At 37.8% G+C, this 288,358-nt stretch overlaps 1 protein-coding gene and 2 long non-coding RNA genes across 6 annotated transcripts; all 3 read right to left on the reverse strand.

Annotated features, from left to right (window-relative positions):
- Positions 1-3,268: 3,268 nt before the first annotated feature.
- Positions 3,269-4,901, reverse strand: LOC139073630 (uncharacterized). The gene is made up of 3 exons (XR_011522570.1): positions 4,682-4,901; positions 3,717-3,787; positions 3,269-3,478 (listed from the first exon to the last, which is right to left on the reverse strand). It is a non-coding gene; the product is annotated as an uncharacterized lncRNA (long non-coding RNA).
- Positions 4,902-8,815: 3,914 nt separating this feature from the next.
- On the reverse strand, positions 8,816-19,695 carry LOC139073631 (uncharacterized). Its single transcript, XR_011522573.1, has 3 exons — positions 19,500-19,695; positions 10,628-10,753; positions 8,816-9,901 (listed from the first exon to the last, which is right to left on the reverse strand). It is a non-coding gene; the product is annotated as an uncharacterized lncRNA (long non-coding RNA).
- Positions 19,696-37,364: 17,669 nt separating this feature from the next.
- MAP3K7 (mitogen-activated protein kinase kinase kinase 7) lies at positions 37,365-106,348 on the reverse strand. 4 transcript variants are annotated; one of them, XR_011522571.1, is made up of 18 exons: positions 105,825-106,336; positions 92,766-92,876; positions 91,624-91,689; positions 91,075-91,120; positions 89,833-89,971; positions 82,024-82,148; positions 79,328-79,456; positions 77,413-77,543; positions 75,739-75,820; positions 73,061-73,191; positions 72,286-72,415; positions 69,489-69,581; positions 59,757-59,821; positions 47,691-47,796; positions 43,115-43,176; positions 42,316-42,431; positions 39,733-40,495; positions 37,365-38,933 (listed from the first exon to the last, which is right to left on the reverse strand). XR_011522571.1 is itself a non-coding variant. In XM_070559170.1 (17 exons), the coding sequence occupies exons 1-17, from the start codon at positions 105,942-105,944 to the stop codon at positions 40,315-40,317; spliced, it is 1,833 nt and encodes a 610-aa protein (XP_070415271.1). In that variant the 5' UTR covers positions 105,945-106,336; the 3' UTR covers positions 37,365-40,314. The 4 variants fall into 4 exon arrangements, 2 of the variants coding, with proteins under 2 accessions (XP_070415271.1, XP_070415272.1); XR_011522572.1 differs by lacking the exon at positions 69,489-69,581; XM_070559170.1 differs by having other exon boundaries at positions 37,365-40,495.
- Positions 106,349-288,358: the final 182,010 nt, after the last annotated feature.

Genomic DNA, 288,358 nt, shown 5'->3' on the forward strand with positions numbered 1-288,358 from the left:
CTCAGAGGGATGGCAATTACTTGGTATTCAAAGGGTGGGGAGTTCCAGTTTAGCTTTTCCCTCCTTCACTATACCTAATTCAGTAGAAGGTCCCATAGTAGGTATCTCCCCAGCAAATCTACGCAGTTTCTGGTGAGGCTGGAGAGCACAGAGAAAACTCCAGATAGCTAAACACACCGAAACTGATACCACGACACTGGATGTGTGGGATGACTAACCCTAGCCTGGTTAGGAAACCCCTGGCTTGTCACGGACACGGACAGTCCCTGAAAGGCTGTGCTTGCACTGCCACCTAGTGGTTACAAAAAGCAAGACTCGGTCTGGGAAGGATTCTGGACCCCGCCAGCCAGACCCAGCTGTGCAGCTATCATCAAGAGCCAACATCTTCCTCACAGACATTTTATAAGAAAAATGTTTTATTCACAGCTTTTCAAGCTAATTCCCTAACTTAATTTAATTTCATCATCCCCCAAAAGCATTGAACGCCTGTGAGAGTCAAGGGAAGGCCCAGAGCACCAGCCTTGGTGCCCAAAGGCTCATCTGAGTCACTGGCTCATGTGCAACTTTGGGGAAGTGGCTGAAACCTTCCATTGTCTCTCAGAAAAATGGAAGTTAACAGTACCAGAGTTTAGGTGGCTGTGAGGTTTGAATGTGAAGCCCCTTGTAAACTCTAGGGTGTTCTCCCTGCTGACCTCCTCACCTGGATTCTGCCTCTCCAGCCCCATGCCCACACCCTCGCTGCAGTAAAACCAACCAGCCAACCTCCTCCTCTTCCCCAGGAAGGGGAAGACCCCCTCCCTTGGTAGTGCTGAAAATAGAAAACAAACAAAATCCCAGAGTGGGAAAGACCCGGTCCAGGATGTGCTCATGGGGAGAGTTAACAACAACAAAAAAGGCAAGGGAGACCCCTGCCGTTCACAGCCCCCCATTTACCAGGATAAAACTTCATTCAGAGGACAACACACACCCTGAGGTGGGTGGACAACAGACAGGACATACTGGAGTTTACACAGAGTGATGGCCCCCCAAGTGGAGACCAAGGGCTCTGCATGTCTTCCCTGGGCTCAGCCCTGGCCCTGGGAGTTCCCATGTGACCTGTGTGGAGGCCTCTTCAGAACAACTTCCCGCTCCGCTCAGCCCCTCTCTGATCTCTGAAATTCTCCCAGGACCCAGGATTCTACAAACCTGTCCAGGCTCCCCTAAGCTCAGTCCCCGGCCCCTCGTTCCCGTGGGGCTAGCTGTGGCTCACTGTGTGTCCTGTGTGCCCAGCTGACCTCTGGGGAAGAGGTCTCCAAACTCGTTTGATTGTGCACACCTATCTGTAAAATAATTTTAAGCACACACGTCATTGTGAACATTTATTTAAATATATGTATATATACACTACTAATCTATCATGTATATTATAGAACATTCACAAAAACAGATATCCTAGAAAGATGAGAAATTAATATATAATGTGTCACTGCGCCTGTGCCCTAGAGTGGGTGCAGCCCCTTTTGGGGACGAGAGGTCTAGGGTGGGCCTGGCCCCTTTCTCTGACTGTAAGAGCTGTAGTTTGGGCAGAGGGAGGTAATTGTATCTTGTGAGCTGGCATTAGATAAGAGAAGTTGGACATACAAGGCAGACCCTCTCCTGAAGTCCCCACATAAACAGAGACGAAGGGGACATCTGCTGGGAAAGGAGTCAAGCGCGAGGAGGACCCGCGATTCTCTTCACATGTGACACCTTCCTCAAGGCTGCATGTTGCTGGGATGTGGAAAGCTCTGCCACCCATATTTCAAACACCAGCAGGGCCACCCATGGTGGACAGGTTTCAGCAGAGCTTCCAGATTAAGACAGACTAGGAATAAGGACCTGGCCATCCACTTCTGAAGAAATGGACCATGAAAATCCCACAAAAAGCAGTGGAGCATGTCTGATAGAGCACCGGGAGGTGAGAGGATGGCGCAAAAAGACTGCGCAGGGATCTGCTCTGCTGTACACAGGGTCGCTGGGACTCGGAATCGACTCAACAGCACTAACAACAGCAAGGGTATCTCAGAAGGGGCGGCCACGCACGATGGAGAAGCCCTGACACAAAGGTCACTAACTTTCTGGCCCTGCGTGACAGGATCTTCTGATTGCCCTCAGAGGACTTGTCATAATTCGCTGAAGTAGAGATAAACAGCTCTCCAGCATCTGCTGGATGCATCTGCTGGTGAGAGCTGCACCAGCCAGGCCCTTGGTCTTGGCATCTTGCTCTGCCTTTCCAAAGAATTCTGCAACAGAATACGGGGGCCCATCTCTGTGTCCCCCTTCTGTGGCAGAGGCAGAGTGAGACGCTCTGCACTGTTATGAATGTGTTAAATGCTAATATAGCTAAACACCTGGATGCAAGCATTACTGGTTCACTTATATGCACTGTATCGTTTAGTCCCTAAAGCAGTCCTGAGAGACAGGTGAGCGCCCCAGTGCAGGAGGAAGCTGAGGCTAGGAGAGGTTAAGCAATGCCCTCAAAGCCGCATGTCTCATCAGGAATAGAGTCTGCCTAAGTCTAAGGTCCCAGACTAATCATACAAGTTCAAGTTCAGAATAGTCAGCTTTTGGTAGTCATATTTATATAAAATCAGTTAATGTTTATGGAGTGCTTAATCTTTATAAAAGCTTCACTGTTGCATTTGTTCCTCACAAAAGCACTATGAGTGGATTCTATTATTTAAAAAGGAAACTAAAGATTAGCGAGGTTAAGTAATTTGTCCAGAGTTGCCAGTTCTAGAAAGTTGTGAAATGTGATGTCTGACCTCAAAGCCAGAAACCGTAACCTTTACCTCCTTCTCCAGGTCGGTCCAGCTCTGCTCACTGGGACATGGGAAAGCAGGACTCAAACAGCAACATTCAGAGCCCGCTGAAAGTTTTCTCCCATACCTGAATATGGGCTGTGCGGGAGGGGTTTACACTCAGCAGAATTTGTTTGTCAGATTAGCAGCAGGCAGGGCAGAGCTGTGACTCGCCGCTCGGAGAGTACGTGAATCTCGGAACCTGTGTTTTCTTGCTGTGACATGGAAGGGCTGGACAAAATACACTCCAAGATCCCCCTTACCTCTAACTTCTATGGTTCTGTAAGATGGGAATTGGGGAAGGGAAAGGTCTGAGAACAAAGATATTCCCACCCTTTAACGCGGAGTCAACTCTGCCCCTTGCCTGGAGGACAGCCCCTCCCCACAGACTGTGTTCTCCAACTTTGAAGCACATGCTGTTAGTTCTTCTTTTTAATTTAACTAACACGTAAAAGGTCAATCCTTCATTTAATGGCCGAATTTCAGGGAAATACTCTTTATTTCTGGAGACTCCTTGGTTTCAGAGTGTGGAATGTTCCCTTGAATCAGTTGCCTTAAGAATATCCAGCGATGGTCTGCTGGCCTCGTCCTCTGTGGCTGGTGTTCTCCTCGTTCAGCAACAGTTAAACCAGAGTTTTATCCTACAGTGTGCCGAGTCCCTGAGACACAAAATTTCGTAGATGTATTGAAGGGACAGGTTCAAAATTCTTCCTGAGAGTTAATAATCTGTAAACATACTTCTAGCTATTTTTAAAAACTTACCAGGTGTTGTATATGCTCACAAGGGAATACTTCTAATACAAAAATCTAAGGCTGTTTATAAACTTCCCATGATAGTTTGCTTTCCCTAATCTATAGCACAGGGCAGTGAATTCTCACTCACCCCCTAGACCGTACCTGCCTGAAGGTCAGGGGCCACGTCTCATCCATCTTGTTTTTCTACAGCTTTGGTTCAGTGTTGTCCTTGTCTGTTGAATTGAAAGGATTTTTAGTAAGGAGGAGTTCAGAAGTTTGTTTAGTCTATCCATTGCTGGACAGCTGTAGTGGAACTTTATTCCCTAGCAGAGTGAAGACATATTTCCGTGTAACGTGTTCCTCATAGATGGGCAGAAGTTAGAGAAGCTCACTAAACCCCCGCTGATAGGCAGCAGGAGGAAAGAGCAAGAATACTGGGAGCCTCTGCAGGCAAAAAGTTTTGGAGATGAGTCTCTGCTCACTTTTTGGTATCTCAGCGGATGCCCACACCACACCAGCAACATGTGGTAGGAACTGGCCACGCGTGAACATGTAACTGGGCTTCCTTAGCCCAACCTCCTCTGGCAGTAGAGAAGGACTCTTCTTGCACTAACCTCCACCTTAAAAGTAAGGATTTGTCCTGTATTAGTCTTCAGGAGTTTGTGGATTTCCACGTGGCTGGATATAAGGGTCATCATTAGGTCCCATCTACACCCCCGTCTTCCCCACTAACCTACCATCACATGAGCTAGAGGTTCCCACATTTAGATTTTACTTTATACAGAGCGCTAGGGATGAAAGAGGCCTAAGAGCTCATTTGCCTGCTTTGTTCGAGACAGCAACCACTGGACACACGCAGCTATCTAAATTTAAACTAATTAAAATCAAATAAGAAATTTAAAAATTTGGTTCCTCAGTTGCTCTAGCCATATTTTAAGGGCTTAATGGCTGCACGTAGCTAGTGGCTACCATGTTTAAAGTGCAGAAGTAGAGCGTTTCCATCATCACAGAAATTTCTATCAGACAGTGCTGGTAGACAAAAGGACTGATTTTAAAAACAAAGAAGAGATTAAACGCTTCACCCAAGGTCCATGGTAGAACTATGAATGAAACCCAGTTTTGCATACTTGAAAGCGACTCCTCTCTTCACTACACTGGAGGTGCCATTTAAAAGCCCGGGGAGAGGTTTCTCAATAGCATGTTAATTCACAGCATCACAAGTAAAGATAGCACCGTCTAGTCCTCCCTGGAAGAAGCCAGGTTAGGCAGTGTGGACAGCCAGGTAGGATGCGTCATGGAGGTGAGATGAGGCTCCATCATGACTCAGGGTGAGGGTCAGACAAACCCAGAGGCAAGGCATATCATCCATGTCTGTATTCCCAGGGCCTGGACCACAGCTGGGACTCCATTGTGACAGAAGAAACGAGAGGAGCCAGGCATAGCACAAGTTGCTGGGTATCAAGCAAAAGGACAGTTAGGGAAGGCTGGAGAACTCTAACTAGGATCTGCAGTAAGAAGTAGGGTGTCCCTGTGCCAGCTTTTCACCCTGCCCTCTCTTGGCCCTCCAAATTTATGCTCTGCTTACTGGGATACATGACACCACTCTGGAGCTGTTAACCTTTGCCTTGGTTCATATCATGTGTGACTTGGTAATGAATTTCAACCCACTGTGAACACATAGACCAGGCCCAGGTTAAAAGTTTTGTTTTGAGTAGCTGTAGAGCTGAGCCATAGAAGGAGTGTAGGATAGGAACTCAGAAGACCTGAGTCTACTCTCCAGCACCCTTTGATCCTGGGTACCTCACTTAACATCAGTGCCCTCATCTGTGAAATGGGACAACAGTAATGATTCCTTGTTAGGATTGCTGAGGAGATCAAATGAGGTAATATTCAAGACAATTGTATACAAAGCAGAGAGCTCTGTACAGGTGTTCATTAGTTATTATCTCCATTATTGTTTCTAGTTATTATCTTCATTATTGTTTCCTCCTTTGGCATCTCTTTCATAGCAATTACAGTACTGAATTCTGGGTGGCTACCATTACCTTAGGTTTACAGGACGTATGTGTTTCTCCTCCAAGATTTATTGTGTTCAAACAATTGATGGATCTACCTAATATCTGCATTGGAAGATGATGTAGTCACAGCCTATGTGGTTTTGTGAGCCAGCAAAGAATAGTTTAATGGTTCAATTAGCTCCTTGAGGAGACACATGGTGCTTGAGATATGCCAAATAAGCAGCATGCAACCTCTGTGGGGAGAAAAGAAGTCAGCCGCCTGCTTGTGAAGACACAGCTTCCTGCGGAGCCAGATGTAGTTCGCATTTTCCTCTTGCTTTTTCCCAATAGCAGTGCTCAGGGGGGATAAACTTTACTTAACCTAATTAATTTTAATCACAGCTTTCAAATCTCATACTGTGAAAAGAATTACAAATTGGAATACATTAATAGAAGCCATAGTTTATGCTGTAAGCTAATCATGAAATGTGCATTTACATTTTCTACATGAATTTGCAATTACCATTAAAATAAAATTCCGTTATATCCTTTTAAATTACCAAAATGTGGAGAGCAGATTGTGCCAGGCTCATTTTTGTGCTAAATTACTAGAAGAATGTCTAAACTTCCAAGAATTAGACAGCTTCCTCCATTTGCGTTGCAGCAAGGAATGATTTCCAGTCATCTGCTCCAAGCGATTTCTGTTTTTAAATAATAATCTTTTAAACTAATTGTGCAAATGTCTCAACTGCTTTAACAAGTAGCCCTTTAAGTTTAATACAGAGGAGAAATTACATATATGTATATATACAAACACACATAATATATTTACATACAGGCATATATCTATATACATATAGGTGTATTTAGATCTATACATGTCATTTTGCTTTTAGGTTCCATGAAGACTTTTATTTTATGGATGTTTGTATGTAAGTAAATGCTACCTGATTCTTCAAAGGATCTGAGGCAGTTTAGAGGAAACACAGAGGGCATAGTAATAAGATTTTAGTAAATAATTCCCAAATTAGAATAGAATGGCAAGACATCTGCATAGTTATATCATGGCTTTTATGTGTGGGGCTGGGCAGTGTTTGACCTCCCTTCACACACTTCATCTTGCTTGGTCCTGAGGCAGGCAGCACAGGTGCCATGGGCTCCATTTTATAGGTGAGGAGACCGAGAGTGTCAGTGAGAGCAGAGTGGGTCTTTCAACTCCAGTCTGAGGCTCTTTCTATAGGAAGGCTCTTGGCATCTAGAAACACAATTTTGGAACTGTGATAGCCCAATGAGGAGGCACAAGTGGACATAAGCAGTGATGACTTGCAAACAGCATCCTGATCTCTGAATGTTAGTGATACAAAATGTTGTGGGGTGAACGCTCCTCCATAACACATTGTGAAGCTTCAGCTGGTTTGTTTGGTCACTGGCTGGACTCATTTAGATTTTGGTTTCCTGGAAATATTTAAAATCTAATTATGCTGACAAATGTTGCTAGTATACTGCTGGCTGGTTCTCTGGCAATGCATAGAAACAACACACCCCAAAACAACAACAATGATAATAGTAATAGCAGCAACCAATTATTGATCACTTCCCTTGTTTAAGATACCTTGTCATGTGATAGTCCTTCTCATTTAGTGCTCTGTCTTCTATTTTCTCAGGCAAATAGTCCATTTCTGCCAAAATTTCTATCCAAGATGGCTTTAAGATGCCCACAAACCAGTTTGCCTACCTCTGCACATGACAAGACTATGAGTGTCCTGTTGGACCCCTGGCTGGCTTACATGGAGACAGATCTCCTTCAGGATCAGGAGGGCCAGGCCTGTTTGTCCAAGGGTGGTCAGGTTTCAGATACCAGGTCTCCTTCAGATACCACCTTCTCTAGCCCTGCTTCCTCCTGGCCTAGGACTTCCTTCATTCATGGCTGACATCACTTGCTTTTGAATTCAGATATCGAGAGACCCTACCCTAGGGCACCTTAGGCCCAACCCAGAGCCCAGATCTCATCCATGGTTATAAAAGGCAGCACACAGCGTGTGGACCCTGAAAGACTTGGGCTTTCAGATCATGCAGACCTGGGTGTGAACTGTGGCTCCACTGTATGCCCGCTGGGAGGTCAGGGGATTCACTGAACTGCTCTGCACTTGCAGTTGCTCATAGTTAGCAGGCGTTTACAGTCTGCTTTGCCAAGGCTTTGGGTGAAAAGGAAATGTGACATTGTGTAAAGCATGAATATGGTCTCTAGCACTTCAGTGTTCAGTACCGACTCAGAGGCTTGCCTGTGCTCCTGCTTCCTTTTCTTGAGACTTTAGCATTTTTCTTAATGCCTGTCACAAGAGATATTTGGGCCTATTTACTGAGAAAGTGCCAGCCCCAAACCACCATTTTTCTACCTCCTTTCTCCCCACTTCCACCCTTCTAGGTCCATGGAGCCAGCAGCCCTCCTAGACCAGACAGCCTGGACTCCTGCTGCATGGGGCCCCATGTCCCGGGTACAGGGAGGATCCGAACATAGTCCTCTGGGTCTCTGCACTGTTGACTACTGAGTTGAGGGCAGTGGATCCCCTATGGTCTGTCTAGTGTGGCAGGCGATCAAGACTGGGACAACAAGGGCATAAGATCTCACTACTCAAAGTGTGCTCCATGGACCAGCAGCATTGGCACCACCTGGGAGCTTGTCAGAAATCCACAATCCTGGGCCGCTGAATCAGAATCTGCATCTTAACAAGATCTCCAGTGATTCATATGGACTTCAAGGCTTGGGGAGCCCTTGATTGGCCCCCGGAGGACAAGGGACCCCAAATCACCTCTACAGGAGAACTTGGGTTCTTCCTTCAGGGGTCAGTGTTGGTATCTGCAGAGCCTCCAACAGGTATGGGTTCAAAACATGTATTAAAGTCCCATTTATCTGTGTAGGAGTCAGCTTTTACTTCTTTCTAGGTTGTATAAAACAAACCTTTGAATCTCCTTCCTCACGACCCACACACAATATAGGATGCTGCCAGCTTGCTTCAAGTTAACCTGCTTGTCCCCATACCATTCAGTAAGGTCTCCCACACACCTACTCCAGCCCTTTCCTATTGTCAAAACATGATCACACACACACGGGCATACCCACATACAGAGATGCTCATGTATACGTATACAAGGACATGCATCACTCACACACACACACACACACACACACACACCAGACGCCATGCTGATGTGGGCTTGGTGAGCTGAGGAGTTGAAAGAAAGATTTCTTGAACTCTCAAGTCTGGTAGTAGTGCTTTTTTATTCAGAGAATAGCATGGGGACAGGACCCATGGGCAGTGAAGAGCTGCAATGGGTTGAGGGTAGGGCTAAATTTATAAAGCAGAGGTATGTGAGTTACTTCTTTACAAGACAAAGGAAAGATCATGTAAAAAAGTTGTTAACATGGTATCAATGCAGGTGGGGTCTGGTTATCGAGTGGTCGTATAACTCTGGATATGAGTCAGGTTGGATCAGGTCAGGATATCCTATGTTTCCTGGAGGATGATATAAATCGGCATGTAGGCTGGGACGCCTTGGGCTTCTCTCCCTGGGGCAGCCTTGATCCACATCAATGCCATTTCCCACCCCCGGACCTGAGCTTATGTTGTCTCCTCTGACTGGCGTGTCCTTCATGCTCTCATTTGGCTAAATTGTAGTCATCCTTTAAATTTCATTTAAAGTGTCAGCTCAGCCAGGGCTGCCATTTTGCTCCCACAAAGCCCTATATAAAATGGCTGTGTGATGGTGTTTCTGTGGTCACCACATTGCATTATGATGTTCTGTTTATGGCTTGATGGTGTCCTGGAAACAGTGGACCCAGCAAGCGCAAGGACCGAGTCGTATTTATCCATCTTTGTCTCTCCAACACCCAGCACAATGTCAGGCACAGAGTAGATGTCCCGAAAATGCTTCTTGCATCAGTGAAGCAGAAAAAAGCTTAGCTTTTTCTGGTGGCTTGGCATTTTGTCCTTTGAAGTTTAATTAGAATGAAATAAAATTACTGTAGACTCAAAGTGTTTGGGGAAAATTCTTAAAACCTTGCAACCCAAGTGGAAAAAAAAAAGATCAAAGGGAAATTAGATGGCAATTTGTTTTAAAAAAGATTCTGCAGCGGCATTTTAATTAGAGAATATTCTTCTCATTGAAATTAGGAACTCCCAGGGAAATACTTGGTAAGTTGGAGCATCCCTCCTCGTGGTTTCCCACCAGCTATTGCAGGACCTGCTGAGCAGCCTTTGTGAGGGAAAGCTCCGAGGATGCAGCACGATGGGACAGGAGCACTTACACAGCACTGCAGTTCCAGCAATTAAGCCTCTCACCCTTCTCGCCCTGCGGGGGAGAAGGCCGAGGGAAGAGGCTCTGAGCATAAAGGACACGCTCGATTCCACACAACTGGACTGTCACACCGGGAATTCAGTTTTGGATCCTCCTCTCATGTCAAGCAGTGTTCTTCCCACCTCAGAATGTAATCCCTTTTGACAAACATTATACATCAAACCAAAAGGCTCTTCACGAGAAGTCAGTTTGGACTGGATCAGTGTTTCCTAGACTTTGGGAGGTCACAGATCAGTAAAATTGTTTAAGTTTAAAGAAGAATAAGTTCAGAATGGCCAGCTTTTTTTTTTGAGGACTTTAAAAAAATTTTTTTTATTTGTTTTTTTGAGGTAGATTAGCCCTGAGCTAACATCTGCTGCCAATCCTCCTCTTTTTGCTGAGGAAGACTGGCCCTGAGCTAATACCCGTGCCCATCTTCTTCTACTTTATACGTGGGATGCCTGCCACAGCATGGCCTGACAAGCAGTGTGTAGGTCCATACCCAGGATCCAAACTGGTGAACCCCGGGCCACCAAAGTGGAACATGCAAACTTAACCGCTGCACCACTTGGCAGGCCCCTAGAATGGCCAGCTTTTTATTTTGCTAATTAAGAATGCTAAGAAAATCTATGATGAGTATTATGTCATAAAAGAAAGTAAACGTTAATATTAAAATGAATGATCTGAGAATAAAGTCCAGCTTTTTAAAACTTGAATACTTTAGCTTTATGAAGAACTTACCACATTGTCATTATTTTTCTCATTTCACAGCAGGCCAGTGAAAACCAGTAATGTTCAGAGTGGCGTTTGGAAGACATAGGCTTTGCTGATCTTTAATATGCTAGATCCACGTATTTTGTTGAAACCCTAAAGCCAAGCAGAAAAGTGAATGAAAGTTCACTTGCTGGCATTCCACACCCAGGTCAGTCACCTGCCTGCTCCTTACACAACTGTGCAGTAGGCACGACTCACTGCTGACGTTACTTTTCCAGATCCAGTGTGTCCTAATTCTGCTTCCTGTTCATTAGAGAAAGAAGATGGAGGACCTGAAAGCCTTGACGTGATCTTCCCTAGTGAGTTTTAGGTAGGACAAGCTAAGCCAAAGTTTTGATCTGAGGACTTTATCCTTTGATGAACCCTACTCTTATTTTTGTTTTGTCCATACAAGAAAAATAAAGAAGATCGTGTTGAGATGTGAATTTGGGGGCTCATATGCAAAGATGAAATAAAAACAAACACAAAACTTTATATACATTATGAGGAAATTATGGAGTAAAAAGTCTAAAAAGAATTCCTGTGATTGGTTGAAGGAGGGGGATTGTGAATAGATTTTTCTTTTATGTTTTCCCAAGTTTTCTTACGGTATTTATATTACTTTGGGATTTTAAAATGATTTGTAATTATAAAGAAATGAGAAAAATTGAACTACATCTTTACCGACTTTTTAGGGATCTCAATGAAATATTGTAAAAGCAAGTCACAAACTAATGAATGTGTTGTGGCAGACTGTATTTTCCAAAGATGGCCACCAACATCGCCCCTCCCAGATGCTCCTCTTACAAAGGATCTTAACACTCCTCCCTTTGAGCTCTTCCCCTTGAACCTGGACAGATTTTTGTAACAGCCTCAACCAACTGAGCATAGCAGAAGGATGCAATGTGACTTTTGCGGCTAGATTGTAAACATGCCATATACTTCTGCTCTGCCCTCTTGGGACTCCACTCCTTGAATTCAGCTGCCATGCTGTGAGGAAGTTCAAAGGCACAGCCCAGGTGGAAAGCCCAAATGTAGATGTTCTGGTTGACAACCCAAGTGAGGACCCAAAACCAACTGCCAGATGTGTAAGTGAGGAAGCCTCCAGATGATTCCTGCTCTCAGCCGTTGAGCCATTTCCAGCCTCTGAGTCTTCCCAGGGGAGCCCAGACACCATGGAGAAGAGACAATTGTCCCTTCTGTGCCTAGGTCAAATTTCTGATCCGCAGAATCCCTAATTCTAAGCATAATTAAATGGTTGCTTTATACCATTAAGGTTTGGGGTTAGTTACATGAGGAATATGTGTGTAGTATAATTCTTTTAGTAAAAGTAAGCAATCAAGAGCAAAAACAAAATCCCGTACATCTACATATACAAAAAGACCCCTATACATCCATCTATCTTTAAAAATTTTATTGTGTTAAAATATATATAACATAAAGTTTACCATTTTAACCGTTTTTAAATGTACAGTTCTATGGCATTAACTATACTTGCAGTTGTACAATCATCACCACCATCTGCCTCCTGAAATTTTTCCATCTTCCCAAAGTGAAACTCAGTACCAATTTAACACTAACTTCCCACTCCCACCTCCCCTCAGCCGCTGGCAACCACGCTTCTCTTTCTGTCTCTATGAATATGGCTATTCTAGGTACCTCACTGTCAACACAAATAATCCATAGCCAATCTATAAATCAAAATTGGGCTGTGTTTATGATGAGTCAGATCAGAAGAATAGCCCGGGGCCTTCTTCCCCCGAGGAAGGAAGGAAGGGCCCAAAGAAGTGGGGTGTGCAGAGTGGTTATATACAGTCTTGGGACAAAGAGCATACTCACGTATGTTAGGAATGTCCCTTTTACAATAGTCACGAGACTGCCTTGTGGGCACAGCAATTGATGGACATAGAAGGTAGCAAGTCTGTTGTTGGAGATGGGTGGTCACAAGGTGAGCGCGGCAATCAATTCCTAGTCTAGGGAGAGATGCTTATCCTTAAGGAAATTCCAGCATAGGGGAATTTACATCTTTATCTTAAGGGCATTTGTCCTTGTCTTTGGGACATAGTAAATGCTTAAAGTAGATATACAATGCACACTCAATGGCCACATCGGGCCCTTTTGGAAAAACAAGGTCAGGCTGAATTTTACACCAAATGGCTTCCTCATATACTCCAATATATCCTATTGCTTGCCATTTATTTATCATCATAAATAGAATGATACAGTATTTGTCCTCACATGACAAGCTTAGATCACTTAGCATAATGTCTTATAGTAGGATTGTCAGAATTTCCTTCCTTGTTAAGGCTGAATAATATTCCATTGTATGTATAGACCACATTTTGTTTATCCATTCATCTGTCAACGCACACTTGGGTTGCTTTCACTTTTCAGCTATTGTAAATAACATTGCTATGAACATGGGTGTACAAATATCTGTTCGAGTCCCTATTTTCAATTCTTTTAGGTATTTACTCAGAAGTGGAATTGCTGGATCATATGATAATTGTTTTTAATTTTCTGAAGCAGTACCATACTGTTTTCCATAGTGGCTGCACCATTTTACATTCCCATCAGCAGTGCATAAGGGTTCCAACTTCTCCACATCTTCAACAATACTTCCTATTTTCTGGCTTTTTTTTTTTTTTTTACATAATAGCCATCCTAGTGGGTGTGAAGTGTTATCTCATTGTGTTATCACATTTTGATTTGCATTTCCCTTAATGGTTAGTGATGCCGAGCCTCTTTTTTTGTGCTTACTGGTCATTTTACATCTTCTTTGGAGAAACAGTTATTTAAGTCCTTTGTCCATTTTTTAGTTGGGTTATTTATTTTCTTTTTTGTTTGTATATATTCTTTGGAATGTATATATATATGAACAAGGCAAAGGCAGAGAAAAACAGCCAATGGAGTGTTACCTCAGAGGGTGTGTGATGGGGATAGAAGACCAGGAAAAGTGAGTCCTCTTTGCCATTTATGTTGTGTACCGGAGGGTTTCACTTGTCACCAGCATGTGTTACTAATAGAATAAAGAAAAAAAATTTAAAGGAATTATCTACAAAATGTCATTTTGCTTAAGTATCTCAAAATACTGGACTTGATACAGCCAAGAGAATAAAATAGTCTTGAGCTGACCCTCCAAGCAAATTTCACTGTTAAAATTTTACTAATGAGAAGAAAGCTTCCCTTCATTGTTCTAGTTGCAGATCCTTGGCCTGTCTTTTTCCACCTACCCCCCCTTTCCTTCTGGAAAGAGCTCAGACTAGGAGAGGAGCCTGTCTCTCTTGAAAGAGACTATTTGTTTCCATGGTAACTTGCCTTCTTCATCTTCAGAGTTGTAAACTGGGAAATTCTATTAAAGCCTTATCCAGGCAGTTGCTTTTGAAATGGTGTCTGATATTAGCTGTTTCCTTCTTTTACCTTTGCTGCCCAGTAATCTTTTGAATTTGGTGATTCTGTTTCTATCAAATGGAGGAAGTAAAATAAAACAATAAGAAGCTGATTATACTCGTTTGAACTGGCTCGCTGTGTCCTCTTGTCAGGTACTGTCAAGGGCTGTCATGGGGGAGCCCCCTGGGTGACTGTGATTTGTGTGGCCCAGGCCCACCTCTGCACTGCTCCCTGGCAGCGGAGCCCAGCACGCAAGCAGAGCTGCTTGGAGATGCCCCATGAGGTCAGCTGGAGAAGAAACAGAAACTAGCTCTGTTGTCAAAAATGACGTTGATTGTTAATGGATTTCAGGTCTTATATATGTGATTCTGATATGGGCACGTGGAGGTGACTACACCCCTGCTGTGAAAGCAACTGTAGTTCAAATAGGTGTAAATAGACCAAGTACCCAAATTATCTGAGGCTGATGATTTTAATCTTTCCAGTAGCACCTATGCTTGTAAAGCTTCATTAATCGACTTTTGTAATAGAAGGTTTTGGGATATTTTATTGACCAGTGTGATTGATATGCACAAAGTCCATATGGTTTTTAATCTCTCTGGACCTCCAAACAAATAACATTTAAATCAGTTTACAAACAGAAAATATCTCGAAAGCACTATTACTATTCAAGAAATTCAGCTACTTTATCGGTTTCAAAAGCAACTTCATCTGATTATGTTGAAAAAAATAACATTCTATTGTTTTTCCTTTTTTTTTCTTTAAAGCTAATTGCCGATCAATAGCTTACCTCCAATTTTTGAACAGATTTCTTAGGTGAAATATTAATATTTAAGAATAATATTTAGATTGGAATGATGAAAAAGTTCTGGAGATGGATGGTGGTGAGGTTGTATAACAACGAGAATGTACTTAATGCTGCTGAACTGTACACTTAAAAACAGGTAAAACAGTAAACTTTATGTTACATATATTTCACCACAATGAAAATATTTAGAATTTTCAAACTGGAAAATAACAAAGGTTTCTACAATTGCTAAAGAAAAGCACATTAAGCAAAACACAATTATACAAGTCTCAGACTCCTAACTTTTTCCCCCCTAAACCTTTTGAGGTATCATTGAAAAATAAAAATTGTATATATTTAAGGTGTTCATCTCGATGTTTTAATATTTGTATATACTGTGAAATGACCACCACATCAAGCTAATTAACCTATCCCTCACCTTACATAGTTACCATTTTCTTTCTCTCTCTCTTATTCTTCTGTGGTGAGAACGCTTAAGAATGCTTAAGATCTACCCTCTTAGCAAATTTCAAGTTCACAAAACACTATCATTAACTATAGTCACCATGCTGTACACGAGGTCCCCAGAACTTATTCATCTTAGACCTGAAAGTTTGTACCCTTTGACCACTATCTGCCCATTTCCCCTCCACCCCCCACCCCCCCAGCAAGGTCCTGGCAACCACCATCTTACTCTCTGCTTCTCTGAGTTTGACTATATTAAATTCCACTATATATATTCCATTATTGGAATATATGGAATACTATATAGAATATAAGATATTGGAATATTATATATTCCACACAATGGAATTTTATATATACACTGTTTTATATACATAATGGAATATACACACACACCACATTCCCCTATCCATTCCTCTGCTGATGGATGTTGAGCGTGTTTCCAAGTTTTGGCTACTGTAAATAAGGCTGCCATGAGCATGGGAGTGTAGCTATCTTTTTGAGATTCAGGCTCCTACCTTTCTATGAAGATTTCCTTCACTCTTAAACTTAGACTCCTGAGAAAATTCCAAATTTCACTTTCTTTCTCCATCTTCAGTTTTGAATCATTTTGAGTGCTTCCCTTTCCCCATGAGTAATGATACAAGTACTATGTTCGGTAGCCCTCATCTCTAGAGACACTTTTGTATTTCTTTGTTTCCAATTCTTGCTCTGGAGGAGTCTCCCATCTCACAAGGGTGATCAAAGAATACGAACCATCCTAGAATTGTAAGGGACCTCTGCAGCCAACTTGTCTGTTGTCCTACCAGGGCGGGTTTCCCTGTCCAGTATCTCTGACAGGTGGACACTCAGCCAATATGGATGTAGCCTTGCTCTTGTAAAGCTTACATTAGAACATTCTTCTGTGTTATAGGCTGAAATCTTGTCCCTTTACCTTGGGCCCATTTGTTCTAATTATGTTTGCAGAGTTATAAAGAGTACCTGGCACCATTAATGAGTGTCTTCCACGGGCAGCCTGGTGCCAAGAGTCCTGGTGGCTTCATTTCTTTTATCCTTTATAAGAATCCTATGAAGCAGAGAGCATCGCTGTCTCCATTTTACCACTGAAGAAACTAAGACTTCAATGTTAAGAATCTTGACCAAGATCATACAATTACTATCTGTGTCTCCATTCATATTCATTCATTCAACACTAGTTGAGAATCTACTATGCAACTGGCAATGTGCAAAAAAACTTGGTGGTTGTCCTTAAAGAACTCACAGCCAAATAGCAGAAGACGTCAAGCAAACAGGGATAATACACTGTGCTGGGCTGTGTGCTGGGACTTATGACAGCTTGGATGAAGGTCTCTCACCTGGAAAACAGGTCCAGTCAGGCTCCCGAATAACACAGCCAGCTCTTGCTGGTCTCTCACACACCTGGCCCCTCTAAGCCATCCATCACCTGCATCCAGACTCATCTGTTTAAATTGTGAACCAGTTTTGTCACACACACTCATTTCTTTGTTCAGCCAACAAATACTTGTGAGTGCCTACCTCGTTAGCCTTTGGGGACACATCAGTGAATAAATCAGACATGCTCAGGACAATTACAGAGCTTTCAAGGTGGGTAAGAAATAGAAACAGGGAGATGCATAGGATGATTAAAAAAAAAAAGCATAGAGCCACTGTGGAAACAGGCTGGTGGTTCCTCAAAAAGTTAAGCACAAAATTACCATATGACCCAGCAATTCCATCCCAAGGTATACACTCACAGGAACTGAAAACAGGTCCTCAAATACTTGTACACAAATGTTCATAGCAGCATTATGCACAATAGCCAAAAGATGGAAACAACCCAAATGTCCATCAACAGATAAACAGAGAAACAAAATATGGTATGTCTATATAATGGAATGTTAGTCATGTAAAGGAATGAAGTACTGACAAATGCTGCAACATGGATGACCCTCAAATATATTAAGCTAAGTGAGAGAAGGTAGACACAAAAGGTTACATATCGTATGATTCTTTTTATATGAAATATTCAGAATATGTAAATCCATAGAGACAGAAAACAGATTGGTGGTTGCCAGGGGCTGGGAAGAGGAAAGAATAGGGAGTGATTGCTTAATGGGTACAGGGTTTTCTTTTGGGGTGATGAAATGTCTTGGAACTAGATGGAGACAGTGGTCGCACAACATTGTCAATGTACTAAATGCCACTGAATTGTTCACTTTAACATCATTAATTTTGATTGGTAAATTTCACCTCAAAAAAAAAAAAAAACGCATAGCAAAGGAGACTATTTTAGATTGGGATCAAGGAAAGATTCTCTGAGGAAGCACCATTTAAGCTGGGACCTAGAGGCTGTGCAGGAGTTACTGGAGAGAAGGTTGTTGAGAACACGTCACTGGTAAGAAGAAGGGACCACGGATGGAGGAGAAGGGGAAGGCCACGCCCAGACAAGGTAAGGATCTGTAGGCATGTAAAGCGTCTTAGATCTTATGCCAAAAACTGTGGGAAATCTACTGAAGAGTTTTAAGCTGGGACAGTCACAGTCCAAGCTACGTGTTTTCAGGCTCACTCTTGCTTTCCTTGGAAATGGATTGCAGGAAAACAAGAGCAGAGCAGGGATGCAGGAAGGATGCAACTACCAACAGTGACTTGGACTAAGGCTCCCTGGGACTGTCAGTTTGGTCTATATCCCTCCAGGGACATAAAGATGCATCACGACCTCATCCCTTCCCTGTTCCCCTGGCTTGTCTGCCTCCCTGCCCACCCCACACCCTCTGCTCCAGCCATAAGGAAGGGCCCCTGGTACTAGTGAGTTCAAGGGGTACCACAATCTCTTTCGCTTCAGGCCTTTGAACATTCTGCTCCTACTTCTGAAATGTTTTTCCGTAATATGTGACTGGCCAACTTAAACCTTCAGCATTCAAAGGCATCACTTCTTTCCAGATGCTTGCAGGCCCCAAGTTACTATGGGGCCTCCTTTGGTGCTAACTCCAGTTCTCTGACCTAATTCTGTAATGGTGCATATCACAATGGGTGGTCATTGCCTGTTTCACCATCTTCGTTTTTCCCATTAACCTAAGGCAGAAACTCATTTGTCCTGGTGTCCCAGCGCCATGCACCAGGGTAGATGAATGACTTCTTTCATGAGAAAGGAGTCAGAATGAAGATGGCTCTCCTGGGGGTTTCCCGTGAGTTCTCAGTTAACATCATTTCTTTCTTTTCCGGAAGACGTTCACTCCAACCCTCCCAGATATTGACACTTGTCGAAATGCTTGCCTCTTCCCCCTTTTCAGAATACCTCCATCCTTATAAAATACTAATCACATTTGAGTTTTCCAGACTTCTCAATGGTGAACAAGCCCCTCATCATTGCTTTTGTTCATAAAGAGCACAAAATGTTGACATAGTTTTTAGTAGGGTATTTTTGTTCCTTTTTCATGACTTTCTAGCTCTTTAAAGACTATCAGCTCAGAAATAATCGATTTTTTTTTGAGGAGGAGGAGGATTAGCCCTGAGCTAACATCTGCCATCAATCTTCCTTTTTTTGCTGAGGAAGATTGGCCCTGAGCTAACATCCATGTCAATCTTCCTCCACTTTATATGTGGCCAGGCTGCCACAGCGTGGCTTCATAAGCAGTGCATAGGTCCACACCTGGATCCAAACCACTGAAACCCAGGCCGCCAAAGCAGAGCACATGAACTTAACCACTATGCCACCACGCTGACCCCAGAAACAACTGATGTTTAAGTAAAGACATTATAGTTCTACTGGACTCCTCAGGTTGTAAGTGCTCGTCAATATTTTACTCTTTTTAGGATATAACTTTAAAAAATATATTCACTTCAGTATTACTCAGGACCTTACGCATTTTCTCAAAACATTCACCCATTACCTCCCCAAGCAGTGTTCAGACTTCAGCATAAATGTTACAAGCCCACGCTCCTTGCACTGAATCCCACCTCTGCTGCGCACCAGCTGGGCAAACTTGAGCAAACTGTTTCACCTCCCTGGGCCTCTGTGTCCTCATTTGTAAACTGGGATAATAATGGTACCTGCCTCGGAGAGTTTTTGTGAACACTGAATACGTTAATACTTGGAATACACTCAGAACAGTGGCTCGCATTTGCAGCAGCAACAAACACCTTCTGAGGATGGGGAAACGGAACAGGAGGAGCTGTGCGGGCCACGGCAACTGGGGCCTCCTATCTGCACAACCCTACCTGCTCCTTCACGTGCAGAGCGAGGACACGCCTGCGACATCTGACTTGGGAAAACTGTGCTGCCATCTTGCGAGTGCACTCGGGCAATACACTTGACAGTAAAACACAGCTTTCTGAAGCCACAACAGCCGGAGGAGCCTTGGTCTGGTTGTCATGGTGTCTTGCCACTGATCAAACTAATAAAATGTATTCTCTTGAATTCCTAGACTGAAAAAATCATCACCTACGGAAAGAAAGAAAAAAGAACATTTGTTTCCTGACAATACAATTTAACTTAATTTTCATGTCAGTTAAAGACTTAATAGATGGGGCCAGCCCGGTGGCACGTGGTTAAGTTCACGTGCTCCACTTTGGCAGTCTGGGGTTTGCTGGTTTGCAGACCTACACACGGCTCTCAGGTCACGCTGTGGCAGTGTCCCACATAGAAGAACTGGAAGGACTTACAACTAGATACACAACAATGTACTGGGGCTTTGGGAGAAAAAAAAAGACACTTGATAAGAAAAAGCTAAAATCTAGGACAGTCTGGGACAGCATTAGGAATACTTAGAAAAGGGAAATACTCCTTTGGGGATGACTTTTTCCTTTAGCTAAGTAAAACCGACACAATTGAGCCATTGCTACTTTTTGACCCTATCAACCTTCTGATTCACTTTTAGTTTAGTGAGCATTTAGACTCTGCTTGCCTCAAAAAAGAAGTAGAAGCAGATCATAACTTCAATATAATGGGTAACAGAAGGAGGGATGAAATGCAGACTAGCAACCATGTAGAAGACACAGATGGCCTGGATGCCATCTGCTTGGCACATGTGATGTTACTCAGGGGGCAGGACATGGAGCCAGACACCTCCCTGGGGTTGGGCGAAGGTTGGGAGGGCAAAGGCCAGCAAACTCAGTTGAAGGTCAGGAAGGCAGTTCAGCCAAGCAGGTGTCCAGAGAACAAGGTGTCCAGTAGAAGGTAACTGTCTGGCCATTCAAGCAAGCAGCTGACCTTGGAAAGATCCAGCAAGTGTCATGAGCTACGGGATGGGGCATCTGGGAATAGACCATATTTGGATGTCAGACAAGCAGGAAACTGGCCAGCCCAAGCATGGGTCAGCTGGTAATAGAGTCCCTCATGGGGGCTGGTGGGATTAGGGCTTGCAATGGGCAAGATCAAGGCAGGACTCCAGCCCTGAGGGGAACCCATCACCCTATCACGGCGCATGCTCAGAGAATGGTAAGCAGGAAGGTGAACCTGACATTGAGTCCCTGAGTAGCCCACATCCCCGGTGCGTGGATACGACTGAGCCAAGTCACATGGAGGATCACAGCAGGGGTGTGGTGGTAGGGAAAAGGCTCTCCCTGACTGCTGGATCAGTTAGGCGTGCTCTCAGCTCTAAGTGGCTGCAAACATGACTTGCTGTGGCTTCTTTATAGGGACATATACTACTTCCTTAATAAGAAGTCTGGGGAGTGTGATCTCAGGGAGGGTGGAGCAGCTCACTAAGGTCATTCACATTCTCTGCTCCATCATCCTTACACAGGGGCTCTGTGTCACCACTGTCACATGATGGTTCCATGCATTAGGTCCTCATACAACGTCCTAAGCAGAAGGGACAGATGGGAGCAGAAACCTGCTTTCTTCTAAGCCTCTGTCTGTCTGGAAAGAGAGGGCTTTTTCAGAAGCCCCCCAGCAGTCTTCCCCCCCACTGCCCATTGGCCATATGTTGGTCACTCAGCCACCCCAACCATATGACAGGAACTTGAAATGCAAATCTTGTCTTTCCAGCCTCTACAAAGGGAGGCAGGCAAGGGAGAAGGGTGGTAGAGGGAGTGGTTGCTGGAAATCTTTTTTACACAAATCTATCTTTTTCTTTTTGCTGAGGAAGATTTGCTGATCTACTATCTGTTGCCAATCTTCCTCCTTTTTTTTTTTCCTATGTGAGCAGCTGCCACAGAATGGCCACCAACAGACAAGTGGTGTGGTTCTGCACCTGGGAACAGAACCTGGGCCGCTAAAGTGGAATGTGCCAAACTTTAACCACTAGGCCACTGGAGTTGGCCCTAATGTAAATCTCTTTCTTCTCCTTTTCCCCTTAATTTGAACTGTACTCTGGATGTCCCTTCCCTCTCCCTTGCCATAAGATTATGAAATTGCTTTGGCTCCTTTAGGAAAAAATGGTATTGATTTTCTCATAGATTACAGCTCATCCCTCTCCCTGAGATTGGCCAATCCTGATTCTTCAGTGTCAGGTGTTAAGAGCATGTGAGCCTTGCACACACCTTGTGGCTCACAGTGAGGTGGGGCCCCAACTGCTGGACAAATGGCAGCCTGAGAGAAGGACTACCCCACATTCCCTGTCTTTGAAAACTGCCAAGTCCTCACAGGCCAAAGAGAGTAAATTTCAGGCAGCTGAGTTCTTCATTTGTGCCTTCTCCTTCTCCTCACCCCAATCCATGTCCCTGGGCAGAAAAAGCCTAAGGATATAATAAAAAGAAAGAGAAAGTATGTAACTATGAGGCAGCAAGAATTTCCTTATATGCTAAGAGGGTGGAGCCTTGAAAACTGAAAAGATCAGTTCTCCCAGCCTAGAATGGTCCACAGAACAGGTGAGCAAGAAGGCCATTTTAGGGTTCTCTGACCTACAGGTCCCCAGTCTTCAGGGAATGCAGAGACCATAAAACTGGGTGCACCTCAGGGAGAAATATAAGGGCCATCGGGCAGCTAGTGAAGAATAAAGACATTTCCAGGCATATAATGAATCAAAAAGTTTGCCTCGCTTGTGCATTTTCTGAAGAAACTGCTGGATGATATGCTTCAGCCAAATGAGGGAGTAAACCATGAAAAAGAAAGACAAAGTCCAGGAAACAAGGATCCAGCTCAGGAAAGCAGCGGAGGGAAGTCATAGCATGACAGCTCAGGGCTGGCCTGGAGAGCACCAAGTCTGAACGGAAGCTGGAGGAACTGTACTGGGAGGCTGCTGAATGATGGCTCTGCGGGGAATGGAGCTATAACATTGTATGAGAATATGAAAAATTATTGATAGGTATGAGTGATACATCTGTTGGAACATTTATTTAAAAAGGTGATAAAACTATAGGCAAATGAAAAAAGGCACTGGGAGAAACAAAGGGTTTTAAGAGAAAGGCAGTATAATTATACATTACTTGGCTGAGCTCGGAACACTAGTTATCTAGTCATAACAATGCAATATCAACTGTGATCTAAGTATATTGGGATGAAAGGGTAGGCGAATGGGAGAGGTATGTTATTTACAAACATGGGGTAAACAGAAGAAACGGATTGAGAGCAGGGGGTGGGGAAGCGGCTGCTCATTTTGTAGAAAATAAATTTGATTTAAAAACTCTATGTATGTATTACTTTAAAAAATTAAAATTCATCTTTAAAACATTTTAGAAGTCAGGCAAATTGCTGATTTACTTGCTGAGGTGTATTCTGCTCTGAGGCACCTTGCCCTGAACTGTGGCCAGGCCACCCTGGATGTGCTATCGTCATGACCCTTAATGAGCTGACCCAGCAGGCAGAATGCAGGAGGCATCAGCATTTCAGCGCTTGTTTTGCCCTCTCGTTAAACAGAGCCAAGTTCTGAGGAGTTTTAATTAAGCTCAAATTGGGAATGGAGGGGGAGGAGCTGGGAGAAGAGATGAAAACCCTGCTCCTTGTTACAGCACGCCTTGTCATATGCTATTGCTTACATAGCAATGATCAGCCCTACTCAGCTACCACTGGGGAAATTACCATATGTAAATATGAAACTCAGGATTACAAAAGGTCCTTGAATGCTCAAAGTGATTAGTGTTCAACTTAATCTTCAGGGATTAGTATTTATGCCAAGTTAATAACTGAAAGGATATTCCGTAAATGACTCATTTAGTCATAGTGTACATTGATGGTTTTACACAAATAATCGCTACAATTTATGGTGATTAGAGCATTAAGTTCAATTTCCACTTATGTTTCGAGGCAGCTGTTTCTCTCAGAGTCCCTCAGGTTTAATACAGCAGGACTTACAATGGGTCACACGTTGTATCTGGGAACGCTACCCTGCCATTTTATCTGAGAGAGACTCTTTCCGTTATGCTGGTCTTGCAAATACATCCCTTGCTCTAGCAGCAGCAATTTGGCCCCAATCCAGGACTCTCCCTACAGTCCTAGAGATCGTCCATGAGGAGAATGACTCTAAGATTCGTTCACAGGACATTTACTGGTTGGTTCCTAAATCAAGGAGACATTTTCAAAAGGGCTGTGAAGAATTTATGTTAACATTGCTGTAAATGAAAGGACTTAGAATCCTCTGAAAGGAGGAATCAACAAATACACATTGGATTCTATTTTTCCCTCAACATTTTGATTCATTCTTCTCTTGTCTTCAACACCTGAATATATGAGACAGAAGAAATGAATGAGCCCTAGTGGAGAATGGGGACAGGTAACATTAGCAACACTGAGAGTACAGGCATTTAGAAGGGGATCTACACCATCTCCGTGTTGACTCGATGAAGAAACTGGGGTCAGGGCTCCTGACTCTCCCAGGAGTCTCCCAACAGCAAGGCACATCCAGTCAGGACAGGAAGGGGCTGGCCTCCAAGTCTTTTTCCTCCAGGGAACTGCTATTCCCTCACGGTCAGCTACAACCCTCCCGTTTTCTGGCTCCAAAGCATTTGATGACTGCAGCTCCTTCTCTGTATCCAGGAGCAATTTGATGAATGCTGATGTAAGAGAAAGCAGAAATGTACTTTTCCCATTCCATCTATAGCTGGCACGCTTACCTTGGAATTACAAATAAGAAAAACAGGAGATTGTTATGTCAGTGAATAGTCTGACCTTGTTCCCATTACTACAGTTCTTTTCTTTTTCCTCCTTTTCTTTCTAACTCTATAAATCACTGAAAAAATAGATGGTTATTCACCAAGGAAAAATTAAAGGAGCATATCCACGTGTTCTTGAAATCAGTGTGTAGAGGACAGTCCTATGAGATGAAATGTCATGTTTTAATGGATAATAAAATGCCCCATTCCTAGCAGTCAGCAGGATAAGAGAATTTGGAACAAATGTGGGAAAAAATTCTTTTAAGTAACAAACATTTAATACTTCTAAGCCCATATGACTACTTTTAAGAGTAAAATAAGACATTTCCCCCCCCCCCCAAATAAATGAAGCACTGTGTCTGAGTAGGGGCAAATTTCATTGTTTCATTTCAATGGATCTGCCTCTTACTCATCCGTGGAACAGTGTGCTGGAAACAGCCTGCTTTTGCATTGCAGACCAACCACCTCCACATCTGTCACTGTGACAGGTTGTTATTTAAGGGGAATGGCAGGTTGCTCAGATCCTAAATGAAGTTCTAAAGAACAATTATTGCAAAGTTTAAACATTTCAGGCAGCAAACCTGGTTCAGGTTCTAGCTTGTTTAGGCAAGGAAGAAAAATAAATGCAGATTTCCTGTATTTTTTGATTTATAGACCTACTCAAAGAGTACATGATTTCTGTTGATTTTAAGCTAGTCACTTAAGTTAGCAGCGTGCAGTTCTAACTGATAGGCGGGATGGCTAATATTGGACAAAGGAAACTCACTGGTTGCTCCTGAGTGTGAGAAGAAGGTAAGGAAGCTTTCAATCTAAGGTCTCTCTCTAGTATCTTCTCTTGTCTTTTGTCATGTCCTCAAGTGGCTGACAAGTGCCGTCTGTTGGCAGGGCCTGAACAGACGCACAGCAGGAAACTTCTCCTTTATCTACTTCAGGAAATGAGTAAACAAAGTTAAAGGCTTTCCATTGCTAGTAAAGGTATGTGAGCACGAGGAGGGCCCAGCTCCTCCGGTTCCTGGTTTCCGCATCTCATCACTTAGGCGCTTTGTCTACGCAAGATTTCTGTCCACGTGTATTCTGTTGAAGTCTGCTCACAAGTCTTTAAATGGAGTGTCCTAGGGGCAGGCAAAAGACTGGGATTTGCTTTTTTTTGTTTTTTTTTTAAGATTGGCACCTGAGCTAACAACTGTTGCCAATCTTTTTTTTTTTTTCTGTTTTTTCTCCCCGAATCCCCCCAGTACCTAGTTGCATATTTCTTAGTTGTAGGTCCTTCTGGTTGTGCTGTGTGGGACGCCGCCACAGCATGGCCTGATGAGTGGTGCCATGTCCATGCCCAGGATCCGAACCAGTGAAACCCTGGGCTGCCGAAGCAGAGCGCGAGAACTTAACCACTCGGCCACGGGGCTGGCCCCACTCCTTATTGATTTATGAATTTGCCTGTTTCTTTCCCTTGATGGAGACAACACAACTTCCTGAAGCTTTCCTTGTGTGCTTCAGATCAAAAACCTTATTGGGGTGCAGAGAGATTTATGATTCACATCTATGTGGCTGTAGAAATATTCTGAAAAACTGCTAGTTGGCATTTGTCCTCTTCTAGATGGTTATAGACCAATTCCTTATGCTGTGCTCCTGTGTTTTCCGTCCCTCCCTTACTTCCCTCCTCATTTATTAGAATTTTTGTCACACTATTTACAGAGTGTAGGAGATCAATTAAAAAGAAAAGAATATTCTCGATGATCTAAAAACAATTATCTTTGCAGGCCTACAGCAGGTTTGGTGACATTATATATGCTATAAATGCCTATAAATGCATTTTATGAAGCCCTATTCATCTGATACAACTACTTTTAAAAATATTTCCAAAATGGAAATCACTTTTTGTAAACCAAGAAATTCATACATTCTTGTTGCAGAATCTTTTAGAAAATACAGAAAATACAAATCACCTGTAATTCCCACCCTCCAACGGCAACTTGTACCCCTGAGGATTACTGCACCTTTTAATGCATGACGTCCCACTGTCCTGTCTCTATCTCTGCCTCCTGCTTCTTCAAACTTGCTTAAATTTTTAAATTACAAAGTTACTATTTTCATTAAACATGCCAAACAATTCAGAGATATACAAAAATTGTAATAATCTTTCCACCACCATCCATCCTTTCTGGGATAACCACTGTTAAGAGTATCCTTCCACATTGTTTTCTGTATTCATATGCATGTCATATTATATATACAGGTTTTTTGTTTTTAAACTTTTTGACCAAAACAGCATCATATGTCTGCTCTTCAACGTTCTTTTTCAAGTAACAATAGGTCACAGACATTGATCCAAATCAATATATACAGACCTAATTCATTCCTTTAAAAAACTACACAATTTACCATAATTAATTCAATCTTTTTCCTATTGATAGACATTTTGTTGTTTAGGGTAATTTTTTTAATTAAAAAATTTTTTTTGGCCATTATGCAGTCTTTCACATAACTTGTTAGTATTTATGTCCTTATATACAGGTGTTCTTTATCCTCTAGACTCCTCAAAGTCGAAATGCTCTGCCCAAGATTATGATTTTACCTTTCATAGAAGCTACCAGACTACTCTGGAATAAATATAACTAAACATGTCCAAGATCTCTACACTAAAAACTACAAAACATAGCCAAGAAAAATTAGAAAAGATCTAAACAAAGGGAGAAAATCACCGTGTTTATAAATTGGAAAATTCAATATTGTGAAGATGTTAATCCTCCCCAACTTGGTCTATAGATTCAAGGCAATTACAATCAAAATCTCAATAAGCTTTTTTAAAAAGTAGTTAACAAGTTGATACTAAAATTTATATGAAAATTAAAACAATTTTAATAAAGAACAAAGTCAGAGGACTTATATTATTGATTTCAAGACTTGCTAAGGCTTCAGTTTGATAAAGATCAATGGAAAGTAATAGTGAATCCACCTATAGACTCACATACATATGGTCAATTGATTTCAACAAAGGTGCTTAAGAGAAAGGAGGAAAAATGGAGGGAAAAATCTTTTCAAAGAATGGTGCTGAACACAAGTGGACAGCTTGTGGAAGAAAACGAACACTGGTCCTTACTTCACATCAAACACAGGAATTGCTCAAAGTGGGTCCCACATCTAAGACAAAAGTTGAAACTGGGAAACTTACAGGAAAAACATGGGGAAAAATCTTTGCAAACATTTTTTAGACAGAACACAGAGAGCATGAAACATAAAATTAAAAAATTGATAAACTGGGCTTCATTGAAATTAAAAGCTTTTTCTCTTTGACAAACATGATTAAGAAAATGAAAAAGGCAAGCCACAGACTGGGAGAAAATATTTGCAACACAGATATCAGACAAATAACTGTAACAAGAGCATACAGAAGTCTTACAACTCAGTATTAAGAGAAACAACACAACTAAAAAAATGGGCAAAGGATTTTAACAGACACTTCACAAAATAAATTATACAAAAGCTCACTAAGCAGATGACAAGATGCTCAAAATCACTCGTCATCAGGGAAACACAAATTAAAACTGCAATAGATACCACTACACACCTATAAGAATGGCTAAAATTAAAAAGACTCATCACACCAAACGTTGAGTAGGATGTGGAGCGACTGGAACTCTAACACACTGCTGGTGGGAACACAGTTGTACACCCACACTGGAGAAGTTTGGCAGTTTCTGGAAGAGTTAAACATACGCCTATCATAAAACCGCTATTCTAAGTATTTACCCCAAAGAAATGAAAACATGTCTACATGAGAACTCGAACACAGATGTTCATAGGAGCTTTGTTTGTAAGAGCCAAAAACCGGAAACAACCCAAAATATCTGTCAATAGGTGAGTGAATAAACAACTGTGTTGTATCTATACAATCAAACTCTGCTCAAAAATAAACAAATAAGGGGCCGGCCTGGTGGCGCAGTGGTTAAGTTCGCACATTCTGCTTCTCAGTGGCCTGGGGTTCACTGGTTTGGATCCCGGGTGCTGACATGGCACTGCTTGGCAAAAAGCCATGCTGTGGTAGGTGTCCCATATATAAAAAGTAGAGGAAGATGGGCATGGACGTTAGCACAGGGCCAGTCTTCCTCCGCAAAAAGAGGAGGATTGGCAGCAGTTAGCTCAGGGCTAATCTTCCTCAAAAAAAAAAAGAAAAATAAATAAATAAAGGAACAAATTCTTAGTACATCTAACAACTTGGGTGAATATCAAAATCATTATGTTGAATGAAAAGCCAGCTAAAAAGAGACTACATTCTGCAGGATTAAACACTAGAAAATGCCAAATGATTGTAGTTATGGAAAGCAGAGTAGCAGTTGCCTGAGGAAGGGGGTGGAGGAAGGGTGGATTATCAAGGGGCACAGGAGACTTGGAATTGGGGAAACTCAGTTATCTTGACTGTGGTGGTTCCACAGCTATATACATCTTGCTAAAAGTCACCAAACTGTACACCTAAATACATGCAATCTGTATGTAAAACTACACCTCAACTGTTGAGCATTTATTTCCTAAGAACTTTAAAATTATTTTGTCTGGTTCAAAACAAATCCACTCCCAACTCCATTGGACTTCTGATTGAAATGACATTAAACAAACACTCTATATGTACGTATAGCCACAGAAAAATTTTATGACATTGTTTTCTCATTTATGTTTATGAAAATGTTATGTTCACGTCTTGTTTTATACTATTCATTAAGACTCTATAGTTTTCTTCAGCCCTTCCTATTGCCTGTTAAATGTTTTCTTTGATATTTTATTTTTCTTGCCATTGTCAGTAAGATTTAAAAAAAACTCACTTCTACTTTTTTTAAGATTTTATTTTTCCTTTTTCTCCCAAAGCCCCCCGGAACACATTTGCATATTTTTAGTTGTGGGTCCTTCTAATTGTAGCATGTAGGATGCTGCCTCAGCATGGCTTGATGAATGGTGCCATGTCCGCACCCAGGATTCAAACTAGCGAAACCCTGGGCTGCTGAAGCAGAGTGCACGAACTTAACCACTTAGCCACAGGGCCGGCACCTCACTTCTACTTCTGACTATTGTTATTATAGAGAAAAACAACTGATTTTGACACATATCAGATACAGTTACTTTACCAAATTCTCTAATTTTAATAGAATTTAAGTAGAGGCTTGTGGGCTTTTTATATACGTTTATATTCTGCAAATAAAGATAATATTGTTTTCTAATTTCCAGTGTTTTTACTGGATGTTCCAGAATGATGACTAAGTACTCTATTTTAGGGGCTTTTTTCATTAGCTAAAACTTAAAAAAATGTTGAATGATGACAGCGCATCTCCGTTTTGTTTTAGATTTTAATTAAAATGTTTCAGATTTGATTAAAATGACAACTGCTGTTGGTTTAAATGAGTGGATTTATCAGTTTGGGAAATTCCATTTTAATCCTTCTATTTGTAAATATCAAATGTCCTTTAAGCATCTATGGGTATAACTGTATAGTTCCTTTAAATTATTTATATAATAAATTACACTGATAGATTTTTAAAAAATGCTGCATTCTTGTTATAAATTCTACTTCTTGGTGTGTCAATCTTTTAATATTTTGAAGCATTCAATTTGGACAGCTACATACACCAACTATAAAACATCATATTTTTTAACGGCTATATCATATTACATGGTGTAGCTCTACCATAATTTATTTAACCCTGATTAATGGTTATTTAGGTTGCCTTTTACTCAATGCTGTGATAAACGTAATTGTATAGTAGTATAGCTTTAAAACGATTTCTAGTTTCAACTTTACTTTCTATGCATCTCGCACAGAAATGGTGTAACCGCGGGCCCTCCGAGACCAGTTCAACTGACCCCATCTCCTATCAAGGGAGTGATTAAGAATTGCCTTTCAGAAAATTTGCAAAGTCACATAGTCAGAGCATGTGCAGAAGTCATCTTGACCTGAAATAACCATGGAACCAAACATTCTCCTCCCCGTGGAAGCAAAGGACCGGGACATGACTGGAACTTAGAAGTCAGACTCTTATCAGAAGCCAGCAGTCCCTCATTCAGGAAGATCTAGTGTTAAAATTCCTTCCCCACCTCATCATAAATGTTTAGAATCCTACTGCAAAAGTTTAGAACCCTGTCATAAATGTTTAGAATCTTAATAAATGCTTGAAGGCCACCAATCGAAACCTGTCCTGCCTGCATTTCCACACGCTAGCCTGTTCCCCTCAACCTCTTAAATTGCACCCCAAATCCTGAATCAGGGAGACAGATCTGAAGGCACACACCCCATCTCCCTGCAGACTGATTTCACAGAACAAAGCTGATTTCTGGGGCCAGCCCCGTGGCCGAGTGGTTGGGTTTGCACGCTCTACTTCGGCGGCCCAGGGTTTCGCCGGTTCAGATCCTGGGCGCAGACATGGCACCGCTCATCATGTCATGTTGAGGCTACGTCCCACATGCCACGACTAGAAGGACCCACAAGTAAAAATATACAACTATGTACAAGGAGGCTTTGGGAGAAAAAGGAAAAATAAAATCTTAAAAAAAAAAAAAAGCTGATTTCTTTCCCAAAGGCTGATGCTGTAATTAATTGACTTGTGTAGGGGAGGAAGACAAATCCTCTATCTGCTAGGTTCTTCTGGCTGGGCTACGAATTAAATTCATATGAGACAGAATAACAGGAGAAAATCAAACAAAGCTTTATAACATGTATACATGGGAGAAACCCAAGAAAACTGAGCAACTCGCCAAAATGGCAAAGGCTGTTACCTTAAATACTATCTTCAGCTAAAGACAAAGGGGATGTTAGGGGTGGGGGGAGTCAGTTATGGGAGACCACCAGAAAAGCACAGTAAACAAGAGTAAGGTGGGGGCCTGGCCCCATGGCTGAGTGGTTAAGTTCACACGCTCCGCTTTGGCTGCCCCGGGTTTCGCCGGTTTGGATCCTGGGTGCAGACGTGGCACCACTCATCAGGCCATGCTGAGGCGGCGTCCCACAAAGCACAACCAGAAGGACCTACAACTAGAATACACAACTATGTAATGGGGGACTTTGGTGAGATGAAGAAGAGAAGAAAAAAACAAGACTGGCAACAGATGTTAGCTCAGGTGCCAATCTTTAAAAAAAGGAGGTTATTACGCAGATTTAAGTCCTTGCCTTCTGCACTGATAAGAGTTTCTAGAGATAAAGTCATTCCCCTCTTTCTGGTACAGGGAGGGAGACCTCTTTACAAATGGAGGTTTCCCTTACAAATGTACATGTCTCTTACAAAAGATAACTTCTATTTGGTTTTCAGTTTTTCCCATATCTGCAGTTTTTAAAAAAAATAACCAGCCAAAAATAGTCCTCATGCCAAGAGACACATCATGAGGTGGTAAATTCTGATCCCCCACGCTTCTTTATGCACATTGGGCAAGAGAAGCCTGATTTGGTGCAGTAACAATGGGAGTGGTGGAAAGGACAAAGTTTGTATACTCAAAACTCTTGATTTTCTGATGTTTAGGTATCCCTCCTTACACAGAAAGGCAGTCCCCCCCTTCACTTATCCAACATCATTTTGGGTTACCTTTCTGTAGTTTTTGAAAGCTCTGCCTCTGCATCTTTTCTGATCTTATCCTTATCTCTATGCTCAGATTTTTTTGTGAATTCTAGGAATATGGCAGCTTTTATCTCTCTCTGACTCATTAATGATCCTGACTCCAATTCCTAGTGGGGATTTTTTCCTCCACATCAAGCAATTCTTGGACACTGGGTGTCCCACAACTTAACTCAATTCTGGCACTATCTACTTGGAGACAGCATCAGATGCCAAAGGTAAAGGGCTCAGTCCTACAAGACTGCTCCCCCTGCATTTCAGACACCAATCGCAAGTCCAGGTTATTACCTGTGCATCTGACCAAGTAGCTACAGATTAGAGGTTCTCACGAACCCTCCTTTGGATTCTATTAATTTGCTGCTAGAGCTGCTCACAGAACTCAGAGAAACATTTTACTTACTAGATCACCAGTTTATAAAAGGATGTAACTCAGGAACAGCCAGATGGAACAGATGCATAGGGAAAGGTATGCAGAGGGCTGAGCGCTTCCATGCTCTGAGTGCACCACTCTTCCAGCACCTCCACATGTTCAGAACCCAGAAACTCTCTGAACCCTGATCTTTTGGGTTTTTTATGGAGGTTCCATTACACAGGCATGATCGATTAAATCATCGGTCATTGGTGATTGAACTCAATCTCAGCCCCTCCCACCTCCACGAGGTCCAGGGGTGGGACTGAAAATTCCAACCTTATAACCACATGGAGCTTTCCAAAAAGTCACCTGATTACATAATAAAAGACATCATTCACTCTCACCACGTAGGAAATTCCAAGCGTCTTTTAGGAGCTGAGTGCCAGGAACAGAGGAAAAAGACTAAACACATATTTCTTATTATAAACCACAATATCACACTCATCCTCTTAGCTTTCACAGTACTAGATGGGTTAGGATCTAGAAAATTTACAGCTGCAGTACCCTTTCTATTTGCTCTATGGTGTAGGTAATTCTCAAATTTGTGCAACAGTCACTTGGGGAACTGGAAAAAAAAATATCCCTGGGTCATATCCCGTCACTGTGAAGCAGAATTTCAGAGGCTGGGGCCCCCAAATTGTGCACTCTTTAAAAAAAAAAACTTAAAGCCATTAAAGTTCTGATTCATATCTTCACTCCTCTTGTTGGGACTCTGCTTCATTTTCACCAAATCCAGAGACCCTTTGGAATCCCCTCCTCTCAGGGCCACCCCTACCTGCAGGGATCCAGGTTGGGGCCAGTGGTGGGAGGGGAAGTTCCTGTCCTTGTAGGATTCATGCCAGGGCTCCAGTTGTTGTGCCCATGGCAAAGGGCCCTGGGGTCCTGCCAGAGAAAGATGGTTAGAGTGATGTGTAAGGTGGTCTCCTGTCCTGGTTTTTATTTTCACTTCACAGAAAACAATAAAAAGGGAAGGGACTTTTAAAAGGGAAAAATCACCACAATGCCAACACTTGAAGACGTCAACCACTGCATTTTCCTCTTTTCTCTCACAGTCTTTGTTGGAATTGTTCCATTTAATGGCATTATTATTTCATTTCCATTAAAGACCAAATAGACTTTTGTGAATAGGCTTAGGAATCTAGCTCTCCTCCCCTTTATTAAGTCTGTGAGGAAAAAGCATTCCCAGTTCTACATTAGCTAAAAATGAGATTTTTTGGCAGGCCGTGAGGCTTAGAAGATCTGGGTTTGAACTGGCGTCTGTCATTTACCAGCTGGGCAAGTTTTCAAACATCTCTGGGCTTCAGTTTATCTCTAAAGCAAGCGTAATATTTAAGAAATGCCTGAAACATAGTATATACTTACAAATCTTAGCTCTTTTGTTCCTTTATAATGATATCTCTAAGTTTGTTAAACATTTTTTCCTCTTATGGCTAATTTTTGTTTTCCCATTGTAAGGGGTTGTTCTACCAAAGTTTCTATTCATTCATTCATTCAGTTGAGACATAATTGAAAGTTTCTTTTCTAACCTGGATTGTCTGTTATTGAATATCTAAATTATGTACTCCAAGTCTGGTTCCCCCCTAGTGTTCCAACTAAAGTGCTCCAACTTCACATTTGGACATTTCACTTTTCTAAGCTGCATCAATTATAAATACAGGAAAATTTTTAAGTATCGTACAGCATATTGGTCAGATTTTGACACTAATAAAAACGCAAATTACCTGTGCATTCATGTGAGAGGTCAGCTTTTCCTATAACCATTTTATTTCTGAGTGGGGACAGAGGAAGTGAAGGCAGTGGCCTCGTTTCCTTCCCAAGGGAGTGTAGTGAAGGCCACTCACTGTCCTCTAAATCTTTTTGATCCTTCACTTGTAACTCAATTCCCACCTCTTAGTTCGGCACATGGCTGCCCATTACACAGACATTTCCCAGCCTCCCTGCAGGCAGGGTGGCCATGTGACTGAGTTCTTGGAAATGGGTCTGAGTATAAGTGACTTGTACTTTCACTGCTCCTGCCTTTTCCCTCTCCTCTTTGGCTGGGATGCAGATGAGCGCAACTATCATATTACTTAAGACTTTTTCTATGAGAAAGAAAGAACTGCTATTTTGTTTAAGCCATTATTTTGGGCAGCCAGAATTATGCTCTAATGAATAACAGCAAGATAGTGTACATGGTTTGAAGCACTGAGACTAAGGGATTTTCTGATGTGGATGAAAAAAGAAAGTAAAAGGAGAAGAAATGTTCAGCTTAGGCCAAGGAAATTTGGTCAATTCCTCAAGCCTCCTGTACATAAAACATGGAATCATGAATGGGAAGACAGACTTATGTAGCCACACATGAGTTTTACTACGAATTTTTAAAGTAAGACTATTGTTCAGTAATGTACTAATAGTATAATAACCCTAATGTACTCAAATAAATCTGTTTTCTAAGATACAAATTCATCAATTTCATATGCAGCTTAGAGAATAAAGAAATGTTTCCAATCCTCAAAGAAACAATATCTGTTAAAAGATTCTCATGGTATAGGCAAAAGCGACAAGAGTGGTATCAGTTTTTCCAAGTAATATGCTCATGACATTTTAGATGGACATTTAGTTAAGTATCTTTGTACGATACTGATTAAAAGTCAGGAGAACGTGTGATGAGGGAAATCACCATTTTTTCTTCAACCATAAAAAAAGGTACACCCATTTTCCTGTTTCTTCAGTCTCTAATTTGAATTTAGTAAATGTATCAATTGATGATTAATGTAGTCACTGCTGTAATAACAAAAGAGGTATCCACAAAGAGAAACATGCAATAAGTCTGAAAGGTAACTGCATCCTGTAAATTACTTTTGCTCTTCAGTATTTGCTCAGTAACTTCTGCTGCTTTCAAAGCAATTATTCTATTGCCATATGGCATCTATAAGATATTACTGACCATTAAATTACAGGATAAAGAACACACTTCACTACTTGGACTCAGATAGTTATATAACCATTTTTCCTAAAAAAGCTTCACTGAAAAAACTGACATGAAGGGCAGTTCACATCAACAGAAGCTCAGTTTTGTTGGGACCTCATGGCAGGGGACCTGAGCAACTCTGAGAGCAGTGACTAATTCCTGAGGGAAAAGGAGCATAGGTCCTGGTGGTAAGCAGCACGATATGCCAACACAATCTTCTTTCTTTCTATGGGCACCTCTATACCAGGTAGATCCAGTGACAGCATCTGTATGAGAAACTGTGTCAAATACTTCTTAAACAAGATTGTTACTTAAAATAAATAAAAATGAAAAACAGAATTTTTTTGTTTTGAAGTTAAACTGATCAACCACCCTTGCTGAAAACTACCATGGATCTACTAATATGCTACTTGTCATGTCCATTTACATTTCAAACACCCAAAGCAATACAGACATAAACAGGCTTACTTTAACAAATAAATTCAAGGGATTTTGTGAGCAAAGTATTAAGGTTTTGTAAAACCATAAAAGTAACGGGATCTAAATGTTTCAGAAGATGGTAACACTGCACAATCAAGCAGGCCACACTGGGCACATCTACAGCCTCCTAAAACCTATGCTTTCCGTCAAAGACTGATACTGAAAGGTTTTCAAGTATCACTAAAAATGGTTTAATCAATATTTCCTCTCAAAGGAATTAAAACAACTATTCAAGAGGGGTAAAAGGGTAAAAAGTAGAGCACATATTGTATGATTTATGTAAAATTCGAGAAAATGCAAACTAATTTATATTGTTAGAAAGCAGATCAATGTGTGGGGCCTGGAGTGAAGGGAGGGGTGGACTGCAAAGGGGCATGAGAGAACTTTCGGTGGTGAGGGAAATCTATTCAGCATCTTGGTGGTTGGGTGGTTTTGTAAGTATATACATGTCAAAACTAATAAATTGCACAAATGGATGTAGTTTATGGTATAAAAACCATATCCCAATGAAAAACCAAAGAATAAGACCAAGAAAAAAAAAGGGCAAAAGCAAAAATACAAAAAACAAACCGACAATGAAAAAACCTGGGTTAAGCCTCGCTTTCCTGTAGAAGGAGAAAAAGTCTGCTTTCCAGACCAAGCCTCATATCATTATTTGTATTTCCATTTTCAGCACATCTTTCAGGTGGGGTTTGGGAGGGCAGAAGAATGAAGACACCACATCGATCAAACAGAAGAACGTGAAACTGAAGCACCTCAAAACTCAGTGAACATTTTAAATTAGAATATGGCAAAGAGGTTTAGAGCAGACGGGTTTAAAAGACACATGCCGGTCTCAGTGTTAGCTGCTACCATATAGCGCAGTCACAAAGCCCGAGCCTGCAAGCTGGAAGTCACCTCATGTTCCCCTTCCTTTCTTTGTCATTCAATTTAAAATTTTTCCTCTGCTCTTCTTCACCTCACGGGCTGATTGTGGCCAGAGTCCCCTTGCATGAGATTCTGCTTAAAACAGATGATGACAGAAAAGCAGACTCAGGCACAAGTCTTAACCTTTAGGAGCCTATTTTCCCATCTGTGAAATGGGAATACCATCTACCATGTGACTGAAACGGATATGTAATTTGGTATTAGCCACAACCGCTTGGCTTATAATAGGTGCTGAACAAATATTTGTTAAAGTAATGAGTATTCGAATGAACGGACTGATTTACTAATGAAGGTAGAGTTTATAAGAATGTGTGTGCGCGTGCGCATATACCTTGGTTGGGGAGCTAGTAGGTTGAAGTAGGAATGAAACACTTCATGTAAGTTAGATATACTACAAGAAATAAGCTTTCTAATGAGAAGAATCACTTAGCAACGTATGCCATGTTGTACTTCATAGAAATCAGCATTCACTAAAATTGTGAAAAGCACCCATTCAACCAAAAATTTGAATTGGAGGAGATGGTATATTAATGGCCAATCACTCGGCCTCTCAAAAAGCATGATTATGTGACCACAGTGTTGAGTATTAGAGAATACTGACTTTTCAGTATTCATTCGATTTTGTGTAAGGTAAACATGCTGCCGGGGCAGAACACTTCACAGCTCATTTGCTGACATAAATCAATCACCATTTTTATGAATAAGTTTAGAATAACAATCTGAATTTTATTACAAACAAAAATAAATCTAAAAAGCTTCCTTCAATTATACAGTATGCACAAGAATTTCTGCATTACATCATTTTTACATAAAATGTTCTGAATGACAGAAGTAGAAGTAGAACTTCCTAGCATTTGAAGAGAGGAGCTGACTGCTGAAAACCACACACACTTACACAGAAACAAAATTTCGCAGGCAAGGCCTGCGATCTCTGGCTACAGGGAGGAGCTGAAACTGAAACCACGAACATGAAAAAAGCTTGGAGAAAAAAAAAGACATTCAATACTCTAAAACAGTTCAGCAAAAATAGTCAAACGTTTGTAAACAACTTTTAAACACATCTCTTCAATATGCTGTGTTGCTATAAGGTAAATATTCTTAACTGATTTTTAATTGACTCAAAAAAGCTATTTTTACTGTTGAGGAGTATTTCCCTCTAGATTAGATAAAAGCTTTGTTTTCCTTCCCTGGTGGCAAGAATAACTTGCATTAGGGCCTGTTCAGGGATCGTTTGTGAATTTCTTAGACTGGGGCCCTTTAGCCACTTGCTTGTCTGTTTGCTCTTTTCACCCAAAAAAGCAGAGGGTTAGAATAAATGGTAAAACCAGAATTAATGAAAAATTTGGCTCCTTGTAAACACCTCTGTTTGAAGGTTTGATGGGTGAGGACACTGATGAAACTGGCTGTGGATTCTGATCATCCCTGCTATCCTTTCTCCCATCATCAAGGAGACTCAGGACTTAAAAAGTATGAGCTTGGCAACACAACTACTTAAAAATCAAGTAAGGCTGAACTACACTCAGCGTCCAGGACAATTATAGTACCGAGAATGCCCAGGAACTTACTGTAAACAAACAAGCAAGTGTTCAACAGCCTTTTCTGCACTGGGCACCATGACTTAAACTACTATTTTCTTCCATTTACCTATTTGGATATTTTTATGAAGTGATTGCATGTAGTAATAATAATAATAATAAAATTTCCCTTTAAGTATGTAATGTATAGCAAAAACACATTAGTGACTAGAAATAAACTCTGAAATCTATAACGCTAAATCCTAATGGAAAAGTCAAGCCTTAGCATCCACGCTTGGCTATCTCATGCTCTGAGATAATTAGAAAAGTCTCTGAACACTGACTAGGTCCCTTTTGGTGGAGTGACAGATGTATATACAAGCAGCAATGCTATGAATGAGTTCCACTTTTCCTCAGTCTACAGTTATTTTCTGTGCCAATTTTATCTTACTATTAATATGATGAGCCTAATATCACTTTCAGCTAGGTAATCAAATTATTTGGGAATGATAATCCTTCTTTTATTTAAATGAAGTGATTGTGGACATTTATTTACCAGAAACTTTCTAATTATAGATTTTGAACAAGCTAAAAATGACACAGTTAGTACAAACTGCCCTTTACCTTTATTGCTCATATACACAAGGAATACATTATAAAACTTAGCGGGAAGAGGGAAAAATAATGGAAGAAAAAGTTACCTGCTTTAGCATTTTTAAGAATAGTTTTGATAACTTCTTAGATCAACTTGCTTATCTGAAATAGAGCAAAACTACAATACAATCATGATATACTTCTAATAATCACAGCAATTACACTTTCATCTTTAATTTTCTCTTCATAAAACATTAATGCTATAAAAATGAGGTTGATGACATCCTTATTTAAAAGATACCTTGCACTGGTATCAAAATGTAATTTATTTTAATACCAACTGAAAAAATAGAGCTTATATAGTCTATTATTTCAACGAAGTTTTATTATTACTTTTATTTTCAAAGTTGGTAGCAAAGTTACTGTTAACAATATAAATTTTCTCTTTATAAGTGTTGAAATTCCCTTAAAAGTGTTGAAAGGCAGCAGACATTCTAGGATGGGCTTGTAAGGAAAATCAATTATTCCACTACTGATAAATAAGATACTTGATGAATTTATATTTACTTCTTTAACTTCCTTACTAACTTCTCCTGATCTGCCAGGTTTTTTATTTGGTATTTTAAAAGAAAACTAAGCCCAAGCCTATTAGCTGGAGCAATTATTTCCATTTTCCATTATTTCTCTTCAGTTTTTCAAATATATGGAAAACAATCCAATAATCATTGCAGGAAGGAATGATCATTTAAGCTGGATTGTGTTCATTTACCTTTTAATTTCATTTAAGAGATATTAATATTAGAATCATAAAAGTTTTACAGTTTCAACACATATACACGCAATCACAGAATTAAAAATCTTTATACCTTAAAAAAAAAAGCTTCCATTTTGTTCAATGTATCATAGTCAAATTTTAGTCTAATGAAATATGCTTTTATTAAATACAGCAGCCGCCACTTACCTTTAAATATCTTATGGATGGAACTAACTTCAGTACTGATCCAAGGATGCTGGCATTAAAGCCCTCACTTTGAACTATCCCTAAAGGTTCTGCATTTCTATAATGTACCACCAATTATTCTAGATTTATAATACCCTGTCTTTAACTTGGTATATACCATATTTTGGAAAAAAAATTGTTTTTTGAGATGAGATACAAGAACAAAATCATTCTTGAGGTTCCACCTCGAAACAAAAGACGATGTTTGCACATAGCAGCTAGTCTGATACCCCGTTTTTGTTAGGCTAGCCTTCACACAATGAGCATGCATATACAGCCGCGGTTCACTGCATCTGATCTGAAGTTGAGAACTGCTGCTTATTCAAGTCACAGGTGCCCCCATGTTATGCAAGGAGACAGGTGAATTGCATGTCCACCATGAGAAAAGGAAAATGAACGATGAAACAAATGCAGCAAATATAGGCAGTTGGCATTCAGAACACGCCAAAAAGCTAACACTCATGAATTGTCATTATAAGGGTTTTTCTTTCCTTAAAAAAAAAGTCTTTCTTTGCATATTTCAAAATGTAAGGTCCCAGAGAATCATGAAGTGCCCTGTCGTTTTTGCTGCTGACTTCTGATGACCTCTAGTTGTTTTTTGCATTGCTGGTAGTAAGTAGAAAGGCTTTTGTTTTCATCTAAAAGCTTTTTATGTTCCTGTACCAGACGAGATGTATTTTGCTGGTCCTTTTCATCCTGGTCCAGTTCTGCAACTAGTTCTTGCCTAAAAACAACCACCACATAAAAAAATATTATACATGATGGAAAAATTCATTCTTAAATAGATGATGATGAAAGCTCAATTAATTAGAACTTTTATTCTGGGTCTGTCATTATGCATCTTAGGTACACTACTCAAATATAGTCACGGGGTGAAATGGAAACTATCATCCACTCTTTCTAACGTAACCATACAAACATCATAATCCTTTTAATAAGTAACAGTACTTGGACAAAGAGTGAAAACAGATGAAATGGTATAACAAAAGTTTCAGAAAATTTTATTTGGTAACCCTTTAGTGTAGGAAGAAAAAAGGCTGAGAAGCGCTTTGACTAGAGGAAAATAACACAAGTTTTTATCATTCACATTCTACTTTTATATTCATGTACTTATATTCACAGTCTGAAGTCACAATCCTATTTAACCATAGTGCGAAGTGGTAGCTAATAGAACATCTGCAAGCTAATTAAAATAGATGCTATCAACTTAAATCTTTCTTATTTTAAAACAGTGAGAACAAGATAAAGCACTACTTTTAAGCTACCCACTTTTGCAAACATTTTCAGGAAAGATCCTCAGAGTCTTTTCTAGCCTGATGAACTTTTTTCTCTTTTATTTGGTGGATATTAAATATTAGCTTCTAAAGCAAAGCTACCGGATATAACTGAATAATTAATGAAAGGTCCTCAAAAAGATTTCCTAGTAATATTTCTCATTTAAAATATTTAAAATTGATTAAAACTGTCAAAGTTTTTATATTCCCCTCAATCCATCATTTTTTTCCCCCAGCAGAGAACTCCTCTTTCAAATGATTAAAGCATGACAAAAGTACAGGTTAAATATGTGAAATAAGAAATCCAGTTTTTTGTTAACATGAAGTACCAGCAGTTCCATAATTCGTTCTACAATTTGCAGACTCTAATATTTACTTCCTATCCAGCCTCACCTTTAAGATACTGAGTTGAATTCATTTAAATCACTGTATCAGTAAATTGCGATGAAGCTATTTTTTCTGTTTTCTTTGAAACACAAAAAGAAAACTTTCCACAAGTTACTTCAGGAAACAGGAATTTTCATTTATTTAGACTAAAATTAATAAAGGGAATTCTATTGCGATATATACATACAGTTGCCATGATTTTTTCCTACAACACTTTGTTTTAGTTACCACCACAAATCAGCTTCAGAGGTATAAAATTTCAGAAGGGGCATGCTTAAAAAAACTGAAGTATTTTATTTTAGAGACCGCAAATAAAGGAATATGGAAATTATTCTGTATTTCTTAAAAAAGAGAGGAAGGCAGTCTCTATAAGTCTCAGAAAAACACGTGTGTGTATAAAACTTCCCAGAAAACACTCACAGGTATGAAATAAGGCCCTCCAGTAAGCAATTCTACTCTCCTAAACATACACCTGGAAAGAATATAGCAACATGTTTCTAAGATAAAGTACAACTAAATATTAGTAAATCAAATTATTTTACCTATGTCCAAGGAAACAATCAAATCTTCTAACAATAAATCTAAATAGCTTTTAATATTAAAATTCTGAGAACATAAAAAACATGTTTACGTAGCACCAGTTTATTTTCTGCAGTATTAATACAATATGATACATTCACAAGGGTTGAGTTTTGCATGAGAAACAGCCAGAGAGCTTAAAACTTAAGTGTACACACATATATAAAATCTGAGTTGGAAATACGCTTAATGATTAATTCTAAAAATTATAAAGTTTTCAAGTCTTCAAACAATATTGCACCTTAACATATTTTAAACTCAAAATACTAATGTGTTTCTATTTTATTCATAAAAGATAACTTACTTTCTCTGTAATAACAATGCAATTTCTGTTTGAACTTTCATATATTCTTGTGCCATTTTACAGTGCTGTTCAAACACTGCCATAGATTCTTTGGAGTTTGGGCATGGTGCTAAAGGCTGAAAATAAATCAGGAATGTTAAGACATAATTAAATCAAATCTTAATATCTAGCTGAGAGTTAAGACAGACACTGATATATTTTTATAGCACTAAAGCAATGACCTTTTAAAAACAAGTTTAAACCATGCCCTAGAAAATCTCAGTGTCCTTCTGTTAGAGTTAGCTCAGAACTTAAATTTACACTTGCTGTTTTAACACTTTCGTTGTTACAGGGACCATGACTCTTGGCTTCAGGTTTTACATTTCAGGTTGCCAGACTGTATTATACCAAAAGACGTTTATAGCTCTCACACTCATGAGGAGACACTGAATTGTATTACTTATATTTTCAGTGAAATGACAATGTATCACAAAATCTACTAAGTAGAAATGAGCTTAAATGGGTTTTGTATTTTAATACACTAAAGCTAAAGAGCAAAAATGCTATTCTTGGCAGTCTTAAACAAAGATATGGGAGTATTTTAAGATGACTGTTAGGATAAGAACATATGATTTTGCCAATTTTAAATGTGATTAACCTAACTGAAAGAATCATTTATTTTAACAAGTTTAAGGAGGTCAACCAAAAGCATAAATAAATGAATATACAATGACAGGAACACAACTGTCAGCTTTAAAGATAAATTCTCTAAACTTTTGCTAAGGAAAAGGTAAATATTCACTGAAAAGTACTCCTTTACCTGCAGTTGGTGATCCAGTGTAAGATAGGCCATTGGGATGGAGTTATCTGATCCATTGGTATCTGGAATTCAAGTATGTATTTTATTTATTTTGTCATAAATAAGTGTAAACAAAAAGCAAGAAAGAACGCATGCAATACTGGTGTCTTTTCCTAAAGTAAAATCAAAGTTAATGCTACTGGTAATAAAAAAAAAAAAACTTCTATTTTTGAATTCTCAAGGTAAACAGGATATTGAATTGCCAGAGATAATTAGGATGCAACCATACTCTCATACTTAAACCATATAAGTTGGCTATAAATTGAGTAATATTAAAGCTTTTCGGTCCTTAATGAAAACAAAAACAGTGATATGGGACCTTCATATTTTAAATTTAGACTTCACTGAGACTACCTAAGCAAATCCCAGATCTTTCTTTCCTTGATCCTGCTAACTTTACTATAAGGTTGCTATAAGGTCAACTCTGGCAACATAAGTGTTCCTTCACAGGGAAAGAGGGAAAGCAAGAGACACATTCTCTTCCAATGAGTCACCTTCAATTTATACAGATTCTAGTGTGAGCTCCCCATTCCGCCCCTCTAAAGAGAATCACCGCAGAAAATGAGAGATGTTATTGACGGGAGTATATCACACATATGAACAGTATGGGAACTGTGGTTCAACGTCATGCCCCAAACAGTTAAACGGGTTAATTCAAATAACTAGTCAATTTTATCAAACTATAGGGATAGATAACTTTTGATTTGTATTTCAAAAGAGGTAAAACTGCTACAACAACTTGCAAAAGAAGCATGAAATGGTCTCCTCTTAACCTTAACATTTATGTACAACAGTTCCAGAAGCAGGCAGGATAACCCTGAAGTAACATGGACTTTGCTGTTTGAGAAGCAGCTGCTTTCCCACTGTTAGTAGAGAATAATTAGGCTAAACAAGTGAGTTGTTCAGCCCTTTTTCTGATAAGTAACTCCCTGAAAGAGTGGTGTGGATAAAGGCAAGGTCAGGATGACAGTAAGGCACTGCATCCCATACAATAAAAACTAAGACAGTTTGATGGTTCAGTAACCTCTTAATTTATTGTTGACTGATGTTCTACTTTTTTTTAAGCCACTGAGAATGTGCTTGCAAGTAACTCCAAAAGCTAAGCTAAATCAGACCAAATGAGATAATGCACGTAAGGAATACCAGGCAATGCTGGCATACGGTAAGCACTAAACACTTAGTGGTAACGGTTATTTTGGTATTGACATGAAATGCAGAATTAGGAAGGAAGGACAATTTTAAATAAGTTTGCATTTTAGATTGAAAAAGTAATGTCTATTAAATACTGTAGTGTGATAAAGAACAAAGAATAGCATTACTCAGTGGAGCCACTCTAAAATCATATACTGACATAAATGTTTTTCTGAAATGGTTAAACAAGAAATACACTTAATTTGTTATTTCTCTGACCAACCCTCTCCTCACCCCCAACAGTAGTTTCAAATTATGCTCCCATGGAACACTATTTTCCAAAAAATTAAAGTTGATTAAAAATGATTCCCCCCGACTTTATGAGAAAAATTAAGGTCTTAAAAGAGTTTTTCCAATTTAACATCTCCACTTCTATTCCTCTTTCTTAAATCTTTGATTTGTGATATGTCTTATTAAATCAGTATCCTCTATTCGATACGTATTCAGAATTAAGTATATCATCAATGTTTCACAGCATTCTGGGGGTGGAAAAAAAGGTCCAAGGATTGTGCTATTCAAATAACTAAAGCCCTTTGATGGTGGGGAACTTAAGGTCCTTTACTGAATTTATTTATTCTCTAAAACCACAAAGTGAGATTTCACTTTCTCAATCATTTAAACTGAAATTTACCTTTTAGTCTCTAATAGCAATATTTGATCACAAGATAGCAAGGTTATTTCATGAAATTTTTTTTAACGTTTCAATTGCTAATCAAATCTAACCTCTTTTCCTGAATGTTGAGACTCACATTTGTTTGGTTAAATTAGGCGCGATATCTTTTCTGGCCCCTCAAACATAATACTTATAACAATCTCATATTCTCTGTGTTCCCTTCATGTAGAATGTTGTCTTCTTTCCGCTTTATGACTAAAGAAAAAATTTCAGTATTTTATGAAAAAGTTGCAGACTATGACAGGTCTTAATTGAATTGACTTCTCTCTTTACTATTACAGCACTCAGCTTGTGCTGCAAATTTAGTATTTTATTACATAAGTTTATTTTTAATGTATTAGTATTAGGACTCTAATCAGATTGCAAGCAATGGGTCACGTCTTACATGTCAATCTTGGCAAAGTACTATGCGTGGAGAAACTCTTCAGTAAGGTTTTCCCTCTGCAGCACCCTCTACTGAGTCTAGGCATCTCTCTCTCTAGTTGCTCTTGCATATGGATGTCTTTTTCTTTATCCCCACACTATATTATGCATAGAAACACAAGAGCACTTACTATATGCTATGATTGTTAAATCGTTACGCTTTTTATTTTTCTCTGAAAATACACAGAAAACTCTCCCCTTTTAAATTAAAAAAATCTAATTAATTAGGTTTTTTTACTTATAATGCACTTCTGATTTTTTCCTGAGTCAGTGGCCCTTCAAAAAAGAAAAAGTCTTTACCTATCTCTTCCTGTAATTTATTCTATTAGCTTGATTATTAATACTTTCTCTAGAAATAGTGAAAGCTGAACTTCATTAATTATAAACTTAAACCAGAATATCAACTTTTCTAAAATTATATTAAAAATTATTTAAAAATCATAACAATACATTTGCAGTATGTTTCAAGGCAAAGACAAAATTCGATTGATATTGCAACCTGGACATACGTACGATTTCTAGCTATTGATATTTTGTTGTATTTTAGGTCCCAGGAAAGAAAAAAATGATGGGAGTTGGAAGGGTGGGAGAACACATAAAGTGAAAACACAGCAGTTAAGTGAGAGGGACATACGATAATTCTGATTTTACCTTCACGAATTCACAATCTGCCACATGTTGATGGCACGTCTAGATTAGTCTAGGCTGAAGTCAGGAGGCCCTGCCAAGCTGACTACCAGGTCTAGGCAAATGCTGTAATGTCAGGGTCAATGCTTCCTCACCAGAGAGTTTAGGAACCAAAAAGAGCTGATAGTATCTGAATGTTAATGATCAAACCTGTCAAGAGTACCTCTCTGCCTACCTCTGAGGAGAAGCATGTCATGATGAATTCTGCACATGTTCTGAGCAGTGGTGAATGTTCTGAACAATGCTCAGTTGGGCTGTGCTGGGGGTAAAACTCAGAGGAGTTTTTGCCACCACTAAATTTAAACTTACTAAAACTAGAGAGTACACCCCTGGCTAAACATAGTGCTATCTTACATGACACAGAGAAAAGCTACCCGATTAATTTTTAAAATTAAATTATGAACTTGACTAAATCATGCCAAATATCTATAAACACTGTAAGCAGTATTTTAGTTTGTAAAGACAGAAAGCTGACTTTTTAATTTCAACTTAATTGCCACTATTAATAACATAGTTGATCTTATATAAAATTCCGAATGGTTTAATTTTCCAAGGTCTAAGAGCTCATCTTTCCCTCTCTGACATAATAACATATAAATAATAATTTTTATAGAAGCATACAGCTGAGTACTTACCAGAGTATTCTCTGAATGCTAAGGAAAAGTTAATTCCACCAAGGCACAAAATATCCTGCTTATCCATAGTGAAACTATTCTATCACTAGATTTTAAACTAATATTTTGACCAGTTAGTTATTCATGTTAGGGAGTTTTAAGACTCTTAACAGGCTTTTTAAGGTCTATTTAATAGAATATTTATATAATTAAAATGAAGTTTCCCTATCAGTTAAAAATGATTCTAAAGGTCAATGGTTAGAAATTTTTTCCTCACTAAAATACATGACATCTTGTGTCTTTAAAAATAAAAGACTGAGAGGCCAGCCCCGTGGCTGAGTGGTTAAGTTCGCATGCCCTGCTCTGGCAGCCCAGGGTTTCGTTGGTTTGGATTCTGGGCAGACATGGCACTGCTCATCAGGCCATGCTGAGGCGGCATCCCACACGCCACAACTAGAAGGACCCACAACTAAAAATACACAACTATGTACCGGGGGCTTTGGGAAGAAAAAGGAAAAAAATAAAATCTTTAAAAAATAAATAAATAAAAGACTGAGATGAAGATAATTCTTTTTACCATTCCGCTGATTTTAGTTATTTAAAAGATAATGAATTTACTACTGTCATCCAGCAGGATGGATCATAATAGGAAAATGGCAGATTGAAGTATCAAATATACAATATCTTCCTATTTGGAAAAATCCCAAAACAAATCTTCAAAATATATGTTTCGTCTCTGGGGGAGAAAATGCAGAGGGCAAGGCAGTCTCTGTCTTGGTACTCAAAAAGACATTTAAAATTTATTGCTAAATATTTGATTTATTAATATGAACATCTAAACTACTATATAATGCCTGCCTTTGTAAAAATCAGAGTAATGACACAACTAAATGAAAGTAAATATGATGAATTCAACTTCATAATTATAGTGAGGAAATAAACTGGTCACCTGTGGAATCATCAGGGGTCCAGGGATGACTTCGAGCTGGCTTTTCTGAGGTTGGTCCTGAGGTAGTGATCATTCTGATGCTAGGACTGGAGGACCTGCTGCTCACCTGTAGGAAGAAGGGACAAACGGTGATTTTTATTAAAAAAAAAAAAAAGAGAAAATTTCCATTATAAGGCAAAGGACAGACTTCCATTTCTATCAGCAAAGGTTTCAAAACACTCTTGCAAAAACACAAATCCTCTAAGATTATCTATATACAAAATATAAATTTATATATGTGTGTGTATATGAATTCATACTCATTGCCTCCTAAAAATTGATGAGCTTGCAGGAAAGTAACAGAAATGCTCTGAGAACAGAAACAAAGCAGGATCATGAGTCTAGTAAATATTTAAGCTGCTAGCCCTGGTAATTTCATCTGAACCAATGGCCTACAGTTTCTGTGTGGACTGCCTGCTGCACTCAGAAGAACAGGTATTAACTCTTGGGGCTTTGTAGGATGGAGTAAGACTTGCTTGAAGCTAAAACCCAAGAAAGGCTTCACTTTCAGGGAAAGAGGGAACGAGGGAAAAAAAATCTACCCTACAAAAGCAGATAGCAAGTAAATTTGTCTGTCTTGGCTCTAGGTGGAGGGGAAAAAAATATATCCATGAGGATCCATAAAAAATTTCCAGAATGGATGGAAGATACAAAAAATCCCAACCACAACAAATTCCAACCAGAAAAAAATCAGAGAAAACCCACAACTTTGAGTTAAACATGGGGCATATTATTGTCAAATTCTAGAAAACAAAGACAAATAGAAGATAGTAAAAAACAGCCAGAGAGAAAAGACAGATTATCCATAAAAGAACACTAGTTAGATTCTCAATAGCAACAAGGGAAACCAGAAGAAAGAAAGAAACTAGAAAGAATATGTCCAAACTGTTAAAAGAAAATAAGTGCTAACCTAGAATTGTTCAGCCAACAAAAATGTGAAGAATGAAGTCAAAATAACATTCTCAGATGAGCAAAAACTGAATCTACCACCCATAAGACTCTTACTGTAAGAATTTCTAAAGCATGTACTTTAGGGAGAAGAAAAATTTTTCCCTGATGGAAGTGCCAAGTTGCAGTCAGGAATATTGGTAAACACAAGGACAAATCTAAATGCTGAAAATATTAAACACTGGAAACAATAACTAACTTACAGAATTACCAAACAAACAAATAAGATGGTACTAAAATCTGAAAAATAACAGCGTAAGTGAGAGGAGTATAGATTTAAAAATCCTTACATTGTTCAGGATGAAGGTAAAGATATTAACTTTAGGTTGGGCATGAGTGTTGAAATTTCACAGGTAATTACTAAAAGTAATAATATACATAACTTCAAATCAGAGAGAAAAATAATGGAATGAGAAATATATTTACTCAATTGAAAGGAAGGAAAAAGGAAAAAAGAGAAAGAAGAGAAAGTATAAAGTAAGAGGCAACAAATTTATCAGTAACCATAATACATGCAAATGGATTAAACTCTCCAGTTGAGACATTTAAAAAATGAGATTGTCAGGCTGGATTAAATGCTGTTTATAAGAGATATATCTAATTCACAGAGACAGAGAAAAGATAAAGGTAAAGGATGAAAAAAGATAAGTGGGCAAAAACTACCCCAAATAAAGTTATGTAGCTACATTAATAGCAGAGAGAATACATTTTAGAGCAAAAGAAATTACTACAGAAAGAGATATAATGATAAGTGACAATTCAGAATATAACAATGCAAAATTTATATGCTGTACCCATTAGACTATATGCTGTACCTATACGTAACTTCCAAACAGATAAAACAATAAAACTGCAAGGAGAAAGTGACACATTCACCATCGTAGTGAGATATTTTAATACTCCTCTGTAAATGACATATAAAAGCAGACAAAAAATAGAACATGCACACAGTAAAATCTGAACTCCATAAAAAGCAAGCTTGATCTAAAAATATGAACTCCATGCCTAAAAAATGGAGAATATGCATTCTTTTCAAACACTCATGGAACGTTTATGAAAAATGATCATGTACTAAGCTATAAAACAAATCTCAAAAAAGTTAAAAAAAATCTCGTATCACATAAACCATATCTTTTTGTATTGATTCAAAATTAATCTTAAAAACTCCTTATGTTTAGACATTTAAAAGCATTTCTAAATAATTCATTGGTCAAAGAAAACAAAATGGAAATTAGAAATTATTTGAACTGAATGTTAACATGAATCACGCTAAAACTTGTGAGATGCAACTAAAGAGGGACTTAGAGAAAAACATTTAATTCTAAGTATTTATATGAAAAAATCAGAAGCCGTGACAACTTACAAGCTAGGGATTTAACGTAGTTGGAAAAAGAACCAGGCTATAAGTTTCCCAAAAAGAAATAAAATGGGAGAATACTATAAAAATTTTGTTTAGTAAATTAAAACAAATTTAAAATGAAACGGACAAATTCCAAAAAACAGATAAATTACCAAAATTTCTACACATTATAGAAAATACCAAGCCCAGAGGATTTTACAGGTGAGTTCTATCAAACATTCAAAATAATGACATTTTCCATCTTACAGAAATTATTCTAGAAAAAAGAAGAAACACTTTCTGACTCATTTTGTGAAGGCAGTAAATAAAACCTGATCAATAAATTAGGACAGTATAAGAAAAACTACTAGCCAACACTTATTAAAGTAGATGCAAAAGTCCTAAAAATTATATTAGCAAATGGAATTTAGCAATGTAAAAACAATACAAATCATTTAAAAAGTTGAAGTTCTCCTAGAAATGCAAAGGTCACTTGAGATTATGAATTCTATTAACCCAATTCATCACATTAACAGATTAAAGGAGAAAAGCCTCAATAGATGCAATAAAAAGTACTTGACAAAATTTAACACCCATTTATGAAACATACATTTAATAAACAAATTCCTTTTAAGAGAATTTCTGAAACAGATACATGGTATTTAAAGAAAAGTCTAGAAACATGATATATGATAGAAAATGGCATTGTCGGCTGGTGGGAGGATAACAAGGAGGTCATAGGTGAGGAATACAGAGAGAGAGACACGAGAATTGATCATGTTCCATTTCTTAAGTTGGCTGGTAGGATCATGAACGTTCATGTTATCATCAGGTTTCAGACCTTATATATTAAATATATTATTGTCTATGTATTAATATTTCATATGTTATAACATCTCAAAGGACATATAAACTAAAATGGATTTCATAAGAATATTTTTTAAAAGCACCTTTTTTCTTGAAGTGTTACTGAATACCCAAACAGGAGACTCAAAAAAGAATACGGAATATGGAGTTATGTAAAGTAAAACATAAAAAATACATAAATTCATAAAGAATCATTATGTCCAGTTTCAATATGTAAACATAGAAACACTCAAATTAAAGACTGCATCAAGTAATATGAGAGGCAATACAGTAGTGGAACATACCCTTGTGCAGAGATTAGCAGATGAGAATTCTAATTATGGTGTAATGCCTGATTTAGTTTAGTTCAAGAAGATGTTTTTTTTGGTGAGGAAGATTGTCCCTGAATTAACATCTGTGCCAATTTTCCTCTATTTGTATGTGGGATGCCCCCACAGCATGGCTTAACAAGCTGTGTGCTAGGTCTACACCCAGGATCTGAACCTGAGAATCCCAAGCTGCTGAAGTGGAGCAAGTGAACTTGACCACTATGCCACTGGGCTGGTCCCTACTTCAAGAAGTCTTGCTTTCTTTATCTGGTGAAGGGTCGGGGCTGGGTTAAGGATGTGATAACCTGTAGTGTTCCATCCAGTGCGAAGATTCTATTATTTTAAGCCTTGGAAACTCACAATGGATTGAGGATACTAAATAGTGAAAGGCACTTTTATAACACTTTCAGAGATAAAAATCATAAAATGATTTTGAAGAAAAATTGATGGAATATTACTTTCATCTTGGGTACCTATTGAAATTGCTTCAAAAATTCCAAAAGCTTTTCTATACCATAAACAATTTTAAATCCCTTATCAGATTGGTCTTTCCAAAACCTTAGCTCATTCCCACCACACTTATAAAGGTGCCCTATATACCACACTGCTCATTCTGTTCTTCTCTCCTCCTTGTTAATTCCTCTCCAACCTGTAAGGCTCAACTCAGGTTCCCTTCAACACTATGTGGTCATTCTTGATATAGCCCTGGTTCTTGGTGCCCAAAGCCAGATCCTGTGTTTGAGGGTGAGGAGTGCTTAGCAGTGTGCAGAACACAAAACGTTCATTTACTGATTGTTATTGGATCAGGTCTGAAATTCTCACCCTGGCATTCCTCACCCTCTTATCTTACCTAGCCAGACCATCTCTTCTCTGACAATTTAAGCTCTCATTTCCCTTCCTACTTTTAATGTTGACCCCATATTCATTCAAGGATAATACGGTGTAGTGCAAAGAGAAAGTACAAAACTGAACTACATAAAGCTGCCATTTTTATAGGTCAAAAACAGTCAAATATCAGCAAATTCATGTGACTTAGTCAAAAACTTCGGAGACCTGAGTTTCAATCTCAGCTCTGCCATTTACAGCTGTGTGAACTTGAACAAGTAACTCAGCCTTTCTGAGCCTTAGGCTCCTCATTTACCAAGTATGGATGACAAGAAGTAATAGTTAAGAAGTCAGGCCCTGGAGACAACACAATCCAGAGTTTGAGTCTCTGGTTTGCCATTTATTAGCAGTGCGGCTTCAGGTAAGTTATTTAATTTCTAAAACTCAATAATAAAACAATGACATTATTACCTACCTCATCAGGTTGTAAAAAATCAAACGAAATAATGTATCTGAAGTGTCTTGACACAATAAAAATGCTCACTAAATGGTAGATAATTAGGTTGTTGTAAATATAAGAATATATGAGACTTGTAACACCTAACAATACACTTTCTAGATCAAAATCACAGTTCTTTCATAAAATATATTCAGTGACTAAACTCTATTACAAAGACATTTTCTCCTTTGAATTTTGGCTGTATTTATAGTCCATTCCTACATAAACTTCAACTTGAGCTGGAAATGCTTTATATTACCCTCAAAGTTTGTGATTCCTCAAAATCATTATAATCTCTTAAAGGCAGAGACCATGTGTACTTTTATATTATATTCCCCAGGATTTAGGAAACTGCTGAATATACAATAACCACATAATAAATACTCATTGAGTAAAATGGCAACATAAGCTGCTGGCACTCAGATGTAAGATTGGTGCTTAGGCTTATTTACCTTTTGTATATAAGAAGAACAAGAATATACACCAAAGAGAACCATGCTGAAATATATAACTCTTACTTTTAGGATGCTGCTACCCTTGGTTAACAAGTACAGATATTATGACATTATTCTCGAGTCCTTTTAACCTTCTTTGACTGAGCGCAAGTCTTGATGATTTAAGAAAAGTACAGTGAGGGGCTGGCCCTGTAGCACAGTGGTTAAAGTTCCACATGCTCTGCTTCAGCAGCCCGGGTTCATGGGTTCAGATCCCAGGTGTGGACCTACACCAGCACTCAGCCATGCTGAGGTGGTGACCCACACGGAAAACAGAGGAAGACTGGCACAGATGTTAGCTCAGGGCTAAGCTTCCTAAAGCAAAAAAAGAGGAAGATTTGCAACAGATGTTAGCTCAGGGTAAATCTTCCTTACCAAAAAACCCCACAAAAAACAAAAGAAAAGAAAAGAATAGTGATTTGACAATAGTTATAATTTCTATTTTTCTTCAAAGTGCTAGCAGGGGAGGGTTTCAGAGTCAACCTAATTTTATGCTAATATTCTTACTTTAACATTTTAAGAGAAGAAATAAATTTAAGAGATTGTGACATGAGACTCAATATAAGTTACGAGAAATTAAGATACAGTATGAGCTAAGAATTAGGTTTACATAATATAAGAATGGAATGGATTTTTGTCTATTAAAAAAAGGCCACTGAACATTTGTTACATTAAAACAAATAATCCTATTTGGACTTAATATGAATTATAGTATTCATTAAGTTTAAATATTTCTAAAAGAATTCTTTGCTACTTATTTCTTTTCACCTTCTACTTTCCAAAAAACTATTAGACAGCAGCTCATGTGCACACTACTCATTGGTTCTACTTGAGACTTCCTCTAGCTATGAAACTAAGAAATAAGGATAACATTTTTAGGTCAAGTTTCAAAACTGGTCTTTCTTTAAAGCTACAAGAAAAGTTATAATGAGTTAAATTTAAATCCATAAATTAACTAAGTCTTTATATTTCAAGGAATTGGTATTTCAATGAATAATATAATATTCTAACATGTTTGTAGGAAAAAAACTGAAGAAATATTTAAAAACAAGCCATAACTATTTTTTGAGTACTTTAAAAATACAAGACACTAATAAGAGCAACAGGTAATACCTGACAATAAAAAAAAAATCAAACTAGTTTGTGGGTTAAATTTATGTTACTGCTTACAACCCATTACAAAAAAAGTCTTTTACAGAAGCTATTAGAAAAATTCACTGTAAAATTCTGATGGCCATAAATGCTCTCAAACTATTAAAACTCATTTAGGTTGCTCCTTCCTTCAAGATATTTACAACTACTTTATTCTATTCTCATATAAAGTGCAAAGTTTAAGGATATAGAGAAACTTGACTTACCACAAGGATTGAATACGAAGGTGGTTACGAGAGTACAGAAATGCCACAGCAATTTAAGGCAGCAAAAGAATACTAAGCCAAATTTAAACCACAGGGGCAAGTTATCATGAGCAGCCATGAAGCCGAACTGGACTTTGACCAGGACTTTATCTCTATATTTGTAAAAAGGAATTGGGAGTTATTTTCAGGCAAAAATAAAGCTCTGCTTTTTATGTCTCACCTGAAAGACTGGGAAAATATTTTCATAAGTCAAGAATTCATGGCCAATGCTGCTATTTAGACTGACATTTAAAAGCTATTTAAAATCCCCAGAAATCTCCTTAGTTGCTAAAATTATACAAGCACAAAACAGAGATTAAATGTTGATTTACATGATATTCTTGCTTAAGGTAACAGCTGAATAATATAAATATTAAAAAGAAATGGGAATCAGTTGGTAATGTGGATTTATAAGGGTACTTCCTCCATTATGATAGTCACAGATAATTCCATTGACTCTATACATGACAGGGCATACTGAAAACACTGTTTCTAATCTGAAGGCATAGGCTCAACCTAATTCTAGCTTCATTATAGTTCATTACAAGAAAATTTAAGAATTTCATTATTATATGTTCTTTAAATTCTCCAACAGAAAGGTATACTATGAACCAGGAATTATTTAAAACTGATTTAGAGCTTTAACAGAAAATTATTTACACTAAAGGAGGTGCAGACTGAGGATGAACAAAAGAAGTAATATAATAAACGATATCACTTAAATAAATAATAGCAATGCAGGATAATACATCTCTTGATATGTGATAAAAGGCCTTTAAGGCAAATACTTTTCATGATCCCTGACAGAAGCTTACTTTATGACACACAAAGAACAGAATGCCAATGGATTTTACTTCCTTCCAAGTGCTACTTGGAAAGTATTTCCAGAGAGTAACACACTATAGTGAGAGCAGGAAAGTGGTAAAAGCTCTGGGAGGCACTCTATGAGGAGACAGGCACACATCATGTATTAAGCATCTACTGTGTGTCTGGTACTTTCACGTGTTATAAGAACCCCAAGGGGTGGGTGTCATGGTCCCCATTGGGAGATAAGGTTGCTGAAGCTCAGGGAAATTAAGGAACTTGCCCCAAGTAACATATCTGCCTAGTAAAAGTAGATTCTAAAGCCCATATAGAAATACAGTAGTATGTCTAATTGTCGAAATAATCATAATTGTATCATCCTGCATTTGTGACTTTCACTGACTGCAGTCCCCTCCAAGAGAAATCTTAAAAATAGATCAATATTGGATACCATTCCAGAAGGGGTATGCAGGCATATGTGAGAATGTATCATTTTAGTGAAACATAGAAAGGCTCAACCAGATGTATAAAAAATAAATTTGTACAGTCATGGGTAGAAATTTATTACCAAGATGGGTTAGCCTTGCTCAACAATATGATATAGCTAAAACTCATCATCACTGAAAACTATATTTAAATAATTAATGATGATGCAAACAGAAGGCAAAATACTTGACACTGAAGAGATCTAGGCTTACTTTAACATGCCTTACATTCAGTTTTATAGGCAAGATGGAATGATAGAATGTAGAGTCTGTGTGCTCTGGAATCAGATCCGGATTCAAAACTTGGTTGCAGCAATTACTGGCAATGTATTGGAAGTAAAAGACCTAGGTGAGTTTCTTTAACCCTTAGTTTATCCATTTGCAAAATGAGGAAAATAAAAAGTATTAAATTTATAAGGTTAAGACTTAAATAATATATATTAAAGGGCTGACTGGCACAAAGTTGGTGCACAATAAATAAATTGTAGCTGTTATTACTGTAGTTCTCTAATTGATGTGGGCATAAGTCTGATCTGCCCAAAGAAGCTCCTTGGGGACTGCGCCTTCTCGGTACTGTCAACGCCCCCCAACCAAAGAACACTAAGAACGCATCTGTAGTGGGATGAGTTGGGTTTAATATTCATTGCAGTGAAGCAGAACGAACACTCGCCATGGGGCACTTTGCGGTGTCTCAGTAAGAGGGTTTTAGAAAGAGCTTATTATAGGATTTGGGCTTTTGTTGAGTGATTTTAGAGGGGCTCCAAGAAACGATGGGTTCATTCTAGATTGGCTACTGTCACAAAGTAGGGGCAATTCTACAGGGAGGGCAGAACAGAGCAAGGATAAAGCTGCACTTGGTAAAGAAGGAGCAGTCACTCACGTCAGCTGGGAGAGGGCAATATTTGGTATCTTGTGGGTGGCACAGTGACATTTTTGTCTGTGCTTAGACAATATTATAAAATGGTCTTGTTTTGTTTCACTTTATCATGGTCTCAGCACAACCTTGTCTACTGGCATTCTGAGAAACTGCTTACGTCTTGCTTCTAACCCACTGAGGTCTCAGTGTCAGACCAGTTCCTGGACATGAGACGCTCCTTTTTTCTTTCTCAGTATCTTTTCGAAGTATCTAGGAAGCAAGATCCATTACGTGTGCTTAAGAAGCTTCCTGAATTAATAAAAACCTGAGTTAATCAATTTAAAAGTGAGTTGTATGTTGTGAGGATGCAATCTTTTACACAACTACTTTTAATTAAGAAGCTTGCTTCATTCACGATTCCTCTCAATAGAAATGGCAGTATAAAAACAAACAATTTAATTGTAGTTTACAGATGGAAAGTCTAAGTGATTTCATTAAGATCAGCCTTGAATCAAGAGGCAAAGTACAAACTCTGGTCAGTTCCCTTTCCTCTATGAGATGCAATGTTAAACTGTATTAGTAAGTTCTCTCTTTTCCTCTGATGATTGTACTGGGTGGGCAAATTCTTTTCTTCATGCTCTTTATCAATTTCTGTGGCCAAAACAAACAAACAAAAAACCTCCATGCATCTGTGTAATCATTGCTTTTGTTGTTAGCACTGTTGAGTTGATTCTGACTCCTAGTGACCCTGTGTACAGCAGAGCGGAACCCTGCCCACTCTTTTTCCACCATCCTCTCACCTTCCGGTGATGTATCAGACAATGCTCTGCTGCTATTCACAGGGTTTTCACAGCCAATTTTTCGGAAGTGGGTGGCCAGGTCCTTCTTCCTAGTCTGTCTTAGTCTGGAAGCTCCACTGAAACCTGTCCACCATGGGTGACCCTGCTGGTATTTAAAATACTGGTGGCAGAGCTTTCAGCATCATGGCAATATGCAGCCGCCACAGTATGACAATTGACAGGTGGGTAGTGAGGTCCCAGACCTGGAAATGAACCTGGGCCATGCTTGTGAGAGTGCCAGATCTTAACCACTAGACCACCAGGGCTGGCTACTTATTGCTTAGTCCAGACTTTAACAAGACCTGTACCTTCAATTTTGAAAATCCATATTGTGCACACTTTTCTCCTTAAAATAATGAATGTTATTTCAAGAGCAATTAAAAAGATTCTATCATAACATTTTCGGGGGAAAATGCTTTCATAGTACATTAGAATTACTGTTAGCCATTCTCATCCTGAACTGGATATCAGGCATTTTAAGCTTGTAATACTTAAGTAATTTTGAAAAAGTTGATCAATTTTAAGCACTGGCTATACAATGGCCATATATCATCTGTTTTAGAACAGGTGTTATTACCATATCAAACTACCCTTCACTCCAAATCTTTTGGAGCAGTCCATGACAACTCATGCAAATGACGGTCCCACAACCATAGTCTGCCTCAGTTCCAGTGTTTTACTACCTGCAGGTGTTGTAAATAAAAGGGTAACATTCATAATCTCAATACAGAACTTGTGAAGAAATAAGTAAGGCCTGGTGTGGTGAGGTCAGTCCTGAATGACAGCAATGCCTTTATTATGGAGTACAGAGAAAAGCACTCGCACTAGCGGATGCCCCTGAATTATCTTAGAGCAAGCTTCTCATTCCTAGTCAAAGGGGGAACACTTGGCTAGAGTTTCTCATAACTGGAATATCAATGGCAATAGTAAACAGGGTTAAAAAGGCTGAGCTCATCAAGCCTCTAAGGAATCAAAGCAAATACCAGATGTCAAACTGTTACTAAATGCCCTGATTAACGCTTCAAGTATTTGAAGGCGAGAAAGCAGGGAACTTCACTCAAAAGTTCTGGGGTCTCACAAAAGCAGATATACTGAAAAAGCTGTTATTAAATAAATGAAATCAAGATTTAACATCACTTAATACCATAAAACACATAATACGTTAATGTGTATATATGTATAAATATTTTATGTATGTGTTTGTATACACGTGTGTGTTTAGGCATTGTGAGAAGTAAAAATATTTCCTAATATAAACGAAGATTAAGGATATTTATCATTTAAACATCTCAAGTGGTTTTTGTTAGTTAAGCTGATGGCTATAAAGGGCTTTCAAATTTTTATTAACGACTACAAAGAATCTCTGGAATTTAAAGTATGATATAAAAATGAAATAATATTAAAACACCTATCTAGGATGAAAAGTACTAATACATTTTACCATAAATTAAATCACACTGTTTATAATACATAATCCTATAATTTTACATGAATATAGACCATAATGTGATACTTTTATTACTTCAGATGCATGCTGTGCTCATAAAATTTATTTCAGCACAACTGAAAACAAATCAATAACAAACCCCTCATAATTAGTTCTCATTTTAAGCATATGATATAAATTATATATGTCGTTTATTAACCTGAATAACAGAAAAGAAATAATGACTCAGCTGCTACTTTCATATACTTGGTTGGTTAAAGCTCTGTACTAGTCAGAAATGGCTTAAATTCTAGCACCGTCTGGATCATCTACAAAGAAGCAGTGATAGAGATCAGGGGAGTTCAGAAGAGCATCCAGAAATATAAGATGAAGAATGAAAACTTTACCAACTGGGAGAAAAGTCTTTCTAGAGTTTATCCATCTGCTTGGTAAATATTGTCTTAAGAATATTTCACAAAAATATAAATCCAGTGAAATGAAAAATTACCAGATTAGTCCTCCAGCTATGTCAGTACCTATGTGATCCCAAAGAAGTGACATCGTATTGGGGAAATATTTATTCCCCTCATTAGTTAAAAGGAGACAATACTAATGATTCACTTTAGAGACAATGATAATGACAAATTGTTAAATTACAAAACTGAATACTTCCTTATTAAAGCATATATAAAAACCAAATAACAGATAGAGAGCACTATTGAATTAATCAATCTCTCATAAATTATCCTTCAAGTTAAATTAATAATAGCATCTATAATTTTTTTTCTAAGTATTTAAGTTCAATTGGCAACGAACTCTATTACAATATTAGGTCAACTCATAAAACTAATTTTGCAGAGTATATATATATTATACTTAATTCTTGATTTCTGCCCATTATTATTCTTCAAAGACAGAGAATTGGAATGTTAAGTCTTACCTGACCAGGTTCTGTTCCAGTAACAGTCAAGTCTTGGATGGATCTACGTCTTGGCTGTCCGTTGCCTTTGAAAAAATAAAAAAAGTAAAATATTGAAATTTATTCAAGCAGACAATAAGGGTGTTAACTGCTACAGTAGGCAGTTGGAATTTGTTGCTCCTTGGATCTACAGGAAATGTTTGTAGGAAAAAGAATAAGTGACTTTATTATAAACAAAACAAAACAAAACAACCCAAGAAAACCCCCAGAAAGATAAGGAAAGGAAGAGAAACACCTGCAGTGTTTTAACTCAAAAGCTGCTGGCCTACAACAAAGTATGTCCTAACACAATAGCCACCCCTACCACACGAATAGCTGCTGGACTCTCTTCCACCATCTTCTGCCATGTATTTAAATAGATGAATGCTTGGGGGCTGGGGCTGATGACGGCATCTATTTCAAGGGCCTTACGTTACAGTTTCTACAGCAAGACAGCTAGCAGGTTGTAAGACATGACTGAGTTTAACCAACAGCAATATCTTGTTCTGTTCAAGGCCTAAAAGAATGTGTAGGCTTAAATTCATTATACCAAGTCACACTTACTTAATCCCATTAGTCTTCGTCAGAATCTAGTAATTTATTATTTGTGAACAACTTCTCTTTAATTTCCTACCAGAGATGAATGACTCTTATTCCATTCCCAAATATATAGCTTGTAGAAATGGGCTACTGTGTTAATGCTGCTTTAGGAACTTCTATGCTAATAATAATTTAAAAATCAGTTTATGAAAGAATTCTACAAATGTAAGCCTTCAGCAAAATAGAATGAATTAAGCAATAGCCTCACTCAGATTTTTATTTGGGAATATGGCTGTTTACACATTATCTTGTAAGATGAGAGATCAGCTGTCGAAAAGAAAACATCAAAATATTATGGGTAACGGCTGACACAATACTCAAAATTCTTTTGACTCTTAAAGTTATATTATGTAGTTTCTCAACTAGTGGGCAGCACTCAAAACATGCACTCTAATAGCTGTGGCCTGAGTGGCAGAAAGAATTCATTCTTAAAAGTTTATATTTCCATGATCCCTAGTAACTTATTTTAACCAGTCAGCAAAATAATTTAGCATCTTAATCCATGTGATCCCATTATTATTTGGCAAATAAACTAAAAGGACCTTACAACAGAATAATAATGTTTTACTAATACGTGTAGTGAATATAAAAACTCAAATTTACAGCCACCCTTGAAAGTGTAAGACATCATCACTCTTTTTCATTTTAAGCTATGCTTTAAAATTCTTTGCATAATCTTAACTCAAATTTACTTCAAATTTCATTCTGTTCCAAGTTCCAACTTTTGATTACAAATTAATATAACAACAAACTGCACATTTATTGAATCAGGCACACTAAGATACTTTTGTGAAAACTTTTAACCATCCCTGTTTCCCAAGGATAAAAAGGATCGCTACCACTGTGACTAATCAGCAATTTTAGGCACATTTCATTCAACACAATCATTCTAAAATTAGCTTAGATGAGACAGGCTTGTAAAAGTGTCTGGAATTCTCTTTTCAGATTAGCAACATTTGTGAATCTGGGGAACCACCCAGCACATGTGTCTAAAAATCATTACATCATCATTGCAATAACAACAAAAACAAACTCATATCTAGGTGGGGGTAGGAGGAAAGGGAAGTAAAAACTTTTAAGGAAGTAGAGTAAGGAAGAGCTGAAAGTTAATAAATGCCAAAAAATGAGAAATCTTCAAGCTACAGCATGAGTCAAAGCAAGCAATATTAGGCAATGCATTTTAATTAGCACAACCATGGCAGAAACCATCTGGCACATCGTTCACACAAAGCAAAAAAGGACTGCAATCAACAAATACTTGTTGCTCCAACATTAAGTTTTAAGTCACAATTTAGAAATATGAATGTAAAAAAATCAAACTCCTATTATTGCAAATGAAAATTATTGGATGTGTTCTCAGTAAACTTTGATTGATTCTGACTTTTTTTGCAACTAAATACTATTGAGAAACTCGCTTATTTTACATTTTTTTCATGGTTCTTTGATACGTGCACATCTATGTTACACATGGTAGTATAAATAAAAAAAAGTAGAAACAAGGTGCAATATGATGTCAACAGATGCCTAATCAAGGAATCTAAAACCTGCAAATGATGTCCTGAGTATTCTTATGCATCGAATTTTGGAACTTTTATGACTCATGATAGAGAACAAATATTTTTTAGAATAACTTTTTACTAAGTAAGATCAACAAAAGAAATACACTACGTCTCTAGCCCATCCTACCCATCACACCCCTCAAAAAAGAAAGGGTGATTAGAATAGCAGTTATAGATCAATTCAGTTACTTTTACAATAATGTCACAAAAACAAACTCTCTCTTCAAAAAGCTGGTCCTTCAAGTACAACTCATTTCCTGAGCTGGTATGTGAACACAGAGTCCCTCCAGAGACTGCTGGCTTAGGTCCCAGTCACTTCTATGGTTTTTCTTATTGGTTTAAGTAAGCTCATAGTTTTCCTTACCTTAACTACGTTTATTTTCTATTTTCCAAACTTCCTGAAGACTCTCTTCACGTAAAAATCAACACTACATTTTCCTGTAGTCATCTCTTAACCAAAATGTTGGAAATTTTGAGATTCATAAGTTTTGAATATTAAAAATTATGGGATACTGCTCTCTTATGTGTAAAATACACAAGATTTAAAAAATTTGTACAGCACTATACACTGCAGTACTATATTATTATTTCATGGTAAAGTGAATGTGTAATTTAAAAATATACATTCTTGTTTAGGCTGCCATAAATTTCATATTTCTTCACTAATTTCAACAAATTCTGCATTATTCCTCAGAAAGGCCCTTCGGGGTATTTTTTTTCTCCTCCCAAAGGAAAGTAATTACTATTGATGAGTTTTGCTTTCTAATAAACCAGCTTTATTAGGTTAGAGTTCAATTTTTTTTTTATGGATTTTTTTTTAAAGATTTTATTTTTTTCCTTTTTCTTCCCAAAGCCCCCTAGTACATAGTTGTATATTCTTCGTTGTGGGTCCTTCTAGTTGTGGCATGTGGGACGCTGCCTCAGCGTGGTTTGATGAGCAGTGCCATGTCCGCACCCAGGTTTCAAACCGACGAATCACTGGGTGGCCTGCAGCGGAGCGTGCAAACTTAACCACGGGGCCGGCCCCAATTTTTTCTTTTTTTTTAAAGATTGGCACCTGAGCTAACAACTGTTGCCAATCTTCTTTTTTTCCCCCTGCTTTTTTCTCCCCAAATCCCCCCAGTACATAGTTGCATATTCTAGTTGTGGGTCCTTCTAGTTGTGGCATGCGGGACGCCACCTCAAGATGGCCTAATGAGTGGTGACATGTCTGCGCCCAGGGTCCAAAATATTCACTGACAGGTCAGACAAACTTCCCTATTTGGCCACAATACAGATTTTATTGAAGGTGAGGTGGCTACACATGGCAGAAGCAGGTACAGTATATCTCAGTATAGTTCTCCTTGGGCCTCAGCATCCCTAATCAAAGGTTTACAATGCTAATGACCCTATCTGTGCAAGGCAGGAACTTGCCAGATCTAGCAAAGCTCAATTCTTTCTATCTCGTCTATTCCTATTGGCACTGCACTATTCAGGGAGGGAAAATTGCAGTAATAATCTACATACTTACAGTTAAAGGAATGTTTATAAACATTAGTATGTACTGGTTCCTGAACCAAATATAGTATTAGAATGGTTATATTCTTTTCCTGATAAAGCAAAATACTGCCCAGGTGTCTCTGAACAGATCTCAGCCCCAGTGTCCAGCATTCTATAAAGCCCTATAGAATGCCCCTTCCACCCCTCATCTGTTCGTCAGTTAACTAAGATATGTGAAACTTCTGAAGGAGAACAACACCACATAAGTATTAGAAACCTGCCATTTACCTTTCCGTTAAATATGTTTGGGCCTTTCTATATTCTACTTAACTACTTATATTCTTTAAACAAGCAATACACAATTAAAGCTAAATGTCCCTGACCAGAATTAAAAGTGAATATTCCTTAAATTTTTCTCAGTTAAGAGATCAAAATGCAGCTGAAATCATAAAGACACCTCAAGTTTCTTTTCAGCTTTAAGAATGATATTACAAACAATAAATATCAATTAAATTCAGGCTCTTCAGAGACCTGGGCAAAAATATTTTATATATTTCAATAAGACTGACTCAAAAATATTTGCATATTCAATCTTTTTTTATCATATCCTTAAAAACAGTTCGCAAGACAAAATTCTCTTTGATTAAAGCATTCTATCACTCTAAAATGTTATGTCATATTATTTTAGCCTTAGAAATAACAAAAGGTATACTAAAGCACCGCTGTTCGAGGTTCTCAAACAGAAGCACATGAAGGCAGTGCTTATCTATAGCACAGATGAAAGAATTTTCAAGCGCTTAAAATGAAATCAAGCCTTATAATGCAGTCTTAAATAAGGAAAAAATTCAGAACTACTGACTACACTGTTATAATATTAATAAAAACTGTTTAAATATAAATTTCTACAAAACTTGCCAATTTAGTTAATTTTTTAAAAGACATTTTAATATACTATAGTTACAACAGTCATACACTATCAGTATTTGGAAAATTTACTTTTGCAAATCACATATTGGAAATTTATTTCATTTTGTAACAGCAATCAATCTTGTATAAACTATGTACAGGAATTTTATATTAGAGAGGAAGTCCAGAAGCCTAATGTTACAATTAAATCTTTTACAGGTGGTATGCATATATGTATTTAACAGTACTTTTTTCTGGTGGATTTCAAAATGCATTATAATCACAGTTGATTTCCTTAAGTGCTATACCTATGCACACAAGGACTCCAGGGCAGGACTGCTCATCTTCCTTGATTACTGATGCTAGAGGCAAGAACAAAATCTGCTTTCTTAACTACTCGGTCTCTTACTCTATGCTTTAAACTGGAAAAAGTTGTTGCTCCTGTTTTGTAACTTTTTGACATTTTACTTGTTCATCTTTGACATCTGGATTTTTAAAAGAAACGTAGAATTTAGGTATTCTTTTAATATCCGATCAAATGCTATTATGAGAATGTGTTAATACAGTTTCACAATTCATAAGCCCTATTTCATTTGAGTACTTAAGTTGAAGAAGGGGGGAAAATAGATCCTTGGAAGCTTGGAAAGTAACAAAAACAAAATGTGGGAAAGTCAAGAAAATTCAAGTAAAATAACCAAATAAAAATCCATATTCTTGGGGCAAGTCTGGTGGCTCAGTGGTTAAGCGCCCATGTTCTGCTTTGTTGGCCCAGGGTTTTCCAGTTCGGATCCTGGGTGTAGACGTGGCACTGCTTGGCAAGCCATGCTGTGGCAGGTGTCCCACATATAAAGTAGAGGAAGATGGGCACAGATGTTAGCTCAGGGCCAGTCTTCCTCAGCAAAAAGAGGAGGATTGGCAGCACATGTTAGCTCAGGGCTAATTTTCCTCAAAATAAAAAAAACCCAAAAAACCCCTACATATTCTCATTAAAGTCTTGGAGGGGAAAAAAATTAGAAAAATTTACAGCAATCCAATAATCTGCCACCCATTTTCTTTTCTTTAAATAAAAGTAATACGAATTAAAATGTACTGGCAGAAAATAATAAAGGACTATGCTTTTAAAACTTTAACTTTTAATGGAAAACATTTAAGAAAGCCTATTTCCTTTTCTCAAAGTCCATTCCAATTTATCAGTTTATCATCTTCAATAAACAAATGGATTAGAAAACTGCAGGTCAAATGGCTTAAACCCTGGGCAAGAAACTTCTACATTTACATTTACTCTGCTTAGGTAGCACACTGTTACTTGGCAGGACCTTCTCCACAAATGAAGAGTTAGAAAAAAAATAATACCGTATTGGTAACTTACTTTTAACTATGTGTCTTGCTTGGTAATAAGAAGCCAGCCTGCTGTACAGGCACTCTTTGTGAGCGGTGGGAAGCAGAAGGGAGGGTTATCCATACTGGAGTTTGCTAATACTTCTTCAGAGCCAGGGCAATGTAAAAGAAGTATAAAAAATTATGTAGTTTGATCCATAGGAAGTCCTAAGGTATTAAAGGCCCATTTTTGTATGACCCGAGAGACTACTAAATTGATGAAGATTGTTGCTAGCCACAGTCTGCTTGCTCCTTCTCATAGGAACGATGGCATAGTATAAAACAGTGTTGAAGAGCAAGCAAAAAACAAAAATTGAATTCGTTTACCTATGACTAGGTTAGGCATTTTATTCATTATAAAGATGTATCAAAAAAATTCTCTAGAGTAATAGGGTGATTTAAAAAACTTTAAAACTTGGTTTTTAAAAAATGCAAGAAGCAAGAAAGTCCAGAAAAGATAAATTTGTACATTGCCAATAAATAAACATAAAAATTTTTGTAATGCTTAAAGGAATGCTATTAAGAGAGGCAGCTCATTCCAAGAAGTACATTAGACTCAGTATACTGCCCTTGGCCAAAGGAAAGTATTACTTAAATTACTTATCCATAAAAGACAAAAAATATAGCTATGTTTTAAAAAATGCTAACTGGGATCCAATGCCAATTAATACCAGTTTGGATACATCAAGAAGTATCTGGTAACTCCACAGAACTTGTGGGAAATCAACTTTGAGGAAAAAAATTTTAAAAAGTATTAAGAAATTTGGAGAATTAAACCTCATTCTCCTTTATAATTAAAATGGCCACGTAAGACATTTGAGATATTCCCAAAGTGTGGGTTATACTGAATTTTAAAATACAATCTAAGAACAAATTAATGTTTGGTTTTTATGTCCAATTGTCTCAAGTCTAGTGCTTGCATTCTTTTATTAAAGAAAGTAAAACTGATTAGGTTAATGTTTAAATATCTAGAAAAAACGCAATAAGAATATTTAATAAAATATATTACTGAATACTATTTCCATTTGAACAGCATTGTTGCTCTGGCAATTAAGAGCAGAATTAAGGTTTCCTGACTCCATAAGGAACCAATGTCAGAAAAGAGGGTCTCCTGGCTGAAGAGCTCTCTTTAACACAAACCGTAAGGAGGAGCAAGGCAGAATTACTCTATGTTCTCTGACTCAAACAAATGAGGAGAAAACAGATGTGATTTGCAGTCAGAAGATCCAGGTTGGATCCTGGCTTTGACTCTGGGAAAACCACTCAACATCAACAGATCTAAATTCTTTATCTGTAAAATGGCTATAATTTTATCTAATAACCTAGTTATGAGACTGTTATGAAGGTCAATTAAGATGATGAACTTTAAAGTACTTTATAAGCCACACAGAGCATCTAACCAGCGTTTCTCAGCCTCGGCATTGTTGACATTTTAGGCTGGATAATTCTTGGTTGTGGGAGGCTCTCCAGTACATTGGAGGATGCTTACCAGCATCCCTGGCTCTGCCCACTATATCCCAGTAGCACTTGCCAGTTGTGGCAAGCAAAAACATTTCCAGATGTTGCCAAATGTCCCCTGGGGGGCAAATTTACCCTGGTTGAGAACCACTGAGACTACTATTCTTTCTCCTCTGCTCTCCCCCTTATTATCTTGTATAGTATTGTCTACACTGCCCACTCTGTGTGTGTGTTTGTTCTTAATGCTTACCCGTAAGACCTGGATTAAGATTATACTATTTGCCTAAATTTTCCTGATTCCCTCAAACATGTAAGATAATCACAGCTTAGCAGTATGTATGTTTAAATGTTGCCACTTCTTTAGTCAAAATATTCCCTCAAACATAGTATCTTTCAGCGTACACGTAAAATGATCTCAAGTACTTTGTTGATTTTGGAAGCAGCCTATGACTCAATAAAATTACTAAGTGAGAAATGGATTAACTCTACTCTCTGAACAGCAATAGTGACGATGTTGTAAAATAAGCCATTTTGATAACCAGAATAAAAATTATCCTAATATAAAATGGTTTTATACAGACAAAATGGCCCTTAATTTAGAATTTGTATTTTATACATATTTATAATTTATACAGATTTTATATGTATCTTAGTTCCTAGTCACTGGAGCTCAATAATGGCTTGTTCACCTATTTAATAGGCATACATTTATTAAACACTATGTGTGAGGCATTGAGCCAGATACTGCTGATACAATCAATAATAAATAACAAAAATGGTCCCTATCCTCACAGTTTTCAGTTTACTAGAGGAGAAAAGAACCACTATTCCAGCTATTTCACTTCTGGGTATTCATCCAAAGACCATGAACACCCACTAATTTCAAAAGATCTATGCACCCCTATGTTTACTGCAGCATTATTCACAATAGTTAAGACTTGGAAACAACCAAAGTGCCCATCAAGGAAGGAATGGATAAAGACGATGTGGTATATAGATACAATGGAATACTACTCAGCCATAAAAAAAAATATGATGAAACCTTGCCATTTGCAACAACACAGACGGACCTTGAGGGCACTATGCTAAGTGAAGTAAGTCAGATGAAGAAAGACAAATACCATATGATTTCACTCATATGTAGAAGGTAAAAACAACAACAACAAACAAACATACAGACACAGAGAATAGACTGGTGATTACCAGAGGGGCAGGGGGAGCGTGAAAGAGGTAAAAGGGCACATGTGTATGGTGAAGGATGGCAGACTTTGGGTGGTGAACATGACGTGGTCTACACAGAAATTGAAATACAATGATGTACAACTGAAATTTATATAATGCTATAAAACAATGTTACCTCAAAAAAAAAAAAGAATCACTAGATACTCAACTATAACACAATATTATCCTAAAAGCACAAACACAGGCAAAGTACAGGGTGATGGAAAATTCACCCAAATCACACCCATGAATGTGTGTGGGAAAAATTATGTGTTTTCTTACCAAATTTTGGGGAAAGAGATGGAGGAAAACCTAAAGTAGAGGGATAAATAAATGATAATTTTGATAACAAATAATAACCAATACTGAAGGTTACATATGCCGTTTAAGTTTCTATCAAAAATGGTGATTTAGATTTGTCTATAAAATGATCACCATAAGAAATAAAAGCAATTTACCAATTTCAGACCCATGTGTGAGTTAAATATAAAAATATGTAACCCGCAAGAAGATTCTCCTGATAATATACAAGAATCAGAACTGATCATGATTCTTTGGCAAGATACCATGCAAAACAGCAAATTTCATTTAGTTTTACTTTATTTCTGTTTTCCAGGTTAAGGCAAAATGCTATTTAGCAACTCTTTTTCTCAACTTCATATTTCACTTGCTACCAAGGGAAAGAGGCTGGGATAGAAATCTAGAGTGAGCCTAAAAAGTAGTAATCAAGGAAGGAAAGGAGCCAACGACAACAAGTACTTTTCAATAGTTGTTTCCTCATGCTACTGGATACAAAAAAGGTCTTGGTTCAGTGCATCTGCTCACTTAAAAGATGAGAGGAAGTTGGTAGAATTCTGGGCTGGCATTCTCCCTTTTGTGAAAAGGTATACTTTGCCTTCCATTTTATTCTCACTTTTAGAGATCTGAGGTATTCTGTCAAGCTCGCTTCAATGTAGATAAAAATACACAGTTTTCAATCTATCTTCTTAATTACTGCGTGCAAGGTATCTATTTTCACATCCTATAAAAATTGGAGCAAGAAGCATTTTATAAGTACCAGGGATCATTATTCCGGTTCCACAGCTATTAGACCAACTCAGGTGGTCTAAGATACCTGATAAGATGATCTCAGGGACATATGCTGCCATCTCCAGAATGTTGCCAAATGAAGCAGTTTTACGGTGGCCCCGTTTAGGCTTGGAATAGGCTGTAAAAACACATATATACAGTATACATGCAAACAACCACAAACAGTAACACAGAAAACGATTAACTACAAAAATAATAATTTTCAAATAGTTTTGTTAATAACACTTCATGCAGAATGGCATGCAGAACTATATAACTTCATGCATGCTTAGAAAAGGCATGATTAAGGAGCAAATAACTACCAATACAAGATGTTTCACATACTGGCTTTAATTAGCAGAAAGAAAAAAAAAAATAGGACACAGACAAACAAAGCTGCAGGGTACTGAGGAAGCTAAATTTCAAACATGTTCACAGAAACAATCTACCTAACTGAAACCACTGATATGCGATGGGGGGCTGGGATGAACGTGGGAAGGAAGAGAGGAGTTAAAAAGAAAGAAGCTATCAATTTGTTTTAATGTCACAAACACAGGAGTACATGTTCAATTAGGCATTTCTTGAAGTGTGCTATAAAATAAAATTCAATGATTAAATGATAATTACTGAACCAACTATGAAAAGTGTACGTTTTTATGACTATAAATATTTACACATACTTCTAGTAAACTGAATATTTATTGTAGTTTCCAAAGTTTAGGGTACATTCTTGGTAAACACGAATAGTGTTGAAACGCTGGAGAATATGAACCTTTCAAAGTAAGACAATTCTCTTAAAAATCTGAATTGTATAAAATTCAATGGACGTTCAATAGCATCTGTTCTATAGTTAGGGTAATTTAAATGTGTGTGGTTACCTTTAACCTAGTGAAATATCACTTCTGTAAAGAATAATTATAAAGCAGTAACTGACTAGCAAAGATATGAAACTATCAAGTTTTATAATTACCAGCAAAGATATAAAATTATTATAACACTACTTCCTGTTTTAGGGTAGCAATCACTATTTGGCAGGCCTAACTTGAGTGATATTCCTCAAGTGAAGGTTCCCCAAAGTGTGAGAGTATCTCTGTGTGTGCACTGTTCATCTGACACTACACTGAGACACTCTCACTCAACAGAAACACTTGTGACTCATAGACACCAGGAGGGCTTGTGAGTGGCCGGTGACCTCCATTCAACTAGATCATTTCTGAAGCTCCATCTCTGTGGCAGAGACTGCTAGTCTCCTGCAAATCTCTATTTTTTTCTTTCTCAGCAACAGAACCCTTACTTTACTCAGGACAGCAACGTTCTCAGATAAAAGATCGTAGATCCTTCTTCCCTTTGTAGCCATCTGATCCTATTACTATGGCCAATGACTTCTATGTAGAAACTGTTAGCAGGGACTTCTGGGAAAGTTTCTTGAAGGAGCTTGGGTATGTGCCCTTTTGGCCTTGCTCTAATTCTTCCTTCTTGCTGCCTGGATTGTGGATGTGATGACTGGAGCTGTAATAGCCATTTTGCAGCACAAAGTAACCTTGAAGATGGAAGCCACACAAAAGGGATTGTGGCAAAGAGACAGAAGGAGCCCTGTTGCCTAATGATCATGGAGCCTATCTCCAGATTTGTGCACGTGTGCAAAATAAAGCTTAAGTGTTAAAGACACTGTTATTCTGGATGTTCTGTTATATCTAACCAATTCTAACGCTAACTAATAAAGTCAGTGATCAAGATTAGTTGAAAACAAGTATACTATGATGGTCCCCTGGACAACTTCTTTCTGAAAAAAGCTCCACACAAAATGAGAATATTCTATTTAGAAAAAAACTAAATGAATGTCTAAAAAGACCTAAAAAAACCCCACAACAAACCTGGTTAACTAAGTTAAAAAATATATATGCTAACACCCATGGAAATACACATGTATACACATACATAATTAAAAGACCAGAGGTAAATACACAAAAATGTTAAGTGTTTATCTGAGTGGGACAATTATGGAAGACTGGTTTTTTGTTTATCTCCGAGTGGGACAATTATGGAAGACTGGGCTTTTTTTGTTCGTTTACATTTCCACATTTCCCACAACAGAAAAGTATTTACTTTTATAATTGGCTCCCCTCCACTCCTGGGGGAATACGAAAGAAAATAAATTAAACCAGCATTACTAAAATGAAACCTGATTAGAAAAGAAGGTAAGAAGTTCATTCAGATAACAAAACATATAATTGTTTTTGTGCTGACCAGTCGTTCCATAATTAATCATTTTAAGAACTGAAAAAAATGGAATTTAAATGCTACCTTTTTCAAGATCAAATAAAATTATAATGATCTTTTATTTTACAATTAAGAGAATTGATCACAACCAACTTAGCTACTTTTTGCCACTGGAAGGAGTAGGAGCAGACAGTAAGGCCAAATCATATTTGGATCTGGAGTACATTTTTTTCGCTAAATTCAAAACAAAATACTCACTATTACTTGAGTTCAGCACAAGATTCTAGTATAAGCACTCAAAATCCTCCAAAACATTCTGGTTTTGGCAAAATTTCAACCTCTCACTTAGATTTTCAGCTCATGTTTGAGTTGAAAGAATTACATTCAATAAAATCTATAATTAGGAAGGTACATTTTATGATCCAAATAATTTTACAAGTCATACCTTCCTTATACGGAATTTGAAATAAATGTATAAATTATTGCTAGAAGCTTAGAAAGTATATTGTAAGCCTACTTTCTGCTTTAAAAAAATTTTAGACACAAAAAACCTTGACATTTCCCCTATGAAACAACTGTAACTACCATTTTCACTCCTCTTCAGACTTTTATTTCCTTTTTACCTGCGGTCGCAGCAATCCTGGCTTCTATTTCAGACATGTCAGCACTCATCCTCTTGCCCTCGGAGGTTGGGGGCAAACTCTCTACGCTGCTCCCACGGGATGCTCCCAAGCTTAAACGTCCAGATTCACTCTGTTAAAATTACAGGTCAATTTGAATTACTGAAGCTCTTTAGATTTAAAAATCCTGGGCAGTCTAGAAGGAGGAAGATATCAACTGGGATTCTTACGGATTCTGTTCCAGTCTGAAAGAAAAGGGAAGTTTTCAGGGAGAGGGAGCTACAAGGGTAAGGGAGAGCAAGCTGCAAATGCTGGCCTTTAGGAATGGTGGTCACTGGAGTTGGGAGTTAAATGCCCCAATTATTAGTTAACCTAAATGCCTCAGATGAGATGAATAAAATCACTCCTTAAAATATTTTTAAACTAACAACAGCAAAAATATAATAAATATGAACAAGATGACACGACAGATTTAGGACAACTCCTTTAACAGGGTAGTACGGCCAAGAAATACCCATTTTATATTTTTAACCATCAACCATTAAAGTTAGAGATCATCTTTTGCACAGCTGGCAAAGGCAGCAATCATCAGAAAGGAAAACAACCTGGTAATAAATGGTAAGAGAATCTCATTATATGTTTCTACTCTGAAGCTCATCTGTCTGCTTCAGGAATAAGATTCAGGATTTGTATAATGGAAGACAGCAAATAACTTCTGCTTAGTACAATGTTATAACTAAGGTTACCACATGATTTTACTTTTAATAGTAAAACAAACCTGTTGCTTTGCCTGATTTTTCAACAATTTTGATTCTAAGCGTTTAATAGTATCATTTGTGGCAGGAACTTGCTCCATATTAGTGTCACTTTTATTACTGGTATTTGTAGAAGCGATGTCCATGAATGAGCCTAGGAAAGCAGAAACAATTATGAATATAGCTGTGAATAATACAAATGCTTCATTCAATAATATGTAACTTAAATTCTTTTCCAAACTAGCAAGATATGAATAAAAATAAAATAAGACTTTACAAGCTAATGAAGATACCCAACAAATCCATTTTAAATGAAATTTAAGGATAGCACACAAAGAGAACAAAAATGCCTAAAAAGTCTTCTAACAGTCAAGGATGACTTTAAGGTTCTTAGCCTGAGCTAGTAGAATGAAGTGGCTTATATGAATCAGATGGGGAAGACCATGGGAGGAGTGAGAATGAAGGGAGTCATCAGGAGCTCAGTTTGAAAATGGTTAAGTTTGAGTTCCTACTAGGTATCAAGCAAGTACTTGGATATACGAGTATGAAATTCAGGTGTGGGATGGAGCAAAACATCAGCAAATAGACGGTATATAAAGCCATGATACTGGATGAGATTACCAGGGGAATGAGTATAGACAGATAAGTGAAGAGGCCAAATGACTGAGCCCTGGGCACTCTGACATTTATAGCTTGGGAAGATGAGGAATAACCAGAACAGGAAACCATCAGAACAAGTAGCCGGAGATGTAAGACGAAACCCAGGCTAGTATGGTATACTGGAGACCAAAGTGCTGTAAAGAAGAGAGTAATGAACTGTGTCAAATGCTACTGAGAGTCAAAATAGATGAGAACTGAAAATCATTCATTTAGCGCTAGTAATATGGACATAACCAGTGACCTCGACGAGAGCAATTCTAGAGTAGTGGTATAATAAAAGCCTCAATAAAGAGGGCACAAGAGAGAATGGGAAGAGAGAAGCTAGAAAATGCAAATACAGACTATATACGCTCTGCAAATGATCCCAGAAGAACAGGACACAGAAGGAAGAACTGATAAGAGCAGATGGGATACAATGCACAAGCAGACAGGCTTGCCTTCGGCTAGGAGCATGGAGAATTCAGTCACAGCAACAGAAGACAAGGTAGAGGAGATGGGCACAGGTACAGGCAGGCGGGTAGATGTAGTGGGGGAACTTGTAGGAGCTATCTTCTGATTACTCCAGTTTTCTCAGAAAAATAGTAAACAAGGTTAGAGGAGGTGTTTGAAGTTTGAGGAGAGAAGCTAAAGTATAAAATTAAGTCATCTAGGAGAGGGGAGACGGATTAAAATACAGTACACTTGTCCAGCAGCTCTAAAGAGGCACTGGAGGATAGTAACCATGTGTCATCTCCAGTCACATTCAGCTGCACTGGTACAGGCAAGGAGTAAGCTGAGTGTCAGATTTAATTAGGCTTACAGTTTAGCCAAACAACCCTGAGACAAGGGCTAGAAGGCTGAGGATTATTCCTAAAGGATTTATAATAGCTGCCTGGAATTAAGTGGAGTGAGGGAGGAAGGATGGATCTAAGAGGACTGAGGGTCAGTGAAAACGTGGAAGAATCAAAGGACTAAGGGTCACAGTACGGAAATGGGAGGAGGGTTTGAAGGTAGTGGTAGAAGTAAATAATGTCATTTTAGAGTAGTTCACTTTAGGATTCAGAGCCCCTCAAAAGATTTTCAGTAAAATTGGAATTTGGGAATAACTAGCGGAAGACTAAACCAGCTTAAAATAAATATAATTATTTCTGAGGTGGAGAAAATAGACCAGTCCAAATATTTGTTAGTAAAAATAAAATATTAAGGGGCTGGCCCCATGGCCGAGTGGTTAAGTTCGTGCGCTCCGCTGCAGGCGGCCCAGTTTTTCGTTGGTTCGAATCCTGGGCGCGGACATGGCACTGCTCATCAAACCACGCTGAGGCAGCGTCCCACATGCCACAACTAGGAGGACCCATAACGAAGAATATAAGACTATGTACCAGGGGGCTTTGGGGAGAAAAAGGAAAAAAATAAAATCTTTAAAAAAAAAAATATTAAGTCTGGGATAAATACATGGACAAATATATGTGAACATATACACATAAACCTTTTAGTTGTAATTAAATTAATAATGAAATGTTTAAAATGCCATATATGTTGAGAAGTACAGTTTCTCTAAGTTAGAGTATTAGACTATCTTTTTTGATGACCACAAACTAAAAATACCACTACGACTTCATATTTAGAAAACTGAACTAAAACTCAGTTTCTTAAATAAGAGTCTCTGTAGACTCTTCTACAAAGACCAAAAAGTAGGGTATTCATGATGAAGAAATTATGTTCTTATATATATTTACAATACTTTCTAATACTATTTGATCTGACAGTGTCTGTGTAAAAACTTTTTAAAATAAAGAATGATGCTCACAGCAATATAATATTCAATCTTTTTATATATAACCATGCAAGAATTCCAAGACTTGGAAGCGGGTCTTCAGTAACTCTTTAATCTGGACACCTTCATGAAGATTGATACACCTGGAAACTCAAACTGCAGTCAATCATATGTAATGAAGAAATTACAATGCAAATGGGGACATCACTCACTGGTTCTTGATTATAATTTCATGGGGAGAGAGACACAAAAAAATTAGGTTATTACTCTTCCAATCTATCCATTTACCTGTACTGGTGGCAGAGTTGCTCTGTCCTTCATCTGAATATTGACAAGGATATTGTAACGGCTCATCTGCTCCTGGAAAGTACTATATATAAAAAAGTAAATCACAATTTAAAATTTCTTTAATACAAATTAACTCCTGTAAAAATTAACTTGAAGAGTACGTCTGAATTACTTCCTTGTTGTAGGATTTCAATGTAGCAAAGATCGTGCTTTATTTTCCCTAAGGCATAGAATGAATCTGTAAATACCTAAGTTTTATATTTTACAAAGATAACAATAATGTGCTACTCTTCTGAATTTCAACCATGATCAACGCCATGTATCTACCTAAGTATCCATTTTACACAGAGCCTGGATAGTCTTGAAGAAAATAGCAAATATTTCTCTAGAGAAACACAGGAAATACAATAGTATCATTTCTCATAATTATATGAAACATATTTATGTTCTCACAGCAGCAATGTAAACTTCCAAGTTGATGAAATGATTCTTAGTCTGACAACTGAGACTGGTATGCCACAGAATAATTATTAGACTAATATTTTAAATATCAAGGATAGATTATGGATGTCCCTCTTTGAACTGAAGATGTAATACTGGAAACACGGGATAGATAAAAATTAGAATTTAGGGAAAAAAAAGAAAAGTTTTTTTCTCAAATTAGACAAAGCACATATAAGCACAATTACAATTTGAACAATTTATATATGCCAGTGTTTAAAGCTATCTGACTACAGAGACTAAGTTGCTTTCTTATGAACATATCTTTAGGGCCCAGGATTCTATATATAGCTGGTATCCGAATATGATGGTAAGAAGTTGAAGCAGGTTTGCCTAAGTTATTTTCAATAGAATGAACAAACTAAATCTTCACCCATTTAGGAAATCACTTAGTCTATATTTGAGGAGAATGAAAGATTCTTTCACTGAGCAAACTGTTCTGAAATTCAGGAACTTTCATGAACTTTTTAAAGTCAAGGTACTATTTGATAGATTTTGTTAGTGCACCAAAAACTAGAGGCCTAAAATTATTCAAATAATTCTAAAGAAGTGTTTGATTTACAGACTAGGAAATTTTGATAATCATTTAAAAGGGTTCTTCTAAATTCAAAAATTCTATAAATCCTAGAAGGAAGTTTAACTTTTTAATGGCAAATGAAAAGCTGAAAATACGTAATGAAAAACCAAAAGGTCAAAATCACTTAAATAAATGTGTCTGAGAATGCAATCTCTCTATTGCCCTGCATAAAAGACTGCTTGCCTGATGAAGATGTGTGCTAAAGAAAATTTAAAATTTACTTTAGCAAGCATTAGAGTCATAAAATACCTAAGCCCCGGAAAGGCTTTAGAGAGTATCTAACTCAGCATCTCTTTCATTACAGATGAAGCAACAGGCCCAGAAACACATTTGTCCACTAAGTTAAGCAGGAGGAAAAAGCAAGTCTGGAAACGGAGTCTAGCCATCTTTCCATTATAAAGAACTAGATATTCGTTTCTCAAAATAATGTCTCCTCATTTGATTATAGGAGCAATGAATGTTCATTCTAACTTGGAAAATACAGAATAGTATAAAGCAGAAAATAGCAATAACGTCCCTTTACTTTAAAACCCCTTTAAAACTCAGTATATATCAAATTCCCCTAAACCCAAAGCCCCTCAAAAGAAGGATTATACCCGCATCAAGTGAGTCATTATTTTCACAATTTCCTCCATTGAAGGACGCTGAGAAGGATCTTTAGACCAACAACGAGTCATCAGGCTCTCAATGGGCTTAGGTAAATTTTTGATCAGTGGCGGTCGAGTACCTACAATTGAAAATTGGGGGGGGGGGGGGAAGAATGTATTTACCCAAAGAATGGTATAAGTTTTGTATATGTATTTCCAAAGCAGTATTTATTTTATAGATCTTGTAATTTAAGATTTTTTTTTTGGAGTAATAAAAGTACTCTTTCTGTCCTTTAGGCTAATAAAGGTATAGTTACTTTTTGAAGAGTTAAATTAAAATTTCTATATGTGTTAGGGTAACAGTAAGACTGAGAATTAATATTATTTCATTCGTTATAAACAGTCTTTCAACAAATAATAATGGATTAATGTGTTTTATTAAGAAAAATAAAATCCTGGCTTGAGGTAATCTTACCTGAGATATTTATTTTTAGATTTATTGCAAAAACTTCAAATGTGTTTGAAAAATCATCTTCCACATCTAAAAGTCATCAACTCTGGTGTTATACTCACTGGCCTCCCAAGTGACTCTCTTGTGGAAGGCAAACCTTTTGGCTGCTGTGAATCAGTCATCTCATAAGCTGAAAACTGCCAACTTCTGTGCAGTAACCAAGACTGTAATATTATTACTAAGGTCTCTAATTTAAAGAAGTCCTCAAATATAATGAAATCTTTGTAATTTCATCAATTAACAAGTTAGTTCTTTTATTCCTTACTTCATTGACATTCAGCTATTTACTGACAACTGACAGAAAGAAAAAGAAAACAGACTGTCTTGGTCGATGTTCAAGCATTCTCCACAATGACATTAAAGTCACTAAAATGAAAGGTAGTACAGGAAACTGGTAAACGCGCTCACAATTACTCAGATGAAGGTACTGTTGGACAAGTCTATGAATGACTTAAATAGGCAGATATGTGTTCGTACTGCTTGTAGGATAGTAGATTAAAACGTCATTAATCAGAATGATTATACTCAAGTGACAGAAATTAAATAACAGAGGGTGATGTTAAAAGTTAAGCAATTTCCCTTCATGGAGTTTATTTTCCAAAGCAAATGGGAAGTAACTTGATTAATAAGTAAGATGTATCCTAACATCATGGGTGGTTAGAAACATCATAAATAGAGGTATAAAAGGGAACAGGTGGGATGCAAGGCCAGTGAGTCCATAAGGCAACACAACTTAAAAATAAGAGCACCGGAATACAAAGATCTGGATTTGAATCCCAGCAATACCACTTACTAATCTTGTGACCTTGGGCAAATTATTTAACCTCTCTAGGTCTCAGTTTCTGTAAAGCTGTAAAATGCGGCAATAATTGTACTCAGCTCATTAGGATGAATGAGAAGACACAAGGAAAGAGGATGTGAAGCACTTTGTGTTCTGCCTTTATGAAAAGCTTAAGAAACAACTCAACATCATTCTTTGCTTTCTCTCCTCGGTGAAACCCTTGCTTCCTTAGGAGAAAAAGGCTTCAGCTCCCAAATTATCTTAACCATGTGACACATTTTATCCATTTACTTCATTTTTAAATTTTATTTTCTCCACAGAGTCCAGTCCGATGCTTCCCTATCCCCTGGAGAGAGCCAACTTAGGTAGTGGGCTTTGGCCATCCAGGGATGGCCTTTCTCTAATTAGCACAGTGTGCAGACCTCTAGCTTTGTGCAAAGGCCAGGACCGTGCCCTGCCCTGCCCTGCCTGATTCTGGGGTTGGCGGAGGGTTGGAGACTGATGGTAGGAAAGTATTCTGGTAACAAAGAATTGTACATTTTAATATTAGGGATAAATGGTCTTCTTTGGAGGAGAAACAATTTTCTGAATAGGAAATATACAAAACATTTAAAAAATTTCTTTTCACGAACCATTATGAACAGCCCACATGATACGGAAAGCTGGGCCACCAATCTCATCAAAGGGTTTCCGACGCGTTATCACTTCCCAAAGGATAATACCCCAGCTGAAGACGTCACATTTTTCACTGTAATTGCTACCTAGAAAAAAGGGTAGGATACTTTCAAGACTTTTTTCCACATCACTTACAGAAATAACTGCTTTCGTAAATTTTAAGAATTAGCATTGTGTACAAAAACAAGAGCATGCCACATGTAGAGTTGAGAAATTACTCTGTCTGAAGTACCTTAAGTCTTTGTAACAAATACACCTTTTTCATGAATTAAGTATTAATAATGCACTAAAAAATCCACTTTAGAAAGCTGGTCACTTTCTACCTTTGCATCAACAAGCACAGGGCTTATCTTTTATTTATTTAGACTGTACTTTCTGAGGGGCAGAGTATGAAACATTTGTACATTCCTTTCTTTAATTTCTTAATTTTAAATTTTCTGCCCCCATTCTCTTAATGGATAGTATTACTCTACTATCAAAGCAGAAGAAATTTCTAATTTAGTGCTGGGATTTTCTTTTCAATGTCTGGTGAGATGAAATTCTTAATGTGAAAACTTAAAAATAAGTTGTAAGCAGTGAAAATTATGGATAACAAATTTACGGTGAGCAGATTATGTAGCAAAATTTACAGGTTTACTAAATTGGCAGGTGAATCAGCACAATAAACAGCCATAAAACAAAAAAAATTAAACAAAAAAACCCCCCAAACAACCCAATATAAGAATGAACAATTACAGCGATAGCTACATACGTATCTAGTATGTGTACTACACCTGCTCTGAGTTGAGCACTGTAAGCATTACAATGAAGTTCCAATCTTATCTGCACCACAGGCGCTGACATCTTTCAGATATAAAGAAATCTACATAGGCTAATCGTCTGAGCTGAGCTTGGTTGCTCTAAACAATTAACAGTAACTTTTATTTCTGGGTTCTTTCGTATAAACAAATCTTTTGGCTCTCCATATTGCGTTATTTTAACTCGCAGAAAGGTTTAAATAAATAATTATAAAACAATGCCAATTATATGTATTTTGTATATGAATTTGAAAACAGGAGGCATCATTAATTTTGTGTAATTGTTTTTTAAACATTGGCCCTGAGCTAACATCTATTGCCAATCTTTTTTTTTCTTCTTCTCCCCAAAGCCCCTCAGTACATAGTTGTATCGTCTAGTTGTAGGTCCTTCTAGTTCTGCTATGTGGGATGCTGCCTCAGCACGGCTTGATGAGCGATGCTAGGTCCGTGCCCAGGATCTGAAGTGGTAAAACCCTGGACTGCCAAAGCAGAGCATATGAACTTAACCACTTGTCCACGGGTTGGCCCCTAATTTTGTATGATTTAACACCTGCTTGTCTACTAACTTTTTAATAGAATTTTATGGCAAAATAGCTCCACTCAAGTGACCAGCTGCATAGCAAATTTCTCTTTTGGGTGGCTACAAAGAAACAAGAAACTTTAAATTCATCAAAATTAAAAGAAATAAGCCATAATCAGAACCTGATTACTGAATGTATCTGAATTTTATGGGTATTCACACTTCCTAACATACAAATCATACATCTTCAGTTCAACTTTTCTCATTTAAAAGACAGTTTGATATTTTTATACAGAAACCTAGCACGAAATTTATGAATCATTCTTTTAGAACTTGAGTGAGATATGGAGATATAAAAGAAAGTTAACATAAGCTTATCCTTTACTTGTTTTTAGTATCATGTAACTGTCCAATTACTTGTGTTCTTTCTAAGGCATGCTCACTTAAACTTGAGACTGTGAAGTTTTAATTGCTAGGAAACCAATACAAAAGCACAACTGACTCGTTATTCCTGGTATTTCTGCTCTATAAAGTTGCTAGTAACAGTGAATTAGTGAACACTGAGTCATCTGCTCCTAGGGAAATACAAGGTTTTTCCTGCAAGCCTCTTCACAACATTTTGTCAACTGATCAATACATAACCTTGCTTTACATGTGTTTCGGCTTCAAATACCTTATTTAATATATATTGCTGATTCACTAACATCAAACTCATGGCCAAGAGACTATAAGCCACGCTTGCATGAAAATTGGTTAGCACATATATTTTCTCTGTAAAACACATCACAGTTGACTTAGAAACACTAGAAAACACTTCAATATTACTCTTGGAGGCCATTTTAAACAGTGAAATCACCAACAAAAGGCACAAAAAAATGAAAAAATGTGGTACTAAATAGATCACAAAAACAACAGTATAAGATCTGAAACAAGAAGGCAGAGTGTTGCCTTGTTTGACCTCAGCTGGGAATGTGTGTGTTCTGTGACTCAAAATTTTTTCCTGCTCTATGCAGGCCTGAGAATAACCATGAAAGCACCGAGTACTGATCTTAGGGTTACAAACAGGAGATTTTACAATTACAGAATCTGAGAATGAGGATGAACTGTACACATGATTGAACTTGCATAGAAGGTGCTAGACAACTTAAATCTTGCTATTCGATTTAAGATCTAAGGCTACATTTATTTAATACCTCCTTAGACTTTTGTATCTAGCTTATAATTATGTACTATGCAGAAATAAAACCACGGAAACAGGGAAAAGCTATAAATACATATTGGATTTACATGAGTAATAAGGCAGATTACCAATCACATTATGCTTTTGTCATTTTACCTTCAAAAACTTCAGGTGCCATCCAAGCAGCACTCCCCTTGTTATTGGTCATGTGTGTCTGAATGTCACAGGCTGTACCAAAATCACAGATTTTTAAAACTGTCCCCCCTGCAACCAGCAGCAAGCTGTTAAAAAAAAAAAAAACCAAAACAGAAAACCTAAGGTTTTAAGACCAATATATGATTCTATAATAAAAGAAGAGCCTTTTGTGAAAATAGAAAGGGTTAAGCAAAATGTCACCATTCCACTTCCGTGAAATGTTACCTGGTCAGCATGATAGCTCAATACTTGAGAGGAGTATCAGTAAAAATTAACTGGCCATAACCCAGTTCTCTTAGAGGGACTGTTAGACCCACTTTTTGATGTCTCCATCTCCATCTCCATCTTTCCTGACTACACTTCTCTCGGGGCCAAAACAAAACATGGGGTTTAAAAAACTTCTAGTAGGTCAACAATATGGTGTCCTGAAACAGGACCGGATGGATATCTATACCTTCATAAATCACTTGCCCCTTATAGTTAATCTATCTATCCCAGTGTTTCTCAAGCTTCAGGCAGAAACCTAGTTATAAAATCTGTATTATAAAAATCTAGATCATAGAGCTGGAAACCTAAAAAATCAATCACAAAATCAATTCAGACTATGACACCATTTTAAGAAATAAAACAATAGAAAATATCAAAGTACATCACAACTAGTAAGATTAAATACTGTTTCACGAAAGTTGTTTTACTTCTATACACAGTGATGTGTATACACAGGATAGACTGTAAAGTATTTCTTACTGTGGATCCGGGTCCAAAAGTCTGCAAACCTGCTCTGTTCTTATTAAACTTATGGTAAAGAGTAATGAGAGTCTTTAGTTTAGCCTAATGCAGCAAGACTGGTTAGCTGTTCACTGATCTCATTTCCTCTCCCTCCTGGACACACAACAAGATTACATTTCCCAGTCTTCTGAGCAGTTAGATGTGGCTATATGACCATTTTAACCAATGGAATGTGGGTGAAAGCAATGTACTTCACCTCCAAACCTGGCCCATAAAAATCTCCCAAATATATACTCCTTTTCCTTTCCCCATATGCCACTGAATGCAGAGGATTATGAACTACAAGACACAAGGAGCCTGGGACTCTGAACCACTATGTGAAAAACTGCCCACTAATCAGGAACATTCATTTTGGACTTCATATGAGTGAAAAGAAAAAACCCGTACTTTGTTAAGCCATGAGATTTCAGGGCTTATCTATTACAACAGTGTCACTCTAACCAATATAAGAAAATGATATTGAAGAGGATGAAGCTATAACAAAAACCAAATATATTGGGCATTGGCTTAGTAGTAGGCAGCAAGAAAACTGCAACCGGAGGCTGGAAAGATAGAGATCTATGCAAAGATGTGGCAAGATGTGGCAAAACGTGGTAAAATTTGTCTCCTGTGATAATTTGTGGCTTTAAAAGACTGGAAAAGCTGACTGCTTCCAGACTCCAAAGAGCAGGAACTAAGAATGACAAAGGCCCATGAGGACTCAGCACTGCAGCAAAGAACAAATTAAGAGAAAATACTTCTCACCTGAACTTGATGTCCTCAAGGTGTCTCCATTCAGTTGAGAAAAGACATCGAGGCCAGGAATTAAGTAAACCAGGTTTAAGATTTTGTCTAAGAATGAATTCTGGTAGTAGTCACAGGCACATGGAACTAACTGGAACATGGGAGATCAAAAGCCTACTTTTAAGGAAATTATATTGCCAAAGAAACCACAAGTCTGGGATAAAAAAGCCTCTGACAGTTTGAGTTTTACAACAACTCTCAGGACCCCGGATCTGCATAAGCAGGGAGTAGGCCACAAAGTTGTACAGCTTCTGAAGAGAGTATAAGCCTCTGGAGATGGACAGGGCGGAGCCTACAAAAGGGTGAGGTGAGGAGTCATGAGCAATGGATAAGGGAGTAGTTCTTCAAGGGCAGAATCAGAGTCTGATCAAGAAACCTTCCCCAATTCCACAGCAGAGGGACTAGACAAAGGAGGACTTCATCCCTACAGACCAGTAACTGCTGTATGCCTCCATTCTTCCCTTTTCCCAATGGAGACTTCCACTCACTGTCCTGTCTCTCTTCGGCCATTGCGTGTGCATGTGTGTTGGAAGCGGGAGGGAGAAGACACAGATAACTTGTGTTTTTGTTTCATTTGTTTCCAGACTGTGAGGAACCACATCCAGACCAGCTGGAGAGGACTACAAATCGTCCTAAGATCCTGGACCGTGAGCTGGATGGTGAATGAAAGAGCCTTTGGGACGTTTAATGGGCAAAGGGCATGAGTGGTTCTACCTGTGCTAATAGTAAAGATCTTGGGGGACCAAAAGGCAGACAGGGCTGAGACTGGCCAACTGCTTATCAAACCCATCCCTTCTTCTTCTGGAGCATACAGGACATTTCCCAACCTCCCTTGAAGGCAGGTGTGGCTAAGATTTAGTTGTGGCTACTGGTATGTGGGTAGAAGGGACATGGGTCACTTCTAGGTCTGGCTCAAAAAACCTCTCATAGAGGATCTCCATTCTCTTTCTTTATCTGCTAGCTGAATGCAGAGGTCCCCAAAGTCCTGGAAGATGGCAGGAGTACAAGATGGAGGGCGCCTAACTAAGGTCCTTGAATGACCATATGCAAGGTCATCTGCCAAAAAGGAATATCTGTTTTGGATTTCACATGAGTGAGAAATAAATTCTATTGTGACAAGCCTCATACCGGCTACAGCAGGTAGTGTTAAAACAACTAATTTACCCAGCTATTGAGATTCCTTTAAGAAACTAATACTCATAATCTAAAGTTTTCATATCCCAATGTAACTTGTTACTCCTATAAAAACTAAATCTGTAAAGTATTTTGAAAGTGTAAAAAGAACTATGAAAGTAACTTTTTTATTATTACTATTTTTTATTAGCTTACTATTATTAAAATTTTTTATTTTTATTAGCTTACTATTATTAAAAAGAAGCTAATTATATTTAAAAATATAAATCATTCTCTATATCATGACCTAAAAGGCTGATAAGCAATATATATCTTATAGCTCACTAATTCTCATCGCCTTTTTCATATCTGCTACTTAAAAGTTTAATCATTTTTAAATGCTTTTCTTAGTTCTTTTTGGTCATTTTTGATAGTTTTCATTTTTTTTTGCACATTTTAATTCCTTCTTTTAGCTTTTTAAATAATTTAAGCATATATACTTTATACTATATCTGATAATTCCAAATATTTGGAGTCTTAATATTTGAGGGCTTATTTCTGCTTTGTTTATTTCTGCTGATTTTCGCTCATGGGAACTTGCATCTTTATAGGTGTGGTAATTTTTATTGTGGCTTCACATTTGATTGATCTTAATCTGCAACAATCTAAAGGCTTGGATTGAAAGTATATGACTTTAAAATGGAGTTTCACTCACTCTTAGATGTCCTGAGACACTATCAATCCCAAAGCACTTATAACCTGTCTTGTTGGGGTTTTCTTGATTGTGTAAGTAGGGCAAATGCAAACTCAAAGTAGCAGGGGGGGAGACTCTCAGTTAAGAGAGAGAAGTTTGCCTTGTCAGAACACTTTGTTTTCTAGCCCACTTTTCTTTAAGTTGTTCCCTCCAAGGACATTGAATTTATGCAGAGGTCTCAGTTCTGCTACCTCACCTGGTACAGAACAAAGAACCTGTCTCCAGTTACACGGGGGCCAGTAAAACCTGGCGCTCACATTTTGATACTGGCCGAGGCTCACAGTAGAGCCCTTGGCTTCCATGCTTGCTTCCCACTCAGGGAGCAGTTCTCTCCACCTTTTGCCCTGATGATTTCCCTTATTTTTTTAGTAAGATCATCCATACATGTAAAAGGATGTTTGTTGTAATATGTAGCATCTCTGGGGGTTTGCTGTAGGATGGTTTTCACTTCATCTGCTTTGCCATATTGCTGCAGTACTAAATTCTTATTATGTGAGAATAAGAATCAAAGCCATATTTCTATTCAATCCCTACAAGTACAGACAGGATGTTAGAATTTAAAAGCATACATATCACGGCTTAAACTTTATGTGCTTTTCAAAGAAGCATATGAAACCTTGCCAGTATATCAGCGTATGCTGGGATAAGTGGCAGAGAGCCTACAGAGGCCCAGGTTAAAGCTGGCATGTCTCCCTGGACCATCACTTTTACTCAGTTGTAGGTATTTTTAACATCCTAACATTAACTTTAAAACAAATAGCATGATATATGAAGTTGAATGCAAAATTCACATGCAACTTTCCTTAAGAAGGCTCTTCAGGCTCTGCCTCTACTCTCAGACCTACTGAGATTATATTATACCATAACTTAGTTCTAGGCGGGTAAGAAAGTTTGAGAAGCACCAATTTAGAGCACTGAAAACTTTACAGAATCTCAAAATGTCAAATGATTCAGTAGCATTGTATTTTCTAAAAGCAGCTCTATAAATCAAGTTTTCCAAGTCTAAGATTGCTCCTAAGGCCAAGAATAGTTTCTATTTTAAGTAGTCACCTTCCTTAACAGGCAATAAGGAATATTATTTATCCATTAAAAATAAAGAGGTAAATATCTGTGTATACTGATATGAAAAGATGTCCATGTAAGAGAAAAAAGCAAAATTGTATATAGTATAATCCAATATACACTTAAAAAATAAAACAGCGGGGGGCTGGCCTTGTGATCTAGCGGTTGGGATTGGCGCAGTCTGCTTTGGCAGCCCAGGTTTGTGGGGTTGGATGCTCGATGCAGACCTACACAACTCGTCAGCCATGCTGTGGCAGCGACCCACATATAAAATGGGGGAAGACTGGCATGGATGTTAGCTCAGGGCTAATCTTCCTGAGCAAAAAAACCCCAAAAAACTGGTTACCTTTGAGGAGTAGAAATGTGAAGCAGGAAAGACTTACGTCATATTTTTCTATAATATCTGAATTTGTTTTTAAATCATAAACGTGTATTATTTTAAAAATAACACACAATTAAAGAAAGTAAACCAAAATAATATATAAGGAAAAAAATGGTCCTCATTTTCAATGTCCTTATTTCGAAGATACTTCTAAAAATGCTCAATGCCTAAACCATTTTTACGTTTCGAGTATGTGTTAGGGGGAGGAATATAACTCTATTATGGTTAAAATGACCTAATTAAAGATTTCCAGAAAAATCTTCTGAACTTAAGATTCTGACTTTCCTAGGTGCTGTATTACCTAAGCACGATCACCAAGCAGCATATTCTTACTTAGGTTTTCCTTCTGAGAACAAAGAGAAATAAAGATGCGCAGTGTACTTTGTGTCATCATACTACACTGCAGTAGTATTCAACAGCAGTATATGGGGATTCATTCTAAGGACAAGTTTTATAAATTCCTTGTATATAGTCACCCAGTTAGCTCAGTCCGTAGAGCTTGAGACACTTAAATTCCTTGTATATAATTTTGTACTAAAATTCTAACTGGAGAGATTATTTAGAAAATTAGTTTTCTTTTAGTCAAACATAACTAAGATGAGCCAGATAAACTACTATTCTCATCTCCATAATGCCACAAATACTTCTATGATAACAGAAAGTGGAAAGAATGCTAAATGTAATTTACCTTTATATGCACTTCAACAAAAACATTTTTCCCATTTCACTGTTCTTGTTGCAGCTCTTACTACTCTTTACCAAAGATAAGAACTCTGTAACTGTTTTCCCTGTTTCATTCTGGTACAATCAAGATAACACAGTAATTTTTCTGAATGACTTATATACTATTACTATTACAATTAGCACTCTTTTACTCATAAGACTTTAATAATTCACAAGCTCTGAGCATGACATTTAAGGCTCACTGAAATATGAACTTAAATTATCTTTGTAGGCTTACTTTCACACAGTTAGGACCAAAACCATATTTTTATTATTGAAGAACACGCAATGAACTTGCAAAAGATAAACAGAAAAGGGGCAAAAGCACCAACTGATACCGAATAAAACACCCAACCAAATCAGCAGGTGTCTTCTTTATATGCCATTCTGAGGAACTCTACCTGACCACAGCATCTGTACGCTGGAATTTCCAGTGACAACAAAATATAGCATGTGTGCTTGTACTTGCAATGGTACATGAAAGCATAGCCATTCCAAAGAACTTTCTTTTCCCAAGTACATTATGAAAAATCAATTCTAATGCTAAAGCCCAAGTTGAATACTGCGTGCCTCAAAGATGATTTGCAATACTACAGGTGAGTCCAACCACAACAATGCCCAGGAGGAATGAATGACCTAGACCAGACCTCTTGTAAACATGTTAATGGTATTTATTAACAAAAAGAGAGTCCCTATCTACAATGATTTTACTAGGACATATCTGGTCTGTCTAAATAGGCTGGTTAAATAAACCTAAAATTGATGGATTTATGGGGTGCGGTTGGATGGAGAACAGAGGTAGTCATTTAAGCTGTGTAATTATAGAATAGAAAAGCTGTTAGAAAAGTTTTGTGAGATATTTTCACGTATATCGTTTAATAACTAGCCAGTTATTCCAAAGTCAAAATAGGTCCTAATGTAGAAGAAAAGGAACACTTTGGGGAGTTGCATCTGATGGTTTCTGGCTCTTGCAGGAAAAGAATGCTTTATGCCTGATGCTTGCCTGTACCCTTTGAATCATTAGGCAATTTGTTGCTGGATAAGAGTTATGATTTTCATGAGTTTGCTTTGATAATTCAGCTCTGTGTTACTATAGGGTGAATAAGGAGGACTCAATCTCCACAACCAGGAGAAAAAGCCTACGTGATTTCCTCTTTACCAGCCAGGATAGGTAGCTAAGACAACAGCCTCAGGAGTTAAAAAAAATAAAAGTGTCATGAATCTGGGGCTTAAACATTTGACCAGGGACCTGGGGAAAGAGAAATCAGTTTAAGGCTGGGAGTAGAAATAAAGTACACCAGAGAGAACAGTGATTCCAAGAAGCTGGAACCTATGTAGAGTGTATCAGATTAGACATGAGAGTGACAAGTTACATCCAGAAGGGATACTTTAATGCTTTAAACCAGTATCAAGAGAATGGAATACTTGAGACTGATTTCCTTGGGGGAACTCTTATCTGAGGACTGATATGGCAGCCATGCGTGGTGGGGAGAGGGCATGTGGGGACTTTTTTACTTTGTCACGGGTAGATACAGAAAAAAATTAGAGAAAAAAGGGGACAATAAATACCACATGTATGTTTTCTTGAATTGAGCACCTATACAAACAAAAAACCCCAAAAGTTTTAGACTTTTAAAGTGCCTACTTAGGGAATTTTGAAGATCTTTCCAAGTCCCAGGATCCTTAAGATGGAGAAATCCGGGATGCCAGACATGCCCTTTTGCCTTCATCTGAAAGGGCAAATAATAAGCACTCCATAAATTTCTTTAGAATGTCTGCTATGGGTGGACATTGTGCTAGTTGTTAGGGATCCAGCAGGGAACAAGACAGATGTGTCTGTGTTCTCATGGAACTAACTGTCTAGGGACAATAATATATACTGCAGGTGCGAAATAAGATTTATAGACTAATGATTCTAGAAGTACGCTAATCCAAAGTAGGAGTTACTAAAAATAAAAATTTGACCAAAATAAAAATCCCACTAAAGACAAGATTCTAAAATGCAAGCTTAGATAAATGACTAAATGATAAACGGGAGTTAAAAATAAACACTCTTGATGCAAGCCAAAAGGGAATAGAAAAGAGAAACTCATGTGCAACAATCAGCTTGAATTAGGGGATGGGTGAGGGGTGGCAAGAGAGCCACCACATGACTAGAACTTACTTTGGTGGTTTCAGGTCCCTGTGAATTAGAGCTTTGGGTTGCATGCTGTGAAGATAGGCCACTCCTTGGGAACACTGTAAACACCAACTCATGGCATGGGCAGCAGTGTAATACGGCAGTGGTTCAGCCCCATGCAACACTGCAAAACAAAGGCACAAACTAAAAAGAACTTTATTGCATATAACAAAAGATACAAGGTGAGCACAAGCACAATCACAATATACATGACTGGGTATTTTTCTACACATGCTCCCATCAATCGTGCTTTTAATTCTTTTCTAAATAAAGTGATGGAAATATCTAATAATTTCAAATGGATAACTACCACATAAGTACCTAACATTCAATAGTGCTTCTATTAAATGTTATACATATATTCAAGTAAAATTAATATACATTACCAACTTTTTCATATTGATAGATCAGCCTTTGAAATAATAATATAAATTATAAGCAATATGACACACTACTATAAGAGATACAGAGAAATAGTATAGAAGGAAGCAATTTAATATGTATCAAGATGTTTACAGTGATGCTTTCTATAATAGTTAAAAACTAGAAATAGTTCACCCAAATAAAACAATGGCATATTAGATACCCACTAACAACAGATGAACACATAGGCAGTAAACATAAGTAAAAACTTACATAGAATAATGTTAATTTAAAAAATAAAATGCAACAATTTATTTTATACAAGTGGTGTAACAAGAGACAATACATTTACATATATGGTTGCTATTTCTTAGAGTGAAAGAGCTCTCTTCTATAAAGGTAACCAGATGATACACAGCTTTCTTCCATTGTTATAATTAAAATGTTCTATGAAGTGAGTTTTCAATTTTATTTTTGAAAAGAAATCAAAAGAAAGCAGAATGAAATGGAAGTACGGTTAAAGAGTTTTAAAATGAGGAGGCTCAAAGCTAAGATAGAGCAAAAGGAAAAAAAGTATGAAGATATTTTAAAATCTATTTAAAAAGCAAATTTTACTTTACTTAAATGCTTTTAACATTATGAAAAGTACCATCAATTTAAAAGATTGATATACTTAGACATCTAAATTTCATATACTAATGTTGTAGCATCTTTTCATTTTTAATCTTGAGCTGATTTCTTTTTTTAATTACCTCCTTTTGGGACTCTGAGGGTAAATTGTGAAGAACATTAAGTAACTTATAGTTTATATGAAAAGCTTTTCAATTATTTTATTCTACTAAAGACAGGTCTAATGACACTCACCATTATATAAAGAGCCCCCTTCAGCATATTCCATCACCAGACACACCTAAAGGAAACACATGCCAGAATAATTAACTACAGAGCTGTAGCTTCTAGGGGACATCACAGATAACTTAGTTCAACCTTTGATTTTATAAATGCATTAAAAATCATTCTTTTGGCCCCTACCATGTGAATGTCACTAGAGGGAAAAAAAAGGTATCCATGATCTAAGATCTTCTCTTCTAGGGGCCCACTGTCTAAGAATGGAGATGTATGTAAAAATATAACCACAAGAAGTTGGGGATGTTCTCCTATGCTAATGAGTAGGTGCTGTCACAGGAGATCATAAGCCTCATAAAAAGATGAGGTTACTGGATAAGACGACCTAAGACAACTCCTCCAATATACTGTGTTACTCAAAGACTAGAAACAAATACATAAAGTACAATTTTTTTTCAGAAATAATGTAACATAACAAATCAATATAGCTTCATAAACTATACAACTGCACACACCTGCCATGTCATTTCTTATAGACAGGTGACAATGAAAAAGCGACAAACTTACTGGATTCAAGCAGGCGCCATATAGCTTTACAATATTAGGATGGTTCACACGGGATAACTGCCGAAGCTGTAACAAATTAAAGTTTCTTTTAAAAAGTGCTAATCTTTTTTTTTTCTAAGATTTTTTTTTTTTACATTTTTTTTTCCTTTCTCTCCCCAAAGCCCCCCAGTACATAGTTGTATATTCTTCGTTGTGGGTCCTTCTAGTTTTGGCATGTGGGACGCTGCCTCAGCGTGGTTTGATGAGCAGTGCCATGTCCACGCCCAGGATTCGAACCAATGAAACACTGGGCCACCTGCAGTGGAGCGCCCGAACTTAACCACTCAGCCACCGGGCTGGCCCCCAAAAAAGTGCTAATCTTTTAAGAACTGATTTCAAAGCATCTTTAAACTCTTAGGGTTGTACAAAATGTTAATCATTAATCAGCTGTGTAATCATCCAAATCACTATTTACTATGTAGCAGGCACGGTGGTCCTTAGGCCCTGCCCAGAATGGCAGAGGATCACTGCTCTAGAGCTTAGTTGGGGGACGGACATGTAAACAAATAAAGCAATGTTCAAAGTTCTATAACAGGAGTTATGAACAAGATAAGTACATGTAAGCACATATAAGAAGAAGAAATTAACTTTCCCAAGAAATGTTAGGACACCATCCAGAGATGGCATTGAGTTGACTTACGCAAAGCAGAAGAAGCCATGTCATTGTGATTATCATCATCTTCATAGCTATGGTTGAATAATCCACCTACTCTATTTTGGGCCCTGGTGGCCACTTTATAGATATTGTATAATTCTCACAACTCTGCAAGGTAGGTATTATAATTTCTATCTTAAAGATGAGGGACCTTTAAGATAAGGCTCAGAGAGGGTAGGAGAGCTGCTATACCTACAGGTAGGAAGTAGTGCAGCCAGAGTTTGAACTTTGGTCTCTCTGACCTAAAATCTGCACTCTTTCTGCCTACTTGTACACTCTTCCCTACACTCCATCTCCCAGCTCTTGAATTAATTCCCTCTTCTCCATTCCCACTACCAATGCCTTAGTAATTCCAACCTTACACTTGACAAACACGTTTTTTCATAATATTAAATTCACAATGTATCATGGGTGAAGATACGACAACAGAAATGACATCTCAACTTACCTCTACAATAAAAGCTTTCCTCTCAGATTCACTTTCTATTTGTTTAATAGCAACATCTTTTGCTCTCCACTTAGCTTTGCAAACTACTCCAAAGGCTCCTCTTCCAACAACCTGAGATAAAAAAAAACACCCTAAGAATTAGAAACAAATAGATCCAGCCTAACATATAACACTGAAGCCAATCTGAAAGACTAATTGAAGAAGACTTCAGAAACCAGTACTCTCTGGATTTGCCACTGAACAAGTATGAATTTTTATTAAAGTGAGGAGAGAATGACATGCACTTGCCTTTGTTTTTGAAAATTTATGGTCTAGACACTTCTTCATTCTCAAGTAAAACCAAAAACAACAAACAAAAAAGACTGTTGGAGACAAAATCAAACCAAAACAGGCAAGATGAATGGGAGGATAGAGAGAATATGGTTTAGAAAAAATAAAAAGCAGGAACATTTAAAAACTGTTTTGACCTATCATATTCATGAAATTAAAAATAGCTTTTGAATAATCCAATAGGGTGTAGACGGGAAAGGATGAAAATATAGATGGTAAAAGATTGGTGATTGTGAAGGATAGACAAAATGTGTTATTATCTACAGAATGAATTACTATTTGTCAAGAAAACGGAACTACTGATATATGCTACAACACGGATGAACCTTAAAAACACTATGCTAAGGTAAAGAAGTCAGACACAAGAGACCACATAATGTAGAATTTCATTTATATGCAATATCCAGAAAAGGCAAATCTACACAGATTGAAAGAAGATCAGTGGTTGCCTGGGGCTGAGAGTGGAAATTGGGATTAACTGTAAACAGGTAAGAGGAATCCTACCAAGGTGAGGAAAATGTTTGAAAACTGATTTATGGTAATGGTTGTAAAAACAAGTATATTTGTACAAATTATCGTACATTTCAAATGGGTGAATTTTATGATATGTAAAATATGGGTTATTAAACATTATTTTTAAAAAGTTATAAAATAAAGATTGGCTATGTGTTGTATTATTGTTAAAGTTAACCAATGGGTACCCTCAAGGGTTCATTGTTCTCTCATGCTATTCTCTCTACTTCTATAAACTTACTATAACATAAAAAGCACAAGAAGAAAACAAAACAAAAAAATAGCTTTTGATACTTGTTAGAACAAAATCATCAGATTTTATCATTGTAAAGTTAAGTGTCCTTTACTCCGATCTTCCAACTTTCAACGGATCTAAGTACTTCGTGTCAATGCCTTTTCCTCAAGTGAAAAATCTACCTCCCAGTACAGCTCATTTTAGCATGTACTTTCTATGTAGCAGGCAATGAGCTAAGTGCTTTACTTCCATTACCTCATTTACACAACTCTAGGAGACAGGTACTAATGCTATCCTCAATGTACAGAGGAAGCACCTGGGTTTAAAGACATAAACTAACTTGCCTAAAGCTATATGGCTAGTAAATGGCAAATGCAGTTTGAAGTCAGGCAGTCTAACAGCAGAATGTTAGAGATCCTAATTTGTACACATACATCTGTATTATATATCAGAAAGTACCAGTTTCAGCTTCCCTTGGAGGAGGAGTCTTCACTTCACACAAACCTACACAAATAAATCCTGGGCACAAAACTCTTCTATAACAAAGTCAGCTGCAGCTAGGGTGATCAAATAGTTTATCATCAACATCGGCTTCTTTGTAGAGAAAGAAGGGGGTGTTAACAGTAACAAGCAGGACAGTAGTTGTAAACTGGGATGTACGGCCACTCTAGCCATTGCTCAAATTCTACTTCATACATTACGCAAAGTGGTACGGACATTTCTCATGTTGCTTAACATATAAAAACCACACAAATGGTTAACATTTATTGAATGTTTACCATGTGCCAGGTAGCTTTTCATGTATTAACACATTTAATCCTCCTCCATTTTAAAGGTAAGTAAACTGAGTCACACAGTGCAAAGTGCCCAAGATCCCACTGGTCAGTAAGTATTCAGAAAACCCAGGATTTGAAGCCTAGGGTATATAATAACCAATTCACTCTATATTCAGCTTCTATTCATCATTGGCTTAAAGGAAACTGGGCTGCCTCTAGGCGAAAGAAGGCCAGCACCTCTGGTGGTTAGTCTTTCCTTTGGTGACTTTCCCTTTTTCCCTTTCCAACCCCCCGGTACTCAGGGTCTTCCTGCTGTTTAGGCTCTTGCTCTCCTCCACACTTCTCATAAGAGAAAGGAAGCAATTATCACTCATTTGCACTTGTCATCCAGTTACTTTAACATGAATAGGTACTGGCTAAAACTAGTAGCATTAGAATAATGGAGAGCACGCCTGGGCTCTGGAATCCACAGGCTTTAGTTCGAATCTAAGTTCCGGAACCTATTAGCAATTAATGCTGGGCAAGTTAACATCTTTCAGCTTTTGTTTTCTTGAGAGTAAAAAGGAGATGTTTACATTTTCCTCAGTGAATATCTATAAGGTTCATAAGTCAAAACCGGGCATTTCCTTAAATACTACAAAAGAACAATAAGTGCTTGGAGTTGGGTAGGAATCAGTGGAAGGAGCTGTGCTACTCATTTCTCTCACAATTAACCACGATGAATAGCAAACAGGTCCTAAAACAAATTTCAACTTTAGGGGGATATTAGGCTAATAAGCTGTGGATGGAGACCAGCCTACCTATTGATATTACTAAGAAATAATGATTATGAAGTAATTTAATTTATTCTTCAACCATGTATTTACAAATACATCAAGGAAACTAGTACTTAGTAGGTCTCTTCTTGCTTCATTTTCCTATTCTCAGGAATGCCCATGCACGGATTCCAAACATATATGTGGATCATGCACTTGTCACAAAAACTGTTAGGTGTGTATGACTGACTGTGATGCACAAGTGCCACCTAGTGCTGAGATGATGGCTGACTCTGATCTTTTGACTTAAAAGCATGGGAACAAAATGTGGGGAAACGAGGACATGATAAACTTTCTCCCTTTTGCTTAAGAAAGCAGTTTTTTGGAACACCCTGAAAGACAAAATAGGCATATTCATGTATGATGAGAACCCATGGCCTTAAGAAGCCTCCACTCACATTAGGGCCGTAAGATATTTCATATGTATGGTGAAACAAAAGATCTAAAATGATGATAAAGAAAGTCCAAGATGCCCAAGGTTGTACACATAAACTGAAATATACGACAAAAAAAAATTGCTATGAATTCAAAGGAGTGACGTTAGAAGCAGAGTCAATGCTTAAAGAATAAAATTTCTGTGTACTTAATGATTCTGATCACTAACTGCAATGTACGGAGGCGAGTTTCCCCACACTACCAAGCAATTCTCAGATACCAGTTGGGTGTCTTGCAATTCAGCTAAATTCCGACACTATCTAACTAGAGAGAGCATCAGATTCCATAGGTTAAGGGATCAGTTCTACAGGACTGCCCCCCCAATCCAGCTGAGCTTCTGACCAACTGACTACAGATTAAAGGTTCCAGTGACCCCCTCCTTGGGTTCAATTAATTTGCTAGAGCACCTCACAGAAAAACATTTTACTTACTAGATCACCAGTTTATTACAAAGGATATAACTCAGGAACAGCCAGATGGAAGAGATGCACAGGGCAAGGTATGGGGAAAGGGTGCGGAGCTTCCAAGCCCTCTCTGTGGACTGCTCTCCCCGCGTCTCTACGTGTTCAACAACCCTGAAGCTCTCCAAACCCAATCCTTTAGCGTCTTTATGGAGGCTTCATTACATAGGCAGGACTGATTAAATCACTGGCCATTGGTAACTGATTCAACCTCCAGCCCCTCTCGTCTCCCCAGAGGTGGGGTGGTGGTGGTGGGGGGGGGGTGGTGGTGTTGGGATTAAAACTTCCAACCCTCTAATCACATGATTGGTTCTCCTGGCAACCAGCCCCGATTCTAAGGTGTGCTTCAAAAGTAACTCATTGACATAAAAAAAGACATATAAGAAAAAAAGAGAGAGACATCTTTATTGCTCTCATCACTTAGGAAGGAAATTTGGAGGGCTTTGGGAGCTGTGAGCCAGGAACCACGGACAAAGATGGAATATATATGAGAAATATATTTTCGTCATCTGAATGACTAAACATATATTTCTTATAAAACACCATATCACAGTATTAAAAAATGACTTTCCATTTTTTCAAATGGCACAAATGTGGAGTTATTAGGGGTGAAAAAAAAATATATATATAAAGAATTGAGCCCTACCTTCATGGGATGCAAGTGAAGTGGAGAAGAAATTCAAGACAAAATAATAACACAATTTTTTAAACACCAGCTGAAGAGAGCCAAAGGTGAGAGGCTGTGAAGGTGGCTCAAGAATCACCTCCTCCCTTTCTGGGATACACTTATGGATGTGAGGGCAGAAAGGACTTATCCCTCACCCAGTTCTCACTGAGATGCCCAGGAGGAGGCAGCCTCATAGAATATACTTTGCCAACACGGGAAGCTACAAATGAGTAAGACTGGCAAGGGAGATAGGTAGCGGGAGGCCCTACTCATGTTATCTCAGCCCCAACAGACATGGAAATGATACAGAAAAACTCTTCCCACGAGAAAAGCATGGTAACTGAAAATTAAAGACTATTCTGACAGTAGGAAGGAGGCTTGCGTAGGGCAGAGCGTTGGCACACATATCAGAGGCTGTAGACGGCTCAAAGACAGGGAACTAAATGTAGAGCTCAGCTGAGTTTCAAGGATCAATGAACATCAAAGCGGAAGGCCTAGTCAGCGAGCAGGAAGAAATGGGCAAGGTCTCCTGCTTTCAAGGGGAAAAAGTGAGGCTTATGCCAGGACAATGATGAACTTCATTTGTTTACTCCCTAAACCAATATCTCTTCAATGTCTACTATATTCAGGTGCCATTTGGGATACCAGAGATAGAGCAGTAAATAAGACAAAGGCCCTGATCTATATGGAGTGTACTTTCAATTAAGGGGAGAAAGGACAGTCAATAGATAAAAAGATGAATAAGAAAAACATTAGACTAAAAAGATGCCATGTAGAAAACAAAAACATAAGAAGGTATGACAAAGAGACTGGTGGAAACTTCAGGCCGACGAGCAGAGGAAGGCCATCTGAGAAGGTTACTACCTCGATATTTGAATGACTCAAGGAACAACCAAAGAAGAAACAACTAATGTAAAGGGAAAAAAACCCCTCATTCCCTATTCAACAATATTTGAACCCCATCTATAGGCTAGGTACTATCCTAGGCACTCAAGACATAGAAGTGAACAAACCAAACAAAAATCCTTGCTCTTACTGCTCCTATTCTTAGGGAGGGAGGCAAATAAAGAGAAAGCAAGGCATATAAGAAAAAGATATAATATTTTAGAAAATGCTAAGTGTGCTAAGAAAAGGAGCATAATTTTGTGTGTGTGTGTATTCCTCCCCAATGCAATTTTAAACAGGGTAGTCCTGCAAGGCCTCGCTGAGAAAGGTGCCATTTTAGTGATGACCTGGAGAAATACTTGCAGTGTTTGGTGTGGGCGGTGCATAGTAGGAGAAGGGAAGAGTGATGCAAGCTGAGGCTGGAGACAGAGGCAGTCTGGATTCTGATAGGCTCTCTGCACCATGAAAAGGAGTTCTGATTTCAGTCTAAGTACAAAGGGAAGCAAGTGGAGGAATTTAAGGAGGAGACACATAATATGATTTTACATTAAAATAAAATCATTCTAACTTTCATGTGAAGAATGGATTGTAGGAAAGTTAAAGTATATAAATAAGACCAGGAAGGAGGCTATTACAGCAGCCCAAGCAAGAGAGAATAGCTCTCCTAACGAGGACAAGCTTATGGCAGTGCAGAAAAATGGGCAGATCTAGGATATGTTTTAGAGGTAGAGTCAAAAGAGCTTGCTGATGGTCTCCATGCAGCAGGAAGGGTGGAGAGGAAAAGAGAAGAATCAAGGATAACGTCTAGATTAGGCAACAGTTTAATGAAGGAGAAGAGAGAATAGAGCAAGCAGATTTTTGTTTTTTAAATAAAAGTGAGTTCTGTTTTAGCCATATAAAGTTTAAGATGCGTATTAGATACCTGAGTGGAGATACCCAGAAACAAAGCAGAAACATGAGTTGAGGAAAAGTCAGGCAGCAGATAAAAACTTGGGAGAGTCATCAGCATTTAGTTGGTATTTCTAGTCAATCAACGGGAAGAGATCACCAAAAAATAATATGTAAATACTGGGGTCCCAGAACTGAGGTCTGAAGCACTTCAACATTTAAAACACAAACAGAGGAGAAAGAACCAGAAAAACTGAGAAGGAGCAATCAATAAGGAAGCAGGCAAACCAGGAGAGTGTCACAAGAAGCCAAAAGAAGACTTTCAAGAAGAAAGCAGACAGAAAAACAGCAAAAGCATTAAGCCAATAGCTCTCAAAATGAGGTCTCTGGGGCAGAAGCACCAGCATCACCTCAAAATTTGTGAGAAATCTAATTTCTCAGATTCCAACCCAGAATTACCGAGTCTGAGAGTAGGGCCCAGAAATCTGTGTTTTAACAAGCCCTTCCGGTGATTCTGATGTTTGAGAATGACTGTATTAGGTTACATTAAACACATAATTAACAGTAAGACAAGATACTTCAGTGGAAGCCATCACAAATACCAGAGAGCCCTCCCCTGCTGTCGATATCATTTATGAAAGTTTTCCAGGGCACTGAGACAGGAAGAAAGAAAAAGGAGAATTCTCGTGAGCAATCCACTGTTTTTCTTGAAACATGGTAGATCAACAGAAAAGAAAGGCAGAGATGGCAAATTAAGACAGTGGGAACTGAGGTAAACAATGAAAAAGCTAATAATCAAACTACAAACACTGAAAGGAAGTCACTTTTTACTTACTATTAAATTTCGAATTCAAGTTCACAAATCAAATATGCTTTTTTGGATTGCATTCATATCTGAATAATATACATTTCTTCAACACATTATCATTAACAATTATTTTGAATGACAGTTTTCCCCAAAGATCAACTTTCACCAGGAGTGTAAAAAAGGGGGCTGGCCTGGTGGCGCAGTGGTTAAGTTTGTGTGCTCTGTTTTGGCGGCCCGGGGTCCCCCAGTTCGGATCGCAGGCGTGGACCTATGCACCGCTCATTAAGCCATGCTGTGGCAGGCGTCCCAATATAAGGTGGAGGAGATGGGCACAGATGTTAGCTCAGGGCCAATCTTCCTCAGCAAAAAGAGAAGGACTGGCAGTGGATGTTAGCTCAGGGCTAATCTTCCTCCAAAAAAAAAGAGTGTAAAAAGGGGCAGACATCCAAAGTATAAGTAACTCTCCCATCAAACACATCCATCCAAAATGGTGAACCTAGAAATAAATGTTTTAGATATTTTTCAAAATCCCTCATCTGTAAAAATAGAAGAACAGAGGAGTTCAAAGAGTACTTGGGTTTTAAAAGGGAAGTCAATTTAGAAATATTTCCTTCTAAATTGATGGATGTTTTCTAAATTAAAATGTTCTTAGATTAATTCTCTTATGATATGCGTCCTTCCTCCTGTGGTTCAGCCTCTTGGTTTCGGGTCCACAACTTTAGTCTCATACAGTAAAGCAGATTTAAACTTAATTTCGTTTTTTTCCCCCTCAGGGAAAGATTTGCCCTGAGCTGACATATGTTGCCAGCTTTCCCTTTTTGTTTTTTCCTCCCCAAAACTCCAGTACATGGTTGATATTCTAGTTGTAAGCCCTTCTAGTTTTTCTATGTGAGCAGCTGCCACAGTGTGGCTACTGATAGACGGGTGGTGTGGTTCCGCTTCCAGGAAGCGAACCCAGGCCGGTGAAGCACAGCACGCTGAACTTTAACCACTAGACCATCAGGGCTGGCTCTAAATTTAACTTCTTAACAAAAAATATAACAGAAGTACATGAGAGATAGTATATAGAATATTTCCGTGTGATTAGTATTAAAAGGCATAAAAATCAAAATCAGAATTTGTTGTCTGTATTTAGAGAAAGTAATTCCTTTAAAGAACTAATTTTCTTTAGGACAGAAGACTACTCCATTCCTTCATCCAAGTCAAATTATTAAAAACAAAAAAACAGCTAAACTAGACTAAATGGAACAGGACGTATGCCCTTGCGCTCTTAGTTTACTAAGAAATAATTCTTAATTGTCCCCCATTCATATTATTTTTAGTTCAGTGACTATAGCTGTCAGTTTGGTTTGGCCCTGTTCTGTGGACTATGTGAATAGACCCTGGCTATGCTGCCATTGCTCTGGCTAGAAATTTGGAACATGACAGAACAAGCATAGATCTTACATTTATTAGTTAGAACTTGGAGCCTCCAACTATTTCAGAACTTCAATATCTATTAATAAACTGTGGCAGAGTGCAATTGCCATTTGCTGACAAGACAGATTTGATAACACAAAAGTAAAGCTTTGATTATTCAAACTTTCTTTTGAATTGTTCTTGTAGTCTTTTAAAGCCTGTCATAAGACATCTGACCCATTTAATAGGCTTTTCTTTCAAATAATATGCCCTTGTCATCTTTTAAGCTACACATGCACAATATAAAAGTTATTGCTGTGTCTACCTCTTCACTGTGATAACAATTCCAGGTCTCTACTGAAACCAACGACCACTAAATTTCACATGGAAGAGTTTATTAATAATTTTGGATGTCCATAATTAAAAACTGACTAATAAATCTATGGACTCAGTTTATTCAGGCCACTATAAATTAGGTTTTTCTCTATTATCAGTTGCCCATATACCTATAACCTAAAACTACAAAATATGTATCACTGTCAAAGTTCTTTCTTCATTTCCCCTTAAAACAAAATTTTTGTGTCGCTATTATAAAGCTTAAGAGCATATAAATGCTGCAATGTTTATACACGCTTTGCTCATATGCTACACTTAGGTCAACACTGTGGGTCTCCATTTAAAAAAGCAACCATGCCAAAGAGGGTCTTTTTAGCATTTTAGTAAAGGCCCACCAATAAACGGCTTACTCATGGCATCTTATCCTTTACAGCATCTTTTGCCCCTGCTAGACAAAAGTTATTTGCTAGGTATAAAGGAATCAACATTTGGAAAGAGAATTAGATTTCATTTCTAGTGTAAATGCTGCCTTAAATCACTAAATTTATCTTAACCACTGGTTTTTATAACATGTAATTTAAGAGAACCAGATGGGAACTGAATTCTCATGATTATGCTGTGGTAACTTCATTTATTCATTCAACAAATATTTATTAAAAAACTTTCTAGGTGCTAAGCATTGGAGTTACAAGTGTGAGTAAGGCACCTTACATTTTGCTGGGGGATATACAATTCTGGGTACTGATAAGTGCCATGAAGGATAACAGAAGTGACAAAGACCTAGTGTGCTCAGGGAATGCTCCTCTACGGAAGCAACATTTGAGGTGAGACTTGAACAGTGAGAAGGAGACAGCCATGCAAAGTTCTGGGGGGAAGGGCATTCTAGCCAGAGGAACAACTGCAAAGACAATTCCTCTTAGTGCCCTTCCTAATCTATGATGCTTACTTTATTCACAATCCAGTTTCAAACTCTCTTCCACTCAATGGAGCCTTCTGTGATTAACCCTATTTTGGCTTAAGTGCTCAATTTACATTATATTCATAGTTTTAAATTTACGGTTCTGAAAATGTAATTATTTACTGTTCTGTGTTTATTCTAGTCTCACAGTAAGTCAAAAATTTTAAGGAGAGAACTCTAGGATTATTCTATTCGTCTTTCACAGTACCTTAGCAGTATTCGTGCACAGGAGGAGAGTATTCAACTAACTACTGTAAAGGAAATCAGTATTTTGTTTCCCCATCCTCAGAATAAGGTTTGGTTACAGAATATTTCAGAAAGAACTAAAACAACACTGTAAATAAATCCCACGGAAAGAGCAACTGACTCAGAAGTGAGAAACTGCAAATTCAATTGCCAGCTCTACCATTTACTTAGGCATGAGGTTTCTGGCAAATCAAACTCTGACCAATTGTCAAGATCTGCAAAATGGGGATATCACTTGCCCTGTCTAACCAGGATTACTTGGTCACCAACTACATTCCACAGAAGATGATCACTGTCAAAGTTTACCATGGAAATAGAGCATAAATACTGGAAACAACAAATGTGTTTTCATTTTAGAACCGGAAGAGACCTTAAATGATCTTGTTCAATCTCACATTTTACACGAGAAAGTAGAGACCCAGAAAAATGAAGTGCCTTGCTCAAGGTTACTGAAATACATTATGGCAGAATCAGTACAGCATCTAAATTTTCTAAATACCCAGCCCAGTTTGCTTTTCACTACTCTGCAGTGCCTTTACTGCTTCTTGCAACCTCGTCCCCAATGTACATACCTCACAATTTATTCTAACATTTATATACTCAGATCCAGAATGGTAAAAACTAAATGACTTAAAAAAAAAATACCTACATACATTTCTGAAGCTGAGACCTTACATAATTTGATATCAGAATTCAATTTAGGAAACGTCACGCTGATATTTCTGAGTCAAAATATTAGGAATGTAAGGATTAAAATCAGCTGATGCTTAAAAAATATGCACTATTAAATGACTGCAAATTTGGTCTGTGGTTGGAGTATTTTTTTTACATAGTTTCTAACTGAATTGATAGGATGCTAATTCAATTACATTGTTATCTGAAAAATATAGAATATAATTTTATTTACAGGCAATATATTTGTACCATACAAAATACTGAAAACAATGTAAAATACTTTTTGTTTCTGGTCATCTTCCTCTGTTCTCTTATTCATGATTTTGACTTAGAAGCAGATTCTAAGATGAGAAATAGTTATTGAGTGCCCATGGTGCACCCTGGATTATGTAACAGTTTTAATGTGGGCAAATGATGATGGAAATTATGTAACAGTCTCAACATTAGAAAGGTCCAAATTCAATCTTTAAAGTGAAAATAAACTGATATTAAAAAAATGTATGTGCAAGTGAAGAATATGATGGAAATTATGTAATAGTCTCAACATTAGAAAGATCCAAAGTCAATCTCTAAAGTGAAAATAAACTAGTATTAAAAAATGAAAAAAAACAAAACTAAATGACTGCCTAATATTAGAAATTCTCATCTAAAACCAAAAATCTACTCCTCAAGAATGTCCTAAATATACCAAAGAAAGGTTGAAACATTATCTAAACTGAAAGAGGGTCTTGGGAAACATAAAAATCTAATCAGAAGTTAAATGGCTTTGGTGGAAGAGCAACAAAATGATGTCTCCTTAGTAACTTTCATTCTTCCAAGAAGCAAGAATATAAGTGCTTTAGAAAGTAGTGTGTGAAAACTACGGTTGTAAGAATCAAATGATGTAAGTCTGTGAAAGCATTTGTTAGACTATGAAGTACAAGTTATTATTATATAACAATTTGTAGTCTACAAGCATAGCAGTTTGCCACAGAGTAGACGTAAATGCTTATTTAAAAACTGCAATTCTTTTATACTGACTCACTGAAGTTTTATTCTTAAAAAAGAAAGAATGTTAGCCATGAAAGCTGGATCAACTATCCACTTCTGAAAAAGGAATTTATCATAGCCTCAACAGAAAACACACATACACACACAAAAATTCCCCCCTCTTCAAAATACAGGTCCTTCTTTTAGCCATGTGACCTTAAAGCAGGTCACTGTCTCTCTCTGGAACTGTTTCCTAGTAATATGTGTCAGGCACTGTGTTGGGTGTCTTGCACATACTGCCTAACAGGATCTGTTATACAGATAAAATGAAATAGAAATTATTATCCCTATTTTACAGTTAAGTAAAGTAAAGCTCAAAGGGGTTAGTTAGGAAACTTGCTCTAAATCACACACCTAATAAGCTGCATAACTGATATTCTGAACGTTCCTCTAACTGCAAAGGCCTCCTTCTTCCCACTTACACTACCTTGTAAAATGAGGTTGTTCTCAGTGATCTCTAAGGTCACTTCATGCAATAAAAAAATATGACTGAGTAATCCATTATTCTTCCAAAACCTGCATAGAAAAAATTTTATTTGTTGAATGATAATTATCTCACTACTTTCAGCTTGCCATTCCCTAAAAATAATTTTGGATTTTTAAAGTAGAGATAACTCTTTGAGAATCTACAATAGAGAACGTACAGGTTCTTTACAGCATATTAAGCAAAGGGCTTAATAATCTTTAAAAATGATAAATAAATGGCAACTGATAAATACTATTTTCAACCAAAGTTTTAACACTTTCTGAAGTGTGTCTTTAAAATATATATACACAGTTTTTACTTTTCTAAATTTTATGGTCCTTATAACCAATTTACTCCTCTGTGAATCTGAAAAGAAGCAATGTATTAAAGGCACATTATTACTTTGCTCTAAAATAACACAAATTATTGCAGAATAAAGAATGGATTCAGGTTTTCTAACAGCGATTTGTCTGGTGGTATATTCTGGTTGTCACGGAAATCATTAGTTATCTCTTCAGAAAATGCTACTGGAAATATCTTTTCTTCTAGACCAGTCTACATTACTAATGGTGAAATTCATCTAAATTAGTGAAACTGAAGGCAGAAGATTTAATATTACGACTACTGCTCTGCGGAATCGGCGAAACTGAGAACCATTCGGTACTCGGGAAACACTTTATTAGACACGATGATGTGCTAATTTACCAAGCATTTATTGAGCATCCACTACGCCAGGCACTGCGCTAGAAGTCGAACAGAAAACAATCCTTGGCCCTTAAGAACACCACGTCTTAGTGAGTTGAAACTCCAAAGCGGCCGCGGTCTTTGATGAATTTACTACTTACAGACATAATAACTGGAGGACCACACTACCTCACCAGTCCATCCTTCTGTTTGAGATTACCCAAATCCAGGCACTAGACTATCAAATCCAAACTCAAGAGTGCCGAAGTGAGAAAAAAAGAGCGCTACCCCGGAGCAGCTGAACGCGGAGAGTCCCCTTTACACCCAGTCTCTGTGGGGACTCCGGGGTGGACCCTGCGGGGCCCGGAGGGTGAGACGGGAGGCGCCTTAAGAGCCGGGCCAAAGCAGAAGCGGCGACGGGCGGGGCCGGAGCCCCGTGCCAGGCCTCGCTCACCTCTTCCACCTCGATCTCCTTGTAGTCGATCTCTTCAAAGTTGAGGACTTGGGAGGGGGCTTCGATCATCTCACCGGCCGAAGACGAGGAGGAGGAGGAAGCGGCAGAGGCTGTAGACATGATCCCTCGCGGAGCCCGGGGGGCCAGGGAAGGCTGCCTCCCGGACACTCCGGGGAGACACGCGCCCACCCGCCTCCGGACCGACCTTCACCCTGGAGCCACGGCGATGCGTGGCGGGGACAGAAGCAGCGGCCACAGCCGAGTCCCGGCTCCGGCTCCGCTGCGTTTTCCGCCGCCGGGCCCCGCCCACTAAACTTCCGGTTCCGGCCAGAAATCGGAAACAGGAGGAAGGCCGTGAGCTCGAGGGAGGGGAGGGGAGAATTTTGTGACTGAGACGGAGAAAGGAAAGACAGGTTGGGGGGTGGAGTAGGGGAGGGTGAGAGGCTATCTTGGACTTGTAGAACAAATTTCGCCAGATCTTTGTTAAAGGGCCTCCGCAACCGGATGATACCGCGAGAGCTGACGCAGTGTCGTAATTAAAATGCGCGAACGGAAGTGGCGCGGAGGGCGCCGGAGTGTCGGTGCGGTTGGTCCTTTAGGAACCCGCGGGAAAGATAAAAAGCCAAGCTCTTAACTCTGGTTGGCGTCTTGTGTTAAGACCCCACTTCCTTTTTTCTCTGAGACCTGCAGACGGACGGGATAGTGTTGAAGTGAATTTTTGTGACGAAGCTTAGTTTTCAGCTAAGCTAAAAGTAAGCTGAGAGGAATTGTTTCTTTAAGAAGCTTTGGAAAACGTGTTTCCCCCAATGTGGTGCCTGGAAGGAAGGAGTTGCTACTGTTACTTTGAGCCACTCCCTGACGCTGTCAGAGATTCTAAAGAAAATAATACAGAGCGAGCCACTGCATGTAACCTGAGTAACACTGTCTAGGCTGAGTGCCCACAAACAGAAGTTAATATTAGGTAAGGTAGATATTTGTAATTTGGCGTAATTGGTGTTCATGTGAAGTTATGGGTTGTATTAACAGTAGGTATCAAGTGTGGAGCACTATGCTAGATGCTTTACATGTATATTTAGTTCTTAACAAAAGCCTTGCAAATTAACTGATTTTTTTTTTTTTTTTTTGCCATTTTCAGGACATGAGAAAATAGGCCCAGAGAGATTAAAACAATTATGATCCTCACAAGCTAGTAGAACCTAGGTCGGTATATCTCCAAGGTGGATAGTATTGCCTGTGTTGTGCTATCAACACAATTTTTAGTTTTGAACTAGCTGTTAAACTTTATTTAGTCAATTTGACCTGAAGACCAACTGGGAAAATTGGAGTTAGAGATGGTGGTTTAAGGACCCGAGATGAAAGCCTGCCAATGTCAAATTCTAAGTCTCAGTGAGAGACCAAAAAGGTACAGAAAGGGAGAAAGTGAGGGGAATGATGATCCTAATATCACTGGAGGAGAGCTTTCCAATTAAGGAGTAACCAAACAAATAAATGCTGTAGAGAAGTTCAACATTTTTGGGTTTGCAAATAGGTCATTTGATTTGGCAATCAAGTTAGGAACTCCTGGAAAACATTGTCTGTTTTTAATTCATAGTTCTAGTAACACTCAATGACAGTTTGGTTAGTGGATAAAAGAATGAGAGGAAAGAAGAATTTCTTCTCACTGTACACTTCTCTGCGTGATCTTACTCAGGGTCTTGACCACCTATGCCACTTTTATGATGCTAAATCCATGTATCTCCCAATGCTCGAATTTTTCCTGAATGCTAGACCTTTTGGCCATCTCTATTTAGATGTAACATAAACACCTAAACTTCAAGATTCCAAAAGCAAATTCAAGTTATCACCCACCACAAATATGTTCTTCCACGCACATTTTCTGTCTCTGTGAAGGATCCCATCATCTAGTCAGTTGTCCAAGTGAGAAATCAGGGCTTTATTTCTACATGTAAAACGATGGGTAGGGCACTAATCACCAAATGGAACCAGATTAAGCCAATGGGATAACCATTTTTATCTTGTCATTTCTCTACTCAAATTCCCAAACTGGAATGGTCACTCCTTAACCTTGTGCTATCATTCTGCAGGTTGTATCTGATTTCTCTTTAACATGTTGATCTTAATGCAGTGGATGCTACCAAATGGGAACTCAAAATATTCTTGTTACATACTCTGGATGAATGAATAGCTTTTGCCAGTCCTCCTTTTCCCTGGAGTGCAAAATTTGTTTTCTATACCTTTGGTTTGGGACTAGAATCCTGCTGATAATGGACTAATCACTACAGCTGTGCTGCTGTTCTCCTCCTTGATTTCCCCCCAACATTTTATGAAAAATATCAACATACAGGAAAGTTGAAGGAATTTTACAGTGAATACCTATATACTTAGCACCAGTATTCCACCGTTAACATTTTACTGTACTTGCTTTATCATGTATCTGTCCATCCACCCGTACAAACGTACATTTATCTTTGTTGAATGCACTTCAAAGTGAATTTCCTGGATGATTTTGAACATCATCTACCCCAATACTTCTGCTTTTGTGTTTTATCCACTGATTTGGACTTCTGATATTGATACTAGTCTAAAATCAATTGTCCTATTTGCATGCAGACCACCTTTTGGTCTGCTTGGCCCCTTTTCACTAGCTTCTGACAAGGTCCCAGGAGTGTTCATGTCTCTGCATCCAGTCATCCCCCAAATCCGGTCCACCTCTCCCATTCTGTGAGTGGTTATGTGAACTGGTAAATTCCCAGTTTTTCATTTAAGCTGATTCAAATTGTATTTTTGTCACTTGCAATCAAAGAATTCTAAGTAAGACAGTTTGAATCCAGAAAAAAGAGGGAGGGGAGCTGAACCCATCTTAGTTCACCTCAGTGTTGACTTTGCATTCCCTATAACTTCTTTAATTTTCATGAGTTAAGGATGGAATCTTGGACCTCACAATTTCATGTCAACTTCAGTCACCAGTCTATCGTGTCTCCACAAATTTCCAGAGATACATTTCAAACTATTTAAGTGGTCTTCTCGAAGTCCCTCCCAGTTTGAGCACTCTCTACCACCCACCCTCATGTCAATGTCCTAATAGCTACTCTAACCTTCAACTCTGTCTTCAATTTTAACACTTTTATACTATCCAGGGGATAAGGGCCAGGAGTTTCAAAATCCGTTTCCCACCATCTCTGCATGTTCTAATTGGGATTCTCATCTTACTTGCCTCATTTTGGATATAAGGACACCTGCCACCTATTTTCATGGAGACTTAGCAGAAACAGACTAAAATTGTTCCACTTTAAAGTTCTGTTGCCTTGGCACGTGTAGTACATTAGATAAAGAGTTTCATATTTTATCAGTTAATATCACTTTTGTTGGAAGTAACAGGAAACTCAACACAAAATAGTTTAAACATTAAAGAGGATTTATTGGCTTAGTTAAATGGAAAGTCAAGAGCCAGAAGAGGCTTCAGGTGTCATTTGATTCATAAACTTAATGATAGCATCAAAAATTGAGTTTCCGTTATTGTCTTCTGCATTTTCTGGTATTGGCCATTGCTCTAGAACAGAGTTTCTCAACTATTTTTTCATTACTGTCTCCCCCTGTGCCCACCAAGGAGCCTTTTAAGATTTTTTTAGTGGCCCTCCCAAGGTTTTAATACCACAGATATGCTGTATATCTGTTTGTGTACTGAATGCGTATTTATGCTTTATAAGTAAAACGTAAATTTCTTCTCTCCTTAATTTTCCCCCCCTTAGAGGTGATACCACCCTCATTGAGAAGGCATGCTCCAGCAGTTTCATTTTTCATATGACGTGTCACACTGTCCAGTACAATTTCAGAGAGCATCTCTTTCGGTAGCTATCTCAGAAGAGCAGGGAACTTTCTTTTTCAAAAGCCCTTGGCAATTGTACCCTTGAGTGAGGAATGGGGGAAAGGAGATTTGAGGTTGTAAACATCTTGTTTAGAAACTTAGAACCAGGACTCACAAAGCATGGGTTTTGAGAAGGAGGAGCTGCTAACCAGAAGAAAAATCTGAAGACTCAGGAGGGGCAAAGCAGGGAATGGTTGCTGGGTATGCAGCCAACAAATGTTCGTTGTTCATATGTCTATCAGGTTGACCTCTGTACCTAGGAAGTGCTATCTTTACTTCCTGTCCCTGAACCAAACTAGCCCAACTCAATCAAATATTATTCTCTCCAGGAAGTTCACAAATAGTTTTCTGCTGTACTGTATTCAAAATTGCAGGACACAGAGGATAGCCAACCCCTTAGCAATTCAGTGACACTGCTGGAGGGCAGCTCCCCAAATTCCTGCGTTTCTTTGATATTTGAGTTCATTCCCATAGTTTCTACTCCCCACATTGTCATCCTAGGTCTTTTGCAGCCTGTGTTGCTCTTGGAAGGATTTGTGTTCCAGGTGCCAACAGTGTGGCTGGTAAGAGTAGGCCTGCAAAGGCAGAATAGAGGCTTCTGGCAGGTGCAGCTTCAGGGCATTCTCTGACATTACATAAAGCTGACATATCTGTTTGTAGCTAACTGTCCGTCTCCCCCCCACCCCCACCGCCGTCAACCAAGCTAGCTGCAAGGCAGCTGCTTTGATGGTGCCATGTGTCTTGTGGATAAAATCTCTGTCATTGTTTTTGAAATACTTGATATGAAAAAGTTCAACTGGTTTCAGAATCCTTTCATATTATCACAAGAAATTTGAACATTACATTGTAAATTTTAAAATGGTTGTAAAAATATTTAAACACTTTTTTCCTTGTATGAACAAAATTTCTCTTTGAGGATGACTATAAGAATTTGAAGAGATCATCCTTAGAAAGTCTTGATCAGGAATTGATAGTAGGCATTTCAAGTATAAAAGTCTTTTTTTATTTTTAGATTTTATTTTTTTCCTTTTTCTCCCCAAAGCCCCCCAGTACATAGTTGTATATTCTTTGTTGTGGGTCCTTCTAGTTGTGGCATGTGGGATGCTGCCTCAGCGTGGTTTGATGAGCAGTGCCATGTCCACGCCCAGGATTTGAACCAACGAAACATTGGGCCGCCTGCAGTGGAGCACGTGAACTTAACCACTTGGCCACGGGGCCAGCCTCTCAAGTATAAAAGTCTTATATTAAAAAGTTATATATCATGGAGGAAAGTTTATTAAAAATTCCTATTAATATTTTGAAAACTATATTTGATATTTATACAAATTCAATATTTAACCTTGTCTCTAATACGTTGTATTTATTTTTCAAAATTACATAGTGTTAGGGGCCAGCCCAGTCGCCGAGTGGTTAAGTTTGCGCTCTCCGCTATGGCTGCCCAGAGTTTCGCTGGTTTGGATCCTGGGTGCAGACATGGCACCGCTTGTCAGACCACGTTGAGGTGGCATCCCATGTGCCACAACTAGAATGACCTGCAACTAGGATATACAACTATGTATGGGGGGGGGGATTTGGGGAGATAAAGCAGACAAAAAAAAGAAAAGAAAAGATTGGCAACAGTTGTTAGCTCAACGAATCTTTAAAAAAAAAAATTAAATGGTGTTAGAAAAGCAATGCTATTTTTTTTATTAAGTCCCAAATAGTTACCTCCAAATCCTTTCCAGTTGAACCCAGAGTATCTTACAATATCATCGTTTTCTGCCTGTGCCATGGCATGAAAACGTTTGAGAAGTACCAAGTTAGGAGGCTGTTGCAGTAGTCAAGGCAAGAAATAATAGTGATTTGACAATATGGATAGCGGCATAAGGAGTATAGATAATGGATATATTTGAGAGATACCGAGAAATGGAATTGGTGAGATTAGTGATTGACTGGATGTGGGGGAAGGAGGTAAAGGAAAGGGCAATTTTAAGGATGATTCCCAGATTTCTCACTTGTGCAACTTGGATAGGAAGAATACTGTTTACGGAAGCAGGGAAGACTGGAACAAGGTTGGGGGAGAAGAGAATAAAGAAATCAGTTTTAGACATGTTGAGGTAGAAATACCTGAGAGATTTCCAAGTACAATTATCAAGTAAGCAGTTAGTTGTAGGGAAAAAGATGGATTGGAGAAACAGATACTGGCCTGCTGACAATAATTTGAGTCATGGAAATGGATAAGATCATCTAGGGACGATGTGTAAAGTGAGAAAGAATAGACTTAAAACAGAGCCTTAAGGAATAAAATGTTTAAGGTATGGGTGGAGGTGGAGGAACTGACAAAGAAATTTGCGGACAAATAAAATTATGATGTGGAAACCAAGATAAAAGGGTGTTACAGTGTTGAATACTTCTGAGAAGTTACACAGAGAAAAACTCAACAGTATCCGTTGGATTTGGGTCTTGCCTCCTGAGGGCTAGTCAGGGGGTATCTCTTAGTAGGGAAGGGGTGTGAATGGGCTCAGATGGGTAGGTTGGAGTATCCATGTGTGGGCATGTAAGGATCCTTGCAGTGTAGAATTAAGTCCAGAATAGGAGGAGAGGGGGATAGGTCAGGAGCTGAAAGCCAGCTTTGCTTATACCACCACATTCTGGTGCAGGTAATATTGTCAAGGTAGGAGGATGGACTATATTTTCTTTATCAGTTTGTTCTCTTGAGTTAGAACTCATAAATATTTAGACATACAGTATGTGAGCCCCCATTTTTAGTCTTGCTTGAGGCCCCACAAATGTTAGGAGAAGGGCTGTTTTTATATGTGTTAGATTTCTATTCCTGTGTAATAGTGCTACAGCCAAGTTGTTCCCATCTTGGATTTGCAATTTCCCACAGATGTCTCTCTCTTATCACTTAGGTCTCAGCTCAGTTAACACCCCCGAGGTAGTTATATTAGCTGCCTACCCCACCGTCAGCTCTCTACCCCTTTCTATCCATTACTCAGTTTTATTTTATTTCTAGCCTTTTACCTATCTGACATTATCTTGTTTATTTGCTGCCTTATGTTCTGTCCTCCCACCCCCTCCCCACTCCTGCCATTGGATGTTAGTTCCACTGGGACAGGGATCATAAGCATTGTGTTCACCACTGTCTCCTCAGGATTTAGAGCAACATCTGAAAGATAGTAGACACTTAATAATTTTCTAAAACATAAATGAGTATCTACATTTCTAAGTAAATACTGTTTAATTTATTTCACATATAAGGAATGGGTTAGCCAAATATTTTCTATAATATCATTGAGGGAAGATTTAATAAATAGCTAAATTGATATACAAGTAGCATACCAATTATTTATCATGGAGATTTCTTAAGTATTTGTGAGTTTTGAAAATGCTAGGGGCCGGCGCCGTGGCCGAGTGGTTAAGTTTGTGTGCTCCGCTTTGGCAGCCCAGGGTTTTGCCGGTTCAGATCCTGGTCGCGGACATGGTACTGCTCATCAGGCCATGTTGAGGTGGTGTCCCACATGCCACAACTAGAAGGACCCACAACTAAAAAAAATGCACAACTATGTACTGGGGGGATTTGGGAAAAAAATGCAAAAAAAGAAAAAAGATTGGCAACAGTTGTTAGCTCAGGTACCAATCTTTAAAGAAAAAAGAAAATGCTTTCTTCTGGTCAATTTAAATCTCTCTCCAACTTAAAATTACTAATTTTTAGGATATCTTTCTTTCTAGATTTTGCAAGGGTAAACTTTAATTCCTCTTCTTTCCAAATACTCCTATTTAATCCACCTGAATTGTGTTTTTAATTGAAATTTAATAATAAAGTTATTGTGGGACTAGTGATTGCTTTCAGAAATAGCTGATATTTTAACCAAAATAGATGTAAAATCAGACAGAAAAGACAGATTTTTATTTTCTGAGCTTCTGAGGCAAGCTTCAACATCATGGTGTATCTCAGCCTCAGTTTTTAAAAGCAGAAACGTAATGAGACAAGAACATACTTCAGAAGTAAAAGTAACCTTCATAGAAATAGTGCTCTTCACTACAAAAGCGCATTCATTAAATGTTTTATTTCACAGACTAATATGTCACATCAGTGTTCTTAGATAGTTTTTCTCAAAAGAAATTCCAGAAGCAATTTGACTTCATTTATGGAGTAAATAAGAGTGTTTCATATCACACAGCCTCAGGGAATCACAAATTAAAACTTTCCACTAAAAGGGATGCCATCTACAATTCATTATTTCAACAAACCAACCACTCCACTCTTCTGAAGTTGTAATTAGGGTAAGGGATGTATAGTGCTTGAAACCTGCAAGGCTGAGAGGGCCTACTTTGCATTCTCATTGGTAAGCAGCCCATTTTGTGTCTTCCTCCGAGTTCCCTAGCACCCCACAGAGCTACTCTTAGTGGCGCAAAACTCCATTAAGTAAATAGAGGCTCCGTATTTAGAAGCCATCTCTGGGAATTCAAAGCGTTCTGAGAGGAAAATTGGTACTATCAAGACTAAGGTATTAATGAAAAGGTCTGTTAAATTTCTTTTGGGATGCTAATTAATCTTCTAAAAATTGTTAATCAATTCAATTATGTAACGCACTTAAACTTTAACACATGGTACTAGAAAAGTAACAGGGTCTATCAGTTATGCCCAGAGGCATTCAGAAAGTTAACAGAAATAGTCTAAATGAAAATCATCCCTGAACGGTGTTTTAGTTTGATCTTCAATGTTCACTTGTTCTATCACTTTTGATAAGTTTGAGAAATCAATATTTAGTGCTCAGATATTTGAAAAAATACTGGAAGTGTTAGAAGACATTTAGGAAGTGGAATTATGACAACTATTCCTTAATGCAATCTCCTACCTGAAGTGCAGAAGAATTTTAGCATGGATTATTAAACCCAGGCTGGTAGCTTTAGCTTGAATTGTTAAATAAAGAACTCATCTGATAAATTTTTAATATTTGAAGCCTGAGTAATCGTGCTGTCAGTATTGAGCTAAAGGAGTTATGCTATATGAGTTATGCATATTCCTATCAATATTAAAGTATTTTTTTGGTGTGGTTAATAGGGATATGAATCATATCAATGTTGTTAAATGTTAAAATGTCATTCCATCTCTAAATCTTAATGTATTTGAAATGGTATGTGAAAGTATATAGTTTAATGCCTAAAAGATATTTGGTGTTCAAAAATGTCACTATGAATTGAATACTATATAGAGGAACAGAAATAGATGACATGATGAAACAACAGAAGTTAGCCACAGCCTACAGATCAGTCAGTGATTAGTATTGCAGGAGATCCTGATCCAGTACGTCTAAGATGTGCCTGAGCCAGCCTTAGTGTCTGTTTCACAGCCTAGTCAGAGTTGAGAACTGTTAAGGGTACATATGGGCAGGAGCATGTATTTTAATAAATGATTTTAATAATTAATTTTGAAGAATTAGAAATTATTGATAATGTTTTAGTCTTGGGCCCACCCCATTTTCCTATTGTTTAAAAGAAGAAAGTTGATGTTAGTGATTCTATTCTGATTTGTAATACATTTCTTTTGACTGAAGCTGAAGACTGATTCCAGTAGGGTGCATGGGACAACTCACCTTGGTAAGGACGCCTTGATCTTGGCTGTAATCTTTGGTTTTGTAAATTCAATAACTCAGTTTTATTGGTTCACTCAGAATATGATTAGCCTTTTGACTCCTCCTTGCCGAAACCACTAGTGACCATATGAACTAAAAAGCCAATACTGTATACTAGTCCTTCTGAATGAGGGCCTGGAGAGAGGGAGCCTAGTTAAGCAGGGAACAATTAGAGTAGATTAACAAAAGGAGACTTGAAGGGGCAATGTGTTTAAAGATATTGGTACAGTTGTGATGACCTCACTAGTGTCCTATAAAATCATTTTATCAACACTGAGCACTGTTTGAAAAGACAACTAGCTTTATAACCATAGAAAGGCATCTCATTTTAATGGGCCCCAGAAGTTCCTTGTAAAATCACCAAAGCCTGTTTGCCTAAAGGCTTAGAGCTAGATTACTAGTTCTAGGCTTCTATCGAGCTATCAGATGATCAGATTGCTTTTGGGCATATTGGAGTCCCTTAAGACAAATGAGTGTTAACTTATTTCTTTGAAGAATGTTTTTTGAATATAGACCTTCCCTGGAAAAATATGGAGCTTTTTCTATTCATTTATTTGATGAGATAATTATACTTTAGGATTGCATCACTATGATTTTTTTATATAGTATTCCCTTTCTTTTCTTATCTGATCATTTACTACTGATTTAAGGCCAACTATGCTTAAAACTTGGGCTGTGGTGTGGTGAAATTCTTTGGTTTCAGAGAGAAGAAATTAAAGTTGGAATTTAAGCAGAGTAAGACATTTTAAAGAGGGTAAGGTCAATTAATCCTTAGGAATGAATCCTCAGGGGTGTTCAGGAATGTGATCATACTGTAATGAGTACATCGAGTGTAATGATGTTATACTGCATGGCATTAGGTAGAAATTGGTAATTTGGGGAGGATGGAAAATAACAAATATTATCATTCAGTTTATGTTAGGGTTTTAAATCTCTAAATTTCTTTAACTTTTCCAGTAAATACTTCTGGTTTCCTTGATAAATGACAATTACTTAAGGTTAGTATGTCATTATCCTGATCCAAACTGGATGAAATTCACAACCTAAAGGGAAATTTCCTTCTGAGATCAAATTAAACAAATCTTGATCAATCTAAATGAGAGTAAGTTTTACACCTCCTCATACATCCAGACAAATCAAAAGTTTATTAATCAATATAAGCCATCTTCATTAAAAGAAAACAATAGCATATTTGAATTGACATATGGTGTTTATTAAACTAACAAAAATGGAGTTGTCTTTGGTTTCAATTTGGTATAGTATTTCTTACCTTAACTTTCTTGCTCACAATTGATTTCTACCTTTTTCTAAATGATTCGTTATCAACTTTAATAAACCTCAGATTGATCCCCTTTGGAAAACAAAGAATACATTATTTCTTGTGTCTCTAGCTTAATTTATCAAAAAAAAAATAGATGTCATCAGAATTGATAATTCACCTCCAATTGAAATATATCAAACTAGCACACAAATGATTTCTGAAAGCAACAAAATTTAGCTGCAGGACTATAATAAGCTGTGAAATCCAGATTAAAAATTTAGCCTTGAAGTGCCATTAGATCTTGAGAAAGAATGCTGGAGACCTAGGATATGTAGAGAACAAGAAGTTAAATGACTGTATTTCTTTCAAGATACTTTTTTACTTTAGGTTTTCAATTGACTATATAAATATGATTGTGTTTATATTGGGAGAAATTGTTAGGGTTTAAAATGTTACTTTTATTCTTGATACTTTATGGCTAAACCAGAGTATAAGACTATCTCTTACAGAAGAAAAAGTCCTGCGTCAACTCTATCCCCTCTTAGCTAGGTTGTCAAAAGTTAACTTTAAAAAAAAAATTAAAATTCAGAGCTCAGTGCAAGTGGGTTGCTGTGTCTATTCCTGGATCGCTTAGTCCTAAATCATTTATTCACTCCTTTATCAAGCAACAGTGATTTACTAAATCTAGACAGTAGTAGCCACTAGACTATAGTGTCCTTAAAGGCTATTTAGCCTTTAAGGTAGAATCTTGGTTGTGGCAGTACAAGTCTACAAAATACAGACAGTGGGTAGGATTTTTGTTTCTTTTTCAGGCCTAAAAACTTACGTACCCCAACATCTGACTGGCAGAATCTTACTGGGTGTATTTGATTGTAGATTCACATTCATATAAATGCTGTATTGGATTAACTGGTTTCATTTTGAGATCACCAAGTGATCCACCAAATTGTTCACTTTAAATAATGGAAATAAATGGGTACAGTGACTATGTATGCCATTCTTTAATTGAAGAAAACTTAGTGAACATCCACTATGTGCCACTATTCTAGGCTTTAGAGATATAGCAATAAATAAGACTAACGATTACTTAGTCTTAACTCTGCCCTCATGGAAGCTTAAAGTTGAGCTTATTTTGTTGTTTCCAGCTATATTTACATGCTGTTCTTGCAAATGTATACTGTTCTTGCAAATCTTAATAGTTGTTAATAGAAAGTTATTGGTTTCACTCAATGTGTTTAGTTCCTTTTCCTAGTGCTTGCATTGCAAGACTTGCAGTTGTAATACATTTCCTCTGTTATGCTTTTCCATATTGAGTGCAGCTTGCTGATTTTGCATATCTGGTTGGTATACTTAATTAGTTTTTTTTCCTCTTCAGTCATTCTTCTTTTTCAAGAATGACTTTTCATTATTGTAGAATTTGTTTCAAGGTCTACTTTATTATTCCACTAATGTCTCATTGAGATTAGCATTTTTCAACGTTCTCATATTTGGTTCAGCCATATTTACACTGAAGATTTTTTAAGTTTTTGATTAAGTATAAAAATGCTCAAAACTGAATACATTTTGACTAGTAAATAAGTGGTCCAAAACAGAAATAATTTTTAATATTATGCAAAATAGTATATATCAGTTTGAAATAAGTACCACACTTAGCTTTCCACATTGTAGCAATTTTTAGCTCAGTTTAAAAAATATCGTTAAAACATTCTTAGAAATGCATAAAATTCCTGTAAATGGTTACTGCCTTCCTGTCACATGTCAGGGTAAACATTTATAAATTAAAAGCTATGTTTTTTTTTCATGTGCTTTTATTGATTGGAATGTTCACCTGAAATTTGCACTCAGGTGAACCTTGAGGAAACATAGCGCAAAGTTTATATACACAAAGTCTGTTATTTGAAGGTTTGTATTCGTATAATATGTGCATTCCTTTGAAAAAAACAATTGTTTATTAGTCATTCTCTGCCTTCAATATTCTTTGCACATAGAAATAATTCTTAACATTTAGTAGTTAGCTTTTTATTTGTCCACCTAACATTCACTTCCCCTTCTTCTCGTATTAGCATCTTGGTTTTCCTTTGGACAATGACCTCTCTCTGTGCTTGAGTTTCAGGTGAGGTTAACTACTGCCCCCTTCAGCGATGGGAACACCATCTAGGTGTGGCCATGAAGAATAGTACAGTCATTGGTTCAGGAGTGGATATATAAACTAAGTCAGGCCAATCAGAGCCAATAGTCTTGGGCTGGAATTACGGGAAAGAGGCATTCACTTTCTGCTAGAGATGCTAGACTGGTAGTCTGTATACCTGGAGCTGCTAGGAGCTGTCTTTGTAACCCTTTGGGAAGAGCTTGCTTGAGAACAAAGGCTGTAAAGGGAATTGAAGCATGTATGGAGAGAGACAGAATCCTAATAACAATGCCTGAGCATCTCGGTCCAGTGGTGCCTGGAGATCCACTCCTTAACTCTTACTTATATGAACCATCAAGTCCCAACTGTTCCACCAAAACTCTCCCGCAACCCCTTCACAGTTTGCTTTTTTTTTTTTTTTTGCACTTACAACTGTAGGTTTCCTAATACTTACTATATAGACTGTATGAAACCATTGTTCTCTCTCCCCCAACAAATCTTTTGTGATCAAAACACTAAGTAGACTTCTGTTTTAAAAGCCTTTCAGCTTTTGGGGTATGTGCTAGAGAGTTAGGCTTTTCTTTTCTGTGAAGCAATAAGTGTCTATGGTGTTGAAACCATAGTTAGATGCTTAAAGGAGAGCGGAGCTATTGAAACTCTTGAGTGTGCCCGAAATCTACAATCATAAAGAAGGCCTATTTGTCCTTAGAGATATACTGTTTATTCAACAAATGTTTACCAAGTTCCTGCTATTTTAGGCACGGGAATAGAGCAATACAGATAAAACATCCCTGGCATTTTGGCGCTGACATTCTTGTATTATTCCAAAGACTTGGAACCCAGAACTGGAGCCATTTCTGGGGCAGGGGGCACTCAGAAAGATTTCATCCCTCTGCTAAAACCCAATGGTGTCTCATTGTTGTAAATAAATAAAATCCAAAGGCCTTAACATGCTTACTAGGACTGCACAGATCTGGCCTATGCTCACTTGTCCGACACCTTATCCAAGAACTTATACCCCCTTACTCATGCTGCTGCAGTCAAACAAGCTTTCTTCCCTTTCCTCTAACATAAATCTGTCTCACAAACTTTCGCTTCTCCCCTCCTTCTTGTCTCTCTCTTTCCCTTAACACTTCATGTGGTCACACTTAAATGACACTTCTTCAGAGAGACATTCCCTCCCCACCCAGTCTAAAGTGGGTTTCCTTAATATTCTGTCAAAGAACTCTATTTTTTCTTAGTATTTATAATAAATTTTTAATATGTACATGTATTTGTATATATTTGGTTTTTTAAGTGTTTATTTACTACCTCTCCTACCACTGTAAGCTCTGTGAAGTCAGAGACTATATTTGCTTTGTCCACCACCAAATTACTCAGTGCCTGGCATTGTGCCTAGTACATTGTAGGAAGTTAAATATATTTGTTGCATAACTATGTGACTTAACCTCAGGCTCTGTAGATGTAGCTTCTACTGTCCCAACCCTTTTTTGAGCTTCATGCTTTTCAAGTCAAGGACCCTTTCTAGCCCTCTTCTTTAGCTGTCTATCCTAGGGGTCATTCTGGTACAGCAGTCATCATCTATTTATGTGATAGGCTGGGCCTCAGGCACCAAACTGGGAGAGTGACCAAAGAAACTTGATGAGATAACAGGAACCAAAACAGAAACTCTGCCCTTACAACTAGAGCTTCCCAGAGCTGAAATTGAAAGGGGCAGGGTAATCCCAGAAGCCCATTGGTCATCATGGGGGTACTGAATTCCAAGCCCGACTGTGAGCAGAAGGCTCAGACAGCAACATGGAAGCCAGTAATGAGACTGGGAATGTGGGCAAGTGTGTCAACCTCTAATCTTGTCTGTTTGGAGTATGATTGTGTGTGTGTGTGTGTTGGGAGTGGTTATATAGTGGACAGCTATATCTGTTTATATATTGACTGCCTAACACATGGGACGGCTGGATAACCAGGTGAAGATTGACTCTCCAGTGGGAGAATGAATATAACCTGGGTGCTGGAGGATCCTGGGGGAGGCAGAAGCAGAGGAAATGAGATGAGCTGACATACTGATCTTGCCTATTCCCATCCCATTCTGGTTCTCTGTTGGTTTTAGATGGGGTATAAACAGATCCTTTCTTAGCCTACTCTGGCCCCTTTCAGACTTCAAACCTTCTTAGACCTAAAGAATTAATTTTCCTCCCTGATAGTTTATTGTGAAAGTTTTCAAACAGACAGAAAACTTGAAATAATTTTACTGTGGACACCCAAATATTTACCACCTAGATTCTATAATTAACATTTTATTTTGTTTGTTTTATCACATCTTTGTCTACCTGTTTAGCACTTTACCCACCCATTAATACATCTTAATTTTTGATGTATTCACTGATGAAAGTAAATTGTAAACACTGGTACATTTTCCCTTAAATACTTTGTTCTTCATATTATTAACAAGAGTTCAATATTTTTTACATTTTTTTTCTTTTGAGGTAAATTTTACAAATAATAAATACACACATCTTTAGTATACATTTGCTGAGTTTCAACAATGAATATACCTGTATAATCCAAACCTGATCAAAGTATAAAACATTACGATCATCCTAGCAAATTCCCTCATGCCTTTTCCCAGTCATTTCCTGCTCCAACCTCCAGAGACGCCATCATAGTTTCAGGACATTGATCTATACCAGTTAGTGTCATTAATGAGCCCACAAATAATCTTTCTTCAGTATTTATCTTTTCTTCTCATGATTCAAACAGAAAAGAACTCTGCTTACAAAATTCAAAATCAACCAAAACCTGAAGGAAAGAACTTGGCACAGTGTCAGTTTCATAATGACTTTTCCCAGTTAAGGCCTAGTGTTATTTTGTCTAACTCATATTCCCTCAGGGTGCACTAGATACAGAATAAAAATGGAGTCAAGGGGCTGACCCAGTGGCGCAGCGGTTAAGTGTGTACCTTCCACTTTGGCGGCTGGGGTTCGCGGGTTCAGATCCCCAGTGTGGACATGGCACTACTCATCAAGCCATGCTGTGGTAGGCATCCCACATATAAAGTAGAAGAAGATGGGCACAGATGTTAGCTCAGGGCCAGTCTTCCTCAGCCAAAAGGAGGAGGATTGGCAGTGGATGTTAGCTCAGGGCTAACTGTCCTCAAACAAAAACAAAAACAAAAACAAAAAAACAAAAACATGGAGTCAAGGCTCACAGGGTCACATTAACAGAAACAAAATACTATTTCTCTGGTTATCACCTCCCCTCCATTCTCCACCCCAGCCCACTCAGAGGTCATTTTGACCTTTTAAATTCTTGCCAGTGGTTTCAAGGAGTCTCTATACATGTCTCACATAAGCTGGCTAACATGGCCAAAATCATCCTTCTTGTTGACACTAGCTTGTTGCCCTTACTTGGGTCAGACTGGTACCCCTAAGTCTCTGTTAACCTGAAGATGAGTTATTTCCTGGAGCATCCTTGGTCTCTTAGAAATAGATCTTGGTGGCCAGAGCTCACTTGTCCTCTAGATATACTCAGACATGTCTGAATTTTCTGTGGGTTCATAACTTAGCTTCATCTTGGTATCTGTTGATACTATTACAAATGACGTCCTTGAAAACTAAACCATTGATAAGGGTCACACCATTTTTCTAGCCCTTAGTCCTCCAACAGAATGGAAAACACTTTATATTTCATCGGGTTTAACTTTCACACATTCCTTTTATGTATTAAAGTACAGACTTTAATACATTAAACATTGACACACCCAAACTACTTTCTGTGCACTGAATTTGGACTCTTCTAAACCATCAGCAATGATTTTGAAATAGTGCAGGATTGGCACTGACTACCAGCCAAAAATTTAGCTTTGCCTATCTTCTTAGCTTTATCCAAGCAAGAGTATTTATTTAAGATTTGAATATCTTATTATATTTTATCCTTATTTTAAAAATGAATTCACAATAGAAAAATGAAAGGGCTGATGAGAAACAAAAGCCTAAATATCTGAATAAATTTGGGACAAAGACTAAAATTATAAAATGAGCTGAAAGCAGTAATTTGTCAATCTCAATCAAAGATTCATTAGACTTAAGCGGCTTGTCTGTATGTTGAGGTATATATATATATTTTAAAAAAGAACGTATGTGAGATGCTGTAGAAATATACCATTCAAAGATTGGGTCTAAAAGGTAAAGTACAATGAGATATTTTATAACATTTTTAGCCCTCTGAGAAGAAAACCTAATGCTAAAATAGTTTATTATAATGTATTTTTCTTATTACTATTTATCACAATTAATAGTGACAAACATACTATATGATTATTTATCTAGTGTAGATTTATTCCAGTATACTGTATTCTCCCTGAGTTTTTTTCTCTTCTTTTAACCAATCTTCCATAAGAACCTAGGAAAGTAACTAGCACTTAGATGGGTTCAATAAATGTGTTGAATGAATTAATGAATTTGTGTGACTATTCCTATAGAAAAGCTACTGTGGTGTTAGGTTGAAAAATATGCACATTTTAAATATTGACAGATGCAGTCAAATTGCTCTCCAAGAAGCATAAATCCCATTCTCGAGGTATTGGGAAAAATCTAAAAAGGAGGTAGGTTTGTTGTTTTCTTATGAAGAAATTAATATGCTAAAAAGCCCCATTTTATTGTGTTTAAAATGTTCAGGTAGAGAGTATATTGTATTGAGAAATTATGTTTTAAAATTTTGAAATTGTTGCTGCTTATAGGTTGATGGTGTGGTTACTGTGATGTAACGTAAAAAAACGAAACTTGTCTGTGTAGATGTTGGCCAGGTGGAGTGTAGAAAATGTGTTTTAGATAGAGGGAAGAGCAAATGCAAATACATGATATAAAAGTAAAAATCCAGATATTCAACAATAGAGATGAGATTAAGTAAATTACATACATCAATATGGAGTCCCTATAAGGAATAAGGTCATTCTGTATGTACTGACAGAGAAAGATATTATATTATTGAGAGAGAAAACACAGGTGATATGATCCTGTTTTCTTGAAACAAATACTCTGTGTGGGGGTGTCTGTGCCTATGGAGAAAGAGTGTCTGGGCGGGTACAAACCCTAATGTTAACTGTGTTATTCCTGGGAAGTGAGTGGGTTGGGGTTGTAATATGGAGATTTTTAATTTAATATACTTCTGTTTTAATTGTGTATTTTTTTTTTTTTTTACAGCCAACCTGTATACATTTTGTAATGCACTGTTTTTTAAAGGAAAGAATGAGGTACATGGAAGCATGGTGGGCTGCTCTTAAAGTGTATTTGTTAATGAATGCGCAAGAAGCATCAGGACATTTCTGATAGCCATTCTTTACTAGACCTAACTAACAAAATAGGTTAGGTTAGATTAGTGATTTTCTAACATTTCTAAAGCCATGGAGCCTGTTGTTTAAACTCAATCCTAGACAGACTTGCTGTATGTGAAAATGATGAAAGCAGAGTCAGTTGGTGGAAGCTGAGAGTGAGGGGCCTCTCTCAGTGTTCCCCTCCCCTTATAATCTTTTGACAGCCCCTAGGGCTCTGCTGAACACAGTTTGAAATACACTGGTCTCTTCCCGGGATGCTTTTGATTTAGTCCTTCCTGAAGGTCAGAGGGATATACCAGATCTGTGATTCAAAAGCACAGAGAATAAAGAATGCCTACAGGTAACCCCGGAATTCTCTCTTGCCTTACAGAAAACACGTTTAGAGCAGGAAACATTCGTGTCGTGTAAGATATTTCCAGATGTACAATAGAAATGAAACAGTTCTTATTTTGCATTTTTTAGTTTTAGAGTCTTATAATCTTACTCCTTAAAATCCAAGCTTTATGATCTATGCCCTTTTTATATCCTCAAAGTGACTAGAACAGTTTTGCGAAACTAACAAATATAGGTTCTATAAATGTCTGGCTGCTCTGCCAATCTTAAATGTAATGAGACAAGCGACTTTAAAAAATAAAACATTACTTTGTATTTATCTAAGAATATGCCTTTTCCAGATCCTAGCAACTGAACAAAGAAAAGTATTTTTTAAAAACCATAAATAATATTTAATAGTGAAATTTAAACCAATTTTTAAAAGAATTATTCTTCTTTTAGGATGTGCACATAATTTTATATTTACTGTTTCATGCTTAACATTTGATTTCTGGTATTAGAAGCACAATTTCTTAATACCATATATTGTTAGTGTTTAACTTAATAAAACTTAAAGGTTATTTTGATGTAGACATGTTAGTGTGTTTAAAATGATAGAGAAGGCACCTTGTCACAATTTATTCATATAGACCTAAGTTTTTGTCCTGTGCCTTAAATGGCTTTATTTAGTTTTATTTAAAATTGTGTGTGTGTGTGTGTGTGTGTGAGATATAGTACAGGGAAATAAAACAACTGTTAATAGAGAAGATGAAAAAAATCTCTCTTCCCCACAAGGTGGTACTGTGGTTCTTTTACTCTTTCAAAAATCTAAGCATAGAATTGATATTTCTCCACTGTCTTCCTTCCCCCAACATTTTACAGGTGATCTTCAATTAGATTCTAATAAAAATGAGAAATAATTTCAAAGGAAACTTGATACTTTTAGGTTTGAGGTAACTGGCAAGCAACTAAAACTTTTCTATTTAGGCTTCTTTAAAAGAGTTTTTTTCCCCTTAGCCTTTTGCTTCTTAAAAAAAAGTTCTTTTACACACTTTGGTTATTGTTATGGTATGGCATATATATATACATACACACACCCCAACATACATATATACCAATATATATATGGTATTTTATTTGTACTCTTTATAATATATATACTATGATAGTGTGTATTGTAGTAGTTTTTTGTTGTTCTTTTAAAGAACATTATCAGGATCTTTAAAATGTTTCATTAAATGAGCATAAATGCAGCTCATCATTTTTAGGCAATTCAAGCTTTAGACAATTCAATCTTCTCTCTCTTCCAACCAATCTCAATAATTAATAACTTGATCTAAGCCTCTGTTCTATAGGTAGAAATTACGGAACATGGTTTAAAAACAAACCACCTGAGTAGATCTTGTGCTATTTCTTTTTTACATTGTATCTTTTGGCTTATTTGAAGATTTAAAAAGATATATTCATATATGAGTATGGAACATCATACGTAAGTTTGTTTTTCTCTGTAGTAAGAAATCAAGCTCAGTAACTGCAAGGCTGGTTTCCGGTTGCAGCTTCTTGGTTCCTCCCGCTGGTCACTTGCGCACGTTTTCTGAATCCTTGCATAGATGTCTGGGCCTGGCGTCTGAGACACAGTGACAAAGAAGCCACGGCGGCCCCTGCCCTCAGGGCTGCGGTGGTCTCAGGGGCCCCGCGTAGCAGAAATTTAGTGGTTGGAAGTGGGGCGAGGGGATGTGTGGGGCGTGAGACTGCGTTTACCTAGTAAGCAGGGTTCTTTCTTGACTGCCCGATTATTTTGGGGTCGCCCGGGGAGGGGGCGGATGGAGATTATGGGGATTTGCCTTGGGGAGCCCAGGGTCTAGGAAGCGGAAACAAATCTTTGATGAATTTGTGGCTACAATAATGAACAGGGGAGGAAAAGGAGAAATGAAAGAAGAGAAGAAAAAGGATTCTGCGAGAGATTGGGGGACAAAACCAAGGTAAAACACAGGATCAAAAATGACTGCAAAAGCCAGAGAAGAGAGAAGGCAGAATATGGAAAAAAGAGGAAGAAGCAGAATCGAACGAAGACAGGGCAGGGCACTGAGCTCGAGGCTGGGTGTTCGTCCTCTCATTTCATCCTACTGGGAGCCCACGGAGACAGCATATTCGGTCCCGCTTAACGGGTGGGAAAACATCAACCTTAAGAGGTTAGGTAACTGCTCAAGGTCGCCGAGCTAAGTGCCAGAGCCAGGATTCTCACCGCTTCTGGACTCTGATCCGAGCTTTGACGGGATAGCGCCGACCACCCAGGGAAAAGATGCGCAGGGCCAGAGGAGCCCGAGCCGGGCTGGAGCCGCCGCTCCAGGAGCTCGCAGCAGAGGCGACCAGGCAAGGAGCGGTCATTACCTCTGCAAACAAGAGCACTTTACAGGGGCGCGGCCTCTCCAGACGTCTCCTCCCCAGGCCGAGTCTGGGCCAAGGAGCCAGGGACAAGCGGCACTGGGCTCCGGCGACGGAGAGGCGCCCCATCCCTCCGCTCCGGGTCGCGCCCAGGCTCTTCCCGCACCGCACTCGAATCCCCCAGCCACGCCATCCCGAGGTCCGCACCTCCAGCCTCCCTCCCCGGCCCCCGGACCCACCAACGCGCCCAGAGGGTTGCAGGCGGGGGCTACACCGGGTGGGTACCGAGTTGACCGCACGTCCGAGGGCTCAGGCGCCAGGCGGGGACAGCGTTTCCCAGCGCCTGGGCTCAAGCTCTGCGGAGGAGCGTCCCTGTCAACGAGACCAGATCCAGACATCAGGAGGCCGGGGCTGTTTACTAACCTGCCGGTAACTTACACGAATATGCACAAATTCCTAAGACTGGGGGCATGTGCATCTCCTAGGAAGTAAAAACAAAACAATCACAAGAAAGAATAATGCCCAAACAGTCTACACTGTAAATCGATGCAGTTTCATGTTATGAGCACCCTATTCGATGAATAGCTCCTGCCAATCCTTGGTGATTATTCAATAATTATTAATTGACGAGACACCTTTCACCTGAAAATGGCTTGTCTGCATTGTCTTTCTTCGCAGAGAACTGCGAATTAAAGTTTCTTTGTTAGGGAGAACAAAGAAGAATCCAAATTATTTTAAGGAGGCTTTAGCATTTGACTTGGCAAACCGTTTTGCTAAAGATCAACCTTCGCTCTTTGACTCGCCCCCTCTCTGTCACACCCTCACTGCAGAGTTGTCTTTGCAACAAGGCTAATGCTCCTGGCAGGTTTGGGAGCCCCCTCTTTTAGAGATTAGCAGTTTAGAGTTAAGGGGAAATTTAGAAGCCTCATAATACAACCTTTTACTTTCACACTGGAGGTAAATGGGACCTGGAGAAGTTAAGGCCATCTTGCCAGTTCGTGCCAAAGCCTGGGATGGGACCCCAGGACCTGGCCCTGGTGCTCTGCGTCTTCGTGGGAGTGGTGACGGGACTGCTCCCAATGTCTCCCTTCACCTGGACCTGCACCCTATGCTCATCCTCCTTCTTGGGAGCCCAGTAAAAACTCCCTTCTTGAAAGTTTGTCGAGAAGGCAATGCCTTCTTTCTTTTCATTTTTAAAATTATTTCTTTTGCTGTCAGATTCATTCTGACATAGATCAGGGGTGGAAAAGTGTGTGGTATAGAATAGAGTCATTAGTAAATCCATCTCGTTTTTTGTTTCATTTGACAGCAACACATTAAATTAATCCCTGTCCAAAAGAATCACATTAAGGGAGCTGTCAATGCTAATCCCCAGCTCATTGTTGCTACCTAGCTCAGGGTTGACTTTAATAGGTCGAGCTGACATTTGTTTCTTCAGAGGCACATCTGTGACTTCATCCAGACCCAAATCTATTCTCATTAAAAAGTGGAGGCACTGGCAAGTTTTTGCAGACCCTGAGTTCTCTGGGTTTCTAGCTTGGGGTTTGGGCTCCTGTTGGAAGCCTTGATTCACACTTATACCTTTAACTGAGTAAAGATGCTTTTAACAATAAAAAGAAAGGTAGAATCCTCCCTAAGAAAAACAAAAAGCTGATTTTTTAGAAAATTTAAAAATAAGATGATGTTGCTATTGTTCTTATACTTGTTTTTAGCCCCTGTGTTAGCTACTCCCGTTATCTATTGACCTGATTGTATACAAACCAGATCTAAGATAAGAAAAACTTAGAAAAAAATAAAATGGTTGAGAGAAGGATCAGTTGCGTAGACAAATGAAGAGAGGAGGGGAGGCAAGGATGAGGAAACCTTGAGAAACGTAAGAGTAAAAGATTTATAGAAAAGATGGAGGAAAAAAGGAATTTACTGGCAAGGAAGAAATACCTCTAAGCAGTAATTTGGATAGAAAGAATTTAGGCAGCACAGAAACTAGGAAAAAAATACATTACAATAAGATTAAAACTTCTTTTAACCAACATTTAGAAACTATGATTATAAAATGTTTTCTTTAAATGTAATCTCTCTGCCTCTCTTTCTCTCTCTCTCTCTCTCTTTCGTCTTCTGCACCCCCTCCTCCGTCCTGCCTGCTGATATGGATTATCCAGCTTTGTGCTTATGACATTTATGGATTCCAGATCTGACAATCATATATTAGCCTTTGTCTGGGCAGCAAAGAGAATGCACAGGACAGATTCAATCTTAAATCATTTAACTTCTTCTTAAAATATGCTTCCCGCCTGGTTATTCTTATTTTTGTAGATATTTGGCAAGGTTTTGAAGATGAAATGGGAGCTAAAAATTGAGAAATGGGCTTTTATTATTTAACAAACTTATATTGAGTGATTAGTGTACAAATACTACAGATTTGCTATATCCATATATACCAGAAAAGATATATATTTTACTAATTGAACCATACTTTATTCATATTGCAAAGTGATACTGTAAATCTTTTTGTCAAGTGAAAGCTCACCTCTGCCTCAATTTTTTTCCCTCAAAATCTGTATTTTCAATAAACATGGCACAGATGTACCTCTTAGTTGTACCTCTTAGAATTTTAATTATTTTAATTTTATTTTACTTTTATTGTAGTTTCATCTCCTTTTGCTCCCTATCTCCTCAGAGTTGTCTCTTCACATAACCATTTAAAAGTTACTTTTATACAATCTCTGTTAAACAGTTTCGCTGAGCTATCTATTGAAGGCAATTTCATTTATTTGAATGATTGAACGACTGAGGTTCATTCTGAGAAAATGGGCTAGGGTTTTGGTGGTCCAAACAATAAGACTGCAAAGGATCAGTAAGAAGAGAACTAGGCATGCATTCAAGAATCTCCAGACAAATGCCAGGAGTATGAGAAATAAGAACTTAGGTTCATATTGCATCAGTGGACTAAGACCTAGTTGACATTTTAGAAATTGGTGGGTGAGAGCAGACATGAATGGAATGCTAAAACTCCAGGGACTCTGAACTTAATGATGCCTTGTACTCAGTACAATATCTTGTACATAGTAGGCACTCAGTAAATAATCTTACAATGATACTAGATGTGTGTGTAACACATGCGTGGGGAGGGAATACAGGAGGGAATGGATACAGATAGGAAACAAATGAGAAGGCCAGAAGAGGTAGCAGAGTTGCACATTGTTAGTTGTAGAAGTGAGCACAGTGGTGGTGCTTTGCTGGGCTGCAGTGACTGAGGAGCTGGATCTGTGGGAATTAGGGCAGAGGATAGAACCAGTAGGCAATGATGCTGTGGATATATGAGGACTTATCCTTGGCATAAGTACTACACATGCACCATGTGTACTGTTTACTATATTCATGCTCAGATAAGAGTTTTGCCTTCAAGAAATATATTTCAAAGGAAAAACATGTAAGTTCAAATTTATTTAATTCACTATGTGTAATGATGTGTCAGGAAATGACTTTCAGTGATTGAACTTCTGGGTGTATCTCCCGGTGCCCCTGTGTGCAGTTGGGAACAGCTGCTCCCTTTCTTCTTTGCTGGGTGGAGGATGCAGGGAATGCCCTAGTGAGAAACCATTGGTGCTAGATCCCAAGGCCACTGGTAGAGGCTGGGCTGAGACCTAGGGGGTGGTGTTGATTTGGTGATGGCTGCAGTGGCAGTGGGGTTATGGGGTGGGGAACTTTCTAGTAGAGTAAACCCCCAATCATTCTCTGGAGCCTCAGGCCATTTCCTAATTCCCCCTTCCTTCCACCGATCTCCCTACTGTTGTTTTCTTCACTGGCCCAAGGATTGGTCTGCCTGCTTTCTTTTTCCGCATCTGTCTCCTGTGTTTTTTTCTGGGATTTTCTTCATGCTATGGTGAAATAGAGCCCTGATTCACTGCTTTTGCCCTATCATCCATTTGACCTTGAGACAGACACAGCGTTTTTGATTTTTAAAAAGGATTGTTTTAATTATTAACGGATGTGGAGCAAACAGATAGAGGTGAAAGGGTACCCCCATTTTTCCTTTCTTTAGTATACTTAGTTTATGGAAACACAAATATATATAGAAGGACCTAAATCAGACCCTAAGTTTCAGACAATGCCTCCAGACATTTGTCACAGGGGTTGAAATAGACGTCTGGGAAGAACAAGGCTTCTGAGAGGATGGTGAAGATTTGGATAGGGGTGTGGGCACTGCTGGCGATGTCAAGGCTTGGACTGGGTGGGGCGAGGACAGGGAAGGGGAAGTCAGCTCTGGGGCCTTACCCTCCAGTCAACTCTCCTCCCTTGCTGTTTCTTCTGAACACAGCCTCCCCACCCAGGACAGCAGGGAGCAAGGTGAGAAGTCAGACACACAGAATTGTTTCTAAGTGTTGATAATTTCCTCTGAGCTCTTGATGGCCTTTCATTACTGACCTGTGGCATATTTTTGTGATACTGCTTTCTGGGTTAGTAGACCAGGCTGTGGAATATAAAGAAGACCCAAGGGGGGAAAAAGGAGGCGTATGAACTTATATACTCTTAGTTTTGTTCTGTTGCTCTAAGCCTTTAGAAAAGACTGTAACTGACAACTACAACCCATTTTCAAACTTAAATTATATCTGTGCAATTTAGGTAGAAAGCCCCTGGGCAGGCATGATACCTTTTTTCTGTGCCTGCCAGGGTACCAAGCGCAGTGAAGGCATTTAACAAATAATGATAATAATTTAAAGCAATGGGAGCATTGGGTGTATAGGGAGATAAGAAACTGGAAGACTAGGGCCCACTAATAATTAATAATGTCTCAGGAGGTGGTCCCACTGTTTTTGGATTTTAAATCCCCTTGTTCAATTTCTGGCTAGAGTGAATTCCACACAAAAAAGAATAATCTTTAATTTGATACTTACTCACTTCAGTGTCCTGTGCTGAGCTGGCTAAGATTGCATATTCTTGTGAAAATATACGCATTCATAATCAGTCTGATAATGTTGCTCCCCAGGGCTTCTAAATGCAAAAGCAAGAGATCATATATTCAGATATGTGGCTTCAAAGGCATAGGATCATCTGAGAAGTTCGCATTTCTCATTTTTTAGTTTTTATTCTTGAAATTGAAAGGGAAACAACTCTGTGAAAACTTCTAATTAAATGCATAGTGAAACAGGGCCCAGCACTCGCAAGTTAAGGCTTCACCAGGAATGAATTCTTGTCCTTTTATGTGATAGGCTGAATTGACAGACATTTTAATAAAATGACGGGATAACTAGAGTATGTCTTTGATTAAGTTTGATTACTAATTATTTTGCTGCCCCTTGTGCTCGCGTCTTGAAGATTTGGAGTCTGCTTTTATTTGTTCATTTGGGTTAAAATATTCAGAGACCATAGGAAAGGCTGCCCGAAGGAAAGATTGGAAAGAATGCAAAGTGTTTCTTCTGTGCCCATCCCTTCTTCCAGTGTGTTTTCCCTTTATCTAGTGCACCCCTTAGCACCTGCCTTGGTTTGTTTTAGACTTTCCTTCTCCTCGTGTCAAAGCTATGATTCTTCGCTTTTTTGAACTAACTCCATTCCATTTTAGATTCTGATTTCATAATATTCTTGAATCCTTCCTCTCCTCTATATCCTCTTTGCCATGACCTTGTTTTGAGACTGCACCATCTCTTGTTTGAATTACTGCAATAGCTTCTTGAGTGGTGCATTCAGTCTGGTCTCTTTGTGGTCCATCCTTCACCCTTTGTTAGAGTTTTTTTCTAAAACACAGGTCTGCTTTTGTCTCTCCTCTGGTTAAAAATTTTGACACCCCACCTCCATCAGCTATCAGATAAAAATCATCCTCCTTAGCAGATCATAAAAAGTGCTTTGTCATCTGCTCCCTGGCTATCTTCCCAGCCTCATCAATTGCTTCCTGGCCATGGATCTTTATACAGGAATCTTTATATGGGCTGCTTGGCTCCATCTATGCCTTTGAATGTGACATTTTATCTACTTGGATTGCATTTTCCCCTTTGTTTCTCTAGAAGATGCCTACTTTTCCTTCAAGGTTCACCTTGTTATTACCTTTTGGACTGGAGATGGCAATTATTTTCTCCTCATCCCCACACTTCCTTTTAAGAGACTCTGCCCTTGGACTAGGGTAGGATTAAATCGGATTCTCTATCCAAGGAATTGGGGATAGAGAGAGAGTGAATTGGTTGGCTACAGGTGTTGGATGAGTAAGATCTTATGGTCTCCAATGTTGATGTGGTCATATGTGCAAGCCAAGAGAGCTGATAGGTTGGAAAAGGTAGGAAAATTGCAGGGAAAAGCATATACGAGAGATATGCTAAGAAAGAGAGAATGAATGGGGAGCTGTCTTGGTTCTCGTTGGTTTATCAGTTCCTATTGGAGTCCCTCCTGAGACTGCAATTGCTTTTTAGACACTCTTAACTCTTTATGCTAATATCTTCTTTATTTAGCTTGCCTACTTGAGTTTCTATTCCTTGTTATCAAATGATTCCTTATTAAGAATCATCTAGTATATGCAATAAAATGATTGTATATAAATCCATCTTCCCTACCAGATAGTAAACTTTCTGAGGGTAGGGACACTGTTTAATTTGTCTTGAGATTCCCAGTAATTAGCCTAGCTGTAGTAGATTGACAACATATGTTTGAATGAATGAAAACTAACCTCATTTTTTCCTCGCCTTTTCTAACAAAGAGCTTATGAAATTACGAAGTTGGTGTTGCTCTCATAGTGGATGAAAAACTGTTAGGTCTTTCGTAACATATCTATATTTTAATAAGGGCTTTCTGGAATCAATTCTTTGAGGTACAGGAAAAGCCATGAAAGTGGGAATTTATTAGTGTTGGATTTCATGGGGAGGTATTTTGGGAGCCTTTCAATGTCTCTGAAATTATAACATACCTTTGTTCAGGGCCGGTGGGATGTAGGGCCAGCAGCAGGAGGAAATGTTTGCGGGACAGGAGGACTCCTTCCCTGCAGGGACTGATGAAGTGGGAGCCAGGACTGGGATCTTACTGCCCAGAACTGCATTTACTTCCTTCCAAATGATTTTATATAAGCACAGATCATCCAGGAAAAACAGAAATAGTGTTAGTGAAACTCGTCAAAATACCGAGTTGCTTAAGGTAACATCACAGTGGGAAAGTTCACATTGTGAATCAGTGTATGGCTCTTTAAATACTGTTGTCTCTAATAATACACTCTCTTACACTTTCTGTGTTTGTATTACTGATCGAATGACACTTAATAGATGTCAAATAAATACTTCTTTTCTATGGCATGAATTAAAGAGGATGTTGTCATATTATAGCTGAGACCTCACTAGAGGAAAAAAAATGGCACAGATCATTGAAATTTGCCTGAGATGAATGTTCCTCTCTCCTTCCCCGCCCCCCCCCAAATTTAACCTTCCAGGATTTTTAGGTCATATAATTCTCGATCTCCCCTTTTAATTGTGAGGTGCACATTTTCACCCTCTTTTCTTCCCTCTTTACACTATTATATTAGTAAGCCTCTCCCTTTTTTGGTTGCACTACAACTCCCTTCTTTTTTGGTTGGTTAAACCAGGGCAGTGAAACTGTCATTTCTCAAGCTGCCATCCTCATTAACTGGCATTTCTGTTGGGGCAGATACCTTTGAGAACAGCAGCCTTCATCGAACCAAAGACTGTTTAAGGCAAGGCTTTTTCTAGACAAACCTTTAAAAAGGGAATGCATCCTTCTTAATACTATTTCTGGTAAATGGGCCAGGCATTAGAGGCTGGTTTTATTTGAGGACTTAACAAATTCTCCTTGTGGCTTTAGGTGATGTTCCTTTTAACATTAAATGTAATTATAATACAGCAGAGGTGCCACGTAGGCATGTTGTTGGATAAACACATAAACTTACAGATGCTTAACAGATTCTGTGCTTATTCCTCCTTTGTGCTTATTCTTCTAGTAAAACGTACCTGCACTACCCTCCAGAGAATCTGAGAACATAAGTGGAGGTTAAACAGCTGGACAGAATGCCAATGTTTTTAAAATATAGCTGGGAATCAAAGTTAGAAAGCAAAAAGACCTTTTTAGCTTCAAAGGTAGCCAATTAAGTTGCAAACACTATTGATAATAGTTGCTTTATTCAGAGTCTTATTATATAAAACACCATGCTGTCTTGAAACTGAAGAGGTTGTCGTGCAGTCGTCTCTGTAATCCATAATTGAAAGAATCATAAATGTAACAATTATTTCCCTCTATGATTACTTTCACAATTTCTTGTTCTCTGCAGGATCCTTGTGTGTTTTTTTCTTTCAGCTCATTGCAACAATCAAGTAATTATAGTGTGATTCATATTTAAGATTAAATTTTGCATGTCTACTGAGGTATAGAAAAATCTCTACTTTTCATAATTGTGAACCATGTTTATATAATCAATCAACTTTTTAAGTAAGTAGTATTGATTGCAATATATGCTTTACAAGTAATATCTATTTGGCCTAAATTTTACAAGTTTTATCAATCAATGACTTATAATAAAGCAATGTGATTAATTTAAAGATGGACATAAATAGAATAATATTCAAATTGGAAAAACTGTATGATAGAGAAGAGATAAGAAATAAAAACAATTCTCATGTGGTGTATTTTAATCTAATCTTAAAAAAATTCTGTCATCCTGCAGAAGCTATTTCTGGCTGTAAGTACTTTAAAATGTTAGTAATGAGCTAAATGAAGAGGTTATTACTTCTCAGGTTCGATATTATCATTCTATAGATATCATGCAGTGACAGAGGACTCTTAAAATCTGTTTTTCTCGTCCCTATATTTAAGAAGTTCAGTTAATATTTGTTTTGTAGTAATTGCTCACCAGATTTGGATTGGAGACTGGCCAGCTTTTGGGGGAACCCTGATTTAACAGTCGAGTGTAAGGAGAGGGGAGAAGCTCTCTTTCTTCTTGACCACTCCTCAATCTATCTCACATCTAGTGGAGAGAAGAGGAAAGCAACTAGGGAGGGGAGGGAGAACTGAAGGGGAGTGAGGGCACAGTGCTAGAGAGAGCCGCGCATTTTGAATAAGCGGAATAAAAGTAGCTGTCCACATGGAAGTCAAATTCCTTTTATACAAAAATAAAAAAGCCATCAAATTATGTCATCTTAAGCAAAGTTAATAATGCTTTATAATATTTTAGACTTTGTTTACAAAGCATTCATATATTTCTTTCCATTTATAACCTATATATTTTAAGAAAAACCCTCATGTTTTACATGACCTCAGAGGCCATCTAATTCATTCTCCTAATTACATTATATATTATCTGATAATTAGGGAGATTACATACTTTATTGTCCAAATCTGGACACTGGGAAAAACAGAGGTTGCTATTAATAACTACCCCAGGACAACAATAAAGGTGTAAACTGGGAGACGAGGATTTACGAGCACCTTGATTATAAACAATAGAAACTAAGATTGCCAGATGATTGAGTCACTAAAATTAATTTAATTGCTTTTTTACTGTTCTGCCATTATGACTGAGGGAAAAAAGTTAAACTGGCCATTTTAATAATAGCTAACATTTTTTGATCACTTGTTATGTACCAGGAATTATTTCGAGTATTTTATTCATAAAAACATGATTAAACCTCATGATAACTCTATGAGGTTGCTACTCTTGTCTCTATTTTATAGAAGAGCAAACTGAGGTCTAGAGAGGTTAAATTACTTGTTCAAACTATAAAACTAGTAAGCAAAAGAGCTAGGATTCAAATACAGGTATTTTGGCCCCAGAGTCCATGTTTTAACCATCACCTTATTCTGCTTCTCATGCATCTAGCATTGATGGTTGTGGAGGCAGGTCTTGAATAGCAATAATATTTGAAGGCCTGAGCAGATCTCAGAGGTTTTAATCCTCGGGGCCATAACAAATTGGAAGCCCAGGGTAGGAGGTTGTGTAGATGCTTAGAGACCAGTACAAAATATCTGATATTATAAATCAGAAATTAAAGAATGAGGCTGCAGTTATGGATGACCCTCCTTGTCCTTCCTAAGGTGTGGGTCTCACATATGGCTTCAAGGGAGAAAGAATGATAACCACGTGGTGAGCCCAGGGCAAGCAGTCAGAGGCAAAAGGAGTATCAGACTGAGTTGAGGAGTAAAGGTAGGGAATGGAGCTTCCTGACTATTCATTTGATTTACACATGAGCTATATACTCAACTTTGGCTTCAGTTTTTGTTGGTAGAAAGGAAAGACTTACTCTTGCTTTTAGGGAATAAAAGGATGAAAAGGAGCTACTGGAAGCAAGGGCAAAGGGAGATTTCTAGTCAATCACTAAGGCTGCTTGGCATAGCTTCCGATCCTGGCTACCACTAAACTGTGGAGACCTCGATAGAGGTTTCACCACACTGAGGCTGTGCTAAGAAATCACGAGGAACCACTGGGCCAATTATTCCTTGATTTCCAGCTCTCTTTATACTGGAAAATTATGAGATTCAAAAGCTGGTGGCAATATACTGCCAGTTCTAATGTGAGTTGTGTTGGTCTTTTAAGGCAGTTATTTTCATCCTTATCAACCAAGATATCTCTAGTTCCAGTCATTTATCTTTATATTGATTTTGATGCAAACATAGATTTATTACATATACTTTAAAACCCTTTGACATATTGTGTCTAAATTTTCCTTTAAGGCTATGACACACTCATTCACCTCTTTTATTATTAATTTACTAATCTGAGTCTCAGTTGTTTGTATTCATTAAACTGGCAAACTCAGTCTTGATTGTGTTGATCAATCTTATTCAGGACCCTTTTATTAAATAGTGATACCATGAGAAAGAAATAGTTGCTGTCTTCAAAGTATAGGTAGAAACATATGCCAAAAAACAAAACAAAACAAAAGATAACTTAATCAAAAGCAACATAAACAAGGACAAGTGATAATGGGAATTACTCACATTAATTTTCAGTGGTTATAGTTTAAAAGTGCATTCACCAGATATTTTCTTCACACCTAATCTGTTTGAATACTATCAAGTATTTTTGCAAAATGGTCAAGAGCAATGATAAAATATAAAAGAAAAAAATTATATTATCTTAAAAAAGCTAACTAGCATCTTGTAATTTTCTATTTTATTTACAAAATGCCTATATATTTTTCCATGTGTACTATTAAAAAAATCCTCCAGTTTTAAATGAGAAGGGAGATCAGAGATTATCTAATTCAATCTCTTCCTTTACAGGGTGAGCAATTGAGGATCAGAATCTTCCATGCCTTGCTCAAGTTCACTTGGGAGCACAAATAGAACTGAAATCCAGGTTTATTCTCCCTCAGTCTGTAGCCCTTTTGATAGTTTTGTATTCACTTAAAATAAAAAAAATTAATACATTTATAGAATACAGAATGTGCTCTATAAAACTAGTGCTGAAAGATAAAGGCAGAAACCTAATTCAGGAAAATGTAACTTTTTTCTCTAACAAAATAACACATTCCTGTGATGCACACAAAGCACTAGCCAAAATCAGCAAAGTTCATAAGTAATTCTAAATTCTAATCTTGCTTCTGGCACTGTATTTGTGTAGTATTTGGTAGCGCACTGCACCTCAGCGATGGTTACCCAGTGTATACAACAGGGAAAATATGTCTTTACTTTCTGAAGCAGGGAAAAGTCTGTGAGTTTTTTTAATGCATCAACAATTGGAAGGTACTTGAAAATTCCATGTTATAGACATACTATTATGTTTTGATAAGAAGCAAATTATCTAAAGTACTAACAATAATGGTTAAAACAGAGAATCTTTAAGCATGATATTCTCTGTTTATGCCTTTCATTTCAATTCTGCTCTTCTAGATAGACAGACTTAAATATATTTCCCGTATATATGTTTTTCTGTCTTGACTAAATTCTTTGAGATAAATTGTGTTGTAAAACTACAATAACTTTCCTGAATTTAGTAAGTCAAGCTAAATCATTCAAGCAGTTTCTCCCTGAATCCCTACCTTAGCTCAGTGGGCTATTGCCATTGGTCACATTCACTGGGTAATTACTGAATCTCTATTACTTTCTGCTATTATAGCTGAACCGAAAATAAGAGAGCATGAACACTGGGGATAAATTGTGAACAAATAACATAGCTAGTTAAGTTTTCTTGTGTACGTATGTTTATATTTTTTAGAAGTTGGGGCGGACTTTCATTTCAGGTTAGAGAAATAAAAACAAAGGAAGAACCAAAATAATATATTTTAGCATAATATCTTCTTATATTAAATGCTTAAATTATACTATTAGAATAGGCATAACCCCAATCTATATTTCAACTTCAGCGCATGTAAGACTTAATTATAGACATCATTAAAAATATTTGACACTTTTTAGTAGGAACTAACGCTTAAGTCTATTTGACAAATGTCTGTTTGCTGCACTTCATTTGTATTGTCTATTGTACAGAACAAATAAAATGCATATATTTCTTTGTTTTTATTAAAGACATATCTGTTTTAATCTTGAAGGCACAGGTTTGACTCAAAGAAGTATCTTTTAAATAAAAATAGTCCTTGAAATTAATATGTTGGCACTTCTTTTATGGTTCTGATTATATTTTTATTTTAACCATTAGAGGGCACATTGGTTCAAGAAAAATTAGACAAAAAGCACAGAAATAGGCTTAGAAGTAGCAGACAGAGAAAATTTTTGTATTTAACTGTGCTTATTTTCACTCATTTCATTGTCATTTGCAACATAATTTATCAGAGGTTTTTTTTTTAATCTGAAAAGAATTCAAGTATATGTAGTTTCATGTAAGAAATAGCTCTTGACTTTTTATTGCTAGCTACCACTCCTAGGAGAATGAGGTTGGCCTAGTTGAATTTGACGAGTTTGACTATAATGTGACCAAGGAGGATATCATAAATCATGGCATTTGAAGAACATCCTGAGTTCAAAGGTATGTATGATTAGCTTATTATGAAGTTAGTAAATGCCAGTCCCTGGTCTTGTTGTTAGCAAAAAAAAGGCACCTCAGTGTGAATGAATGCAGCTCAGCAACTATGCTTCCCTGCAAGTATTTATAACCTTTAAAATTTGGTACAAATTACAGAGAGAACAATAGATGGCCCCAGAGTGAACACAAGGCTTTATTTCACTAGAAAGGCTTGACTGAGGTCATAAACTACAAGAGGGCAGGCAGCTCAAGTGGCTTATGAATGACTGCCGAGTCTCAGACTGAGTTCATTTGTTTTCAATCTACGGCAAACTGTTATTATTTCTAATGTTCAGTCTTTTGCTCTAAAGGCTGCAAGTTTTTAATCTGTAAAGGGTGAAATAGATACTAGCTAGTATTTAACAATAATGCTTTTAAGATGTTAAAGGAATACTTTAAATGATTAATTCATTAATTTATTTAATAAAATTAGTTGAGCACCTGCTAAGTTTCAAGTTCTGGCCTGGGTGCTAGGGAATAGAGACAGATTAATACATTGTCCCTAGCTTGAAAATACATTTTTTTTTATTCTCCTGTGGTTTATAGAGAAATAAATCAGCAAATAATTTAGTACACAAGAACTTTATATATTAATGGGAGAACAGGAGATTTATCAAACCTATTACCAATAATATTTCCTTTTATATTTTTAAGTAAATTGAGAGTTTAGGCAAAATCACTAGTATATACTATCGTCAGTTTAAGCCTGCAGAACTGCTCTGGTGATATTTTTTTCTGAGAGTCAATTATACAATAAATTGTAGTAATTAGTAGCATAAAACAAGGTAATAATGTAATTAAAACCAAAATATTTACTTGCTATAGAAGATACTTTTGTGCATCTTAATTCTGCTCCTTGCAAGCTAATAATACTCTATAGGAATTTCTGTGTGGCTTTTACATCTGGTGGTTGTGGAATTAGCATGTACAAAGAGAGCTCAGAATTATGCTTTAATTATGATTTGAATGATGATTTGGGTCTGAGCATGAGTTGTCAACAGAATTGTGAGCTGGGGGAAAAAGAGATAAGGACTGTTAGTGGAATAAAAAGTATATTTGCAGTCACTTACTTTAAAGTGCCTTTTGTTTTAAAAGAAGTAATTAATGTTAGGAATTAATTGGTTCAGATTCTTGATTTTAAAGTTATCACTTGGTTGCTAAGATGAAGCCTTTTCAAAATTACTACACGATATGCAATGACAGGAACATTTCAGTTGAAAGGTAGAAAACATAATTGAAAAGCTAGATTTGAGTGCCTGCTTATCACCCTAATTGATAGCAGATGAGCCTGAGGAACTAAATGCTGTAGTTCAATAAAAAATGTATTTAGCTGGATTTCACATTATGATGCATGGTTTCCTCTAAGAGCTAAACATTATTGCCGACATTTTGATACAATAGTAGGCTTTAAGTAAAGCCTGGTTAGTATGCATTAACTATCGTAAGGCAATCATTAAGTCAAAATTATATGCAAAAAATGGATCCAGATATAGTATCTAAAATCTTTTTAAGGTTTGGATAACCAAATTAAGGCATTCATAAAATTCATAAAATAAAGCCGTAAAGAAAGATGTTTTAGATGTATGTTTATTGACATAGAAAGCACATTACCAAACAAACTATACAGTATGAGGCCCACCACTGTAAGAAAAAGCAACCTATATAAGCATGGGAAAAATCAGAAAGGATATATGCCAAATGTTAACAATGCTTATCCAGGCAGTGGAATTATTGGAGATTTTTATTTCGTTAGGCATATCTATATTTCCCTAATTTTTCTACAGAAAATATATTTAATTATGTAATAAACAGGATAAATTAGTATTCTGCTCACTTAATGTTTAGCAGGAAGATCTTAATATGACTTCAAAATACAACTATGAACTCTGGCTGATATTTAGTTGGTCCTAACATATATTTACAATTACTATTATTCATTTGTCCTCTGTTTTCGTATTTACATATTTTATTAGAACAAGTATTAAAAATTTAGCAAAATATAACATGGATAATACCTAATTTGTCTCAGACAAATGAGAAGATACAGTGAATTCAGAAATAGAAGAGAAGAATGATTGAACAACGGATCTGAATTTTAGCTTTGGGAATATAGAAGAAGTATTTAAGATAATATGCAGGAATTATGTATAGGATGTGACCTGGGCATATAAAGAAGAATGAAATAAAAGGAAATAGATTTAAATTATACCACATTTTGATTCTGTACATGGGGAAAAGGATGATAGAACTCTTGGAATCGCTCAGGACAGAAGGTGTGACTTTCCTTTAAAGAAAGGTGATGGGTCTGCTACCACCCTGGCTCCCTATTTCTATTAGGGGGTTGTGTATCCCTTTGTGTGAGGAGAAAACATGGTCCAACTGATATGCTAAGGAGAGGTTATTTTCTTATTTCTATTTAAAAGAGTAGCTTTTGGCAGGTGTATTCACAGGGCACTGTAACTCAGACATCACATCAGTGTGAACAGTTAAACCACACATACAAAAAAACGAGATGAGTGAATCTGATGGGAGGTTAAGCAGAAATTTCCACTGATAGGAGGAGCAGAAATGACCTCTAAACTATTTGCTTGGAATCCCCCCACCCAATAGATATACATATTATAGTGCTTTGTGACATCTCTACCCTAGGTCAAACAGGATCACACAATGAAAGAAAAAGATTGTTTTACTAGTCTGGATTAATTGCTAATCACTAGGTAAGCATTTATTAAGTTGTTGCAAGAAAATGTTATAAAAAGTTTAAGGGAGAAAGTTATTTTTCTGGGCACACAGTATTAGCCTTCTTTCTTCCCTTTCTGATTAAATGAGGACCCTTGTGGGTGTTTTATCTTTTCTGTTCACAGGCTATCCTCATTTTAACATGTGGAAAATAACTTTGCACTACTAGTGAATAATCAATTTTCCATTACAATTTTATTAACAATAAGCAATTAATCAGTCTCACAATTTTCTTCAGAATGTTGGTTCAAATATTTAGCTGTAATTTTTTCAGCCCAAATGAGAATTTGTAAACCAACCGTGTTTCAAGTTGGTCCTTTAACTGAGGAACTGATTTTCTTGAAAGAGAAAGGTTAGAAAATTTTCTAATTAGTGCTAAGACCTGATTTTCTGTGGCTCACTTCTTCATGTCTTCTACTTCTTCAAATTATGCTGTAGGAAATGTCTTTAGAGGTTGGTGTTTTCTATTGATCTCTACAATTGTTCTCAGTAATTTAGAAGTTAACTGTGCGGTGATTTTTCAAGAATGTGCTGGAGCCTTAAGTCAGCACACACTCCCCTCCACCAAGCCAGGGGACAAAGATCCTTGCAGCCTCTCAGCGGCTCCAAGCTTGAGAGTGGGACGCATGACTCCAGCTGTCAGTTCATTTCCTCTGTGTAACTCTCCTGTTCTTTCAGCCTGCAGTTCGCGCCTTCAATGCCTCTTCCCTTATAAGCTGAGAAGGGATTTGGGCAGCATGAACTTACCTGAGAAACTAAAGATCATTAATTAGAAAGGTGCTTCTGGGCAACAGGAAATTTTTCATTGGAAAGGTTTCAAATCTAAGAAAGTAATTAATTTCTCTGTGGAAGAGGATCACATTTCTCTCTTCTGATGTCCTTCCTTATTGCACTTGAATGGTTTAAGGCACAACAGAGGGAATATGACTTCTCTCTCATTAACCCTCACAGTTTGCCTCCCTCTTTTTTGTCTTTTTCCTTTTCTCTTCCATTTTGGCATTAGTGGTGCCTTCTAGGGATTTAGGGGGACATTTTATTTTATTTTTGTGAGGAAAAGTTAAGGAATATGTTTGAAGGAATGTAACACAATAATTACTTTTGTTAATGTGCATATACTGTTGGAAGGAATTTTTAAACATAAAAGTTTGTTTATTAAGAGGAAAATGACAAATTAGGAAAAATAGTTGCAGAAAATATGATAAAGGTTTGCCATCATAAGTGTATATTTGAGAGAGAGAGCACACTTATAATCTTACAGAAATTACTAAAACTCGAATCAAAATAAGGGGAAAGAACATGGACAGACATTTCAAAGAAGGAATAGAAGGATCTAAAATCCATTATTAATAATCAAAGAAATTAATATTGAAGCAAGATACATTAGAAGAGTTTATGTATGTGTGTATGTATGTATGTATCATCATCATCGTCATTGTCATCTAGTATCAGTAGAGCCGTATGGATTCCTAATTTATTTAGTGAATTATAATTCTTACTCTATTTATTTTCATGCTCAAATTGCCCCAGATTCGGTCAGTGGGAGGCCCTTCAAGCTGGCTCTCATGGTTTTTTTGACATGCTTCCATCATTTTTTGGAGTGCTTTCTTACTTTCTGGCATAAAAAGATGTTTAAGGCTAATCTTAAGCTTTTCCTGTCCCAGACCTGGAATCAGCATTTCTGCAAGGAGCTCTTGTGCCTATTAGTAGGGAATGGCATTTAGAAATCAAGATGAGATCTTGAATGTGCTCATTGCTCTGAGACCACTCTAGTAGACAGAACTTGTGAGCATGTATTTGTGTATTAGAAACCGTGAGCTCATACTGATGCCTCTAATTTTAATCTAAATTCACAAAGTTCTTCACTTGCCTTTCTCCATTCCATATTTGCATATCTCTTCTTCTGCAGAGAGAACTCTAGCTTCCGGCAACATCAACACATTTACTCATTTGCTTATCCCTTCAATGCACATAAAATAGTTTAAGAATTCATGTGCCTTTACCACTACAAAAACAAACCTACTAGGATGAGTTCCAGACTTGTTTGCAATTCTTTTACTCACTAGCCAATTTAATTTTATCAAAAGTAACTTTGGTTAGTTCTTTGTTTCTCCCACATCATGCTTATATTATTTATTTAAAATACAGTTTGGATCACCTGTTTCTGTTTGCATTCAATTTTATTTTTTTCCCCATCTTCGTTGATTTGCTTTTATTTTTTGAATATATAGAACATTAACATGCTTCCAAAAGTATCCAAAAAGGTATTTGCGGGTATACTCAATCCCTCCGTATCTACCTCTTTCATTCTCTTTCCCCCACCTCTTTGAGGTAACCAGTTTTGTTGTTTTCTAGTTTATCTTTTTTATGTTTTTTCCAAAAACCAAGCATATTCTTGTATGTTTCCTACTTTCCCTTCTTTCTTAGACAAAGGTGGTATACTATATAGATTTCTGCACTGATGTGAAAATCACCTCATATCAGTTCATAAATATTCTCCTCATTCATTTTTAATGCTGAATGATACTTTGTGTGTTTGTACCATGGTTAGTTAATTCAATCTCTTATGTTTGGGCTCTTGGGTTTTTTCAACTGCAAATAATGTGGCAATGAATAACTTCAAATTGTTGGAGGGATAACTTCTGGGTAAAAATCCTAGAAATGGGATCATTGGATTGAAAGATCAATGTGTTTACAGTTTTGTTAGGTATTGTTAAATTCCTCTCCATAAGGGTCATACATTTGTGTATGAGAGCACTTTTTCTCCATAGCTTCATGAACAGAGTATATTGTCAAGCTTTTGACTTTTTGCCAATTTGATGGGTGGAAAATGATATCTCAGTGTAATTTTAATTTTGATTAAAAATAGATTAAATATCTATTATGAGTGATGTTGAACATCTTTTCATATGTTTAGAGTCATTTTTAAATCTTTCCCTTTTTTGGTGGATTGACTATTTGTGTCTTTTGCCTACTTTTCTATAGGATTTTTGTTCATTATTTCCTTCTTTCTTTTTTTTTTTTTTTTGGTGAGGAAGATTGGCCCTGAGATAACATCTGATGCCAATCTTCCCCCATTTTGCATGTGGGATGCTACATACAGCAGTGTGTAGGTCTGCGCCCAGGATCTCTACCCATGAACCCCGGGCTGCCAAAGTGGAGCACGCAAACTTAACCACTACGCTACCAGGCTGGCTTCTCCTTATTTCTTCTATATCAGAGATATCAGCTCATTATTTGTGATAATATGTTACAGATTTTCCCCCCCAATTTTTCACTTAGCTTCTTATTTTACTTCTGAGATTTTATTTCAAGCAAATATTTTTTATTTTTATGTAGTCAAGAATGTCAACTTCTTTTTTATTGCATCTAGATTTTGAGGTGTTGTTAATAAGTCTTTCCCTACAGCCAGGTTATAGAGAAATTCACCTGTGTTTTCTTCTAGTGTATGTGTTGTTTCATTTTGTTTTAATGTATGTGCCAGGAATGAATTTAATTTTATCTTTTCCCAGTGGCTATTAGTTGTCCCAATACCATTTATTAAAGCATTCATCATCACCCCAGTAATTCAAGACATCATCTTTATCATATACTAAATTATCATATCTAGTTGGGCCTATTCCTGAACTTTTTATTCAAGTCAATTGGTCCATCTATTCATGCATCAGTAGTACACTGTTCTATGGTATATTTTAATATCTGGTAGGGCCATTACCCTCTCGTAGCTTTTCTTTCCAGTGTTTTCCAAGAATTCTTGCATGTTTATTTTTTCATATGAACTTTAATATCGTCTTATTTAGCTTGAGGAAGGAACTTTCAGATATTTTTATTGAGATTATATTAAATTTATAAATTAACTTTAAGGGAGAACTGATGTCTTGATGATGTTGAAATGTCCTAATCAACAACAAGGAATGTCTTTCCACTTAGGAGTGTCTTATAGTTTATTCATATGGGTTTTGTTCCTAAATATTTTATCTTTTTTGTTGCTGTTGTAAATAGGGTTTTCTTTTCTATCATACCTTCTGTTTATTATTTGTCACTATGAAGGGTGCCGAGTTTTGCATGTTAATACTATATATTCCTACCTTGGTTAATTCTTTAATTTTTTGAGATAGTTTTATATTGATTCTCTCCAGGTTTCTAGGTGTATTAAAATGTCCTTTGTGAGTTTTAGTTCAAGGTGGTGACATAGGAGGCTCCTAACAGTTACCTCTCCCACACACACATCAAATCTACAGCCATACATGGAGCAATTCCTTCTGAGAGAAATCCAGAAACTAGCTGGGGGATGCCTACATATTGGGCAAATAAGAAAATGTCCACATTAAAATGTGTAGGGAAGGCTGAGACAAATTCTCATTACAAACCCCACCCCTGGCACAGCAACATACAGTCAGGGGAGAGCTCCCAGCTCCCAGCTTCTCCCTGAGGAGTGAAGAGTTTGGACCCGACATCTAGCACCCCAGGTTTTAAGCCTTCCATCAGAGGGATGGGTCCCTAAAATATCTAGCTCTGAAAGCCAGTGGGGCTTGTGTCCATGAGACTCACAAGACTATGCAAAGAAACAGTTCTTAATGGGCTCAGAAGGACTCAGTCTGGCTATTCCCCCAGGGCTCAGCACAGAGGGAGCAGACAGAAACACCCAGCTCCCAGTCTTTCTTTCCCTGAAAGAGGTCTACTTGCAAACTTTAAAAGCTGCTGCCTGAGTGTATCTGACTTCCCATCAGCCTGCATCTAGGTGCTGACTGAGATCCTCACCCTTGAGACACTGACAGGTCTTGGCACAGCCTCAACTACAGGGGTCCAGTAGGAACAAAGGAGGCAACTTGGACAATCACAAAGTTTGAGAAACAGCCAAGAGCTAGGGCCAGGCTGAAAGCTAAAGTTTTTCTCCTAGATGAGACCACTCCATCAAGACAGAGAGGTGGCTGTTTTAGCTAATGCACAAAAACCAGTATAGAGACTCAGTGAAAATGAAGAAACAAAGGAATGTGTTCCAAGCAAAAAAACAAGATAAAACTCCAGAAACAGACCTTAATGAAATGGAGATAAGTGATTTCCCTGATAAAGAGTTCAAAATAATGGTCATAAAGGTGCTCACTTAGGTCAGGAGAATAATGTATAAACAAAGTGAGAATTTCAACAAAGAGATAAGAAAGTACCAAACAGAAACCCCAGAGCTGAAGAATATAGTAACCGAACTAAAAAATTGTATAAAGAGGTTCAAACTATGTTACAAGGCTTTAGTAATCAAAACAGTATGGTTTTATTTATTTTTTTTAAAGATTGGCACCTGAGCTAACATTAGTTGCCAATCTTTTTCTTCTTTCTTTTTTCCTTCTTCTTCTCCCCAAAGCCCCTCAGTACGTAGTTGTATATTCTAGCTGTAGGTCCTTCTGGTCTGTATGTGGGAGGCTACCTCAGCATGGCTTGATGAGCGGTTCTAGGTCTGCGCCCAGGATCCTAACTGGCAAAACCCTGGCCAACCTAAGTGGAGTGGGTGAACTTAACCACTCCGCCACGGGGCTGGCCCCCAAACATGTTGTTTTAGCGTAAAAACAGACATAAAAATCAATGGAACAGAATAAAGAGCCCAGAAATAAACCAACACATATGCAGTCAACTAATTGTCGACAAGGGTGCCAGGAACACACAATGGGGTAAAGGATAGTCTCTTCAATAAATGGTGCTGGGAAAACTGGAAAACCACATGCAAAAGAATGAAATGACCCCTATCTTACACCATACACAAAAATCAACTCAACATGGATTAAAGACTTGAACATAAGACCTGAAACCATAAAACTCCTAGAAGAAAACATAAGGGGTAAGCCTCTTGACATCTTTCCTGGCAATGGTATTTTGGATTTAACACCAAAAGCAAAAGCAACAAAAGCAAAAATAAATAGGACTACATCAAACTAAAAAGCTTCTGCATAGCAAAAGAAACCATCAACAAAATGAAAAGGCAATCTCCAGAATGGGAGAAAATATTTGCAGATCATATATCTGATAAGGGGTTAATATCCAAAATATATAAAGAACTCATTCTACTCAATAGCAAAAAAAAAAAAAAACAAAAACAAAAAAAAACCCAAAAAACCCCCAAAAAACAAAAAACCCAACAATCATTAAAAAGTGGGCAGATAAACTGAATATACATTTTTCAAAGAAGACATACAAATGGCCAACAGGCACATGAAATAGTGCTCAACATTACTAATAATCAGGAAAATGCAAATCAAAACCACAATGAAATATCACTTCATAACTGTTACAATGGTTATCATCAAAAAGACAAGGGGTAAGTGTTGATGAGGATGTAGAGAAAATGGAACCCATGTACACCATTGTTGGGAATGTAAACTGGTGCAGCTACTATGGAAAACAGTATAGAGATTCCTCAAAAATATTAAATATAGAACTATCATATGATACAGCAATCCCACCTCTGGGTAGCTATCCAAAGGAAATGAAAACAGGATCTCGAAAAGATATCTGCGCTCTAATGGTCATTGCAGCATTATTCACAGTAGCCAAGATATGGAAACAACCTAAATGTCTATCAACAAATTTATGGATAAAGAAAATGTGTGTATATATATACACAATGGAACATTATTCAGCTGTGAGAATGAAGGAAATTTTGCCATTTGCGACAACATAGATGGACCTCGAGGGCGTTATGCTGAGTGAAATAAGCCAGACAGAGGAAGACAAATACTGCATAGTATCACTTATATGCGAAATCTAAAAAAAAAAGTCAGACCCGGTAGAAACAGAAAGTAGAAAAGTGGTTGCCACAGGTTGGGGGATGGGGAGAGTAGGGAGAGGTTAGTAAAAGAGTACAAACTTTTAGTTGTAAAAAGGATAAGTTCTGAGGATAATGTAAAACATTGTAACTATAGTTAATAACATTGTATTGTACAATTGAAATTTGCTAAGAGAGTAGAACTTAGACATTCTCACCACCCCGCTGCAAAAAAAGATAAATATGTCATATGATGGATGCATTAATTAACTCAATGGGAGGAATCATTTCCTAATGTGTACATATATCAAACCACTATGATGTACATTTTAAATATCTTGCAATTTTATATGTCAATTATACCTTTGTTAAAGCTAAAATTTAAAAAATGTCCTCTGCAAGGAGACATAGTTTGTTGTTCCTCCTCCCCACCCCTTCTCCTCCTCCTCCTCTTTCTGCTCCTTCTGCTCCTGCTCCTGCTGCTGCTTCTTTTCTTCTTCCAATTCTTATGCCTCTGTTTTTCTTTTGTCAAATAACTTAGGTTTACAAACACTCCAGCACAATGCTAAATAGCAGTGGAGATTGTGGGCATCTTTACCTTGTTCTTGACCTTAGTGATAATGACTCTAGTCTTTACTCATTAAGATGCAGACTTTAAAATAAAACATTTTATCGTGTTAAGGAAGTAGCCATCTATTCCTATTTTGTCAAGAGTTTCTACGAGGAATTGTGTTAAATTTTCTAAGTTGTTTTTGGCAGCTTTAGGGAGAAATATATGATTTTTTTTCCTTAAAACAATTAACATGGTGAATTATATTAATAGATTTTCTAATGTTAGAAATTCTTGTATTCCTTGCATCAATCCCACTTAGCCATGTCATATTATTTTCTTTAAGCAGTGTTGGAATCTGTTAACTAATATTTTACTTAGGATTTTGCATTGGTATTTATAGGTGGCATTGGTCTGCAGTATTCTTATTTAGTGCTTTTTTATAAAAGGAATTTAAAGTTTTTCTTATCTTTTATTCTCTGACTATCTGGTCTCTGAAAACTTGGTAGAATTGCCAGTAGAACCATTGTGGACTGTTTATGAAAAAAGAATTATTTTTTTGATGTGGATTTTCTAGATAACTTTATTTCTTCTATGGAAATGAGCATGTTAAACTTCCACTGTCTACTGGAGTCAATTTTGATAAGATGTATTTTCCTAAGAAATTTCCCACTTTTCACATTTAATTACATAGAGATATGCAAAGTCATCTTTTTATCAATAGTTATTTCCTTCATTTCATTTCTTAGTTTGTGTATTTGTGCTTTCCTCCCTTTTTTCTTGACTAAATTAACTGGTGGTTTGTCTAATTTGGTATTTTTTATCAAAGAACAAGAATTTTGACTTTTAAATTTTGATCTCTCTTTCCCCAATTCTCTGCATCATTAATTTTTACTTTTATGTTTATCTTCCTTTTTAATGCTTACTTCTCGCTTACTTTGTTGCTCTTTTTTGTAGTTTTTTGAATTGGGAATTTCATTTATTTTCATTCTAATTAATATAGATGTTTAAGGTTATGAATTTTCCTTTGATCACTGTCTTAAATATATCCAACAGACTTTCTGACATGTAGCACTTTCATTTTTAATATTTTTCAGAAGTTTGGTAATTTTTGTTTATATTTTCTTTCTCTTTTTCTTTTAAGAATTTAATGAAATTTTTAAAAAATCAGGTTGGAAGACCTTTTGATTTTTGGTTGCATTTTTCATTTCTAATTTTATTGCATTCTGGTCAGTGTGTATTGTTTGTAGTGTTTCTACTTTATGCAATTTTGTGATGTTTTTCTTTGTCACCTAACATATTATCAATTTTGGTGAATTTCTGATCTGCACCCAGAAAGAATGTATTCTTAATTTTCAGAGTTAGTGTTGTATTTCATATATGTTTATAAGATATATTCTATTGATTATATTGTTTAGGTCTTGTATGTGCTTATTTGTATTTTTCCATTTGACTGGTTTTGTACTGAGAGTGGTGAGTTAAGTATTAAAATTTCCTATTCTTTGTAAGTTTCCATCTCTTGCTCCTTGTGTCCTCAATAGTTTTTGATTTGCATATGTATTTTGTGTATTATTTGGGACATAGGTATTCATAACTATTCTATCTTCTTTGTGAATTCTGGCTTTTAGCATTAGCAGTGTTTTAATTTTTCTTGTTTATTGCTTTTTGGACTGAATTCTACTTTATATTAGCATTACAAACCCTGCTTTCTTATTGTTTCTGTTTGTCTTCTACATCTATGCCCACACCTTTATGTTACCTTTTAAAATCACTGTTTTAGATGTCTCACTTATAAACAACATAGCTGGGTTTTGTTTTATGAGCCAATTTGAAAATTTTTCTTTTAATAGGCATGGTATGCTAACTCACATTTATTGATATGTCATATGTTTGGTGCTGTGTCATATTATTTTATGTTGTAATTACTGTATATATTATGTCATATTTACTATATTTGTTTCTCTAACTTATGTGTGTTTTTGCTACTTTTAAAAAAGTTTCTTTTGGTATTTAAGAAAATTTCTTCATTTTTCTATTTATTACCTTTATTTTTATACTTTTTATAGTTCCTTTCATCCTTTTGTTTCTTATTAATGATTTACAATCTTGTTTGTCAATTTTAAATGGTATCCTTTCACTCCCACCTATTACCTTTGTAATGACTTTACTCCATTTTCCCCTTTTCTTATTCTTTATCCCTCCATTATTTAATAAGGTTCATTCTACTTTGTTAGAATATAAAATGTTCACATCTTACTTTTTTGACCAATGTCCCCTCTCTTTGTTTTAGTTTTGGCTTCACAATTAAGTATATTAAATGTTCACCACAGTGCCTTTGCTGGTTTCCCCAATTCTCTATTGGTTGAATAAAGATCATTGTCTATTTTAATCCTTAAGAAGGCACATGTGTATAATGTTCTCTGAGTTTCTGCACATTCAAAACTGCTTTCTATAGCTTTAAAGGACAGCTTGGGTGGATATAAAATTTTTCACTCTTTCTTTTTTTTGAGTTTCTTGAGAATGCTGTTCTGCTATTTCCTTGGTTTATCTATTGCTCTTGAGACGTCTCATACTAGTCAAATTTTCTTACTCTTCTTACTAATTTGATCTGTCTGCAGGTCCTCAAGAATTTTTTCTTTGTTTATCAAGCACAGTAGTTTACTAGGACTATTTTATCTAGTTTTCTCATGTATACAGTGGTACCGTTAAATATGTAAAATTTATCTCTCATTTCCAGAAAATTTTTTTTGATTATATTTGTAAATTTTAGTTGTGTTTTATTATTTTGTGTTTTTTTCTTCTGGAATTCCAATTATGTGTATATTGGACCTTCTTTTCCTGTTTTCCATTTTAAGCACTTTTCTCTGACCTCTTTCACTTCTTTCATTATCTTATTTTCATTCTCTTGGTTGTTATTCTGTCTTTTTCAACATCCCTTATTAAATATTCATTTGACTTTATTCTGTCTTGGGCACCTTATAATTTATAATTCTTTTCTAAGATAGTTTGTCCTTTACACCAATGTCTTTATTTAATCAACTCCCATGCATATTTTCCAGTTGTTAAGAAAAGTTCTTAGTGGGGCCAACCTGGTGGCATAGCGATTAAGTTCACATGCTCCACTTTGGTGGCCCCAGGTTTACAGATTTGGATCCCGGGTGTGGACCTAGCACCACTCATCAAGCCATGCTGTGGCAGCATCCCACATAAAATGGAGGAAGATTGGCACAGATGTTAGCTTAGCGACAATCTTCCTCAAGCAAAAAGGGTAAGATTGGCAACAGATGTTAGCTCAGGGTCAATCTTCTTCACCAAAAAAAAAAAAAATCAGTTTTTTAGTTTCTAATTTTCAAGATGTTCATTTGATGCTATTTAATTCACTTAGGAATATTGTGTTACTGTTTTCTTTTGCCTCATGGATTTTTCTTTTTTGGATGTAGAGGAAGAGTTTTCATCAACTGAAGTGAACTTTCTGTTTTCTTTGTACAGTAGCTTTTTATGGAGTTAGTTTTATATTTTCTATTCCTAAGCATTTTTGGGCTAGAATTTCTAACTCAAGAACCCTGTTACCTGAAGTAAGTGAAGTTCAGTCTCCTTAATCAATGATGTTGGGAGTGCTGGTGCCAGTGGAGTGATTGGTGTTTCTTTTTCTCTTTTGTTTCTGTGCAACTTTTAGTATTTCCTCCTTCTTTAATTCACTTCAAGAAATAAGGTACCATGCCTCCCAGAGGCTCCATTCTTTCTCTATTTAATGTGATTCTCACCCAGGAGGTTGTCACTTTCTATCCTTCTTCTTTCTTAGCCCCTTCCCTGTAGCTGATGCTGTGAACTACCAAGTCCCATTTTCAGTATTTTGGTGCTTCGTGTTGGACTTTCTCCTTGTGGGGGTAATTTTGTCTGTGTTTAGTCTCTGTCCTTCTTCCTCTCTCTTCTCGTTCACTGAGTCCCTTGTGCCTCCCCTTCCCCATTCTTCAAATACACAAACTTGCAGTGATTGTGGGAGTTTTGTTGGAATGTGGTATTTATTTCTCTACTTAGAGTAATTTTAAATTTATGCTATTCTCTGTCTTTTTGTAGTGTTGAAGGGTCATATGTGGTTTTGTTTGTGGTTCTTGTTGATGTTATGTTGTTGTTTTTTTTAAAGAGCATATGCAGAGAGGCTTTGATTCAGGTAATGTCATCATCCTTCAGAGCTGAAAGTCTTTATCTCAGGAGGTATTTTGAAATGAACTGTTTCAAATAGGTCTGTTATGCCCTGGTAGCTTTGCCAGGGAAAAGGGGGGAAATAAATTCCATCAAGACTCTCCCATTAAAAGGTTGAACTTTATTTAGTATAAGCAATATGGAGGATGTGGAAAGTGCTGGAACTGGACAGTATTTCTTTTTTTGGATCTTTTTGAGAACTTTCTTCTGGAGATGCTCTCTTTTCTTTATCACACTCAGCAGAAGCAGAAGCAGAAACAGAAGGGGTCTGGGGATGACTTGTACAAATATTGCTACTCTTGGATGGCTAATTAAGAAAGGAAATCCAGCTGAGGTGTTAGATCAATTCTACTTTAGGATCAGTAGAAATGAAAGTTTCTTCTTTTTTATTTTCTTCTCCTGCCATGGAAATGATAAGATCTATGATGTCAACTTCAAGTTGTCAGCTTATGAGAAAGAGAGTGTGGACCTCAAGGAATGGGCCTTTGAATGGAAAGAGACGTCTTTAAGGCTCATATGTGGTCCATTACAACTCTCTAGAGAAGAGGTTTATGTTGAAAAAAATTGAGACCTTTTGATTGCTCCCCTACTCCCCCCACCATGTAGACACTTGCCTTCATCTTTATCCAATTCCTATCCTCTTTTGTCTGTACTCATAAGATAAGAATTGCCTCATGCTGGTCAAGGCCAATTCTTTCCAGCTGGACCCTGATGCAGCTCTTCCTGTATCTCCTGGAACTTTCCTCTCTTAGTCTTCCATTCTTTCTCCTGAATCTTTTTTTTTTTTTTTTTTAAAGATTGGCTCCTGAGCTAACAACTGTTGCCAATCTCCTTTGTTTTTTCTTTCTGCTTTTTCTCCCCCAAACCCCCAATATATAGTTGTATATTTTAGTTGTGGGTCCTTCTAGTTGTAGTACATGGGACGCCGCCTCAACGTGGCCTGATGAGTGGTGCCATGTCCACGCTCAGGATCCGAACCAGAGAAACCCTGGGCCGCCATGGTGGAGCGTGAGAACTTAACCACTCGGCCACGGGGCTGGCCCCTCTCCTGAATCTTAAACATCCACTGTATATCAATCCCTAGGCCTGTAATGGCTACTGCCCCTTAGACTACAAGTCTGGTCAAGTATCTATTATCCTTAAAATAAACTCAAAATAAATCCTTAAAATAAATAAAGTTCTTAAAATAAATAAATCCTTAAAATAAATTCTTCCCTCATGTTATGCTACAGTGACTGTACTATTTCTTCTTTTTATTTAAACTTCTAAAAAGAGTGGTCCATATTTGCTGCCTTTTAATTCCTCTCATCCCATTTATGTGTCTATTCTATGCTCTTGCACCTATGTTCTGAGCACTTATCAAAATCTCTCTCCCTAATGTCATCTATAACTTCCTAATTCTAACAACATTGTTCAGTCCTTGTATCACTGGACTTCTGTGGTTCTTTGGCTTCTATGCTATGGCACATACTAGTCCTCCTTCCTATTTTCTAACTAGGTCTCCCTGGCTTTCCCTGTGAACTTCATTCAGGGGAGTGACCAGAGAGATATGTCCTTAATAACTCCTACTAATCTTTTTCAGGATTAGAATGCAGCAGAAGCTCAACATTTTCAAAAACACTGCATAAGTGAAATAAAACCTATCTCCAAACTATGACCTTCAGTGTGAAACCTGCTGAAATTAGACCTAGCTAGGGCTGTAGCCCCCAATTACTCTCTAGTCTCATCATTCACCCAAGAGACATTTAAAATTGGGAGATTTCACAGATAAATCTGGATTTCTTTCTTCTTTTGCTTAATGTGAAGCTGTGGCAACACTGAGCTGGCATTTCTTTAGAGCAACCTGTCATGGAATTGAGTAGCTATTGCTCTCTTATGGACAGGCATGTGCTCTTGAGCTTGATTTGATTCATTAATCTACTTAGCCTGCCTGGGGCATTTTAATTTGGCCCTTCTATTTCAACCTGTTATCTACATCCAAACCTTACCTTATCTCATGATATCCCAAGGAAGTAATGATGGCCCCAGGTAGGTGTCTGGTTAGGAATAAAGTGACTTGGTATCCTGAACACATACATTTACTCCTAACGGTTAGGTGTTCCATATATGTTTATTGTTTGACTTAGCATGCAATTAACTTATAAAGAACTTTCAGAAACTTTAATCCAGGAAACATAACTGGTAAAGTCAAATCTCAATTATCTATGTTTTAAAGAGAGGGCTATCACAAGCATAAAATAACACTTATGTTAGTCAGTGCAGGTATGCCTTGTTAAAAAAAACACAAAACATAAAAATTTGAACTTATAAAGCAACGACGTTATGATAATCATTTTTGTTATGCATTGTTTAGTTCATTTACAAAAGGAAGCAGTGCTGTATACTTTTGAGTAGTAACTATCAAGCCCAGTTAAAGCATGATTTTATTTATAAATAACTGTTTGGCATTTTTTATCGAATTCAATACTGATAACACCCAATATTTAAAAAATTAAACATTTAAATGAAACATATAAATATTTCAAAAACTCTATTTAATTCCTTTGTTTTAGTACAGTGACTATGTTCATTCATTGTCAGCTTTTTTATTTAAGCTCATATATCTTTATATGGTTGTAATCAATGGGTTGTGCAATGTATCTTCTACTTTTTCATTTAGCATTGTTTTACATGAGGATTTATCTACCTATATTTCATATTTAACCGTTTATTGGCATCATATAGTCTATCAAGTCAATATGTTAGAATGTGCCCAATTTGGCAGATTTGGATTGTCTTCAGTTTTTCACTGCTATAGTAATGGTATTATAGATATTTTAAAATATTTTTTTTAACTCTCTTTGATTTCCTCCCATTCCTTCTTAAAACTCTTTTCTTCCTTGGCTTTTATTTGGTCATTCCTTCTCTGTCTTTTTTTATGTCCTCTTTAGCTCTTCCTGGACTGTAACTGTTATCTAGGTCTCTGGAGCAACCCATCTGGGAATTTTATCCTTTCAGTCTCATTCAAGTGTTGCCTTTACTCAGATCATTCCCAGATGTCTATGTAATGCATAAACGCAGACCTTTATGAAGTACATACTGTTAACCATGCTGTCTTTTAGGAGATACAGTGGTGAATAGGCTATGATTTCTGCTCTCAAAGACCATCTGGTCTAGAAGATATAGGCATGTACATGTACTTGCAATAGAATAATATGGGTTAGGTACAAAGAAGACACAAGGAAGAAGCTCATCAGTTCTACTGGGGGAGGGAAGATCAGGAAAGTTTATATACAGGAGATCATTTTTGAGTTCAGTTTTGAAATAGGGATAGTTGTTCAGTAGCCAGAAGACTTGGAAAGTATGAGGTGGGGAGATATGGAAAGAAGGGCATCTCTCAGAGATACTGAGATGCAAACCAGATAGACTATTCAGACGATTCCATGTATTTCCATTTTTTGAGCTCTTAAGAAGGAAACAAGGATAAGATTATGAAGGCCTTAAACTCTATATAAACTATGAGAATAGTAATTAAAGAATAATAAGTACAGGAGTGATGTGATGACCTGTTTGCATTTTATAATATTATTCTAATAATTCTATGGAGGAAGGCTAAAATGGGATCTAGGGGAGACAATGGAACTAGTTAGGAGACTATTGCCGTAAACCAGGCATGAGATAACAAGAGCCTAAACCAGGATGACAGTCACAAGGATGGACAAATAGGATGGAGGAAAAATCAACCAGGATTTGGTCACTGATTGGCTGTAGTCAGTGAGGTAAAAGAAGGAGATAAAGATGAGTCCCAGGTTTCTGACTTCAGTGATAAGAAATATTTGTTCAGTGAATGAACAGCATGGATAATGGTACTAACTAAGACAGAGAATTAAGATAATTAATTCAGTTTTGCCCAATCTAAATCACAGGTACCAGTGTCAAGTGAGTGGTTGGAAGTCTGGAGAGAGGTCTGGGCAAGAGCTGTAGAACTATGCTGTCAGCCTTGAGCAGTGCCTTATTTCCAACTGTTGTAGGACATGTCTATGATATTCTACCATCCCCTGAAATTCAACATAATCAAATCCTAACTCATCAGCTTTTCCCCCAAGGTAATTTTCTTAACTCCCTCGTGGTTAATTGTGGCACTGTTAAACCACTCAATTCTGGACTGTGAGCCCCAGAGGAAAGCTTTATGCCTTTCATCTTTATGGTTATTGCCAAACTTGCCTATTAGCAAGTTCTGCAATTTATTTCTTAAAAATTTCTCCTGTTGGGATTTTCTAGGCGCCCAGGAACTGAGGCTTCAGTCCTGACTCTGCTGCTAACTGGGAAGATGATAAACTGTAAAAGCCATACAACCTTCCTAAGCCCTAATTTCCACATCTGAGGAAAGGAGGACTTGGAATTAGATAGTCAGTGAATTCCCTTCCAGGTATTCAGTCCTGTAGCACTTCTTTCTGATTCTGATACTATCACCTAGGTTTATATAACTGCCTCCAAACTGGTGTCTCAGCTTTTGATGTCATTCTCATTCAATCTCATACACATAATTGTCACCTGAAGCTTCCTTAAACACTCATCTTTCATGTTATATCCTTGTTCAAGAACTAGCCTAATGGCTCCCTTTTGCCTATGGCATCAAGCCTGATTTCTTTGTCAAGTTATCAAGATTCTGCAAAATGATTTCTTCCTAGCCAAGCTTATCCTTCACTAGCTTCTAACATCATCCCTTATCTCCACTCAGTCTAGACTTCTGACTGATTTCTTCAAAGAATTTGATCACGCTCTTTTCCCCACTTGAAAATCCAGTACCCTTCCCTCTGAATCCTAAATTATCTTTCAAAGATCAACTCAAGTCTTTGCCTCCAGGAGATTATGTTGAACTGTTTCATTCCTTAGTGTTCTCCTGTCTTCTTATTTGCAAGAGCGTTGGTATTCTATGGCACAATTTAGCACCTAACTATCCATAAACTCGATTTTTGACTGATTCTTGTGTGGGTACTATTGTTGTGTCTGCCACAGCCTAAAAGAGTACCAAGCCTAACACATTATAAATACATGTTGGTTTATTAGCTTTCAGGAGCTCATAAATGTCTCAAAATAGGGAACGGACTATAGCCTCAATGTTTGAAATAGCGAAACAAAAAAACAAAGTCAGAGCTCTGAGGGATAACCTGTAAGATGACTGAAAAATCATACACTAGAATGGATATGGGTTGAAGAGCCTAAATAGTCTATTAAATAGAAAATTAACTCTTGAATTATTGTTGGTGTATTTACACACAGTTGCCAATTTGGGCATTACGGGTTCAGGTATCATCATTAGAAATTTTGCATTTAGGAAATGAATCGTCTATGCTATCATAAACGCATTTTGATTTTAAGGATGCTACTTTTAACTACTGAAGAAATTTAGTGCAATTTCAAGTTATATATTGTTTTAACAGATCGAAGTTTAAAATAGATTCCATGAACTTTGTGAAGAAAAGCAGCCACAATAGGCCATAAAGTACTTGGTTATGCCCCTAAGTAATATTTAGTTCAGTTTTGAAATTTGAATGCCTCTTTGGACTTCACAATTTATTTCTATTACATTAGATTTCAAAAGAAAAGAAATCTGCCACACCTCATCTTTTCTCCGTAGCTGTCATTGAACACTTACCTGATTTTGCAATTATTATTTAGTACTTTCATACTTTACAAAGCACTTTGAAGTAATTTTAATTATTATGACAACCATGTTGCAAAAATATTGTGTGATTCTATATGAATTTCTATATGGCTTTCTCTGATATCTCTGGGCTTTTGCCTGTCCTACTTATAAGAAAGTTTTCTTTGCCATGCCACTGCCTTCAAAAAGTTTAGTCTCCCAGATTAACAATGCACCACAGAGTAAAGACAGGCCAACCTACATTCAAAATTTAAATGTAAACCCTCATGAGCCCAAGACAGGACACTGAAGAGAATCGTGATTCATATTGTATGTTCTCTAAGGTTGAACAAGAGTCTAGACTCCTGAGAGCTGGATGTCAGCAGGCTTTAACACAGTGATTCTCAGTGTAGCAAAAGTGGTGGAAAACCCTATCAAGGACTGAAAAGCTGAAGGGAACAAAGCTGTCTCCTAAAACACAGGAGACCCAGAGAATATGAAGTATGGCAGAGGCCTTGTGGTTTCCATCTGTTCAAGAATATCTTGGCTAAACATTTCTGTTGGTTTCCATTCCCTGCCCCCGTCCTGTTGGTATTTGCTTACTATTCCCTACATCTGCATTGTAGATTCTTATTAACTGAGTGCAATCTGCTTTTCCTTGATTTGGATGTGATTGTATAGCCACTTGTCATATAATGATGATGACACCATCACATGATTTATGTTTTACAGTTTACAAAGCACTTTCATAGGCATTATTGTATACGATCCTTAAGAGAAGTCTATGATATAGGTAGAGCAGAAGTTATTTTATTTTTGAATAATTTGTGGCTCAGAGAAGTTAATTGATTTCTTCCAAGATCACACAGCTAATAGAATGGTGTTAGAACTGAAATTCAGGTCTCTTGACCCAAAGTCCAGAGATCTTTCTATTATTCTTGGATTTCTATTATCAAGATTGTTAATTATCACATTCATGAGTGACTGTGATTAATAGGAAAATGGTGACAAAGATGTGAAAGGATTCACATTTCCTGGAAGAATGAGGATGAGGACTAAGTCTCCCTATGTTGCTTTTCTGATTCAACCGCAGAATTGTAGGATTTGATAATCTGTAGAGCAGTGAATAGATATAATCTTTTTTTGTTAATTGTGTATAATGCCCTAAAGTTAACTGAACTTTTGATTTATGGGATCTGGAGAAAGATACATCTTGTTTTCAAATAGTTTCAGAGAGGAGGACTCTAGTCTCTCTCAATATGACCCTTTCCAATATCTTAACTTCCCCCATTGCAAAATATTTATTTCTATCTAACCTAAATCCTGACTGCTGTCATTTGAGCCCAAATCCTTTTGTTCAGTAGGTGCTAGTGTACAATTTTTATTTATAGCTTTGGAAGGGTGCAGGAAATATATTTGAGTGATTTCTGACTGCTGACAAGCCCTAATAAGTGGTAGTCCCAGGCATCAAACTGAATCTCCTTTGGCAGGGATGGCTATTTTGAGGGGGAAAAGACAGAAACTGGCACAATCTTTTCTCATGCAGGTGTGATTTTATGATGAAATTTTATGACAGAAACCAACCAAGTATCTTTTATATGGTTTACAATGTTATCAGCTCCTAGGCTGAGATTTCTTTCTCATTATTCACGTTTATTTGGTTTAAAGCAAATTAGAAATTAGACAAGAATATTGTGATATAATTTTGATTTTGCAAATGTAATCTGACACCTGAGCAACTTAAGAGAAGTTTGCTTCTATTTGCGCTATTTAGTTCTGTTCTGAAAAATGCTCTTGCTCTTTTAAAGGCGGATATTGTGCTTGTCTGTATGGCTTGTGCAATTCTGAGCACTCAATCAGCACTTGATGTTAATGGCAAACAAGAAAAGCTCTGCATATTATAGTTATTTTTCTAGCTTCAAAGATTTTAAAGATGGGATTTTAAAAATTAGTTCACTCTGAAAAAATTGTAGCTGGAGTTCTCTGACTGTGGTATATATTGATGCATTTCTTTGATATATTTTTTTTCAATCAATACAGTAAATTCGGTAAAATTTATAGAAGAAGTTTGTATTCTTCCCTTCTGAAGGGGAAATTTGTTATCATGCATTTTAAATGCCAGAAACAGGTGTCCCTTTATGTGGAGTCTTAAAGCACCTGTCAGCTTCACAGATTTCTTATAAGTGGTCACCTTTCCATTGGAACATGTGAACTTAGCCCTGACCAAATCTGATTGGCCCAGTTGTGAGTATCAGAACAAGAGGCAGCATTTGTAGGCTAACCAGTCTACCCTTTCAATGTTTACCTCCCACTTCCCCTTACTTTTTTTCTCTACATCTCCAGGCCTCCCTTGTTATCTGTTTGTCCCCACCCTGTTCCATCTACTTACTACCCAGTGCGTGATTTTCTCCTTTTCTTTGCGAATCTCCCATTTAGTTCCTACAGCACTGGTCTTCCTCCCCTTTTCTCTAGCCCCTTGTTTCTCCATCACAAGCACATCCAAGTTTAAAATAAATAATTAGAAATCACTATTTATGCATGTCATTTCAAATTTTAATAGCACTTGTGAATGGATATCATCTCTGCTTGGCATACAAGTATTAGATATGACTCCAAGTTGAGTCATGGACATATGAAACATAAATTCAAATTGATTTCCCTTTTGTCAGTATTCCTTATTGTTGTGGATTGAATTGTGTCATCCCCTCCCCTCCCCCCAGTTCATATGTTGAAGCTCTAACCCCTAATGTAACTGAATTTGGAGGTAGGGCCTTTAAAGAGGTCATAAGTGTGGGGCCCTAATCCAATATGACTGGTGTCTTTATAAGAAGAGGAAGAGATATCAGGCTCATGTGTACACAGTAGAGAAAAGGCCTTGTGAAGATGCAGAGAGAACGTGGCCGTCTGCATGCCAAGGAGAAGACTCAACAGAACCAACCCCGCCAGCACCTTGATTTTGGACTTCCAGCCTCCAGAACTGCAGAAAGTAAATTTCTGTTGTTTAAGGCATCCAGTCTGTGGTATTTTGTTATGGCAGCCCAAGCAGACTGATACACTTATATAAGGCTTGAGTTTCAAGATTTAATTTTAGTGGACTTGGATTTAAACAACTCAAAATGATATACTTAATTCCAATCAGCATCAGTGTCAATACCTGATCAATTTAACTCTGTCATGACACCTGGAGGCTGTAAGTTAAACAGTGGTTTTAGTGGGGATGTGATCAGACATTAGTGGCCTGTGCTTCTCAGTTATATAAGATAAATAAGGTCTAGAGATCTGCTGTACAACGTTGTGCCTATAGATAACAATGCTGTGTTGTACACTTAAAAATATGTAAAGAATAGCTCTCAGGTTAAGTGTTCTTACCAAGATAAAATAAAACAAAGCAAAAAAACAACATCCTCCCCCACCTGTCCCCTGCCCAGAGCTTGTCTGAAATCTTAGGTAGGACACACTCTGGGGTCTGCATTTGTCCTGAGTATTCTGTGTCCTGGGATCTAGAGCATTTCAACCTTTGACTTAGGACTAGTATTAATCAGAAACAATAAATATTCATGACCTAGTACCCTTACTTAAGAAAGTATGTGGTATAATATAGTCTGTTTAGGTTGGAGTTTCAAGATGGTTGTTGATGATCACTCCATTAGTAATTTGGTTTTTTGAAACTTGAGTCTGTAACCTCATTAATTTGCCTGATGCATAGAGAGCACAGACTGAAAATCAGGCTCAGCTTTAAAAATGATAAACAATTTTAAAAGATGAATTGTAAATTACTTCTCACACAACACAAATCAGAGGCTCAGACAGATAATGTAGGTTTAAGTTTGATTATGGTACTTGGTAACACGCAATAGTTTGTGACTGTGAATCATACACATGTACACAGCTTTGCATGTGTAGGATATGGCCTCCGTAAAGGTCCTCTGCAGGGGACTGTACCAGTCAGGATTTAGTTAGGAAACAGGGCTACTAAGGATATTATGGGAATAGGAGATTTCTTATAGGAATTAGATCTGACACAAATGTGGGAGGAACTGGGGAAGTAATGTCCTGAAGAGGAGTTGGAGGATCTGAAAAGGAGTTAGTAACCAGTAGGCCTGAAGTACTGTCCAGGATGGACAAGTTGGAGCTTGCAAGGAAGTCTGAGCTGCATGATCTGAGACGCCAAGCTCATCCAGCTGCCTAAGTGGGCCCACAGAAAAATCTTTGGGAAGCTGTTGCCTCCGTGTGACTGCTACCTCTGAGGGTCCACAGCTGAGCAGCAGGTGGTGTGCCTGGAGCCACTGTTGGCTAGCAGAGCCATCAGTTGGCAGGAAGAGCTGACACAGAGCAGAGGAGAGTGAGGACAAGCTACCAGGATCCTCTGCATCTGCTTGCTACCATGTCTAACTGGGACCACCTTCTAAGAGTAAAGGCTACTACTTCACTTCTGTCTTCCAAATCTTGCACAAGTTTCTCTTCTGGCTAACTTTAACCTGGATCCTTCAGAGTCAGCTTAACCAGGTTGACATAGCTCAGCGCAGGCTATTAGTTTCCATAGAGCTCTGTAGGATGGAGGAGTTATTGTTTGTGGTGTAGAACCAGCATCATTGTAGGAGTGTCATTTGAGGGGTGTTGAAAGGTACACCTGCTGACAAATATCCCCCCATCCACCAATCTGTCTTCAGTGGTGCCCAGGGTTCTCACCATTAGTATCTATTTTGGGTTAATGTATTACGTCTACAAAAATTCCCAGTTAAAATGCAAAATCTTACTCAGAGAGTTAGTACATTAAATCTTGTTAGTTCATCGTTTATATAAACATTACTTTATCACTTTGCTGGCCTAACATCTGAGAAGGTTTGGGTAGAGAAGATGGAGAAAGCTCCAATGTTATCCTAGAAGGTGAGGATGAGTTGAGTATCCTGGTGGAAGCCCCATAAACATGTAGGGAGTACATAAATGGAGAAGAAAGGATGCCAAAGTGGAATTTGCCTACTTAACTCTATTTCTTAGTAATAATTCTGCTTAGAATTAGCCTCTCCACTATACTATTCAAGGATGAAATTACAAATGGTACTCATGAGATGTTAAAATTCATATTTATGTTCATGAAGTTAGCACTAGAATGTTTAGAATCATTTTCAGTTTGAAAAGGTATATAACTGTGCAATTTGTTCTTTAGTACCAGGAAAATCAACTTATTTTCAGGTTGCCTGGTCTTTAGACGTACTGTTTTAATTTAGCATTTCTTGACTCCATTGTAAATCTTGGGGTGAACTTTAAGAAAAGTATGTTTGTTAAATTTTCCTTCCCTTTCTTTCTTTTCTTTTCTGATGCGGTTCTTTAAACAAAATGCTATGGTGATTTCTGGCTCTGACCTCTGGCAAACTGTGATTTCCTGCAAATTGGCTTGGGTGCTTTCCTTTCAATAGGCAATATAGCAGGCAGAGACAGGGGCACCTGGAGATAGCTACTCCTGTTCTGGTCACTGTGAGATGTGATATACAAGAGCAAAATTAGGCAAACTGGATAGATTGACATCAAGGACATTTGAGGTGAGCAAGTTCTTCTGCTTTATACATAAGACAGCAAGATAAATTAATAAGGGAAATTGACAGTCATTTATACTGGTTGGCATCAGCAGGCATCTCAGCTAGGCTGCTGACAAAAGGTCACAGCTCACCTGCCATGGAGACAGCCAACAGTGTGGCTAAAAATGATTCGTTTTCAAAAATTGTTTAGATCTTTTATACTCTGTGGTGACAGAGGAGTGTCTCTTTTCCTCTCCTTCTTCCTCTCCCACCCCTTGACTCTTCAACTCACCTGTGAGTATGCACGTGCTCTCTCTTTCTAAAAACATGCAGAAGCAATAAATCAGCCAGTTTAAGGAGACCCAGCCAGCCCAACACAGATCGATTTCACAGGGAAGTTGATGGGCTGCTAATAGAATTACAACTACCTGTCAAAACAGGAAAAACATATCTGTGACAGTGACAAAGGGCAAATCAATTTAAGAAGAGGTTTTTTTTCTTCCAGCGACATAGATGTGAAGTACACGGGTGTCTCTGAGAGAGTCTGTAATTGTGAATAGAAACCGTATACTCGAACCGTTGAAGCTAAGGTTATGTCAATGATTCTAGGCGAGCATACTGACTCTTTTCTAGGAGGTTTGTCTGGTAATTGTAACAATTCGCTCTGTAATAGACTATAACAGAGGGCTGCTGCCTGAAAACACATTCTTTTAACTTTGTTATCCCAAGTAAGTTGGTCTTGTCCATTAAATAAATTATATTCCCATGAACTTTGCATTTTCATATGTTTCCTGTTGTGTCTCATTTCAGAAAAGGAGCTGTGTATTACCAAGGACATCTATCTGGCAAATCTTTACCTTCTAAGTCAACTTGATCATTTTCAGAGGGCTCATAAAACTGTTGGCAATGTGGCTTTTAGAAACAGTAGCTTCTTGTTCAGGCTTAGTTTTTTGCGAAGGGAATCTTAATCATGAACACAACTCTCAACCTAAACCCAATGTATATTAACATGAGGCTCTTTTAGGTCAAGGACTTGATTTTCATGCAATTTAATTAATGCATTAATTTAGCCCAGCACCATGGATTTTCTGCAAAACAAAGAAACTGTGGCATAATAAGAAATATATATTTGGTCTTTGCCCCCGTTTCCTAGTCTATAGCTCCTAAAACCCTTGGACTCTCCGAAGTCACAAGTGTCTTTTTGTATGATAATGAGATGACTGGTGGCTGGGGGCTCCTGGATAACATCAGGAAGGGGACTGGTTGCCAGGGGAACCAACCACATGATTAGAAGATTGGAACTGTTTCAGCCCCACGCCCTGACCTCTGGGGAGGGGAGAGGGGCTGGAGATTGAGTTAATCACTAATGGCCAATGATTTAATCAATCGTGCCTCTGTAATGAAGTCTCCATAAAAATCCGAACTGAAGAGGTTCAGAGAGCTTCTGGGTTGGTGATCACACGGAGGTGCTGGGAGGGTGATCCACCCTGAGAGGACATACTCTGTGCAACTCACAACCCCAATGCCTTGCTCGATGTATCTCTTCCATTTGGCTGTTTCTGAGCTGTATCTTTTATCATAAACGGAATAGTAAGTAAAGTGCTTTCCTGAATTTTGCGAGCTATTCCAGCAAATTATCAAATCTGAGAAGGGGGTCATGGGTGCCTCTGATTTCTAGTGGGTTTGTCAGAAGCACAGGTAATAATCTGGACTTGTGATTAGCGTCTGAAGTGGAGGGGTGGGGAGCAGTCTTGTGGGACTGAGCCCTTAACCTGTGGGGTCTGTGCTGACTCCAGACAGTTAGTATCAGAATTGCTTGGTGTGGAAAACCCACACCTTTGGTGTCAGAAGTGGTGAGGTGAGTAGAAGAAAAGAGGAGAGTTTTCCCTTTTAGAAACAAATAAAAAGTAATCTAGCGTTACAACAGAATCTAACTGTGTCATTGTAACAGGAAACACAATGGGTCTCATACTCACCAATGCTCAGGAGTCAAATGTACCCTCATTGCTGACTGCTCCCTCAGTGGAGAAGAGCCGCTGTGCGGCAGTATAGACAGAAGTTAAGAAACATGGTTCTGGAATCAGACATGTCTGCATTTTGGTCTGCTACCTGCCACTTACTAGCTACATCACTTGGGTAAGCTGCTTAACCTCTTGAAGCCTGTTTCCCATTCTGTACAACGGGGCTATTAATAGTGCTTGCCTCATGTAGTTGTTATGGGGAGTAAATGAGTAATGTGTACATCCTATGGCCCTTCAGTGCAGAAGGGCGGAGACCTGACATCACTTATTTCTATAATCTCCTTTCTACTTGTGTCTGGGTCAAGGAAAGTATGATCCAACTAGCCATTTTTTGCTCCAGGAAGCTGAGCGAAGTCTGCCCATGCTGTGTTTAAGTTAACAGATACGTGAGAAACATTACATCTTCTCCCACCTCTACCTATATACACACCCCTTCCTTGTCGTGCAGCTAAAGGATCTTATATGTGCTTCTACTGTCATTTCCATCTCAACCTTTTGACACTGGTCTCATCCTTGGCTGGGAAACTAGGTTAAGAGGGCCAGGAAAGTGGCTTATGGCATCTCTGTTACCTTGTGTTTCTGGTTGGTGGTTTTGGCACCTGGCATTGAGGGCTCATGATTCAGCCTCCTGGCTCAACTTGGCTTTGCTGACTATAGTTCTCATTCACGTGAACTCATTTGAATCCCCACTTCCATGGAAATGAAGGCAAAAACAAGATATTGATAACTTTTCAGGAATGTTTGATAGTAAGCAATGATTTTTAAATTTTTTTTATTCTCCTCTTCTCTTTCAGACTGAATGCTGATCTGAGCTGCATTGTGTGAGGACTTAGGAATAAAAACACACTTGGCCCAGCTGTTTCAGAATGATGTCTGTAAAGAGGGGCAGTAACCTAGTTTGATGCTCTGCTATCAGCTTACATTGACATACCTCTCACTTGGGCCCTATGTGCATTCACATTTTCTACTGCAGTTCCAGGAAATGCATCCTGGGGCTGTCCCAGTTTCAGAGCTATTGTAGTAGCATTGTTGCTTGACATACACAGGTATTGGCTGTAGCCTTAATTTCTGTGCTTCCTTAAAGAAATTTATAAAAAGTCTCTATGGTGCATCTATGTGGATAAAGACCAAAATGCAAGTTTCCCTTGTTATTGATAGCATAAATGTATAATTTGTCTCAATTTATATTTACGATAATTATGTGATGACTCATTACTTAGGACATTTATACCTTACTACCCTGGAACTACGTCTTCCTTGTCATAGTGGAACTGTTTCATTCTCTGAGGATGAGGAGAACAATGGTCTGTGGGCTCAGTATTGGATAGTTTAAGTCAGATAGAGGCAGAGGAGGAGTGCTGAGTGACTTAAGATTTCCATGTTAGCCCCTGCGTTGAAGTTCTTTGTGTAAGTCTACACCGTCTGCCTCAAATTCCTCTTACTTTTCTGTGTGTGGCGCTGTGTTTCAAGCACTAAAAATAGTGCTTGAAAATGTTGCCAAGATCTTAGGTTTGTGTTGGAGGAACCACCTATTAATCTCATTGCCTGAAACCAGAGTCAAAGAATGTGTTCTGAAGTGAAGGTTCAAAGAACAAACATTCCAGGCTGATGTCTGGCAAGGTGTCAGGCCTTCAACTTGGTTACTGAGAAGATGAGGTGGGTGAGAAAGCTCTTGTGGCTCAGAGCCAGGTGATGGGCACTCCCTTCTCACCTCTGTGTCAGTAGTCTGTGTGATGTTTCGTGTGTAAGTGACCCAACTTGTGGTCCAGCAAGAGGAGGAAAGCAGTTGCTGTGTTTCAAATGATGAAAAGTTTTTTCAAGTTTAATAAATGTATGGTATGATTATTATTTTTTAGAACCAGAGGCAAGAACCCTATGAGGTGTTCTGCAGCCAGTGTGGTAATTTCCTCCTTGGCAGGTTCTCTCCCCTCGTCCTTCACCCTGGGGACCTGTTGTGGCTATCTTCTCTAGTGCAGAGTTAATCCTGTCTGGGGAATACTAGCTAACGGCTGAGTAGCTAATCAGAATCGTAAAGGTCAGAGATAACAGGCAACAAACTACTCATGTTTGAAAACAGCAAGACGTGACAAAAGCAATTTATCTTGATAAATGCACTTCAGGAATCTATTGAGTTTATTCTGTCTCCCTTGTTCTCTGTCTGTCCATCTTCATCTGCCCCTTTCAGTTTCTGCTCCATCCCCTCTTTGGGTTTTGTTTCTTGATATTCCATGTCACTGTCTGGTCCCCCTTTAAGCGGTTTTCACCCAATTCCAGTGTGTGAGGGTTTTCCTAATCCCACGACCAATCGTCTGACACCAGCTGGGTGTCCTACCATTCAACTCAATTCTGACGCTATCTGCCCAGAGACAGCATCAAATTTCACAGACTGAGGGTTTAGTTCCACAAGATTGCCCTCCTCTTCAGAAGCCAAGCTCAAACCCAGGTTGTTATCTGTGCTCTGATCTACTAGCTTGGAGGTTCCATCGACCTTTTCCTTGCATTCGATTAATTTGCTAGAGCAGCTCACAGGACTCAAAGAAACACACTATTTACTAGATTATAAGTTTATTACAAAGGATGTAACTCAGGAACAGCCCGATGGAAGAGATGCGTAAGGCAAGGTATGCGGAAAGGGTGCAGAGTTTCCAAGCCCTCTCTGTGGGCTGCTCTCCCCCAATCTCTACGCGTTCACCAACTCTGAAGCTCTCCAAACCCAATCCTTTAGTGTTTTTAGGGAGGTTTCATTACATAGGCAGGACTGATTAAATCGTTGGCCACTGATGATTGATTCAACCTTCAGCCCCTTCCCATCCCCAGAAATCAGAGTATGGGACCGAAAGTTCATGACTGTTCCCCTGGCAACCAGCCCATCTTTAGGTTACCTTTGGGATTTCCAAAAGTTATCTCAATGACGTAACAAAAGACCCTTTTATCACTTAAGAAATTTCAGAGTTTTAGGAGCTCTATGCCAGAAACAAGGATGAAGACTAAATACGTATTTCTTATTATAAATCACGATATCACATCTTTGTTACTTTACCCTTAGTGACTCACGCTGAGAGTACTATGAGTACTTCTCTCCTTTGTGTCCCTTCATCTCTTTTCCTTTTTATCTCCCCTCATCTATTTTCTTTGCTTTTCTTTCTTCATCCTCTTCTTCTGTCCCTTAACTCCAAACGTTTATTTGTCTTTTCCCACTAATAGACTTGAAGTACTGCTGGTACTATTAATCACTGTTTCATGGCTTGCATTTCATCTGCTTTCGCAAGACCCCTCATTCCTCCTTTGAGGACCTAGCCAATTATTTCCGTAAACACCTGGTTTGGAGCGGGCAGGAGTGGTGCCTCATGTGAGCCCATGTGCAGCACCCTGTGTTCCTTGTGCTGGGCCCTCCGTGAGCTCCATTGCTTGCCTGTGAAGTCACATGGAGCAGAACACCACCACTACTGCTTCCCGTGCCATCAGTAGCTACATTGACCCCTGTGCCAGGGTCAGGCTCCTTATGTTCTAGAGTCTGTGAGTCCTTGCTGTGCCTGAGTGATGCTCATTCCCTGGTGCTGCTGCCATGCTGCATCCTCCTCAGAAGTAGGGAGAATGTCTCATGCCCCACCTTGGACCACACATTTCACTCCAAGACTGAGGCATCTTTCTTAGTGGCCTGCATCAGACGATCCCAGAAGGAAACAGAGGGCGCAACTGAAAGGGGTTTTGGGGAGAGTTTGAAGGAGGGATTATTTTCAAAGGTGTTATTAGTTATTTATGGTTCACAAAATACTTTTGATGCCTTATTAATAATAATTGCATAATAACAACAATCACACTGACTTCCATATGTTAGGTATACAAAGGCAATCTTTGCAGAATATTCAAGGCTTCCTTTTAGGACTGAGAATCAAATCTCAAATCCTTTACACATCCTATGAGTTTCCCTAATTCCTCCCTACCTATCCAGCCTCATCTTCAGACTCTTATCCCCTTCCTCCAGACGCTGCCTTCCTCTTGTTTTGCAAAGTGGGCCAAGCTGTTTTCTCTTCATGGCCTTTGCACATGTTGGTCTCTGCCTGGAACACACTTCCCTCTCTCTTCCCTTTCTTCACCTTCACATGGTTAACTCATTTCTTAGGTTGCAGTGTCATTTCCATGGAGCATTGCTATGTGCTCTCATAACACCATCTATATTTTCTTCACAGAACCATGACAAATACAGGAAGGCAACAGAGGAGGCTTTCATGGACCTTTCATGACAGTGATCAACTCAACTCTGAGCATGTGAGGTTTGGTGGGAATTGGGAGTGGGTAGAATTATTTATATAGTTTATGTGATTGTTTAATATCTATCTCCCCCACGACATGACTGTAGGGATCATGTTTGTTTTTCTATAGTGATGCTTCTCCAGGCCTCGACCATATAAACTAAGTTGCCACTCTATGCCAAGTACTTTACTTACGTTGTGTGGGTTACTTTTTATCTTCACCGAAATTCTCTCAGCAGAGATTAGCAAACTACAGACCACAGGCCAAATATGCCCATTAGTCATGTTTGTGAATAAGGCTTTATTAGAACACAACCATGTTAATTTGTTTATAAGTAATACATATCGTCTACAGCAACTTTTGTCCTACAAAGGCAGAATTGAGTAGTTACAGAGACTCTTTTGCCTGCAAATCCAAAAATGTTGACTATCTGACCCTTTACAAAAAAGTCTGCTATAATGTATGCAGACTTTCCATTTCACAGAGGAGGAAACCGAAGATCAACGAGTTTCAGTAACTTCCTCATCTCTAGATTTCAGGTGGCAGAACTGAGATTCAAAGTTACCACACCCCCTTTTATCATCTTTCCCCACAGACCAGATCTCCTTGCTGACATATATTCAGGGGAGTGGAACAAATTTCCACAGGGCAGGTGACATTTGGTCTAGGTCTTAAAAGAAAAGTTGGAATTCTGCAGTGGGCAAGAGAGGACAAAACACTCTAGGCTGAGACACAGAAGTATGAGAGAGCTTGGTGTGTTTAGGACACAGCTAGTTGGACTGACCAAAAGAGGGTGGTGGTGATTGCAGGAGCAGAGGGGGAGAATTGACAGGAAAGGAGGCTGCTAGAGTGAGAGGCACCTGTGCCAGACCAGGAAGCCTGAGCTTTAGCTCCCAAGCCTGTGGTTTCTGCTCTGCTTGTACATCTTCTCAGTAAAATAATTTGAGCATTTGTTCCAAATATATTTATTTTCCATAAACTATCTACATGTAACACTCTATTAGTACTGTATTGTATACATTATAAAATGTATAAGTATAGAAATTTAAAAAAGGTCACTGAAAGTAAAATGGATATTTAAAATAATTTTTATTTATTAGTGATTCATAATACCTTTTGGTTGCCTTATAATAATGATGATGTTTAGTGAGAGTGATGTTAATGAATATGCTTAATTATATTTGAAAATCTTAGCTTAATACTGATATGTCTGTTTGAAGGTAACATTTCAAGACTAGTATTCTTTATATGTGGTTTTAATGGTATCACAGCTGAAAATGATAACTCACAAAGATACATGGATTCAAGTAGAAGAAATACATTGTTGGTTTCACTTACAAATTATGACAATTATTTTTCAAAACTATCCACCAATTATGCGAAGGTTCTTGTTTATACCTTCCCTGCTGTCAGTTGCTTGTCAATATGGAAATGAATTTGAAAATGGTTTGTTTTTATATTTTACACAAGGTGTTCAAGCCAATGAAACTGTTCACCTGGAAATTTTTAAACAGGTTAGGAAATTGTAAGCTTAAGTATCTAGATTTGGCAGTCCTTGAAGATGATACATACCATTTCCAGCAACAAAAATAATTTAACAGAGAAAATATTTCTAAACATCTGTTTTCTAAATGCTGTCTCCAAAGCACAGGTTTCTCCCAGAAAGAAATTATTTCCTCTCTCTCTCTCTCACACTGTCAGCTTTACCTAGAAGGACAGATTTTGTCTTATTTTTTGAAAGTAAATGCACGTCAGTGACAGGTCTGTTTATCTCATTGTTGCTTTCACCTCTTCCTGTGGTTGACTGAGAATTCAGACAGGGAACAGGAGAAATATTTGTCATGCCACTTTCTTGTTATTCATTGGCATCATTAGTGTTTTCTTTAATCCACAGCTTCCCTGAAAGATCTCTTTAAGCTATTTGTCCATTTTGTGATAGTTGGTCTAGTAAAAGTATTCCAATAACCTGTAAATCCATTTCACCTGGAATATGTAAACTGAAGTGTGTTGTAATATGCTCAAGTAAATGAATGACTGAGGGCTCCACTGTCAAATCCTTGAAGTCAAGGCATATTTTAAATGTGAGAAATCCTTGGCTACTTTCTTGTATTTTAGGTATCCAAAAGTAGAAGTTGTAACATTTTACTCCCGCGCCTCAGTGGCTCATCTTGTTCATGGCCTGGATGCACACACCTTATTTTTTAGACTGCTGCTCTGAGTACTGGAAAGCAAAACACAAGTTATTAAATGGGAGGCAGGTGACATGATCAGGTTCAATTTGTCTTTGGGGTTTTATTTTGTGGCTTTGTGTCTAGACACTTTAAGGATTCCCCTAAGGTTTTTGCTGTGTGCATATTCAAATAAATAAGTTAGCTGGTTTTTAAATAATATTATCCAAACATCTTCAGAATAGGCAGCCACTCTGAGCGTTGCAAAGGCTGGTCAAACCTCATTAGTATCTCCATGTCCTATGAAGTTCTCGGATAACTCCAGGGGCTTTGCCCTTTAGGTTGCGGAATAACGTGCTTTGGGTACAAGGAGATGACTGAGGTGACTTAAGCACCTCAGTGTGGAAAGAAGAATAGTTGTGTTCTGCAAGTGTCAGGGCGAATGCTTTTTGTGACCCTATTAAAACTGAAGATTTAAGAGGAAGAATTATTAGCTGTGACTCCATATTAAAAAAAGAGGAAGAAGAATAAAAAAAAGTGACAAATGACTCTAGGTTAAGAGTTGCTCAAGGAGTTATGCCCTTTTTAGGCCTTAATGAAAAATTCCTGTTGGTTTTTTTTTTTTAATATAAGCATATGAAGATAAAGAACCAACCACTGACCTTGAAACAAGGAGAGAAAAAAATGGAGTTGGTCCATGAGAAATAAAAGTTGTCAAAACATTACCTACCTAGGCAAAATTTAACAGCCATTTTCAATAAAAGTGCTGTGCTAGTTTATTTTGCAGACCATGTAACCAGTACAGGAGGGACTTCATCCCTTGTTAAGCCTGCAGGTTTACTTTTGAGAGGATTTTCATTATCTCCTGAGGAAATAATTATGTAAAAAGTTGCTTTATTTCATAATTTTTCCAATTACTGTAATTGCATGAGTTTAAAAGACAAAATAAAAAAAAATTTTAAAAACTACTATGTGTAGCTGCTGCAAATGGCTTACAGCATGGCATCTACATAGAACCACACTTTCCAAGTTCTTGAGTGGTTGGAAAATACTTTTTATGTCTCAGGAAAAGGAATATATAGATATACAAAATGTTAAGTTGGAATCTTAACCAAGCTACCAAGATATGATCGATATCAGAGAGCAGAATGAGTTGTGAGACAGAGCATCTGTTTGGAATTTCAAAGTAGGTGCTTAAAACCTTTTATGGCTCTTCAATCCTTTACTCACTTTGAGTATTTTGAGTTGAGAGGGTTGATATTTGTGGACAGGGATTTTTTTGTAAAGGGTTTCTTTGGAAAAAGGTGCCAGATGAGTTGTGAGTTTTGCCTTCTCTACCATCAAGGGAGAGGGTTAGAGGGTGCCTGCCTCTTGCTTCTGGCCTTCAACAAGACTACACAGAGATCTTAAAATGTGGCCCCCGCAGTTAGTGAGGCACCATGGACAAGTGTCTGCCTTCTGGATGAGGAATATACAATATGAGAGATGGGCTGCACAGCTACCTTGGCACTGGAAGAATGAATTGTTTATGATACATTGGGATTTTAGCTTAAATCCCAAGAATTTGTTCAGATAGAGAATTTGTGGGTATTTCCCATGATAGATATAAATCACGCATGAGAGAGAGATGATGTCGTGGTCATCTTTGGTCCTGTTCAATAGCACTGATTAGAGGGACGATGGCACCCCAGCAGGCAGAGCAAGCTTTTGGTCACTGATGGAGTCCCAGCAGCTGCATAAGGGATCAGGTGACCAGCAGGACTGGAGATGTGTTGCTTGAGTCTAAGTGGCAACAGAGGATTGTGATGCTTGAGAATCCCCAAGGAACTCTCAAATGTGCCTCAAAAATAAGAGCTTTAAACACTGACAGCCCCAGAGAGCACGAAGCTGTCTTGCAATGTTACCAATCAAATAAAACCTTTCTTCTTCCCTTCCTTTTCTTACCTTCCCCCACTACAGCCATGGCAGGACAGTAAGATGGGGATGAGGTTTTGGTAGTGTAAGATAGGGACAGGAAGAGAAAGATAGGACAAGATGATCTGATTACCGAATTGAGCCTATATCTGTGAGCTAACATCACTGGGGTCATTTTGTAATCTGACAGTGAACTGAAAAAGTTATGGTATTACCCAAAGTTGCATCTGGGGGAATGGAAGAACTTTCCTCCACTGGTTAAATTTTGAAAGTATAGTGGGAGCAAAAATAAAGATGCTTGCTGATTATATCTCATGGGCCCTGCCTATTCAACATCCTGGCTACAGAGCTATCCCTTAGCTCAGGGCTCCCAGAACAAAGAAGCAACAGTGATTCAGTGACCTGGAGGAAGGGCTGATGTGCAATGTTTCAGTCCCTTTCTCTTTCCTGCTGGCTGCAGTGGCAGGGTTGGGGGCAGAGGGAGACATTGTTGTGGAGTAAGCAGTGAGTACTATTTCTTTTTGTCTGTAAGGAGGGCTTTTCGGCAGCATCAGCTGGTCTCTTCATCAATGAACTATTAAAGGGCAGACAGGTGTTGTGCATTTGAGGCTTGAAAACCAATGCAATGTGTATATCCTCCCAGCTTTTATATATATCTAATGCAAAGAAAACCTCTTGTAGTATTATTGAGTATGTGATTTTTCTTTTTTTTGCAAAGGAGTTGAGAAAAGACAGTAACAAGCACTGAAGGATTCAGGCATGGATTGTTTGTGGTTCAGGCAAAATCACAGCATCTTACTAGTTCAGGGTGGGGAAAGGTAGTGAGACTCCATAGAGTGCGGGGATTAAGATGGCAGGTTTTGAGTCAGGCTGTCAGAGTTTGAGTCCTGGGACCTCAGATAAATCTGAGCCTCTGCTTCTTTATCTGTAAAAGGGGTAAACCACTGGTCTCATGGGATTATTATAGAAATGAAAGAAAATAATCCCCATAGAGTGCCTGATGCAGTTCCTGGTACTTGATGTGTGTAGTAATTGTCAGCTAAGATTATTATTGTTTTCCTAATCTGCAGAGTTGATTCTTACCGTTCAAGGTAGTTGTGCTTTATAAGGTCACCGGGAATATTGAATTAGCCAATGTAGAACCATTGCTCCTAGGGGAAATAAAGTGTTAGGTTCCTTTGAGCCTCTGGTCACAGTATTTTCATCAACTGATTAATATATAACTTTGTTTTATATGTGTTTCTGTTTAAAGATCCCTTATTTAATATATATTGTTGATTCTTTAACGTTGAACTCATGTATAACAGCACTAAGACGCATGTCTGAATGAAGACTCTCTGATGCTCCTGTTTTCTCCGTGAGGCACGTTCTTGTGTTTAGAAACACCAGGCAGCACTTCAGCACTACACTCGGGAGCTATTTTAAACAGCAAATCACCAAAAAAAGCACAAGATGTGAAAAACATGACACTAAATAGAATGCAAAAAGGACACTTGCTTATAAAATGAGAGCTGAAACAGGAAGGCAGTGTGCCAGCTTGTTCCACCTCAGCTGGGAACGTGCACATCAGGTAATTTGAATGTTTTGCTGCTCTGCTCATGTCTGAGAATGACATAAAAGCACAGAGTATTGATTTCTTTGAGCAGTTACAAATAAACTTTAGTGAGTAGGCAAATTTGCAAATACAGAATCCATGAATAATGAGGATCAACTGTATCTGGGTAACCAGCAACTGGTGATCCCAGGTCTATCTCCAGTAATGGGAGAATGTCATACAGAGGCAGTTCATTCTGCCCATGGCTAGATCTCACTTTTACAAAGCTTACCAAATTCTGTCCCCTGGGACCTCGAAAAACAACTTTAACATTTCTTTCAAATGACAGACATTCATATGTTGGAAGATAGCTACCGTGTCTCCTCAGACCCGTCAGTAGGTTAAGCATCTCCATCTCCTATAGCTGTTCCCTGGATGATAATACTGTTTGCCCTCCCTGTTGCAATTATTCCTGTTGCTCTCCCTGAAACATGTTTCAGTGTTTCAACATTATTTTAGAGTAGGAGGCCCGTGACTAAAGCTGAGTATCTGAGTGCCAGGTAAGGTCTGATCAACACCCAGAGAAAAGTGGCAATTACCTCTCTCATTCTAAATGCTAGATTTTGCTAAATATTCTTAGAGTTTATGTGGCAGAGATTGTTAATGTGCTTGCAATAAATATACGTTTATTGACATTTCCTTGCCCCGTGCATCTAAGTAGGGTCATGTGACTAATTGTTTCCAGTGGGATATGGACAGAAATGATGTAAGCCACCTACAGGTCTGACCAATAAGAACATCACAAGGGATTCTCCATGACCACCTTAGGAGTCGTGCTCAGGATGACAGAGCTGCGAGGCAGAAGTAGATCTGGGTCCTGAGTCACCACACAGTGGAGAGCTGTGTGGAAGAGCTGTTCTTCTTGGCATGACTGTGAAATACTATTTTATTCTTTTAAACGCTGTGATTTTTGGCAGCATACAGTGTTAATTACCATGAAAAATATAATCTGTAACAGTTTTTTTGGTGGTCATATTGTGCTTTGACTCAAACAGAGTGTGCTATAAACTAAAATCCATTGTTCTTTTTAATACAGGCTGCTACTTAAATACATACCCCTATCATGAATGCGCTGATTTTTCTGGACATAAGTTCAATATATTACATTTTTCTCTATTAGATTTTATTTTTCAGATCTAGTAATCCTTATCCAACCTCCCAAGAGCTTCTGAGATTGTGATTCTGTCAAGCAGTCATTCTTTCAAATTTTGTGTCTTTCACAAATGTAAGCCTTTAACTGCTCACTGATAAACACTTTATTATCCAATACCCTGGGCCTTGGTATTAAGATGAAGAAGACACAAATCTTGTTTCTAGCCCAATTACATATTGTTTTTCCAAGTAGATTACTGATCACTTCTGGCATTGTTCCTTTTCCTTTTTTCCCTTTTTTATGCTTTCTGTCCTTCAATGTACCTACTTATTATTTTATCTGGATTTTTTTATCCCCCTTTATTTTTAGTCTTAATCGTTCAGTGTCTAGAAAACATAGTCTTGTCTCTCTTTGAGAAAACACTTGTCAGTAGCTGAGGTTAGATCATTCTGGAATCTGATGCCAGCGTCCAGGGATAAAACCCCTACCCTTTGCCACCATCTGCAAAGCAAAGTATTCTCCTATTATTTATTCTCCCTTTTTCAAAATCTTGACTGTTACATATAAAAAAGCTTAAAAACACTATTGTGTCCTCAAGCTGTTTGTTTTCCTAGTGCAGTGAAAAGCACTGCCTTCAAAACTGGAAGACTTCGGTTTGAGTCCTGGCTTTTTGAGTTACAAGCTTAAAGAACTTGGAAAAGTGCCTTGACTTCTATGAACCTCAGTTTTTTTTTTTTTTAAACCTGTAAATAGGGATAATAGTTCCCATCCTGGATATTCCTAAAATTGTATGAGGATTGAATAAATGAATGGTGCCAAAATGTTTAGTGCTAGAGGAGTGTTAGCATAGTTGCCATCTGCCAAGGATGCTTCCTGGGTCTTTTCTGTCATGGCCCTTCAGCCCTTCACAGAACGGGAGTGTATGGTGGCTGGTAGGTCTGATATATCTTGGCAGGTCCTCACATATTACCCTGTATATCTGTCCCAGGAAGAGAGGCAAACTCCCCGCTGACTATGTTGGCTCTATGCCCACTGATGTTCATCCCTCAAGAGTAGATGAGGGCACCAGCTCTGGGACTGCAGATACTGGAGTTATTATTGATGGGCTCAGCTATAGGCTTGCCTACTGTCTCCTTTAGATGCTCCATGAAACAAAGAGTTTTATGGACATAGAGGTCTGGGAAATGAAGAATCCGTCTTGGAGATTTTTCAATACAACATTAACATATTAAAGGCTATGAGAAATCCTGCAGTAAAGAAATCCATTTAACTTCATTTAATTCAGTGGTTCTCCAAATTAGCTCATCTTGGAACCCTTTCTTTAATGGGATTCATATTAACATCACGTTGAACTAGCTTTCAACAGAAGCCTGTTTTGGAAATGTTGGCCTAGAATGATCAACAGTTAAATATCCCTCGATGGATAGTAATGTGGCAGTTTATTTTTATCCAATCTTTTCCCCAACCTGGCCCTGTCCCAGCGAGATTTTGGAGAAAACTCACCAAGTCTATGTGTCAGATTGTTAGATACCCTCATACACACTGAGCGTAGTTCCTTACCTTCATTCCCTCTGCTCTGCCAGCTCTCCAGGATGTTCCTGGAAATCTTCCCAAACCAGCATATTTCCTCCCTTGAGGTCATCCTTTAAGTAGCATGACATCAAACAGCTTTAGGGGGCTGTGCGACTTTTGTCTGTGCCACTGAGAACAGGTTCTAAAGGCTAAAGGAAGGGACATAGGGAGTACGATGGGTAGCCTCCTTGTGACCATCGTTTCTGCTTCTTCACAGACATAGACAACATAGTACCTGGACTTAACACAGCCAGTCACCTCAAGGAACCGTGAGGTTCAGACAAATGCTCACCTATTTCTGCGCTCCTCATACTTTCTAGTATTGTCCACTGCTCAGGACTCCACTTTGGCCCCTGATCAACTTCACCAAAATGATACCACTGAGATCTGGAACTATAGGTTCTCATTTTTTGACAATAGCTGCCTCATCTGTTACTTGTTTCCTTCCCTCAGAACACTCACATGAATTCAGCCCTAACAATCCCAGCTATTGCTTCCTGACTGCTTACTATGCACCAGGCATTGCTCGAAGCCCTTCACGTGCATCAACGTACTTAATTCTTACAACATCAGTGTGATCTGAGAACATTTACTGCTCAATTTCAGAGAAATAATTTTCATGGAGACATATAAGCTAGTCAGTGGTAAAGCTGGACTCTAAAACTAGGTCTGTCCTTCCCCAAAGCCCATGCTGTTATCAATGACTCTATATGACCTTCTTTAGGCTATTTCGAGCACCTCCACTCCAGACACCCTGGTGAGCTACAGCAGTTGTGTACTTTCCAGCATCTTTTATTTCCTCACTTCTATTATTTAATGCTGCATTGTGCTGATTCTGCCCCAGAATATTCCTCCAGGGGCTTTCTCGTCTCCTGTGCCTAGTCTCTAGGCACTGCTAGAGGAGACGCTGAGTCACACAGATCCAAATCTTGGCAGAAATATGCTGTCCAGCTTTGATCTGGCCCTGCTATGCTTGTTCCCTCTTTTCATCTCTCATTGACCCAAAGCATACTTCATGGGAGTTATTCTCTTCTTCTTCTCTCTTAAGCTCCCAAATCTTCCATTGCTATCATATAGATTTTCCACAGAAGTTAGAGGAGTAGAGAAAAATGATACAGTGAAGGAAAGGCAAAGTGTTCAGTGTTGAGGCCAACCCTAAGATTTTTATATCCTCTGCCTTCACTTCAGCAAATTGCTCATCCTCCTTCCCCTCTCATTCCACCTTTCAAACTCAAAGTCAGCAGGTTCTTAGCTCTGATTATGGCCTCGCTTGTACTCTGGGACATCACTTCTTACCATTGCTTTCTGTCTCTCTTCTGCCCAGACCATTCTTTTCTCTGACACCTTAACACTTAATTATTTGATGTCTGTTTTATATTTGTATTACCCCAGTGCATTGAGTTTCTTAAAGATTACTGGTTTCTTTCTTTCCAGATCTAATGACCTTTCCCTAAATCTTATCCACTTTGACTCCTTTAGACATTTGGTGATACTGACTACCCATTAAAAAAAATTCTCTTCTTGTTGACTTCTATAGCAATGTGCTTTCCTATTTTCTCTCCCTGGTCTTTTTCTGTATCCTTTTCTAGCTGCTGTGCCACGCTTAATCCCATTCCTCTTCCTGCTTTCCAAAGCCAAAGTCATGTTCTCTGCTCTCCGTTTCTCACATGTCCCTTTCTTGACTTCAGCTATCACATCTATGTTGAATGACTTCCAAATCTGCATTAGTAATCTTGCTTTTTCTCTTGCCTTTTTAAGCACTTCCAGCTGTCTAAAGTGTAAGTGTACTTGAAAGGAAAAGTGAAGCCTTTCACTTACCTCTAAAATGGGTTCCTTTTTATAACTGCTTTATTTCTGTTAGTGGTCTCAGTAATGTTAGTCTTCAAACAACACTGAGGTTATGTTCTACATTCCCCATCTCCTTCATACAATCTACGTACATTAGCTTTTTCCTTTTATTTCAAAATGTTTTTCCTATTTTATATTTGTCCATTTTCCCCACCCAGTACCCTGATTAAAACTGAAGCCTGTGGAGTTTGTTTTTGGGACACTCACTCTAACAGTTCTGGACCCTGAGCAACCCCAGTAATGTCTGTTTCCTATTCCCTCAAATTTACAGTGCCATCAGTCTATCTTTCTTCCTCTAGTCAAAATTCTCTCTCTCAAAAAACAAAAACACAAAAATATTTAAACTCATTATCCCTGAGGTAGGACTATCTGATAACAGTTTTTCACAATGCCCAATCCTGTTACTGCAACTCAAGTTTCTTTAAAGTGGAATCTAGCTTTGCATTGAAATAATGAAGGTTCTAAATCTTAGATATCAACCACTATGAATAGGAACCTCTGAAAATAAGCAGCTTGTATGATAGCCCAATGCCACTCTCCTTGCTGAAGTCCTAATCTTATCAGCTCTTTGTCTTCTTTCTTTGATTCTGGGGTCTGCTTTTTCCAATCAATTCAGCTACCAACTTCCCACAGCTGTCACTCTCCCTCGTTGCTCCAACATTGCCTACTGCGCCAACTTAGGTTCATCTGCTTGTACTGATATTTCCTATGGACTCTTCTCTCTCACTGCCTTTCTGGTGTTACTCTGGATTACGCTAGTCTCTCAGTCAGCAGATGGGCCTTTCACTCTCAGCCTTTCTTGCCGTTTGCTTTTGCTATTCTTTTTACCCTCCTCTTCATCTATTGAAATCATGCTTAGTTCTCAAGGGTAATGTAAATCCCACTTTCTCCGTAAAGGTAATTCTTTCACTTTATCCAACACCAGTTCCTCTGTCTTTTGAATTGCTATTGTAATTATAGTCAGAATCACTTAAATCAGCTTATAACATTCTCTAAATTTTTCATTACTCTTTATCTTGCCACTTTAACATGTGGGCCAGGGTAACATCTTACACTCCTTTAACATTGTACATCATAAGCATTAGATAAATATTTGTGGATTGGCAGCTTGTACTTTCATGTTTATTATAAGTTGACCCAAGTTGATAACAACCTGAATATACTGGTGAAGTTATTCCTTTGATTCAGTGAAAAGTGGATTTATTTTTCCCACCCAAAGAGGTAAAATATATGCCCATCATATAGACAATATTTGTGTGAATTCCACAGATGTTATCACAAATTCTTGGTTTACAATAAAAATTTTGGAATTCAGTTCTAAATTATAAGATAGGGTTTAAAGAAGTTTGATAATGAAGGCATTTAAAATAAAAATGTAAATGAGTGTAGGAATATGCCTCAGATGGAGTCATACAACCTTTCCAAAATGAATTGCAAAAATAAGGATTAAAATAATTTCTTAGGCTCTTACTGTTAAATTATAGTGAAATGAAAGCATTTAGATGGGGGTTATAGGCATTGCATCGTTAATTATAGTGGTTGCTTTGCTTTTGTTCCAGTGCATTGTAATTAATGAAGATCTACAGCTCTGTGCCTTGTCTTGGAAAACATACACTGTTGTCCTAGGCATCAATCTAGCTACGATATTCTTCATTTATTCCTCAAGACTGACTCTTTTTAACACAGGGAAGCCCATTGTTGAGGCAGCAACAGAAAAATCACAGCAAGATGTGAGCTTGGACGGATCAGAGAGCAATTGACTCTATTCACGTATGCCTAACCTGTCTCGACACCACACAAATGTGGCTTATAATGACATATGGGATGTTGTTTAGACCAACTCAGTAATGATAGTATAATCATGCCTTTTTAAAAATTTTCAAGCCCAAAAAATGGCTTTAAGGTACCAGTGAGGAAAATTTAGCAATGGCATGAATTAAAATGCATATTCTTGACACGAATCTTGGTTTAGCCTGCGTGATTATAGATGTTTGACATTTTGAACCTAAGGATATAACAGACTTTTTTGGGAATGGAGACAGGAAGTAGGTAACTAAAAGGACCTCCAACTTTAATGATATCAATGTTTTATAAGCACTAAATATGAAGAGCCAACCACAAAAGGGAGGAGAGGTGAAGATTTCTGCCTCCTGTTAGAAGTATCACATAAATGGAGAATTAATGATAAAGAAAATAATCCCCATCTTTTTCCTTGTCTGGTCCCTTTTGCTAAGATCCTTCTGCAAAGCACTAGCTCTAAAAGAAAAGGCGCTGAATTGGACTTGGCACATGGCCCAGCAGAAACCTGACAGTTACCTCCCCACAGCCTTCATGAACATTTGAGGGCTTTGCACTGCTGTTGTTTTGAAATAATCGGTGTGCACACAAGAGTGAACATACAAATTGTGCCACTTGATCCTTCCTCCCTGCTCTGCAGGGACCAACAGGGCCCCCTATGGAGATGTGGATGGCAGAAAAATCCTTCTCTAGCTGCCTCCCAAATTCCCTGTTGGAGCTGGGCATGCAGCCTAGTAGGTGTTGGGAAGCACTGACTAGTTGTCAGCACCTTTCTGTGAGGCCACTGGCTCTGATGTGACTCTCTCTACCTTTCTGAAGTGACCCCTGGTGTTTGAAGCCTCTGAGAATTCTCAGGGATGCAAAACATGGGCCAGAGGGTGGCAGTGAGATGGACAACTCCTTCTGTGCTGAGGGGCTAATGGTCCTCTATGCCTTGGGGGCAGAGGCTCTATTTGCACCTCTGGCCTAAATCCATAGAGGGTTCCCAGCTATGAGTTGATAAGAGCCCCGTTTTCTCTCCGGGCAATGAAAACGTGGGCTGATTTTGATATTTTTAAGAGGAGTTTTAGAATTTTGTTGTAAGTGCCACTTAAAGTTTTTTAAAAAAAGCACTTCCCTGTTTATAGAGGAAAACACACCCTACATAATATGAAGAAGAAAACCTCTCAAATCTGGAAAAAGCTAATTGACTTTAGATTGTCTTATCAAAATACGAACTGATATCATAGGACTCCAGCAGATTTATCCACTACAGATCTTTTACTTTAATTTATTGGTTACTTCACAGAATTGCCAACCACATTACAGTCCTGGGTGTAGTGGGAAAAGCACTATCATATAACTCTTAAGCAGATGTGTTACAAGAGTCTTTTCATTTCCTTTCTTAAACCCAAAGAATAATGACACTGCAATATCATGTGGTGAAAAGAGCAATAATTTGATAAACATTGTCTTTCCATTAGATTAGAGCAATTAATCTGATTCTAATTTGGCTGAAACATTATCATACTGGAGTCCCCAGAGCCCTGTGAATAATCTCTAAACACATTGGCACACTCAGTAGACAAACATTATCTCTACTCGCACTGTTCTTCCATATGGTCTCCTCCCATGGTGATGGAGAGCACCCTGCTGTTTCAATCAAATAAACGTCAATTATGTGAGATAGATTTTTAGTGCTCCAGCCCAGGCTTGCAGTGCAGCCAGAGTGACTGGGTAGAATGGTCTGCAACTCTTTCCTGCACATGCTGCTTGCGTTTTATAAGGAATTCACACCTTGCCACATCATCCGGCATTCCAGGAACTCCATAAATAAAATGGGTGTTTTCAGAGGCTCTGTGTGTGTGTGTGTGTGTGTCTGTAAGAGAGAGAGAGGGAGGAAGAGGGAGTGGGAGAGAGAAGGAGAGAGAGAAAGCTTCTTGACCTTCATTTAGCTTTACTTTGCTTATTCTGGGAGACAGTGTTTTTTAAACTCAAGAAGGGATGCTCTCCATCCTCCATGGTCTGAAGCAGAGTTGCTGTGTACATTCATGCCCTATTTAGTTGCTTCCCCCTTGGTAGCATCCCTCTGTGTCCCTGAATGGAAATCCAGACATAGAGATCTCAGAAACAGAGACCCATATCTGACCGCTGATTCTCTTGCAGACCCTTTCCTAGACATGTTTGTTCTGAATATGGTGGGCCTTGGGGATGAGAGCTGCAGAATTTCCCCACCAGCCTTGTGGGGGTTGCTGATGAGATCAGCTGCAGCTCTGGACTCCAAGGGCAGAGGAAGGACGGAGGAAGGGAGCCTACCTTCTCTATGTCCGGGGGAGGGCTCTGCGAGGGCACTCCTGGAGCAGAAGAGAAGAATCTAGTCTTTTAGAAAGAGGGCTCTGGATTTGAAGCCAACATCGTCAGACCAAGCAAAGTAGACAGGGTTAAATAGCATGACATGCTGAGGGGACTGTCAGTTCTACATTTCTTTGCAGAGCTCTCTATCTTTAGGGTGTCAATTATCAGGTGTTAGTTTTGTTATCAGACAGGCCCTTGTCTCAAAAGCTTGTAAATTTGCCCAGAGACCTGAGGGCCTCTGATGACTATATGTCTAGACTAAAAGCACTAGGTCACCCTCCTTGCTGCTGCTACTGTGACAAGCTGGCACAAAGAGAAAGGCAGTCCGTGGGGATCTGGACTAATTCACTGTGGCAATCCAGCAAATGTTGTCAGAAAGGATTTCAGTTTCCACATTGGCTGTGATCCTGAATCAAGGAGGAAAGCCACTGAATGCTCAGAGTGAAAAAAATACAGTAGCGTCAAACTCCTCCTGCCTCTGAAATGGTTTAATTGGAGACTGTCAGTCATTGACATCAAATGTCAAGCCCCAGGTCACCCACGGCACTTAGAGGGCAGGAAGTTCCTTACTCCAGAGGTGGGCTCTGTGCACCTGCTCTGCCAGGCAGGAGGTGTGGAGCACGAATATTTTAGTAACAGCTGGAGCATTTGCTGAAGAGAGCGAACATTATGCCAGGCTGACATGTGGAGGAGGTTCATGAAGAGAAGACTGAAATGAATTTAGAGGTGGTAAGGTGCAGTGGTTAAATACGCAGACTCTGGAGGGAGGTGGCTTGGGTTCAAAGCCTGAGGTCACCACTTACTATATGATCCTGGAGAAGTTACTTAGCCTGTAGAATTCTCAGTTTTCTTATCTATAAAAAGGAGATTGATGATGCATCTAGCCCATGTGTTTGTTGCTGGGATTAAATAAGATAATGAATGTGAAGCACATAGCGTGGTGCTGGCACATAGTGTTTGGTCAATATATGTTTGTTACTGAGAGAGTGAAGGGTTCAGAAGACGTGGCTTTGAATTGTGTGTCTTCACCGCTTACCAGTTTTGCATCTTTGAGTAGGTCACTAAATCATGTCCTTGGTATCTTATGGATGTTACATGGTTATTTTGAGACTCAAGTGACAGAGATGCAATGTTGTATTGAGGACGCACCAAAGTGTCTATAATATCTATGGCAGCAGTAGTGATAGCCTTTATGTGTAAACCAGGCAAACAGCCTTCTTCAGTGCTTCTTCATGAGAACTGCTGAATTCAATAGATTAAACACACACTGTACCGGGACAGGGCTCTCAGTCTGGGCAACAGTGCCGGGCTGCTATAACAAAGTACCACAGACTGGGCGGCTTAAACAACAGAAATTTATTTCCTCACAGTTCTGAAGGAGAAATCTAAGATAAAGGTGTCAGCAGGGTTGTTTCTTCTGAAGACCTCTCTCTCTCTTTTTTGTTTATGAATCAAATTAGTGTAGATGATGAAGATAAATTATAGAGGTCAGACTTATGTCCTATAATTCAAATTTCAGTTTTTCCTACGGGGCAAAACGTTGAAGTAACCTTACTGAGAGCCTAAACAAGCTGGTTCACATTAAAAAAATATCATTTTTTAGAGTTTGATGATCATGAATCATCTGTTTATTTATTTTTAAAAGATTTATCATGATTGCCTGATGATTGCTTATTACGTGTGTGTGTGTATAGTCATTCAGAGAGGAAATGTGATGCAGGATGAGAGGATCACAGATGTGTATGTGACAAAACTATTTCTTTTTTTTCCAGTTTTATTGAGATATGATTGACCTATAACATATTAGTTTTAGGTGTACAACATAGTGATTTGATACATGAATATATTAAGAAATGGTTACCAGAGTAAGTCTAGTTAGCATCCATTACCTCACATAGTTACAAATTTTTTTCTTGTGATGACAGCTTTTAAGATATACTCTCTCAGCAACTTTTAATGTACAATACAGTATTGTTAACTATAGTCACCATATCACACATGACGTTTCAAAGACTTGTTTATCTTATAACTGAAATTTTGTACCTTTTGACCACCTTCAACCATTTCACTCACCCTCTTTCTTGTTGGCTTGTAGGTGTCTTCACAGAGTCTTACCTCTGTGTGTATGTGTGTGTGTCCCAATTTCCTCCACTTACAAGGACACAAGTCATATTAGACTAGAGTCAACCCTAGTGATCTCCTTTTAACATAATTAACTCTTTAAAGGCTACATCTCCAAATAAAGTCACATTCTGAGGTACTAGGGGTTAGGATTTCCACATACATACTTTGGGGGGACACAACTCAGCCCATACCGTAAGAGTCCCACACCAGGATTATATTCTCGTCATGATACTCTCAGTTCTAGCAGATTTGAACAAAAGGAAGGTAGTTGGAAAAATATTGAGCTATATATCACAGCTGCTGTCGTCCAGTCAGCATTCACACAAATTAGCTGAGTGACCTTGAGAAAATCCTTTACTGCATTAGAGCCTCAGCATCTTCTTCTCTAATGTTCATTCTAACATTAACATCTTACAGTGATTGAAATAACATCTATCCATCTGTTCCTCTCTCCATCCCATCATCTATTCATCTCATCATCCATCCATCTATCCATCTATTTTCTCATCCAATCAACAAACATTTATCGAGTACCTATTGTGTTCCCAGAACCAAACCAATTTCTGGAAATACGTGATGGACGAGATACATTCTCTTTTCTCAAGGCATTTGATAGTCTAATGGAAGAGACAGACAAGTAAAAAGTACACTGATTCTCCCTGTTCTCTCTTCTACATGACAATTCTTCAAACATTTGAGGAAGGCTGACATTTCCCACTTTTTCTCTCCTGGCTTGTTGTTTCTAGATTAAATATACTCTAATTTCTTTAACTACTCCTCAAATAACATTCTTTTAAATTAATGTTCTGTAGCATTATCTAGTTGCTTTTTAAAATAATTCAGAAATAAATAAGAGCTATATGAAGATACTTTAATGCCACTTGATGAGAAGCAGACAATGATCAGACTTCACCTATGTTGAGAGGCCTCACACTGATTTAATTGGGATCAAGATGGGCTGTTACGAATTACATTGGCATCTCAGATTACATTTCACTCCCATTTTCTCCACTTTTGTCACTCAGCCATATTTGCTGAGCTCTCACTTACTGTGGAGCATTGCATTGGGCAGGGTTATCACATACCTTTTAGTCAAATGTAAAAGTCATAATATTGACCAAGCGCCACCATATGACAAAGACAAAACCAAACCTATTAATCATGTGCCAGGCACTTTGTGAACTTTATCTCATTTAATCATTATAACAATTCTATGAAATATTCACCATTTCATAATTGGAGCTACTGTGTCTTGGAGGTTAAATGGCTTGTTCAAGGTCACTCTCTGGTAGGAGGATCCAGGATTTATCCTCAGATCTCTTTGATTCTAAAGACTTGTCTCATAACCCCTCTGCTTAAGCCCCTTTCTAAGAGCCCTTTGTTCAATTACAGGTCAGGGGACTGCTTGGTGAGTTTTTTGTTGGCCTGCTCAGATAGAAGAGTTCCCATGTAAGGGTGAAGTTGGCTGGCAGATTTAGGCCAGGCCTCCTGGAGATTACACCTTGATGGAGATGTTATGGTCCTGGATCTGGGCCTCAGCTTTTCCCTTTTGGGATCTCACTTTTATTATTTTGTCAGGGTGATCAGGCTCTGCAGGATAGAATTTCTCTAACAAAATACAAAAAAGAATGATTTATAAGCTACAGTACCCATTTACCTTGGGAAATAGAACTGATTTTTAAAATCAGGAACATTTCTTCAACAAGGCGCTCCCTTTCTGTGGGGGTCGGTCACTCAGAAGGACAAATAATTCAGAAGGTTGCTTGGTGAGCATAGGATTTACAGCAAACAGATTAGGTTTTGCCCAAGGGAAGCCTCCTCAGGCTAATATAACTTGGAGTTAATCCTTCTCTGCCCTATGGTTATTTCTGCCTAAATTACTGGAATCCATCTTCCAGAATCATGACGTTATTTTCTTTGGTCACTGTTAGACTCAGACACACTGATGGTCTAACCTCCCCATTCTCCTTAGGCAATATTTCTCTTTTGGAAATGTCTATTATTGAAAACATCCCTTGTGACATCCTTCATGTTATAACATTCTAAATTATTATTTGTCTTTATTAGTTTACACTGTAGGTTGTCTACTTCTTAATGAGGTTTCGGTTGGACCTTGTATTGGATGTAAGGGTTGAGTCATCCATTTCACAGCAGGCAGGAGGTTTGGGACATTGACCTCAGCTAGTAGGTTGAGCCCTAATTAGTCTAAGAAAATCACAGCAAAGCCTTACTCCCAAGCCAGCACCAGGTTTGTTTTAGGATGCCAAGCCTAAGCTGGCATGCCATTCCCTTAGCTAGAGGGACTGGTCCAAGAATTTGTGCATATTCCAATTTGGGCAAATGGGACATGAAAGGAGATTTGGGAGAGGGGCACTTCTGGAAAAAACTTACCTGTTTTTAAGAGGGAGCCATGGAAAGAGTAACGGTGTGAGGCCAGAATGGCTAGAATTACTTTTCTGCCAATCTAAGGATGAAGTCACTGTGGAGGAGAGAAGAACCTGGATCAATGCAGGGGAATGGGGCCGGAGTCATTGTATGAAGTCAAGGCCAAAGCCCAGCCTACCTCTGGACTTTCACTTATGTGTGCAAATAAATTCCCTCTTTGTGGGTGCCAGCTTGATTTAGGTTTTCAGATACTTACAGCTGGACACACACTAATTGAATGATGACTTTCTCAAATCCGTTTCATATTCACAAACCTCCAGGAAAAGTTTTGCAGTTGACCAAACCTATTCATTATATGTGATTTTTTGATACTCTCAGTTCAAGGAGTGAGATCTTTTAAACAGCCATTAGATTACAGGGTCCAATTCACCTCTTGTGCAATCACTGTAGTTATGAATCCAGCCGTAGCTCACCGAAATATCAGCATAGCCATTTCTCTGAGCTCAAGGCAGGAACTGTTCTACAGGTATACCTATATATTAGTCAAATGCATCATTCCTCAGAACCATCAGATTACTAGCTCTAAAACTCTGTCCTAGAACTCACCCCTGCACTGAGAAATGTTTTGCTCAGCACTAACCATACCAGAGGTGGTAAAGTCACCTAAAGAAGACTTTAACACATCTGGATCTCCAGATAAATCAAATTTAGTGGCCTATTGTCAAACCAGAATCATATATATTATCAAAGTGCTGGTTGCTGATGAAATTAAGAGGTTATGCCAGAATGTGAATCAATGTACTGATTTCCTTCATAGAAACAACAAAAATATCTGCTGAACTAAACAATATGCCTAGTGAACTAATTAACTTACCTTCTGGAGTGAGCTCCTTATCTTGTTATGGATAAGTAACAATTAACAGTTTGACAGCTGGTCTATAGACTCCACTTTGAATAGCAATGAATGTGGTTCTAAATAAACCATTCACTCATTCATTCATTTTATAAACATTTACTGAACTAATATGTGGAAGTAACCCAAGAATACTCTTTGGAGTTATCTAAGAAATCTTCTGCCTTATTTTTCATATTCAACCAGACATCATGCCTTCCTCTACATTCCTGCTGCCATTGACTAGATTCAGGCTTCCATTACTTTCTGAAATGCTGCCATTTCCCTGCTGCCAATCTTGCCCTCTCCAGGCCACAACATAATGTTAAAATATATATTTTGGTGCTCAAGGTGCTTCTCTAGCTTCTTTGTCAATGAAACCTAGTATACTAGACTCTTTGCTGAATACACTGCAAATGGATGTTACTGCCTTGTACTGCCATTGTTCTTGGTTAACGAGTCTTCCACCATGCTCTCCTGAGATGAATGTGTCTGCAACTTGCGTAGTTTCCTCTGTGGCCTCTCTTTATGCCATTTGTGTTCTGGAGAGAAATTTTAACTCATAATGGTTGACAAATGTTGTGCAAAAGATAATGCTAGACTTGGGGAAAAGAGACAAAGGAAAAATGTCTTGTTAGATGTTATAATGCAAGTTCTGTGGTAGTTCAATCATCTTTAGGAAATGATTCAGGAAAGAGAGCCTATAAAAGGGTAGGTGGATGTTCTTTGAAATTAGAAAGGGCATCATTGTTATCATTGCAGCCTGGAAGAACTAACCAACAATTGTGTGAATGAGAGTGAAGAGAAACTATAGTCAGAACAATATAATGGCTTCAGATGATTTGATAAGAAAGGAAGTGCAACAGTCCTTGGGGCATTTGGCGACCTCATCTCTCAGGAAAGGATAATTTAATGACTCCTAAGCGCTAATTACATTTTGGCTCAATTTCCACCAATGCATCTCTGTGCCTAAAGGGTTATTTTTTTTATTGTAGATGTGTAATATTTGTAATCTCTCTGTCTCTTAGTTTTTGAAGAGCTGAAACTTTATTTTATTACACTATTATTTTACATAAATCTCACTACAATGCATCATATTCTTTTCTGGTTTATTTCTGGCAATGCTGTTAAACAGATTTAAAGTTTTGTGATAATTATTGGAGTCATCATTATAAACATTAATTACATTGCATTATTCTGTAATGTGGTGATATCTTTGGTAGGCAATTAAGTTATATGGTACTGTTTTACTTCTGTATAAACCTCATATATGAGAATAGCCTAGAACATTTCAGATAAACAAGAGTAATGAAGGGAGACTGGTCCTACCAGGTACTTTAGTGCCTTATAAAGCTACAGTAATCAACAGTGTTTTTATGGTATAGAAACAGAATATAATGTCTAAAAATTTATTCCAATATATAAGTATTTAGCATATAATAAATATGGAATTTAAAACTGGTTAAGAACGAACAGATTATAAACAAATGATATTGGGACAATTATCTAATCATTAAGACCAAAAAATTAATGTTTAGTCTCTACTTCACATGATTAATCCCAGATTGATTAAAGAAATGCTAGAAAATGTAGTAGAAATGAATATTTACATAATCTTGGGATGGAGAAGGGTTTTTGAAGCAAGATATTAAAACCTTAAAGATAAAGTTTTATAATTTATCTACATAAGAAATTTAAAACTTCTGAGTTTTAAACACACCACAAAGACAGATATTAAAAGAGAAATGGTGTCACATCTACTAGGATTGCTACTGTAAGAAAAACACAGCAGAAAATAGCAAGTACTGATGAGGATGTGGAGAACTGGAACCCTTGTGGACTGTTGGTGGGAATGTAAAATGTTGCAGCTGCTGTGAAAAACAGCACGGCAGTTCCTCAAAAAATTAAAAGTAGAATTACCATATGATCCAGCAATTCCACTTCTGGTACATATTTAAAAGAATTGAAAGCAAGGACTCAAAGAGATATTTGTATACTCATGTTCATAACAGCATTATTTACAATAGCCAAGAGGTGGAAACCACCCAAGTATCCATTGACAGATGAATGGGTAATTGAAATATGTATACATACAATGGAATATTATTTTCCCTTTAAAAGAAAGGAAATTCTGACACATGCTACAACATGGATGAACATTGAGGACGTTATGTAGTTAAGTGAAATAAACCAGTCACAAAAGCACAATGATTCCACTTTTATGAGATACCCAGAGTAGTTAAATTAATAGAGATAGAAAGCAGAATGGTAGTTACCAGGAGCTGGGAGTGAGGTGGGGGAAAATGGGGAGTTAATATTTAATGGGCACAGAGTTTCAGTTTTGAAAGATGAACAGTTCTGGAGATGAGTAGTGGTGATGATTGTACAACAGTGTGAATGTACCTAATGGCTAACTTAAGTAATTAGGAATTTTTTGAGGACTAACTGAAAGAGATAGAGTGTCAGAGAAATGCAGGAATAGGAAATTAGCACGAAATTAGAAATAGATCTAAGGAAGTTTTAGGAATTCTGACAGTAGAATCTACATTTATCTCCTCTTGTTTAATCTGTGTCTCATTTCTTGTCATCTAATAAATCGTTGACTCACGCTTTGATCTATTTAATCAACATCATAACTTTTGCTTACTTTTGGTGTGTGCTTCCTTATATCTTTGATTTCTTTGTGACTTCGCTTTGCTCTTGGCTCCTCATGGATCTTACTCAGAGCATCTTTTTAGCTTGAGTTCCCACTGCTAACAGCCTAATTTTTCTCCATTCATTCAAATCGAATTATTAGAAATGGAATCTGATGGAAACTTTCCTTGTTTTTGTCAAGACCTTTCTTTGTTTGTTTGACCTTTATTTCTGGTGAACCTTTTCAGACCAGGTCATCTTGAGGCTGACTGCTCAGCTGATTTTTGGCTGAATATATATCAGGTGACCAGCCCTAGTCCAGTCAGCTGTGGTCTGGGTGGCAGCTTTCTGTGTGGAACAAAATAGGATCATCTAGGGCTGCCTCTATGGAAGGGGCCATTTGTATTTTCTAAATTTTCTTTTTATTAATCACTTTTGTAATGACCAGATTGTTGGATTTTTCTATTTGAAGATCAACTTTCCCTTCAGTTTTTATGTCTGCTTTTAATAGTTTATCTCTTTTTCAATCGCCTTGTTCATAAGCTACTAATCTGTTATTCAACCTTCTGTCTGTAAATCAGAACAGTATAGAGGCGCAGTGGGAACATAAGATAACCAAATTGATGAGCTTGATTTACCATGATGTACAGAAGAGAATAAGTCAGTGAATTCTGCTTTGAGATTTTTTTTGAATCTTTTTGAATAAGCACATGATATTGGTGCAGAGACTTTTTGGATTACTTCAGCTTTGTTCTGGGTTCTGGGAAGGTGAGGTGGCTAAAGTCTATCAGATTCAGTGTAAGTCTCCTCTACATTTGAGCAGATGTGAGACCGTTATTCAGTATATCACATTCCTTTATGTACTTGTCTTACTTTCTTCCCCGCAGTGCCTTTGCTATTAAATGTTTCCTTTTCAGTAAGAAAATAAACCAAATTTTCTTGCTATTTTTTGGTTAAAGTGGGAGGTGCTCTTTTCAGGGAAAACAAAAGTAATATAAAACTTTACAGTGTCAAAGTAAGATGATCTTTTTATGCAAATACCACCTCGCAGTTTTTAACCATCTGTTCTTAATTGCACTTGCAGGAGATTATCCTCATATTCTAAGAGACATATTGTGAATGCTAAGGTACATGCCTAAGAAAGCCCAAGAAAGTAGGGATCAACATCATGTATTTTAAAAGAAATTTGTCAAAGGAAACATTTCAACCTGTGTTTGTGCATGAAAAATGGAACTGAATTGAAAAGAAGGAGATAAACTTTCTATTTCAGTGGTGGAAACAGTCAAAGGTAAACTGTGATGATTCTGTTTGGGGACCCACATATATGCATATCATGTAGTAAAATACAATTGCTTCCATAGCAATAAACTATTTCTATTTCTTCCTGTTTGTTATGAATTAGGCTTTGTTGTTCTCTAGGGCCCCCAGAGATTTTGAAGGAAGATAATATAAAGATGGATAAACCATATCCTCTATCCCATCTGTACTTAGGGAAGTCAATATATTTTTGATGTAAGAAATTGGTTGTAGCTTGGTGATGAAGACACTATGGCTTGCAAAGGAAGACTCTGTGAAAACTCACAGAATGAGTCTTGAAACTTGTGGTGCTGGTAAAGGGTGGATAACATGCTGGAACAACAGTTAGTCAACAGCATTTCAAGAGCTCACATCAAGTGCACCACGCTGAAAAAGATGTAGTGCTAGTTCCAATTTGGGGCCATGTGATTTCTGTATATATATGACAGATTTATAGATTGGCAAAGAAATATCATTAGGATTGTTGGTTTGACTGCAGAAAAGCAGCATAAATGAACCTCTGCCCAAGTGGGAATTTGTTCTCTTGCTTTTTCTCCCTTTCTAACTTAGCAAAATCACATAAAAACCATGGAGCTGGAAAGGATGTTGGAGATCCAATGCCCACATTTTAGAAATTAAGAAGTGGAGGCTCAGAGAGGTTAGGTGAGTTGCTGTTGGTAACCCAGCTAGAGAGTGAGTGATTCAGGATGGGAAACCAGAACTGTGATACAATTGTCATTTTAGTATACCACACAGACATTGCACTGTTATGCTTGCAAAAATAGCAATTTATTTCACACTGCATTACTAAAATAACTCTTTCAAGTTTGTTTTCTTAGGGCTTAGTATGGTTGGTTGTTTTGTATTGGGCAGACTTGATGGTTCTTCTCACATAGACAGAGAACTTATGACTGAGTCTTCTTCCTGTATGTTATATAAGGTGATCAGAGGTTATTAATGGACATATCGTGGGACCAATAGCTTGTTTTGTGTCAGGGTGAGAGGATGAAATGTGGATACATAATTGCTGTGCGTTGGTAATGGCTCCAGATTGTGAGTTAAAACATCTGGATTAGAGTCCCACTTCTGCATTAATTAACTCTGTGTTCTGGGTCTTAATTTTCTCATCTGACCAAAGTAGTTTCAGTTAAATAATCTCTAAGGTCCCCACAAGCTGAAATATTGTAATATTATAGATCAGGAAAAAGTTAGAGAAACTAGTCTATACTTATTACAGGGCTGTTATGGGCTCAAGATTAGAAAAAGTCCAAGTCTACTTTATCACAATTCACTAAACGATTGCCCAGTGCTTAATTTCACACTGGCTTTTGGATTTTCTTATTCACAAAGTTGTTGTCTAACTTGAACTATCAAGCAATAAGAAGTGAATACATCTGCCTTTATATATATGCGTTTATATGTGCGTTTTATATATGCGTTACAACCACAATGAACTCTTGATTCCACTAAGGAAAGTGCCAGAACCCCTATGCTTGTCTGCCTTTGCACATGTCATTTTCCCTGTCTACCAACCCTTCTATTCTGCTTTGGCCTGGCCTGGCAAACTCCTACTCACCCTTTAAGATCCAACTCAAATGTCACCTCCTTGAGAAGCCTCCCATAACCATCTTGGTTGTCAGTCAAACCAATATTTATTGCTCACCTACTATGTGCAAAGCATTCTGTCAGTAGCTGAGGATGGTCACAGCTCCAACTCTCATAGCTTAGGAAGGAAGATTGACATCAAGTAAATAATTATAAATAAATAATAATTACAAGAATGCAAAGTGATGTGAAGGAAAAGCACTAAGTGCTCTTGGAGGGTTCTCTGGAGGAGACTAAACTCAGCAGAATTGTTGGCTCTCTCCTCTGGGTTCCTGCTGCACTTTATTGTGTGTCTCTACTGTGACACTAATTACGTTTTGTTCTTACCAGTGTTGTAGGTTAATCTATCTGTCTCCTCTTCTAAGCCTATGTTTTCCAACATGGTAGCTACTAGCCACATGTGACCTTTTAAAGTAATTGGAATATGAACAATTCAGTTCCTTGGTCACACGAGCCACATTTCAAGTGTTCAGTAGTCACGTGTTGCTAGTGGCTGCCATATGGGACAACTCAGAGAATATTTCTATCATTACAGACAGTTCTATTGAGCAGTGCTGCTCTAGACTGTGAATTCTTCAATGTCAAATATTGTGTTTCATTTATCTTTGTATCCTAAGGACCCAGAACAGTAATTTATGTAGCAGGGGTTCAATATTGATTGATTCATTCATTCATTTACTTATTCAAAAAATATTTGTGTCCATGCCTATTATATGCCAGGTACAATTCTAGGTGCTGAGGCTAAAGCAGGGAACAGAAAATGGTTCCTGCTTTCATGGAGCTGACCTTTGAGCACAACAGGACAGTGAAAAATCAACAAGTAAATTTATAATATATCAGATGGCAATGAGTTCTGTGGAGAAAAATAGAATAAGTTAAGTTATGTAGGAAGTAGCAGGAGAAGGCGTGAGGAGTGGATGGGTTGGGCAGGAAAGGCCTCACTGAAGGGATGAATCACACAGAGGGAGCAGCAAGCACAGTGATCTTAGGCAGGAGTGTGTTTGGCTTGTTCCAGGAGCATCAAGAAGGCTGATGTTCCCGGAGCTGAGCAAGTACCTTGGAGAGGCATAGAAATGAGGATAATGGAAAGCAGAGACGCAAACAGGGCCTTTGGCTCTTCCTCTGAGTGAGATGGGAAACGATGGGAATTGTTGACCAGAGAAATGAAGGGGCTGGATTTATGTTTTTTTTTTTTTTTTTTTTTTTTTTTTTAAGATTTTATTTTTTCCTTTTTCTCCCCAAAGCCCCCCGGTACATAGTTGTGTATTCTTCGTCGTGGGTTCTTCTAGTTGTGGCATGTGGGATGCTGCCTCAGCGTGGTCTGATGAGCAGTGCCATGTCCGCGCCCAGGATTCGAACTAACGAAACACTGGGCCGCCTGCAGCGGAGCGCGAGAACTTAACCACTCGGCCACGGGGCCAGCCCCTGGATTTATGTTTTAAGTGTGATCAGTCTCGCTGCTGTGTTGAGAATAGACTGAAGGGAGTAAAGTCAGAGACCAGTCACAGGCTCTTAGGCAAGAGAAAATAGTGGCTTGAATGCATGGTGATCATGAAGGCGACGAGAAGTGCACGTATTTTGAATGTAGAGGAGGCAGGATATGCTGATGGATTGGATGGGAATTGTGAAGGAAAGAGGAGTCGAGGATGACTCGAAACATTTTGGCAGAATGGACTTTGCATCAGCTGAAGTAAAGACTCTGGAAGTTGCAGATTGGGTAGGAAAATCAGGAATTTGGTTTGGGACATAAGCTGAAATGTCGTGAGTTAGATATTGTGTCTGAAGTCCAGGGGAGAGGTCTGGCTAGAGTTATAATGCTTGTTAACTATATGACTAACTGAATGAGTGAATGAGACACTATTATCTTAAAATAGTAATTTTGATTGTAAAGCTGCAGGACTTAGTCCTGGGGAGCAATTTGCATATGGACAAGAAAAAAAATCAAAAAGGAGGCCTTGGAATCTGAGCAGGCAATAAATGCGTAGCCCAACAAGTAAGATAAATTCATTCACTCTTACAATTATCATTTGAGCAGTGATTTTAGGGTTTTAAATAAAAAATTTCCTCCTGTTCAAATGATGGGGCAGGATATATTGTTTCCTATGGTGGCTATAGCAAATTACTACAAAGTTAGTGGCTTACAATAACACAGATTTTTTTCTTACAGTTCTGGAAGTCAGAAGTCTGAAATGTGTCTCAGGCTAAAATCAAGGTGCAGGTAGGGCTGTGTTCCTCTCCAGAGGCTCCCGGGAGGAATTCATCTTTCTCACATCGCATCACTCTAACTCTGACTTTCCTGCTCCCTCTTTCACTTGTAAGGACCCTTGTAATTGCATTAAGCCCACCTGGATAATCAAGGATAATCTCCTCATCTCAAGGTAGTTAATTAGCAACCTTAATTCCATCTGGAACCTTAATTCTCCCTTGCCATGTAACATAACATATTCACAAATTCTGGGATTAGGATGTGGATACCTATGGGGTAGGTGATGTCTTGAGTTTGTCCATTCTTTTAGTACCAAAAGATCAATATACAATAATAAAAGCAACTGAGAAGATGTCTGGAGTATAAACAAGCCCCAATTAGACAGGCTTTCAATCACTTTTATTATTGTATATTGATCTTTTGGCACTAAAAGCCAAAAGGGTTGAGAAAAGCTAAGCAAAAGAGGAGCTTGAACAGGAGTTCAGATTTATACAAAATTGTGCACGTGTTCTGCTTTCAATTAACACTAACAATATTTATGGTATGTGTAAAAACAAAACTCAGACCTGAGACTCTTGTGCTGGAGGGTGTATGTGTATGAATGTGTATGTGTGTGTTTGTGTAATTATTCCATATAAACCTTATTATTGGTTGTAAATCTTATATAAAATCATATAAAATGAATACTGGAGTTTGTTATATGCTACTCTCAGGATTTATTTTTTGACTTTTGTGTATACCTTAGATTTACAAGGACCATATTTTCTGAATTTACAGTCTGTAAAATTCAAATACCCTTATGGGCCATAGGCTAGAACATTCTAAGTTGAGATTATCCTGGGGGTAACTATTGTGTTTAATCGGTTCAAGAACTGTTGAATCTTATTCTGAAATGTCTTTCCCAGCTATTCTCACCAACATTCTAATGGTTGCTCTTTCAACCCAGGCCATGACCACTGTAACAGCTTTCTAATTGGCCTTACTCAGGTGAATCTGGAGGCAGAGTGTACAGTGGTTAAGAGAGAGGATTCTGGTATCAAATGATTGGAGTCCAGTCTTATTTTGACTCTATACTACTTGGATGGCTGTAGACAAGTAACCTTGCCTCTGTAAACCTGAGTTTTCTTTCCTGTAAAATGGGGATAGTACTGATCTCATAGAGCTGTCATGAGGTTTATATTAAAGTAAAGAGTAAGTGAACTTGTCATGTTCAGGAATAGAAAGGCCAGTGACTGGGAACATGGGAGGTGAGCAGCAGAGGTAAAGTAACAGAGACTGGAAGGAACAAGACCACATAGGGCTCTGAAGTCCTTGGATATTTTAGGAGGAGGCCAGATTAGAGGCAAAGACAGCAGTGTCTGAATTAAGGCTATGGATTTTAAAAAGTGACATTGGGTCTTAGAAATATAAAGAAGTATCATATATAAGACTTGGTGATCTTTTGGATGTTGAGGGAAGCAAGTGAGGAGAGTGAGAAGCAGAAGTGAAGGATGAATTTCACTTTTCTGACTTGGGTGACATCATTCTCTGAGACATGGAATATAGGAAGACAAGCAGGTTTGAGGGAACAGACAATGAGTGCAGTTATGGATAGGAATTTAAGGGTCCTATGAGATATGCAACTGCAGATATACATATAAAGATGGATATGTGGATTGGGATCTTAGCAGGGAGTTTGGGCTAGAGGCATAGGTTTGAAGGTCTAGTATATCATATATTACTGACAGAAGACAAATCTGGAAAGAGAAAGGAAGGCATTTGACTTATGGCAAAACAGTAGATAAATCTGGCATTTCTCTCTCCTTAGTTTCCTTTCTTCTTATGGCCCTGCTCAAAATACATAGAAAATGGTTATAGGTAATTCACCCAAATGCCCCAGAGAAGGATCTAGGATGTTGCCCAAGGTTCTAGGATGAATAGAAAAAGAATTCTGTGACAACTGAAATCATAAGCCTATGGCTTATATAGATTTGAGGTCCGTATTTACTCTACTTATATTGTGGGAATCCTAAACCAAGAAATTTACAAGCGTGCCTTGTTTTATTGTGCTTCACTTTGCTGTGCTTTGAAGATATTGCATTTTTTACACACTGAAGTTTTGTGGAAACCCTGTGTCAAGCAAGTCTATCAGTGCCATTTTCCCAACAGCTTTTGCTCACTTCACGTCTCTGGGTCACACTTTGGTAATTCTCACAATATTTCAAAACTTTTCATTATTATTGTAATCATTATGGTGATCTTCAATCTGTGATCTTTGATATTAGTGTTGTCATTGTTTTGGGGCATCACGAACTGCACCCATATAAGGCAGTGAACTTAATTGATAAATGTGTGTGTTCTCACTGCGCCACTGACTGGCCATTCTCCCATTTCTCTCCCTCTCCTCAGGCCTCCCTATTCCCTGAGACACAATAATATTAAAATTAGACCAGTTAATAACCCTACAGTGGGTTCTAAGTGTTCAAGTGAAAGGAAATGTCGCACATCTCTTACTTTAAATCAAAAGCTAGAAATGATTAAGCTTAGTGAGGAAGGCAAATCAAAAGCTGAGATTGGCTGAAGGCTAGGCCTCTTGCATCAAACAATTAGCCAAATTGTGGAAGCAAAGGAAAAGTTCTTGCAAGAAATTAAAAGTGCTACTCCAGTGAACACGTGGATGATAAGAAAGCAAAACAGCCTTATTGCTGATATGGAGAACGTTTTAGTGGTCTGGATAGAAGATCAAACCAGCCACAACTTTCCCTTAAGCCAAAACCTAGTCCATAGCAAGGCCCTACCTCCCTTCAATTCTGTGAAGGCTGAGACAGGTGAGGAAGCTGCAGGAGAAAAGTCTGGAGCTAGCAGAGGTTGGTTCATGAAGTTTAAGGAAAGAAGCTATCTTCATAACATAAAAGTGCAAGGTAAAGCAGCAAGTGCTGATGCAGGAGCTGCAGCAAATTATCCAGAAAATCTACCTAAGATAATTAATAAAGGTGGCTATGTGAAAAAACAGATTTTCAATGTAGATGAAACAGCCTTATATTGGAAAAAGATGCCACCTAAAACTTTCATAGCTAGAGAGGAGAAGTCAGTGGCTGGCTTCGAATCTTCAAAGGACAGGCTGACTCTCTTGTTAGAAGCCAATGCAGCTTGTGACTTTAAGTTGAAGTCAATGATAATTTACTATTCTAAATCCTAGGGCCCTTAAGAATTATGCTAAATATAGTTTGCCTGTGCTTTATAAATGGAACAACAAAGCCTGGACCACAAAACATCTCTTTACAACATTGTTTACTGAATATTTTAAAACGATTGTTGAGAACTACTGCTCAGAAAAAAGATTCCTTTCAAGATAATATTGTTCATCGATAATCCGTCTGGTTACCCAGAGCTCTGATGGAGAATGTACAATGAGATTAATGTTGTTTTCATGCCTGCTAACACAACATCCATTCTGCAGCCCATAGATCAAGGAGGAATTTTGACTTTCAAGTCGTCTTATTTAAGAAATACATTTCAAAAGACGATAGTCGCCATAGATAGTGATTCCTCTGATGGATCTGGGCAAAGTAAGTTGAAAACCTTCTGGAAAGGATTCACCAATCTAGATGCCATTAAGAACATTCATGATTCATGGGAAGAGATCAAATATCAAAATTAACAGGAATTTGGAAGAAGTTGATTCTAACCGTCATGGAGGACTTTCAGGGTTTCAAGACTTCAGTGGAGGAAATAATTGCAGATGTGGTGGAATTAGCAAGAGAACTAGAAGATGTGACTGAATTGCTGCAATCTCATAATAAAACTTTAACAGATGAGGAGTTGCTTCTTATGGATGAGCAAAAAAAGTGGTTCTTGAGATGGAATCTACTCCTAGTAAAGATGCTATGAAGACTGTTGAAATGACAACAAAGGATTTAGAAAATTACATAAACTTAGTTAATAAAGCAGTGTCAGGGTTTGAGATGATTGACTCCAATTTTGAAAGAAGTTCTACTGTGGGTAAAATGCTGTTGAACAGCATCACATGCTGCAGAGAAATCATTTATGAAAGGAAGAGTCAATCAATGTGACATACTTCATTGTTGTCTTATTTTAAGAAATTGCCACAGCCACCCCAGCCTTCAGCAACCACTACCCTGATCAGTCAGCACCATCAACATCAAGGCAAGACCCTACACCAGCAAAAAGATTATGAGTCACTGAAGGCTCAGGTGATGGTTAGCTTTTTTTAGCAATGAAGTATTTCTTTTTTGGTAAGGAAGATTCACTCTGAGCTAACATCTATTGCCAGTCTTCCTCTATTTCATCTGTGGGTCACCTCCACAACATGGCTTGATGAATGGTGTAGGTCTGTACCCAGAATCCAAACCCATGAAGCTGGGCTGCCGAAGCAGAGCATGCTGGACTTAACCACTACATCAAAGGGCCAGCCTCTATAAAGTATTTTTTAATTAAGGTATGTACACTTTTTTTTTAGACATAATGCTATTGTGCACTTAATAGACTACAGTATAGTGTAAGCATAACTTGTATATGCACTGGGAAACCAGAAAATTTGTGTGACTAGCTTTATTGCAATATTTGCTTCATTGTGGTGGTCTGGAACTGAACCTGAAATATCTCCAAGGTATGCCTGTATATAGAAATTGAGAGATGACCAGTGAACCCCAGAAGATCTGACAGGAGTAAGTGTAAAACTTCCGTAACTCTAAGGAAACTTTCACAGAAAAACTAATCCTTTATGAGAAGATGAATTCAAAATAAACATTTACAAACCCTAAAGGGAAATGAGCCACCATAAGAGAAAATCAGTTTTGCCAGTGCTATGGACTGAATGTGCCCCTGGGCTTCACACGATGAAGCTCTAATCCCCAATGTGATGGAATTTGGAGGTGGGGCTTTTGGGAGGAAATTAGGTCATAAGTGTGGATGATCTCTCTCGTCAGCATGTGAGGAAACAATAACAAGATGTCTACAAACCAGGAAAAGGCTCTCACCAGAATCGGACCATGCTGGCACCCTGATCTTGGAGTTCCAGCTTCTGGATCTGTGAGAAACAAATTTCTGTTGTTAAGCCACCCAGTCTATGGTATTTGTTATAGCAGCCTGAACTTATTAAGACAGTCAGTTATCAACTTACTGATTCTCAGATCCAAATCTACCTCTTGTTGCTCTGATTTTTGGTAATAGAACTGGACCCTTTGCCAGCTGATACAACATTAGTATTGTCAATAGAGGGTACTGTAGTGGCCCTGCAAGTCATAGGGGAGGAGTGGACTTCTCTTCCCAGGTCTTGTGTCTTTTTTCTTCCTCCTAAGGACCAGCTTCCTGTGGTGTGTGGGAGACCCAGTGGAGTTCACCCTCCAGTGAGTTTCTCTGACACTCCAGTGTGCCCTTTTTTTCATGCCAACTCAGACCTGTCCATACCCCAGCAGGCAGCTTCCAGCAGACCAGCTCTGGTCCACAGCACTCCAGCAAATGTTGCTGGCACCTCAGTGGGCAGTACATCTCTGACCCACTTCATGTCAGAAAACCCTCTTGCCCAGTAGGCTGTAATCACACCCTCTCCAAGGCTGAGGTTTGAATCTCAGCCTTGATGGTGTGGGGGTGTGAGTGGTGGGGATCCTTTCCAAATTTGTTTCTTCCTTGAGTACCCACCCTCAACCCTAGAGGTAACAGCTGTTTTCTATATTTGCTATTTTTGTGTTCTTTAGAGTTTACTTTTATCCCATTTTTTAAACCCCCTTTAGTAGTTAATAATTCTTTTTACTAAATTGTCCTGGGTGGATCCTGACTGATATATTAGCAGACACAAAAAGCAGAAAAATAAGTGCCCAAAGAACATGAGATAAATAAATAATTTGAAAGTGATGATAAAATAAAATAAAATGAACAAAGCATTAAAACAAGTAATAAAAACCATAAAGAAATAGTAGGGTTTTATGAGAAAAGAATATAATACAAAAATTGGAAAAGAATTAAATAAAACATTTAGAGTTTACAAAAAATAGTCATTAATTTAGACTTAAATTGGTAGATCAAACAACTGGTTAGACTCTGCTTAGGAGAGAATTGATGACTTTAAAGATAGCCCTAAGGAAATTACCCATTTTCAAATGGGCAACAAAGAGATAAGAAGTGAAAGGTTAAAAAGAAAGGAAGTACAATTGAATGCAGTAGAATAGGTAGAATCAACTTATGTGATCCAATGTACATCTAATAGGAATGCTCTTTCTTTCTCTCTATCATATATATTTATGTATAGATATATGAATATATAGATATAGTTCCAGAAACAGAAAATAGAAAGAATGGGGGAAGAGGCAATATTTGAACAGAGATTAGCTGAGAACTTTTCAGAACTGAATAAATACCAGCAGGGTTTATTCTAGGATTACAGGGATGATTTAACTTGATAAAATCTAATGTAATTTACTTTGGATGAGGAAGAAATTTTCCTCTGTGCATCTAGGTTTTTCTGGTTGGTCTAAGAAGTAAATTGACATGAGACAGAATAACAGGAGAAAATCAAGCAAAGTTTAATAACTTGGGAGAAACCCAAGAAAACTGAGTAACTTATGAAAATGGCTGAAGCCACCAACTTAAATACTATCTTCAGCTAAAGACAAAAGAGGATGTTGGGGGTAGTGGTTTGGGGCTTCAAAGGAAAGAAAGGCAATTCATATGGAGATGCAAAATCAAATGTTTGGTAAAAAATGTTTACCATGCCTTGCAGAGACAACGGACATGGAGAGGACTTTGATCAAATGGGCCTTGCAAGGTTCCTCCCTGTTTACCACATCTAGTTAATTTTATTCTATAGTTATCTATGGCAATAGCTCCTTCCTGAAATAGGCCTTCTATCTTAAATTCTTTTAAGCAGTTAAGGAGAAGATCAAAGTTTCTTCCTGAGTCTTTTGTTCTTAAAAAGAATCAAGCCAAAGAGACGTATTTTGGGGTGGCAAATTCAGCTCCCCCATATTACCATACCAGCAGAGAAAAAATATACTCATCTCAGGTTAACAAATCTTAGAAAACTATGAACAAAAGGGAACTTCATCAAAATAGAAGGACGTCTACTTAAAACTTATGAACCTCACATTTAACGGTGAAACAGAAGCATTCTCTTAAAGTCAGGAATAATTTAGGATGTGTGCTATCACCACTTTGATTTAGCACAGTACTGGAGGCCCAAGCCAGTATGGAATGGAAAATAAATAAGTATGGGGAATGAAAAAATAAGAACCCAAATTGCCAGTATCACAGATGATATGATAATATGCCTATGAAATTCAAGAGAATCTGCTTACAAATTAGTAGAAATAACCAGAGTTCATAAAGATTATTATCTACAAAAACTGTATACAAAATCAATAGTACCTGTATACAACAAATACAATTGACTTAAAAATGTAATTTTGAAATATTCCATTCTTCTAGCCACAAAGCTACAAAATATGTGAGATTAAATTTAACATAATGTATACATAACTTTTATAGAAAAATTTATAAAATTTTATTGAAGAATATATAAGGAGATCTAAATAAATGGAAATTATGTCATGAATTTTGATGGGAAGTCTCAGTACCTTAAAATTTTCTAAGTGCACTTTTTTTTTTTTTTTGTAAGATTTTATTATTTCCTTTTTCTCCCCAAAGTCCCCCGGTACATAGTTGTATATTCTTCGTTGTGGGTTCTTCTAGTTGTGGCATGTGGGACGCTGCCTCAGCGTGGTCTGATGAGCAGTGCCATGTCCGCGCCCAGGATTCGAACCAACGAAACACTGGGCCGCCTGCAGCGGAGAGCGCAAACTTAACCACTCGGCCACGGGGCCAGCCCCTCAGTACCTTAAAATTTTGATTCTTCCCCAAATAATCTATAAAGTCAAATCTAGTTTAATCTAGCTTAAATTTAATTAAATGTTCCTGAGAATATTAATTAACATTATTTCTGATAATTTTATAATATTAAGATTTCCAAGAAAATTTTCTCAGAACTTGACTGTTTCAAACATTTGTATGGATGAATAAGGGCTGAGAATAGCCAAAGTAAAAAAATTGAAGAAAATTAAAGAGAATGAATTTGCACTATCATTTATCAAGAGTTGTTATAAAGACATAGTAATTAAAATGTGTTGTATTGGCAGAAGGATGTACAAATATATCAATGTAACAGAACAAAGAAACTAGAAACAGCCATGTGTATAAATGAGAAATGAATACATGAGAGAAGTTGCTTAAGTCAGTAGAGAAAGATAAAATAATAGGTGATAGTGAGATAACCGACTAATCATATGGGAAAAATAAATTTGTAAGCCTGTCTCACACCATACAAAAAATAAATGCTAAATGGATTAAAATGTAAAGATGAATTGGAAAATATAAAAAAATTTAAAGAATGTAACTTTATGATGTTGAAAGCTAGAGAAAGAGCTCTTACACAAGACTCAAAAAGCACAAACCTTAAAAAGATTGATAACTTCAGCTATTTAAAATAAAAAAGATCTGTACAAAAAAAATTATAAAATGAAAAGTCCCATACTTGGAGAAAATATTTGTAATATAAGCAACTAATAAAGGATTAGTAAACAAAATACATGTTAAAAAGTCCTAAAAGCAATAAAAAAGAAAACATTTCAATAGACAATGGACAAAGGATATGAGTAGTCAATTAATAGAGGAAGACATCCTTAAGGCCAATAAATATATAAAAAGTTGCAAAACCTCATTGATCATTAGGGGAGACGCAGCTTAAAACAAAATGGGACATTTCCTAACCAGCAAATTGGCAAAACTTAAAAACTCTGATCGTGTGAGGTGTTGGGAACAAAAGGGAACATAGAAACTTTCAAAAACTGCTGATTTGAGGATACATTGATGCGACTACTTTGGAGAATAATTTAACAACATCTATGGAGTTGAAAATGTGTATACCCTATAAGACAACATTTCTACTTTTAAATTATATATCCTGGTTGAATTGTCAAATGAAGAAGTGTCTTCAAAAATGTTGGTGTGGCATTGTTGTACTAGCAAAAATTGGAACCAATGTAATTGTTTAAGAATAAGAAAATGGTTAAATTAAGCAGAATTTAATAGATACTAAAAATTAAAAATAAGGATTTGAAGGGTACATATCAGTGTCTGTAGTGCTTCTCCTAGGGAGGGAAAGAGCAGTATCTCTAAAACTTTTTTTGTATTTGCTGCATTTTATGTTACAAATATCTGAGGCAAATATTGCCAAATATTGACATTTGTTACATTTAGGAGAAGGGTGCTTTGTGTTTTGTTATATTATTATTTGTACTTTTCTATATGTTTGAAATAGTTCATAGTTAAAACTACAATATTTATTTAAATGAGGGCAGTAGTAAGGAGGGCTGTCTTTTACCTAATGCTTATTGTGACTCATAGCGTAAATTTGACAGTGTGGCTATGATTTTAGGTGGAGTCTTTAGCCTTAGAACTAAGAGAAGATATTTGGCTAATAATAATAAAGGAAGGAATTCTTAACCCTGATTTCATTAGTGCTGTCTTCTAATCAATTAAGCTAACTGTCCACAAGTGACAACATTTATAAACAAATACAGAGCATTGTTTGCTTGGTGAGTTTGAACAATAGTCACCTGGTTAGGAAAAGGAATAGCTGTATTGCTTGGAAAGCCTAGAGCAACAAGATGCTGTTAACATTGCTAATCAATTTGACACGAAAAAGGTTGCATATTATAAAACATTTGGGCTTTTAACATCTTGGTATCAAATTCAATTGAATTAATTTCTGAGATGCAATTTTTGTTGAAAGAAAAGTAGTAAGAAATGATTTAATTTAATGTTTATAAAACAACTATGTGTATAGAGTTGAAAAAAATGGTAGCCTTGAGCATACTTTGAGAACTTTGAAAAGAAGAAAAAAAATCTCTTTCCTGAATTTACAGATATTCAGAATTCAGAAGTCCCATTTTACCTGCAAGGATTAGGTTTCTAAAATCCTCGTGGTAGGAGAGTTTCTTAAGGTTTTATTTATTCTTTGGTTAGGGGACTTAAGGACCTAGAAGAAAAATAGGAAAGGAAGAGCAAGATTTAGAGAGTAAATGTGTTAAAGCATATATATACCTATGCTTGTGTGTATGTATTTATGCACATAAATGTATATATGTATAATTTAATTACTAAAATGTAAGATAGTAATTGCACCAGATAACAAGAGTATCAATGATATTATTCATATTTTCTTTGAGTACTAATAGCGAATATCTAATTAGTTCTCATTTATCTTTGATTTCCAGGTGACTTCTAAAGGTGCAGATAATCTATTGTCTATGAAGGAGGGAATGGTTGGGAGAGGCAGGGGCTGGCTTCCCTTGCTCAAACCCTTGGTTCTTCACACTCTCATCATTCAAGTGAAAGTCTGAGTTTAGTTTAGTTGTGGCTTTGGGGGACTTTGATAGCTAAGCATGGTTAAATGCCACTGTTTAAGGATTCAGACCCTTCAGAAGGTACTTTCTGCAAGTAACTTTTTTTTTAAATTGAGGTTATGATAGTTTACAACGTTGTGAAATTTCAGTTGTACATTATTATTTGCCAGTCATATTATAGGTGCACCACATCACCCTTTGTGCCCACCCTTTCTCCTGGTAACCACTAATCTGTTCTCTTTGTCCATGTGTTTATCTTCCTCATATGGGTGGAGTCATACAGAGATTGTCTTTCTCTATCTGGCTTATTTCACTTAACATAATACCCCGAAGGTCCATCCATGTTGTTGTGAATGGGATGATTTTATCCTTTTTTATGGCTGAGTAGTATATATATATATATATATATATAATATATACACACCATATCTTCTTTATCCAATCATTAGTCAGTGGGCACTTAGTTTGCTTCCACAATAGTGCTTGGCTATTGTGAATAATGCTGCAATAAACATAGGTGTGCATGGGTCTCTTTGAATTGCTGATTTCAATTTCTTTGGATAGATACCCAGCAGTGGGATGGCTGGGTCATATGGTATTTCCATTTTTAATTTTTTGAGAAATTTCCATACTGTTTTCCATAGTGGCTGCACCAGTATGCATTCCCACCAGCAGTGTATGAGGGTTCCTTTTTCTCCACAACTTCTCCAACATTTGTTATTTTTTGTGTTGGTTATTTTAGCCATTCTAATGGGTATAAAGTGATATCTTAGTGTAGTTTTGATTTGCATTTCCCTGATGATCAGTGATGATGAGCGTCTTTTCATGTGCCTGTTGGCCATCCGTATATCTTCTTTGGAAAATGTCTGTTCATACCCCTGCCCATTTTTTGATTGGGTTATTTGATTTTTTGTTGTTGAGTTGTGTGAGTTCTTTATATATTATGGAGATTAACCCTTTGTCAGATATATGATTTGCAAATATTTTTTCCCAATTGGTGGGTTGTGTTTTTGTTTTCCCTTGCCTTGTAGAAGCTCTTTAGTCTGATGAAGTCCCATTTGTTTATTCTTTCTATTGTTTCCCTTGTCTGAGAAGACATGTCTTCCGAAAAGATCCTTTTAAGACTGATGTCAAAGAGTGTACTGCCTATATTTTCTTCTAGAAGTCTTATGGTTTCATGTCTTACCTTTAAGTCCTTGATCCATTTTGAGTTTATTTTTGTGAAGGGCGTAAAAGAATGGTCTATTTTCATTCTTTTACATGTGGCTGTCCAGTTTTCCCAACGCCATTTGTTAAAGAGACTTTCTTTTCTCCATCGTATGTTCTCGGCTCCTTTGTCAAAGATTAGCTGTCCATAGATGTTAGGTTTTATTTCTGGGCTTTCAATTCTGTTCCACTGATCTGTGTGCCTGTTTTTGCACCAGTACCATGCTGTTTTGATTACTATAGCTTTGTAGTATATTTTGAAGTCAGAGTTGTGATGCCTCCAGCTTTGTTTGTTTTTCTCAGGATTATTTTAGCAATTCCGGGTCTTTTGTTGCCCCATATGAATTTTAGGATTCTTTCCTCTATTTCTGTGAAGAAAGTCATTGGGATTCTGATTGGGATTTCGTTAAATCTGTAGATTGCTTTAGGTAGTATGGACATTTTAACTATGTTTATTCTTCCAATCCATTTGTATGGAATGTCTTTGCATCTCTTTATGTTGTCATCAATTTCTTTCAGGAAAGTCATGTAGTTTTCATTGTATAGGTCTTTCACTTCCTTGGTTAAATTTATTCCAAGATATTTTATTCTTTTTGTTGTGATTGTGAATGGGATTGTGTTCTTGAGTTCTCTCTCTGTTAGTTTGCTATTAGAGTATAGAAATGCAACTGATTTATGTAAGTTGATTTTGTACCCTGCAACTTTGCTGTAATTGTTGATTACTTCTAGTAGCTTTCTGATGGGTCTTTTAGGGTTTCCTGTATATAAGATCATGTTGTCTGCAAGCAATGAGAGTTTCACTTCTTTTTTGCCTATTTGGATTCCTTTTATTTCTTTTTATTGCCTAATTGCTCTGACCAAAACCTCCAGTGCTATGTTGAATAAGAGTGGTGAGAGTGGGCATCCTTGTCTCGTTCCCGTTCTCAGAGGGATGGCTTTTAGTTTTTGGCCGTTGAGTATGATGTTGGCTGTGGGTTTGTCATATATGGCCTTTATTATGTTGAGGTACTTTCCTTCTATACCCATTTTATGGAGAGTTTTTATTATAAATGGATGTTGGATCTTGTAGAATGCTTTCTCTGTGGCTAGTGAGATGATCATGCGGTTTTTGTTTCTCATTTTTTTTAATGTGGTGTATCATGTTGATTGACTTGTGGATGTTGAACCATCCCTGTGTCCCTGGTATAAATCCCACTCGATCATGGTGTATGATATTTTTAATGTATTGCTGTATTCAGTTTCTGCAAGTAACTTTTTGTTGAGGAAGATTAGCCCTGAGCTAACCGCTGCCAATCCTCCTCTTTTTTCTGAGGAAGACTGGCCCTGAGCTAACATCCATGCCCATCTTCCTCTACTTTGTATATGGGATGCCTGCCACAGCATGGCTTGTCATGCGGTGCCTTGTCCACACCTGGGATCTGAGCCACAGAACCCTGGGCCGGCGAAGCGGAATGTGTTCACGTAACCGCTGCGCCACCGGGCCAGCCCCTGCAAGTAACTTTTGATTGCAGAAAGAATGATCTTTAGGAAAGATTGAGTTGGATTGCTTTTAGAGTATGCAAGCCCTTCTAATTCTCCTATCCTTATTCCTCAGAAGCAGCAACAGAAAAAAGGAGGACAGAGGCAAGAGGGATCTTTCTCTTCTCAGAGCCAATGCTATGGCTCTGGATCATCTGATTGAGGCTAGTTACAGGAATGGCCTATCAATTCCCATCTATTAGAACTGGAATTGTCATGGTAGCTGAAAATATTTAGAGAAGGAAATTCCTTCGTACTCAGATTTCATGTAAAGGGAACTCGTGGTTGGGGAGGGAGAAGTCTAAACATATCTGACTGCATTAAACCATAGAACTATAGAATCCCGTGTTATTAAAGCTGGAAGAAACCTTAGAAGTTTTCTAGTTTAACCTTTTCATTTTTCATCTATTGTAGGAATATTTAAAGCTGTGTCTAAAGGCACAATTGGCTCAACTCTTTTCTAATTTATCTTGACAGTCATAACAGTCAAACCAATTGTGTGTAGAAAAAGACATAGAGACAATTTCAAGTGGGGTGTTAACCTCTTGATACATTATTTTAAATATCAGTCATACAAAAGCCAAAGTTTAGAAGCCTAGCTTATGGCTTATGCAATCCTGCATATTTTAAATGCACCATAGTTGAAATTTAAATGCCAAATTGTCTAGATATCACATACTGCCAAATATGCCTTAAATAGACAAGGACGATGCTATTTATAACCTACAGAACACCATGAAAAAACTCATTTTCCTAAGTGTAAAGTGTGGAAGCTAGGATGAAAGAGAGTGTTTCACTTGATTGATAAGCTTTAAAATATTAAAAGTGGGGCCGGCCCGGTGGCGCAGCGGTTAAGTTCGTACGTTCTGCTTCTCGGCGGCCCGGGGTTCGCTGGTTCCGATCCCGGGTGCGGACATGGCACTGCTTGGCAGCCATGCTGTGGTAGGCGTCCCACGTATAAACTAGAGGAAGATGGGCACGGATGTTAGCTCAGAGCCAGGCTTCCTCAGCAAAAAAGAGGAGGACTGGCAGTAGTTAGCTGAGGGCTAATCTTCCTCCAAAAAACAAACAAACAAACAAACAAACAAACAAACAAATATTAAAAGCAAGACACCCCAAACCAAGACCTGCCTTCCAACATTTGATGAGTATTTATTTGACTGCATGAACAGTCTCTCTGCAAAAACTGCCTCATTATGGTTAGAATGCTTTTTCAAAGTGTTCTCAAAAATTGTCTTCACAAAATGGGAAAATCACCAAGATGAATTTTTAAAAGTCCATGCAGTTTTTCTGGAGAAAAATAGAGAGAAATCTCTGGGGGCTGTATATATGAGGCAAAATAGGGCTTACAGGAAACCCAGAAGTCCTTTCAGGCTTCTAGGTTACTTACAAAGTTTCTTCTGTCAAAGAGCAAGACGAGATTGAATGTGTCAGGATTTTATTAGGGGAGATGCCTGTGGAAGGATATAGAGAGTGGGTCAGGTAAGGCTGAGTGAATCATCAGACCATGAAGCACGCCTGACTCTGACTCAAAGAGGGAGAAAAGGTTGGGTAAAACCATCCTAGAATGCCGTGCAGTCAAAGGAAGGTTTGTCGAGGCCTTGGGCCCGGCTTGAATGATAAGGGAGTCTCATGTCTCCTAGGAACCAGGAGTCCGTCAGCCTGAGTAGCCTTGCTGCATACCATCAGTGGTGGCCAACTGCGTGTGGGAGGTACAGCCTTGGGGCAAAGGCTCAGAGGGATTTCCTAGAACAGCAGCTGGGGCCCTGGACCAATTTCTCTCCCTATAATAGGATGTCTACAGTGTGGGTCTCATGGCTGCTATATCGAGCCATGGGTGCGATTATGAAATAAGCAGTTTCATCTGCATTCTCTCTACCTTTTTCTCTTCACCACACCTCTTTTCCTTTATGGGGTGCTGCTTCCTCTCTACTTTTCTTAGACATTCAATCAGAGCCTTTAAATACCTCCTACTCCTGGAAAATGGTTTGCTCCTGGAAAAGATTTGATACTCATAGTAGGGCAAAATTCCATGTTCTTTAAATTTTTGGCTTTTGTATAAGAGTTAAAAAAATGATGTATGAGTTCACAAGTTTTTGGTTTGGAGTGCCTTATTTTTAATATTTTAAAGCTTATAAATCAAATGAAACACTCTCTTTCATCCTAGCTTCCACACTGTACACTTAGGAAAATGAGGTTTTTCTTGGTGTTCTGTAGGTTATAAATAGCATAGTCCTTTTCTATTTAAGGCATATTTGGCAGTATGTGATATCTAGACAATTTGGCATTTAAATTTCAACTATGGTGCATTTAATATATGCAAGGTAACACACAAAAAAATGATGTACACATTCACAAATCTTGATGTAGACATCTACACATTTTCTCCCATAATGCCTCTGTGTATCACAATGGTGACACTCTGTCCTAAGAGTTCATAATGAGGTATACTATTATACCAGAGATCCAGGGAGGCTGCAACTAATGTGGGAGGATCCAGATAGCAGGGCTGCAGTGGATCAAGGTCCCAGATAAGTGAGAGGGCACCTTTTAGTGGAGACCCATGATTTTCTGTTATCCACCTGCCCCACATGTCTCATAGGAGACCCACTGAAGACAGTGACATCTAGGGGACCTAAGTCTTAATTTACTTGATTCTGGGATCCTGGCAAATGCTATCTAACTAGCCCCTACTCAGCTGTTAGGGCACATAATGGCACAATAACGTTTTGTTAAGTAACACGGAACTTAATCAATTGCTCTTCCTCTTAGATAATATTCTCTCTCAACTCTTGAACATTACTAGTTTCTCAAGAAGTTTATTTGCTACAGATTGGCTGTGCGTTTCAATTTTAGACTCATTTCCCCTCACAGGCAGACTGTTGCACTTTGCGCTGGCTAATATTGTTCAGGTGTCCTTAACTGTGACCCAGGGAAAAGTGGATTGTTTTTAATGTGCTCAAAGCATTCCTAATTTCCTCAAGGTGAGTGTCCATGTGCAACTTCCTGGTTGAATCCTGGTGGGGAAATATGTTACTGACCATGGTAGAAATCTGAAATTTGCAGCAAATTGTGGACTTAAAACAGGGAGAAACCACATGCAGAGAAGGTGCTTCATTTTTCCTCAGACACCCTTATTCAGATCTCATTCAAGTTGTTCTCTCCTGCTCTCATATACTAGTTGTGGTTTATACAGAATATAATTCAGTCATCTGTGGCTCAAGTACAAGCATTTCCTTCTATTTTTGACTAATGCAGCTTATTGCTACTACTAAGTTTATAAGTATGCTTTTGTTAGGGCAACTGACCTTATTTTTCAATAGAGTAGGATTCAGTGCCACTAATACACTTTAAAATAACATTTTAAAATTGTCTTTTTCCCTTTACTTAGACATTTAGTTGCTTTTCCAACATACAATTTTTTTATGGATGAGATTTCCATTTAACACCACGATTTAGATTAAATTACTTTCTTAAAATCACATTGCTCCCATAGTCTACTTAGTTTTCTAATTCCCATATGCTCCACTGCTGCCGAAGCAACTTCATGTATATAATGTGACTGAAGAGGCAGCCGTCATTCACAACACAGCACAATCTGTTGAAGTGGTAAATATTACCCATTTCTATTATTAGAGCTGAAATGGAATTTGCTCTTGCTGCATTTTCAAGATGTGACATAATTAGATAGCAAGTATGGAAAAGTCAGAAATAGTGGAAGCTAACGGTTGTCATCAGTACCAGGGAAACTTGAATTCAGTCTGCTTTGCCTGGCTCCTGACTCGTTCACACAATGCCCCCAGGCCATCTCATTCTCTGTTTGAATTATAGGGTGCTATGTGAACTTTGCAGGTACTGGGGTAAGGAAGCGTGAAGCAAGGTTTCCAATTCTATATTGGTTTTCAGACTGAATGAGAACATCTTGCTTGATGTTTCAATTCTCTTCAGCCTCCTTCCTACAGACACACCTTCCCAGCTCTGAGAAGTAGCTGAGTAGCTTTTCACTCTATCTAGAGAGGATCCTGACTTCTCCCTTATTTACTACAAATCGGAATTGTAAAAAAAACCTAAAACAACTGTCATTGTTGGAGAAGTGTTATTGAAATTAGTGCATTGTACAATTCTTGGCAGAAATGAGGGAGAGATGGGGAAATAGGAATGTGTGTGTGTGTGTGTGTGTGTGTGTGTGTGTGTGTATGTGAAGACCTCACACAAGTAATTGAGGAAAGAACTGAGCTAACTGGAGAAAACCTCAAATATGTAATTTTTTTTCTTACAAGAAATTTTGCTATAAGAGCTTTATAGTTAAAATTGGATTCTTTTTGGGCCTATCAACTTGTTGAAGGAAAACTTTTGTATCTTCAGCAGGACTATTAACACTATGGTGTATCAGTTAATGTTCATTGAGTGCATCAGTGGAATTCAACTCAACTTTCCCTATGCTCAGGTTGTTCATTAATCACTGATACTGCGTGGTCTGGCTTGTCTCATTGTTTAAATAGTTTCTACTCTTTTATGTTATTATTAGACCATAGTATATTGAGGATTCTAGGCAAAGTTAATAAGGTAGCATGGCTTGATTTGTTTTAATAAACATTGGATAAAATTGCTAGTTTCACTAGAGTGGTCTGATTTGCAACTCCCCATGGAAATCTTCCTCTTGACTCAAGTATTTTGGAATTAGAAGAGCTGCAAACCTATCGTCTTCCTTGTAAGTTGTATGTGGATAGTGGAAAGAGGCCTGAATGACTTTCAGGGGCCATACCTTCTAATACAGCTTTACTCGTAATGAGACTTCTGACCTCAGGTGGTTACATAACCTCTCTGTGGCCTGTTTTTTCATATGTATAGGAGATGGATTTTGTGATCTTTCTTTATGATTTAGGCAGGCCCCAAAATCCATTAGATCTGAACAAGAAACACTAGTGGAGTTCTGTATGTTTGGCATTGTTCTCTGACTTACGTAGTGAATGAATAGCAGAGACACCAAAGAGTATCCATGTCTTTGTCAATGCTCAACAAACCGTGTTGGATTGTGTCTCTTTGACAGATGGGAAATTATTTTGGTGGGAAGAAGAATGACTGAATCAGTGATTTTTTTGTTTGTTAAGATGTTTGTAGCATGCTAGTTGAAAATCAGGGATTTAGCCACACGACAGTAACCTTTTCAGACTGCTTCTGTCCCCCTTGGTGACAAACTGATTTTAGTTCACAAGTACTTCACAGGTATCTCAGAGGCCTCTGGAGCCCCCATTAGTAAAGAGCCTTGAAGCCTCTTTTCTAGAGCCGACGCTTAAGGGTATGTATCCCCAGCTTTTTTCCAGAGCTTAGGGCAATGATCAATTCAAACACTTTATGTGTGGTTACAAGAACACACGTATATAAGTATGTACTGGCATCTGAGAATGTTTGTATTGTTTCTGTGTAAATGATTCCCTTCCTTAAACCTCCCTTGCTGCATAAAAATGTTTTGACCAAAAATGTTCATATGATGAACTTGATATAGATGTTGCCTAAGATTAAAATTTTAAGGATGAATAATGATGTGATAGGTGGTTGTCATTTATTGTTTGCTTACTGTATGCCAGGCACTGTGCATTTCACATTCATTACCATTTACAGGTATCTCATTTTAATATCTGACAACAATCCTATAAAGGAGGGACTATTATTGTGCCCATTTTGCAGATAATGTAACTGAGGCTTAGAAGGATTAGGCAACTTCTCCAGCCTCAACTTAACTAGGAAGTGCTAGAACTAAAACTCAAATCCGTGTCACGTGACCAGAAAGATTTCTCTTCACCAACACTGTGCAATTCTATCTCACCAGGTCATCTTCCTTCTGCCCAGGAACCAACTCCCTCACTTCCAGCAGGTGATGCCATAAATGCTAAGATGCTTTCTTTAACACAGACGTACTTTGAAGAACATCTGTTCCTACCCTATTAATTGAGTACTCTGAAATTTCCCATCCAGTGGAAAGCCACTGGAAAATATCAGGGAAGTAGCATATTCCTATTCACACAGAGACATTGCTGTTTTCTAAATTTAAGGAGATTCTTCCAAATTTAAATGAACATCTTTCTTCCCATTGAAAACAAAAGTGCCTCTCAGCCAACAAATGAGCGGAATATCTCCCCAACAGGTCTTTTAATTTGCAGACGCTTGAAAATGAATGAAGATCAAAAGCTTTTTTGCAGACTGCTTTTCCCTCTGGGAGATATTTGAGCATGTTAAGAATAAGCATCACTTTAAAAATTAATAAAACAAGTTGGATTTTAAATATGTTTGAAAAAGTAGTTTGCACAAATTTTATGCCATCTTGTGCTGTTCACCTTGTCCTTTTACACAACCAGTGAATAGTTCTTTCCTACATCCAACCCGTGTTGTTTGTGCATATGGGCTTTTGTAGAACAGAACATCTTAATTTAACTGGAAAGATCATTACCATGCAACACGTTTGTATATTGCAGAAAGCCCCACAAAAAGGTATCTGTGTCCTTGCAGATAAGGATGTTCCCATTTAGATTAACTGAAAGAAAAACAAGCCTAACAACGGATGTTGCCTTTAAAAAATAAATAATCTGATTTTCAAATAACATCTCAAAGCCACTAGGGGGTTAGCTGTCATTCTGTCAAACAGAGTTGGCCTAGTTTGCAGTGGATCATCTTAAATGGCAAGGGCCAAATGCATGTTTCAAACTCCCAGTTGAGTTATTTCTTCTGGAGGCATATGGGCTGTTTGACCATCTCTTTTTTTTTTGGATTAGGGTTAGTGTTTTCTGTCTTCTTTATTGGATTTACTTAGCTCCTACTAGGACCAGTTCTGGACAAAACTATGATGGAGATAAGGCTTGTTTAAAGTATCTCCTAATCTTTAGCACCTTCCTCCGGGAAGAGTGTTGTATACCCCATTTCTGAGGAGGGGTGCACTGGTTTATTGCCTGTCTCTCTAGCTGCTGATCCCAGTACACTCTGTTTAGCTACCACCACTCACATCTCTGCTCCCACACAAGTTCTGGAACATCCCTTTCACCTTGCCTTTCATTAGTGCTTGCCCGACCAAGTTCCATTTTCCCAGGGCGACTGAGGCTAATGTGATAAACTAATGACTGATATTGGGTGAGCAAAACATTAGCATTTAAATAGGGACCTTCTGGAGGAGATGCACTTAACAGGGAAGAGGTCTTCAGAAGGAGCAATTTCAGACATTATGACAGAACCTGGTCAAAGATAATTTTGTCAGAAGGGTCATTGAGGTTATGAGCAGGGGCAGCCCTAGTTTCTAGCCTTTCTTTCAGTCAAGATTTCACACATTTATGGCAGGATCCCAACAGCTTTCACAGGACTTTTGACATAAGTACTTTGACCCAAGAACATTTCTTCCTGCTCCTTGACAGGCTCCACCTTTCCTCCTTCAGAGGAGTATACTGTTCTTGAAACAATTGAAAATAGCAGTTAATAGGGAAACATGATTAAAAATGTGGCAAATGGAGATTTTAAGAGGCCCTAAATCCAAGGCCTCTGCGTTGCACAGCTCTGGGGTACAGTCCACATAGAATCACAATGATCCCTGCCTCATGGAGATCTAAATATGAAAGGCTCTGCAGAAATCTGGATTTGTGCACGGGGCTGCTGAGCAAAAGTAGGCTCTATTCAGCCTGATCGGGACTATAGATAAGTTTTTACTCTCCCATTTTCTGTAGGTACAGCATAAGTATCCTGATTTTGGGCTCAGTGCTCACCATCATCCTTTTACCCCCGAAACACTGAGGAAATAAGAGCTTGCTGCATGAGGCAATGGGACCATTTAATGAGTCTGCCTAAAGAAGACCTCTATGAAAGAAGCACGCACTTCAGGCTGGTGGCTTTATTATCTTTATTAATATATTCAGTGTCCTCTCCCTGGTTCTTTGCATAAAGATGATGGGAGAGACATCTGCTCCAAAGCTGTTCCACTGAATGGCGAGTTTGATGACTTAATGCCTTTTCAGACTTCTGCAGCCACCGCTGTTTTTTGGTTTTGATTTTAAAGCAGCTGAATGGAATCTCTAAGCCTTCCATTATGTCTGCCTTTTTTTTTTTTTTTTTTAATTCTGAAGCAATAATTCAGAACACGTCAAGGACAAAGCTTGAGTTATAGAAACTTTTTTTATTACTATTATTACAAAGCAACCCCAAAGATCTTTTAATTTCTTTGATTGTTTAAAGTAGCTCTGTAGAAACATGACATCTTCGATGTGGAGAGAGTTTGTAATCGAGCACCACAGTCTGAGTGTCAGGACAATGCAGCTGGTTGCTAGGATTCCCAGAGATCCTGGGAAGCGAAAGGGGTCAGTAAAAGTTTATCGGAATTTGATACCAGCCTTCATGCAAACATCCAGACAAAACTACAGCCAATTACTATGTACGGCTTATTGTGCCCCCACGCCCAACTCTCCATATTCTGTGGAGATTTAAATCTTTCATCTAGAATAAAGATTTGTAGCGTAATGACCTGATTCAGCTACAAAGGAGAAATAAATCTGACGGCTGGGGCCAGAAGAGGTATTAATCTCCAAAGTTCACGTGAGCCTTTGTTTCCCTCTTTCAGTTTTTATGCAACAGGAGCAAAAAAAGAGTGAGCGACTCTGTTTGTATTTTAGCTCGAATTACGTTGCGCGGGAGAAAAAGGGCAGGGAAGTGGGGAGTGGGTGTTAGACAGAGTTGAAAGAAAGATTTTCCATTCTTTAGAGACAGAGCAGCCGACAGGAAAGTGGAGAGATGGAGTCAGCCTAGTGCATTGCATGGTCTGCCAAGGGCTTCGGAGAGAGGCAGGCAGACAGGGAGGGCATTCAGCAGCAGGAGCTCTGGGGGCACCTGGATATGGTTTCTGATCACCCAGGCATAATTTAGCGGGACATTTCATGGTGTGGAGTCGGGTACTGAATGGATAATTATTCTGCTTTTCAGTTTCAAGTTTGACCCCTGGCACACACTGACCCCAGGTGAAGACAGAGCCCACTCTGTAGTCAACCAAAGTATAGGCTCTGATCTAAGCCCTCTGAAGCAACCTTGGCTTCTGGATATATGACCTCTTCAATTAGACTTCTTTACATTTCATATAGATGGAGAGCTTTTGGCTCATTTCCCCACTTCTGCCTTTGCTCGATGTGAAAACACATTATAAAATATAATCATTTAAGAGTAATTCTAACAGTTCTAACCGACTAGCTGTTCTGTAAGAGAAAAATAATATGATTTTAAAGAACTTTAACTTTTGAAAGTGAAGTGAGTACCACACACTGCAAAGGAGTATATTGATTTAATGGTCACACATAATCCTGTAAAATTAGTCATGAAATAGACACTAATTTTAAAGAATAGTGCTGCTATTAAAATACATCTCTGCACAACTGTAGGACAAACAGATTTGATTACCCCAGGGGGAAACTGAGAGGTCTGTGTGGTCTTTGCCAGTCTATGAATTTGCTGTGTGTGTTAGTGACAGTCGAGTGCTTCAGGCCATAGGACTTGGATTCCTAAGCAACTTCTCTAGGCTCCCACAGAAATAAGCGATAAAAATTGCCCTTCTGTGTTTTTAGTTAACTTCCTTTAGATCTCATTGAGCCAAGAGTCAAATCCACCATGAGTCAATGTGTTCAGCATTGTCAGAGAGTTGTATTAATGGACAGAGGCCCACTTTAAAGGTCATAAAGTATTTCTCTCACATGGGTGATGAATAGCAGTTTGGAATTTCCTTGGCTTTGTTATTCTGTGTGCTGAGGTGGTGGTAACGTTCGTCAGGACAGCCTGTCTTGGCTCATTCACTGGACTACATGAAAGGCTAAGAATTGAATTCTCTGCCATCGCAGGGTCTTATAGATAAGTCATGAGATTTTCTCTAATGAAGTTTGCAAAGGATCAGTTTTAACATTAGAAGCTATAGCTACTAGTTATAACTAGTGTTCAAAATGAGCTGAGCTTGAACCTAGTGAAACTGTTACAGTTTCATCTAAAACCTGTATGGCTGGAATAGAAAATCTAACCCATAAATATACCAGATGTCCATGGGAAAGTGAGCAGAACTTTGAGGGTATAGGATTAGGATTTAAAATCTCATTGGTAAACTGTAGAAGTAGAATAAAGCAGAAAAGGACCAGTAAAGACAAGATCATAATATTAAATCTACAAAGAAAACAATTTGGACAAAGAGGGATAGGAGATAACGGCTGGTACATATTACCAGTGGAAAACATAATTTGCACGATTGTCTATTTTTTGTTCTGTTGTTCCATTATTTCAGAATTCAGCATCCTGTCTGGTAAGTGTTCTTCCACTGGAAATAGAGCCAGTGGGGAGCCCAAACTTATAAGGAGTTTGCTTATTTATAACCCCACTTCCACCTTTGAAGCCAAGGTGTTTTCAGGTAGGGCTATGAGAGTCCAAATACAGACAAATGACAGCTCACAATGAAAGATAGAGAAGTCTGAGGCTGTAGAATCCCCCATTATGAAGCAGCCTGGGACTGTTTAGTTAGGGGCAAACACCCTACACATCTAATCTTCATGAGGTTACTACCTTATTAAAACATAGGGCAATAATTAATTATTTTTACATTGCTAACGCAAAGTCATCATAAAAATGTGAAATGATATTCAGTAAAAGTTTGGGCTCTTAAAGAAGTAAATATTTCTATGTGGAACTTCTTATTCTCTAATGACACCAGATAAATTTACTGACTTTGCAATCTATTATTACTATTACTTTTTTCACAGATAGCACTAGATAAACTTCAGGACAGCTCTTGCACAATAATCATACAGTTTGAAGTAGTAGGGACTAAACTGATAGGTTTTCAAGGGTATAATTTTGAAAGCAAAAGTAGTTAGATGGCTTTAGAGATTTTAACTGTTTCGTGTCTTTATTCACTTCCATCTTAGTAGATTTCTTATAAAAATTTAAAGCATACACAGAAAATGAGAGAAAAAATATCTTGCTGCATGTTGTACTTACATATTGAATCCAAAAATAGGTAAAAGTGATTCTCCTAGCTGGTTAAATGATTTCCAACTTGTGTCATCTTCTTCAAATGTGATATTTTCCATGGCTTTTGAGGCTAGGATAAATAATCATAGAACCTCATTTTAAAACAAGAATTCCAAGCAAAACGGAAAGAAGAAAAGAAAAACCCACTCTAGCATAACTATTTTAAAGATCTTGGCCTGTATAATTTGCTGTTGAAAACACTTCCTCACTGCAGGGAAAACCAATCAGTCATACACATCCATGAATAAGTTGCAGCACCATGATATCACATTGAATATTGCAAATGTCAGTGACTATTCACAGCGGCAGATCCAAATAGTTCTTAGCAAGGCTGGTGCTATCTGTGCAAACAGTTTGTTAGATTAAGACTAAGTATGTTGGTGACATGGGTCAAGGAAAATGGAGTGCGTGTTCTAACACAAGGGAGCCTCCTCTAGGCCATTGCAGAGGAAGAGCACTATTTTTCCTTGGCTTCAACGTAAACTTGTCTTTGACAAAATAACCAAAAAGAACATCAAATCCCAACTAAATCAAAGCCAAAGAAATAAAACCTCACAACTGCCCCCATGTTTTGGCTGTTTTCTTGGTCCGATTTCATAGTGTAGACTCTATTATCAGAAGGAAAGCCTTCACTTTATTGTGAACCAAGGACTTCTTGGAATTGTGCACTGGGTCAAAAATGTAAGCCAATTCCATCTGCTCTCTTTCATCCTGTTGAAAAATTACTAATGAATATTCCCTAAATATTGAATGATCTTTTTCTAGTGTAGTGCAAAATGCATTTTCAAAGTGGTAGGCTGTGAAATATCACTAATGGGGTCCTTATAAAGTAAACACTGGAGTAACAGAGCTAGTTGTTTTGCTTTATGTTCTCTTCAGGAACCAGTTCTTTATGAGTATTCAATAAATATTAAATAATTAGAGTTATAGCTATGGAAGCACAGCTAAAGGCTAAGTGGTGTTTTCAAGGTTGTAAAACGTGTTAGCAAGGAAACCTGGGATTGAAATTAAGGAGTTTTTAGCCTCGTGCTGGGGCTTGGATCTCTTTCTCCTGCTATTTCCTTAATCGCTTATAACCACTGGGTTCCTTAGCAACTCCTAATCCAGTGCTCAGTTAGGCAAAATCTGGAAACCTCCAGGCAATGACCTGTTTTTCAATGGGAGAACATATTTACTTCCAGCTGGAACACATCAAGACAAGCCATTTCTCTTATAGCCCTATTCTTGCCAAAAGACTGGAAAACAACTTATCAGAGAGTCTAACATCTCGAGAGCCACAACAACAGCTGCACTGAATATAGAACACACAGGATGACTGGCCGCTGTGAAACTGGGATGACTGAAACCAATGCAAGGATCATTCCGGGCCTCGCTTTGATCCTTTCAACTGAAGGGCGAGTCAGAAGGAAACTTTAATGCCTACATGATCAGATCGACTTAGTCCGTCTGTTCACTTGTACATCATCCTTGTAGCTTTGTGTATGTGGTACTTGAGATCATATTTAAATTCATAATAGAGGCTTATGACTGAATCTTGTTTTTAGAACCTCTCTATAGTTCACATTTCATGATTTTTAATTAGGCCAAACAGCATATTGGGAACATAAACTCAGTTAAAAAAATATATGTATATTAGTCATGAAATTCAAATAGTGTATAAGATAAAAGGAAACTAGGTTGAAATAATACATTATTTGTAATCACACTCCCATCACACTACTGAATGTTTAGTGATTTAATGAATTGAGTGACTTAGAAATTATATTATTTACCGAATATATGAATTTAATTGGTGCAGTTTTCATGCAATGATATTTACTTTCCAGCCAGTTGGCAATAGCATTTATGGAAAATCTCCTGTGTCCTGGATAAGTGTAAAGAATGAAGAGGGAAAAATTCCAATCCTTTTGTATTTCATTTTTTAAAAAAATCTCTTTCGTGCTAGTTTAGCAAAAAGATTTAAAAGTTGAAAGTAAGTGCTATCACTCAGCCACTTAAGTTCTGCTGAGATGTTAGACAGTTGAAACTTTGATCGTTTAGAAGAGGGAAATCTATTACCTTTTATTTAAAATTTGAATGTATTTCTAAGTTGGTCCAGTTATGGCAACTGGTGCGCATCCTCTCAGCAGTGTTTCAGTGGTGGGGACACAGTCTGTGCACTGAGCAGACATTTACAAATATTTATTGAAATATGATTTATATTTGTGTGGCATACAAGCACTAGTCCTAAATGTAATGTATAACCAAACTACTTACAGTGTAAATAAATAAAAAGAAATTAAAATAGCAAAATAATTTTTGATGGCCTAGTCGTGTTAGTAGGTTTTAATTTCAATTGTTATTCAAAAGTCAAAAAAAATTAACTGTTGTAATAATATAACAAAATAAATGAATGTTATTATTTATTATATGTTGCACTTGCACATAGTCTCACTGAATAGCATAGTAACTCAGTGAATCAGATACTACTCTGGTGATTTTATAGGTGAAGAAACTGGTTCCCAGGGAGAGTAATATCACATAGCCATAAGCTGGTAGGGCCAGGCTTTGAACTCAACCCCAGTATGACTCTAAAACCTTTTTAAGCTCTCCTGCATAAAATGTTGAGAGATGTTACAGAGGTGGATTCCAGTCTGGAGCACTATACATATATCAAAATGAAAGCCTTCACCTGTATTACTAAGTACAAATGTACTTAATAAGATTGGAGTAGATGATGTTTGCCCTCTCATTTGTGGGAAAGATGGGTAGAAGGAAGAGGAAATATAGAAACAACGTGTGTGTGAGTCTGTATGTAGTTTCATTCTTAAAAGTACACAGGCACTGTTGCTAAGGGGGTCACTTATGAATGAATTAGTTTTATAAACCATGTGCTGTGAAATTCTAGCACTATTTTCATTGAAAAAAATAACAATGCTGTATGTATATATCTTATAGAAATGCTTTGGAGTTAAATGGGTATTTCCAAAAAGTATTGTGATTGATTTTAAGATTGATAATAAATGACTAAACTGACTTTGGGATGCCCTGCGCAATACTGAAAGGACTTTGAGGAAGAAATGCAAAACCTTGCATAGCAACTCTTAATAATTATGTTTGTTTTACCAGTCAAGACTAGAGCATGGCCTGGAAATTGGAGATTTATTTTTAAGCTCATCTATAAAAGTAAAAATGCCTAAAAAATTCTTTGGCATGATAGAAGGCTGCAAGGATAGCAAATGGGTTTCAATTCTATTGCCAACTTCAGTTCATTAACAGTAGCTGTCTGGGAAAGCATTGTGTTGAGAAGGATTCTGAGGCTATTTCTGAGCTCAGGAAAGAAGGCTGTGACCTCTTAGCAGTCTCTACGTTGGGTGAAAGATTTGGGCATGGTCACACATGTGCCATATATTACTTCACTTAACTAGTGTTTCTCCCCCCACTAATTTATCATGTTCTCATTAGATATGAAATCATTGAAGACAGAGACAGTGCTTACTTCATTTTATAGGGTCACCAACTGTCCTGGTTTGCCAGTGTCTGAGGAGTTTTCCAGGATGTGCGAATTTCAGTGCTAAAATGAGTAGAGTCCTGGTCAGTTGGTCACCCTATTTTTCAAAACTATTTATTTTGAAATAATTATAGATTCACAGGAAGTTGTAAAAAATAGTGCAGAGACCCGTGTACTATTCCTCCAGCTTCTTCCAATGGTGCCATCTAATATAGCTATATTGCAATACGTACTGTACTTTTGTATATCCATCAGTATCAAGTATCTATATAGACACTCACCAAAGGTTTGTTGAATGAATAAATGCATGAAAGAGTACTGACGTCAGATGTGACATGTTTTATCTGTATTTTCACGAGAATTTTTATCTTCTTCCCATAAACAAACAGGGTTTCCTAAAGCATTCCCAAAGTTTAAAAGTTATGCGAAGACCATGTGAGAAGTACTTCATTTAAACACAGAAAAAGTGGGACAAATATGAAGCTCTCTTTAAACTGACCTGTACACAAGGGAAGTTGGGATTATAAAATGAACATAGAATTGTGACGTTTAAAAGAAGACACAATGGTTCAAATCTCAGTTCAATAATGCAAAACTATGGGTTTTCTTCCATTTCTAGACAGTTGAAAAGGCACATTCTAATAGATTTGAAAGTATACTCAGGATGGTCTAGTGTACTATTTAGTGTAGAGCATGGAAGCAGCGAGAAGCCGGCAGCTGTGAGTGAACTGCTGAATCATCAAGGCTCAGTGTGGGATAGACAAGCAGAGCAGAATTTTCTTATCTTGGTAGGAGACAACTAGGCTGAAAGTGATCTGGGATGATTTTTTTGCAGAATGCAGTCATGGATTTGTTTTGGTCTTTAGAAAGTGCTCATTTTAGAAATTATCTGTGTAGGAATAACATGAGTCAATGATTCAAACTTATGGGAAAATCAGTTTTATCTCTCTGAAACCATCATGAACACACACACATGCACACACTAACCATCCAGTAGACATTAATACTATAGGCAAAGTTTACTTAAAACTCAGAAGATCTGAAAAAAGTGACCTAAGAAAATTGATCACTTTTGTTCTTTTTCTGTTGGTATTTAATTTTGACTTCCTTTATCTAACTTCCAACTTCATCCTGGTTCTAATTCAAAACTAAACTCCAGATTCCTTAATCTTGAGACTTATTCTGTCTTGTCTGTGATCACATAGTTACCTTTGACCTCCAGAAGTATTCGTTTTCACCTTGACTTTCCTCTTTAATTTGTTTCCCCGTTTTTTATCTTCTCTTTTCATCTCCCTATAGTTGTAGCAGGGAGGAGTCATGTAAATCATTTTATTAAAAACCTTTCTCTTCATTGTGTGATTAAACTCTTTTTGAAGTCTGTGAAATTGGACACTAAATGACCCGTAAAAAATTAGAGTACTGGATTTCATTATACTGGTGCCCAAAGATATTCCTTTAAATCAACTAGGGGAAATTTTGCTTTCCATTAATAGATTTTAATAAAAGTTGTCTGCGTGTTCCTAATGAATAGGTTAACATCAAATCTTTCTTCTTAGAATTCTACTTATGTCATATATCTTTCCAAATCTCATGCTTGGAGCAGAGTAGAGGGTGGAGGAAGACAAACGAAGGGGCATCAAACCTCCTCGCCACCTCTATAGAACAGGTCACTGGTTCTAGTCACTGGGCATTTTGCTCCACAGAAGGAAGAAGCCACAGCACCTTGCTCCAGTTGGGGCAAATCTCCAGTGAGGGAGCAAAGCTACACTGAAGTGGAAACTACATGTTTGCTGACATTGTGTCCACATATGCACCAGTGTGACTGAAGTTAATTGAAAGCAAAGCCTAACAGAGTAAGACACTTTGATGCCGAATGACTGTTCTTTTGCAAATGTTTTCACTTCTGTGATTCCATTCTCTGTTCTGGCTGGTTGTGCTGCAGAAATTCAGGCAGCTGTGGTTTTTAGTCCAGTATTTTCCTCACCTCCCAGGACTCTGCTGGCGTAACTGTCCTTCATGATTGATGGAACTCCACGCCCCGCATCTGGGGAGCAGCCGCCTGCAGGGGTGTTCCTGGATCTGGGCACACACAAGCGGCTTGTCTGCCTTCACATTCCTGGGAGAGTTGGGGTTCCCAACTTCCTTTGTGTGAAGTGAAAGAATAGAGCTGATTTACAGGGTAAATAAAATATCAGAGGAAGTAGACGTTAGCTGTTACTTAGGACTAAGAGAGATTTATGAGATTACATAGTAACTGAACCTACACTTTAAGCTGTGGTCATTATGGTCTACATAGTTCCATACCTCATTAGAGGGAAAAAATGTGGAAAATGGAGAACACTAAGTCCTTCTTCTGTTTAAAAATAATGTTTCTGGTCTTGGTGCAGATGCTATCCACAATCAAAAGAACACTCCACATTTTTTATAGCATCTTTCCATAGCAGTTTTCACTAGAGACTGTAAATCCTACTCTAACAGGGTCAAGTGGGAAATCCTCTATTTTGTGTTTGGAGAAACTGAGGCTCAAAGGCAGTCAGCACTTTAAGGTGCACACAAGAAGCAAATGGCTGAGGCAAGAGCACTCAGAATTTTTATTTTATTTCCAGTCTGTTTTTATCTCTCAAAAAAAAAAAAAAAAACCCTCAGTGAATAGCAAAAGAGAAAAGAAAAAGCCTTACTGAATTCATTGATATGCCAGGCAGCACCCCATGTTCAATTCCATTTCAAAAGCTTTTTCCTGTATAGCACTGATGGATTCCACAAGTCTTGGAGCAAGTTAAGGGACTGAAGGGTGCTTGTGGGTATAGTGAGCTATTTTGAGTGTGCTTTTTGAAAACTGAAATTACTGGAGCAAAATCCGTAAAAGCTCAATGTTATTCTTGTTGTATAAGGAGAAAGATTCATGTAAATCCACAGGCATGTGGCTCAAGAAGTGGACAAAGTCAGAGGCAGTCTTGTCAGCATGCCACATCTTCTTGGATACTAAACCCTTGCTACTCAAAGTGGGGTTCCTGGACCAGAAGCATCAGCATCACCTGGATGCTTATTAGAAATGCAGAGCCTCAGGCTCCATCTCAGATATATTGAGTCAGAATATACCTTTTAACAAGATCCTGGGAATTTGTATGCATATTAAAATTTGAGAAGCATTGTGCTAATTGACAGCAAGGAGAGAGTCAGACGTGGGCCAGGACAGGTAAGATCTCAGTGCTGAGCCTGTGATGTGATTATAGTTTTGGGATGGTGTAGTGAAGAGAACTGATGCTAAGCAGGATGATCAAGGTGAGTACTTGTGCATGTTCATAGAATGAAGACAGGGAAAGGGAAGATAAGAAGAGTCAGCCAGGGAGGCACAGGGATGTGGAAATGGACAAGTTTGACAGCATCCTCATGGAACGAGTCAGTAAGCAGTGGAGGTTGGGGAAGAGACAGGTGAGAAGAGAACCAGGGGAGTTGGGAGGGGAAATGCAGCTCCAAGAAGACAACAAAGAGAAATGATGGTTGTGTTGTCTGAAAGAAAACCATGCTTGGAAACTAGGAGAGCTGAAGAGGTTGACGGGGGTGGTGTATGTTTAGGATCCCTCTCAAGGAGGAGGGTTTTGTTGATAAGGCCTGTAGACTGATGCAGTGGAACAGGCAGTGCAGGCCCTTCTCTAGCGTGGTCCCATCTATTTTTAGGAGGAATTTCCCTTAAGGCAGATGGATCCTTGATTTGGCCTCCAACACTCGCGTTTTTAACTCACATCAATTTTTTTGTTTCCATTCTGTTTAACCCAGAAAGGAAGTTAATAGTAATTTTCCTGGGCATACTACTACTGGGTCTGAAGAGAATTAACATTTTAAATCATCATTGGGAAATACATGAATAATAGGAAGTTTCAAAAAAGCATAGTATTTTAGGCCAAATTATACCATGTCTAATAGAATTATAAATGTTAATTTATAAGGAAGATTTTTCTTCAGAAGCAATTAAAAAATTTGGTCCTAACCTTATTTAACTCCTACCTCTTCACCTCTAGAATTAGTCATATTTGAAATTAGTAACTGAAAATTTACTCCTAACCCTGGATCTGGCACTTCACTTCATGTGATTGCACTCGGTTTCGGAGAGAGGGATGTATGCATTGAGCCTGATCTCATTTTACACATTATTTTGTAAGCTTTATTTATCCGAAATAAAAGACCAAGTTAGTCCTTGGGCAGTGTTAAATAAAATCAGACTGAAGCACCACGCCTGCCTTTGTAGGATGAGGAAACACATGAAGTTTCTTGGGAGGCTGGATTCTTTTAATGAGATAAGTACAGGGCCATATACCTATGTTGTTTAAGGAGAAAAAAGCCTTTGAATTCTGCAGATGAGCCCCAGGCTAGAAGTACAGAAATGGTATTGTCTTCTGTGCTCTCTGGACCCCAAGTAGCAGTCATTTTAGATGAAGAAGGGCTCAACTTTTCGTAAGAGAGACCATGATGAATACATATCCTACAAATCCATGAAAGGTTTCTGTAGTACTCTACCTCATTTGCTAAAAGGAAATTCCAAGTGATAGACTGAGCAGGAGCCTATACAGCTGTATAGCTGCTGCCGCTACTGGAGATTGATGGCACCGCTGCAAGTTGTTCAAGCACATGTGGGAACAGTTACTAGCAAATGCAAGTACTAATTAAGCATCGCCTCCTCCAATAAAATGGATGGGTATATATTTTGGAGGAGATGAGGTGGACTGGGGGAGAAGCAGAAAGTTCCTGTTAGAACGAAGTCCTTAATCTCTACTTAAATGATCCTTTCTGGATTCACCACCGATTTTTGATAAAAAGAGTCAGCTATGTCCATTGTCCACTGCTTCTTGCTCTTCAGTGGTGGAGTTAGTGCTAGATTTAGTTTGGTGGTAGAATTAGTAGTTAGTATATTCATGCATCTGGAGTTGCTCATAAATAGACATCTTATAATCATCTAAGTAATTTAACTACTTTATCACTTTTTATTTCCATAAAGAGGAAGTGGAGTTGCTAAAGATATAGGGAAAACTGATGAAACTCAATAAAGAGAATTTCTTTATTGACCATGATGAGATTCTTATTTGGCTATGGCTATAACCTAGTCATTCTTTCCCAAACCTCTTTTGGTGAAGATGACAATGCCAAAACATTTGTATTTACTGTGTAACAATTGCCACCATTTATTGAGCGCTTAATATGCTCCAGACAATGTACTAAGCATTTTACATGTATGTAATCCTCAAAGCAACCTTATGGCATTGCACTGTATACCCGTTACAGTACGAGATGAGAAAACTGATGAGTTTTATGGATGAGAAAACTGTCTTAAAGACACCTAACTTTTCTGAGGTCAAACAACTTGTAAGTGGCTGAGTTAGAACTCAAACCCTGATTTGTGTGGGACCAGAGACCATCCTCCAAATACCTGTGCTAGTCTGTGTACCATAGACCAAAGGCTTTGAGTCCTTCATTTGAAACATACCACATAAAATAAGAAAGATTACACTTTCCAATGTAAAAACTTGTTCCTCATTGTTCTTCATCTACAAATTGAAATATTTCCCATCATCTAGTGGGTTTTCAGCATGACAGCTCTGCTTGTGCTCCCTTGTGGTCCCTAAATTCTGTTTCCCATAGACTCAAGTAATGCAAACATATCCTGGGTCTCTTAAGTTTATCTTCTTTTATTCCTTCTACTCTAGCCTCCCTTCATTTTCCCACGTCAAACTAGAGACTAAATGAGAGAATAGATGTGAAAGTATTTTGAAAAGTTAAAAGGAAATAAAACAAAGTATTATGATTGTGTCTGAAGCAGCCTTCTACATCTGCTCAATGATACTGCCCCTCTCTTTCCAATCAAGACACTTAGCAAAATTCTTTCTGGAAATTCCAGAAGGCAGAAAGGCTACGCATCAGGCACATGAGCTGCCAAGTTAGTCAAAAGTGTCAAATCAGTTTATGTGTGTAAATACTATTCTTTAAACCTAATGAAGGCCAGTTTTCAGAGAAAGGTCATGAAGAAATTTTGGTGGAGAGTAAGCATTGTATCGCCTGAAAGCTGTTCCACGACCACGAGGTTAAATAGCCTCCTTTTGCAAAGAAAAATGAGTAGACTGAGTATGACAGCATATAGACTGGCTAAAATGAGGTGAATGAGGAAATTAAAAAGTGACACAAAGAAAGAGAAAAAGAGTTAAGAACTCTGTTTCAAGAAGAAGCAACACAGTTTTTAAAGAAAAATTGATTGCTAAAACCAAGGCTTTCTCTTAGTTTGTATACCTGATACCACAACCAATTTGGGAATAATACAGGAGTTATAAATCAGTGAAGATTAACTAAATGCTTATCGTGACTGGCTGTGAAATCTCAATTGGATGAAATTTTTGATTTATCTTTTTAAAATTTTATGCCCATGTGGGTGCTTTGTAAGTCATGCCAAGTGAATCACCATCTACATGTTCTCAGATTTCTACAATGGCTCCTAATCATAGCCCTATTATTATTTATAGGGCTTAAAATTTAGTTCTATCCACATGATGATTTATAGACTACACAGCAACAAAAATATTTAATGACTGTTCATGGCACCAGTGTCTCCCTCAGAAGATTCTCCCTCTCTTTGCTCTAGAAATGCTCTCTAGTCATCTGTTCTGCCCTGCATTTCAGCTGGTGGAGACCAAGAAGGTTTGGCCACTGATGTATTCCAAATGGCAATAAGATCACAACAAAGAAATTCATTTTTATAAATCTCGATTTATTTGTAATGAACTTGCTTTAAACTTAGTTTACAGAAGCCTCTCAAATAAGCTAATTATTGAGAATGAAGAAATGAAACTTATATTGTTTTGCAAGTCTAGGTCTTGCCCCTCGGTAAAATTGAAGCGTGTGTTATTGCCTCTCTTATTCACCCATCTCATCTTTTTGCATCTCTTTCCTGTTTCCTGACACCTTAGCTTTCCAGATCCTTATGTTGGATGTAGGAGACCAGTACCCAGGCATATGTAGCATCTTTGCCTTGGTCTTTGCTGGCTGCAATATAGTGATTAGATCTATCATAACCAAATCTGATAATTTAATTTTTATGAACTATATTGAATAATGTAATGTTTTACCTCTTTAAGAATATTTAAATTTTTAAAGAAAAAGGCTGAAACAATAAATACTTATACAAAGGAATGAATCTAAATGTGATGGCCAATAGAAGTGCCTTTGCTTAAATGGGTTGTGAATAAAATTTTCACTCCAAAATTTATCTTTGGATTGGGAGTACCCACAGAGACGCTGAAGAAAAAGATGTTGAAAACAATTATGTTTTAGATGCACTAATGTTCTGGGAAAATATTTTTTGAGGAGAGATACTGATCCAGAGATAACTAACTGCATAGAACTTCTGCGAAGTAGCTAACTGTGTTAGCCCAGGTTTCCTAGAACACAGACCGTCTGAGCAGAACTGCTAATGCTTTATTGGGAAGGCAGGTGCAAAACCACGGCAGCAAGAGTGAGGCGGCAAGGGAACGAGTCAGAGAAGGAGGTGGTGCGTTACTGAGAAACACAGATTGGTAATGCTGTGTCTCTAGAAGGACCTTATGGGACGAGACAGCTCAGGATAAACTTAGTGGTAGGAAAGGTACGGAATATATCTGTTGAGCCTTCCTGTTTCCTGCTCTCACTTGTTCAAGTCTATTCCAGAGAGCATTAACTCCCCTGCATTTCTGTCTTGTGTTACCGGGGGGCTGAGATATGTGGTTAGGCTCTCCCTTCAGTGAGAGGCTGAGGCCGTGTGGTGAGTGGAAGGAGGAAGAGAGGTCATATATAGCTCAATGAATCTGGGGATGCTGTTGGTGATCCCAGGGGGTGGCTCTTGATACTGACAGCCACAGATAGAAATGGTGGTGATGGTGAGAGAACAAAACCACAGAACCTGTCCCAAACAGTATGAAAATTACCAAAAAAGAGAGAAAAAGGAAGTGTTAAATGTAAGTTGAACAGTCTTGGAAAGGATTTTCAGGAGAGGTCGGCTGGTGCTGGATGACCAGAAGAGAGGAGAAGAGAGGTTCAGGAGCACAGAGATGCTGCATCCTTGTGGTTCCACTAGTGATGATGACATACACTGTGTCTAGATTCTAAGGCCCTTGAGGACAAGATTATGTCCTTTTCAGTTGTGTCACTCTAGTCACCTAGCATTTGGCCTAGGCAAGCTGTAGGTACTCTAATAAGCATTTATTGAATTAGAGATCAGTTGCTTTAAGTTGAGCCAAGTTCATCTCTTTGTTTACATATAAGTTTTGCCTTGGTAAATGAGCTTAAGGCTTGTATGTGTGGGGACCAGAGCTATGTAAGTATGTGATCTTCTTTAGGGCAGAGAAGAAGACTGTATTGCTAAAGAATTATATAGCATGAGAGTTAGAGGCTAACAAATTTGGGTTGAATCCTGCCTCTGTACTTGTGATGTGACTGTGGGCAAGTAAATTAATATCTCAAAACCTCACTTTTCCTCATCTGTAAAATGTGCATAACAGTAGTGCTTATCTGTGGGATTGTTGGTGCAACACTAGGACAGTTACTATTAGTTATTGTTACCGTGGCTCTTCATGCTGTGGGTACTTACAAAGGGTAGGTTCAACCTGGTCTGACAAAGAATTTCTTTTAAATTTATCTCATGTCAATATTTATATACCTCTTCACAGAAAGTAAAGTAGTAAAAGGCATTTGGGTGGTAAGTCCTATACAATTATTTTTAAGGCTGTTTCACATTTCAGTGCTATGTAAAATAAGAAGTTCAAATGAATTAGGCAGTTTCTTTTTAGACAATAACTATGCTGCATGTATGACTTATTTAAGTTAAATCGAAAGGAAACTTAAGTGGCTTTAGCGTCGCATGCTATAAATGTGAACATAATTTGAACTGAAGTTTTCTGTTTTCTATCTTCTCTGTTATCACTGTCCTCCATTAACAAACAGAAAAATACTGTCCATAAATAATTACTACTTAATCATGTTCTGGTGGATTTTGTAGTCATCTATTTGATATACAGATGATAAAAGTTACTTTTTTTACTAGCAGCAGTCTTCGCTATAATTTAACAAGTAAAAATGTCACACAACAGCGTTCCCAATCAAAACAGATATGCCAGCCTTTACACGGTTATTTGAATATTGTTAAAAACTCAGAGTCATCTAGCATCTATGTGAGAGAGAAGAGTAAGCAAATTATTAATTTGCTCTGCTGTCTGCAGTTACTCTTAAAGAAATTTGTTTATTTTTATTTAATTAAGATTTGTTCCCTTATCAGAAATGTAACTACAAAGGAAATACTTCCTGTCTCTAGCTTCTTACTACAAAGTAGAAATCTCATGAAAGCAAAAATTTGAGAGGAGGGAAAGGCAAAAAAAAAAAAAAAAAAGAAAAGAAAACAGCAATTTAAATTTATTAGGGGATTTATAATCAAGACATAAGCTGTTACTTAAATCAATGAACACTTAGGTTTGGAAATAAAATTATAACTAGAATTACAGTTCACAAATGTGTCTGAGAAGCAGTGGGTTCAAACACTGGCTCTGGCACTTACCAGCTATGTGAGGTTAGTTAAACTTTTTGAATTAAAATAATATTAATAAAAAATAGAAACTCTAATAATCACTTACTGTTCTGGGGTTTTGACTAATGAACAAAATACATGTGAAGCGTCTGTCAGACAATAGGAATTTAATAAATATAAGCTATTATGTTCCTACCTGCAGGGACCATTGTCACCTCACAAACCACCTCCTCTATGAGAAACTCCTGCCCTCATTGTGTTTATTCACTGAGATTGACTGCATATTTTTGATCAAACATAGAGTTCATTATTAATTGCATTTTGATTGAGGGTAGCATGGAAAGATCTAGATTAATCCCTTATCCTGACACTCTCATCTATAATCCTAAATATTCCCTGGGGACTTGTTTCTGATGTAAATTTCTAGGAAAAATGTAGCGTTAAGAGAAATCTTATTCAGACTATTGAACCCCATACATAACCAGAGAAATTAATGTAAAAAGATTATACAACTGGGACTTTCTCTTCTGTTGATTAGGAATTTGTACTTTGCAGTGAAGTAAAGGAAAAGTGATGTAGTTTGAAGCCTGAACTCTGGAGATTTAGTTGCAGAGGAAAACTCTCAGCTCCATTACGTTGCTGACCTTCTGAAATTAAGAAATAAAGAAGTTATGAGGTTTGAAATGCATAGGAGGGAATCCATTATAATAGCCTGGTAAATAACTAAGAGAAGTTTATTAGCCTGCTTATTAAAAAATGACTTCCCTCCACCATATATATTACACTGGTGATAAAAATGAACAAAATCAGTGTCCATTTTTATTCCTTTGAATAAATTGTTTCTCACCTTGGATGAAAAGGTGAGTGGTTATTTCTACTGCTGTTTTACAATGTAGTTATTTTATGTTTTCCAGACTTTCAGAATTCCAATCATCACAGATTTTTATTAGGTCTCAGTTTTATAGTGAAAAATACCCCAACTATCTATTGGCTATTACCTATTTACTTGAAAATGAACTCATTTAATACCAGGAAAGATATACTTCGTATTTCTCAGCTTTCTACTTGTGTATACAAATTCTGTTAGAGCTGAAACTCTCCAGTAGTTATTGACTTATTGAAGAAGGGAAAATGAATCAGTAGACATGAGGGATTATTAACTGGGGCAAAGGGACCATTCCCCCTGCCTGCCCCTCTGTGACAAATGGGGGCTACAGTGGAATCACTTAAGTTTTCTCAAACATGCTCCAACTCCTCAGGCATTCTGATATGCCTACCCACTTCCTAGCAGGTGACAGTGGTGCTGGGATTCCTCTACCCTTTGGAAGTCACACTCTAATAATGATATGAGCAGGTCATATATCCCTAGTTTTGAGGTAGAAAGTTTTTGAAAATCCCTGGTCCTAATAGAATTTTATAAAGTCATGGAATGTTTGCTTGGGAAGCATATAGAGAAAGCCTCTGTTGCCTGGAAAATAAACAAAAAATAACCCTCAATCCAAAAAAAACCCAAAATCTTCCTCAAATCAGTACATTCCTTCCTTGATAACTTAGTAACGGCTTGAGATCAAATTATCTGAGAACAGGCTGGCTGATATTTTCAAGGTAAGTTTTGGGGACATGAATATGTTCTGGGAAGGGTTTTTGACTTTGTATTTTCTAGACTGGTGTCCTAGAGAACACTACTCTTGCAAGGAATACTGGGAAAGCCAAAAGGGCAAAGTTTGGATGGGTTTCATGGCCACATTAATTGGGAAATCCTGTATCATAATCCAAAAGTTATGGGGTCTTGCAATCATAACATCCATCATACTCAACAATCAAATGAAAATGCATGTTGCTGTTTTCCTTAGCTTACCCTTTGAGGCAATCCTGACTATTCAAAATATGGGGAGGGGAGGAAGGGATATTTGATCACTGTTGTTGACTTGGTAGCAAGCAACCAAAGTTGTTAGCAAAATTCTTGGAAATTTTAATGATTCTAAATGTGATGCATATACACTTTTGATCTAGCCTTCTATCTTTCTACCACAAGTGAATACGTTGAAGGACATTACAAGAGCATGCAGTAAACTTTTTTAAGCAATAAATTAATCAAAAATGGAGGCTACTTTACTTTTTGATGTTTTACTACTTCCCTGTGTGAATTGCTTTTGGCAGCTCAGAGACAGCTTTAAAAACCTAAACACTATAAAGTAATCCTTGTATTTCCAGGCATGATTTAATCAGGACAAGATTTGAAAATCTATGGCTTTCTGATTGGAAGCCTCTATCTTTGTTCTAGATCAAAACTTGGTTTTCCAAGGCCTTCCATGACCAGCTGACAATGACAGAACAGAGATCAAATGGCTTGTGCACAAAATATAGGGCCCAGTGATGCCATTTTTAGGGATTCTGTGACTGCTTATTCACTGAATCCTGCTTACTTGCTTGTTTCTGTTGCCAGCTGCTAACTTACACACCTTCACTGTTGGAACTGAGTCCTCAAGGATGTACCAGAAACTATGTGATATTAACTATTTGAGGTAAAAAGAAAATTCCCTTTCATGACATTTAAAAAGTAACACCTACTTTCTAGTTATAAAATAAATAAAAGTGTAGTGTCCTAAGTGCTTTATATGTATAACTTATTTAGTCTTTACTCTATGGCATAAGGACTGCTATTTTAACCACTTTATTTTTATTTATTTATTTTCTTTTGAGGAAGATTAGCCCTGAGCTAACATCTGCTGCCAATCCTCCTCTTTTTGCTGAGAAAGACTGGCCCTGAGCTAACATCCGTGCCCGTCTTCCTCTATTTTATGTGGGACGCCTGCCATAGCGTGGCTTGACAAGTGGTGCATAGATCTGCACCTGGGATCCGAACCGGCAAACCCCAAACTGCTGGAGTGGAATGTGCGAACTTAACTGCTGCACCATGGGGCTGGCCCCCTATTTTAACCACTTTAAATATGAAAAAATGCAATCACGGATCGTGCAGCTAGGAAAGGAGGCAGTATTGAATCTGGCCATCTGGCTCCAGAAACCATGCTCCTAACCTCTATGAATGACTGCCTCCCATACCCATTGAAATAAATAAGTCAAGATGTGAAAAGTTGAATGAACTCAGCCATTGGAGATAGTAGAAGAGATGTAAAAAGACAATGTACGATTAATTACCAAATGAATGATATAGGCCATATATGCTACTGGAGTGTAAAAAGAGAAGGAATTAGATTAGGTTGGGGATGCATTGTTAGGTCATGCTTCCTTGAGAGTGATTGGAGAGAAGAGTGTGGTTTTAGTTTAGGCTTGAAGGAAGGGTGATGTTTGAAACATCAGAGAGCATGGTGTCTTGGTAATTAAGTGGGTGCTGGTCAGTTACCTACAATTGGGCAGGCTAGTCCAGGAAAGAGGGTTCTAAGCCTGGAATTAGATCTCTTTTACTAGAGTAGGACAGGAACTGGGGACCTGACTTAGGTGCAGGTGCTGACATGCTGTTCAATCTGACAACCATGGAGATGTTTTCAAGGCGAAAAATTATTGTCAAACAATTGACTTTGAAAGAATCACGATGCAATAGCAGGGTGTCTCAAGCTATAGATGAGACATGGCCATGTGGGGATCCAGACAGAATTGTAACAGAACTCCATATCCTGAGAGGTGGGGAGGTGTGGGTGGGTGGAGGCTGGAGAGTTTTTAGGAGGGTGGACACTTGGAACAGGGAAAAAACAAAAGTCCAGTTATAAGAACTAGGCATAGGAGTTGGGGGTTGTGTTTAGAAATGAGATGGGGGCCTAGGTTTTAAAGTGTGGATGGGCATTGTTCTGTTTGGAGAAGGAGCAAGGAAGACTTGAAGGCTGGCTCTGGAATATGGCGGAAGGGAGGTTGGGTGAAATTGCTTCTGCCTTCAGTTGTAAGCAGACCGGGAAACAGGGAGTATAACTGAATGTGAAGGTGGGAACTAATTTGCTCCAGTTGTGTGGTAGAAGTGGTGGGGAGGTAACGGATCAAAGAATGCTTGACAGAGAGGAAGGGGTAGAGTACTACAGGTTGGAAGGACAGTGTGAACAGAATTGTGACAATGTATGCAGAGAAGTTAGGAAACCACTATGATTGGAGAGGAGAGTCTGTACAAGTCAACAGCAGGAAACAGGATTAAAAAGTAGCATTGAAGTCAGATTATCAAGAACTTTGATTTCCAGGCTAAAATGATTACCTTTCATCTTGTTGGCAATTGAAAGACTGAACACTTTTGAGCAGAGTGGTTGATATCATCAAAGCAATTGTGCAGAAGTATAATTGAACAACAGTGTGCAGAGTGGATTGGCATAGGACGGAGCAGGAGATGAGCGAGGAGGATTCCACCATAGCTTAGCATAAAGCAACAAGGACCTGAAATAGGTTGGTGGCAGTGGAGATTTGAATTGAGGGAAAAGATGCAAGAGAGATTGCAAAATGAGACCTGACAGGACTGGGCAACTGCTTGGATAGGTGACTGAAGTGGAGGGTGGAGTCAAAGAAGGTGCCACAGTCTGAGTGATTCAAAATTTTTAAGAGGAAATGTGCAGGTCAAAAATGGAAGATAGTCTTGGAAAATGAAAGGTTTGGTTTTACCGATGTTTAATCTGAAACAACAGGGAGGTAGTCAAAAGGATATGTTTATTAGATCACTGGAAACAAGGTACCAGACCTGGGGAAAGAAGTAAGGGCTGGAGATACATATTTGTAAATCTTCCTCCTGAAGATACTATTTGAGGTCATGAAAATCAATGAGCTATCTGAGGGGGCAGCAAGAACATAATAGGGAACACATCACCACAGTAACAAAGAGGGAAGAGAATTTCATGTGAGAAATGGGCAAGTAGTCAAAAATTTCAGATGCTGCAGAGAAGTCAAGGAGAGTAAGAACAAAACACAGGACCATTGATTTAACAGTTAGATGGTCATTAATTAGATTTAAGAATTATTTTTAGCATAATGATTAGTGTATGGAAGCTACATCTTTTTGTTTGTTGAAAAGCTAATATGTCCTAGCCATCTTCTCAGAAATGTCGTTGAGAGATGGCTGAACAATGTATGCATATACGTCTTAGATATTTGTCTGGTGTTTGGGAAACCTTCCTCCTTTCCCATTTAGTCCCCTAAGTTGATTGAGTAGTGAGTCTTTTAAGTATGTTTATATTCTCTGCCTGCTCCATCCTATATTTCCATTTCCTTTGGTGCAATGGGCAACTCTTTGTTGTGGTGGGGTGGCCTGTGATTGCAGGATGTTTAGCAGGATCCCTGGCCTCTATGCTCTAGTTGCCAGTAAAGCCCCCCTCCCATCCGATTGTGACAATCAAAAATGTCTTCAGATGTTGACAAGTGTCTCCTGATGAGCAAAATCATTGCTGGTTGAGAACCGTTGTTGTCAGGGAAGTCTGTGATTTTGGCCTTCCAGGACTAGGTTGCTGTTCTGCCATTCTGGTAACTATGCTCCAATTTTCCATGGGGAAACAACTCCAGGCAGGAATCCTGGACTTTTTAGTTATGTGAGCCATTAAAATATGTTTTGTTTGTTTGCTTAAGTCATATTTTCTCTTACTCACAACAGAAACCCTGTAACTGATACAAAAATGAGTTCTAGAATTTGGGGTTACAAATGAATGATCCTGCATTGTGGAATGGGCTGTTTTAGAGTTGGTGGTGGACAGTGAAGACCCTTCCCTCACACTGTTACGTATTATCTCAGGCGGCGGAAATGGAAAGTTGTGTTACGCAGTAGTGGAGCAAAGGATTAAAGTGTCACCTTTAGTATCTCGGTGCTCAGACCATGTGCTTACTGATACTGAGGAATTAATTTAGGGACTTGGTAGCAAGTGGCAGGATGCTGGATCTTACGGACTATGGCTTGAAGCCTCAATAATGTCCCACCAAAAAGAGACATGTTTAGGTAGAAGCTGTCCTGTCTGAAGGCAGAGAGGTAAGAACAGATGTCTTGCTAAGAGAGTCATTTTTTTGCCCATGGCCCAGAATTCAAGGTGGTTTAAGAGTCTAGTTTTATAAGTCTGGAAAATCCTAATCATAATCACAAAATTAAAGATATTCTCAGTAAGTCAAGACGGTGTGTTCAGGCAGGAAGGTGGGACAGAGCAGGAAGTGAGGTTGAGACCTGGGGAAAGTCTGATTCCCCAAGACTCTTCAGGCAACTTTTGTTATGCATTCCTGGCCAAGAAAGAGGCCAGTTTTCCCCGTAGTAACTGATAGGCAGTTTAGGGCACAGGGCAGTTAGTGCCCTGGTGACAAATTGCTCTGAGACAGAAGCCAAGATGGATGTCATTAGATTGAGCCCAGAAAGGATGGGCTGAGCACCTGGACCTACTCCTAAAGGACAAATTTCCCAGGCTGGGTGCTAGATTTGAAAACTATGACCTAATCAGATCCATGGGACTTGAATACTAAGTTGTTGAGTTGAGTGGGAATCAAAAAACCAAAAACCTACCAAGTCTTTAAGTGAATTATAATGCCAGAGAAATGCCAAGTCTGGCACACTAGTCAACATCAGTTACTTCAAACCCCCAAACCTCCACCAACAAATACATTTAAAGGAAATATTCTAAACCAATATTTATTCAGTGAAAAAATATTTAATGTGTGCCAAGGGTCAGGCACTGTGCTTCAGAGATCATATAATTTTAAATGAAACAGATGCCCCTCTCCCCGAGAAACAGAGCTGAAATTCCAATAAAGGGAGCCAGACAATAAACAAGTAAACAAATAAATGAATAGATGAAGTCAGATTGTATTAGTGCTATGACAAAAAAGAGAGCAAGAGCTGTAATAGAGATCGACTGAGAAAGTGGGGTGGAAATACGAAAGTTTGGAAACTTTCCCTTTTCTTCTATAAACAGGCTACTTTGGACATTCTGCTAAAAAGCGCTGGAGTAGTAAGTTAGCTTTGGCTTTGACACTGTACTTATCTCTTTGAAAGGTCCAGATCTTTAGTATTCATCAATTTCCAGTGCAAAGGTAGGCAGTTGCAGGTGGACTTAATCATTAGTGTATTTGAACAGATTTGTCGAAGGCCGTCTTCCTTGTGCAGAGACAGTAACCTGAAGCGCAGACTGGAGGGCATATTACAGCCACGTAATGAATCTGCTCCCTCCCGTTTGGGATCTCAGGCGCGTTTACTCATCTTCAACCAGTGTAATTAAAGATGAAAAGTATAACACTGATGCATACTTCTCTGGGGAGGGAGTTGTTTTAATTGTAGACCCATCAGTGGAAAATGAACTATGCTGGAGAAAGATCAGGATTAATTACACACCTGTTGGTGGTATCAAGCGAAACTGTTGCACTCTGCTGTAATAGGGGAACTACCTAGAAAAACTCTGCGATTTGGCAAAGCTCAAAATATCACCTTGTTAGAGCTTATAATTTCTGCCTTTTAAATTATCGAATCATCAAGTTTTAGGTTAAAGGACCTTGAGGTTGTTTAGTCTAATTCACATAATTTACAGATGGGAAAACTAAAGTCTGGAGTAGTTAACTGACTTGTCCAAATTCGCACAAATAATTTGAGAGGCATTTATTAAGCTTCTTTGCTAAATGTTCATGTCTTCTAAATGCTATCTGTTTAGATTTGGAAGTAGATGGTGGAGGCCAGAACCTCCATTCAGAACCTCAAAAAAGTTTAAAAATTAAAACCAGTCAAGTTTCATTTTCAGACAGCTTTTAGAAAGTGAGATATAGACTGTTAGTGGGAGAGAAATGACTGTGATCCTAGATCCTTTAGGCAGCTGTCCATCTACTGGAGTTATGACCAGCTATTCTAAATTCCTGAAGGATATAAAGGATATAACCGATAGAGAGCTCTCTGTGAAAAATCATACTTTTAAATGTCGTCTCAGAATTTAACCTCAGATTCACATTTAATCTTTTTTCTTGGTGACTGTTCTGAAGTGTGTGATCCTGGTAGTCTTCTCCCACCACTTTGCTTAATTCTAGACTGTACATGGGTCTGAGTGGTTGGCCCTGTGCCTCAATTTCCCTGGGCTGCCTCCTGGGATCTGCTTGGCTTTTTTAAGGCAAGCTCTGTCCAAAGCAAGGAGTACATCTAGGCAAAACAGAGCAAGAGAACTCTAAGATTCAAGACAAAAGGTGAATGTGTTCCCACACACACGTATGCATGAGAGAGAGGTAGGGGAGGGGGAGAGAAAGATTCATTTATTAACTCAACAACTTTTTACTGACAGCGTATTGTGATGGCTTCTACGTATAGAGATATGACTACTCTCTTCATGGAATTTACAGTTTTGAAGACGTTTGAGCACACTTTTGGCACTATTGTTATCTCAGCCTAGATAATTCTTTGTTGTAGGAACTATCTTGTGTGTTGTAGGATATTTTGTAGGATTCCTGGCTTCTACCAACCCCCATTTGTGGCAATCAAAAATGTCTCCAGACGTTGCCAAATGTCTTCTGGATTGTCCCCAGTGGATAATCACTGGAGCTAGAGAATAAGCAAATGTTCACACATAGTTAAATAATCATAATGGTATATTATTCTTTTTTGTTATATTTTCTGGTTTGTCACTCTAAAAAATTGGTACAGAAGAGAAATACTATTTTGTTGGAGGTAAACTTTTTATTGAAATAGAGTATACATACATGAAAGTGCATGAATCTTAAGTATACAGCTTGAAGAGTTTTTACAAAGTGGACATACCATGTAAATACCCAGATAAAGAGAGAAAATATGACCAGTTCCCTAGATGCCTCTCTCATGCCTCATCCCAGGCACTACTATAACTTCTGGCATTATGGTACGTATTCTTTTATGATGAACTGCTTCTGCTCATTGTGTCTTTTATGAGAGTCATTCGTATTGTTGTAGGTGGAACAGTTTGGGTTTTTTCTCATTGCAATATAATTTCCTATTTATCTATTCTACTTAGTGGACATTTGGGTTGGCCCAGTTTCAGGCCATTAACAATAATGTTATTCTAATGAATAATGATGTCATTTGGATGGTGGAATAAGAGTTTTCTACCATCTTACCTTTAAAGAACACCAATTTGACAATCATCTATGAACAACGGTACCTTTGTGGAAGTCTGAGACTCCGTGGAGGAGTACCAGCACACCGTTGGAGCAAAAATATCCAAGACTTAGACCCGCTTAAGAAGGTAAGATAAATAGTTTCACTTTACCTGCATCACCCCTCCTTCAAGTTGGCATAGCTCAGTGACAAGAGAGATCTTCTTGGCCTGTGATTTTTCCCATGGGGGAAAGTGTGAGCAGGAAGATGAGTGTCTGATTTCACCAGCTGTATGGGATGCTGCCAAAGAGGCCCAATTCTTTCTGGCCCCATCCAGAATACCGTGGTGAGCTGTGTGACTGAGGGGCAGAAAGGGACCAGGAGAATAGCAGCAGGGCTCAGAACATATCAAATGGGGAGAAAGTTTCTTAGGGAAATAATGGTTACTAATACAAGGTTATATGTCACTTATATTTCAATAAAACTAGAAAAAGGAATAATGACTGAGAACTTCCCAAATCTGACAAGAGATTTGGACATCCAAGTTTATGAAGCTCTTAGGTCTCTACCAAATTTAACCCACAGAGATCTTCTCCAAGACACACAGTAATAAAACTGTCTAAAATCAAAGACAAAGAGAGAATTTAAAAAAAAAGCAAAGTAAAAAAATTTCTCGTGTACCAAGGAATCCCCATAAGGCTATCAACAATTTCTCAGCAGAACCTTGCAGGCCAGGATAGAATGAAATGATATATTCAAAATGCTGAATGAAAAAAACTGCCAACCAAGAATACTTTACCAAGCAAAGCTGTCCTTCCGAAATGAAGGAGAAAGATTTCAGACAAACAAAACTGAGAGAGTTCATCATCACTATCCCTGCCTTACAAGAAAGGCTAAAGGGAGTTCTTTAAGCTGAAGTAAAAGGATGTTAATTAGTAACACGCAAACATATGAAAATATAAAGCACAATGGAAAAGACAGGTATATAGTCAAATTCAGAATACTCTAATACTGTAAAATGGTGATGTGTTAATCACTTAACTCTAGTACACAGGTTAAAGAACAAAAGTAATAAAAATAACTATAGGTACAATAATTTGTTAATGGATACACACATAAACAGATGTAAATTATGTTGTCAAAAGCAGAATAGTTGGGGGTGAGTAAAAAGGTAGAGTTTTGTATGTGATTGAAAATTTCAGCATAAAATAGACTGTTACAACCGTAAAATGGTTTATGTAAGCCTCATGGTAACCACAAAGCAAAAACCTAAAGTAGATACACAAAAGATACAGAGAAGAGAATCAAAATCATCTATAGAAAACCATCAATTCACGAAAGAAGACAGTAAGAGAGAAAGAAAGGAACAAAGGAATTACAAAACAGCCAGAAAACAAATACTAAGATGGCATTAGTAAGTCCTTCCAAATCAATAATTACTTTAATGTAAATGGATTAAATACTCCAATCAAAAGATATACAGTGGCAGAATGGATAAGGAACAAGATCCAAATATATGCTGTCTACAAGAGATTCACTTCAGCATTAAGAACACGCATAGGCTTAAAGTGAAGGGATGGGAAAAGATATTCCATCCAAATGAAAACCATAAGAGAGCGTGAGTAGCTATATTTATTTCAGAAAAAAATAGACTTTAGGGGCCAGCCTGGTGGGGCAGAGGTTAAATTTGCACGTTCTGCTTCTCGGCGGCCCAGGGTTCGCCAGTTTGGATCCTGGGTGCGGACATGGCACGGCTTGGCAAAACCCATGCTGTGGTAGGCGTCCCACATAAGGAGTAGAGGAGGATGGGCATGGACGTTAGCTCAGGGCCAGTCTTCCTCAGCAAAAAGAGGAGGATTGGCAGTAGTTAGCTTAGGGCTAATCTTCCACCAAGAAAAAAAAAAAGACTTTAGGTCAAAAGCTGTAATAAGAGGCAAAAAAGACCATTATATAGTAATAATAGGGTCAGCTCATCAGAAGGATGAAACAATTATAAATACCTATGCACCCAACATTGGAACACCTGAATATATTAAGCAAATTCTAAGAGATCTGAAGGGAGAAATAGACACCACACAGTAATAGTAGAGAACTTCAATACTCCACTTTCCACAATGGATAGATAATCCAGGCAGAAAAATCAATAAGGATACATTAGACTTGAACTATACTCTAAGCCAAATAAACCTCACAGACATGTATAGAACATTCTATCCAACAGCACCAGCATACACATTCTTCTCAAGCACACATGGTACATTCTCCAAGATGGACATGATAGTTGCAAAATGAGTCTTAACAAATTCAAGAAGATTGAAATCATATTGAGCATCTTTTCTGACAACAGTGGTATAAAACTAGAAATCAGTCACAGGAAGAAAACTAGGAAATTCACACATATGTAGAAATTAAACAACACACTCCTGAACTACCAATGGGTCAAAGAAGAAGTCAAAATGAAATTAAAAAAATCTTGAAACAAACAGAAGTGGAAACAAAATATACACAATATTATGGGATGCATTCTAAGAGGAAAGTTTATAATGATAAATGACTACATTAAAAAGAAAAGATTTCAAATAAGCAACCTAACTTTACACATCAAGGACCTAGAAAAAGAAGAACAAACTAAGCCCAGCATTATCAGAAAAAAGGAAATAAAGATCAGAGCAGAAATAAATGAAATAGACACCAGAAAAACAATAGAAAAGATCAGTGAAATTAAGAGCAGGTTTTTAAAAAAAGATAAGTAAAATTGACAAACCTTTAGCTAGACTAAGAAAAAAATAAGAGAATTCAAATAAATAAATCAGAAATGAAAGAGGTGCCATTATAGCTGATACCACAGAAATACAAAGAATCATAAGTGACTACTATGAACAATTATACATCAACTATTGGATAACCCAGAAGAAATGGATAGATTCCTAGAAACAGATAACTTCCCAAGACTGAATCATAAAGAAATAGAAAATCTGAACAAACCAATAACAAGTAAGGAGATTGAATCAATAACCAAAAATCTCCCAAGAAAGAAAAGTTCAGGACCTATGGCTTTACTGGTGAATTCTAGTAAACATTTAAACAAGAATTAATACCAATCTTTCTCAACCTGTTCCAAGAAAAAGAAGAGGGAACACTTCCAAATTCTTTTTATGAGGCCAGCATTATCCTCATAACAAAGCCCAATGAAGATACTAAGGAAAAAATTACAGGACAATATCCCTGATTAACATAGATGCAAAAATCCTCAACAAAATATAAGCAAACTGAATTCAACAGCACATTCAAAGATTCATACATCATAATCAAGTTGGATTTATCCTTAGGATGCAAGAATGGTTCAACAAATCAATAAATGTGATATACCACATTAACAGAATGAAGGATAAAAATCATATGATCATTTCCATAAGTTCAGGAAAAGCATTTGATGAAATTCAATATCCTTTCATAATAAAAGCTCTCAACAAATTAGGTAGAGAAGGAATATACCTCAACATAATGAAGGCCATATATGGCAAGCCCACAGCTAACATCATACTCAATGATGAAAACTGAAAGTTTTTCCTCTTAAGATCAGGAACAAGACAGGGATGCCCTCTCTTGCCACTTCTATTCAACATACTAGTAGAAGTCCTAGCCAGAGCAATTAGGCAAGAAAGAGAAATTAAAGGTATCTAAATTTGAGAGGAGAAAGTAAAATTGTCTCTGATTGCAGATGACATGATTTTATATATAGAAAACCCTGAAGACTACCCCCTAAAAAGCTGTAAGAACCAATAAGTGAATTCAGCAAAGTTGCAGGATGAAAAATCAATATACAAAACTCAGTTGTATTTCTCTCCATAACAATGAAGTATCTGAAAGAGAAATTAAGAAATGAATCCCATTTACAATAGCATCAAAAACAATAAAATACTTGGGAACAAACTTAACCAATGAAAAATCTGTACACTGAAAACTGTAAGATACTGATGAAAGTAATTGAAGAAGACATAAATAATGGGCGCATATCCCATGTTCATGGATTGGAAGAACTAATATTGTTAAAAATGCCCATACTACCCAAAGCCATCTACAGATTCAATGTAATCTCCAGCAAAATTTCATTGGAATTTTTCACAGAAATAGAAAAAAAACCAATCCTAAGATTTGTATGGAACCACAGAAGATTCTGAATAACCAAAGCAATCTTGACAAAGAGGAAAAAAGCAAGAGGTATCACACAGCCTGATTTCAAACTGTATTACAAAGCTATAGTAATCAAAACAGTATTTTCTGTCATAAAAACAGGTACTTAGATCAAGGAACAGAATGGATATTCCAGAAATAAACTTAAACGTGTATGGTCAACTAATCTTTGACAAGAGAACCAAGAACACACAAACTGGAAATGATAATCTCTTCAATAAAAGGTGTTGGGAAAACTGGATAGCCACATGCAGAAGAATGAAATGGGACCCTTATACCACTCACAAAAATTAACTCTAAATGAATTAAAGAGTTAAATGTAAGACCCGAAACTGTAAAAGTCCTAGAAGAAATATAGGGAAAAATCTCCTTGATTTTGGTATTGGCAATGATTTTTTGGATGTCATAGCAAAAGGACAGATAATGAAAGCAAAAATAAATAAGTGAGACTACAGCTTATGCACAGCAAAGGAAACAGTCAAGAAAATGAAAAGGGAACCTATGGAATAGGAGAAAATATCTGAAAACTATATGTCCGATGAGGGGTTAATATGCAAAATATATAAGGAACTTATACAGCTCAAAAGCAAAAAAACAAATAACCTGATCAAAAGATGGGCACAGGGCCTGAATAGACATTTTCCCAAAGAAGACATTCAACTGGCCAACAACTATGTGAAAAAGTGCTCAATATTACCAATCATGGTGAAATGAAAATCAAAATCACAGTGTGATATTCCCTCACAGCTGTAAGGATGGCTTTTATCAAAAGTGTTGCTGAGGGTGTGGAGAAAAGGGAACTCTTGTATACTGTTAGAGGGAATCTAAATTAGTACAGCCACTATGGAAAACAATATGGAGGTTCCTTAAAAAATTAAAAATAGAACCACCACATGATCCAGCAATCCCACTTCTGAGTATATATCTGAAGGAGGTGAAATCACTATCTTGAAGAGATACTTGCATTCCCACGTTCATGGCAGTATTATTCACAATAGCCAGGACAGGGAAACAGCATAAGTGTCCACTGACAGGCGAATGGATAAAAAAGATGCAGTATACATACATGAAATAGAATATTATTCAGTGACAAAAAAGAAGGAAATTCTGCCATTTGTGACAATGTGGATGAGCCTTGAGGGCATTATGCTAAATAAAGTAAGTCAGAGAGAGAGAAAGACAAGTACTGTATGATCTCACTTATATGTAGAATCGAAAAATAAAAGTCAGGGGCTGGCCCAGTGGGGTAGTGGTTATTTTGGTGTGCTCCACTTTGGTGGCCCAGGGTTTGTGGGTTCAGATCCTGGGCACAGACCTACACACTGCTCATCAAGCCATGCTGTGGCAGCATCTCACATACAAAATAGAGAAGATGGGCATAGCTGTTAGCTCAGGGCCAATCTTCCTGACCAAAAAAAAAAAAAAAGTCAAACACATAGAAACAGGTAAAAGCCTTCAGTTATAAGATGAATAAGTTCTGGGGATTTAATGTACAACATGGTGACTATAGTTAATAACACTGTATTGTATACTTGAAATTTGCTAAGAGAGTAGATTTTAAGCGTTTTCACCACACATACACACACACACAAGTAACTATGTGAGGTGATGGCTATATTAATTAACCTGATTGTGATAGTCATTTCACAAAATAGGCATATATCAAATCATCACATTGTACACTTTAAATATATACAATTTTATCTGTCAATTATACCTCAATAAAGCTGGAGAAAAAAATGACAGTAATGTTTTTAATAGTCTTTAAAAAATAACATCTTTATTCAGATATAGCTTATATACCATAAAACTCACCCTTTTATAATGTACAGTTAAATGATTTTTGGTATATTCAAAGCCTTGTGCAACCATCACCCTAATTTTAGAACATTTCCATCACTCTGAAAAGAAATCCTGTACCTGTTAGCAGTCACTTTTCATTTCTCTTATCCCCTACCCTCAATTCTTGCCTACCCTAATGTACTTTCTTCTGTTTCCATGGATTTATCTATTCTGGACATTTCACATAAATGGAGTCATATAATATGTGGTCTTTTGTAACTGATGTCTTTAACACGTCTTCAAGATCCCTCCATGTTGTAGTATGTATAAGTACTTCATTCCTTTTTATGATCCATTAATATTCCATTGTATGGTTAGACCACATTTTGTTTATTCATTTATCAGATGATGGATATTTGGGTTGTTTCCACTTTTTGGCTATTATGAATAATACTGCTATGAACATTCATATACAAGGTTTTGTGTGAACATATGTTATTTCTCTTAAACATATACCTAGGAGTGGAATTACTGGATCATATGATAACTGTATGTTTAGTTTTTTGAGAAACAATCGAACTGTTTTCCAAAGCAGCTGCACCATTTTACTATCCCATTAGCAATAACAAGTGTCGCAATTTCTCCACAACCTCATTGACAATTGTTATTGTCTGTCTGCCTTATTTTAGCCATCCTAGTGGATGTGAAGTGATTTTACAATATAGTTTTGACTTGCATTTCCCTAATGACTAATGATGCTGAGGATCTTTTCATGTGCCTGTTAGCCATTTGTATATCTTCTTTGGAAAAATATTGATTCAAATCCTTTGCCCATTTTTAATTGGGTTATTTGTTGACTAGTAATAGTTGTTTATGTATTCTGGATACAAGTCGCTTATCATATATATGATTTGAAAATATTTTTCCTGTTCTGTGGGTTGCCTTATTTACTTTCTTCTTGGTGTCCTTTGAATCATAAAAGATTTAAATTTTGATGAAGCCCAATTTATCTATTTTTCTTTTGTTGCTTCTACTTTTAGTGTCATATCTAAGAAACCCATTGCCTAATCCAAGCTCAAAAAGATTTACTCCTTGTTTTCTTCCAAGAATTTTATAGCTTTAGCTCTTACATTTAGGTCTATGGCCCATTTTGAGTTAATTTTTATATATGGTGTGAGGTAGGAATCCAACTCATTCTTTGGCATGTGGACATTCAGTTGCTTCAGCACCATTTGTTGAAAAGACTGTTTTTTACCCATTGAATTTCATTGGGGACCCTTGTTGAAATCAATTGACCATAAATGTAAGGTTTTATTTCTGTGTTCTCAATGTGCCCAGTGCCACATTGTCTTGATTTCTATAGCTTTGTAATAAGTTTTAAAATTAGGAAGTGCGAGTCCTGCAACTTTGTTCTCTTTCAAGATTTTTTGGCCATTCTAGCTTCCTTGAGTTTCTATCCAAATTTTAGAATTAGTGGTCAAATTAGCAGCTGGGATTTCATTAGGTATTGCGTTGAATCTGTAGATCAATTTGGGGAGTATTGCTGTCTTAACAATATTAAGCTTTCGAATCTATGAACCTGGAGTATCTTTCCTTTTATCCAGCACTTCTTTAATTTTTTCAACAATGTTTGGCAGTTTTCAGTCTATAAGTCTTCCACTTCTTTTGCTAAATTTATACCTATTTCATTCTTTTTGACGCTATTGCAAATGCAATTGTTTTCCTAATTTCATTTTGGATTATTCATAGCTATTGTATAGAAACACAAACGATTTTTGTGTATTGATATTGTATGCTGCAAATTTGCTGAACTTTTTTATTAGTTATAATAGTGTGTATATGTGTATGCGTGTACGTTAGGATTTTCTATGTACAAGATCATGTCATCTGTCAACGGAGATAGTTTTACTTTTTCCTTTCCAATCTCACTGCCTTTTACTTCTTGTACTTGCCTAAATGTCTGGGCTAGAACATCTCACACAATGAATAGAAGTGATGAGAGCAGATATCTTTGTCTTGCTACTAATTTTAGGAAGAAAGCATCCAGTCTTTCAAGATTAAGTATGATGTTAGCTGTGGAATTTTTGTAGATGCCTTTTATCAGGTTCAGGAAATTCTCTTCTATTTTTCGTTTGTTAATTGTTTTTTCATGAAAAGGTGTCGGGTTTTGTCAAATTACTTTTTCTGTATCTGTTGAGAAGATTATATATTTTGTCATTTATTTCCTTAACAGGGTGTATTACATTGATTGGTTTTTGGGTATTAAACCAAGCTTGCCTCCTGGGATGAATCCTACTTTGTCATGGTGTGTAGTCCTTTTTATTTATTGCTAGATTAGGTTTTTTTCTTTATATTTTGTTGATGATTTTTGAGTCTATATTCAGAAAGGATATTGGTCTGTAATTTTCTTTTCTTGTGATGTCTTTGTCTGGTTTTGGTATCAGAGTAATACTGGCTTCATAAGTTGAAAGTGTTCCCTCCTCTATTTCTTGGAAGAGTTTTCAAAGGATTGACATTAACTCTTTTTGACGTTTGGTAGAATTTGTCAGTAAAGCCCTTTGGGCCTAGGATTTTCTTCTTGGTAAGTTTTAAAATTACTAATTCAATCTCTTTACTTGTTATAGTTGTAGTCAGATTTTCTATTCTTCTTGAGTCAGTATCTTTTTAGAAATTTGTCCATTTAGTTTATCTAATATGTTGCTGTACAGTTATTCATAGTATTCCCTTATAGCCCTTTTTATTTCTGAAAGATTTACAGTGTTGTCCTCTATTTCACTGTGGATTTTAGTAATTTGAGTCTTCTCTTTTTTTCTTGGTTGCTGTTATGGACTGAATTGTGTCCTCCCAAAATTCATAGGTTGAAGCCTTAACCCCCAGTGTGACTATATTTGGAGATAGGGACTTTAAGGACGTAATTAAGATTAAATGAGGTCATAAGGGTGAGGTCCCAATCTAATAGGACTGTTGTCCTTATGAGAAGAGGAAGAGACACCAGGAGTGTGCCTGCAAAGAGGGAAGGCTGTATGAGGAGGACACAGTGAGAAGACGGTTGTCGGAAAGCCAAGGAGAAGGATTTACCAGAAATCAATCCTGCTGGCACCTTGATCTTGGACTTCCAGGCTCCAGAACTGTGAGAAAATATATTTGTGTAGTTTAAGACACCTAGTATGTAGTATTCTGTTAGCAAGTACTTATACACAGTTATTTTATGATGTCAATTTTTATCTTCTGGAAACTTTAAAGGATTTTATCTTCATCTTTGGCTTTCAGTAGTTTTATCATGATATGTCTAGTTGTGGTTTTCTTTGTATTTATCCTGCTTAATATTCATATCTGAGATGTTTCAAAATAGTTAGGGGCAGGGAGTAGTTGGGAATAAAAATGCAATAAGATTAGCCATGAATTGATAATTATTTAAGTAATGGCTAATAGAGATTTTTATACCTTTCTGTTTACTTTAATATGTGTTAGAAATATTTCATGGTAAAATGTTTAAAAAATAAGAATTTAAGAAAAATTTCAGAAAATGTCACTCAAGAAGTGATTTTAGGTCATAGGTGCTGATAATCCAGGCTCCTCCTATAGCATAAACAGTTTCCTGTTGATTCTTATTTTTAAGAACCAATTTGCACAAAATTGAATCATTTATTAAAAGATGAGGCAATCATTTCCTTACTCACGTTAACAAATTATATTTTCTTATAATAAGAGATTTTCTCGGGATTAAAACCTAAAGTATTTTTCTGAAACATTTGAAATTTCTCTGAGAAAATAATTTCAAATTAATACTAAAATAAAATATCGTTGTCTCCCCAAATCCATACTCAAAAACTACTGTGCATGGGAGAGATTTACACTAGGGTTAATCATATTTTTCTCTAGCTGTGAAAATACAAGTGGCTTGAATAGTCCATTTAAAATTTTTTTTGGTGGTTTTTTTTATGTTACTTTCATTAGAAAATGTCATCTCCATGTAGGTGAAAAAGACCTACACTACACTTAATTCAGATTCTGAATAGACAATGTTGGGAGGGAGGAATGGGTGATAACATCGAACCTACCTAGATTTTTTTATTTTTCAAAATGGAATTAGCTTTATAATTTTCTTCAGTCTCAGAAAAACCATATGCTTATGGAAAAATATTTTAGGCTATATAGAAACATATAAAGTTGAGTAAGAAATCCACTGTTCCTTTCAGAATATTTTTATGTAAACCCACATGTTTCTTTTTAACGGGATCAAAAAACAGAGATGTAGTGATTATGACATTTCTTAAGCCCTACGCAACTAACATACCTTTATTTCTTTATCATTAACTTTATTTCTATTCCAAGTCCTTATGGTTCCACATGTTGAAACCTATGCAGTCACTTTCAGGTAGATGCAGCTTTTTTAAGTGCTCTCTCAGTCAATTCACCCATCTGCCACTTTCCTCAGGATGACATTTCAGGGTAATGTCTCCCTCCTCTGCTCAGGGTAGCATCTCAGTTTCAGCTGGTGTCATGCTGTGTTTAGGCAATGATAGTAAAGGGAATATGGCCAGAGAGCATCCTCAGGCATCTGCTGAGGTGTTACTCATTCACTGTGTCTTTGATCGTGGGTCTCTACTTTATTGCATCTGCTGATGTGTTGGAGTCTGCCTTGGCCACAAATTATGTTTATGCAGATCAGCTTATGTTTTTCTGGTCCTAACTGTAAGGTTGCAGTGCCCTATTTGTACCCCTTTTGGGGATACAGGAGAAATTTGAGTTATTTTAAATATGGTCACATTCTTTGTCGACTATTTTTACCATCTGTTATTAATTGCATAAATTTTAAGCCCGGCTTGCTTCAGTGAGTTCTAAAATACCAACTTCTGGCAAATCAATAGCGTTCGCTTTCAAACCTCTTCCTCTGCTGGGGACTCCCACAGCCTATTTTGAAACTTAAAGCCAAGAATTTTTCCTCTCTCTCTCTCTTTTTTTTTTTGGAATGACCTCTGGAGACAGTGAATGGTGTTGAATTGATGGGGCTATCAAGGAGAAGGGACAAAAAGGAAATGCAGGGGAAAACCCCAGAGGTAAAATTTATCCAAATTCAATCCCACCCCATGGATATACCTCATTTTTCCTCTAAAATGGGAGGTTTGAAAAATTTTCTTCTGCGATATGAAAATTATACATAATCATGCAGAAGATTCAATCTTTATAATCAAATATGTCATCCTATATCTTTTTTCTAGACCACTGATAACTGATTCACCCTGTGTACATCTCATATTACAATTACACCAATATGCCCTTACTTTATATGGATGGTATATACTATTATTTCTATCCTGTGACTTGCTTCATTTTTTAAAAATTTTATTAAATGTTGAATAATAAAAATGATATTTATAAAATATGTATGGGATGTAAGGAATAATACAATGAATACTCATATACTAACCACCTAGTAAAAGAAATGGAAACTCTTATTTGCCTACAAAGCCCCTGTGTCCTCCTTCCAATTTCCTCTCCTTTACTCTCCCCAAGGGGATTATTCCGAAATTTTGTGTGTATCTTTTCCTTGTCCTTAATTATAGTTTCTTTTTTGCATGAGTATATCTCTTACCAATAAGTTAACCAAGAAATTTAGCTGTGCATTAAGAAAATTCAATAAATGGAATCACACTTTATATACTTTTCTGTGACTTGGTTTATCCACTTAACGTTTTAATCCTAGATTTCTCTATGTTGTGTGTACAGCATACTTTATTCATTTCCACTGCTGTATACTATTCTATACTTGAATACACCATAATTTATCTATTTTGCTGTTGATGGACATTTGGGCTATTCTTGTATTTTGCTTGTATAAAAAGTGCTCCTATGAACCTTCTTGTACACATTTCCTAGTGTAATCCCAAATTCTCTAGGCTAGATAGAGTCTAAAGAGAAAAGTTTCTGGATCATAAATTATGGGCAATCAACATTTTTTATTTTTGCCAATTAGATGAGTGTAAATGATAGCTTATTTTGATTTTAATTGTATTTTCCTGAATATGAAATGAAGATGAGCATCTTTCAGTGTGTATTGACCATTCATATTTTTTCATCTTTGAAATGAAAAATTCCATTTCATGCCTGTACAAATATTTTTCTGCTGATTTCTTTGTCTTATTAATTTGTAGGATTTTTAGAAATCTGTTTTTGATGTGAATTCCTTATTGGTTATGTGGATTGCAAATATCTTATTCCAATTAATGTTTATATATGTTAAGATACATTTGGGCAGTTAGATGGTTTTCAGAGTTTTGCTATAATAATATACCATTAAATATTTTGCAGCATTTTTTTACATTTAAAAAACTTGTATTGAGTAGGCTAAATCCCAAGTCCAACTTTTGGGTCAAAAGGTATGAATGTATTCATGGATTCTAAGTAAATATTGCTGAGTTACTTTCCAAAAAGGTTGTACCAATTTGCAATGCCAGGAACAGTGAAAAGATGTAACAGTTTCGCTTTAATCAACCTTAGGTTTTGTCATTAAATGTTTTTGGCTAGTCTAATGTGCAAAATGTTTCTTAATATTACTTTGATTTGCATCTCTTGATTGCTAGCATGGATGAACATTTTTCACAGTATTTGTTTACTAATAGTATTTTCACTTATGTAAATTGTGTATTTTTACCTTCCAGGTCTTTATTTTATGTTAGGCTAAGAATAATAAATATAGCTGTCACAAACCAAAAGTAGAAAGTATTCTTCCATTTTGAAAATGATTACAGAAGATTTCTAAAGTCTAAGTGTCTAATATATACCTGCTTATGGTAATTTTAACAAATCTTAAAAGAAAATCAATGTGTCTCACCTTGGGAATACAAAGGTAAAAAGAGTTGGTCCTTGCTTTCAAAGTATTTAGTCTTTCAGGTTAAAGCAGGGAATTATGAAAGAGAGGTGCTCCAGTGTTACGGGGGCCCTGAAGAGGAATCTCTAACTCAGATGGAGGTCCTAAAAGGCTTCCCAAGGTGGCGACTCTTGCATTAGGCAGGGAGATGAGTGAGTGTTAAGTAACTGGAGAGCAGACCGAGCTGCTGCATGTGCAAAGGGACAGAGGAGGGGAAGCGCATGGTCCCTCCCTGTGATGTCCTGGAGCTGGCCCTGGAGTAGCAGGCTGGAGACCCACATGTCCACCCTAAGGAGTTTGAAGTCTATTCAGAAAGTGCTGGAGAGCCTCCAAGGATTTTTAAGCAAATCTAAAAACTTATAATGGCAGAATAGGATGGAGAATAAGTGGGTCATGGAGAGAACAGTGTAAAGACATGTAGAAATATTCTAGAGAGAAGGGATGGGACAGTAAATATGTGAATGAAGAAGAGGTGATGAACTTGAGAACTATTTGGAAGTATATCGATAGCTTTTAGAAAATCCAAGACTTAAGTCAAATTTGCTATGAGAAGATAAGGAAGGGCCACTATACCACCAGGGACAGGGGTGACAATTTCAGCGCAGAGTCAGGGGCAAAGGGAGGCCCAAACTCTCTCTCTTCTCACCCGCAGCTGCCTCCCTTACTATGAAGAGCCTCTCCTGCAATCATGTGGACACCCCACAAAATTGTGTCATAGTCTCCCCACAATAAACAGCTGCCTCCAAGCCTGATGATGTGTGTGGTGGCTCCGTCTGCCCTTGAGAGGACAGAGCCCTAGGAAGAGGCTTGTGCAGGCCCTTAAAGCAAGTGCAAGGCTGTTGGGACAGGGAGCTCTAGGCTCCTGGGTGCCTAGAGTGTGCTCTGGGAAGGGGAGCACTGGGCTGCAGGTAGCCATGTACTCTGGGCCTCAGAGACTCCTTGCTCTGTGAAGCAGCGCCTGGCCTGAGGAGAGAGCCCCTTTTGCGAGGACTGAGGGCAGTGCAGGTGAAAAGTCTTGCCTTGGCAGGTGTGATCACCTGGAGGGCACGTGGCTTTGAGGCTGGAGGCTGAGCCTGTGTCTTGTAGATTCTGTAGGTAGCATTAGTGGGTGCTCTGCCCTTAAGTGAGCTTTAAGTGGCTGGGACAACCTCATTGGAACAGGGAAGCTAAGAGACTTTTGCAAACTTGATGACGACCACATTTTTTGGAGATACCCACAGAGAATGACATTTATCCACCTTTATCCAGCTCTAGCTTCAGGTTGGGTTGTCTGAGGAAATATCTGTTATAGAAAATTACTATTTATGTTAATAAATATCCTTTTCAAATTATTAATACTTCTTTTGGTTCTGAATGGTCATGGATGGCTTTTCTATACTTGTTGAATATCAGTTTTCTCATTCTTAGTAATGACAACCTACTTACAAATTAGCAAGTTTAAAGTATTCAACTACCCTCAATAAATATTTATTGAGTAACTACTGTATATGTGGTTGGAGATATAGTGGTGAACCAGACAGAAGGAACTGGTCTTTCTGGAGCTTAGATTCTAGTGGGGGACAGAAAATAAAAATGTAAAAAATGAGTATATAAGATAATTTGAAAAAAATGATAAATGCTGTATGAAAAATAAAACTGGTAATGTGCTAGAGAGCAACAGTGGAGTGGGGAGAAGACTTTTCTAAAGACTGAACATTTAGCATGTGTCTCACTTAGATTTAAGTTATGTCGAAATACCAAAAATGTCTACTTTTAGCCTTTTGGCCATTTCTTCTGAAAAGTCATCCCTAACTTTGTATTTGTTTTTGTTTCATTTTTGCTGAAGAAGATTCATCCTGAGCTAACATCTGCTGCCAATCTGCCTCTATTTTATATGTGAGCCACCATCATAGCATGGCCACTGTGATGAGTGGTGTAGTTCTGCGCCCAGGAACCAAACCTAGGCCACTGAAGTGGAATGTGCTGAACTTAACCACTATGCCACTGGGGCTGGCCTGTCCCTGACTTTGTTAAATTCTTCTTTTGCTCTAAAAGCTTCATGCACTGCCATTTACAGCACTGATCATATTTGCATTTCACATTTATTTGGGTGATTATTTGATGAAAGTCCTCTTCCCCAGAGACTACCATCTTTGAGAGCAAGGATAGGGTCAGTTGTTGCTTTCCTCTCCATCCAGACACCAGCATTGAGCTTGCTTATTGTAGGTGCTCAATAAATACATGTATTTTAAGGAGTAAATGAATGACTAGCAGATTTTAAATGCTTATCAAGTCTAGACTTGTGTGTACTTTTCTGATATGTTTCAGGGTTGGAGTGTGCTTGAGAAAGTGGGCACATGACAGATGTATCCTTGCATAAAAATGAATTTTTTCGGATCTTTATATGTTGATCTGGATGAATAATATGTGGCCCTTTTTGATTTTGCAAATTGGATCATTCCCACTCAAGAATAGTGGTGGAAATACAGGTAAAAGAGTAGGGAAGCCCTTTTTGAAATGGAAGCTATTTCTGAGCTGAGAGTATAATCTCCCTGTGTCAGAAGAGGAAAGGGAGCAACGTGCTGGATGGAAAGGCTAAAATTTAAATAGAATTTAGACAGACAGGAATAAATGTAGGATTACTACGTCATCAGGACACAGATTTATGCATTATTTTGATAATATTTTTGGTTGGAACTCAGGAAAAGGAGGAAACTATTTCAGAACAAGCAGTATGAAAAAAATGTATATTATTCTACAATTTACCTTTGCCAAAGTACTATTGTTAGGACTCAAAGACTGACTTATGAGTCTTTTCCTTTTAAGGGTTATCAAAACTAGAAGGGAAAGAGAAATAGGGAACTATTGGGCTTGAACCAAAAAAAAAAAAAAATGAATGGATAAAACAAAAGGGAAAGAACAAGTGGGGAAGCTGGCTGTTTAGGAAAAGATCAGCCTTGGCCAAATCCACCTTACACAACACAAGCAAGTTCAAGGCTCTAATGGGTGTTTGCTAAATTTCTGGTCAACTCTGTGCTTTGCAACAAATAGATCAGAAAATAAGGATCATGTAGGAAGATGGGCCCACCTGTGGCTTCTTCCTTTCAGGCCTGGAAGATTCTCAGTGATGGGAAATTTATTGCTTTCCAAATAGCTCACGTTACCTCCAGAAAATACTATCACAAAGTTTTTGTTCATATTGAGCCTAAGTCTGTCTTCTTACACCTTCTGTCTATTGTCCTTAGTTCTAAGTTCTTGGGGCCTTCAGAATAAATCTAATTTGCATTCTACTTAAGAGCCCTCAAACATTTGTCGTCATGTCTTCGCTCCTCCTGTCCCTTTTTCTTCCTCTGTAGGCCACCTTCTTTGCTCTCCTCTGTGAATGCATGGTCTTATCTATGTTCTTTATCTGTGATGCCTCGAATTTCACTATGGAGTGAGGTGACCATGTCCTTCATGCTAAATATTATATAGTCATTAACGGGAAACACTGTTCTTGGTAGCCACGTTGTACTGCAGACACCTATTGAGCTCAATGGCAGATAAAATCCTTAAGTCTTTTTCAAAATTTTCTTCTGCTGAGCTGTGTCACCCCATTCTGCCTTTATTCAGTCACTTGTTTAGAACAGTTGTTGTCCTATGACTCCAGCCTGATGAATATTTTAGATTTTAATTCTATCATCCAAACTATTTACTATTCTTCCCAGTTTTATGCCACAGAAAAAACTGTTAAACATGCCTTTCTACCTCCATCCAAGTCACTGATAAATCTTGATCATGAAAGAACCAAGCTCAAAGCCTGTAGTTTCCGTTAGAAGGAACTTCCTCACAGGTTGGCATCAATCTGCTAATTGGTATCCTCTTTGGCATAGTTATTCAATTTATTACAAATCTATCTTATAATACTGTCATCAGGCTCAGTGGTTTTCAACTTTTGCTGCACACAAGAGTCAACCGAAGAACTTTTAGAAATTCTAGTGTCCATTTCCAACCCCGGACCAATTAAGTCAGAATCCCTAGTGCCTACAGGATTAAAGTAGTAATAGTTTTTAAAGCTCTCCAGGTGATTTCAATGTGCAGCCAGGGTTGGGAACAACTGACCTGTCCAATATTCCCCAAACTTCTCTGATGACAAGAAGTATCTGGAGGGTACGTCTTATAAGTGCAAATCGCTGGTCCCATCCCCTACTCACTGAGTCACAATCTTCTGGGAAGCTCCAGAAACTTGGGAACACTGATAGTTTATACTTAAGACTTTTTCCTCCAAAAGAATATGACCAAGAAGTAGTCAAATCCCTGTTGAAATCCAGATTTACTATTTCACCACATTTCTCTGTAAAAGAAGGAAAAGGGTCAGTATGACTTACCCACATGTAATAAATTGTGCTTTTTGTGGTAAAATATCATCTTATTTATGGTAGTCCCTCAGATGAAGTCCAATTTATATTTATATATTTTTTGGTATGTCAATCTTCAAGGACATTTATTCATTCAACAGAAATGTATTGAGTGACTCTTCTGGGACAGGCTTGATGCCAGGCAGGGGAATATTATTGTGAAAAGAAGGTCCTTGCCCTCATTTGTTCACAGTCTGGGGTTGGGTGGAAGAGACATAGGCATAAAACAAGTGCGCTAAATAGGTACACATTGTGTTAAGTGCACTGAAAGAAAGAGAATGCTGAGAAGGAATGATGGGGATGGTGGTGGGGAGAGGGCTGATTTGAGAAAGAAGCCTTCTCCTGGAAAAGACCTTTAAGTGATATGGGAAGCCTGAGGAGGCAGCCCTAAACGAACAGAGTGGGGAGTACTGCCAGGTGGGAGAACAGCATATGAAAGGCTGTGGAACTAGATGCTTGAGGGACAGAAAGAAAACCAAGAAGGGAGGGGTTGGAGAATGAGATATAAGATGACTAGGGGCAGATTTTGCATTATAGTAATGGGTTTGAATCTTATTCTAAGTAAAATGAGAAACCATTGAGTATTTTTAAGTTGGGGGGTGGGTGATGTGCTTGTGAGGAGAAAAGATTGAGTGGAGCCCCAGGGAAGAATGGAAGAAGGTAGAGCATTTGGGGTTTTTTTGCAGTAGTCCAGATAGGATGACAACGGCCTGGGCTGGGATGATGGGAGTGAAGAGAGTGAAAAGCAGATGGATCTTGGAGATAAAGCAAAATGCACTGGGATGTGGAGTATAAGGGAAAGGGAGGAATCAAGGATGAATGTTTGCTGTAAAATATTACTGGCTTTCTAAATCTTATCTACATGTGCCATGTATGTGAATAACATTTTATTTGGTCAGGAAATGCTTGGGATAAATAAATAAACTGTAACCAAAGAACCATTTAATAAATGCCTGCTGTGCACAGGCTCTGGGCTGGTTGCTATGGGATATACTCATCTGATTAACGTGGACTTGGGTTCCACGGAGGAGGCAGGGCAATTGGGTTCCAGGCCCAGCTCTGTCATAAGTACCTTCACTGCCAGTTTTTGGCTAGTGATATAATAAACGTAGAGATGATAGTTAATATAGAATTAATTAGAGTATCTAGAATAGTAAAATAAAGTATTAATTGTCTGAGTGAACACATGGATATATGATCTGTCCACTGTGTGACAATGGGTTCACTTACCTTTTCTGTAACATGAGGGCTTTGGACCAGATAATCGCTCAATTATCTCCTAGCTATGATATTCTGTATTTCTGTCACCAAGACATGATTGTTACATAAAGTACAGTTCATAGCATTCTAAAATAAATGCCAAATGAATAGATCATGTAGGAGTTTCTTGGAAAATTCGGATAAAGGAGAGGCCAGTCTGTAGTGGGTTGGTCAGGTGAAAGTTTGCTTGGGAAAGAGTGAGCAGAGTAGTTCGGCAGAACTAGAAGTTGCCATCAGTTAGGGAACAGTGGCAGATAAGCTTGCAAAGATGTGTTCAGATGGGATTGTGGAAAGTCTTGGATACCTGGTTCAGATGTTTCAGACTTTATGATGAATGGTGAGCAATAAAATCAACATTTATGGCTTTGCTTTTACAAATCAATTTTATTTGTATACAACATTGTGGGATCTGGGAGGCACCAACATCAGTGGTCCACATGAAAAGTGCTTGTCTTGTAACCCTGGGACTCCCATCTATTCCCTCTTTACCCTGAAAGTAGAAGCAGTCTTGGGATATGGTCTGGTAGATGGAGATTTGGACTCCCTACTTCGCCACTTTCTAGTTCTGAGATTCTGGGCAGACTCTGCACTGCTCTGCACCTTACTTTATGATCGCTTAAGTGGGGCCAATAACACTTTTCTTATGGGGTCATTGCGAAGATTAAGTATGAGAGTTTTATGAACACTGCAGTTTGCATGCATATGTGTGGTATGAAGGAGATGGCAGTGATGGGGATCCTTAAACTGAGTAAACTGCTGGAAGATGAGAGGCAAGATAAGGGCACACTCTGACCTGAAGGAAGGACAGGGGTTTGCCACAACTCATACTCTGTCAACAGAGTTGTCTGAGGCACTCTTTCAGCAGGCATTGTTCCATTTCATTTTGCCTTACAGGTTTACACTACAAAGTTGATCAGTCAGGATGTTTTACTGCAAAGTATTACAGCAGTGCTCACCAATTGGTGGTCATGATGGGGGAATAGAAACAAATGCTAAAAGGGAAAGCAACCTGAGATTTTTCAAATATTCCTTAGGTCTGCATCCTCTTACTTCCCTTGTGTGAAAACCACTTGTGAAGTGATTCTGCGCTTTCAGTTGGAGTGTTGCATTGCTTTGTTGGGCTAGGGAAGCAGGGCAGTTGAAAGCCACTGCTGTGGAGAATAAATAGTGGTGTCGTATAAACTTTACCACCAAGATTCGTAAGGTAACCTAAGACCCACAGCTTCTTAGTGGTTTTCTGCTATTTCGGAAAGAGTGAGCTCATGGCTGAGAGTCATTGTGGATTAAGTAATGCTCCAATGGCCAAGGTTACGACTACCAAAAGTCAAATAGGTTGTTTCAGTTGAGGGACTGGGACAGGTCTTGGCCCCTGTCTTTGAATTCTTCCATCTACTGTTTCATTCTAACTCTTTGAGCTACTGAACTCAAGTCTTAGCCTCTGGTCTTTCATCATGATTTTGGTTAGATACAGTGACAGTTTGTAGTGATTATAGATTTATTTTTAAAAGACAACCTATTGACCTTTTTATGAATAGCAGCTTTAAAAAGAAGTCTAGAAAAAGTCTGTAAGTCAAGCATATACACTTGGAATTAGGTTTAAATTTGGAAGTGATGCAACGAGTAACGCTAACCCCATTCTCCATGTGTTTTTAGTTATTATACTGTTTAGTACAGTGTAATTTATATAAGCTTAATCAAATTTATTATCTTTGACAAAAAGGCAAATGCTTGGAATATTAAGTTGGTTTTTTTTAAAGATGAAGAACATAATTAATTTTTCCAAATTGTCTGAAAATGCTTAGCGGTCAGTTCTGCCATTTAGATTTATTTAAACATATGTAAATTTGGCATTTTGAGCAGCAATTAATAAAGTTGCTGTAATTTTAATCTTGGATTTTCTCTTCCTCTCTGGCTTTTTGAAAAGGTACTAGGCTAAGCATTTAAATTATTATTCCAGTTTACAAAGATTTTAGCTAGTGCTTTCTGGGATAATAAAACAGATGGTATGAAAACAGTTTCATTAAGGATTTTTTTTAAAGGTACATGGTTCTTTTAAATATAGCATTTACTTGTATTGATTTTAAAGTGTAAATGTGTTAGTCTAACCATTATGGCAATTAATAATCTTCTTCTAATTGTAAATGAAATGGTGATTTTAATTAGTTAATTCTAAAATATTCCTATCTTAGTGCTCCTTAAACTTCTGGATGCATTCCTTTTTTGCTTTTGTTTTCCCTATGTATTCATTTATAGCAAATGAGTTTTACTGTTTGAGCAACTACATTACTGTGAGTGATTTTGGAGAGGTCATTTTGAACCTTTGTGGGCCTCATTTTCTTCATCTGTAAAATAAAGATGTTGGACCCCAAAATATCTAAGGTTCTTTCCAGCCTTAAAATTGCTACCCAAAGATCTCTCAGCTTTGAACACACATGACAATTTCTTGACCATTCTGGGGACATTTATCTATTAAGTTTGTTGTTTGACTTATTTATGTAAGCATCTTATCTGACCTATTTCCTGTGATCTGTTGAGGTGGATGCCTGATTTCTTAATTTCCTTTGAATTACTCTTAGCATTTAGAAGAAAATTCCACACCAACAGAAACTCAATAAATGTTTGTGGAATGAATAAATGAATTTTCTCCCTGAAGCACTTTATTTCCATATAAAAGATGATAAAATTACTAAGGTTTTGCTTTTCTTTTGTTTGTATGGTAAGTTTTAAAAACTTTAAATATCTGAATTTATTGAGTTTTTAGAGCCATAAGTTGATGTAACATAATACATACTTAAACAAAGTTGATGAAAATAGCAATGTCTGCCAGGTATCACTTGTGCTCGCCAAGATTCTAGTTCTCCTCTCCTTCAGGCATACACTACATTGAAGCTGGGCATGCCGTGTGACTTGTTTTGATAATGGAGTGCCAGTCCTCAGTGGACATATTAAAGAGCTGAAGTGTGATTCCTTATGCTCTCTTCCCCAGCTCAGTGAACCTGAAACCTCAGTTGAGATGATGGAGTCATAAAAAGATGGAATCTTTATCAGTGTGAATCCATGGATGACAAAAATGAGCTGAGTCCTCCTTTAACCCCACTTAACAGGGTCTGGTGTAGATATAGTTGGACAGGTAGTATAAGGCAGAAATAAGACTTTATATTTTTGTGACTGATTTGTTTTCTTACCACATCATAACATTAGCCTATTCTGACTATTTCAAGTTGTAAATCAAATTAAAATAATTTTATACTTCATTAAAGTTGTAAGAAAAATACTTGTAAATTGAAATGTTTCATGTTTTATTATGAGCCTCCAGTATGCTTCGTGTAAAGCCTAATCCAAACACTTGAATAATATTTAGCTCAACTTTCACATGTTGTTTTCCTAGAGTGAGAAGTAATGCTGCTTTTGATACAGCTGCAAAGTAAATTATTAAAGAAACATTTTTAGAATTGTGTTACAATAGAGATAAAGGAAAATCTCTGGTGGTGTGAATGCTTGTTGGATATGTTTTTATTCAAACTCACTTTTCCCAGGTAAGAACCAGGCTCAACCATTTCCTAAATTCATTATCATATTTATTTACCACCAGTGATTTTCAAGTCAGTTATTAATTTTTTAAATAGAAAATAGGTTTTAGCATGTACAAACAGACTGCATTTGAAGCTTCTCTAGTTTTAATTTCAGATTTTTCAATGTCTTTCCCCCTAAGGAAAATATAAAGACTAAAAAATTTAAGAACATTGGCTAAAAGCCTTTTGCATGCCAACTACTGCTTTGTATAGAAATACCACAAGACACAGTAGCTAAACCAGCACAGATTCCAGGGCTGGATGCCTGGGTTTAAATCCTAGCTCTACTAGTAATGAGCCTTCTGATCTTGGGCAAGTTACTTATTTTTTTGAGCCTCAGTTTTTTCATCTGATAAATGGGGATAGTAATCCTAAATCATAAGGCTTATATAAGTATTACTATATGTAAAACACTTAAAACAGTGTCTACCATGTAGTGAGTTCTCAGTAATTGTTTCCAACTCTGTCTCTTAGGAGGATTGTCCCACTATTAGAGAAGTTCATCAACAAATTTTCCTTTATTTCCCTGTATGCTATTTGGCTTTATTTTTGGTATGGAGTTTGTTCTTCCATCCCTTTTTCCTTTGTCACATTTTGTTATCATGCTGGTACTTAATCATGCATGCATATTGTAAATTATATTTTCAATTTGTTTATGTTGATATCCAGTGGCCTATGAGGTTACTTACCACTAAATGGTTATTGTTATGACTAATTCCTTTAATAATATTACAAATCTAGAAGGCTAAAACATGTTTATAGAATAATAAAATATATTTCTGATCTAAAGTATATAATACAGATGAAACATTAGTCAAGATAAAAAAACTAGGTCAACAAACGTTTATTAATATACTCAGCACTGGGTAGATGGTGTGGGAAATAAAATAGATATAAAGATAGTGCTCCTGCCCACCAGGAATTGGTAATATAGTTGAGGAATTATGAATAAAAACATGAAGCAAACAGAGACCCATACAAGATAGGTTAGAAACAAATCATTCTTCTTATATAAGTGATATAGAAATTTTGAGAAGGGAAGCATCACTCTAAGGCTGAAGAATTCGCAGAAGCTTCAAGAAGGAGCTGCAATGTAGATATTCCAGATAATCTATTCAAATTTAGCTTAACTCATACACACTGTTCAATAGCACAAAAAACCAGTGCAGCTTAGGGTACAGTTGAATGGCATGGCTCAAATTAATAAATCTTTAGGGATCTTCAGTGTTGTTATAGAGCTGATAGGCATCTATGAAGCAAGATGGGGACAGTGCTTGAGAATATGACAGGAGAATGGATTGCATGAGAGAGGAGACGGTGGAGCCAGGTCTGGGTAAAAGGGCAAGATCATATTAGGATGCATGTAGGGGGTTGGATAGTCACTATGGGCCTGGGATGGAAGAGATTGCAGCTCTTAGATGAGCCATCTTGTGGGATGGCTGGTCTTTAGTTTTAGGACTTGGTGCAACTTTTCAGAATATCATCCATGGCTCCTGGATTATAAAGGGAGAAGATTGCATTATGAATCACATTGATAATGTGATTTGAAGCATAATGGTTGTGCCTTAAAGTCCTAAAATGGCATTCTAATATAGAAATATGGGGGTCTTTCATGTACATTTTTAAATATCTATTAATATTTGAGAAATAAATTACAGTAGCTACCTATTAGTAGCTGGTGAATTCTGGCTCACTCTTGGTTGAGTGGCTACTCTGGGTAATACTATGACAAAAAGATTTGTGTTCTGGAAACATTAACTCAACAATGTTTTCAAAAAGGATTATGAGAGAGAGAGAGAGAGGAGTGTCAAGGAGAGGAGGCATCCCAGCAGGTGGTGGTGAAGGGGTGAAGCAGAGAGGTGGCTGTGTGCATAGAGAAGGTGTGGCAAATCAGAGACACTTGAAATAGTGAATCGGTAAAGCTGTTTTGTCAAACATCTCTATTCCTCTACTTACTTTGATGAGGAAAACTTTTTTCTGAAAATAAGATTTCAAAAAGAGAGTGGCATTTGCATTAGGCATGTAACAGGCTTAACTGGGGAAAGCAGGGGACAGAAGGCAAAGGGAGAATAAGAAAAGTAAAAGAAAAGGAATTTAACGTCCCGGTTTTTTAGGTGGGAGGTCTCCCAGAGGAAGTCAGCCTGAGCTGCTTAAGAGCCAACCCTGGGGTGACACACACCACCACCTCTGCCTCTCCCACATCCTAACTGTGCAAAACTCATTGGACTTTTTGCAAGAGGATCCCAATAGAGTCACTGTTGCAACAAATTGTGAGAGCAGATGTGAAATTTCTTCTTTGTCTGACATTGGGGAAGGATCAACATAGAGAAGAGCATTTTGACTGTATTCCCCAGTCAATAATGTTTGAGCAAAAATAAAATGACTTCACAGATTAGTAGAACATTTGTAGGACTGTCTCTGTTTTTTTTTTTGGGGGGGGGGGGTGGAGATTAGCCCTGAGCTAACATCTGCCACCAATCCTCCTCTTTTTTGCTGAGGAAGGCCCTGAGCTAACATCTGTGCCCATATTCCTCTATTTTATATGTGGGACGCTTGCCACAGCATGGCTTGACAAGCGGTGCGTAGGTCTGCAGCCAGGATCCAAACCTGTGAAGCCCGGGCCAACGAAGTGGAATGTGTGAACTGAACTGCTGCGCTAAAAGGCCGGCCCCAGGACCGTCTCTTTTTTAAAGTTCTCGCCATATAAAAGGAGTAACTCACATGTAATCTGAAGGTCAGGATGATATTCATACATACATTATCTGTTTAAATATATCAAAGAAAGTGACCAGTGATAGTTTTTCTTGATCTTTATTTCCTATTAACCTCATAGTAGAAGTTGTAGATGTAATTAAGCAGGAAAAGTTGCTTTTTTTCTCAGTTTGCTATAATCTTGGCCCTTGGCATATAGGCCAAGTGGTAAATTTCAAGACTGAATTACCCCATCAGCATAGGTTCTGATTTTGGCCACACTCTACATGAGAAAGTGCTAAGTGGAGGTTGATGGGAAGTTGGGTGATTTGTAACTTTTTAAATTGGCTCATTAAGCACAATATCAACTCAAGTCTGCATACTTTGTTCCTGTGAAGCATGGCTGCTAATCATTCCCTGCTGACTGAATCAGTGATAAGAGAGCAATACAGCAAGTCAAAAGTTGGGAAGTGCCTAGAAAAAGCTGTTGATGAATATCAGTTCATACCTGTTTACAATTCACAGTTAAGTTTCTTGGTAGCCAATTCAAACCATGCAACATTACATCCCTTGATCAAAGGAGGTGTCAGCGGACAAGTGTCCTCAGCTGATAGGACATTGCACTCCAGCAAATGAGATCAAAGCTGCCCAGCTACTCAGATACAGTTTGATTGGAAAGAAGGTGGGTCCCAAGATAACAAATTCTTCTTCCCAGCCCACCCAGCCTAGTTTACTTTCATTTTCAGCCGCTGCATACTTAGGAACTCCTCCGCTTTCTTTTCTACGTCAGATCCCTCCCTGGCTATCTCCTGATGACTATGATGGCTTGAGCTTGAGCCACAAAAATACCATCTTCTCTGTTTGTAGAAGGAGGGGGGATCTTTATGGTGAAGTTATTCATCCTGTACTCTTTAATACTTCCCTGATCAGGTGCTCTGAATAAAGGAATGAGGAAACTCCCCTTTGAGTTGGTTGACTTAATGCTAACAATAAGGCTGCCATTTATTGATCCTTTACCCTATACTAGGCACTGTGGTAGAATTTATCATGCATTCTCTCTCTCTCTTTTTTCCCCTGAGGAAGATTCTCCCTGAGCTAACATCTGTTGCCAGTCTTCCTCTATTTTGTATGTGGGTCATCACCAGAGCATGGCTGCTGATGAGTGGTGTAGGTCCACTCTGAGGAACTCAACCTGGGCCACTGAAATGGAATGTTCCATTTCCACTGAACTTAACCACTAGGCCATGGGGCCAGCCCCTCATGCATTCCCTTTTAATCACCACAATAACCTCTTTTTTTTGGTGAGGAAGATTGGCCCTAAGCTAACATCTGTTGCTAACCTTCCTCTTCTTGTTTGAGGAATATTGTCCCTGAGCTAACATCTGTGCCCACCTTCCTCTATTTTGTATGTGGGACAGTGCCACAGCATGGCTTGATGAGTGGCGTGTATGTCTGTGCCTGGGATCCGAACCTGCGAACCCTGGGCTGCTGAAGCGGAGAGCACAGACTTAACCACTACACTGCTGGGCTGGCCCCTCCACAATAACCTTTTGCAGTAGGCATTATTACTCTTCTCAATTTACAGATGAAGGAACTGAAGATTATAGAAGTCACATAGGTATTAAGTGGTGGTACTGGGATTAGAATAACCTATACTCTTTATGTAAAATGGTTTAGTCTGAAACAAGAGTGTTTTCAACAGGTAGCTTGCTGGGGGAGGGGTATCTCTAGAGTTTAAAACCATCCCTTTCAATAAACTCTAGCCTAGCCTCTGAGAAGTCTAGAATTTAGACATAGCAGGATAAAGTAATTGAGAAATAAACAGGCTCATAGGTTTACCCCAGACTGTGGGAGGTATTTGTACTCCTTCCCCACCTCCAGAGGGCAGCCCTGGGTGACCTGGGTTTGCTTTGCATCAGGGGATTAAATGAAAAGGTTTTTATTTTTTAAGGTCTGGGCTTTGTGAAGGAGGAGCTGAGTTAAATAGAAAGCTACTCCTGGGATGGAGGGGGCAGAAAAGCAGCCCAACTCTGTAGTAGAAATAGTTGGAGTGTGAGTGTTATGTGTGTGTGCATTTGGTAGGTAGGGGGACAGGCTAAGAGGAGAGGGAGAAACTCTGCTCTGGCTCCTTGAAATCCCCCGGGGCGGGGGGTGGGGGGGGGAGGGCCAAGAGCATCTCAGTGGCAACCATGATAGAGGAAACCAGGGTCCCTCTGCAATTTTCCAGCACTGTCCCAGTCCTAATGTGAGTGTACCCCAACACGACTAATGCTAGATTTTCTGCCTCATGTTTTCAATTTGATTGATAGTCTAGATTTAATTCAATTTAGAAAAATAAATGGAGTATCTTCTACATCTCGTGTATCAGAACAAAATTGTACGTTCTCAATAAGGGTGATATCTCTCCAAGGGGATGCAAATTAGTTCTGGGGTTGGGTTGAAAAAGTCTTCCTCCTTTTGTGTATGAACCACAAATATACATACAGTACATAAAGAGCCTATAGTATATCTGTGGTATATCATGGGGAGATTAGGAAAAATTGTTCAAAAATGACTCTTTAAAAAGATGTGTGAAAATGAAAATAAGTTGAGAAACACTGCTCTAAGGTCTCAGATTCTTAGAGAATTTTAGTGAAATATTAAAAGTTATAAAGGTCAGAGAGGAAGATATAAAGTGCCATTTAGGAAGGAAGATACATATCCAATACTTGCAGGACCAGAAGGAGATGGGGAGAAGGACAAGGATATAGGCAGTATAATTTTTTTTTTTTTTGCTGTTTAGATGGGGAAAAACTCACATAAATAAAACAATAAATTCATTAAGTTCATTCCTTTAACCTAGGAGATATTGTTATAAGGTTTTAAAATGTCTCTGCAAATGTCAGGAATCAGAATTTCCTCGATTACTCATGTTTAATGCATTCTCTCTCACAGGTAGAACTTGCCGATTGCTGGGGCGTGAAATCTAAGCATCTTGGCTATGTGGCTTTAGGTGTCCTCTCTTTCCCACAGTCAGATTTGGTACAGTCCTACACTCTATTTGCTCCCTCCATAAATAATTCCTGTCAGAATCCCTGGAAAGGTAAATTAGTTGCTTTTAAGTTTCCTCCAAATCGCAAAAGGACCAGATAAGGATGAAATCCTTTGGTTCTTTTTGGCTGAAGCTTAAATTCCCTGCCTCAGTGGTTCTAAAACTTTAGCTGCATCCGAATCACCTGGAGGCCTGGCTAAAGCTCAAGTGGCTTGCTGGGCCCTACCCCCAGACTTTTTGATTCAGGAGGCCTGGGCTGGGGCCCAATAATTTGTGCTCAAAATGTGAATCCTGCTGGTTGGGGACCACACTTTGAGAACCACTGCCCTGTATCGATGGGTTCCCTAACTGGTGAGTCATCAGAATCACTGAGCAGCTATTACAAAATATGTATTCCTGGGCATATCTCTTGAGAATCTGGGTCAGTGGGTCTAGAGAGGTAGTCAGATTTTATACACTTTCATAGTCCCCCAGATAATTCTTATAAGCATTTGGGTGTGGGAATTACTCTTCCACATGGCTCTCATAAGAACTATCCTCTGACACTGGAGACCGACTGCCCTTTGGTTTTTCATTTGTAAAATAACTTTGCCCGGCAAAGAATTGCTCCCTAAGGGTGATGCAATTTTGTAGTTTCATTTATTAATATCCTCATTCTTATAAAGTGAATATTGATTGCATTCTTGAGATTTCAGGGAAAAGAGGAGATCTCTCTCTTTGGGGGTTTGTTTATGAAATTGTACTGCCCAGAGACAGAATATTAATTAGACCATTTATGAGCAAAAATATAGAAAGCAAAATCCTAGATTCTGTGTTCAACTCTTCAGATAAGTCAAACAATGTGCCACAGAGAAATGTATAATATTTTATTTATCATTTTGGAATTGTTTTCATGCAAATCTTGTCTTTGAGTTGAGGCAGGAGGAGCTAAAGCAGTGGCAAAGTTGTGCTAGTATTTGGGAAACTGGGGATGCTTGGAATGGCAGCGTTGATACTTCTGTTTGAAGAAAATATAATTTTTTGAACCTAATGAAATTTTCTTGAGCTTATTTTGAAAGTGATTTCCAAGACTGGATTAGATGATTAAAGCTGAGATCTCTTTACCTTGAAAAAGTGGCAAGAACCACATCAGTCAATCAATTGATCAATCAAACAATTGATCTGACTGTCTATTTAATCTCCATCTTTTTTCATTGGAAACTTTTAGTAGCCCACAGATAGACCTTTAAAAAAATATTTCTAGGGATTTTCTGGTTTGTCTGAATTCAGGATATTTTAGCAAACCCAATCTGGGGAGAAACACAGTGGTTTGTGTTGTGAAAGGACAAAGAAATTCTGAGAGATTGTGTTAGGCTACGATGGTGATATTGGGTCAGCTAAGCCTTTCTTCCTAGAAACTTAAGGACTGGAGAGTACTTATGACTCAGAGACCACACACTAATGGTTCTGGGATTAGTTACAGATCCTCAAGGTACTAGCCCAGCAGCAGGAAAGGATGTTTATCAGAGAATCATGGATATGTAATCACTTAAGTATTACATTTCTGGATACGTGGAATATGTGCTATCAATTACCTACCAAGTTTCATTTCTAGGGTCAAAGACTTCAGCAACTCCCTTTGCCTCAATGAATAAACAATTCCACAGCAAATTTTGAGGTGTAGGAGGCTCTGTGAAGAATCTTTGGCATCCTAACAAGTTTTTTTTTTTAATGTTTTGTAGACTACTGTCTATGCCAACTTTATTATATGTTATTGCTGATAGTTATTTTTCTACATTTTCCTGTCCTTTTACTCTCCCCAATAACTAGGAGGTAGAAATACCTGCTCATAAATATCTATTGACTTAACCTAGCCATCAACGTATAACTCCTTTAACCCTCACCAAAGTGACACTTTGGAAGCAATGATGCATGAAACTTTACTCACATATATACACACATATCCATTTCTTTCATGTCAGTGAGAGATATTTATTTCATGGTCAAAAGCAGTGTCTCATAAAAATGTAACTGGATTTCCATTCTTTCTTTAGATGTCCAAGATGCCTGGTAGTCCCACTGCTGAGTTGTGATAGCTCTATTTCTCCCCTGTTCTAGAGTTCTGAGTGGGAGTATGGTCTCCTTCACTTTAAACCCCATAGGAGAAGGGGATCAAAGGATGTGAAGGTAGAGGATAAGGGGGAATAAACAGAAATGCACTGACTAAGAAGAGAGCTGACTTGCAAGGGGGAAAGTGGGGACAGATCCACTGAGAGAGGAGTAGGTATCAAGCAAAGACTGTTTCCCCCAAAGAATAATGATAAAAGCTTTTCTCTGGGCTTCAGAATGGGTGCAACCCTTTGAAGAGCTGGGGGAGAGTCTGATCTTGCACAGATTCAATGGGGAAACATCAACACTGGAAACTTTGTCAGTCAGATTGAACCCAATCTCATCATGCTAATTCTAGGTGTGAAAATCAGATAAGCATTACTTAGGAGTGTGGGGCTTGGAGTGGAAGTTAACAAAAGTTTAGCCATATCTTTTCATGTCTGCTGATGTTAATGCTGTCCCTCTTAAAGCAGAGAAAGTCAGAGACCCAGACAAGTATCATTTGATTACACACTTATCCCCACGCTCTGTCACCAGTTAGTGTTCTATAAATGCTCCTGGGTGGTGTTTTCATCACATATGGTTATTTCAAAGAGATATGGGATAGAAATGGTCCTTGGTTTTGAGCAGGGAACCATTTGCAGTAATTATATCTTCTTATTAAATATGTGGTAGGCATTGGAGACACAAATTTCCTGTGCTTAATAACTAGAAAGGATCTTTGATAATAAGCCCCAGCTTTCACTTTCAAAAGTTTCTATTTTAGTGGGAAAAAGGGAACATATGCAAATCACTATCCTGAGAGACTTAAAAATTGGCTAAGTTGACTCATTGTTTAAATGGAACAGGATCTTAGATCTCTTATCTTTTGATGGCAGACAGAGGATGGAGGATTGGAGAAAAGCATGGAAAATGAAACTTTAATTTTCTTGATGAGGTTATATCAATAACAACAGTAGACTTTATAATGAAAGTCGGAAATGTTAACCCAAGTGGACACAAGGAAGCCCAGTGTTTTTTTCATGAGTACCCTTGGGTTCCTCAGTGTTATTTCTTCCACTCTATTGCATATTTTTCCTGTTCAAATAGCTCCCTTTGGAGTTAATGAAACACTCGTTTAACTCTACCATAAGTCATATATGTTTCCCAAACATGAGAGTGCATGACTGAACAGATAGTTAGATAGCTAAGGAGAGTAAGAAGATATCTTGGAATTGAGTTGCAATTGTAAATATTGTTTGGTATGATCAAAAACTCCCATAAAACAGCAATTAATTTTAGATAATTACTACTTGGAAACTACATAATTGCATGTTTCCCTCTGGAGTCACCTTGCCTTTGTGCAGAGTATTTAATCGGTCATGCAGTTAACCTGAAAGGGAAGGGCACTTCTAGTAGAATTAAGAACCGTAGCCGTATGACATTCTAAATCGCAATATGTGAGGCCACTGAGATATTTAATCACGTTGGTTATTATATCTCTGGAATTAAATCCGGTAAGAGAAGAAAGTTTTAGTCCTGGGGTTAGTTACATATGAGCCTCCCTTCTCAGAATATAAAAGAGCTGCATGTGTGAAAATTGGAGGACCATTCTTGGAGGTGAATTAGTTTTTCCTCCACCTTGTAATTGTGGAGACACCAAACGTGGGAGATTTACATATGAAGCTGGCCCAGTAGGAATGCCCCATATTCCTGATAGCATAGTGGTCAAGACCAAGCCTCTGGAGTCAGATCCTTCGGGCTTGAAACTTTGTTCTGCCACTTATTTGCGGAACAAGTGACATCCTTTTCGAATTTTAGTTTCATCACCTATAAAATGGGAATAGTAAAGTACCTGTTTGAGAGGGTTACAGGGACTTTTATGAAGTAATATATGTAAAACACTTAGTATGGTGCCTAATATTTGGTAAATGTTTGATAAATGTTTATTTTTATTATATTTAGTTTTGCAATGGCAATTTCTTCCCTAAGACATATACTCTAAGATATAAACTGACTCCAAAATTTTGCTTCAATTGTGCTGTCTCATTCTCTGCTCAAAGAGATTTAGTTTGAATTAACCAGATATGCATTATCATGATCCTTAACTAGCTGTTAAGCAGTTCTATATTTGCATTCTTGGACAATTTTAAAATATAACCAGTGCACTTATTATGTCCACCATAAAAATATGCGTTGAATGGCTCTATTTTAAAAGCACAAGGTAATTTTTTTTTTCTGGTCATCAAAATTGCTCAAAGTCTTTTCAAGGACTCCTTCTTTGTAGAATTCTCTGTGCGAGATCCCTTTTCAGTGGTTCACATTTAAATTTCTCTGATCTTTTCAAAGGCAATATTTTATACCCCTTAAAGTACATATTTTATTGGACATTTCCATCCAAATTTGATGACAATTTCTTAAGTAATTTTTGGGTTTCTCAAGTCTGTACTTGATTTGTGGAACAAACAGGTTGTAGGATAATCTCCTGACTGGTCACTGTTACATCCTTTCTTGCCTTATGAGAAAGTTCTCAGTAATCACAGGACTGTCAGCAGGTCCTTGACTCTCTAGTCTAGACAAAGTTAAACGTCATGAACTTGACATGCGTCTGCAGTTCCCATGCCTGCACAAGCCCTGTGTTTTAACATTATAGCAAGAATCTATGCAGGTATGAATGGTCTTCTGCAGATTAGAGAACAATTCACAGAGGCATAAAGCAAAGCTGTATTCTGCCCTCCTTTTATTATTATTTTTAAAGTTATAAATGGTCCTCCATTATAAAGAAATTTCTTTATTATACAGATAGTATGGTTTAATTGTCATGTACCAAGAGTGGCTTTAATATACAACTGGTCCTGTTAACTCATTGTTTCTTTAGGAATGACATAAATTCCACTGTCATGTTTCCTGGAATCTAAGATGACACTTAATGTAAATTTCTTCAAAGATTTAATATCAGCTTTTAAAAATAAATGTTGTATTTGATGTGCTCAGCAAATAAAAGACCTTCTCATTTCAGAAATGTTAACATGTGAGAAATCATGCAAATGTGTTTTACAACTGAGCAATGAGCAAATGGGACATGAGGCATTCTTAAAGGACCCTGGACTGCTGTTTCACAAGCCCAAGCCATCTCTGCTCTCGCAAGTACCTGCATGGATACTTTTCTACTGGAATGATCACCAAGGATGAAATCTCTTGAATGGGTGGTCCGGATACAAACATTATTTTAAATGTCGAAATTCTTTATAGGGAGGGTTGGGAGCTTTCCATGTATCTCAGGGAACCTGAGGGGAGGAACACCAACACTATATATTAATCCAAATTATAAAAATCTTACATTCAAGTTTGGATAAAAACCAAATTAACAGTTACAAACAGTGGACTAAAAGAGAGTGAAATTTGAAACAATATATTTATTTTTTTATGAGCCTTAAGTGGAGAATATCAGTAGAGAAGAATGTGGTAGAAATACATAAGTGGGAGATAAAATATTTAGAAAGCTACATAAAAGGTTGGAAAATGTTGAGTAATATTTGTAAGAAAGAAAATGTACTGGAGAAGACAAATGTATAAAGTTTACTACATAAAAATAAAACATAAGACAGTAATTTTAGAGGAGCACAAACCATTCAGTAAGACAAGATTACAAAGAGAAATGTTCATATTCTGGAGGTCACAAGAGTAAGATAAATTGTAGTCAGCCAAATAAATCAAAAGCTACCTGAGATGTCTTATCCAGCTGGGAAGACCCCTGTTCCTGTTAGTGATATTATAATGAGAGGAACGACATGGAAATGAAGTGAACAGTCATTGGGGTGAAACTGCATTTGGCTAAGTTAGCTCTACTTTCAGGGAAGGTTGAACAGCTGGTCTGGGACAGAGGGTGAGATCTCCAGGTCACCACGCTGTGGGGACCATAGGACTTATTCTCCCTGGGTTATAAAGATTTTTGTCAGGTTGCTACCTCCATGGATTTCCTTGCCATGAGTAGCCATCAAGGCTTGTTGAATCCATTCAAAAAGATTAGTGTAGATGTAAGAGAGAGTAGGCAGACATGCTTCAATCCCAATCCACTGACCCCTTCTCTACCCTCATACTCTGCCGAATTGCTTTTGCTAAGTTATGGTTTGACTTTTTGTCCTTGGTTTACACTGAAGGATACTACACAAAAGAAAAATATTCTTATAAATAGCCATTAATGAATATACTGTCAGGATGCTACTGAGAACAGAATCACGTATCTGATTTTGTTTCTCCATTCATTATAAGCTACGCAAATACTTGGAGACAAAATTTTAGCTCAATGTTAATAATAGCATAGAACATATATGCAAGTCTAACTTTGCTTTTGGCTTTGATATTCTATCTTGATTTATATTTTCCAGGCCCTGATTTTTCATTTATTTATATTTTATTGTAAATAATCTTGTGAGCTGTTTCAAATAATCTTGTAACAAAGGTTGTTCTAAAGAAGTCTGTGCAATGTAACAGTTATAAGAAATTAAATACATTTTGCTTTTGTCTTTTTATCTCATTTTTGTTTGGTTTAGTGTGAGCTGATATGGTGAATTGTCAATGTGTTAGTTATAAATAATGCTTGTAGGTTGAAAAAAGTAGGAAGTGGGATTTGTTAGAAAGACAGAAACAATTGTGAGAAATAATGTCTGGCTGATGGGCTGAGTAAAATTTTGGTAATGTAGTGCAATTTCGAAGTTATTTATGGGATTATGTAGTCGATTAGTTTTTTGTCTTGTTCCTGTTGGACTTTAAAAGTGTTTTCGCTGGCTATGCAGCATGTTATTCCTTGTTAATATAATCACCTCTGTGAATTAATCTCTCTCTTTCTTATGGGAAATGAAACTTCTAGCTAAGATCTCTAGGGAGAACCTTGATGGATCGTGAGAGAAGATGAATCATGAGGAACAGGACCTACATATTTCTGACCAGCTCAGAGGAAGTTAATATTGCAATAAATATGAAGGTCCTGTGTAAGAAAAACAAAAGCCATAAATACGCATTATATGAACAATTCTCAGTTAAATGCTTTATGGATTCTTTTGGGATTAAAAAGACCTTTTGGAGCCCTGGGCTCTTATTTGAAGAGTGACCAAGTGGCTCACTCAATGACTCACAGAGCTCTGGTGGCAGGACTGAGACCACATTCAGATCTCTGGAGGCTCAGTCCATGTGCTTGCCCTTTCACCCCTAAGCCAAACATGTGAGAGACTGTACTTCTCACTTTGGAGGTGATAGTCATTCTGTTTATGTGGGATTGGACAAATGTTCTCAGGGATTTGGAAAGTAAAATTAAATTTCAATTTTGTGTCTATTTGGATAATTTTAAGTTTATCTGACTCATTCCTATGATATACTTTTTTTCTTTTTTTTTGCAGGGGAAGATTCACCCTAATGTATGTTAGGTTGTTTCTGACTGCCAATCTTCCTCCTCTTTTCTTTCTCCCCACATCCACCCCAAAGTTCCAGTACATAGTTGTGTACAGTTGTAAATTCTTCTGGTTCTTCTATGTGAGCTGCCACCACAGCATGGCTACTGACAGATGGGTGGTGTGGTTCCTTGCCCGGGAACTGAACTCAGGCTGCTGATGCAGAGTGTGCCCAACTTTAACCACTAGGCCATCAGAGCTGGCTTGATACACTTTTTAAAAGCATGTATATTCTATGTAGAACTCTGACTGATGAAATACACAGTTGTTTTAAGTCAGCAAATATCACTCAATCACTGGTATAGAGTTAAGATTGTAGGCTTTGGAACAAGACAGACTAAATTTGATTCCTGATTCCCCTACTTAGTAGCTGTGTGACCTTGGTCCAGTTCCTTAACCTCTCTGTACATCAGTTTCCTAATCTATATGATGGAGATTATATTAGGAACTACCTCACTTTTGTGAGAGTTAAATGAGTCAATGCATAAGTATTTTGAATAGTGCCTGGCACAAAATCAATGATCAGTAAAGGTTAACTTCTATTACTCTATTTTTGATTTTTAGATTAGTATTTTCACACATTTCCCCATGTTTTGCTGTATTTGAATAACAGAACAAGATGTAGAAGAGAAGATGAGTGAGCTAAAAACCATGCAAAGGTCATTTAATTTGAGGAACTAGTCAATTATAAAGGTTTATTGTAGCATTCTATCAAGTGGTCATTCCAACTGTGCTTGAATTTTAAAAGATGAGGAACTCACCTTTCCTGAGGCAGTCTATTTATTTGGACAGTTTTAAAAAAAGTTATCCACATATTGAAGCAAAATCTATCTTTCCCTAGCTTCCATTGGTTCTGGGTCTTTCCTTTGGAATGGAACAGAGCAAATTTAACTCTCCTTTCAAGTGACAGCCTCTAAATATTTGACGAGAGCTTTCACATGGTATCAACCCCTTCCATTTTCTTCTTTAAAGAGAAATGAATAGTTGAGACACATTTCAAGCATTCTCTCTTTTTTCCCCAAGTTATCTCATCTATAATTGTTTTAATCAAAAATTGATATATACAATTTTTGCCCCGATTGCATTCCAGAATCTAAAGCCCCCTGCATATTTTCCAGATGGTGATTGATGGAAAGATAAATTAATCCATAGGGCACTTTTCTTTTTGCAGCAAACCTCATCAGGATGCATAGCCCCTTTTAAAAATGGTGACACATAATCTAAAATATGTGATGCTTCTAAGACATTAGAAACACGGGGTCAATTTTGGCCTCAGTGATGAAGAAACCGTAATCTTAATACACAACTCTCTTATCCTGTTGTTGGTGAACTTGAAAACTTTATCCCTTTTGAGCTCCTTTAAGATCTGAATTTTTGCTATTTTGATTTGTCTTACCATCAATAGATATAGGTCAGAAAGAGTTTCAGTTGGCTAAATATGTGCATCCCCTCCAGCCTAGTGCAGTCAATGGATTATAATATCAGAGGTTTCTATCATACTGCTATTTTAAGGATGGATGTTAATACTTAACTCACATGTGATATAATGTATGGATTGTTTTAAATAAGATGTATGCAGTGCTTAGTGTGATGCCCAACACGAAGTACTTGCTTAGTAAATTAAAAACAACCAGGCTGATGAATTTCTGGATCAAAAGAAAACCCCACTTTTTGTAATAAAAGTGGTACTTTATACCACATTTTGTAATGTTCTGAACATTGTAAAATATTCCAGCTCTGTTTCTGAGTATGGTATATTATCCAAGAAGCCAGAAATATAAAAGTTCCCTGCTATTTCCCATCTTTCATTCTGTGGAATTCTGTTTTCCAGAAATAGCAATTATTGACAGTTTGCTATGTCAACACACCAAGACATTCTGTTTTCATAAACATATGTGTGTATATGTATAATCTGCACAACATGAATAGCTATACATGTAAATGACCACATATATGAGTGTTGTTCTTTTACAAGTGGAATCATATTACACACTGTTCTGCAATCCACTTTATTCACTTAATATACCATGGACATATTTCCATGGACTAAAAATGGGCACAACTCATCCTTTTAATAGCCATACAATGCTCCATTGTATGGATATATTGTGCTTTATTTAATAATCCTTTAGTGACAGATATTTAGAATGTATCCATTTATTCGCTAATGTAAGCAAGGTAATAATAAACGTCCTTGGACAAATATTTTTGCACACTAATGTAAGCCTTGAGGACATATTTTTAAAAGTGGAATTGCTGGGTCAAAGGGCAAATATATTCAATTTTAAATAGTTATTGCCAAATTGACCTTCAAAAATTTGTACCAAAGTGCACTTTCATTCATAGTGCATTAATTTATTCTTTCATTAAGGAGAAGAATTTCTGTTATTCCCACACTCTCACCAGTACTGTGCATTATCAATTTTTCTCTTAATCTTTGCCAATTTGGTTAGTGAAAAATGATAGCCTACTGATGTTTTAATTTGCATTATAAAACTATGAGTCAAATTGAGCATCGTAAAACATGTTCATTGGCTATTTGTATTTCTTTTTCTGTGAACCTGCCAGATGAATTTGTTGTCCATTGTTCTATTGGATTGCCAGTCTTTTTCTTATTGATTTTGAAGTCAATAATGTATTTAGATCTCTGCTGCAAAACTTGTTTCCTAGTTTGTTGTTTAGAGGGAGGCCAGCCTTTTAATGATTATTTGATTCTTTGAAGCAACATGCTACCACGGAAAGAGTGCTAGACTCTAGGATGAGAATGCGTGGGTTCTGGCTCTGGCTTCGTCTTTTACTTGTTCCATGATTTTGATTTTCTGATCTGAAAAATGGGGATACTAACACCTGATCATGAGGGTGCTACAAAGACTAAATGAGATAATGTACATGAAAGCATTTAATGGACTCTAAAACATTTGCAGATATAATATGTTGTTATTTGTATGATACTCACAGAGTGGTTCATCTGAGAAAAGGAAAGTTTTTTTGTCTTCAATCTTTAAACAATGGTTTCTTGTTTCATAGCTCCAAAGCCAATGTCTTTACACACAGCAAATTTAAAAGATTTGACTTCAGTAAAGACAAGTTGTGTTAAGTCCTTTCTACACTATGCTGGTCAAGTCTCATCTGGAGAACCGAGCTCATTTCTGGGGACTGATTTAATGAGAGCATCGTTGTCCTAGAGAGCACCAGGTAAGGAGGTGCCAGGAAGGAAAGGGCCTGGAAACCATGTTATAAAGCCTGGGAGAGCTTATCTTGGAAAAAACGCAAGTTACAAGGATTGGATATTTTTCTTTAGTATTTGAAAGACTGTTTCCTAGGACAGGGAATAGATTTGTTTTTCATAGTCCTACAGAGAAGATTTAATACTTATAGTCATCAATTTGGGATCTTTATAAGGAATACTTTTCCAGCAATTCCAGCTGTTTGGCAATGGAACAAGCTGTCTCAAAATAGTGATCTTCTCATTACTGGATGAATCCAAGCAGAAGCAGATGTCAGGCATGTTATAGAAGGGATTTCCGAGTTGGAGGTGATTTCTGAGGCTCATCTGCGTTGTCTGGCCACATGAGTGTTTTTTCCACTAGACTGTATTCATTCTCCTTATAGTTTGTGAGGATGTACCATTTATCCAGTCCTGAGTTAGTTGTTGTGAACAATATAAAAACATGTAGGTTTTGATCAAGGAGTTATTTTCTTATGGAAAATCAATTGTGGAAGGATAGAAAGACTAAACTAGGAATCAGAAGATTCCAGAAGCTGGAGAGATGCTTCCATGACATCCATTTTCATCTTCACTATTATCTTGGAGCCTTCTTCTTTGCTGATTTTCTTTTCTTCTCTCTTTTCTTCTCCCTTACTCTCCTTTCTTTTATTTTTCCTTCTTATCTGGATCATTCTGAATGTTCTTTCTTTCTTTGTATATTTATTTATTGATAAAATAATGACACTTATGAAACTACCACTTAACTTAAGAAATAGACCATTGAAAGTAACTTGCCTGTACCTATGTATTCTTCTCTTATCTCAGGTCTCTGTCTCCCCAACAGACATTATCATTGAGCTGAGTTTTGTATTTAGATTTCTCTTATTTGTAAAAATAATTTATATCATATATATTGTTTTACTTGTTTGGGGGTTTTATAACATGCTGATGTTATATGAGGTCTTCTGGTTTTGCTTTAACTCCTTGTTACTAAGATTCTTCTATGTTGTTGAATGGAACTGCAGTTCATTCATTTCTCACTACTGTAGGTATTTCATTTTGAATATATATAATTTATTTTTTCATTCTCCTGTTGAAAAGCATTTGATTCTCTTTTTAGAATTTTGCTATTATTACTGTTATATATATCTGCTGATACTCGCTCACGTGCAAGAGTTTCTCTAGGATTTACACTATAAGTGGAAATGCTGAGTCAGAGGATATGTGTATGTTTACCTTTGCAGGGTAATACCAAATTGTTGAACAAAGTCTTTGCATCTTTGATTATATTCATATTAACCTCCTTCATAACAGCTTACCTTGCTAAAATATATTTTCTTAAATTACATTATCCACATGCCCAAGAATGGCTTTCAGATCACATCACTCTCAAAAGTGCATTCAAAATTCCCCAAAGACTGGCAATCCTCTGCCCATTCCAAGTCACCTCTTATTATTCCCCTTAAGTCTCACTTCACTCCCTGCTCTCCCTGTCTCATCTTACCTTCCACCTTCTCCTTATCAATCCCAGTCTGCTGATAGCAGAGGTTTAAGAACACAGACTCTGGAGCTTGAATCTCTGCTTCACCACCACTAGCTGAGAGACCTTATTCATCTCTGTGTCTCAGTTTCTCCATCTGTGAAGTGGGAATAATAACAGGACTTACCCCAGGGAGTTGTTGTGAGTATCAAATGAATTAATTATACATAAAATTCTTAGAACAGTAAACACTATATAAGTATTTGATATTTTTATTATTATTCTAACACAGGCTCCTATCTTGTTCTAGAAGTATTTTCTGACTAAAATAATTTTACATTGTGTTGCATTTCATAAATAATGCACCATTGGTATTTTGCCTAAGAACAGAAACCACACTGGTACAACTTTCTTTCCAAGTATGTAGTTCAAGTTGGGCTTGTTGATGAATAAAATGTAATAAAACAGTCCATGAGAGTCAGATTCCCAAGTTTTCATAGTCTCAATACTGACTACAGAAGAGCGGCTCTCTCAGATGTAAAACTCCACTTGGCTACTAATTTCATTGCCATGGCACTAACTTATGACCCAGACCTTAGCACTAAGCCTAAATAATTCACCCTGGAACCTAAATCCTAAACATGTAACTTGGGACATAGGGTAGAAAAGAGTCTCCAAAATATAGAAGTCTGGGATTTGCCCATTTTCCTAACCCTGCACAAGGTTCCATCTTCTGCAGAATGGATTGGATTGCAGCACACTGTGTTTTCCTGGAGAATTAATCTGGTAAAGAGGTGAGACAGCAAAGGGTCCTGGAGCAGACCTGAATGAGGCACTTTGCTGTACTTCCAAAGGCCAACACTGCACCACAAATGCCCACTGGCCAGCATTATGCTCCAGCCAGGTGCCCCATTCACTTGATGGCCTGTGCTCCAAAAGGCACTGCCATTTCTGAGCTTATTGACCAACATTAGCTGTCATGGCTACAGGTTGCTGGACAGCCCAGTTAATCTTTAAAGATATGTCTTCTTCGATTGCATGCTATAACATTATTCTTGCAAGTGCCATTTTCTGAAGGACTTCTGGAGCAATAGAAAAGCCATAAATTGCTTTCCATTGCTGGGAAAAATCATACATCTGTTTAAGTATACAAGCATCTTCAGAGGGCTATTTGTGATTGCAGCGATTTTAGACTCAATAGAGCCACGTAATAAAGCAAACTGTCTCTAAGCATTCGAGTGTCCTCTCTCTGTAGTTGGTGGCACACAGATGAAGGTAAAGACACCTTGGAGAGGAAAACATGTTTCTCCCAGAGAAGCAGAACAGAGAATGTGAAGTGTTAAAGGACCCAGAAAAGGGATAATGATTAGAATTTCAGGTATTCTTGAGCTATTGGATCAATTCAAAATGCATGAGTTTTCAATTGTTAGAGAATACTGTAAATGAAAAAAATTGTCGTGCCAATTTACATTTAAATATTGCTGACTTGTAGTTATAACAAAGCGATTCATATTGCCATGAATGGGAGATGGCAAAGAAGTGCGTTATCACTGAATCTGTCCAGCTGTTGAGTTCTTAAATTTAGTTTTTCTTGAGTCTCTGATCTTCAAATATTAACAAAATTATTATATTCACATTGGACAGACATGTAGTATAAGAAAAGGGAATTACTGCATTTTTATGTTTTAAAAAGTTAAAGAGAAAACACTTTGAAAATATAAGTAATATTTATAAATAAATATTTTAAAAGTATGACTAACCTGCTTCTCTATAGTTAGATAGTGAGCTGGGATGTTATAAACCTGGGAAAGGGAAAAGAAAATGATTTCTCCACATAGAAGTGGTAGTTGGAATTTTCTGTTTGTGTTAGAAGGAAGACTTAAACCTAAGAAATGTGATGTTATCCTTCATCTTTTTTTTTACTAACCTTTTGGCCCATTTGAGAATTAAAATAATATATAGCCTTCTCAAGTTGTAAGAGGATTCTCAAATAACATGCTTAGAATGAAGAGATCAGGATGACTATTCCTTAATCTGAACAGGTAATTTATAGGATTATGAAAAATCCAGGTTCTTGACTAGCCTCACTTCAGAGCAAGTCATAATTAAATCACAAAACAGAAAAAAGAACCATGAATCTGCTACATCCTGTAATCGCTCAATAAGTTTCAGTGATTATTGAAAGCAGGTTAATGCAAAACTCAGCTATTTGTCTTTGATATACATGAGAATTCTTTGGACATTTCATCTAAATCACTTTGAAGCAACCAGGAGTTTGGTACTATAATACAAACAGACCCATTTTTATAAATCAGGTAGTGGTACTCATTCTTTAAAAGGTACACTACATTACTACGGGCCAAAGCCTCTTTCATTTCATTATACAACAATGACAGCAACTCAATTTAAGTGTATAATGACCCCAGTCAGCCATCCATAGCAGCAAAAATTTAATAGCAACCTTATCTGGAATGCTGACGAGGAGCACTTCCCAAGAAACCATTACAGCTTCTTCAGTTTACAAAACAATTGGCTTTAATCTTTAATACTGTTAAGCAGTAGGGGGCAGATAGGCACATTAGCATAGCATTCCTTTTTATAAATAGCATTTAATACACCACATTCGGATACTGTTGGGCTAAGCATCTTATGTTAAACATTTTCGACTTGAGCAAATAGTACAAGGCTTTCTTTTTTCTTGAAAGGCAGGACACAATGCTTGCATTGCCACAATGGGACTTAGGAGGGTTTGTATGTCAATGAAGTTTGAAGGCAGAAACCTTGAACATGTATCCTTAGGGAAATGTAAGCCTCCTTGACATGAATTTAAGTTACAATAAGAGGAAAACCATTAAGAAGAAATTTTCTCAGTTCAACGTACAAACATTAGCCTCATTAAGTTCATGTATTCTGCTTGGAGCATGAAGTCACACTTCAGCCTCACCATCATAGCTCTTCATCTGCTCTATGGTTTTCCGTATTAAAAGAAAAATTCTTTCATTATTGCATGAAAGAACCCATGTGTGAATTTCAGATAGTCTCTTTCTCAAGGAAGCAAACATATTTTTTGTTGTTGTAGGATGTCTGTGGATAACATGGAAGAAAGGGCTTAAGGAGATTGCTGAAACTGAGGGCCGGGCTTGGATCCTCACTGGGATGCTCGCATTCAGCACATGCCATGTTATACTGCAAGGCACACCATTGACATGCAGCACACCTCCCGGAACATCAGGTTTCTCTGATGATAAGAAATATAATAATAATTATTATTTTAAATTATTTTATTGAAGTCATTTTTGCTTATAATATAATTATAAATTTTATATTAAACAGACACAAATATATTATGAATATATTGAACAACTTTCCTGAATTTTAAGATAAATAATATATAAAGCTTTAAAGAAATTTCACATTTGT

Source organism: Equus przewalskii, chromosome 9 (assembly GCF_037783145.1).
Source record: "Equus przewalskii isolate Varuska chromosome 9, EquPr2, whole genome shotgun sequence".
Classification (NCBI taxonomy): Eukaryota; Metazoa; Chordata; class Mammalia; order Perissodactyla; family Equidae; genus Equus; species Equus przewalskii.

Excerpts from the sequence above, each read along its gene's own strand:
- MAP3K7 (XM_070559170.1), bottom strand. The coding sequence starts at position 105,944 with ATGTCTACAGCCTCTGCCGCTTCCTCCTCCTCCTCGTCTTCGGCCGGT. Across the intron at positions 73,192-75,738 it reads CAACTCTGCCACCAGTACAG|GCTCATTCATGGACATCGCT; the intron begins GTAAATGGATAG and ends CTGCTTTCCTAG. Across the intron at positions 43,177-47,690 it reads GACCCCTGATGATTCCACAG|ATACCAATGGATCAGATAAC; the intron begins GTGACCAGTTTA and ends CTTGAATTCCAG.